This window comes from Pteronotus mesoamericanus, unplaced genomic scaffold (assembly GCF_021234165.1).
Source record: "Pteronotus mesoamericanus isolate MK-2021 breed Mesoamerican mustached bat unplaced genomic scaffold, CSHL_Meso_final contig_58, whole genome shotgun sequence".
Classification (NCBI taxonomy): domain Eukaryota; kingdom Metazoa; phylum Chordata; class Mammalia; order Chiroptera; family Mormoopidae; genus Pteronotus; species Pteronotus mesoamericanus.
This window is the reverse complement of record NW_026555205.1, coordinates 6,005,033-6,293,390: the sequence shown is the minus strand read 5'-3', so window position 1 is coordinate 6,293,390 and position 288,358 is coordinate 6,005,033. Positions and strand designations below refer to the sequence as shown.

Here is a 288,358-nt window from a genome sequence, read left to right as displayed (position 1 = left end):
TGGAACCTAGTCAACAAAACAAACAAGTGAGTAAAATAAAACTAGAAACATAGAAGTAAAGAACAAACTGACAGTGACCAGAGAGGAGGGGGGAGGGTGGTAATGGGGGAATAAAGGGGAAGGGCCAAGTCAAAGAACATGTATAAAGGACCCATGGACAAAGATAACAGGTGTCTATGTTGGAATGTGTGAGGTGTGTGAGTAAGGCAGGGGAGATTATTGAGAGAAAAAGGGGACTACTCTAACTGAACAACATTAAAAAAAAATAAAAATATATAATATTAAAAAAAATTCAAGGGCAGATAAAGGGCTTCCCAGACAAGAAATGCTAAAGGAGTTCATAATCACCAAACCATTATTTTATGAAATATTAAAGGAACTTATTTAAGGAAAAGATTAAAACTATGAACAATAAAATGGCAATAAACATGTACCTATCAAGAACTAAGCAAACAAGAAGAACAGGGACAGAATCAAAGATATGGAGAGAATTTTGATGGTTTCCAGATAGGAGAGGATTTTGGGAGAATGGGTGAAAAGGTGAGGGGATTAAGAAGTACATATTGGTAGTTACAGAATAGCCATGGGGCTCTAAAGTGCAGTAGCAGAAATGGAGTAGCCAAAGACCTTATATGCATGACCCATGTACATGAATACAGGGGTGGGAATTGCCTGAGGGAGTGGGGCATGCAGGGTCTAGGGGCAAAAGAGGTAAACTTGGAACAACTTTAACAGCATAATCAAAATATAATTTAAAATAAATAAATAAAATTGAAAAAAGAAGTGTATTTTTGAAATATTTTCTCTAATTCTATGGTGTGCTTGTCATTTTCTAGAGGCAGTCTAGAATTTTCTTGGCTAGTTTTAATATTTATTTTCCTATACAAATTTTCTTATCAATTTTTCAGGTTGTACCAAAAAATACTATTGGGATTTGATTTGATTTGATTTATATTTATGGATGAGTCTTGAGAGTGCTGTCATAGTGTATCCCTAGATGTACTTAGGTCTTTTATGTCCTTCAATAAAGTTTTATAAGTTTCTGCATAGTGAGGATGTGCACATTGTGCTCTTATTATTTATTTTTTTTATTTTTAAATTACGTGTATCGGGGTAACATTGGTTAATAACATGATATAAATTTCAGGCACACAACTTTATAATATGACATTTGTATACTTTATTGTGTGCTCGCCATATGAAGCCTAGTCTCCTTCCTTCATCTATTTATTACTTAAGTATCTATACCCAGCCTGTCATGGGTGAAAGCTGAAGGAGCAGTGCTGGTTACAACCCTGGTAGGTGACATAGCATGTATAATGTACCTGTTTATGCAGCTTCCTTGTGTCATCTGGTCCTATTTTTTTCTAAATCCTGGAGTACAATTTCTATTTTATGGTGAACAATGGCTGGGCCTAAATTTATGGCTTGATGAATATGACAGAATTCAGCTTATAACCATTTCTGGATACATTGTAATTTGATGCCCCACAGTTAATCATTATTTCTTTATCATAGTCCATCAAAATGCTCATACTTGTTTCTCAAAAGTTTTAATTACTGTAGATGGCATAGATTTGCTCCAGAAACTCCGAGCCCTGCATTGTGGTTTTGCCATTGGAATCTGCTATAAACTTCACACTGCATTATTTTCTACCACTAACACCTCCAGTATCACAGGTCTTCAAATCAAATGACTCACACAGAACAACTATTACACCACAGCTTTTATCTGCTGTGGGCACTGTTTTTCTCCTAGCTCCACTCAAAGCTGGCAGCCTGTTTTGTCACCTGGTATATGGACCACTGTGGAATGTGTTGGCTCTAGAACTTGGAGAAACCTATCAAGGATAGTGCTCCTTTGTTGCGGTAAAAAAAAAAAAAAGCAAGATTCTCTATGCTTTCTTTTGCTATGGAAGGTATATCCTGGCATGTTCCTGACCACTGGACCCCTGAAAACTACAACAAGTTGACAAGTCTCCAAATCTTTGTGGGATTTCTCTTTCATGCTGGATAACACATGTGTCTTGACAAGTCCTTGAATGTATTATCTCTTTGTCACCCATGCCCAATCAGCATGATGTCAAAAATGTAATGATTCTGTGTGATGTCCTGAAATGTGCATACAGTGCATACATTGCATACAGATATCTTCAGACTGTATAATGACAGCAGAAGAATTAACATAAATCTGAGGCAAAACTGTAAATAAATATTTCTGTCCATTTCATATGAATGAAACTTGTTTTTGATACCATTTTCTGAATAATATTTATTAAAAAGAACAAATTTTTTTATTCAATAGTCACTTACCTTATACCTGAGTCTACATTTATATGCTCCAATAAAGATACCCGACCAACATGGTAATTGCAGTGGTCAATGCTCAGAAAATCTTTTAATGCAGATACTTGATAGATTTGCTAATTTTAATCATCCTGTATTATTAGATAAACTTGGTCATGATGATTGTTGTGCATTTACCCTGATGGATTTGATTTGTAATTTTTTGAAATTAGGATTTTGGTTTTAATCTCTGTTCATAAGTGATGCCAACTTACATTTTTCTTACTGTTTTTGTTTAGTTTTAGTATCAAAATTATACTTGCCAATAAAATGAGTGCATACTTTCCATGAAGGTTTGGTAAAACTCACTTACAAAAGTTTCCTGAGCAGATTCTCATTTGGAGTGATATTTTCAATTACAAATTCGATTTATTTCAGTCTTAGGTATAGTCATATTTTCAATCTTTTCTTGAGTCAATTTTGTTAAATTATATGTCTATAAAATTTTCCATTCCTTCCAATTATTGGCATAAATCACTGGCATACATAGCATTCTCCAATGATTAAAAACTATATATGTATACTTTTGTTACATTTTATATTTCTAATATTGTTTATTCCTTTTCTTTTTTTCTTCATAGGTCTTGCCATATATTTGACTATTGTGCTAATGTTTTTAAAGAACCAGCTTTTAGTTTTGTTAATTATTTCTATATTTTGTCTGTTGTATATTTTACTAATTTTTGCTTTCACATTTATTATTCCTTTCCTTCTACATTTTTTGGGGGTGTTTGCTAGTGGTGTACTGAAGCTAGGTCATATCAGCTGATGAGAGGCAATTATTACGTTTTCCAGAAATTTGCCATTGGTTGTTTAAAACAGCCATTATTAAAATTTAGTTATATAAAATTACAATTAAATAAACTACCTTAAGTACAAAAAGTAATAAATATTCAAAACCTACCACTCCTTAATTAGTTAACTACATTTTATTATTATATATGCTCGTAAGGTTATCAACTTCTATTGTATGTCAGTGGAGGAAATGTTATATAACGGTGTGCTACTGTGTATTTTTCCCCTGTGATGTCATGTTAGCAGCTTGAAATTGGCCGTGGTTAGACTATTTAAACCACAGATATCTGTAAATGCTATAAATCAGGGCTTGATTTATTGTTTTTTTGATTGTCTAGAATTAAGAAAGTGATGAAAAATATTAATAATGCAGGTTAAACTTAAAACTCTGCTGTATCTCTAGCTATTGCATTTTTGAAGAGTACAAAAGATTGAGGAAATACTCTCCTGATATTAAAAAATTATCTGAGTCAGCAAATAAGTCACTGATATCATTGACAAGTGAGTGAAGTTCCTTCATAAGTCTTCGTTTTTTTCACTTTCATCTTAGTAACTGACATAAATAAAAATATTAACCAACGTTTATAGTAAAACTATGTATACTCAAAGTTCTGGTTCTTAAACATTAACCAGTGTGCCACTGCTTTATTCTCTTATTCTTCTATCTTCTTGAGTTGAACCTTTTGCTTATTAATTTTAAAGTGTTTCTTGTTTTGTAATAAATGCCTGTATACCTTTATACTTCCTCCTAATTACCACTTTAGCTAGTGGTGTGTTGGTAAACAGACTCTTGGAAAAAGAAAAAAGAAAGGAAATTAAAGTAAGCCCTGACTTGTAGAATTTGCTGATTTTTGTAGTATATATACTTCTACCATGGCTGATTTCAAGCTGTTCAATAACTGGCTGGCAGAATTCCAGAATATTTAAAACCAGTTTTTGGGAGCTGCTATAAAACAGCTCTAGCCTACTACTAATAAGCTTACGCTATAGCTTCTGATATGCATTATTTCTTTTATCAATCAGTTATAAATATTTGGTAATTTTCATTATATCTAGAAGTGCACATTTATGGTTTCAAAGTCTATGCCTTTTTGAGGGGCTTCTTTTGGATATTGAGTTCTTATTTTATGCATTATGGCTAAAGATTCTCTTTTTTTGTATTACAGTTAAAGAATGAAGTATGATATTCACATTGTTGTATTTGTTTGAGATTTATTGCTTACAATGTGTTCAATTTGTGCAAGTTTTCCATATGTGCTTAAAAAGTGTTTATTTGTCATTTGGTGGATGCAGTTTTTAAAAAATATGGATTTAATTTTTTACAGAAGTTTTAGGTTCAAAGCAAAATTTAGCAGAATATACAGAGTTTCTGTATACTCCCTCCCCTCACCATCAACATTCTGCACAGGTGGTACATTTGTTACAACTGATAAACCAACATTGACACATCATTTACACCCAAGTCCACAGTTTACATTAGGGTTCATTCTTGTTTCAGGTTATATAAGTTTTGGCAAATGTGTAATGACATGTATGTACCATTATAGTCATAGTATTGTACAGAATAGTTTCCCTGACTTAAAAATTCCCTGTGTTCCATCTATTCATTCTTCCTTTCTCAATCCCCTGGCAACCATTGATCTTTTTACTGGCACAATAGTTTAGCCTTTTCCAAGATGTCATATAGTTGGAATTATATAGCATGCAGTTTTATCAGATTAATCAATGTTTTTATACATCTATTTGTTAGCTCAATTTTATTGTTAATTTAAATCTTATGGATCCCTTGTAACATTTGTCTACTATATCAGTAACTGAAAGATATTCTTAAAAATCTGTCACTATGATTATGCATTTAGTTATTTCTCACTTTAAATCTTTAAACTGTCAGTTTATACATTTTGGAGCTATATTTTATATGCATAAAATTAAATAAACACTTTTAGTGAAGGGCTATTTGTTAATAATTAAGTGATATGACTCTTTCTATTTATCAATGCTTTTCACCTTAAATTCCACTTTACCTGTTCTTCCTTTTTCCATTGCCCCATTTTTCATTTAACATCTCTGACTCATAAGTTTTAGGTATGTTTCTTATAGAGAGCACATAGCTGTATTTTTAATATTTAATCTGAATGTCTCTGTCTTCAAACAGGTGTTTCTAATCCATTTAAATTTATTGTGATTGTTGATATATTGTTTTGTGTTTTTTGGTACCATGTTCTTTTAATGTCAGATTGTCTAGGAGCATTAATTCTTTTCAGGTTGACTTTACTTGCACCTATGATTTGGGACAGGGGTCACATAATTGTCATTGGGTCAGCAATTACACTTTTTTCAAAAAGGTATCCTTTCTATTTTTATTTTTTCCCTTTTCCCCAAGTACACCAGTTCTAACTCTACCATACACAGAACTTGCAACCCTGACTTATATCTTCTTTGAAGCATTGAAATGCTAGCTCTTAAGTTCTATGTGTCGTTCACTTATTCCTTTGAGCCACAAGTCTTCACGTTCAACTCACCACTTTGGGTATTTTCTTCATTCCTGGCATCTGGAGATTCCCTTTCTTCCTTTCAAGATCAGGGACACATTTACCCTTTAAAATCTGGCATTTCTACATATCTGGAATGTATGTATTTATGAAGTGTGTATATATTTGTATTTGTCTGTATGTGTATTGGTAGGATGTTGGGTTAACTTTCTGCATCAGCCTAGGCTTTGATCTTCAGTGTAGAGAAAGTCTGTGCTCTTAACTAAGCTCTACTTAGGCAAGTAAGCTTAGTAGTAAACTGTACTGCCTCTTGGTGTTTTTTTTTTCCTCTTAAGCTGCCAATATTGTCCTCAATTTTTCCGAGCACTTTATAAATAGATGGAATCTGTAACATGCACTTTTTCCATACAATATAAATAGACATATCTATGACATTTGAAGTTATCAAGTATGGGAAGAAACAAGTTATCAAGTTAATGATCTTTTGTTTACTTTCTAAAATAGCCAAGTATGTCCCTCATTAGTTAACAGTTTGGTTTCTGATTCAGAACCTTATTAAATGAAGATATAATTTGTTTGTTTTATTTGTGTACAACCTTTCATTGTATACCAGGGGCCAAATTCAGATAGTTTCTTATGAAAGCAAGGCCTAAAGTTAATGAAGAAATTAAAATTCTGTCTTTACAATTGAAGTATAAGCAGGAACCTATATAGATGTGCTGACTGTTTCTTTTTCCTGCTGTAGACATTCTACTTTGACTAATATATTTAGAATATTGAAGATCAACACATGATCCTCTAGTGGATCTCTCCTGTATAGTGACCTTTATCTCACCCTGTATAAATACACACATGGTGATTAAGCTGTCAGATATCACAGGAGACACTTTCAGGGATGAGGACAATAAATCACTCTTGGAATTTCTCACTGATGTTCCCCCAGATGTCTACTATCCACCTTGCCAGCTATTTCTTTGCCCACTCTTTTTTATTAAGCCAAAGTCTCAAAATGGGCCAATACTGTTGTGGCATTTGAGGATTCCTTATCAAGTACAGGCCTTGGACTAGATTATCTTTTACCAAAAGCCCACCCAATTTTATGGTCTTAAATTTCACTGCAAGCTTCCATGATTGAGGACAGAAAACACGTGATATTAACTTTGTGCTTAGGAAAGTGTCAATGCTCATGTTTATTGCTATAACAGGACTTAATAAAAAATTATTTGTGAAAAGTCAGGAAGATGGCAGAGGAGTGAATGGGAGTCATGCTGACCTCCTCCCAAGACCAAAATGGAATTGTGACTAAATAGTGGAGAAATCACCTGGAAAACAATAGAACGATAGAGGGAGCGGAGCCTTGGAGCCGTGGACAAACAGTGGATTCAACTCTCACACATCCCAATGGGTGAGAAGTGCAGTGGAGGATCGAGAGGGTGGGCTGGGCACCCACGGGCACCAGCACCAGAGGGACATTGAAATGGCCAGTTGGATCTCCTTAGAAGAACAGGGTCTGAACCATTAACAGGGACTCCTAGAATATAGCAGCTAAAACCAGGAAAACACACAGACAAAACGCAACCCCGAAAAGCTTAGGGGTGCTCTCTGCCAGACCAGGTGGCTGGGGATGCAAAGAGACATATAAACGGCCAACGCAAAAATTTGCAGTGGCAGCCACCCTCCTTGATCTCTGGGTAGAAGCAGCAGCAGAGTGGGCTGGTGCCTGGGAAAAGATTGGTGAGGAAGACTTTGTGAAGAGAACTGAGACAGTGGCCAGCGGAGCCCTGGTGATAGCTCACCTCCCACTCTGCAGCTACCATGTCAGTCAGGCATAAGGAAATCAATTAACCTGATTTTCATGTGTTCTGCACACAGCTTGTGCGCATGTGAGCTGGGGGGCTAAGTGCAGACAAGCTGGAACAAATAGAGGATCTCTGGCCAAAGGGGTCACACAGCTGCATAGAGACCCTTGAGGAGAGACTGGAGACGGAGGTGGGGAAAGAATGGGAGGAGGAACCAAGGAGTCCCAACTCCCTCCCCATTCTGTAGTCTCCATTTTGTTCAGGCAGGACTCGCCTCCAAAGACGCAGAAGCAGGGCATGCTGGAGCCAGACGGCCCGCGATTACAATGTGGTCAGCAGAGATAGTGGATCCCTGGCCGAAGGGGTCACAGAACTGCCCAGAGACCCCAGAGGAGAGATTGGAGACAGAGGTGTTGGGGAAAGAACAGGAGGAGGAACCAGGGAGTCCTGACTCCTTCTCCTTTCTGTAGTCTCCATTGTGCAGGTACAGGCCACACCCCAAAGAGACAAAAGCTGAAAAGCACACAATAGAGAGCCCAAAACCACCCAGTGCAGGTGCCCACACACACACGCACTGAGTGGCTGGCGAGGGTTGGCTAGCGCATGTGTGGACCTGAGACCACGCAGGCTGGCAAGGGCTCCCTCACGTTAGCGCCCACACAGCCTGTGAGGGCATGTACTGATCAGCAAGGGCAGGGTAAACCGGCGCCCACACCTGCCGCGAGTGCAGAGCGGTCTGCAGAAATAGTGGATCCTGAGCTGAAGGGGTCACAGAGCTGCCCAGAAACCCCAGAGGAGGGACTGCAGACAGGATTAACTGGAGAGTCCTGGAGCTGACTTCCATTTCTGTAGTCTCCATTTTGCACGGGCAAGCAATGCCCCCATAGAGCCAAAAGATGGGAAAGTACACAATAGAAGACACTAAACTGACCAGTCCCGGGGCGCCTGTTGGGCGCAGGCCCCAAGCTAGTGCACTAGGTCGGGCGAATAAGCACCCCGCACCCAGGGACAGACCAAGTGCGCCTGGGCCCAGGCAGACAGGGGATACTGCCCAGCCAGGGAGCATGCTCAAGGAGCCAGCGACTGAGTGCAGAGCAATCCAAAGAAATCATGGATCCCTGCCCGAAGGGGTCACAGAGCTGCCCAAAGCAGGAGTCAGACACAGACAGTAGACTCCTGGAAGGCTCAAACAAATGACCCAAGGTAATATAGGGTCAACAACTGACATCATCAGAGGGAGGCACAGAAAGAAAAGTAAAGAAAAATAAATAAATAAATAAATAAAAAGACTATTCTACTACAATAGAAGTTTAATCCACAAAGTCAGGAAATCTACACGGATTAACTGAAGCAGAAGCAAAAATTAATTAATTAAATAATTAATTACTTAATAGACTCTCACAAAAATGGGAAGAAAAAGAAGTTTCCACCAAATGAGTAAAAAAAGGGAATCCCCACAGAGAAAGCGAAATGAAATAGAAGCAAGGGAACTATCAGATATTGAATTCAAAACAATGGCTACGAGGGAGCTTACAGAGGTCAACCATCTCAAAGATAACTATAAGAAACAGCAGAGAAACTATCAGGATCTTACAGCAAACTATATCAACCTGGAAAAGGACATAGAAACTATCAAAAAGACACAAGAGGATATGAAGAATACCATTTCTGAATTGAAGAACACAATAGAAGGAATGAAAAGCAGGCTGGATGAAGCCAAGGATCGAATCAGTGAGATGTAGGATAAAGTAGAAAAAAGCTCCCATAAAGAACAAGAAATGGAAAAACGGCTCAAAAAGAATGAAGAGGCATTTAGGGAAATGCAGGACAACCTGAAACGCAATAATATCTGCATAATAGGGATACCAGAAGGAGACGAAGAGGAGCAAGGGATAGAGAACCTCTTTGAAAAAGTAATGATGGAAAATTTCCCTAATTTGAGGAGAGAAAAGGTCTCATGGATCTAGGAGGGATAGAGGGCACCACTCAAGAGGGACCCAAGGAGACCCACTCCAAGACACATCATCATTAAAATAGCAACTATCAAAGACAAAGAGAGAATCCTCAAGACAGCAAGGGAGAAGGAGAAAGTAACATACAAGGGGGACCCAATATGCCTAGGAGCTGAATTCTCAACAGAAACACTACAAGCCAGGAGGGAATGGCAACAAATATTTCAAGCCATGAAAAGCAAGGGCCTACAGCCAAGGCTGCTCTACCCAGCTAGGCTCCCCATTAAAATAGAAGGAGAAATACGGGGTTTCCCAGACACAAGAAGGGTGAAAGAATACATCTCTACGAAACCAGCACTACAAGATATGATAAAGGGACTGGTTTAAGAAGATGAAGGAAAAGAATGAGAAAGAGAAAAACACAGGTACAAAGAGAAAAAATGAATAGGTTTCTGTCAGTAATAACTCCAATGTAAATGGACTAAATGCACCAATCAAAACACAGGACAGCTGAATATATAAGAAAACATGACCCACACATATGTTGCCTACAAGAGACCCACCTCAGAGAAAAAGACCTACACAGATTGAAAGTAAAGGGATGGAAAAACTATTCCAAGAAATGGGCAGGAGAAGAAAGCAGGAGTTGCAATACTTATATCAGACAAAGTAGATTTCAAAACAAAGGCCATAAAGAGAGACACAGAGGGGCACGTTATCATACTTAAAGGAAGAACCTATCAAGAAGACATGAATATTGTAAACTATATGCTCCCAATATAGGAACCCCCAAGTTTATGAGGAATTTGTTGGATGACTTCCAAAAAGATAGAGACAGCAACACACTGATAGTAGGGGATTTCAACATCCCACTATCAAAAATGGACAGATCTTCCAAACAAAACATTAATAAACATATTGTGGCGCTGGATGACACACTGGATCAAAGACACTTAACTGACATATATAGAAGCTTACATCCCAAAGAAGAAAAATACACATTCTTTTCAAATGCTCATAGCAGTTTTTCAAAGATAGACCACATGATAGGACACAAAGCAAACCTCAGCAAATTCAGGAAAATTGAAATAATACCAAACATTTTCTCAGACCACAGGGGATTGAAACTGGAAATCAAACTCAAAGAGAACTTCAAAAACTTGCAAAATCATGGAGACTGAACAGTAGATTGTTAAACAATGAATGGGTCAATAATGAGATAAGAGAAGAAATCAAAAAATTTCTGGAAACAAATGAAAATGAACAGACAACAGTCCAAAACCTATGGGACACAGCAATGGCTGTCCTGAGAGGGAAGTTCATAGCAATACAGGCTTACCTAAAAAAGATAGAAACATTTCAAATAAAAGACCTAACACTACAACTTCAAGAACTGGAGAAAAAGCAACAAATAAATCCCAGAGCAAGTAGAAGGAAGGAAATAGTCAAGATTAGAGCAGAACTGAATGACATAGAGACAAAAAGAACAATTCAGAGGATCAACCAATCCAGAAGCTGGTTCTTTGAAAAGATAAATAAAATGGACAAGACTTTAAGCCGACTCATCAAGGAAAAAAGGGAGAGGACCCAAATTAATAATATCAGAAATGAAAGAGGAGAAATAACAACTGATACCACAGAAATACAAATGATCATCAGAAACTATTATGAACAATTATATGCCAAGAAATTTGAAAATCTTGATGAAATGGACAAATTTTTAGAAAGCTATAATCTTCCAACACTGAAGGAGGAAGAAACAGAAGGCTTTAACACACCGGTAACAGCTGGGGAAATTGAAGCAGTCATATAGAAACTCCCGGCACACCAAAGTCCAGGGCGGATGGTTTCACAGGAGAATGTTACAAAACATTTAAGGAAGAGCTAACCCCTGTCCTTCTCAGACTATTCCAAAAAATCCAAGAGGAGGGAAGACTCCCAGACTCCTTCTATGAGGCCAGAATCACCCTGATCCCAAAACCAGATAAAGACCCTACAAAGAAAGAAAACTACAGGCCCATTTCGCTGATGAACATAGATGCTAAAATCCTCAACAAAATATTGGCAAACCGCATCCAGCAATACATTCAAAAGATTCTCCACCACGATCAAGTGGGATTCATCCCAGGGATGCAGGGATGCTTCAATATACGCAAATCAGGAAACGTAATACATCACATAAATAAAAGAAAAGACAAAAACCACATGATCATCTCGATAGATGCAGAAAAAGCATTCGATAAGGTACAGCACTCATTTATGATCAAAACACTCAGCAAAATGGAAATAAATGGGGCATTCCTCAACGTAATAAAGGCCATATATGAAAAACCTACAGCCAATATCATACTCAACAGGCAGAAACTGAAAGCTTTCCCACTAAGATCGGGAACATGACAAGGATGTCCGCTTTCACCACTTCTCTTCAACGTCGTATTCGAAGTCCTATTCACAGAGGTCAGACAAGAGAAAGAGATAAAAGGCATCCAAATAGGAAAGGAGGAAGTAAAGCTATCATTGTTTGCAGATGACATGATAGTGTACATAGAGAACCCTGTAGACTCCACCAAAATCTCCTCAACCTAATAAGTGAATTTGGCAAAACAGCAGGATACAAATTCAACATTCAGAAATCAAAGGCATTTTTGTACACCAGCAATACAATAGAAGAAGAAGAAATCAGAAAAAAAAATACCATTTGATATAGCAAGAAGAAATATAAAGTACCTAGGCATAAATTTAACCAAAGATGTAAAAGACTTGTATGCAGAAAACTATACGACATTGAAAAAAGAAATTAAGGAAGACACAAATAAAAGGAAGCATATACGGTGCTCATGTATTGGAAGAATTAATATCATCAAAATGTCCATACTACCCAAAGCAATATATATATTGAACGCAATCCTTTTTTTTTTTACATTTTTGACAAATTTTTATTGAGATAATTATAGATTTCATATGCAATTGAAAGAAATTATGCAGAGATCCTTTTTATACTTTGCCTAGCTATTTAGTTTTTTTAATTAATTTATTTACTTTTTAAATACATTTGTCTCTGCCTTCCCCCCACCTCTTTCCCTTGCCCCCTCCCACCTTCCCTCCCTCAGCTCTTCCCCTTTGGTTTTGTCCATGAGTCCTTGCTATATGTTCCTTGACTTTCTCCTTCCCTTCCCTTTCCCTGCCCCCCCTTCCCTCTTGTCTCTGTTGATTTCTTTTCCTTTCAGTGTTGCTGGTCATATTTTCCTTGCATCTTTGCATTGTTGGTTAGGTTCCGCTTATAGGTGAGATCATATGGTATTTGTCTTTCGCCCCCTGGCTTATTTCGCTTAGCATGATGCTCTCCAGTTCCATCCATGCTGTCGCGAAGTTTAGTAGTTCTTGTTTTCTTTCTGCTGCGTAGTATTCCATTGTGTATATGTACCATCATTTTTTCATCCAGTCATCTACTGATGGGCATTTAGGTTGCTTCCAACACTTGGCTATTGTAAATTGTGCTGCTATGAACATTGGGGTGCATAGGTTCTTTTGTATTGGCGTTTTGGTGTTCTCAGGGTATAGTCCCAGCAGGGGAATCGCTGGATCAAAAGGCAGTTCCATTTTCAGCTTTCTGAGGAAATTCCACACTGCTTTCCATAGTGGCTGCACCAGTCTGCATTCCCACCAACAGTGGACTAGAGTTCCCTTTTCTCCACAGCCTCGCCAGCACCTGTTGTTTGTGGATCTGTTTATGATGGCCATTCTGACCGGTGTGAGGTGATACCTCATGGTGGTTTTGATCTGCATTTCTCTGATGGCTAGTGATGCAGAGCATCCTTTCAAATGCCTCTGGGCCCTCTGTATCTCCTCCTTAGAAAAGCATCTGCCCAGGTCCTTTGCCCATTTTTTGATTGGATCGTTTGTCTTCTTGGAGTAAAGTCGAGTGAGTTCTTTGTATATCTTGGAGATCAAACCTCTATCTGATGTATCATTAGCAAATATATTTTCCCAAATGGTTGGCTCCCTTTTCATTTTGCTGATGTTTTCTTTACCCATGCAGAAGCTTCTTATTTTGATGAGGTCCCACTTGTTTATTCTTTCCTTTATGTCCCTTGCTTTAGGGGACATATCAGTGAAAAAATTGCTGCGTGGGATATCTGAGAGTTTCCTGCCAATGTTCTCCTCTAGGACTTTGATGGTGTTGCGACTTATATTTAAGTCTTTTCTCCATCTTGAGTTTATTTTTGTGTATGGTGTCAGCTGATGATCCAATTTCAATTTTTTGCATGTAGCCATCCAGCTCTCCCAACACCATTTGTTGAAGAGGCTGTTATTGCCCCATTTTATGCTTCTGCCCCCTTTGTCGAATATTAGATGTCCATAGAGACCTGGGCTTATTTCTGGGCTTTCTATTCTGTTCCACTGGTCTATGGGTCTGTTCTTGTGCCAGTACCAGATTGTTTTGAGTATAGTGGCTTTGTAGTAGAGTTTGATGTCCGGTATTGTGATCCCTCCTACTTTGTGTTTCTTTCTCAAAATTGCTGCGGCTATTCGAGGTCGTTTATGGTTCCATATAAATTTTTGAAATGTCTGTTCTATTTCTGTGAAATACGTCATTGGTATCTTAATAGGGATTGCGTCGAATCTATAAATTGCTTTTGGTAGTATGGACATTTTAAGGATATTAATTCTTCCAATCGATGTGCACGGTATATGCTTCCATTTATTTGTGTCTTCCTTAATTTCTTTTTTCAATGTTGCATAGTTTTCTGCATACAGGTCTTTTGTGTCTTTGGTTAAATTTATCCCTAGGTACTTTATCTTTTTTCGTGCTATATCGAATGGTATATTTTTCCTGATTTCTTCTTCTTCTATTGCATTGCTGGTGTACAAAAACGCCTTTGATTTCTGAATGTTGACTTTGTATCCTGCTGTTTTGCCAAATTCACTTATTAGGTTGAGGAGTTTTTTGGCAGAGTCTACAGGGTTCTCTATGTACACTATCATGTCATCTGCAAACAATGATAGCTTTACTTCCTCCTTTCCTATTTGGATGCCTTTTATCTCTTTCTCTTGTCTGACCGCTGTGGCTAGGACTTCCAATACGATGTTGAAAAGAAGCGCTGAGAGCGGACATCCTTGTCGTGTTCCCGATCTTAGTGGGAAAGCTTTCAGTTTTTGCCCGTTGAGTATGATATTGGCTGTAGGTTTTTCATATATGGCCTTTATTACGTTGAGGAATGCCCCATTTATTCCCATTTTGCTGAGTGTTTTGATCATAAATGGGTGCTGTACCTTGTCAAATGCTTTTTCTGCATCTATCGAGATGATCATGTGGTTTTTGTCTTTTCTTTGATTTATGTGGTGTATCACGTTTCCTGATTTGCGTATATTGAAGCATCCCTGCATCCCTGGGATGAATCCCACTTGATCGTGGTGGAGAATCTTTTGAATGTATTGCTGGATGCGGTTTGCCAATATTTTGTTGAGGATTTTAGCACCTATGTTCATCAGCGAAATGGGCCTGTAGTTTTCTTTCTTTGTAGGTCTTTATCTGGTTTTGGGATCAGGGTGATGCTGGCCTGATAGAAGGAGTCTGGGAGCCTTCCCTCCTCTTGGATTTTTTGGAATAGTCTGAGAAGGACAGGGGTTAGCTCTTCCTTAAATGTTTTGTAAAATTCTCCTGGGAAACCGTCTGGCCCTGGGCTTTTGTGTGCTGGGATTTTCTTGATTACTGCTTCAATTTCCCCAACTGTTATCGGTCTGTTCAAGCTTTCTGTTTCTTCCTCCTTCAGTGTTGGAAGATTATACTTTTCTAAAAATTTGTCCATTTCATCAAGATTTTCAAATTTCTTGGCATATAATTGTTCATAGTAGTTTCTGACAATCCTTGTATTTCTGTGGTATCAGTTGTTATTTCTCCTTTTTCATTTCTGATATTATTAATTTGGGTCCTCTCCCTTTTTTTCTTGATGAGTCTGTTTAAAGGTTTGTCCACTTTATGAATCTTTTCAAAGAACCAGCTTCTAGGATTGGTTGATCCTCTGAATTGTTCTTTTTGTCTCTATGTCATTCAGTTCTGCTCTAATCTTGACTATTTCCTTCCTTCTACTTGCTCTGGGATTTATTTGTTGTTGTTTCTCCAGTTCTTCAAGTTGTAGTGTTAGGTCTTTTATTTGAAATGTTTCTATCTTTTTTTAGGTAAGCCTGCATTGCTATGAACTTCCCTCTCAGGACCGCCTTTGCTGTGTCCCATAGGTTTTGGACAGTTGTCTGTTCATTTTCATTTGTTTCCAGAAATTTTTTGATTTCTTCTCTTATCTCATTATTGACCCATTCATTGTTTAATAGTGTACTGTTCAGTCTCCATGAGTTTCCAAGTTTTTGAAGTTTCTCTTTGAGTTTGATTTCGAGTTTCAAGGCCTTGTGGTCTGAGAAAAAGTCTGGTATTATTTCAATTTTCCTGAATTTACTGAGGCTTGCTTTGTGTCCTATCATGTGGTCTATCTTTGAAAAACTGCCATGAGCATTTGAAAAGAATGTGTATTTTTCTTCTTTGGGATGTAAGATTCTATATATGTCAGTTAAGTCTCTTTGATTCAGTGTTTCATTCAGCGCCACGATATGTTTATTAATATTTTGTTTGGAAGATCTGTCCATTTTTGACAGCGGGGTGTTGAAATCCCCTACTATCAGTGTGTTGCTATCTATATCTTTTTTGAAGGCATCCAACAATTTCCTTATAAACTTGGGGGCTCCTATATTGGGAGCATATAAGTTTACAATGTTGATGTCTTCTTGATAGATTCTTCCTTTAAGTATGATAAAGTGCCCCTCTGGGTCTCTCTTTATGGCCTTTGCTTTGAAATCTACTTTGTCTGATACAAGTATGGCAACGCCAGCCTTTTTCTCATGTCCATTTGCTTGGAATATTATTTTCCATTCCTTTACTTTCAATCTGTGTAGGTCTTTTTCTCTGAGGTGGGTCTCTTGTAGGCAGCATATGTGTGGGTCATGTTTTCTAATCCATTCAGCTACCCTGTGTCTTTTGATTGGGGCATTTAGTCCATTCACATTGAGAGATATTACTGATAGAAACTTACTCATCTTTTCTCATTGTACTTGTGTTCCTCTCTGTCTCATTCTTTTCCTTCATCTGCTTAAACCAGTCCCCTTAGCATATCTTGGAGTGCGGGTTTGGTAGAGATGTATTCTTTTAGCTTTCTTTTGTCTGAGAAACTCCGTATTTCTCCTTCTATTTTAATGGAGAGCCTAGCTGGGTAGAGCAGCCTTGGCTGTAGGCCCTTGCTTTTCATGGCTTGGAATATTTGTTGCCATTCCCTTCTGGCTTGTAGTGTTTCTGTTGAGAAGTCAGCTCCTAGGCGTATTGGGGCCCCTTTGTATGTTACTTTCTCCTTCTCCCTTGCTGCCTTGAGGATTCTCTCGTTGTCTTTGACATTTGCCATTTTAATGGTGATGTGTCTTGGAGTGGACCTCCTTGGGTCCTTCTTGAGTGGGGTCCTCTGTGCCTCCTGGATCCATGAGAGCCTTTCTCTCCTCAAATTAGGGAAATTTTCCATCATTACTTTTTCGAGGAGGTTCTCTATTCCTTGCTCCTCTTCTCCTTCTGGTATCCCTATTATACGGATATTATTGCGTTTCAGGTTGTCCTGCATTTCCCTAAATGCTTCTTCATTCTTTTTGAGCCGTTTTTCCATTTCTTGTTCTTTCTGGGAGCTTTTTTCTACGTTGTCCTCCATCTCACTGATTCGATCCTCAGCTTCATCCAGCCTGCTTTGGATTCCTTCTACTGTGTTCTTCAATTCAGAAATGGTATTCTTCATATCCTCTTGTGTCTTCTTGATAGTTTCTATGTCCTTTTCCAGGCTGATATAGCTTGCTGTAAGATCCTGATAGTTTCTCTGCAGTTTCTCATAGTTCTCTTTGAGCTGGCTGAGCTCATTGAGCTTCCTTAGAACCATTGTTTTAAATTCCATATCTGAGAGTTCCCTTGCCTCTATTTCATTTAGCTCTCTCTGTGGGGAGTCCCCTTTTCCACTCATTTGGGGGGAACTTCTTTTTCTTCCCATTTTTGTGAGAGTCTGTTAAGTATTTTTGTCCTTTACTTTTCTTTCTGGGCTTGCCTCTGATGATGTCAGGTGTTGACCCTATAGGGCCTTGGGTTGTTTGTTTGAGCCTTTCAGGAGTCTAATGCCTGTGTCTGACTCCTGTTTGGAGCAGCTCTGTGACCCCTTCGGTCAGGGCTGGGCTATTTTTTGGATCTCTCTGCGCTCTCACGAGAGCTCGTTGAGCGCGTTCCGAGCGTGGCAGGGTCCCCCACCTGCCTGGGCTCGCATGTGTTTGCCCCAGACCAGGGGGCTTATTCGCGACCTCCCGTGCTCATCTGGCCTCCCTGGCACGCGAGCTTCGCGGCACTGGTCAGTTTAGGGTCTTCTATTGTGTGTTTTCCCCGCTTTTGGGTCTTTGGGTGCGTTGCTTGCCCTCGCCAAATGGGGACTACGGAAATGGGAGGAAGTCAGCTCTGGGAGTCTCCGGTTAATCCTGTTTCTGGTCTCTCCTCCAGGGACTCTGGGCAGCTCTACTTATTTTGTGAGCTGCTCTGCAATCGCGGCGGGTAGGTCAATTTACGCCTGCCCTTGCCCCTCTGTGCAATCCCTCGCAGGCCGTATGGGTGCCAGTCTGTGTGAGGCCTTGCCGGCAGGTGCAAGCGTTCGCCAGCCCGCGTGGGTCACACACACGCTCGCCAACCCTCGCCAGTCACTCGGCGCAAGTGTGCGCGCCTGCTCTGGGTGTTTTTGGGGTTTCTATGTTTGCTTTTCGGCTTTTGGCCCTTTGGGGGTGTGGCCTCTTCCCGCGCAATGGAGACTTCAGCAAGGAGAAGGAGTCAGGACTCCCCGGTTCCTCCTCCCGTTCTTTCCCCAGTGCCTCCGTTTCTAGTCTCCCCTTAGGGGCCTCTGGGCAGGGCTGTGACCCCTTCGGCCGAGGATCCAACCCCTGTGCGGACTGCGTTTCAATCGCAGGCAGTCTGGTTCATGCGCGCCCCGCTTCTGCCTCTTTGGGGTCGCGCCTTTCCAGCCCACAATGGAGACTACCGAACGAGGAGGGAGTCGGGACTCCCCGGTTCCTCCTCCCGTTCTTTCCCCAATGCCTCCGTCTCCAGTCTCTCCTCAAGGCTCTCCCAGCCAGTCTGCACTCAGCCCCGTAGCTCACAGGCGTACAAGCTGTGTGCGGAGCGCACAAAAGGCAGGTTAATTGATTCCCTTATGCCTGAGCGAGATGGTAGCTGGTGAGTGGGAAGTGCGTTATCACCCGGGCTCCACCGGCCGCAGTCTCAGTTCTCTTCACAAAGTTTTCCTCACCAGTCTTTTCCCAGACACCAGCCCACCCTGCTGCCGCCTGTACCCAGCGATCAAGGAGGGTGGCTGCCGCTGCAACTTTTGCGTTTGCCCTTTAAATGTCTTTTTGCATCCCCAGCCACCTGTCTCTGGCAGAGAGCGCCCCTAAGCTTTTTGGGATTGCGTTTTGTCTGTATTTTCTCGGCTTTAGCTGCTGTAGTTTAGGGGTTCCTGTTTATGGTTCAGACCCCGTTCTTCTCGGGGGACGCTAACTGGCCGTTTCAATGTCCCTCTGGTGCCAGTGCCCGTGCGCACCCAGCCCACCCTCTCGAGCCTCCACCGCAATTCTCACCCGTTGGGATGTGTGAGAGTCGAATCCACTGTCCGTGGCACCAAGGCTCCTCTCCCACTATCGCTCCACTGCTTTCCAGGTGATTACTCCATTATTTAGTTGCAATTCCAGTTTGGTTTTGGGAGGAGGTCAGCGTGACTCCCTTTCACTCCTCCGCCATCTTTTCTCCCCCTGAACGCAATCCTTATTAAGATACGAATGACGTATTTCACAGAAGTAGAACAGAGATTTCAAAAATTTATATGGAACCATAAACGACCCCGAATAGCCTCAGCAGTTTTGAGAAAGAAACACAAAGTAGGAGGGATCATAATACCAGACATCAAAGTCTACTACAAAGCCACTATAACCAAAACAATCTGGTACTGGCACAAGAACAGACCCGTAGACCATTGGAACAGAATAGAAAACCCAGAAATAAGCCCAGGTCTCTATGGGCATCTAATATTTGATAAAGGGGGCAGAAGCATAAAATGGAGCCATAATAGCCTCTTCAACAGATGGTGTTGGGAGAGCTGGACGGCTCCATGCAAAAAATTGAAATTGAATCATCAGCTGACACCATACACAAAAATAAACTCAAGATGGAGAAGAGACTTTAATAGAGGTTGCAACACCATCAAAGTCCTAGAGGAGAACATTGGCAGGAAACTCTCAGATATCCCACGCAGCCATTTTTTCACTGATATGTCTCCTAAAGCAAGGGACATAAAGGAAAGAATAAACAAGTGGGACCTCCTCAAAATAAGAAGCTTCTGCAGGGCGAAAGAAAACATCAGCAAAATGAAAAGGGAGCCAACCATATGGGAAAATATATTCACTAATGATACATCAGATAGAGGTTTGATCTCCAAGATATACAAAGAACTCACTCGACTTTACTCCAAGAAGACAAACGATCCAATCAAAAAGTGGGCAAACGACCTGGGCAGACGCTTTTCCAAGGAGGAGATACAGAGGGCCCAGAAGCCTTTGAAACGATGCTCAGCATCCCTAGCCATCAGAGAAATGCAGATCAAAACCACCATGAGGTACTACCTCCCACCGGTCAGAATGGCCATCATAAACAGATCAATGAACAACAGGTGCTGGCGAGGCTGTGGAGAAAAGGGAACCCTAGTGCACTGTTGGTGGGAATGCAGACTGGTGCAGCCACTGTGGAAAGCAGTGTGGAATTTCCCCAAAAAGCCGAAAATGGAACTGCCTTTTGATCCAGTGATTCCCCTGCTGGTACTATATCCTAAGAACACATAAACGCCAATACAAAAGAACCTATGCACCCCAATGTTCATAGCAGCGCAACTGACAATAGCCAAGTGTTGGAAGCAACCTCAATGCCCATCAGTAGATGATTGGATCAAAAAACGATGATACATATACACAATGGAATACTACGCAGCAGAAAGAAAACAAGAAGTACTAAACTTCGCGACAGCATGGGTGGAACTGGAGAGCTTTATGCTAAGCGAAATAACCAGGGGCGAAAGTCAAATACCATATGATCTCACCTATAAGCGGAACCTTACCAACAATACAAAGATGCAAGGAAAATATGACCAGCAACACTGAAAGGAAAATAAATCATCAGAGACAAGAGGGAAGGAGGGAGGGGGGCGGGGATAAGGAAGGGAAGGGGAAAGTCAAGGAACCTATAGCAAGGACTTATGGACAAAACCAAAAGTGAAGAGCTGAGGGAGGGAAGGAGGGAGGGGGCAAGGGAAAGTGGTTGGGGGGAGGCAGAAACAAACGGATATGAAAAAATAAATTAAAATAAAATAAAAAAAAGAAAGTTTGAGTCCAAAATTTGTGCTCTCTACAAATAAGTATCATTGTGCAATGATAATAACTCACTCTCTAAGTGTTTTACGCCAATTTGCTTGTTTCATTTCACAAAATGACAATGAATTAGATGCTATTTTATTACCCCCATCTTATAGATAAAATGATTAAGCCATTGGGAGGTTAAGTAACCGACTGAAGGTCGTATGGCTTTTAGTTGTGAAACCAAGCACAAATCTAGGTCAAGCATACTTAGTGCCTTTGCTTTTAGGAACAAGCTGGAGCTCAAGCAGCTTCAATGATAAACTGAAAGAAAAAACAGTATCTATAGGCAGCTCCCATGCTTAGGGGTAAAAGCTACAAGAATTAGTGTTGCCTCATTCTTACTATATTCTCAGTGACAACTGCTTGCAAACATTTGAAATATAAAACTACCTGAGAGGTTGAGGTGAGACTCAGTGACCTGGCGTCTTTCTTGGTATGGGGAATATTGTCCAAATAAGAATGTATTTACACTGGATTGCCACCAGCACTTGTTACTGGTGCCAAAGCAGAAGCATTGGCTTTCCTTTCGAATAGAAATTGTACATTTGTTTAAAAATATTAACAGTTTTACATTTGCTATTTTGTCTTTCCAGGTAAGAAATCAGTGGCAGATTCCTTGGATAAGATACTTGCTTTGATGAATGAAAGGTGAGAGATGTCCGGGTAAGGACAAATGTGGAAAACATGGAAATACCTATAACTCCAGGTACGGGGTAGAACCTAAAAGTTTTATTGTTTGTTTTATCAAATTGGCAATGGCTGTGTAATGGTTAAGATTATAGGCTACTGTATTTCTGAGTTTTATTCTGGGCTCTTCCACTTGCTAGCTATAAAAATTGAATCAAGTAACTTAACACCCCTTTACCTTAGTTTTTCTATTTGTAAAATGGGGATCATAGTACCTATCATATAGAATTATGGGAGGATTTAATGGGTTAATAAGTACAAATGCTTAGAACAGTTTCTAGCATATACTAAGATGTCAATAAGTGTATAATAGAAGTAATAATCATAACTATATTAGTGTATGGTAATGCCAAATATTGTCAAGGAAGAGGTAATATTATAAACCTTAAAATGTATATACCCTGAAATGTCACTTTTTTATAAATATCTTAAAGAAAAAATTTAAATGTTCAATTATAAATATGTTCACCGAAACTAAGTTTATATAGTAACAAACTGGTAACCATTCATTAATAATGCAGGTCTTTATGTCTTGACAAGAAATAATTCTTTACAATGTATTTCTATGTGAAAAATATTATGCCATAAAATAGTACATTATAATCCCTTGATTTGAAAATGTTTATGTTCATGCTTATTACATATGATACTCCCTGGGTTGTTGATCATTTTTATGCCCTCCTGGCTAATTATATTTGACTCATTTTTTTCCTTAATGAGTATTATTCTTGTAATTTTAACCAGTTATTTTAAAAGGTTGAAGCCTACCACTGCCTGATCCACCTCACCTGGCAGCTGGATTGGACACTAATGGATACAACCCCAATTATAGATGAGGTACTTCACATTTTCCACAGCTGTCTGGGAACAGACCCTCAATTAGAACGTCCAGGTTTGCCTTCTGTGGCCCCTTGCTCTGTCAGTTCAACCTATGAGCTGCCATGGATTTGTATCAATCAAATGCCTGCTGGATAGCTGCCATGTCTTGAAAAATGGAATGTGATCAGCATGGGGGATGAAAGGAAAGAAAAAGTCACTTTTGTTTCATAGCACCCTCTTCTTATTAATGCTCATTCAAGACTGCTTTGACTTCAGTTATGGTTTGGTAATCCCCATGGATTTTTCTTTTTTACAGTGGGAAAAAAAATTTGAACAGAATTTTCTTTCATGAGAGACACTCCTTAGGAAAGAGATGTTGCACATCAGATCACTTGCAATGGGATGTGCTCAGGCTTAGAATCACAGAATTTTCAAGAGAAAAGTGCCCTAGAGACTATCAGTACAGTGTTGCCTGCAATCATTAAAGTTCATGCTTATCTTTCAATAAAGAAAAAGTTCATGCCCTTTTTATATTTTGTATCATGAAAACAATCTCTTTTATATTTCCTCTTTGTAATTTTAAAAAAATTGTAAATAAACTTTTAAGTTTTCAGTGAACAATAATCGTTCACTGAATAATCACCTGGATAAACCTCAATGACTACAATACTGTCACTGTACAAAGCTTGTAAATAAACTTTTAAACTTCAACCCTATATTTATAATATTAAAAGTGCTTTTTAAAAAGGTTATGATTTTGATATTCTACCCTGGGGTGGTGGTGGTAGAATTGTCCACAGTTTTCTTACACATTATAAAAATCATTGGTCTAAGCTAAACTTCCCTCCCCACAGCCACCTGTATCTTTCATTCAGTTCATTATTAAGTCAGTACTGTGTTTCAGGGAATGTGCGAGGTCATATTATATACCCTCTTATGAAAAGAAAAACATCACAGATCTAAAGAAGTCTGTGGTTCAATGTGAAATTGATCCATCCATCCACCCATCTATACATTGAGCAATACACAGTAGTGCATAAGTAGGTTTATAGCTGTTCATATGAAAAATAATACAATAATTAATAGATAATACTATAACAATAAAGCCTCTGTTTCACATACTCACCACTGTGAACCTACATTTGTCCCACTCTGTATGTGTTGAGTACCCATTTCCTCCCAGGCAATGCTCTAGGATTTGCAGATAATGATAGTGAGCCAGAGCTTACATTCTAGAGAGAAGAGAGGCAATACATAAATAATATAAAGTCAGGTAAATTATAAGTGTTATGAAGAAAACAAAGCAAGATGTGGGAGTGCTTCTTTAGATGGAATGGTCAGGGAAGGTTTCTCTGAGGAGGTGACATGTGAGCAAATAGTCGACTGAGAGAAACTAAAGCATGATCAGAGAAAAACCATAGAGTTGAAATGTGTGGTAAGCAGTTATCAAGTCTGTTTCCAAAATTTGTCAAGACTCAGGGCAAAAAGTTTACCCTGACTTGAGAAGGAGAGATGACTAGGTTGAGGCAAGCAGTGGGAAGCATTCCACAGCCTATGTCAAAATCCAAGAGTCATAGCATTAGTCATACCACAGATAGCAGTAGAAGACTCAAAATGCCCATATCAGGATGCCCCGTATCAAGCAGAAAGCAGCAGTCGGAACTCTCAATTCCTTAGACTCTCAGGCTCTCTCCTTCTATGATGCATAAGTCACTTGCTTGGCTGACCTACTCTATACTTCCTCCAAACCTTCACTCTACCCACCCAGTAGGATGACTAAAGGATCTAGAGGAGCTCCAGACTCCACAGAGAGATGTTTGAAAAACATGGAACTAGAAGCTCTAAAAGCCTGTCCCAGAAAGGCATCTGCCCTGGCTTTTAGAGCACTGAGGCAGCATTTAGATAAGAGGCTGGTGAGGAGCCAACCATAAGACTATTTCAGCTCTTGGATGGAGGGGCACAAGCCAACATTGGGAAGAAAGGTAGAGAATCCAGGTAAACCCAGACAAACTTCAGGGAAGACAGTAACAAGAGTCTGAGTAACCTCCCATCTTTTTCTTTTGATACCCCTCCTCTGTTTCCAGCACCCCTGATTTAGCTTCCATTGAGGTGCTGAGTTTGTTATCAATTAACAGTTCACTAATCTCACCAAAAATGGTAACTAGGAACATCTCTAGGCACTGGGTTATTAAATAAATATCCTGGAGCCCCAGAGTTCTGAGATTGTGCTTTGGAGGACACTGTGGGAGATCAGTGGAGTTGGCTGAGCAAGTGGGTTCTGGGGTCTCCAGCCACACTAAACCGATCAATTATATTTGTGTCTGCTATACATACTAGCTGCTATTTAAAAAGCCCAGCATCTCAGAAAAAACACACAAAAACAACACTAAAACTGTCCCTTTAATGTGTTACTCCTTCCAGGAGGCAGTAGAATCTGATAGTTAAAAGTCAAGGTGAGGCAGTCTGCGTTTAATCGCAGCAGTGGCCTTGGGAAAATTACTGAAAATTCTCTGAATTTGAGATTTCAGTAATTCTCAAATTACTGAAAATTGTTAGTTCCCTCATAAATTTATCATAAGGATCAAATGCAGTGCGGTCATGTATGAAGGACTTTGTACAATATCTGACATATAATAAGGACATGGTAAATGCTAGCTATTATTAACTACATTTATTAAGTTACTCATTTTTATTTTTATATTTTAATTTATTGATTTTAGAGCAAGGGGGAGGAGGAGGATGAAGAAGAGGTGGGAGAGAGAGAGAGATCAATTTGTTCCACTTATTTATGCATTCATTGGTTGCTTTTGGTATGTACACTGACTGGGGATCAAACCTGCAACCTTGATGTATCAGGACGATACTCTAGCCAACTGAGCTACCCAGCCAGGACTATTAAGATATTCTTGAGCTTTGCTACTAAAAATGTGGTCCATGGACCAGCAACATCAGCATCTCCTGGGATCATGTTAGAAAAGCAGTATTACAGACCCTGCTGTAGACCTGCAGCATTAGAATCTTCATCTTAACAAGATTCACGTGCGATCATATTCACATTACAGTTTGAGGAGCACTGGTCTAGAAGACATTTAACAGCAAAAATTAGATCTTCAATGGTGGCATTCTGGGAGCTATCTGTTGGGCCTTAGAAGTCATTCTTGGTATTCTTCAAATCAAACTGTGTGGATTTACTTTCTCAAACGAGAAGGCTGATTTTCCAAGTTAAGTGCTCCTGGAAAACTTGCTCATCCTTCAAGACACAACTCAAGTGTTCCCTCTTCAGTATATCCTTTCCTGACCCACCTATCCCACCACCCACATCCTCATGGAACTGAACAATATTCTCCTTTTGTTCTCTTCTTAACTCTGAACTGACTTCTGTATCATAGTGTCAAAACACAAACAGCAGGGTTGGAATGTATATGCAACAACTCAGATGTGCAAGAATGTTCTCCAAAATTAAGCTAAACTACCCCAGGAACTGCCCATCCTGTTGGCTAGTGGGGAGGAAGGGCAGTCACAATTAATTGTGCCAATTGAAAAGAATCAGCCTTTTTGGATAAATGCTGAGTCTTGCATATTTTAACTACATTTTTCTCCTCTTACAAAACATGATGTCTTTGGGAAGTAGAGTTAGGGAGAATAGAGCCTTGAATCCATGCTCTTTCTTCTGGGTGCTCACTATTTTCTGATATGGAATTGCTGGTCTGGAGTAATCCTTACACTCTTTTGCTGAAGTGCTGCAGATCCCTTTGTTCTTTTAGGGACTTCACTGGTTGCACCTGTTGTTGAAATCCATGGTCCTAGGTATTTGTTTTTAAAGCCCCCTGATTTTGTAACCTCTTCAATCCAAACAGAGGTCTCTGGCAGCCCACTGGTCCTCTCTAATCCTTCAAATTTTGGATTTTCTAAATGCCAGATACAGGCTATGAAGAAACGGAAGTGACACATCAGGTCCATATGCTTAGAGTCCTCCCTCCCTTATTGCTGTCCTACCACTTGGATGCCAGACTGCTCCAGCACCAAGGTGAATGCAGGCCTTCTCCAAGTAACTCCATGTCTTCATAGTTTGTTCCAGACAAGGAACACTCCTCATAGCTTTAGTGGTTTCTACCGGGTTCTCCAATATCAGTCCATTTGTTCCTCTCCTTCTCTTTTTTTCTTCCAGAGTTCCACATCTTTAGTCTTGGAAGGTGCTCTTCACTTCTCATCCTTTACAGGTGGGAATTCCCTTTACATCCTAGCCTGAGTTCTCTTTACTTATGGCTTATAATAAAACTCCAGGTTTTTCTTTATTTAAGTGATAGAATAATATTTATGCTCTTTTATTAATGCATTATATGATAATATCTACTGGCAGATTTAGTATTTGCCATAAATCTGAAGTAACAATGAGTGTAAATAATATTTTGAGGTAGCTGTAGCATTATTGAAAATGATATGAAAATGTGATTTCTATTGATGACAAAGTGACAGGTATGGCTAATATTGAATGTAGGCAACACACTACTGTGTTTCATAATGAAAGTAAATGTTAATTTTTGGTGAGAGATTAGGGAAAATTAAGACACACTTTTGTTCTTTGTGTGTTTTTTCTTTTTTCTTTTTATTATTTTATTTTTATTTTTATTAACAAATTTTTTTATTGTTCAAATATATTTGTCTCAATTTTCCCACCACCACTTTCCCCTGCCCCACCCACCTGTACCTCCCTTCCTCAATCCTTCTCCACTTTGACTTTGTCCATGCATCCTTCATACTTGTTCCTTGATTTGACCCTTCCTCGTCTTTTCCCCATTACCCACTTCCCTTCTTGCCTCTCGTTTCCATAAGTTCCTTTTTTTTCATTGTTGCTGGTTATATTTTCTTTAACTAGGGATTTCATGTTAAAAAATAAAACTCATCTATAAATTAAAAAAAACAAAATATAATCTGGCAGTCAGAGCTAAGCAATAACTTCTTGTTCTATCTAGTATCCATTCTCCCTTGAATAGTGGAAACCCACAGATTCAGTGAACTTTAGGGCATCAAAACATAAAGAATGAAAGATATGTCAGTGTAAGAGTTTTAACATTATTATAGCATTACACTATTTTATTGTCAATGATTTGTTTTCATATCTGTCTCATCCACTAGACCATAAGCTACTTGAGAGCAAGGACTGTGTTTTAGTCATCTTTGTTTCTTAGGAGCTAACCTAACACATGGTATAAAATCAATAACTACCTAACAAATGAAGGAACAAACCAATCAGCTTTGTTGGCAAATCTGCAGGATCTAACAGCCTACTACTGAGACATTCACTACTCACCATCCAGCTCCTCTTTGTGTTCCAACTGTTGCAAACTCATCATCATAGACTTGGTCACTCATCTCAACTCCAATGCATCCAACCCTCAGCTTTTAGTTCCTTTTCCTTTAACACACGTATACAGGCACATACACACTTTACAGGAGGATGAGCCACTTAACCAATAGCAACTGCTGCAAAACACTGGGCTTTGTTATTTATTCAGTACATGATTACGATGCTCCTGCTATGTGCCAGTCTTAGAACATAGAGCTGGGAACAGAAAGGCATATAATCCAGATATGGTCCATGCTATTGCATTTTGGAGCTTACAGTCAAAGGTAATAACCTTTGAATTGTGTTCAGCACCCCCTTGGGGTCATGGGGAGTCTTCAGAAGTCGATATAAAGAGATGAAACTGTCAGAGGTCTAGGTCATTTTTCCCTACTTTATCCAGAGTAGCTATATTTTTCTCTATTTTATATATTGAGTTTCATTTTTAGAGTTTCATAGCTAAGAAATATTTGGAAATAATTCCCTTAGTGGAAGACACTGCCATTAGCACTGGTAGGTTCAATCTCTCAAAAGTCGTCTTCTTTAAATGGCAAAGGAAGAGCTCTTGTGTTCAGGATTTAGTCCAAACAAGAAGTTCTTCTCATCCTAAAGATTTTAAGAGTCTTCATGGAAGGAGCTCTGGCTGGTGTGGCTCAGTGGACTGAGTTCCAGCCTGTGAACCAAAGGGTCGCTTGTTCGATTCCCAGTCAAGGCCCATGCCTGGTTTGCAGGCCAGGTGCCCAGTAGGGGATGCTTGAAAGTCAACCACATATTGATGTTTCTCTCCCTCGCTTTCTCTCTCCCTCCCCCTCTCTAAAAATAAATAAATAAATAAATAAAATCTTTAAAAAACAACAGAGTCTTCATGGAAGGAGAAGGAGAAGACAAAGTTCTTGTCCCCTTGGATTCTGGGCATTAGTGCCTTTCTGCCTTTCATAAGAGTAAGGAATGGGTATAAAGAGAGAACAGCTGTGTGGTCTCTGTACCCAGTTGTGGGCCCTAGCCACAGGACCTACAGGAAATAGATGTGGATTTTGCAGAGAATGGAATTTATCAAATGGTCATGCTACAGACGCCAAGCTCATGCCTTTTCCCTGGCTCCCCATTTCCCTTTTCTGCTTTTATAGTGAGATGGCAGAGAGAATCAGGAATGCAAACTCTCTAAGGCCAAAATGTGGTTTATTCCATTGATGGCTGGAAATACAGACCAAAAATTTTAATACAGAACGGTGCCCTTTTTAGACTGCCTTGTTTAGATGGGGAGTGCAAATTGCATTAGAAAAAACACATGGGGACTGTGGAGACTGTGTATGGAAACATACGAAGCACATGGTGGGAAAACATTTTCCCCAAGAGCTGACTTCTCCAGGATTACATTACTTCGTTTGCTTCCTAAAGGCAAATGTGGGAACAAAGAATTTGAATTTGATTGGCTAAGCAACCTCTTTCTTCTACTGCCATCCCACTGTAAGCTGTAGAAAAGGTCAAACAGTGATGGTGGCCCAGTCTGAGGGGTGAGGGATGAGAATGGTGAAAATATAGTAGGGGTGCAGCACAATGACTTGTATATAGTGTGAAAAGAAACAATTGCTTGCATATTTATTCATTCATTTAACTATTTCCTGAGCATCAACTATGTGCCAGGTACTATGTGAAATGCTGGAAATACAGAGAGAAGATACAGTCTACCATCTTGGATCATGGACCATTACCACAACTTTTAAAATTTTAGTTTACTCATTTATAAAATTAGGTTAATCTTCCTGTGGTGCTAGAGGCATCATGTCTATACAAAGTGTCAGGTCATGGCTCCACCCAGAAGCTGCTGTATTAGTGGTATTTTGCCCAAGAATAGGGATTGTCTCACCCTAAGGCCAATGAGTCTTTCTTTAGTAAGTCTTTCCAATGAGTGCCCTTGCTCTGGGGTCCCTTTTTTCTTGGATATAAATAAGAAAAAACCTGAAGGCAGGTTTAGGTGAGTCTGTAACTTTGGAGGCTATATCTATTCTAAAAAACTTGATAATTAGATTACATGTTGTGCTTAATTTCAAGGCTGGCAGAGATCTTTATAAATATACAGGGGTATATTTTTACTTTAAAAAAAGAGTTGAAATGAACTATCACTATTTTTAATGTGTTTGACTTTTATGTTTGAAAATGACCAGAACTGATGCTTTTGTGGAATTCATATATTAGCACCTCAAATAGGCTATAGAATTATGACTGACTGGTCCTCTGGAGTCAGAGCCTTTGGTGTAATCTCACAACCTATTTAAAATACCAACTGTGGGATTGGGTTGAAGAGTAGTACCCATGATTTGACAGGAAACTCAGCCTAGGTACTATAGCATGGTGGTTAAGGACATAGGCTCTGGAGTCAGACTAATTACGTTCTAATTCCTAGCCTGGGTACTACTCAACTGTGTGACCTTTAGCAATTCAGGAAACTCTCTAAGCCTCTAATTCTTCACCTCTAGAATGGAGTAATTATAGTGCCTTCCAATAGGGTTGTTGTAAAGCATAAGTGAAGAGGGTATGGTATATAATAAGTATAGCTTATTGTAGCACTGTTTACCTATATTTTGTGCCCCTTCTTACAGTGTCCCTCCCTGCGGAATGATTACAAATCTCTATTTTGAACTCAGGCATGGTCATGCAATGTGGTTAACCAATGAAATATAAGCGAAAATGGCATGTATCACATACAGGTAGAGGCTTTAAGAGTCAGAGCGTGCTCATGTTCCCTTCTCCCTGTGCTGTGTCAACTGCAATGTTCCCCATAGAAGCTGACCCATAAGCCTGGGTCCTGGAGTGAAATTTATGTGAAAAAGTGACTCAACCAACCTAAGATGGACACGGTAGCATTAGTGAGAAATAATATTTTGTGGTTCACAATTGAAATTTTGGAATTATTTTTTACCACAGTATAATCTCACTTATTCTGACTGATATATGAAGTATTAACTATTATTAAGAATGATCTACCTCTCTTTCATTTCACATTAAATCCCAATAGATTGCGATAGTGAAAAATTTAGTAATTTAATTGGTTTCTTCATTTCCACAATTAATTTTCAAGCCTGTTTATTAATGAAACCCCTTTTCAAATAAAGTTCTATACTGGTCTTCTATATATAAAACAGATAAAAAGTAATAATTGATTAATGTTAATTTATTAACCCAAACAGATTTATTTATTATAAGGAAAATTTAATACATATACAACTGTTTTGAAAAACACAAACATTTGAAGTCAGGAGTTATGATACAGTTATATCAGTCCACTTCCATAAATTATTTTTTGTTGCACATTAGTGAGAATATTCTGACCCACAAGATAAATATTTGCAAACAGTAGTAGTTTTTATTCATTACACTATGTACAGTATGAGTTATGTTCTTTGATTAAGCTGAATGGCAAATGAAGTTTACTTTGAGTTCTGCACACACAAAAATGAATCTACTGAGTAGCTGAAATTAATGCACTGCTGGTCTTGAATGTGTAAAAAATTAGCATATGTAACCCTCTTGAATGTTTGCATTGTTTTTAGTTATATTTTTTAGTTACATATTGTGAGCTGTTTATAAATGTCTTTTTAAAAAGATTTTTAAATTTATTTTTAGAGAGAGGAGAAAGAAGAGAGACAGACAGGAAGAGAAACATCCATGTGAGAGAGAAACATAGATCAATTGTCTCCCATACATGTCCCGTCTGGGAACTGAACCTGCAACCCAAGCACGTGTCCTGACTGGGAATCGAACTGACAGACTTTCACTTGGTGTGACAACACCCAAACAACTGAAGCACACTGGTCAGGGCTGTTTACATATATCTTTAAATGATATTGAGATTGGTTTCAGAACTTCTGGTTCTATTTCTTCAGAGTCCTTGGAAGGAAAAAAAATTACCTAAGTAAGTATTTTCCAAGTATCACTCATTTACATCCCACTTTCACTATTTTTGCCAGTATCGACTAACCACCTGTCCTATTATTCACTTAATATTTTTTACCAGGTTGACTCACTTTTTAAAAAAGATGGTCTTATCCTAAGCAATAATATTTCTGAAAAAAATGGGTCTGATATAATAGCTGTATTTTTCTAACATATGTTAAATATACAAAATTTAAAAAGTACTTTACAGACTCATTGAAACAGAGAACAAACTGATGGTTGCCAGAGGGGATGGGAATGGTAGGATGGATGAAAAAAGTGAAGGAGAATATAATCAATAATATTGTGATAAGTTTTCATGGTGACGAATGGTTACAAGACAGTATGTTGATCACAATATAAGGTATATAAATGTTGAATCACTATGTTGTACACCTGAAATTAATATAATAATTGATCCCACTATACTTACTTAAAAAGTAATAATTTAAAATGAGCATTTTGACAGATTTTATTTTGCATTTGCTCTTGTTTATAAAAACCACACTTACCGAAAGTATTGACCACACTCGAAAGCAATCCATTTGACCATCTATTTTTCATATGATTGCGTGATAATTTATAAAAACCATGTCAAATTACTCTATTTTACAACTTTGTTTAGTATCACATAGAAACAGCCTTATTTTTCTATATTTCATTCAAACTTTTCCTGAAAAAGAACTGAAGTGTGGAATGGGAAGCAGATTTTTTGTGTGGAATGGGACATGAGAGTTGTTAGGGTAACTGAGGATGCCTACAAGGCTTCAGGCTACCTACCTAAAAGGAATTCACAAAGAAGGGGTTATAGAGCAGCAAAAGAATTAATCTAAGAAAGTAAACAAGTCTTTAAGAATTTAAACTGTAGTATTTCCAGACCAGACACAATGCAGGGATGCTATCTATAGATAGAAGAGTTGCATTCTTTCCTTGGGTTTTTAAGGACAGTGGCATCAGACGTTTTTAAATAAAGGTTGTAATTAATAGAGGTGAAAAGATAGAAAGTATCTCCATTATAATTTGATTTAAACAATAACATCCACTGATGCTTCCACACTTTTTTTCCTTGTTCTTGGTAGACCTTGACAACTGACAATCTCCAGAGGCAGCTCTATAAATGGACAAATGTGAACACATGGAGGAACAGGATATCTTGAGGAAGTATTCTAAGAAAAAAATGTCCAAACTTTTGAATTTCTCACTGACTTATAGCATGAGTTCTCAGTAGAAACTCATAAACACCAGATACTCTTTTGTCCAGCTCTATAAGAGAGCAACAGCAGGAAACACATGGAGTTCACTAGCTATTTAACCTTCTTTGCACTGCAAGACAACCTGGGTTTTACTTGACCATCTAGAAATTTCCTGTCACATATGATACTTGATGGAGTGGCATTGCAACTTGAATCTTATTGCCTCTTTAATTCTCCTTCCATCACCAATACATGTGAGTCCATTGGACTGGGCAAAAAGAGCTTGTGACCAATCAAAAATATTTTACTTTGACTTTGAACTTGCAGAACTGAGAATTAAGTCTAAAGGTGACCTAGTCTTTGTTATCAGTCCTTCTCCTGGCATGGTCATTTTAGATTATGTCAAAGTTATTTGCTCAACCACAATGAGGAAAAAGAATTATGAAATCCTTTGACTATTTTGGTTGTTAGGTCCACCAGAGAGTGGAGTTCCATGAACATTGGTTGAGAAGTTCACCAAAATAGAAATATTTGACCTCTCACATATGGCTCCAGAAGATGAAATGAAAATATTCAATGTAGCATTATTTGAAATAGTGTTAAATTGGCATCAGCCTAATAAATCATTGATTGGAAAATGGATAAAGTGTGGTATAGTCTTGCAATGGAAGAATATAAAATACTGTAAATGAATTAATGTGAAATACATGTATCAGTTATGGCTTCTACTTGAAAACATATTTATATTATTATATCATTGATACAAAGGTTATCAACATGCAAAGTAGTACTATATATTGCTTAGGGATACATTCATATATGTATACACACACACTTATATGTAGTAGAAGTACAAAGAAAGGATGAAATCATCTTTAAGATAGAAGTTCCTTTTGGGAGAAAAGAGAGGAAAATGAGATCAGGGAGGAATACACAAAGGACTTCAACTGTGTCTATATTTTATTTAAGATGGGTGCTGGGTAGGGCGTTCCTTACATTTTTCTCTTCACTATCTTGGATCCTCCCTCTTTATACCTTTTAACATATCTAAGATTTTTCATAAGTAAAAAACATTATTCAAATATGCTCATTACAAGAGCCCATCTGACAGATGTCCACCAAATTCTAATTATCACTCATGTGAGCTAAAATGTTCTACACATTTAAGCTGGATAATTGTGATAAAAATTTTGTGCTGATGCAGAAAAGATAGGCCATTTGGTGCCAAATACTCAAAAGTAGGCTTTGAATTGTAAAATTTCTAGGAAGTAAGAGCCATTAACAATTTATAACAGGATTAGACAGTCATCTGGAAGGGCCCTGCAGAGAACAGGACTTGGGACAGGTTGGTGGGCTTGGGGAGAATAGAGACAGTTCTAGAGTAGTGGCCAGTAATTTTTAAAAATGAGGGCCAATTCAGAAAAAATATAAAATTCTTTTGAGCTACCTTTATTTCCCCATATATTGATGAAGATAATTTTATTTAGTTCCAGCTTGAATTATTCACTTTATAGAGTACATGGATGCCAATGAGACCATTGGTTCTGCACTTAAACATTAATAGCTAGCCATATTTGAGGGATGGTTATCCAGAGATGCCTTTATAATTCATCGTGAAATTAGATTGTAAGTTAGATTTACTGGGTTGGTTGGTCGTGAGGCCTGTGTTTCTGTGGGTAGTTTATCACAGTTCTAGAGCACAGGATGGCAAACTACAGCTCATAAGCCAAATCAGATCATGGTTTATTTTGAAAATAGAATTTTATTAGAACACAACCATGCTCATTTATTTATATATAGTCTATGACTACTATACACACACACATTTTATATATTGTTACATATATATGTATGTACATATAAAATATATGTATAATATATGTGTATAATATATGTATATATACATATATATTTATATATGTGTGTGTGTGTATATATATATATATATATATATATATATATATATATATATTACAGTGGCAGAGTTAAGTTGCTGCAACAGAGGTCAATTGGCACACAAAGGCTAACGTATTTATTATCTTGCACTTTACAGAATGGTTATCAACCCTTAGACTACACATGCTACACTTAGACAAGCAGGGTAGAACTGAATGGGGCAGTGCAGGCACTGAGTTCCAGGCAGAAGGGAGATGCAGAGGAAGGGAAGATCAGGTCTAACTGAGTCTATTTCCTCAAACCACCACCAACAAGCTCTATCTACAGCTATATTGTTTTTCCAACCTATTTTTCTCCATGACCCAGCCAGTGCAGCCACCAGCTGCTACCTTTTTTTGTAAGTTCCTCAAGACCTGGTCAAACCCAAATCCATTAATTATCAAACTCTGATGTCTTCCCACTTCTCAAATTTTCTCCTCTACTTGTCTTCCCCATATTGGTTGCTGGCAATTCAATCCTTCTGATTGCTTAGGCTTGAAGCCTTGCAGTCATTCTCAGTCATTCTTTTTAAAAAAATTTGAGGTATATATATTTATATTTTTTGATGAGAGAGAGAGAGAAACATCAATTGGTTGCTTCCTGCATGTGCCCCAACTGGGGATTGAACCTGCAACCCAGGCATGTGCCCTGACTGGGAATCAAACCCATGACACTTTTAGTGCAGGGGACAATGCTCCAACTGAGCCACACAGGCTGAGCCTTGCAATCATTCTTAACCTCTAACTTTCCTTCTTTACACATCCACATCAAATCCATCAGCAAATTTGGTCAGCTTACTTTACAAATATATTATAATTTGACCACTTTTCATCTTTCCACCACTACCTCACTGGCTCAAATCATCATGTTCTCTTGACTAGACTATTACAATTCCCTCCTAATGATTTTCCCATGTCTACCCTTGTTTTCTTATAGGCTACTCCAAGTAACAGCCAGAATGATTGTTTTAAAACCTAAATAAGATTTTTTTACTCCTTTACTGAACACTTTCCAATTGCTTTCTATCTCACTCATGATAAAATTCAAATTCTTAGTTTATAATGCACTTTACCATTTGGCCTCTGTTATCTCTTCAACCTCAGCTCCTCCCACTCTATTCCTTCTTACATCATTTCAAATGTACTAGCCAACTTGCTGTTCTTCAACTATACCAGGCTTTAGCACATGATCTCTCTGCATGGGACAATCTTCCCACAGGTATTAACATCATGCTTCCCCTCACTTTCTTCAAGACTCTGCTCAAATATGCCCTTCTCCATGAGATTTTCCTTGGCCTATCTGAAATCATGAACACCCATTGCCAAGCTTGATACTTCCCATCCTTCCCAATTCTGCCTTTATTTTCTTTATAGCATTCATCATCATTTGGCACAGTATTTATTTAATGTTATCTTTTTTATGGTTTGTTAACCTTCCATTATAGTATAAGCTCCATGAGGGTAGAGATATTTGTCTGCTGTGTTTACTGTAATATTCAACTGGTCTAAGACAGTTCCTGGCATATAGTAGGCATTCCAAAAACTGTTGAATAAATTATTGGAAACTAGTTTTTAGTGGGGACCCATGGCCTTAAAATCTCTGGGATTCAGTGACATAATTACTTTTTCCAAGATATCTGCTTGTCCCCACACCTTTAAAAGGTAGCATCCAAGAACACAGGCCCAGGACTCTAGATTTCTGGGTCTAAGGAATAGTGGTCCTCTGATATTATGTACCTCTGGTCAAAGGTGAACCTTTGCTTTGCTTTGCTTCTGAATGACTAATTAACCCCTTGGGGAACCCAATCTTCCTCACTTGTCAGTCACCTTCTGTCCAAGAAAGGAGGTTAGGATTCAACTTTCTAACTTGGTACTACTTTGCCCTATTCAGAGTAACGGTTTTCTTTTTTATTTCCTGTGAGCATGGTCCATGTAGTCAGTTGCTTGAGAACAGGAAGAGCATATGAGCATCTGTGGCAGCAATGGCAGTGACAGCAGCACCACAGGCAGCTCATTAGGTCCAATAAACAATTTCTTTTGCAACCCCATCTTTCAGCCTCAGGCCCTCCTCCCTCCAAAAGAGCAGCCTCTCCTTTATTCTTCCCAAGCCACAGTTCCTGGAGGATAAAATAATCTGTGGCAGCTTGAAGTTGAGGCCAGCATCATGTATGTAATTGGCTTAAAAATAGCTGAATGTGGCCATAAATTCTTAATGATTCAAACTTTCAGCAGCCTCGAGACATGGGAGGAAGTCCAGCTATAAGCCCCCACTTGCTGGTTGCCAACCCTACCAACAGTGGTCTGTTTGTTCCTCTTATCGGCCTGAATAATTACACTGTGGCAAATGCACCCTTTCACTATTTTCTTCCTTTAAAAGTCTCCACAGATGGACACAAAGGGTTCACGTGCTCTTTTCTTTCTCACAGTGGCGTTGCCCTTCATGACTGATTGATTTCAAATGTTATACTTTGTGCTCAGGAGATGCTCCAGAGGCACTGAGTCTCTGTAGCTGAAGTTTTCTAGCCCCAAGCTCATCACCACTACTTGCCTAAGAGGTAGGTTAAAGAGTAATATCTTACAACCCCGGGAACCAGAGAAAATATCAAGATGCCATTCTGACCATTCTCTTGCTTTTAGATTAGGGCAAGACAGATGGGCAAGAATTTGTTCTGTTTAGTAAGATAATTTTGAAAATCTTTTTGGCAATGTGATTTTCAGCCTGCTTTTACCCTTGTTTTGAGAATTAAAATGGTGTTTCCCTGAAAGAACAAAAATTTTGAACCCATCATGTAAGGCTGACAACTTCACTTTCCACTCTTCTCTAAAAAAGTCATGTATGAAATCACATCCAAGCCACTGAAATTTATTTCCAGTAAGATTTAGCATTTATTTCTTTTTTTATCTCAACAATTACTTTATTTTTTTTTAATTTATTTACTTTTCAAATAAATTTCTCTCTGCCATGCCCCCACAACTTTCTCTTGCCCCATCCCTCCCCCCACTCCCTCAACACTTCCCCTTTGGTTTTGTCCATGAGTCCTTGCTATATGTTCCTTGACTTTCCCCTTCCCTTCCCTTTCCCTGTCCCCCCCTTCCCTCTTGTCTCTGTTGCTTTCTTTTCCTTTCAGTGTTGCTGGTCATATTTTCCTTGCATCTTTGCATTGTTGGTTAGGTTCCACTTATAGGCGAGATCCTATGGTATTTGTATTTAGCCCCCTGGCTTATTTCACTTAGCATGATGCTCTCTAGTTCCATCCATGCTATCGCGAAGTTTAGTAGTTCTTGTTTTCTTTCTGCTGCGTAGTATTCCATTGTGTATATGTACCATCGTTTTTTGATCCAGTCATCTACTGATGGGCATTAAGGTTGCTTCCAACACTTGGCTATTGTCAATTGTGCTGCTATGAACATTGGGGTGCATAGGTTCTTTTGTATTGGCATTTTGGTGTTCTCAGGGTATAGTCCCAGCAGGGGAATCCCTGGATCAAAAGGCAGTTCCATTTTCAGCTTTTTGAGGAAATTCCACACTGCTTTCCATAGTGGCTGCACCAGTCTGCATTCCCACCAACAGTGCACTAGGGTTCCCTTTTTTCCACAGCCTCGCCAGCACCTGTTGTTTGTGGATCTGTTTATGATGGCCATTCTGACAGGTGGGAGGTGGTACCTCATGGTGGTTTTGATCTGCATTTCTCTGATGGCTAGTGATGCTGAGCATCCTTTCAAATACCTCTGGCCCTTCTGTATCTCCTCCTTGGAAAAGCATCTGCCCAGGTCCTTTGCCCATTTTTTGATTGGATCGTTTGTCTTCTTGGAGTGGAGTCGAGTGAGTTCTTTATATATCTTGGAGATCAAACCTCTATCTGATGTATCATTAGCAAATATATTTTCCCATAGGGTTGGCTCCCTTTTCATTTTGCTGATGTTTTCTTTAGCCGTGCAGAAGCTTCTTATTTTGATGAGGTCCCACTTGTTTATTCTTTCCTTTATGTCCCTTGCTTTAGGAGACATATCAGTGAAAAAATGGCTGCGCGGGATATCTAAGAGTTTCCTGCCAATGTTCTCCTCGAGGACTTTGATGGTGTTGCGACTTATATTTAAGTCTTTTATCCATCTTGAGTTTATTTTTGTGTATGGTGTCAGCTGATGATCCAATTTCAATTGTTTGCATGGAGCCGTCCAGCTCTCCCAACATCATTTGTTGAAGAGGCTGTTATTGCTCCATTTTATGCTTCTGCCCCCTTTGTCAAATATTAGATGCCCATAGAGACCTGGGCTTATTTCTGGGTTTTCTATTCTGTTCCACTGGTCTATGGGTCTGTTCTTGTGCCAGTACCAGATTGTTTTGAGTATAGTGGCTTTGTAGTAGAGTTTTATGTCCGGTATTGTGATCCCTCCTACTTTGTTTTTCATTCTCAAAATTGCTGCAGCTATTCGGGGTCGTTTATACTTCCATATAAATTTTTGAAATGTCTGTTCTATTTCTGTGAAATACGTCATTGGTATCTTAATAGGGATTGCGTTAAATCTATAAATTGCTTTGGGTAGTATGGACATTTTGAGGATAATAATTCTTCCAGTCCATGAGCACGGTATATGCTTCCGTATATTTGTGTCTTCCTTAATTTCTTTCTTCAGTGTTGTATAGTTTTCTGCATATAGGTCTTTTACGTCTTTGGTTAAATTTATGCCTAGGTACTTTATTTTTCTTCTTGCTATATTGCATAGTACTTTTTTTTCTGATTTCTTCTTCGTCTATTGCATTACTGGTGTACAAAATCGCCTTTGATTTCTAAATGTTGACTTTGTATCCTGCTGTTCTGCCAAATTCATTTATTACGTTGTGTAGTTTTTTGGTAGAGTCTACAGGGTTCTTTATGTACAGTATCACGTCATCTGCAAACAATGATAGCTTTACTTCCTCCTTTCCTATTTGGATGCCTTTTATCTCTTTCTCTTGTCTGACAGCTGTGGCTAGGACTTCCAATACGATGTTGAAAAGAAGCGGTGAGAGCGGACATCCTTGTCGTGTTCCCGATCTTAGTGGGAAAGCTTTCAGTTTCTGCCCTTTGAGTAGGATATTGGCTGTAGGTTTTTCATATATGGCCTTTATTACATTGAGGAATGCCCCATTTATTCTCATTTTGCTGAGTGTTTTGATCATAAATGGGTGCTGTACCTTGTCAAATGCTTTTTCTGCATCTATCAAGATGATCATGTGGTTTTTGTCTTTTCTTTTATTTATGTGATGTATCAAGTTTCCTGATTTGCGTATATTGAACCATCCATGCATCCCTGGGATGAATCCCACTTGATCGTGGTGGATAATCTTTTGAATGTATTGCTGGATGCGGTTTGCCAATATTTTGTTGAGGTTTTTAGCATCTATATTCATCAGCGAAATGGGCCTGTCGTTTTCTTTCTTTGTAGGGTCTTTATCTGGTTTTGGGATCAGGGTGATGCTGGCCTCATAGAAAGAGTCTGGTAGTCTTCCCTCCTTTGGATTTTTTGGAATAGTCTGAGAAGGACAGGGGTTAGCTCTTCCTTAAATGTTTTGTAAAATTCTCCTGGAAAACCGTCTGGCCCTGGGCTTTTGTGTGCTGGGAGTTTTTTGATGACTGCTTCAATTTCCCCAGCTGTTATCGGTCTGCTCAAGCTTTCTGTTTCTTCCTCCTTCAGTGTTGGAAGATTATACTTTTCCAAAAATTTGTCCATTTCATCAAGATTTTCAAGTTTCTTGGCATATAATATTTCATAATAGTTTCTGATGATCATTTGTATTTCTGTGGTATCAGTTGTTATTTCTCCACTTTCATTTCTGATATTATTAATTTGGGTCCTCCCTTTTTTTTTTTCTTGATGAGCCTGCTTAAAGGCTTGTCAATTTTATTTATCTTTTCGAAAAACCACCTTCTGGATTGGTTGATCCTCTGAATTGTTCTTTTTGTCTCTATGTCATTCAGTTCTGCTCTCATCTTGACTATTTCGGTCCTTCTACTTGCTCTCGGATTTACTTGTTGTTGTTTCTCCAGTTCTTGAAGTTGTAGTGTTAGGTCTTTTATTTGAGATGTTTCTATCTTTTTTAGGTAAGCCTGTATTTCTATGAACTTCCCTCTCAGGACCGCCTTTGCTGTGTCCCATAGGTTTTGGACAGTTATCTGTTCATTTTCATTTGTTTCCAGAAATATTTTGATTTCTTCTCTTATCTCATTATTGACCCATTTATTGTTTAATAGTGTACTGTTCAGTCTCCATGAGTTTGCAAGTTTTTGAAGTTTCTCTTTGAGGTTGATTTTGAGTTTCAAGGCCTTGTGGTCTGAGAAAAAGTTTGGTATTATTTCAATTTTCCTGCATTTGCTGAGGCTTGCTTTGTGTCCTATCATGTGGTCTATCTTTGAAAAACTGCCATGAGCATTTGAAAAGAATGTGTATTTTTCTTCTTTGGGATGTAAGTTTTTATATATGTCAGTTAAGTGTCTTTGATTCAGTATGTCATTCAGTGCCACAATATGTTTATTAATGTTTTGTTTGGAAGATCTGTCCATTTTTGACAGTGGGGTGTTGAAATCCCCTACTCTCAGTGTGTTGCTGTCTCTTTCTTTTTTTAGTCATCAACAATTTCCTTATAAACTTGGGGGCTCCTATATTGGGAGCATATAGTTTACAATATTGATGTCTTCTTGATAGATTCTTCCTTTAAGTATGATAAAGTGCCCCTCTGGGTATGATAAAGTGCCCCTCTGGGTATGATAACGTGCCCTTCTCGATCTCTGTTTATGGCTTTTGTTTTGAAATCTACTTTGATACAAGTATGGCAACGCCAGCCTTTTTCTCATGCCCATTTGCTTGGAATATTATTTTCCATCCCTTTACTTTCAATCTGTGTAGGTCTCTTGCTCTGAGGTGGGTCTCTTGTAGGAAGCATATGTATGGGTCATGTTTTCTTATCCATTCAGCTACCCTGTGTCTTTTAATTGGGACATTTAGTACATTCACATTGAGAGATATTACTGTTAGAAACTTACTCAGCTTTTCTCTTTGTACCTGTGTTCCTCTCTCTCTTATTCTTTTCCTTCATCTGCTTAAACCAGTCACCTTAGCATATTTTGGAGTGCTGGTTTGGTAGACATGTTTTCTTTTAGCCTTCTTTTTTTCTGGGAAACTCCGTATTTCTCCTTCTATTTTAATTTAGAGCCTAGCTGGGTAGAGCAGCCTTGGCTGTAGGCTCTTGCTTTTCATGGCTTGGAATATTTGTTGCCATTCCCTTCTGGCTTGTAGTGTTTCTGTTGAGAAGTCAGCTCCTAGGTGTATCGGGGCCCCCTTGGATGTTACTTTCTCCTTCTCCCTTGCTGCTTTGAGGATTCTCTCGTTGTCTTTGACATTTGCCATTTTAATGATGATGTGTCTTGGAGTGGACCTCCTTGAGTCCCTCTTGAGTGGGGTCCTCCGTGTCTCCTGGATCCATGAAAGCCTTTCTCTCCTCAAATTAGGGAAATTTTCCATCATTACTTTTTCGGGGAGGTTCTCTATTCCTTGCTCCTCTTCTTCTCCTTCTGGTATCCCTATTATACGGATATTATTGCGTTTCAGGTTGTCCTGCATTTCCCTAAATGCCTCTTCATTCTTTTTGAGCCATTTTTCCATTTCTTGTTCTTTCTGGGAGCTTCTTTCTACCTTGTCTTCCATCTCACTGATTCAATCCTTGGCTTCATCCAGCCTGCTTTGGATTCCTTCTACTGTGTTCTTCAATTCATAATTGGTATTCTTCATATCCTCTTGTGTCTTCTTGATAGTTTCTATGTCCTTTTCCAGGCTGATATAGTTTGCTGAAAGATCCTGATAGTTTCTCTGCAGTTTCTCATAGTTCTCTTTGAGCTGGCTGAGCTCATTGAGCCTCCTTAGAACCATTGTTCTGAATTCATTATCTGATAATTCCCTTGCCTCTATTTCATTTAGCTCTCTCTCTGGGGAGTCCTCTTTTCCACTCATTTGGGGGGAAATTCTTTTTCTTCCCATTTTTGTGAGAGTCTGTTAAGTATTTTTGTCCTTTACTTTTCTTTCTGGGCTTGCCTCTGATGATGTCAGGTGTTGACCCTATAGGGCCTTGGGTTGTTTGTTTGAGCCTTTCAGGAGTCTAATACCTGTGTCTGACTCCTGCTTGGAGCATCTCTGTGACCCCTTCGGTCAGGGCTGGGCTATTTTTTGGGATCTCTGTGCGCTCTCACGCGGGCTTCTTGAGCGCGTTCCCAGCGCGGCCGTGTCCCCCACCTGCCTGAGCTCGCATGTGCTTGCCCCAGACCAGGGGGCTTATTCGCAACCTCGTGTACTCATCTTGCCCCCCTGGCTCGCGAGCTTCACGGCACTGGTCAGTTTAGGGTCTTCTATTGTGTGTTTTCCCCGCTTTTGGGTCTTTGGGTGCGTTGCTTGCCCTTGCCAAATGAGGACTAAGGAAATGGGAGGAAGTCAGCTCTGGGAGTCTCCGGTTAATCCTGTTTCTGGTCTCTCCTCCAGGGACTCTGGGCAGCTCTACTAATTTTCTGGGCCACTCCGCAATCGCGGGTGGGCCGGTCAATTTATGCCTGCCCTTGCTGCTCTGTGCACTCCCTCGCAGGCCATATGGGTGCCAGTCTGTGGGAGGCCTTGCCGACCGGTGCAAGCATTTGCTAGCCCGCGATGGTGACACACACGCTCGCCAACACTCACCGGTCACTCGGCACAAGTGTGCACACCTGCTCTGGGTGTTTTGGGGGTGTCTGTGTTTGGTTTCAGCTTTTGGCTCTTTAGGGGTGTGGCCTCTTCCCACGCAATGGAGACTAGGGCAAGGAGAAGGAGTCGGGACTCCCCGGTTCCTCCTCCCGTTCTTTCCCAAATGCCTCCATTTCTAGTCTCCCTTCAGGGGCCTCTGGGCAGTTCTGTGACCCCTTCGGCCAAGGATCCACCCCCTGTGTGGACTGCGTTTCAATCGCAGTCAGTCTGGTTCCTGTGCGCCCCGCTTTTTCCTCTTTGGAGTCGCGCCTTTCCAGCCCTCAATGGATTCTACAGGACGGGGAGGGAGTCGGGTCTCCCTGGTTCCTCCTCCCGTTCTTTCCCCAACGCCTCCATCTCCAGTCTCTCCTCAAGGCTCTCCCAGCCAGTCTGCACTCAGCCCCGCAGCTCACAGGTGTACAAGCTGTGTGGAACGCACAAAAGGCAGGTTAATTGATTCCCTTATGCCTGAGCGAGATGGAAGCTGCAGAGTGGGAGGTGCGTTATCACCTGGGATCCACTGGCTGCCGTGTCAGTTCTCTTCACAAAGTTTTCCTCACCAGTATTTTCCCAGGCACCAGCCCACCCTGCTGCCACCTCTACCCAGCAATCAAGGAGGGTGGCTGCCACTTCAACTTTTGCGTTGGCCCTTTAAATGTGTTTTTGCATCCCCAGCCACCTGTCTCTGGCAGAGAGTGCCCCTACACTTTTTGGGGTTGTGTTTTGTCTTTATTTTCTTGGCTTTAGCTGCTGTAGTTTAGGGGTTCCTGTTTATGATTCAGACCCCGTTTTTCTCAGAGGGAGCCTACTGGCCGTTTCAATGTCCCTCTGGTGCCAGTGCCCGTGGGCACCCAGCCCACCCTCTCGAGCCTCCACCACACTTCTCACCCGTTGGGATGTGTGAGAGTCGAATCCACTGTCCGTGGCACCAAGGCTCCTTTCCCACTATCGCTCCACTGCTTTCCAGGTGATTACTCCATTATTTAGTTGCAATTACAGTTTGGTTTTGGGAGGAGGTCAGTGTGACTCCCATTCACTCCTCCGCCATCTTCTCTCTCCCCAGCATTTATTTCTTATATTACCCAGTTATACTGACATGTAACATTACATACGTGTAAGGTGTACATCATAATAATTTGATATACAAAGTCTTTCCAGAAGGTATCCAGCCATGTAATTTGAAAAATAGAGACATTTATTGAAGAAAATACAAGATAGAAGAAACAGGAGCTCCAGTGGCACAATCGGTTAGCACGGGGTACTTATACAAGATACAAGAAACATTGTACATAGAACAATGATGTCTAAGTCCCCTTCAAAATAGACACCTTGGGACCTCACAGAGTTCTCCCAGTTGCCATCAGCTGTTGGGAACTGCCCCATCTGGTTTCAGGAACTGTACCCTCACCAACAGGCAAGAGGGTCCCAAGGCTGGAGCTAATCAAGGAGGCCTTGGGAAAATAGGCTACTGAGGAGACAAAACCTGTCCCCCTGGCAGGGGTGCAGCCTCTGCCTCCCTCACATTACCCAGCTTGGCCCCAAAGGATGGCTGGTTAGTCAATGAAAGGTAAGACTTCTCGATGGCAGGGGCAACCTAAGACAGGCACAGACACATGGGCATCAGGGAAGAACTTAGGGGACTCAGACGAAGGGCAAAAGACCCTCACCCCTCAGCTTTCATATGGCTGGAGTCCTCATTCTATCTGAAAGAAGTCTCTTTATCTCTTGGCCTTTTGCTCCCCCGACCTGGCTCAGGTTTGAAACAATATTGGAGGCAGCCCTAAACTGGATCGGGCAGTTCCCAGGGGAAATCTGGCCTATAGGTAAATTACACTCTTTGTTTTTCCCTCAAAAACTATGATAACCAGTTCATGCTGGGAAGGAAATTTACATTATTCACAGACCCTGACCCTAAACCCTTTGGTACTCTTATATTTACCCATCTCATCTTGGACCCATGTAAATCGGTGTGTTCCTGCTATTTGTTTTCTCCAAAATATCATCTATTCTCTGTAAACATTAACGTACTGATGTAATGAGATCACCTGTACATTCCTGCTACCAACCTCCACTGATCACCCTTTCAATAAAAGCCATCGAGCACAGGGCACTTTTCTCAGTGTGCCACCCTTTTCCCTGGCAGACCGAGAAAAGTATCTGGGACAACTTATTTTATTTGCCCATCTGTGATGACCCGGAGTGTACTCTGCAGGACAGGGTCCATCTTCTGCCTCAGCTGGCACCCGAACAGGGACCTTCAGGATGTGCACCTCCTCAATCAACTGCCCCCTTGTATTTTCCTAAATCTCATAGACAATCTGAAATCTCTTTCCTATCAAAGGTGATTTTAATTTTGGGAAAAGCTAGAAGTAGCAGGCTGCCAAATCTGGGCTATCGGGGGACAGAGTCACCTGGGAGATTTGATGTTTTGCCAAAAAATTCTGCATGAGACATGATGCATGAGCAGGTACATTGTTGTGATGGAACTGGCAATCACCAGTTGCCCATAGCTGTGGCCTTCTTAATCATCCAAAAAGTTCCATGGAGGAATGTTCAAGCTTAATGCAAAATTTGATGGAGATTCATTGCTCTACTTGCTCAGTCATTTTTAATGCAACAGCCACATAGTACACATACTCACTCAGTGACATTTACTGCCCACACTGACTAGTACCATGAAGTCATCATTGTTCATGCATGCACATTCCAGTCCACTCTCCTTGGCTGCCAGGTTACATCAATGTTGTGCAAACTGTTCTCATTATATTAACAATAGCTGGACTTTTTCCAGACATCATATGTATATATTGCCAAATGATTACCACAATAAGTTTAGTTAACATCCATCATCTATATAATTATAACATTTTCTTGTAATGACTTTAAAAACCTACTCTATCAACTTTCAAATATGCAATATAGTATTAACTATAGTTATCATGCTGTACGTTATATTCCCACAACTTACTTATCTTATAATTGAAAGTTTGTAACCATTTCCCCCCACCCTCCACCTACTGCCTCTGGAAACCACCAATCTGTTCTCTGCTTCTATGATTTCAGTTTCTTTAGATTCAGCATATAAAGGAGATCATATAGTACTTGGTTTCCTCTTTCAGACTTATTTCACTTGGCATAATGCTTCAGGATTCATCCATTTTTGTCACAAATAGCAACATTTCTTTTTATGGTTAAATACTATTCTTTTACATATATCACATTTTTTAATCCATTCACCCACCAATGGACACTTAAGTTGTTTCCATATCTTGCCTAGTGTAAATAATGCTGCAATGAACATGAGGCTGAAGATATAAGTTCAAGATAGTGATTTCATTTTCTTTTAATATAAACCCAGAAGTCGAATTGCTAGATCATATAGTAGTTTTATTTATATTTTTTCAGGAAATTTCATACTGTTTTTCATAATGACTATACCAATTTACATCCCTACCAACAATGTATAAGGGTTCCCTTTTCTCCACATCCTCACCAGCACTTGTTTTCTCTTGTCTTTTTAATAGTAGTCATCCTAACAGGTGTAAGGTGATAGCTCATTGTGGTTTTCACTTGCATTTCCCTGATGATTAGTGATGTTGAGCATCCTTTCATGTACCTGTTGGCCCTTTGAATATCTTCTTTAGAAAAATGTCTATATAGGCTCTTTCCCCATTTTCAGATTGGATTGTTTGAGTTGTATGTGTTCCCTCTATATTTTGGGTATTAATATTTTATCAGGTGTGTGATTCACAAATATTTTATTCTATCCTGTTTGTTGCCTTTTCATTTTGTTGATTGGTTCATTTTCTATGAAGAAACTTTTAGTTTGATGTAGTCTTACCTGTTTCTTTTTACTTATCTTGTTTGTGCTTTAGGTATCATATCCAAAAAAATCATTGCCAAGAACAAAGTTGACGAGCTTTCCCCCATGTTTTCTTCTAGAAGTTTTATGATTTTGGATTATATTTAAGTCTTTCATCCATTTTAAGTTAATTTGTGAGTAATGTAAGATAGAGGTCTAGTTTCATTCTTTTGCATGTGAATATCAATTTTCTCAATGCCATTTATTAAGAAGAGAAATACTAAGAAGGGATTGTCTTTTTTCCATTGAGTATTCTTGGCTTCATTGTCAAGTATTAGCTGATTGTAAATGCATATTTGTTTCTGGGCTCTTCATTCTATTCCATTGGTCTATGTGTAAACATTGTAACTAAAGGCCTACTGGATGACAATCTTATAACAAAGGGGCTTGAAAGCAGACTATTCTGCAGTTGAGCCTTGAGGTGACAACAATCCTTACTAGAACCTTGATTGCAGCCTCATGAGAGACCCTGAACCAGAACAATCAGTTAAGCCTCTCATAGATTCCTGACACCCAGAAATTGTGAGGTAACTAATGTTTGCTGTTTGTAGCCACTTGATATAGCATTTGCACAGGTAAGGACTTATAGGTAATAATAAATTCTCTAGAAGTAAGGTTTTAGTAGTGCCTGATAGTAGGATGGGGGTTGTCAGCTGCCTTTTGGTTCCTCTAAACTTTAGGTTGGTGTTATAAACATTCATACCATCATTAGAAAGCAGTATGGTCAAGGGGAGATAGCTTGTCCAGACATGGGCAATTTGGAATGGGTGAGTTTGGTTTTGGGGGCAGCATGTGGTTCCAAAGTTCTCAACCTTCTAAACTATTTCTCCTGGATAGTCCTCAAGACTTTGTAGATGGCTTCATTAGATAAAGCAGACATATCATTAGGTCAATAAATATGGCCATTTTATTTTCTTTGGTTTTAATTAAATACGGTGATTGATTACCAATATTAAGAGCCATTAATAAGCTTTCTTATGAAATCTCTTTGTATAGCCTTATAGATTTACATCTAATATGAAAATCCCCAATGGCTTTTAGGTCATTTTGAGGCAACTCAAAGCTCTTTTGAGTCATAGAACAGATGCAAACCAAAGCACAGTACATGCAAATGACTTGCAAAAGGATACAGTCTGCATCTATAACCATATTGTGGAGCCCAAGATCTCTGACTTCCCATCCAGAACATTGTTATTCAGATTTTTTTCCTTATTATTATCTTTGCCTTTATTCAACAGTGTGCTTCATACAAGCACATGAAACACAAGGGTTAAACAATACAAAAATTTCCTGTGAAAATGATTTTTAAAGAATACTTTCTCTTAAAGCAATGTACAACAATCTACAGATTCAATGCAACCCCAACAATGTATTTTTGCAGAAATATAAAATCCCATCCTAAAATTCATGTGAAATTTCATTATACCCCAAATAGTCAAAATAATCTTGAAAAAGAACAAAGTTGGAGATCTCATTCTTCCTGATTTAAAAATTTACTACAAGGCTATGGTAATCAAAACAGTAAACTACTGGAACAAGGACAGACCTATAGACCTCTGGCATATAATAGAGAGCCTGGAAATAAATCCCAATATACATGGTTAAATAATTTTTTGACAAGAGTGCAAGACCATTTAGTGGAATAAGGACAGCCTCTGCAACTAATAGTACTGGGAATACTGGATACCCGCATGCAAAAGAATGAAGGTAGTCTTACCTTACACCATGTATAAAAATTAATTTAAATTGTTTTAAGATTTAAACATAAGAGTTAGAACTATAAAAGTCTCAGAAGAAAACATAAGGGAAAAGCTTCATGACATTGGATTTGGCAATGATTTTTTGGTATAACCACAAAAGCACAGGCCACAACAACAACAACAAAAAATAGATAAATTGGACTTCATCAAAACTTAAAATTTTGTGCTACAAAGAACACCAGCAACAGATTGAAAATACAAATCATGAAATAAAGAGAAAGTATTTGCAAATCATATATCTCATAAAGTGTTAATATGCAAAATATATTAAAAAATCCAACAAATGAACAACAAAAAGCAAACAACCCAATTCAAAAATGGAAAAAGAACTTCAATAGTTATTCTTGTAAAAAAGTTAAACTGATGTCCAATGAGCATATGGAAAAATGCTCAACATCACTAATCGTTGGAGTACTGCAAACTAAATCACAATGAGATTCCACTTCACACCCATTAGGCTGGCTTTTAAAAAAACATAAAATGACAAATATTGGTAAATGATGTGTGGAAATTGGAACCATTGTTCATTGTCAGTGTAAAATGGTGCAGCCATCGTGGAAAATGGTAAAATGGTTTCTCAAAAAGAAAAAAACCAAGATATAGAATTACCATAGGATTCAGCAAATTCAACTTCTACATATATACTCAGAATAATTGAAAGGAAGAACTCAAACAGATATTTGTACATAAATATTCATAGCAGCATTATTGACAATAGCCATAAAGTGTACACCACCCAAGAATCCATCAATATTAATGAATGAATAGATAAGTTAAAATGTGGTATATTCATAAATGGAATATTATTCAACTCATAAAAAGAATGAAGGTCTGGTCTTGGTCAGGTTGCTCAATTGTTTGGAGTGTTGTCTGATACACCAAAAGTTTGTGGTTTGATTCCCAGTCAGGGTACATACCTAGATATACCTAAGTTACAGGTACGATACCCCGTTGTGGTGTACAATCTATTGGTGTTTCTCACTCACATTGATGTTCCCCCCTCTCTTTTTCTACCTCCCTCCTTATCTCAAATAAATTTTAAAATATCCTTGAGTAAGGATTAAAAAAAGCCCAAAAGTCTGATAAAGCTACAGCATGTGATAACTTTAAAGACATTATGCTAAATGAAATAAGCCAAACACAAAGAATATGATATGATTCCACTTATATGAAATACATAGAATAGTCAAATCTATAGAGACAAAAAGTAGAATAGTAGCTGCCATGGGCTGTGGGGAGAGGCAGTGGGGAGTTATTGTTCAATTGATACTTAATAATTTAGGATGATGAAAAAGTTCTACAGATAGTTATTGGTAATGAACACTGGAGATAATATTGGTTGCACTGCAATGGGAATGTATTTAATGCCATTGACCTGTATACTTAAAATGCTAAAAATGGTAAATTTTGTGTTACCACAATAAAAAACAAATTAAAAATGTTTTTTGTCTGCAAAAAAATTTCCCAGCCTGCCACACTTACATTGGCCCCATCCCAATTTCACACTACCCAGGATTAGGCAGCATTTCTCAAAAAAGAAAACAAGAAAACAAAAAACAAAAAACAGAAAAAACCCAACCCTGGCCCAAGCCAGTTAAATCACCATGACACCAAGCCACTGGAAATAATTTCTTTGTAGATATAATTTTCCCAGAGACTTTAATGTCCCTGGTGATGCCGCTGTGAGTCAGACAGAGCTTTGTAGTTTCTCCACAAGCCAAAGGATTTTTAAATGTCCCTTGGCAAATCACCTCTCTTCTCTACTTCCATTTTGTTCCCCATGAAAATATTCATTATTACCATTTATATAACATTTTAGAATTAACATAGCACCTTCTCATGTAAAATTTTACATTTGATAAAAACCAAAAAGCTTATGAAGCCAAATATTTTGTTACCTCAGTTTACAAACTGAGGAAACTAAGGCTCAGAGTAGTTGACTTGCCCAAGTTCCCATAGCTACTAAGTGGAAGAACTGGGAGTTGTTGAATCCAGACCTCCCTCCTGAAATTCCTCCCTACTTTACTGTCTCACAGGCAAATGGCTATCAACGTGTTTCTCCTTCTGTGCTCTCCATCTTAGTGAATGGCACTGACATTTTGGCCAAGGCAGAAACCTTGGAGTCATCATTGATATCTTCCTCTCCCTCACTTCCCACAGCCATTCTGCCACCAAGTTTGTATATTGTATTTCCTAAATAATTTTAAAAAATATATTCATTCTCTCTACCCCCACCAAGATTTTATAATCTTTTCTCACTTGGACCCCCACAATAGCTTCCTAAGGGATCTTTTTGCCTTCAGTCTTGCTTCTTTGCAATCTATTCTCTAAAGAGTATGTAGAGCAATCTTTCTAAAATTAAGTCTGATCATGGTTCATCTGGGGGTTTTATTAACTTTTGTAGTTGTTAGCAGTGAAGCCTGTGTTCTTTTGAAAGAGATTTAAATAAACCTTAATATATAAAAATAATATGGACAAAAGCAGAAGTGCTTTATTGAAATCAGAATCAGAGACCTGGGTCGCTGAATATTGTGTGTCTCTTACCTTCCCTCAGGCACCAAGAGCTCTGCATAGCATGGGTTAACAATCACTTATCCTACTTGTAAAGCTTCTTAGCATAGCCCAAGAACATCAACATTATTAGATCTTTGTTTACCTATCTACCTCTATTACTCACTGTTGATTTTCTTTCCTTCTTTATTAGTTAGGTTAGATCAGGTTACTCAGCAGTAACAAACACACACACCTAAATTCTTAGTGGTTATAAAAAACAAAAGTTTATTTCTCCTCTTGCTACTTTATTCCAAGCCAGCAGGAAATCTACTCCACTCCACTTTTTTTTCTTTTATAAATTATTTATTTTTTATTAAAATGTTTAAAGGAATTTTTTTCAAAATGAAATTGTTTTTTTTTTATTTCCAAATCACGTTTATTCTATTGCAGTTGTCACAATTTTTACCCCTTTACCTCCCTCCACCCATCTCACCCCCAAGCCCCGCTCCCAGAGTGAATTCCCACTCTGTTGTCCATGTCCATGGGTCATTCATACATGTTCTTCGTCAAGTCCCTTCTCCTTCTGTCCAAAATTGTCCTCTTTCCCCATCCCCTCTGGTCACTTTCAGTCTGCTCCATGTTTCTGTGCCTGTGGTTTATATTGTTCGTTAGTTTATTTTGTTGAATAGAGTCCATTTATAGGTGAGATCATATGATATTTGTCTTTCATCAACTGGCTTATTACACTTATGTTCTCCAGTTCCATCCATGTGGTCGCAAAAGGTAGGAGATCCATCTCTCTCTTTCTTTCTTACATAAGGATTGATTTTATTTATTTTTTGAGATGTCAAAGTTAATTATAAAATACTAAAAAATTTAAAACCATTATAAAGTCTCAACAATTAAACCAACATGACATCAGCACAGAAATAATCAAGTAGATCAATGAAATATAATGAGCATTCTAGAGACAAATGTATATATCTAACAATAAAATATATGATTAAGTTGATATTTGAAATTAATGGGTAAAATAAGGCTTATTCAACAAATATGGTGCATGGACCACTATTACTTGAAATAAACAAAAAATATAGAGCCCTATTTCACACATTATACCAGAAATACTCAGGTGAGTTAAAAATCAATATGTAGAATCTAAGGTTTTAGAAGAAAATAGAACTAATATTTTTCATGACCTGAAGTAAAATATTCAAACCCAAAAGTTATAAATATTGACAAGAATAGAATGGAAAAGTATTTGCAACACATATAAAACATGGTTAATAGGGTTTTTTTTTTGTTGTTGTTTTGGGAAAAAAGTTCTACAAAACTTTAATCAATAAATGGATAAAGAAAACCAAAAAATCATTTAGAGCGTTGTTTCTGAATAATAGAAATAGGCAAGAAATATACAAAAACAGGTTTAGTTTCAACAAAGGAACAATTAAAATAACATCACTGTCACAATCATATTAATGAGTAATAAAAATATTGGTAATATCAAGTATTGGCAACTCTGAAAGAAACTGGGTATTCATCACAAAGCAGTCCCTTAAGCATATTTGGCAGTGCTGGTTTGGTGCAGGTGTAGTCTTTTAGCCTTCTTTTATCTGGGAAACTCCTTATTTCGCCTTCCATTTTAATTGACAGCCTTGCTGGGTAGAGCAGTCCTGGTTGCAGGCTTGGAATATTTCTTGCCATTCCCTTCTGGCTTGCAGTGTTTCTGTTGAGAAGTCAGCTGCTAGCCATATCGGGGCTCCCTCTTATGTTACTACCTCTTTCTCCCTTGCTTTATTTAGGATTCTCTGTTTGTCTTTGATAGTTGCCATTTTAATGATGATGTGTCTTGGAGTGGGCCTCATTGGGTTCCTCTTGAATGGGACCCTCTGTGCTTCCTGGACTTGTGTGACATTTTCTCTGCTCCAATTAGGGAAGTTTTCCATCATGACTTTTTCAAGCACGTCTCTGGCCCTTGTTCCTCTTCTTCTCCTTCTGGTATCCCTATTATACAGATATTATCACGTTTTAGGTTGTCCTGCATTTCCCTCAATACCTCTTCATTCTTTGTGAGTCTTTTTTCATTTACTTGCTCTTTCTGGGAGCTTTTTTCTACCTTGTCCTCCAACTCACTGATTCGGTACTCATCTTCGTCGAGTCTGCTTTGGATTCCTTCTACTTTGTTCTTTAATTCAGAAATTTTATTCTTCATTTCCTGTTGTCTCTTATTGATAGTTTCTGTGTCCTTTTTCATGTTGATATAGTTTTCAGTTAGTTCCTCATAGTTTCCCTGTAGGTTTTGGTAATTCTCTCTGAGCTCACTGAGCTCATTGAGCTTCCTTAGAACTGTTGTTTGGAACTCAGTATCTAATAGTTTACCTGCCTCTATTTCATTTAGTTCTCTTTCTGGGGATTTCTTCTGTCCCTTCAAGTAGGGCAAATTTCTTTGTCTTCCCATTATTTGTGAGACTGTTCTCTTTTGCTTCTTATTCTTAAGTTGATCCGTCTTGATCTCCTGACTTTGTGGTGTGAACTTCTATGGCAGGAGAATGCTGTTTTTGCTTTCTGGATCTGCCTCTGATTATATCAGTTGTTGACCCTGTCTGACCTTAGGCAGTCTGTTCGAGACTTCAAGTAATCTACTGTTTGTGACTGTCTCCTTCAGCTGTTAATCTATTGACTCTGCATTCAGCAGGCCACCTTAGACAGCTCAGGGCGGGGCAGAGTCCCTCCTGGGGGCGGGGTTATTGGGTCCACTCACACTGCAGCTGTATAGGGGAGGAGTCCGTTCGGGGATCCTGCCAGCTACACTCTCCGTACTCTCCCCAAAGCCTCTGTCTCCAGTCTCTCTTCAAGTGTTGCCAGCCCTCTCTGTGTCCCCTTTAGCCAGGGATCTACTGTCTGTGGCTGCCACTCAGCACTAAGCAGGCAGCTTAGACAGCACAGGGCAGGGTGGAATTTCACCTGGGGTGGGGCTATTGGGTCCTTTGACGGTGGTGCTGCTCAGTGGGAGTGGCAAGATGGACGATACCGCATGGGGGATGAGTCAGCACCGCGATCCAACTGGCTACTCTCTCAGTTCTCTCCTCAAATCCTCCTTCCCCAGTCTCCCCTCAGGCATCTCTAGCCTACTCTGCCCCTCCTTTGCCGGAGATCAGAGCATGTGGCAGCAAATAAAAATTTATGCATTGGCCCTTTAAACAGTTCTTTGCCCCTCCAGCCGCCTGTCTCTGGCAGAGAGCAACCCTGCCCCTCTTCACAGCTGGCTGTTTTCTGTGTACCTTTTGGGCTCTGGTGCTGTGGGCTAGAGATCCCCACTTTTGGTATAGACCCCTCTCTTTTAGGGGGATCCAACTGGCCATTTCAATGTCCTTCTGGTGCTGCCAACCTTGGGCACCCCACCCGCCTTCTCAGGTCTGTACCACACTCCTTACCAGTTAGAGTGTGCTAAAGCCGATTCTTCTGTCTCTGAGGTTACAAAGCTCCTCTCTCACCATTGTTCAGTTGTTTGTTCCAGGTGATTTCTCCCCAATTTAGTTGTAATTTCAGGTTGGTCTTGGGAGGAGGTCAGCGTGACTTCCACTCACTCCTCCGCCATCTTGATTCTCCTCCTCTCCAATTTGTTCTGGAACAAAGGCTCATGGAGCCTATATCACTTGGAGCTTTGCTTGTCACCATGGCTGAGGGAAGACAGTTTGGCAATTACTCAGGCAATTAAATGCTCAGACTGAAAAGTAGGGGTTTCACTTCTACTAACAATTTATTGGCTTTCACGGGACACAAGGGTGGAGGGAGTTAGGAAGTGCAATCTTATGGTGTCCTCAGAAAAATAGGGAGAGAGAGAACTGGAAAATTTGGCAAAAACCACCAACGTCTATCACACCTTTCTACCTTCATTTAAACCATAGTAAGCTATTTATGTTTTTATAATGCACAAATGCTATTCTTTTTTACCCCTCCCCCAATCCTTCTGATCAGTTTCTACTTGATCTTCTAGCTTCAGTACAAGCAATATGCCTCTGAGGAACATTCTTCTGCCTCATCTACTCCCATTTCTCCCTTACCAGACCAGGTCGAGTGCTCCTTCATTGTACTATTCAGCAGTTTGTGCTTCCATCCAGCAAAAATCTTATCTCAGTCTCTGAATGTAGTTGTTTATACAATGAGCTTCTAGCAAATTGCAGTTTCTGAATAATGGTGGTATGAATGATTATTGAGAGCTTCATCTCCTTGGTCCTAAACATTAGCTCATTTGATACACCAAGCCACCTAGACCAGAGGAAATGAAGCTGAAATCTGCTATGCGCTGTGAATGAGATGATTAGAAGTAGGTCTAGCAAAGTAGGCTATGGCATTTGAAACCTGAGCTTCATTTATGAGCTAGTCCTGGGACACATACTTCTTTAGGTGTGTTAACTAGGGCTAATGAGGAAAAAATGGCTATTCGGATAATTTTTATAATCAAAGAATGGTATGGAATTCAGAATCTTCCATAGGCTCTATTAACTAGTTTCTAGGAGCCAAAAGATACATAATCTGGGAGGAAGAGTTAAAATGGATGTTGTGAACTCTTGTTGTTTTGGTTTTAGAGTTTTCTTCGCAAATTGGACATTAGATATCCTGACTGTGCTTGCTCTTAGCAAGGAATAAGGATATCAGCAGGGCATTTGTTTGTGAATCTCTACTAAAACTTGATATGTCTCCTTAGTAACAAAGAGCTCACCTCCAAGGGCAGCATTTAGATAAAATGACATTTACAAAGAAGTGTTCAAACTTATTAGTAATCACAATTGTTAAGAATCAAGATGGCAGAAAAGTGAATGGAAGTCACACTGACCTCCTCCCAGGACCAATATGGAATTACAACTATATTGTGGAGAAATTACCTGGAACAAACAACTGAACATTAGTGAGAGAAAAGCCTTATAACCTTGGACAGACAGCAGAATCAGCTTTAGTACAACCTAACTGGTAAGGAGTATGGTAGAGACTCGAGAAGGCAGGTGGGGCCCCCACCAGCAACAGTACCAGAAGGATATTTGAATGGCCAGTTGGATCCCCAGAGAGAGAGGGGTCTAAACCATAAGCAGCGATCTCCAGCCTACAGAACCAGAGTCCAAAAAGCACAGATAACAGCCAGCTGTGAAAAGTGGCAGGGTTGCTCTCTGCCAGAGATAGATGGCTGGAGATGCAAAGAGCCTTTTAAAGTGACAATGCATAAATTTTTATTTGCAGACACTTACCCTGCTCTCCAGCAAAGGAGGGGGCAGAGTGGCCTAGAGATACCAGAGGAATGGGGAAGGAGTCTTTGTGGAGAGAATGGAGAGGGTAGCTAGTGTGATGCCAGTGCTGACTCATCCCCCATGAGGCAGCAGTCATTTTGCTCAGGCAGACCACTCCCCTGAGAGGGAGCAGCATGAGATGACCCAATAACCCTGCCCCCAGGAAGGACTCTGCTCCACGCTGTGGTGTCTAACCCTGGCTACTGAGTGCAGAGTGGCTAGATTAACGCCTGAAGGAGACAGCCACAGACAGTAGATTCCTGGAAGTCTCAGACAGGCTGCCTAAGGTCAGACAGGGACAACGTCTGACATCATCAGAGGCAGATCCAGAAAGAAAAAACAGCAGTCTCCTACCATAGAAGTTCACACCACAAAGTTAGGAAATCAAGACAGATCAACTGAAGAAGCAGAAGCAAAAAAGGAGAGTCTCACAAATAGTGGGAAAACAATGGAAAGGTCCCCAATCGAGTGGAAAGGAAGAATCTCCACAAAGAAAACAAAATGAAATATAGGCAAGTAAACTACCAGATATTGAATTCAGAACAACAGTTCTAAGGAAGCTCTCTGAGCTCAGTGAACTGAGAGAGAACTACAAAGAACTACATGTAAACTACAGGGAACTTACTGCAAACTATATCAGCATGAAAAAGGGCATAGAAACTATCAAGAAGAGACAAGAAGAAATGAAGAACAAAATTTCTGAATGGAAGAACACAGTAGAAGGAATCAAAAGCAGGCTAGATGAAGCAGAGGACCGAATCAGTGAGCTGGAGGTCAAGGTAGAAAAAAGCTCCCAGGAAGAGCAAGCAAATGAAAAAAAGACTCAAAATGAATGAAAAGGCATTTAGGGAAATGCAGGTCAACCTGAAACTTAATAATATCCATATAATAGGGATACCAGAAGAAGAAGAGGATGAGGAAGGGATAGAGAACCTGTTTGAAAAAGTAATGATGGAAAACTTCCCTAATTGGAAGAGAGGAAAAGCCACACATGTCCAGGAAGCACAGAGGGTCCCATTGAAGAGGAACCCAATGAGGCCCACTGCAAGACACATCATCATTAAAATGGCAACTATCAAAGACTCACAGAGAATCCTAAAGACAACAAGGGAGAAAGAAGCAGTAAAATACAAGGGAGCCCCGGAATGGCTAGCAGCTGACTCTCCACAGAAACACTGCAAGCCAGAAGGGAATGGCAAGAAATATTCCAGGTTATGAAAAGCAAAGGCTTGCAACCAAGATTGCTCTACCCAGCAAGGTTCTCAATTAAATTGGAAGGTGAAATAAGGAGTTTCCCAGACAAAAGAAGGCTAAAAGAATACACCTCCATGAAACCAGCGTTGTAAAATATGCTACAGGGACTACTTTAAGAAGCAGAGTCTATGAATGCCCAGTTCCTTTCACAGTCACCAATACTTGATATTACCAATTTTTTTAATAAATATTAATTTGATTGTGACAATGATGTGTTATTTGAATTGGTAGTTTATTATCTTTTGAAACTAAACTTGTTTTTGTATATTTCTTGCCTATTTCTATTTTTTAAAAAAAGCTTTAAATGTGTTTTCGGTGTTCTCTATGCATTTTTAAATTATATATTCATAGAATTTTTCCCTAAGAAAACCAGAAACTATAAACCCTTTGTGTTGCAAATACTTTCCTATTATATTACTTGTTCTTTAACTTTTTTATATGTATATTACTGAATAGTCTGAAATGTTTAATACAATCATATTGTCAATATTTTACTTTATAGCTTCTGGGTTTGAATATTTTACTTCAGGTTAAGGAAAACATTAGTTTGTATTTTCTCCTAAAACTCCTTAGATTTTACTTATTGATTTTTAACTCACCTGAATATTTTTTATATAATGTGTGAAACAGGGCCCTATATTTGTTTCATTTCAAGTAATAGTGGTCCATGCACCTTATCTGTTGAATAAGCCTTATTTTCTCCATTGATTTGAAATATCAATTTAATTATATATTCCATTGTTAGATATATACATTTGTTTGTAGATATATACATTTATTTCATTGATCTACTTGATTATTTCTGTGCTGGTGTCATCTTGTTTTAATTGTTGAGACTTTATAATGGAGTTAAAATTTTTAATATTTATCATTGATTTTGACATTTAAAAAATAAATAAAATCAATCTGCATTTAATAAAAAAGAAAGAAGGAAGGAAGGAACTCCTATCTTTTGTGACAACATGGATGGAACTGAAGAATATTATGCTAAGTGAAATAAGCCATTCAGTGAAAGACAAATACCATATGATCTCACCTATAAGTGGAACCTATTCAACAAAGGAAACTAGTGAACAAAATAAACCCTAGGCATGGAAACATGGAGCAGACTGAAAGTGACCAGAGGGGATGGGGAAGGAGGACAATGGTGGAAAGGAGGAGAAGGGACTAGACAAATTATATGTATGAATGACCCATGTACATGGACAACAGTGTGGGAATTGAATTTGGGAGCAGGGAGTAGGGGGCTGGGATGGGTGGAGGAGGGCAAAGTGGGAAAAATTGAGACAACTGTAATTGCATAGATATGATTTAAAAATAAAAATTAAATAAACATTATTAGTAATAGAAAAATATATTTAATTAGGCAGCTCTCCGAATGTCAAAAATTAAACACTGATCATGTGCTGATAAGTATATGGGGATATAAGAACCCTTATGTTTTGTATAATATGTTGTGATTTAGCTATTCTGGAGAATGATTTGGCACTACTCTGTTCACTCAAAGCATGTGCTCTGAGCACTATCTATATGTTAAATGCTGTTTTAGGTGCTTGGGATATAAGCAGTGAACAAAAAAATCTGTTAAATTCTCATCATAATAATTAGGATAATAGCAATACATCAATTATTTAATTTATTAGACAGTTGTAAGTGCTAAGCAAACACATTGAAGCAGGGAAGAGAGATATAAAATGTAACAGGGGTGAGATACCACTTCACACCAATCAGAATGGCCATCATAAATAAATCAACAAACAACAGGTGCTGGCGAGGTTGTGGAGAAAAGGGAACCCTAGTGCACTGTTGGTGGGAATGAAGACTCTTGTAGCCACTGTGGAAAACAGTTTGGAATTTCCTCAAAAAGCTAAAAATGGAACTGCCTTTTGACCCAGGGATTCCACTGCTTAGATTATATCCTAAGAATCCCAAAACACCAATTCAAAAGAACCTATGCACCCCAATGTTCATAGCAGCACAGTTGACAATAGCCAAGTGCTGGAAGCAACCTAAATGCCGATCAGTAAATGAGAGGAAAGAAGGAAGGAAGGAAGGAAGGAAGGAAGGAAGGAGGAAAGAAGGAAAGAAAGAAAGAAAGAAAGAAAGAAAGAAAGAAAGAAAGAAAGAAAGAAAGAAAGAAAGAAAGAAAGAAAGAAAGAAAGAAAGAAAGAGCTACTACCCTTCGTGACAGCATGGATGGAACTAGAGAGCATTATGCTAAGTGAAATAAGCCAGGTGGTGAAAGACAAATACCATATGATCTCACCTATAAGCGGAACTAACCAGCAAAGCAAGCAGGCAAGGAAAATATGACCAGCAACATTGAAAGAAAGAAGAAACTGACGGGCATGGGAGGGAGGGAGGTAGTGGGGAGGGGAAGGAGAAGAGTCAGATCAAAGAACAGGTGTGAAGGACACATGGATGAAACCAAGGTTGGGAAAGGTTGGGAGACGCTGGGGGTGAGCAGGGCAGGGGAAAGTGGTGGTGCCTAAAGGGAGATAAGTGTATTTGAACAATAAAATAAATAAATACATTTTTAAAAAGAAATAAAAGGACTAGTGACAAAGAAGGCCTCACTGGCTTGAGGGTCATACAGCTAACACAGTCACCTTAAATATATCCTATGACTCAACAATTCTGCTCCTGCGTAGAAATGTCTAGGAAAATTCCCACACAAACCTTTAGGATGGCAAGTATAAATATGTTTGTGGTAGTGTTATTTGTGGTGGTGGGAGGTTAGCAGAATGCTAGTGAGAACCCTTGACTGAGAAAGTGGGTAGGTAACATATGGTGGATGCATGCTCTAGAGTATTATACAACAGTTGAAAGTACCAGATTAAATATATGCAAAGCAATATGGACTGACCTAAAAACATAATGTGTAATGAAAAAGTAAGAAACAGAATGAGTTATAGAACATAATGCCACTTTAAGGATACATGTACATGAAATAATATAGAGTTTGGAAGAACACATTCAAATATAAAAGCTACATGTGAAATATATTAGAATGGCTATGGGCATGGGGAGAAAGAAAGGAATGGGAATGGGTTATAGGGTTAAAAAATAAGATAAAATGAACAAAATCCAATATATGGAGTTGGTGTTTAGAGTTTCCTGATTTCTACAATCTGTGAGTCAAGTGTCTTTAACACCATGCAACAGTGTAGCCTTATCCAATTCACATGACTCATCTCGGCTTCAGGTTTAATCAGCTATATGGGAACAATATTTCTAGTCTTAGCTAACTTTCAGGATTATTATAAGGCTCTAGTGTGCTAGTGGACCGGAAAGGACTTAGACAAGTTAAAAGTAAAAACAATTTTCTAATATAAGCAACAATTATTGTTGCCCAGAGTGGGCTTTTGTTGTTTGCCTTCCCACCAGGCATTTCCACTTTGTCTTTTCCCAACAATTCTGATTACCATCTGAGGATACATGTGGTTCTGAGATAGTTGATTCTATCCCAGGTCAAACACATGGCCTAAGATAAGCCATTCATATTGTCCCCTTGCCACAGTGACTGGTTTGGGACAGGAACATGATGCAAGTTGTTCAAATCAGACCAAATCGCCAGACGTTAGCTGGAAATACTGATGGAAAAGAGGCTTCTTCTTCTTCTTTTTTTTTTTTTTTTACATGAACGGTGTAGAATGTGGTCCTGGAAGTAGCAGCCAAGTCCCTTTTTAGATCAAGAGGGAAGAATCTATCTAAGATGGAGCCCTCACCAAGGAAGCAGAGATGAGAAATATAGGGAGAAAGAGAGCAAAAGGCTGAGTGAGCAGAATAAATTCACTGCAAGCTGGGTCTACCTTTCAACTGTACAGTTACGTTGGCCAATAAGTTTTTTTTCCGAGGGGTTGAGGATTTACATTGTGGTTTCAGCAGCTTGCAAAAAAATAATACTATCCTAACCAATGTATTGTTTATCTTTTCCTAGTTTATTATAAAAGGACATAAAACCTCTTAAAATACAGCAAAACAGAAAGCAAAATGGGTAGGTCCTGAGGTTGGGTTGGTACACATCTCTACACCAGATGCAATTTTTCTCTAGAAAGTGCCTTGAATTGGATTGTTCAAGGTTTTCAGCAGTTCTATACTGCAAATGATGTCAGCTGCTCCTACTTTGAATGGAGAAAAATAAAGATATCCTCTCTCATACATTTGTTTCCTAATCTTCAGTTGACAAGAGAAAGCATCTTGGAAATAAAATTTTTGCAGGTGCCTGATGATTTCAATCCTTTAGCCACATGTTATGTGATGAAATGGAGATTTTGGTTTGTAAAGAATGCCCATCCAGAGAATCACAGGCTTCAAAATTGAATGCTGCAAGGAAGCGCAAGGAGCCCCAGCTCACAGTGTCCTCTGCTCAGCACAGCTTCTTAGTTTCCAAAGAGTAAATCTGTGGAACAAATGCTTTTGAAATGATATAGCAGTCAAAATGCTAACAAAGATGGTTACATTCATCATTCAATTGCTGCTTCCCTTCAGTGGCCTTGCCTTATACAAAGAATGCTTCAACACCCCCAAGGATTTTTTGTACAGTTAGTTTCCTAGATTTGGGTTAGCCAGGCAGGAGGAGAAAAGAATAAGCCTCCAGGATGGCAACTCTTTCTTGCTGCAAACATCATTAGACTTGTCCAGGACTCCTATCATGCTTACTGGGCATGATGAAGAATACAGAAGTTTAAGACTCAGGTCATGCCCTCTATTGCAGGAAGACAGGAAATGCAGAGTCACTCATCACACTCCTTCCAAAGACATGGTTTTTGCCTAATTTACTCCTACTTACCTTCAGCTCAGAGTAAATACTACTTCCTCAGAGGTACTTTCCTTGGTCAAATCCCCATAATACAAACTCTCATAGCTCCATGTAAATCTTTGTAGCTGTGACCACACTTGCATTTTATATTTATTTGTGTGCTTTTTAGATCAAAGTCAGTATATCTGACTAGACTAAGTTCCTAGGGAGCAGGGATGGCCTAAGTTTTTTGGTTTAACAAACACATATATAACTTTTACTATATGTCAGGCAATTTTCTCAGCAGTTTATGAATATTAACTCATTTAAGACTTATAACAACTCCATGAGACATTATTATTGCCATATATGTGGAGGAAACAGATCCAGAAATACAGAGTAGCTTGATCAAGCTCACAAAATTAATGAATAACAGAGTCAGTACTCAAATCCAGGGAGCTAGTTCCAGAGTTTGTGTTCTAAACCATTATGCTATGCTGTTTTGCTCACCACTGTAACCCCAGTATGTAGTATAATGCCTGGCACTTACCGTATGCTCAATAAACATCTGTTGGATGAATTAATGGATTTTATCTGAAACACACTAATCAAAAGGCAGAGATTATCAGATTGCATAAAAACACAAGACTCGACTGTGGTGGTCAATTTTATGTGTCAATATGACTGATCATAGAGTATGCAGATTATACATTATTTCTAGGTGTGTTTATGAGCTTAGAGTTTGAATGACATTAGTATTTGAATTGGTGGACTCTGTGAAGTAAATTGTCCTCCCCAAAATGGGTGGGAATTATCGAATCCTGTGAGGACAAAACGTTGGCAAAGTTAAAATTTGCCCCGTCTTTCATGTCTCACTGTGTGTGGTGAAACATCTTATCTTCTCTGCCCCTGAGGCTGGGACATTTGCCATTGGCTGTTATGGTTTGCAGGCTTTTGGACTCAGACTAAATTACACCAACAGCTTTCCTTGGTCTACAGCTTGGAAATGGCAGATTGTGGAACTTTCTGTCTCCATAACTGCATAAGCCAATTCTTCATACTAAATAAATAAATAAATAATCTTATTAAAAACATATGTCTATATATCTATATCTATATCATACCGGTACTGTTTCTCTGTAAAACCTTGACTACTACAGATTTTAGTACTGAGAATAAGTATAAAGGAAGAAAATTTAAAAAATGAGTTTTTAAAATTTAATTTGATTTATTTTATTCAGGTACAATTGACATGTAACATATATTAGTTTCAGATGTACAACATAATGATTAGATATTTTTCTATATTGTGAAATGATAACCAGAATAATCTTAGTTAGAACCCATCACCATACATAAGTACAAATTGTTTTGTGTGTGATGAGGACTTTTAAAATCTATTCTTTTACGACTTCTGGTCAAGATGGAGGCATAGGTAAACATGGCTTGCCTCCACACCCAACCACAGAAAAATTACAACTAGACTACAAAACAAACATCAAAAAGGGTCATCAGAAAATCAAGCTGTATGGAAGTCTGATAACCAAGGATTTAAACAAGTGATATTTTTCTTTCATCTTTGCATTGTTGGTTAGGTTCCGCTTATAGGTGAGATCATATGGTATTTGTCTTTCTCCCCCTGGCTTATTTTGTTTAGCATGATGCTCTCCAGTTCCATCCAAGCTGTCGAAGAGTTTAGTACTTCTTTTTTTCTTTCTGGTGCGTAGTATTCCATTGTGTATATGTACCATTACTTTTTGATCCAATCATCTACTGCTGAGCATTGAGGTTGCTTCTAACACTTGGCTATTGTCAATTGTGCTGCTATGAACATTGGGGTGCATAGGTTCTTTTGTATTGGCATTTTGGTGTTCTCAGGGTACAGTCCCAGCAGGGGAATCGCTGGATCAAAAGGCAGTTCCATTTTCAGCTTTTTGAGGAAATTCCACACCGCCTTCCACAGTGGCTGCCCAGTCTGCATTCCCACCAAGGGTGCACTAGGGTTCCCTTTTGTCCACAGCCTCGCCAGCACCTGTTGTTTGTGGATCTGTTTATGATGGCCATTCTGACCGGTGGGAGGTGGTACCTCATGGTGGTTTTGATCTGCATTTCTCTGATGGCTAGTGATGCTGAGCATCCTTTCAAATGACTCTGGGACCTCTGTATCTCCTCCTTGGAAAAGCATCTGCCCAGGTCCTTTGCCCATTTTTTGATTGGATCGTTTGTCTTCTTGGAGTGGAGTCCAGTGAGTTCTTTATATATCTTGGAGGTCAAACCTCTATCTGATGTATCATTAGTGAATATAATTTCCCATATGGTTGGCTCCCTTTTCATTTTGCTGATGTTTTCTTTTGCCGTGCAGAAGCTTCTTATTTGGATGAGGTCCCACTTGTTTATTCTTTCCTTTATGTCCCTTGCTTTAGGAGACATATCAGTGAAAAAATTGCTGTGTGGGATATTTGAGAGTTTCCTGCCAATGTTCTCCTCTAGGACTTTGATGGTGTTGCGACTTATATTTAAGTCTTTTCTCCATCTTGAGTTTATTTTTGTGTATGGTGTCAGCTGATGATCCAATTTCAATTTTTTGCAAGGAGTCGTCCAACTCTCCGAACAGCATTTGTTGAAGAGGCTATTATGGCTCCATTTTATGCTTCTGCCCCCTTTGTCAAATATTAGATGCCCATAGAGACCTGGGCTTATTTCTGGGTTTTCTATTCTGTTCCACTGGTCTATGGGTCTGTTCTTGTGCCAGTACCAGATTGTTTTGAGTATAGTGGCTTTGTAGTAGAGTTTGATGTCCGGTATTGTGATCCCTCCTACTTTGTGTTTCTTTCTCAAAATTGCTGCGGCTATTCGGGGTCATTTATGGTTCCATATAAATTTTTGAAATGTCTGTTCTATTTCTGTGAAATACGTCATTGGTATCTTAATAGGGATTGCATTAAATCTATAAATTGCTTTGGGTAGTATGGACATTTTGAGGATAATAATTCTTCCAATCCATGAGCACGGTATATGATTCCATTTATTTGTGTCTTCTTTAATTTCTTTTTCCAATGTTGTATAGTTTTCTGCATACAGGTCTTTTTCGTCTTGGTTAAATTTATGCCTAGGTACTTTATTTTTCTTCCTGCTATATCGAATGGTATTTTTTTCTGATTTCTTCTTCTTCTATTGCATTGCTGGTGTACAAAAACGCCTTTGATATCTGAATGTTGACTTTGTATCCTGCTGTTTTGCCAAATTCACTTATTAGGTTGAGGAGTTTTTTGGTAGAGTCTACAGGGTTCTCTATGTACACTATTATGTCATCTGCAAACAATGATAGTTTTACTTCCTCCTTTCCTATTTGGATGCCTTTTATCTCTTTCTCTTGTCTGACGGCTGTGGTTAGGACTTCCAATACGACTTTGAAAAGAAGCGGTGAGAGCGGACATCCTTGTCGTGTTCCCGATCTTAGTGGGAAAGCTTTCAGTTTTTGCCCGTTGAGTATGATATTAGCTGTAGGTTTTTCATATATGGCCTTTATTATGTTGAGGAATGCCCCATTTATTCCCATTTTGCTGAGTGTTTTGATCATAAATGGGTGCTGTACCTTGTCAAATGCTTTTTCTGCATCTATTGAGATGATCATGTGGTTTTTGTGTTTTCTTTTATTAATGTGATGTATCACGTTTACTGATTTGCGTATATTGAACCATCCCTGCATCCCTGGGATGAATCCCACTTGATCGTGGTGGAGAATCTTTTGAATGTATTGCTGGATGCGGTTTGCGAATATTTTGTTGATGATTTTAGCATCTATGTTCATCAGCGAAATTGGCCTGTCGTTTTCTTTCTTTGTAGGGTCTTTATCTGGTTTTCGGGTCAGGGTGATGCTGGCCTCATAGAAGGAGTCTGGGAGTCTTCCCTCCTCTTGGATTTTTTGAAATAGTCTAAGAAGGACAGGGGTTAGCTCTTCCTTCAATGTTTTGTAAAATTCTCCTGGGAAACCGTCTGGCCCTGGGCGTTTGTGTGCCCGGAGTTTCTTGATGACTGCTTCAATTTCCCGAGCTGTTATCGGTCTGTTCAAGCTTTCTGTTTCGTCCTCCTTCAGTGTTGGAAGATTATACTTTTCTAAAAATTTGGCCATTTCATCAAGATTTTCAAATTTCTTGGCATATAATTGTTCATAATAGTTTCTGATGATCATTTGTATTTCTGTGGTATCAGTTGTTATTTCTCCTCTTTCATTTCTGATATTATTAATTTGGGTCCTCTCCCTTTTTTTCTTGATGAGTCTGCTTAATGGCTTGTCAATTTTATTAATCTTTTCAAAGAACCAGCTTCTGGATTGGTTGATCCTCTGAATTATTCTTTTTGTCTGTATGTCATTCAGTTCTACTCTAATCTTGACTATTTCCTTCCTTCTACTTGCTCTGGGATTTATTTGTTGTTGTTTCTCCAGTTCTTGAAGTTGTAGCGTTAGGTCTTTTATTTGAACTGTTTCTATCTTTTTTAGGTAAGCCTGTATTGCTATGAACTTCCCTCTCAGGACCGCCTTTGCTGTGTCCCATAGGTTTTGGACAGTTGTCTGTTCATTTTCATTTGTTTCCAGAAATTTTTTGATTTCTTCTCTTATCTCATTATTGACCCATTCATTGTTTAATAGTGTACTGTTCAGTCTCCATGAGTTTCCAAGTTTTTGAAGTTTCTGTTTGAGGTTGATTTTGAGTTTCAAGGCCTTGTGGTCTGAGAAAACGTTTGGTATTATTTCAATTTTCCTGCATTTGCTGAGGCTTGCTTTGTGTCCTATCATGTGGTCTATCTTTGAAAAACTGCCATGAGCATTTGAAAAGAATGTGTATTTTTCTTCTTTGGGATGTAAGATTCTATATATGTCAGTTAAGTCTCTTTGATTCAGTGTGTCATTCAGCGCCACAATATGTTTATTAATGTTTTGTTTGGAAGATCTGTCCATTTTTGACAGCGGGGTGTGGAAATCCCTTACTATCAGTGTGTTGCTGTCTATATCTTTTTTGAAGTCATCCAACAATTTCCTTAGAAACTTGGGGGCTCCTATTATGGGAGCATATAAGTTTACAATGTTGATGTCTTCTTGATAGATTCTTCCTTTAAGTATGATAAAGTGCCCCTCTGGGTCTCTCTTTATGGCCTTTGCTTTGAAATCTACTTTGTCTGATACAAGTATGGCAACGCTAGCCTTTTTCTCATGTCCATTTGCTTGGAATATTATTTTCCATGCCTTTACTTTCAATCTGTGTAGGTCTTTTTCTCTGAGGTGGGTCTCTTGTAGGCAGCATATGTGTGGGTCATGTTTTCTTATCCATTCAGCTACCCTGTGTCTTTTGATTGGGGCATTTAGTCCATTCACATTGAGAGATATTACTGATAGAAACTTACTCATCTTTTCTCTTTGTACTTGTGTTCCTCTCTGTCTCATTCTTTTCCTTTATCTGTTTAAACCAATCCCCGTAGCATATCTTGGAGTGCTGGTTTGGTAGAGATATATTCTTTTCGCTTTCTTTTGTCTGGGAAACTCCGTATTTCTCCTTCTATTTTAATGGAGAGCCTAGCTGGGTAGAGCAGCCTTGGCTGTAGGCCCTTGCTTTTCATGGCTTGGAATATTTGTTGCCATTCCTTTCTGGCTTTAGTGTTTTGTTGAGAAGTCAGCTCCTAGGCGTATCGGGGCCCCCTTGTATGTTACTTTCTCCTTTTCCCTTGCTGCCTTGAGGATTCTCTCTTTGTCTTTGACATTTGCCATTTTAATGATGATGTGTCTTGGAGTGGTCCTCCTTGGGTCCCTCTTGAGTGGGGTCCTCTGTGCCTCCTGGATCCATGAGAGCCTTTCTCTCCTCAAATTAGGGAAATTTTCCATCATTACTTTTTCGAGGAGGTTCTCTATACCTTGCTCCTCTTCTTCTCCTTCTGGGATCCCTATTATACGGATATTATTGCGTTTCAGGTTGTCCTGCATTTCCCTAAATGCTTCTTCATTCTTTTTGAGCCGTTTTTCCATTTCTTGTTCTTTCTGGGAGCTTTTTTCTACCTTGTCCTCCATCTCACTGATTCGATCCTTGGCTTCATCCAGCCTGCTTTGGATTCCTTCTACTGTGTTCTTCAATTCAGAAATGGTATTCTTCATATCCTCTTGTGTCTTCTTGATAGTTTCTATGTCCTTTTCCAGGCTGATATAGTTTGGTGTAAGATCCTGATAGTTTCTCTGCAGTTTCTCATAGTTCTCTTTGAGCTGGCTGAGCTCATTGAGCTTCCTTAGAACCATTGTTTTGAATTCATTATCTGATAGTTCCCTTGCCTCTATTTCATTTAGCTCTCCCTGTGGGGAGTTCCCTTTTCCACTCATTTGAGGGGAACTTCTTTTTTTTCCCATTTTTGTGAGAGTCTGTTAAGTATTTTTGTCGTTTACTTTTCTTTCTGGGCTTGCCTCTGATGATGTCAGTTGTTGACCCTATAGGGCCTTGGGTTGTTTGTTTGAGTCTGTCAGGAGTCTAATGCCTGTGTCTGACTCCTGTTGGAGCAGCTCTGTGACCCCTTCGGTCAGGGCTGGGCTATTTTTTGGGATCTCTCTGCGCTCTCACGCGGGCTCCTTGAGCACGTTCCCAGCGCGGCAGGGTCCCCCACCTGCCTCGGCTCTCATGTGCTTCCCCCAGAACAGGGGGGTATTCGCAACCTCCCGTACTCATCTGGCCCCTCTGGCCAGCGAGCTCGAGGCACTGGTTAGTTCAGGGTCTTCTATTGTTTATTTTCCCCGCTTTTGGCTCTTTGGGTGCATTGCTTGCCCTCGCCAATTGGGGACTAGGGAAATGGGAGGAAATCAGCTCCAGGAATCTCCAGTTAATCCTGTCTCTGGTCTCTCCTCCAGGGACTCTGGGCAGCTCTACTCATTTTGTGGGCCGCTCCGCAATCGCGGGTGGGCGAGTCAATCTACGCCTGCCCTTGCTGTTCTGTGCAGTCCCTCACAGGCCGTATGGGTGCCAGTCTGTGGGAGGCCTTGCCGGCCCGTGCAAGCGTTCGCCAGCCCGCGCGGGTCACACACATGCTCGCCAACCTTCGCCAGTCTCTAGGCTCAAGTGTGCGCTCCTGCTCTGGGTGTTTTGGGGGTCTCTATGTGTGCTTTTCAGCTTTAGGCTCTTTGGGGGTGTGGCCTCTTCCCGCGCAATGGAGACTAGGCCAAGGAGAAGTAGTCAGGGCTCCCTGGTTCCTCCTCCCGTTCTTTCCCCAATGCCTCCGTTTTGAGTCTCTCCTCAGGGGTCTCTGGGAAGTTCTGTGACCCTTTCAACCAAGGATCCACCCCCTGTGTGGACTGCGTTTCAATCGCAGGCAGTCTGGTTCATGCACGCCCCGCTTCTGCCTCTTTTGGGTCGCGCTTTTCCAGCCCACAATGGAGACTACAGGACAGGGAGGGAGTCGGGGCTCCTCGGTTCCTCCTCCCATTCTTTCCCCAACGCCTCCCTCTCCAGCCTCTCCTCAAGGCTCTCTCAGCCAGTCTGCACTCAGCCCCACAGCTCATAGGCGTAGAAGCTGTGTGCGGAGCGCACAAAAGGCAGGTTAATTGGTTCCCTTATGCCTGAGCGAGATGGTAGCTACAGAGTGGGAGGTGTGTTATCACCCGGGCTCCACCAGCCGCTGTGTCAGTTCTCTTCACAAAGTTTTCCTCACCAGTCTTTTCCCAGGCACCAGCCCACCCTGCTGTCGCCTCTACCCAGCGATCAAGGAGGGTGGCTGCCGCTGCAACTTTTGCGTTGGCCCTTTAAGTGTCTCTTTGCATCCCCAGCCACCTGTCTCTGGTAGAGAGCGCCCCTAAGCTTTTTGGGGTTGCGTTTTGTCTGTATTTTCTAGGCTTTAGCTGCTATAGTTTAGGGGTTCTTATTTATCATTCAGACCCCATTCTTCTCTGAGTCTGAATCATAAACAGGCCGTTTATGTCCCTGAATCATAACTGGCTGTTTCAATGTCCCTCAGGTGCCAGTGCCCGTGCGCACCCAGCCCACCCTCTAGAGCCTCCACGGCACTTCTCACCCATTGTGATGTGTGAGAGTCGAATCCCCTGTCCGCGGTACCAAGGCTCCTCTCCCACTATCGCTCCACTGCTTTCCAGGTGATTACTCCATTATTTAGTTGCAATTACAGTTTGGTTTTGGGAGGAGGTCAGTGTGACTCCCATTCACTCCTCTGCCATCTTGTCTCCTCTGAGTTCTGCTCTATGATTTTAAAAGATTATCAAAAAGGCTGCAGCATAATTAAGATTTTTATGCGAGGACTTTTTTTGCTTATTTGTGGCAGCAGATATCATAAAAATTATGCACAGGCCTTTTTTAGCTCATCAGTTTTTGTTAGTGTTTGTGTATTTAATGTGTGGCCAAAACAACTCTTCTTCTTCCGTTGTACCAGAGATGCCAAAAGGTTGGATAACCCTGCTTTACAGGGTGTCTACTGTTTAAGTGACATATTGATTAAGAGAAAACTGGATCCTATGAGTTAGAATGGGGACATGTGGAAAGACCCTGGTAAAGAAGCTGGGGACATTGAGCTCCTAAATTCTAATTATTCTTCTTTACTTATGCAAAAAGTCTCCCCACCCCTATTGGAAGTGGCCACTCTGCCCACAGAGGTGTTGGCCTTTCCATTTCCATCTGAGGAGACTAACCCTGAATTGCCTGAGGAAACTTTACTGGCCTCTCTTGAGGCTGTTGTCATTCAGGACAATGCTGATTCTACTCAGGACCCACCCAAACCACCCTTCTTTGCTTTTAGACCTATAACTAGACTCAAGTTTTAGCAGGCCCTTAAATGTGAGATATAATATATAGACCCATGAAGAGATACATTACACTCCAAAAGAAATACTTATGTTTTCTAATATATAAATAAATCTGAGGACCATGTGTGGGAATAAATACTATAAATGTGGGGTGATGATGAAAAACACATAAGGTTGAATCACGCTGAATTTATTGATATTATCTCACTAAGCAGAGAGACAATATACATTTAATGTTGCAGATCAGAAAGTTAGAAAGGGCTCTACCAGGTTGGCTCAAACATGGGCTATAAGGTGGTCCACATTGAGTGTGTTACAAATGCTGGATCCATCTTAGTTTGATGTGAGCAGGTCCTTGGGATTTTGAAGCAAAGCCCTACCATCCTGCAGATAACTAGTCTTCTTTTGAGAAACAGCTCTTGGCCTGCTACTGGGCATTAGTAGAGACTGAACACTTAACCATACACCACTTAGTTAACATGTTACCTGAGTTGCCCATCATAAATGGAGAGTTGTCAGACCCACCAAGCCATAAAGTTGGATGTGCACAGCAGCACCTCAAATGTAACTTACTTGTGTTTTGAAGGCACAAGTAAGTTACATGAAGATGTGGCCCAAATGCTGCTACTTTGCCTTTTCTCTTCCAGTTGGCACCAATGATCTCATGGGATGTTCTCTATGACCAGGAGATAGAGGAAGAAAGACAGGCTTGGTTCAGAAATGTTGCTATATGATATGTAGGTACCATCCAAAAGTAAACAGCTGTAGCACTACAGCTTTTCTCTGGGATATCCCTGAAGGACAATGGTTAAAGGAAATTCTCTCAGTGAGCAGACCTTCCAGCAGTGCACGTGGTTGTTCACTTTTTGGAAGGATAAACAGCCAGATGTGTGATTATATACTAATTCATGCTTTGTAGCCAATGGTTTGGCTGGATGATCAGGGACTTGGAAGGACCATGATCAGAAAATTAACAAGAAAGAAATTTGGGGAAGAGGTATATGAATAGATCACTCTAAGTGGGTGAAAAATGTGAAGATATGAGGAGGACACCTCCCAAAAAAATAGAATTTACTTATGAAGAATTGTGTATTTATCCTTACATGTTTTAACCTCAGTCGCCTTCAAAGTACTCTCCATTTGGTGCAATACACCTATAGAGACTTTTTTTTTCCCACAGCTCAAAGCAATTTTTGAACTTGTTAATTTTGATTCCTTTTAGTGCTTCACTGTTTTTTGTTTGTTTGTTTCATCTCTTCCACACTGGCAAAACTTTTCCCTTTGTGGACTTTTTTTCATCCAGGGAAACAAAAAAATGCTGTCTGAGGTGAGATCAGATGAATAGGGAGCATGGGGCATGGGAGTTACACCATTTTTTGGTCAAAAACTGCTGAACACTCAGTGCAGTGTGGACAGATGCACTCAAAAATCACACATCGTGAAGTGGGCAAATGCGCTGAGTCTTCAAAAAAATTCGGCAAAGCCAAATGTAGCCTCTCACAACAATGCCAGTGGTACACTGATACAGATGGGTTCCTAGAACACTCACCTAGTAGGGGAAGCCTATACTAAAAGGGGCCCACCCTCCAGATGATAATTTTGGTTTTTGGGAGTGGCCCCTTGTATTTATGTCCCATGTAAATGCTCACCAATGGTTGACCTCAACAGAGGATTTTAATAATCAAGTGAATAAGATGACCTATCCTGTGGACACCAGTCAGCCTCTTTTCCCAGCCTCTTCTGTCATTTCTCATGGAGCTCATTTACAAAATGGCCATGTTAGCAGGGGCAGAGATTATGCATAGGCTCAGCAATATGAACTTTTGCCCAACAAGGTAAATCTGGCTATAACTACCACTGAGTCCTCAAAATGCCAGCAGCAAAGATCAACACTGAGTGCCCAATATGGCACTGTTCTCTGGAGTAATGAGCCAGCTACCTGGTGGAAGGTTAATTACATTGGATCACTTCCATCATGCTCTTACTGGAATAGACATTTACTTCAAATACAAATTTGCCTTCCCTTCATGCAATGTTTCTACCAAAAGTACCATCCACAGACACAGAATATCTTATGTATCATCATGATATTCCACACAGCATTGCTTCTGATTAAGAAAATCACTTCACAGCAAAAGAATTGCAGCAATGGGCCTGTGCTCATGAAAATCAAAAGTCTTACCATGTTCCACTCAATCCTGAAGCAGCTGGCATGATAGGACAGTGGAACAGTCTTATGTAGACTCAATTACAGCACCAGCTAAGTGGAAATACCTTGCAGGGTTGTGGCAAGATTCTTCATAAGATCTATATTCTCTGAATCAGTGTCCAACATATGGTAGTGTTTATCCAATAGCCAGTATTCATAGGTCAAGGAATCAAGGGATAGAAATGTGAGTGACACTGTTTATTATTACCTCCAGTGACCCAATCACAAAATGTTTGCCTCCTGTTCACACAACTTTATGTTCTGCTGGCCTAGAGGACTTAATTACAGAGGGAGGAATGCTTTTGCTAAAAGACACAACAATGATTCCATTGAACTGTAAGTTAAGACTGCTGCCCTGACATTTTTGGGCCTTTTGTGCCTCTGAATCAACAGGGAGAGAATTATGGCATTGGTTGAGGTGAATGACCCTGAATACCAAGGGCAAAGAATATCAGAAATACTAAAAGACATTTCATTATTATATAGTAGTCAATTCTTCCTGAACACATAACACTTTAATATATGTATGTATGTAACAACAGAGTTTCTAATATTTGAGGGAAAGTGATACAAATAAGGAGAAATAGATAAATCCACAATTATTGTTGGAGACTTCAACACTTCTCTCTCAGCAACTGATAGAACAAGCATATAGGAAGTTAGGACACAGACAACCAGAATAACACTATCTACAACTTGAACAAATTTCTGTTCATAAAACACTTCACTCATCAACACTCCCTAACTTTGTATGCACAAAGTATAAGAATCCAACAAGGCTTTTACCTACTCCATAGGATAACAAGAGTGACTTCATTCTGAATGAGTCCTGTGTTCAACCATTTGTTTAGGAGAATTTCTGACTATATTATGCTAACTAGAGGATTTGTGCTTTATCTTGCATAAAGATGTTCTCAAAGCACTTAAAAGAACAGAGATCTGGAAATTTATCAAGCTTATAGAAGAGGTTTTATGCTGTGTTGTGTCAACTTTGCTAGTGAAGAATGGCTATAAGAGGCAGAATTTTATCTAAGCCCCTGTTTTTATTATAATCTGGTAATGAGAGCATTGAGGAGTAGCTGAATTTCACCACTTCAAATTTGTTTACCAGCTATCGTTATTTACCAAATAATAGTTTTGCATTACTAAGTGACGTAGGTCAGTTTGCATTAGTTAGGTATTATGTTAAGTATTTTGTGTTCATTGACTCATTTATTTCTTAAAAGAATTTCATGAGACAGGGGAAAGTAATGACATAAAACATTAAGAAGAGGCTCAGAGAGGTGATATGATTTACCTAAGGTCAAAAAGCAATTCCAGGGGTCCAGTCTGTCTGATTCCATTATCAATGTTTTAACCACTCCATTCTACTTCATTAATTCATGTTTTTCCTCATCATCGCCGTAGAACATACAAAGTAAAATAGTTGACATCAATGGGAGTAGCTTTCTGTGGAACTGAGTACAGCCTAAATTCATAGGCCCTGGATATTAGAAATAAAAAGGGCTCACTTATATGGATGTTAATATGGCAACTAGTTGAATTCAATACTCTTGATCACAGTCATGGTTAAGTAATTTTTTTAAAGTTTAAAGTTTTTCTGATTTTTTTGTTAAACATCAAAATATAATATATTAAAAAAAGTTGTTCAGAATTTTGAGTATTTATTTATTGCTATTCTAGTACAGTTGTCCCAGTTTTTCCCCTTTTCCTCCTCTGCCCAGCGCAAACCCTGCTCCCACAGTCAACACCCACACTGTTGTCCATGTCCATGGGTCATTCATACATGGTCTTAGACTAGTCAATTCATTTTCTCTCCACCATTACCCACCTTCCTCCTGCCTCCCCTTTGGTCATTGTCAGTCTGTTTCATATTTCCATGCCTGTGGTTCTATTTTGCTCATTAGTTTACTTTGTTCATAATTCCTGTTATAGGTGAGGTCATATGCTGTTTGTTTTTCACTGCCTCGCTTATTTCACTTAGCATAAGTTTCTCCAGATCCACCCCTGCTGTCACAAAAGGTAAGAGTCCCTTCTTTTTTTCAGCTGTGTAATATTCCATTCTGTAAATGTACCAGTTTTTTGATCCATTCATTTACTGATGGGCACTTAGGCTGTTTCCAGCACTTGGCTATTGGAAGTAATGCTATGAACATAAGGGTGCACAGGTTCTTTTGAATTGGTGTTTCAGGATTCTTAGCATATAATTCCAGCAGTGGAATTGCCAGGTCAAAAGGCAGTTACATTTCTAGTTTTTTTGAGGAAGTTCCATACTATTTTCCACAGTGGTTGCACCAGTCTGCATTCCCTCCAACAGTGTACTAGGGTTCCCTTTTCTTCACAACCTTTCCAGCACTTGTTGTTTTTTGATTTGTTAATGATGTCCATTCTGACCGGTGTGAGGTGATATATCATTGTGTTTTTTTATTGTTGTTCAATTACTGTTGTCCCAATTTTCCTCCGTTGTCCTCTCCTGACTCGCCCACCCCTACACTCCCACAGTCAATCCCCAATCTGTTGATCCTGTCCATGGGTCATTTATGTTTGTTCTTTAACTAGGCCCTTTCCCTTCTTTCCTCCCTTATCCCACTCCCCCTTCCCCTCTGGTTCTTGTCAGTCTGGTCCTTATTTCCACGCCTCTGGATCTGCTTTGCTCATTTGTTTGTTTTGTTGATTAGGTTCCACTTATAGGTGAGGTCATATGGTATTTGTCTTTTGCCTCCTGGCTTATTTGACTTACCATAGTACTCCCCAGTTCCATCCATGGGGTTGTGAAGGGTATGAGTTCCTTCTTTCTTTCTGCTGTTTAGTGTTCTGTTGTGTAAATATACCAGTGTTTTGATCTCCTCATTTGCTGATGAGCACTTAGGCTGTTTCTCAATCTTTGCTATTGTAAATAGCACCCCTATGAACATAGGGGTGCAAAAATTCTTTTGAATTGGTGTTTTGGGATTCTTGGGGTATGATCTCAGAAGTGGAATCACTGGATCAAAAGGCAGTTCCATTTTTAGTTTTTTGGGAGAACCCCATACTGTTTTGCACAGTGCTGCTCCAGTCTGTATTCCCAAACAGTGTACTAGGGTTCCCTTTTCTCCACAACCTCTCCAGCACTTGTTGTTTTTTGATTTGTTAATGATGGCCATTCTGACTGGTGTGATGTGATATCTCATTGTGGTTTTAATTTGCATCTCTCTGATGGCTAGTGATGCTGATCACCCTTTCATATATCTCTCTGGGCCCTCTGTACATCTTCTTGGAGGAGCGTCTCTTGTCCATTTTTAAATTGGATTGTTTGCCTTCCTGGCATTGAGTTGTATGAGTTTTTTAATATATTTTGGAGATCAATCTCTTGTCTGAGCTATTGTTAGCAAATATGTTTCCCATACAGTTGGTTCCTTTTTCATTTTGCTGATGGTTTCTTTAGCCATGCAGAAGCTTTTTAATTTGAAGTAGTCCCATTTGTTTATTTTTTCTTTTATTTCCCTTACCCTAGAATGTATTGGCAAAAATTTGTCATGTGGGAAATCTGAAATTTCACTGCCTATATTTTCCTCTAGGACTTTTATGATGTCGCAGCTTATATTTAAGTCTTTTATCCATTTTGAGTTTATTATGCTGTATGGTATAAGTTGGTGGTTTGGTTTCATTTTTTTCCATGTACCATTCTAGATCACCCAGCACCATTTGTTTAAGAGGCTATTTTTACTCCATTTTATGCTCCTGCCCCCTTTGTCAAATATTAATTGACTATAGAGACATGTTTTTTATTTCTGGGCTCTCTATTCTGTTCCATTGATCTATGTGTCTGTTCTTGTGCCAGCTCCAGACTGCTTTGACTAGAGTGCCCTTATAACACAGTTTGATATCAGGTATTGTGGTTCCTCCTACTTTGTACTTGTTTCTCAAGAATGCTGTGGCTCTTCAGGGTCATTTTTGCTTGCATATAATTTTTTTGAAATATTTTTTCTGAATTCGTGAAATATGTCATTGACATTTTAATAGGGGTTGTGTTCAATCTACAGATTGCTTTGGGTAGTACGGACACTTTAATGATATTGGTTTTTCCAATCCATGAACATGGTATATGCTTCCATTTGTTTGTATCTTCATTAATTTTTTTCTTCAGTGTTCCATAGTTTTCTGAGTACAGGTCTTTGCCTCCTTGGTTAACTGTATTATAGATACTTTAATTTTCTTGTTGTTATAGTAAATGGGATTTTCCCCTAGTTTCTGTTTCTGATATTTCATTGTTGGTGTACAAAAATGCTTTCAATTTCTGAATATTAACCTTGTATCCTGCCATTTTGCCAAATTCACTTATTAGGTTGAGTCGTTTTTTGGTGGAACCTGTAGAATTTTCTAGGTACACTATTGCATCATCTGCAAATAATGATGGTTTTACTTATTCCTTTCCAATTTGGATGCCTTTTATTTCTTTTTCATGACTGATCACTGTGGCTAGAACTTCCAATACTATGTGGAATAAAAGTTGTAAAAGCAGACATCTTTGTCTTGTTCCCTATCTTAGGGGGGAAGCTTTTAGGTTTTGCCCATTGAGTATGATGTTGGCTATACATTTCTCATATATGATTATTATGTTGAGGTATGCTCCCTCTATGCCTGTTTTGCTGAGTTTTTTTAAAATTATAAATGGGTACTGTACTTTATAAAATGCATTTTCAGCATCTATTAATATTGATATGATCATGTGATTTTTGTCTTTCATTTTGATTTCATGTGGTGTATTACACTTATTGATTTGCAAATATTGTACCATCCTTGCATCCCTGGGATGAATTCCACTTGATTGTGGTATATGATCTTTTTAATGTATTCCTGGATCTGGTTTGCCAATATTTGGTTGAAAATGTTAGCATCTATATTAATCAGTGCTATTGGCCTGTAGTTTTCTTTCTTTGTTGAGTTTTTGTTTTGTTATAGAATTAGGATAATATTGGCTTCATAAAAAGAGTCTGGTAGTCTTCCCTCTTCTTGGATTTTTTTGAATAGTCTGAGAAGGACAGGGGTTAGCTCTTCCTAAAATGTTTTGTAAAATTCTCCTGTGAAATCATGCAGTTCAGGGCTTTTGTGTGCCAGGAATGTTTTGATTGCTGATTCTATTTCACTAATTGTTTTTGGTCTGTTCACACTTTCTGCTTCTTCTTGATTCAGTTTGTAAGAGTATATGTTTCTAAAAATTTGCCCTTTTTTTCAGGTTGTCAAATAACTTGTTCACAGTAATTTCTTACAGTCCTTTTTATTTCTGTGATATCAGTTGTTATTTCTCCTCTTTCATTTCTGATATTATTTATTTGGGTCCCCCCCTTTTTTTCTTGATGAATCTCCTTAAATATTTGTCGATCTTGTTTATCTTTTCAAAGAACCAGCTCCTGGATTGGTTGATCCTTTGAATTGTTCTTTTTGTCTCTATGTCATTCAATTCTGCTCTGATCTTGATGATTTTCTTCCTTCTACTCGCTCTAGGCTTTGTTTGTTTTTGTTTCTCTAGTTCTTGTAGATGTAGGGTTATGCTGGTTATATGAAATATTGTTATCTTTTTAAGGCATGTCTGTATTGGCATAAACTTCCCTCTCAGTTCTGCCTTTGCTGTTTTGCAAAGGTCTTGGACCCTTGTGTGTTCATTTTGATTTGTTTCCAGAAAAAATTTTATTTCTTCCTTGATCTCTTTGTTAATCTATTCATTATTTAATAGAATGTTATTTAGTCTCCTTGAATTTGAATTTTTTTTTAGTTTTTTTCCTTGAGGTCGGTTTCTACTTTCAAGCCCTTGTGATTCAAAAAGATGTTTGGTATGATTTCAATTTTCCTGAGTTTATAGACATTTCTTTCATGACCGAGCATGTGGTCTTTCTTTGAAAATGTTCCATATGCATTTGAAAAGAATGTATATTTTGCTTCTTTTTGGGGTAAAAGGTTCTATATATATCTATTAAATCCATTTGATCTAGAGTGTCATTCAGTTCCTCAATATTCTTGTCCATTCTTTGCTTGGATGATCCATCTATTGTAGACAGTGGGTTGTTAAAATCCCCTACTATGAGCTTGTTACTGTCAATATATTTTTTGAAGTCCTCCAGGATTTTCCTTATATATTTTGGTGCTCCTATTTTGGGTGTATATATGTTTACAAGGATTATATCTTCTTGATGGATTGTTCCCATAAGTATTATATAGTGTCCTCCTTTGTCTCTTTTTATGCCATTTGTTTTGAAATCTATTTTGTCTGATGTAAGTATTCTATTCCAGCTTTATTTTCAGGTCTCTCTGCTTGGAAAGTGTTTTCCATCCTTTCACTTTCAATCTGTGTTGATCTTTTATTCTGAGGTGCATCTCTTGTAGACACTATATATGTGGGTCATGTTTTCTTATCCATTCAGCTACCTGATATCTTTTGATTGGAGCATTTAATCCATTTACATTTAAATTTATTATTGATAGATATTTATTTTTTGCCATTTTCCCCTTTGTTCTTGTGTTCCTCTCTCTCTCTCTCTCTCTCTCTCTCTTTCTTTTTCTTCATCCACTTAAAGCAGTCCCTTTAGCATCTTCTGCAGTGCTGGTTGGTAGAGATGTGTTCTTTAGCCTTTTTTTTTTTTTTTTGGTTTGGGAAGCTCTTTATTTTGCCTTCCATTTTAAATTAGAGCCTTGCTGAGTACAGTAGTCTTTGTTGCAGGCCTTTGCTTTTCCTTACTTGGGATATTTCTTGCCATTCTCTTCTGGCTTGTAGCGTTTCTGCTGAGTAATCAGCTGATAGCTTTATCAGGGCTCCCTTGCATGTTACCAGTTGTTTCTCCCTTGCTGCCTTTAATATACTTTCTTTGTCTTTAAATTTTGCCATTCTTATTATGACATGTCTTAGAGTGGGCCTCATTGGATTCATCTTGAATGGGGCCCTCTGTGCTTCTTGAACTTGTATGACTTTTTCTTTCATCAAGTTATCGAAGTTTTCTGTCATTACATTTTCAAACAGGTTTTCTATGCCTTGCTCATCTTCTTCTTCTGGTGTTCCTATGATACTCACATTAGTATTTTTCATGTTGTCATGGAGCTCCCTTAAACACTCCTCACTCTTTTTTCGGTTTTTTTCATTTGTTGCTCTGTCTGGGATTTTTTTTTTCTACCTTGTTCTCCAGCTTGTTGATTCAATCCTGTTTTAATTCCTTCTACTGTATACTTTAATTTTGAAATTGTATTCTTCATTTCCTCCTGGCTCTTCTTGATAGTTTCTATGTCATTTTTCATGCTGATGTACTTAGCAGTAAGTTCCTTGTAGTTTCCCTGTAGCTCTTTGTAGTTCTCACTGAACTCATTGAGCTTCTTTATAACCCTTATTTTGAAATCAATATCTGATAATTTACTTGCCTCTATTTCATTTAGCACTTTTTCTGGGGATTCTCCCTTTTGTTTGGATTGATGTTGTTTTTTGTCTTCCCTTTTTATGGGAGACTTTTCTTGTTTGTTTCTATTTCTTAGATTGATCTGCTTTCATTCTCTGTTTTTATGGCGTGAACTCTTATGGTAGTAGACCTGTGTAATTCCATGGTGCAGTCTCCTTGATCTCCTTATCTTGATGATCTTTGTATGCTCTTTATGCCGTTTATGTTGGCTCTTGGTTGTAATTGTGTTTTGATTGTTTTTGGGTCATTTTTGGTGGGCCCTTCCCTCTCGCTCACTGACTGAGAGTCACTCCACCCTCCACATCTTGTATGCTGTTGTGCAGTTGCCGCCAGAACTAAACCAGGCAGCCCAGGAAACTAACTCATACATACAAAAATAACCCCAACCCACAACTACACTGTCAACAGCAAATGAACCAGTATAAATAAAGGTATAAAAAGATTAAGACTATTATAAGAAAGGAAATGAATATGAGATGACTGACTGAAATAAATATGATTTTGAGAGGGCAGAGGGAGGAACAATTACAAGAGTAGGGAATCAGAAACAAGTTACAGAGAAAGTAAAATTTGCATCATAAATAAAAAAGGGAATGAAGAAGGTGTAATGGAGCAAGAGAAGGGAAGTGTATAGTATTAAGTTAAAACAGAAATTTTACAATAGCCAAGTGTTGGAAGCAACCTAAATGCCCATCAGTAGATGATCGGATCAAAAAATTATGGTACATTTATACAATGGAATACTACGCTGCAGAAAAAAAAAGAACTACTACACTTCGCAACAGCATGAATGGAACTTGAGAGCATTATTCTAAGCGAAATAAGCCAGGGGGCGAAAGACAAATACCATATTATCTCACCTATAAGTGGAACCTAACCAACAATACAAAGATGCAAGGAAAATAAGACCAGCAACACTGAAAGGAAAAGAAACCAACAGAGACAAGAGGGAAGCGGGGGCAGGGAAAGTGAAGGGAAGGGGAAAGTCAAGGAACATATAGGAAGGACTCATGGACAAAACCAAAGGGGAAGAGTTGAGGGAGGGAGCAAGGGAAAGTGGTGGGGGATAGGCAGAGACAAATGTATTTGAAAAAATAAATTAATTAAAAAAACAAATAGCATGACTTAAAATAATATAAATTTATTATATTACAGTTCTGGAAGGTACAAGTTCAAAATAAGTCTTACTGGGCTGTTATCAGGGTATCTAGGTCCAGTAGTGGAAAATCTGTTTCCTTGCTCATTTAACTTCTAGAGGCCACCTGCATTTCTTGGCTTGTGGCTCCCTTTCTCCATTTTCAAACCTTACAATGGTTGTATCCTTTTTACATTTACTTTGGTCTTCTCTTCTGTTCCTTCTTCCACATTTAAGATCATATTGAACCACATGGGTAATTCAGGATAATCTCTCTATTTTAAGGTCAGCTGGTTAGCAGCATCGATTCCATCTGTAATCTTAATTCTCCTTTGCCATGTAATGTAACAGTCCTAATTTCTAAGGAGTAGGACAAAAAAAGAAATTTTAAAAAGTAAAGTGAGAGAGAGATAGAAAAAGAAAAAATAACTAAATAAGTAACAAAAATAGGAACCAAATTGGAGAAAAAGATCCACCACAGCACTATCAACAAAAAATGAGTTAAGATTAATATAGGTGTGATGGAAATAAGAGGGAAGAAATAAATAAAGAAAAGCTTAAGAGGTGTCTAGAGGAAAGGGAAGTGATTTTGAGATGATATAGGGAAAAGGAATACTAAAAGTGAGTAAATAAAACCAGGCTAAGATGGGGACAAAATCAAAATTTGAGATGAAAAAAAAAGAAAGGGGAGGAGGAAGGCAGAATGGAGTAGGAGAGGGAAATGGTAAAATTTGAGATTTGAAATATCAAAATAGTGAAGATCTAAGGAGGAGCAAAATATGAGATTTGAAATTAACTATAATATAAAATCTAGTGACTTAATATGCACAAACTTGAAGGACAAGAAGTGAATGTTAAAAACTATGCAGGAGAGAGGAATTAAGATGGAGGAGGAGTGAGTGGAAGCCACACTGATCTCCTCCCAGGACCAAGCTGGAATTACAACTAAATTGTGGAGACATCACCTGGAACAAACAACTTAACAATAGTGAGAGAGGAGCCCTCTAACTTCGGAGACAGAAGAATTGGCATTAGCAGAATCTAATCGGTAAGGAGTGCGGTAGAGACTTGAGAAGGCAGGCAGGGCGCCCATGGGACGCCGCAACAGAAGGATACTGAAACAGCCAATTGGTTCCCACTTAGAAGAGCGGGCTCTAAACCAAAAGTGGGAATCTCTAGCCAACAGCACCGGAGCCCAAAAGGTACACAGAAAACAGCCAGCTGCAAAAAGCAGCAGAGTTGCTCTCTGCCAGAGACAGGCGGCTGGAGATGCAAAGAACTGTTTAAAGGGCCAACGCATAAATTCCTATTTGCAGTGACTTACCCTGGTCTCTGGCAAAGGCGGGGGAGAGTGGGCTAGAGACACTTGAGGAGACACTGGGGAAGGAGGCTGTGAGGAGTGAACTGAGAGTGTAGCCGGAGGGATGTCAGTGCTGATTCATTCCCCGCGCAAGAGAAGCCATCATGGTCAGGAAGAGACCACTCCCCCTGAGCGACATCAGTGTCAGGAGACCCAGTATCCCTGACCCCATGTGGGACTCCACCCCGCCCTGTGCTGTCTAAGCTGCCTGCTGAGTGCAGAGTGGCAACTACAGAGAGTAGATCCCTCGCTAAAGGGGACACACAGAGGGCTGGAGACACTTGAAGAGAGACTGGAGACGGAGGCTTTGTGGAGAGAAGGGAGAGAGTAGCTGGTGGGATCCCAGTGCTGACTCCTCACCCATATGGCTGCAGCTAGAAACAACCCAATAACCCCGTCCCCAGGAGGGACTCTGCCCCGCCCCGAGCTGTATAAGGCGGCCTACTGAGTGCGGAGTGAATAGATTAACAGCTGAAGGAGAAAGCCACAAAAAGTAGATTACTGGAAGTCTTGAACAGACTGCCTAAGATCAGACAGGGACGACATCTGACATCATCAGAGGCAGATCCAGAAAGTAAAAACAGCGGGGTTCAACCATAGAAGTTCACATCACAAAGTCAAGAAATCAAGAGAGAACAACTTAAGAAGCAGAATTGAAAGCGAAGAATCTCACAAATAATGGGAAGACAAAGAAATATGTCCCACTTGAGGGGAATGGAGGAATCGCAGAAAGAGAACTAAATGAAATAGAGGCAAGTAAAGTATCAGGTACTGAGGTCCAAACAACAGTTCTAAAGAAGCTCAATGAGCTCGGTGAACTCAGAGAGAATTACAAGAAACTACAGGGAAACTACGAGGAACTTACTACAAACTATACCAGCATGAAAAAGGACATAGAAACTTTCAATAAGAGACAAGAAGAAATGAAGAATACAATTTCGGAACTGAAGAACACAGTAGAAGGAATCAAAAGCAGGCTCGACGAAGATAAGGACCGAATCAGTGAGTTGGAGGACAAGGTAGAAAAAAGCTCCCAGAAAGAGCAAGTAAGTGAAAAAAGACTCAAAAAAATGAAGAGGTATTGAGGGAAATGCAGGTCAACCTGAAACATAATAATATCCATATAATAGGGATACAAGAAGGAGAAGAGGATGAGGAAGGGATAGAACCTGTTTGAAAAAGTAATGATGGAAAACTTCCCTAATTGGAAGAGAGGAAATGTCACACAAGTCCAGGAAGCACAGAGGGTCCCATTCAAGAGGAACCCAATGAGGCCCATTCCAAGACACATCATCATTAAAATGGCATATAGCAAAAACAAACAGAGAATCTTAAAGCAAGCAAGGGAGAAAGAGGTAGTAACATGCAAGGGAGCCCCAGTACAGCTGGCAGCTGACTTCTCCACAGAAACACTGCAAGCCAGAAGGAATGGCAAGAAATATTCCCAGTCATGGAAAGTAAAGGCCTGCAACCAAGACTGCTCTACTCAGCAAGGCTCTCAATTAGAATGGAAGGCTAAATGAGGAGTTTCCCAGGCAAAAGAAGGCTAAAAGAATATACCTCCACCAAACCAGCACTGTAAAATACGCCAAAGGGACTGCTTTAAGATGCAGAAAATGTTTCTACAAATACCCAGTTTCTTTCTGAGTTACTAATACTTAATATTACCAATATTTTTAATACTCACTAATCCGAATTTGACAATGATGTTATTTTCATTGTTCCTTTACTATTTGTTGATGCTAAACCAGTTTTAGTATATTTCTTGCCTATTTCTATTATTTTTTAAAAAATAGTTTTAAATGATTTTTTGGTATTCTTTATCCATTTATTGATTAAAGGTTTGTAGAACTTTCCCTAAAAACAAACAAACAAAAAAACAACCTATCACCCATGTTTTAGATGTGTTGCAAATACTTTTCTATTCTATTCCTTGTCTTTTTTTTAAATATGTATATTACTATGTAGTTAAATGTTTAATATAGTCATATTGTCAATATTTACTTTATAGCTTTTGAGTTTGAAATTTTTACTTCAGGTCATGAGAAATATTAGTTCTATTTTCTTCTAAAACTCCTTAGGTTCTACATATTGATTTTTAACTCACCTGAATATTTCTCGAATAATGTGTGAAATGGGGTTCTATATTTGTTTTATTTCATGTAATAGTTGTCCATGCACCTTATTTGTTGAATAAAGCTTATCTTACCCATTGATTTGAAATATCAACTTAATCATATATTATATTGTCAGACAGATATATACATTTGTTTCCAGAATGCTCATTATATTTCATTGATCTAAGTGATTATTTCTGTGCAGGTGTAATATTGGTTTAATTGCTGAGACTTTATAATGGTTTTAAATTTTTTAAATATTTTATAATTAAATTTGGCATTAAAAAAAATAAAGTCAACCTGCATTTAAGAAATAAATAAAGAGAGATGGAACTCCTATCTTTTGTGACAACATGGATGGAACTGGAGAATATTAAGCTAAGTGAAATAAGCCAGTTGATGAAAGACAAATACCATATGATCTCACCTATAAGTGGGCTCTATTCAACGAAATAAACTAATGAACAAAATAAACCACAGGAACGGAGACATGGAGCAAACTGAGAGTGACCAGAGGGGATGGGGAAAGAGGACAGTTGTGGAAAGAAGGGGAAGGGACTAGACAAAGAACATGTATGAATGACCCATGGACATGGACAACAGAGTGGGAAATGACTGTGGGAGTAGGGGTTGGGGGTGGGGTGGGTGGAGGGGGTGAAGGGGTAAAAACTGAGACAACTGCAATAGAATAAACATCATTTATAAATTTAAAAAAAACAAATGTGTATATCTGTCTAACAATGTAATAAATGATTACATTGATATTTCAAATCAATGGAGAAAATAAAGCTTATTCAACACATAAGGTGCACAGTCCACTATTACTTTAAATAAAACAAATATGGAGCCCTATTTCACATATTATACAAAAAATATTCAGGTGACATTATGCTAAGTGAAATAAGACAGGCAGTGAAAGACAAATACCATATGATCTCACCCATAAGTGGAACCTAATCAGCAAAGCAAACAGGCCAGGGAAATATGACCAGCAACATTGAAAGAAAGAAGAAACTAATGGGGAAGGGAGGGAGGAAGGGAGGGGGTAGCGGGGAGGGGAAGGGGAAAAGTCAGATCAAGGAACAGGTGTGAAGGACACATGGATGAAGACAAGGTGGGGAAGGATTGAGTGGGGGAGATGGCAGTGGTAGGGTACGGGAAAGTGGTGGTGGTAAAGGGAGACAAATGTCTTTGAAAAATTTAAAAAATTAAAAAATATTCAAGTGAGCTAAAAATCATTATGGAAAATCTAAGGCATTTTAGGAGAAAATACAAACAAATATTTTTCTTACCTTCAAGTAAAATATTCAAACCCAGAAGTTATAATGTAAAATATTGACAATATGGTTACATTAAACATTTAAGACTGTACAGTAATTTACATATAAAAAAGTTAAAGAAAAAGTAATAGAATAGGAAAGTATTTGCAACACAACTGAAAAAGCGTTTTTAGGGTTTTTTTCATTTATTTTTTTAGGGAAAAAGTCTACAAACATTTAATCAAAACATGGATAAAGAATACCAAAAAGTCATTTGAAGCTTTTTTAAAATAATAGAAATAGGCAAGAAATATTCAAGAATAAGTTTAGTTTCAACAAATAATAAAGAAACAATTAAAATAACACATCATTGTCACGATCAGATTAATAAATATTAAAAATACTGGTAATATCAAGTATTGGTGACTGTAAAAGGAACTGGGTATTTACAGACTCCTTTTCTCCATCTTCCTGAAGCAGTGCCCTTAGCATATTTTGCAATGATGGTTTGGTGGAGGTATATTCTTTTAGCCTTCTTTTGCCTGGGAAACTCCTCATTTAGCCTTCCATTCTAATTGAGAGCTTTGCTGGTTAGAGCGGTCTTGGTTGCAGGCCTTTACTTTCCATGACTTGAAATATTTCTTGCCATTCCCTTCTGGCTTGCGGTGTTTCTGTGGAGAAGTCAGCTGCCAGCTGTACTGGGGCTCCCTTGCATGTTACTACCTCTTTCTCCCTTGCTTGCTTTAGGATTCTGTTTGTCTTTGCTATATGCCATTTTAATGATGATGTATCTTGGAGTGGGCCTCATTGGGTTCCTCTTGAATGGGACCCTCTGTGCTTCCTGGACTTGTGTGACTTTTTCTCTTCTCCAATTGGGGAAGTTTTCCATTATTACCTTTTCAAACAGGTTCTCTATCCCTTCCTCATCCTCTTCTCCTTCTTGTATCCCTGTTTTATGGATATTATTACGTTTCAGGTTGTCCTGCATTTCCCTCAACACCTCTTCATTCTTTTTGAGTTTTTTTTTTTTTTTTTTTCATTTTCTTGCTCTTTCTGGGAGCTTTTTTCTACCTTGTCCTCCAACTCACTGATTCGATCCTTGGCTTCATCTAGCCTGCTTTTGATTCCTTCTACTGTGTTCTTCAGTTCCGAAATTGTATTCTTCATTTCTTCTTGTCTCTTATTGAAAGTTTCTATGTCCTTTTTCATGCTGATATAGTTTGCAGTAAGTTCCTCGTAGTTTCTGTGTATTTTTTCTGTAATTCTCTCTGAGTTCACCGAGCTCATTGAGCTTCCTTATAACTGTTGTTTTGAACTCAATATCTAATAGTTTACTTGCCTCTATTTCATTTAGCTCTCTTTGTGGGGATTCCTCCTTTCCCTTTGAGGGGAGGGTGTTTCTTTGTCTTTCCATTATTTGTGATACTCTTCTTTTTTGCTTCTGCTTCTTAAGTTCATCTGTCTTGATTTCCTGACTTTGTGGTGTGAACTTCTATAGTAGGATACCGCTGTTTTTACTTTCTGGCTCTGCCTCTGATGATGTCAGATGTCATTCCTGTCTGACCTTAGGCAGTCTTTTTGAGACTTCCAGGATTCTACTGTCTTTGGCTATCTCCTTCAGGTGTTAATCTAGTCAGTTTTCACTCAGCAGGCCCGCTTAGACACCACAGGTGGGGCAGTGTCCCTCCTGGGCTCAGGGTTATTGGGTCCTCCCATGCTGCTCCTTTGCACATTTTTTAATTGCATTGTCTTCCTGGTGTTGAGTCACATGTGTTCCTTATATATATAGGAAATCAAACCTTTGTCCAACGTTTCATTGGAAAATATGTTCTCCCATATGGTTGGTTCCCCTTTTCTTTTTGCTGATGTTCTCTTTAGCCATACAGAAGCTTTTTAATTTGATTTAGTTTCATTTGTTTACTTTTTCCTTCATTTCCCTTACCCTTGGATATATATTGGCAAAAATTTTGCTGCATGGGATATCTGAAATTTTACTGTGTTTTCCTCTGAGACTTTTATGGTGTCACAACTTATATTTAAGTCTTTTATCTATTTTGAGTTTATTCTGGTGTGTGGGGTAAGTTGGTGGTCTAGTTTCATTTTTTTTGCATGTACTGGTCCAGTTCTCCCACACCATGTATTGAATAGGCCATTTTTACCCCATTGTATGCTCATATCCCCTTTGTCAAATATTAATTGACCATAGATACTTGAGTTTATTTCTGGGCTCTCTATTCTGTTCTATTGATCTATTTGTCTGTTCTAATGCCAGTACCAGAGTGTTTTGATTACAGTGGCCTTGTAGTATAGTTTGATATTGGGTAATGTGATCCCTCCTACTTTTTTCTATTTTTTAAAATACTACTTTTATTAAGACATAATTCACATACCATAAAATTCATCCTTTACAGTGCACTGTTTAATAGTATGTAGTATATTCAGAGTTGTGCAGCTCCCCTGCATTAGCCGTATTTGGGGAAATGTATTCTTTTGTATTTGTAACAGTAGTCAAACTATGATTAATGGCCTATTGTTTGGCCACCTCTGAACCCAAGCATAAAACCTGAGTGTTCATTCCACCAGCTTCCTCCAGTGATGGTCTTTGTAGAAGTCATTCAAATGAGGATTTAGTATGGCTCCTGAAACATGAGCATTTTTTTTTCATTTTCTTTTGTCAGCTATTAACTAGCCCTGTCCAGATGGCCTATGGAAATTACATTTGTTAGGTATATGGATGAGGTTCCACCCTACCTTTCTGGCACAAAACTATGTTTAGTGTGAAACTTTCAAAGAGATTAAATGTCCTTTTTCAATCATTTCATGTAATAAAGACAGTGGTTCTTAATTTGAGTTCACAGTCCTCAGGTTAACCAGGAAGTTGTTGTGAGAGACCTGTAAATCTGCCTGTGAATGAGGTAGTGTCTTTATTTTGAATAAATACATCTTACACATATTTACTACTATTTCTAAAACATTGATGGCTGCTGTTGTGATTAATAAAACACAGAGTCTTCTAAGCATGTGCTGAATTCTTAAAAACTTTCTTCATTATATATTTTCTCAATCAGCAGATATGAAAAATACAACTACTATCATGGGATAATCAGATAAAATTTTGATTTACAAAAGAAGTCATGTAGACTCAAGAAAATTGAGGAACCACCAATGGATCAAATAAAACTTTGGTGCATTGTTGTTTGGTTGGTACCACTTCAAAGAGCCAAACCCCAAATGTTCTCCAGCTTCTTCCACTGTTGGAAGACACTCAAGGGGAAATAAGAGGGTGATGACAACCAGGGGTGGAGACTAAAATGTAGAAGAGCTGCCAAATATGTGACCAAGACCAAATTTGCCTACTTTTTTGTTAAGAGGGCAAAGATATAGTCATCTCTACCCCAAAACTTCAGCATACTACTTTAGGCATCCTTTCTTTTTGAACTTCTTCCTTTGCTTCATTCTTTCCCAGAACCTTCTTCTCCTACATTTGCTTGCAAGTCTTCCTCATTCCGTCAAACCCAGAGTCCCACTTTCTATCCAAAGCTATTCAATCAGTTTTAATTGTCTTGATTTTCTGGAGGGGTTCACTCTCCACAGTTGCCAGAATGTGTCAGTATTCTTTGAGCTTGTCCTCAGTCTCCAAAACTTCAGGGCTTTCCTCAGGGCATCCCACAGGTCCTGGTCCTGACTTCAAATGCACAATGACCTTTTCCTTTCAACCAAACACGCTCTTCCTTCCCCATTTATTGCATTGCATCAGAACTTCTCAAGCCTGTTCTTTTGCTCCAGGCATCCCACTGACTGAGGCTTGCGGTTAATAACTGATTCTTTCCAATCCCACCCCCATATGATTGTGTCTTTGTTTCAGATCCAGAAGAGTAATTATCTCAGACTGGGTCTCCACTAGCCAAAGCAAAATAGATATTTGAGGAAAAAATTAGCCTGTACCTGCAGAAGGGGGTATCAGGTTGCCTGACAACCAGCTGATTGTCTCAATTTTCTCTGTCTGACAGGACCTCAGGGCCATAAGTGGCTACTTTCCCTGGCATTAGTAAGACAAATGTACAATGACTTCAATTGTTTGAGAAGAGGCCACATCTCAATAGGTATTCCAGAACACTGAATTTGGCTTAAAACTTTTGTGCCTTTCTCTAACTTCTATCTGATTGACACCTAGTGACATGTTGTGGAGTGGGGTATGGATGGGAGTTGGGTAGAAGGTGGGAGTGATATACTGGGTGTAGTTAATAAATAGGTGCAGAATCTGCAGAGAGTTTAAAAACTATAATAGAACTGACTAAAATTTGGTCAGATATTTATCATCATTATGTTATGGAATTTCTAAACAATGTCAGTGATAAAATATATTTTGGTATGCCACTACTCACACTCCAGCAAGTAAGTGGTTCCTTCATCCCCTTTGGAGAGTCATACTTGGGGCTAACCTTTCAGAAAATATTTCAGATTCATATTTCTTCATCAAAATTTCCCTGTTGTGTATTCCATAGCCTTAGTGTTCTGCTGTCTACTTTCCTTGGTAGAATTTTGATATATGGGAGGACTTAGAGTGGGTACCCAGCTTTCCCTACCAGGAGCACCTACATTGTAACAGGAGTCACCTGCAGAATCAATGTTTTAGGCCAACACTTGTTCAAACTCTTTTAAAGCATTGAAACTCTATTTTTTTAATGTTTATTGATTTTAGAGAGAGGGGAAGGGAGAAAGAGAGAGACAGAGTAACATTAATGTGAGAGAGAAACATTGATTGGCTGCCTCCTATACACACCCCGACCAGGGACCAAACCTGCAACCTAGGTATGTGCCCTGATTGGGAATCAACCCGCAACATTTTGGTGTAAGGGATGACACTCCAACTAACTGAGCCACATCAGCCAGGGCTGAAGCTCTGTTTCCAAACAAAATATGTATGGAACTCTAACTTAAGTCTTCTTTAAGCCTCATCTTCTATATCATTTTTTCAGGTTAATCTTCCTTCTACTTTCATGATGAGCACAAATTCTTATGGCATATATTCTGATAACACCTTGGACTTCCCCTTTGATACAACCTATCACAGTTGAAATTACTTTGTTCAGTGTCTATATACCCTGCTAGACTATTATGTCTGTGTAGGCAGATACAAAGTCTATCTTGTTTACCACTGGAACTCCAGAACCAAGCATACATAGTATGTGGTCGTGCGTAGGCATTCCATAAATTAATGAATGAATGAATGGAAACCTTCCTGTTACTACAGGCTAAAAGTAAATGAACATTGGAAATAGCCCTGGCACTCGTCATACTGTAGGCTTTTATTAAAATTATGGTAAACAACAATACTGATTGTTTTCTAGAACAAAAATGTGTTCAACTGGGCTTTCCTACCTTTTAGCAATGTGATTACATTTCAAAACTAAATACAGCAGCCACAACACCCATTTTCTATTGAGTAGATTTATTTCTCCTTCCCTTGACATGAAAATCTTGCTTTTGCTAAGTCCTGGCTGAAGTCCTGTGGGGATGTCCCCTATTCTTTTCTATACCAGGACCCTGAAAGTCCTCTCCTTTTTAGATATTTCAGGTTGGCACTTCCTTCAAAACCAGACTCAAGTTCCATTTTGTGCCTGAAATAACCCAAGCATCAACTGCCTTCCTTTTATTCCTAAAATTCCTTGAATTTCTAAAGTTCAAGAACAAATGGTTCACCTAATTAAAAAAATGGAATTTAACTGCATATTTGTTATGTGCCAGTTACTATCATAACCACTTTACCTTATCTCATCAAAGTTTTACTGGGGCCCTGTGATGTAGGGACTCTACTTATCCTTACTTTAGAGATAAAGAAACTGAGATAAAGAGATGTAGGAAACAGAGAGAAAGAGGCAGAAATATGAATTGTTTATAACTATTAACTCCTTTTCTTCTCCTGGTTTCCTGATGGTCATGGACTTCTCACTAGGTCTGACTACAAACTTATCATCAATTTTGATGATGATTGCAGCATAGCTTAAGGCTTTCTTCAGTGTTTCTTTTCTCTATCGTTACCTCCTCATGAAGCCATCTCTCTATGCAGATACATTCCTGAGTTTCTGAATTTGTTACTGAGTGCCCCCTCTGAGGGCTGGCACATGGCCAAGGCCAAGTGAGTGCACAAGAACAGCATGGACAGCCCAGATAGCCCAGACAGCCCAGATAGCTGCACAGACAACTCCAAACAACACTAGTAGACAAGTAGCCCCCCTTTGCACCAGGGCCTCTGCTGTCATGGGAGCTGCTAAATCGACTAAAAAAACCCCCAAACCTGGGCATTTTAGAGACATACCAAGTTCAGAAGTAAAAGAAGGAGGAAACTGGAAAAGCAGGAGTCATATTAGCATTGGCTGTTTATAAGTTGTGGAGGTATGGACTGCAGATACTCAGGGAGGACAGGTAGTTGCAGCTTGCCTACTTGGTGCTGGTCTACTTCCCCCATCCCCACAAATATCAAACTCCACCCATACCCTCAACATACTTACACAATTCCTTCCTACTGTCTCCATTCCCATAAGCTTTTCACTCACTCTAGCCCTCTGCCTGTAATTTTGTAACCAGGGAACTCATTTTGAAGGTAATAATGATTAACAAAATCTTTAAATGTGAAAAGATATCTGAGCGTTGAGCAACTCTCATTTGCTTTACCAATCTTGCTTCCTTCTAAGCCCTGGACAAATTCCCTGAAGGAATTCAGTTTCTGATTGTTGAGGTCATTAATGGCAGAGCCTGAGGTTCTTTATGAAGCAAGGCAGGACTGGTGTCTGGGATAGCTGGATGTAAAAGGTGGAATGATAATTCTGGGGACCAAGACAGTGCAGCGATGAAATAGAGGCAACTGTCAAGTTCAAACTGTGTTCTTTGACATTTTGGCTAGAGCCTGCTCCTTATCCCCTCTTACCCATCCCATCCAGAAAAGTAAGAGGAAACTCCCTACTTACTCCTGTCTCCTCACACCCTGCCCTGATCCCCAGGTCTGAGCTTAAGCAGGTACTGATTAGCACTATATATAACTTGTCTCTGTTCAGGGTTCTAGAGGCTTGCGTGGTAGGCCTCTAGAGGCAGGGTTCTAGAGACAGGTCTGGGAATCTGAGCATCAAACAGAATGATGTTTCTATAAGAAAATACATGCTGGAGCCTAACTATTTGGTCAATACTTCATTCCTGGATTGGGACTGCTTATACTTGGAAGCAATTCATAACTCCTCTAATCTACATTACCTTGAATCCAGGCCTCAAGTCTCTTGTATTGTCCATTTTGTGAAGGTGTCATACACACCATGTTGGAGTCTAATTCTTTACACACAGAGATAGGTAAAAAGTATTGTAATATGTGCTATAACTATTCTAAATATTTTATTACAATGTAGACGATATATGCAGAAATATAGATACAATTTATCATGCACAATATTGAAGTCTTAGCAAGAATCCTTCACAGTTGTGAGGCTTATGCCACAAATACAGGGACTTCTTGATTGAAGTACTAAAAAACAATCCAATATTTATTATTTATTTTAAAAGATATCATATGGAAAATTATTTTTAAATGAAAAGAAACACTTTTTCACTTGGATTTGTTAATCTGGATTTTATTAGTTTTCCTTAGAGTGAAGCAAAGAGAAAATGTCCTGAAGGACTGCCTGGCCCTGGGTATTTAAGTACTCTCTGTACTGCTTTCTTCCACACCGGGAATAGAATCTTATCAGATTGACTATACAATTGGCAAATATTTATTGAATTTCTGGAAGTGCTGGGTACTGGGTCCCTGTCCTCTTGGAGCCCTCCAGTCTAATTGGAGAGACTGTGTCTTACTTCATACTTTTACATATAATGGCAAGTAAAGGTGAATGCTCTCAAGGTCCTCATCTCTAAAACAGGTTCAATAATCGGACCTATCATACAGGGCTGTAGTGAGGATTAACTGAGAAAACATGCATGTCTATTTATTACTACAGTGACTAGCACAGGGTAAATGTCTATTATTTCCTAGGAGCACAGGCATGAGGGGAAAAACCTAACTGTGCTGTAAAGAGGTAGGTGAGATCTTAGATTTCAAAGACGAGTAGGTGTTCATTAAGTAGAGATATCAGGGGATGAATATTCCAGGGAAAGGGAGCTGTGTGCAAAGGCACAGTAGTACTAAGGACATGGTAAGTTCCAGGAGGATGGAGTTGGCATGGTGGGAGGATACAGTACATAGAGAGAAAGGTAAAATGGTGGCAAACTAGGAGAGGAGCAGCAAGGCTCCACAGAGGAGGAGATATTTTGACTGGGTTTTGAAGGATAAACAGGAGTTTGTAAGGCAAGGAAGAGGGAAGGACATTCTAATGGTGAGAAAAGCATATACAAAAACAGAAGTCGTAAATGTGTATTAAATACAGGGGTGGGCAAAAGTAGCTTTACTATTATGAGTACATAAAGCAGAGTTGATTCTTGTATTATTGTTTATTATTGTATTAATTTCCATATGAACTGTAAGCCTACTTTTGCCCATCCCTGTATTTCAGAAACTGTATCCTGTGGCTGGAACTTTGTTTTCAAGGGCTCATTTCTCCCACTTGGAGGTTTCAGAGGTCCTGAGCTTGTTTGGCAGACTGGTGAAATGGGCCTCCTGAAGTCACTTTGCATGAGGGATTTGGTGGGGGAATGGAAGCAGTACATGTGCACCAAAGAGGAAAGGAATTAGGAAGATAGTCTTGTGTTTGTCTTGGAGGCTTACTCTCAGCACAGTTTCTGCATACTGACAACTGAGCTCTGAGAAGAGGGCTGAAAGTGGGACATGAAGGACTTGTTTCAATGAAATCCTCCAGGAAAGTCTGAGGTACAGGGAGACCTTGTTTTGGTTCACATAATACACACTCAAGAACTATGTGTTAACTGGTTTAATGTACAGTGGCCAAGTGTAACATTACAGATGGGGAGGAAGACATTCCCTCTACTTGTGCACAGGATACAGTGCCACTGGGGAACTATAGGATTCCAGAGTACTACCACTATGGTGGAACCTCTAGGCCAGCCAAAGGAGTACCCACCATTAATATCATAGCTGGAAGTGGTGGTGAATGTCAGGAGATGTGTGGTGATGGAAGCAGTGGGTGGTCATTTTGTCTAGCAGCACCTATCACAGAGGAGGGCTAAACTAAGAAAGGAGTAAAAGGGTGAGCAACATGTGGTAGCAGCAGGAGTTGCCCTTGAGCCCATATGAAATGATCTTTGGAGCTTCCTGGGAATCACTGGGGTGGGAGGACAAAGACTACAGAGAGAAAAAGATCCTGCAAGAGGAGATATGAGCAAAGGCCAATAAACATGGGCTATATTTAAAAGAGCAATTAAAAATTATTTTTCAATTACAGTTATATTCAATATCATTTTATATTAGTTTCATGTGCATAGCATAGTAGTAGACAATCATATACTTACTCTATATAGTGATACCCCAATATTTCAAGTACCCACCTGGCACTGTACACAGTTGTTACAATATTATTGACTCTAGTCTCTATGTTGTACTTTACATCCCCTTGACTAGTTTGTAACTAAGGAGGGGCGAATGAGCCTAGCTCAGAAATGGAGCAGATCAAAACTCCAGTGCTGATCAAGAGAGCAAATTTATAGGACTTGGTGCAATCTGGATGTCAGTGATCAGAGAAAGGGAAGACTGGTGATGGAGCCAAGGGCTCTGGTTTGAGTTATGGGTGGCTGCCCCAATGAAGTTGGAGTAATATTGGAACTTAGAGTCTACCATTCCTGTAGAGAGTATGTTGGATGTTAAAGGGACCAATCTAACAGAAATGAGAGGAACAAGGTTCAGCTAATTCACAGTAAGGGGTTGGCAAAGACCAAAATTCTGTGCAGGTTTTGGATCAAGAATTGTGAGTTTTGAGGGCTCATCATGGGGGCATGGCTTCTCATGCACCTCACACAACAGGTTAACTCTCTTTTTCCCAATAATTTCGATCTTTTTCTTTCTATAGGACCCCTCCCTTCAGATTCAGACATGGCCAAGTAGCTCCCATATTGAAGACAAAAGACTTTCCTTTGACCTCATATCCTTCTCCAGCTACTTCCTCACCTTATTTCTCCACTCCCTGTAATTAAGGTTCTTCAAAGAGTTGTCTCTAACTGCTGTCTCCAACTTCTCATCTCCCCACTCATGTCTGGATTCTGTTTCTATCACTCCCCCTGCATTTCACCACCAATGACTTCTGTGTTGCTAATGTTGACATATACTTTATTATCCTTATGTTATTTGACATTTCAGCTCTCTTATATCTTGGCTTCTGTGATAGCACGAATCTAGTTGGTATTACGGGTTTGAGGGAACAGAGTTTGGATCAACATATGTGACAAAACTCTTACCCTGCTCCCTATACAAATCTACCACTGAGGGACAGACCAAAATTGAGGGTCTCTTGAAATCCAAGTCAATGGCATGCTGTCCCCAGTCTCTAAAATGTCTTGGCCTAAAGGGAAGCTAGAAATCAATGGCCATGTTCAGTGCCATGACATTCTTTATGATCATAAATGAACATTTACTGTACACCAGATACTATTTTAATCACTTTACATACATTGACTAAATTAAAACTCACTGTAAGACTTGTAGGCAAAGGACAGTGGCACCACTATTATCCCCCATTTTATATTTGGGGAAATTGACAAACACAGATTATAAGTGCAGAGCTGTGATTAAAAACCCAGGTAGTCCAACTACAAAGTTTCCTCTCTTAGCCATTATACTATAGTGTGTGTGGGGTGGGGGGGTGGGGAGGATCAATCTGAGTGAGAAACAGCTAGGACTACTCATCACCTGTTACCTAGTCCAAGATCAGCATTGTCCAGAGTCAATTATTTACATAGCCATTACCACACATGATTTTTCAAAATTAACTTTTTATTAATTTAAAAATCCAGAAATACAGTGACTATAAATAAGTACCATATTTAGGTACATGTCTTGTGGGAAGAGTGAAAGGGTAATGCTGTTATGTTACTGTTAATTGTTTACATGAGTTAACTATAAAATGGCTACAACTGCTAAATGGTACTTATGGTTTCTGTTATTCTAAGTGTTTACGATACAAATAAATACACAAGAGGACCACATCCATTCCTAACTACTGGTGCTTGGCCTCTTTTTCCTATCATCTATTCCCTACACAACAGCAAACACTGGAGGCTTTCTATGTTGGCCCAGCACAGTTTCCCAGCTCCTGCTTCACACAGCACTTTGCAAAGGTGTCTTATCACCTGGGGGCAGGAGTCTATCTAGGGAAACTCTCTTGGTGCTCCCTGAAGATTGAGCTTTCAGAGAAAACCTGGGTGGCAAGGCTTTAGGGTGAGTCATCTAGAAGGGGAAATAACTACTTTCCTTCAGGATCATTACTTCTTTCCACATTATGGAAATACTGTAGCCTTTTAGCCCTGGATGTTTTACCTCCCTTTCCTGAAGAGAATGTGGTGAGGGGCTGAGAGGCTGATGAGAGGCTGTCCCATGAAGGTCTGGCCATAAAACCCCTGTGTCTCTTTCATGAGAACAGACTCCTTAATGCTAACTTGCCATAAAGCTGAACTGTTTATATTTTTCCTTCTTGCTGTCAAATACTGTAAGAAAATGTTTGCCTCGCCTCTACTCATAGAGTGGGAAATCTTGGATTTCTGGGTCCTTAATATTTTTAAGTACTTGAAAGAGTTCATTCATGTCCTTTAGAGGAGGTAAACCTAAAAGGCAGACTTGACATCTTTGTGGTAGAGAATTTACAGTATTCCCACAAAATAATTTCTAAAGCCAGGCCTCAAAATGGATAATTTATGCTCTTGTATTGGGCTGCAAATAGACATTTTTGGACCAGCCTTCTCTAGGATCCATGATTCAAATCCATGCTTAATGGGTGAAATGAGAATGGCTGGAAGGTTTATGATAAAGATCTGTATCAGAATTCCCATCTTCCCAAATAAGCAATAATCCTCCTAAATGAAGAGCTGACATGTGGAAGCTCATGAAGACTGAGCCCCTGTGTATAGTAAAAATCTACTCTTGTAAATGGAGAAGAGACTCTGCCTTTTTAAAGAGCTTCTAGAGTTTAATTGTTTCACTTAAATTTTTGGACTAGAGAACCATGATCTTGTCAAGAAAGTTAGTGAATATTGCACTATTAACTGGTGACTTGTACTGACTTGAAAACACAAAAATGGTCTTGTTGATGTCTGTCAGCTCCTTTCTTTAACAATTATTTGTCTAATATAAATTCAGTTTCTCAAAATATTAGTCAATTCTAACTTCCTTATGAAGGCCCAATAGGTTCGAGGAGAAAAGTCAAATGGCATTATTAGGGAAAAGTTATTTACCACTTCAAAGTGAATGCAGCCATAGCATGGTATTCTTATAATTCACCCTGCCACCATAGTTGGTGACTTCAATAATCATCACAGACCCAATAGCAGAGCCTTCTGCTCACAGTTCCTTATTTATCCTCTTGGGCATCAACAACTGCCAAGCAACTTGGGAGTCAGGCCAAGGATAAAGGGAGAGAGTCTTATCCTGGCCTTGCCTCAGAATGAAGGCTGTAGTTGTATGTATGTATGTGTGTGTGTGTGTGTGTGTGTGTGTGTGTGCGAATTTTTAAAAAAGAACACAAGACGTTCTAAAATTCAAAGAGTATAATTTCATACAAATATTTTCTCTGTACTACAGAACTCCTACTACGAAGCAATTCCCCTCTCTTTCTTTCACTGGAATAACTTTCTAGATTAAAAACCCAGGGGTTTTGTTTACTCTTTAACCTGTAAAGAAATGCGATTCTCTCAGAAACTAGAGCAAAGTTATGGTGTTCCATTTCTCTTCTTCCTGCAAATAATTCAAGACTCATCTAGTCTCTTTGGAGAAGACGTTTAAGGGATGACATACCACTCCACATAAAGGAGCAACTTATGCTGTGTATGGAGTGAATAATTAGCTGCATTTGAGTTTGGGTTTTAGAGCACTGTTGACTTAAGCAAAATAAGCCTGCAGTCCAGCTGCAGCTTGAGTTTCCTTGCTTTACCTATTCAATACTGTATGTCTCATCTAACAGTGACCCTTTTCAGACCTTTCCAGGTATAGAACTTTCACCAAATCTTCAAGCTCTGTTCTGCACACACGACTTGAACACATCTGGCTGATCTGAGCTTCTCCTTCAGTGAATATCTTCCACTGGCCTAAAAGACAAACACAAAATGGCCTGGATATGTAACAGGTGAGCAGAGCTAATTAGAAGTATAACCAATATCTCCCATCCTTACCCACTCATGCACTGGCCCACCACAGAAACTGGGATACAAATGTCACATGGTTTCACCAAAACAGCCCCCAAAAGACTTTTCTGGGAACTAATATGGAAAATGGGCCATGGAATTTTCATTTCAATATACAGCATTAGTAAGAATCCAACAGATATTATATAACTGACTCCTCAAGAGTATAATTTAAGTATTATTCTTGGAAATTTTACAGTACATTTAATATTTGCAAAATGCTCCATTATCCGATTTTTACTATTTAGGTGGTTCACTTGGCACCCAGTCAAATGAGGCAATTTGGAAAACATTATCTGTTACATTACTGGGGCTTTGCTTACCTTGGGGGACTCAAATGTTGGTTTGGGTTGCTTGATTATTTACTGCTCTTTTCTCTATTCCTGCCACCCTTTGTTGAAAACTGCTCAACTCTGCTTCCTGCTATGCCCGCAGGCTGTCCTTACCTCCTCTTCACACCCCTCAGTCCCCTCCTATGGCTCCTGATAGAGTTCCATTCTACTCCAGGTAAACATGGTTGTATCCCTTCTATTCCCTATTTTCTCCTTTCCCTCCATGGAACTGCGCACACTTCCAAAATGTCCTTACCATATTCTCTATTACGCATTCTGTCATGCTAATTGAGCAAGCATTTTTGAGTGCACACTCTGTGCTAAGCACTGGAAACTTCTCCATATCTCTGGTCCATTCCTTTTCTAACATTCCTGGTCCCTGAGAGGGCAAGATCTTTCTTCTCCTGCTATCATCTTGCCCTGTCAAATAATCTACATAACAAACTGCCCATCTTTGATAGCCTCTTCAGTCTTCTCTTTATTCCTACACTCAGTGTCACACCTGAAGAGCTCCTAGTCCAAATTGAGCAAGTTGCTTTTAATTCAGAAGCTATGTTGAACCTCTTTTTTCTTCACTAGCCATATAAAAACAGCTCCTCCTTTACAGACTCAATTTCGTGGTTCTTATTTCTCCATTTTATCCAACTCAGTGGAAAGGTAGAAGAAAAAAGGAGAGAAGGGCAAGGAACCAGCTTTTACTGAAGCCCTACTCTGTACCAGGATCTGAGAGGCACATTATATAAAGAGTCAGGATTGTTCTTTTTTTTTTTTTAAGACTTAAAAGTATATTCTTTTATTTATTTATTTTTTTCATCTTTTTTAAAAATTTATTTACTTTTTAAATATATTTGTCTCTGCCTCCCCCCCACCTCTTTCCCTTGCCCCCTCCCTCCTTCCCTCCCTCAGCTTTTCCCCTTTGGTTTTCTCCATGAGTCCTTGCTATATGTTCCTTGACTTTCCCCTTCACTTCCCTTTCCCTGTCCCGCCTTCCCTCTTGTCTCTGTTGATTTCTTTAAGGATTGTTCTTCTTTGTACCCAGATGGCTCTGCAGGATCCTCTCATTAACACTTCCCTCAGCTGCACAGTTTGAAGCACATGCAATCTTACTTCCATTATACATTCCAAACCCTAACTGTTACTGGCAAAAAGTTTGTTTAAATAATCTTTCAAGTCCCCAGTGCCTAGCAAAGTGCCTTGTTCACAGTATGAAGAGGAACACGTTCTTTGAAATTTTTCTATGTATAATGCACACTTTTTTGCTCAAATTTTTGAAGGAAAATAAGGATGTGCATTATACATGGGTAGTACTAATTCCATATTTATATGTTTTTAACTCTTTCATTTATTATGTGATAAAAGTGTAACTCTAGAATGCAGTACTAATATCCATATGCAAAATAACACCCTGGAATTAGATAATTGGTTTTGTTTCTAAGTATCAATAAATAAGCTATTGAATTAAAAAATTAAAATGAAAGATTTTTTTTTTTCCTGAAAGTTCGGGCCAAAAACACAGATACACATTATACACAGCAAAATACAGTTAATTGGTAATTTCAAAAGTCACATAATTGATCTGAATCCTAGACTCTGTGTCCTTTATTCATTATTCATATGTAAGGACTCCCAACTTCTCCATTTGAATTCTCCTATATCCCAGTTTATTGTCTATCAGTCTCCTGAAAAACAAACGACTGATTTCACCAATCCTATTTCCAGAGGCTTCTTGGATACCTCTGCTCAGATAGCTCTTAAGCATCTTAGGCTAAATATGTTCTAAGTGAAACTCATTTTTTTCACCAATGCCTGCTTATTCTTCAGTTTTTCCCTTTGGTGAATGGTATTGCTAATTCCCCTAGTCTATAAAGTTGTTAATATTGGAGTCATTCCAAACTTATTTCTCTCTTTGATACCGTTCTTGATAATTTAACTTTAGATATATCATTCACAGTGACCTCTGCTCTCCTGCCTAAAAGACTTAATATAGTATAATCATGTCCTATTTCAGACTATTACTAGCTCTTTCACTAACAGTCCAACTCTCCACACAACAAGTGCATCTTTCTGTAAAACATATCTGAATGCATCCTTTTTTTTTTTTTCTTAAAAGACTTCAATGGGGTCTGGAGAGCAAGTCCAACTTGTTAGCATGGCATATTGGGCTCTACATATCTGGCCTTATCGAACTAGATGTTTAATTAATCCATCTGACAGCCAAGAGATATCCTTCCACAACACTATTTTGATATCATTACACTGTAAGTTTAGAGCAACTACCAAATGCTACTTGCCTTATATGTGAACTTCTCACTGGCTTCTTTCAGGCCTTCTGACTACTTCCTACCTCCAATTCTTCTCATCTTTCTGTGTACCCTATGTGGTCGTTGTAATTGTTCCTTACCCATACCCATCCACCCACAGCTACATTCACATCCACACTTCTTGTTTGCTCCTGTCTGAGTCTTCTCTTCAGCTGCACTCTATTCCTGGACTTATTCCTTGACCTGTTGCCCAGTCACACCCTTCTCTTTCAAATCATACCTTCTCCCAAAACCTTCCCCAACTAAGTCCACCTGGCTCTCATCTCATTGCTCTTTGCAGATTCCCCTGAGCACTTAGGTATTTAACTCCTCAAAAGTATACTAATTCATAGTGAAGGCATTTTCATGTTCTGTCTTGCCCATTAGAATTCCCTGTGGATAGATATTCTGTCTTTTATTCCTTCACAAGTGCTTTGCACCCCCCAGTGCCTAGCAGTATCTAGTCCCTAAGCTCCATCTAGTGTAGAAAGTGGGACGGCTACAAGTATACTTGAGTGCCTAAATGCTCTTAAAGAAACATGACCACCCAGGGGCAGTACCAAAGAGCCAAACAGAGCTTTGATACAATTCAGGAATTGATATGCATTCATTTTCCCTGTCTCTCATCCCCACCACCAGAGGACATATCCTTCTAGATGTGAAGTCTCCATAAATATACCAGCTTTCTCTAACCATCTTGAGACTCTGGGTTTAGCAATTTCATTAAAGATATTTAGGAAACGATGATATGAGGCAGCTATGCTCAACTACATCTGGATTTGTATTTACCAAGTCCAGGATTTTCAATTCACATCCAGACACTCCTTTCCCTGCTAAGTCACCAGAGGAGAGATAGAACATCCTATAATGTTGATATTGAACATTGCTAATGTTCCTTGAGAACACAGAGGGGCTTTATTTGGGGCTATGCTCCATTGAAAACTCAATGCATTTTCCAGAGTGAAGAAAGAGAGGTACCACTTACTCAGGGTTGTCCTGGTCACAAGTTTGAAGTGATGGAGCTCCTCGAACATCCTCTTGGAGATCTTCTCAATATGGAAATGCTGTAGGATGCCTGGGCCAAGAAAAAAGTGGGGCAGGTGGTCAAGTTCTCTCTATCTGGAACTAACAGCCCCTTTTTCTGCTTGAGCTGAGCATATCATCTCATTACTGGGGCTTAGGAGTATTGAGCTGGGCTGTATAATGTGCTTAACGAGGAACTTGGATGGCTCAAGTTCTATAATTAACTCCATTTGTTTTCTTGGCTCACTGGCCCTCCCCCTGGTTCTTCAGAGGATGGAGATAAAGGGAAATAGCGATGCTGGCCATGGAACCCCCTCCTATGGAATGCCACATGGAATCAAAACATGGGTGCTGGTTGGAGATTCTGCAGCCAGAGGCAGTATTAGAAATTCTGCTGTTGCCCCAAGTCTGGGTAGACAATGTCCCTGCCAAACCACTGGGCTGTCCTCTTGGCTAAGCAGTGAGAGCCAGCAGTGGGATTGCAAACAGGTTGTGTAAATGGAGAAGCCATTCCTGCTCTTGAACTCACCAAAAAGCATATTTTCCTTTGAGGAATACGCACACCCCCTTTAATTAAAATAAGGGGGATCCATAGTCTCAATGTTACCTGAATAGCTTTTATCAAAATAACATATAAACAGCTGAAAATGGCCTTGAAGTTAAGGAGCACCATGCTATCAGCCCACTTTACTAATCCTCAAGAGGTGTACAAGGAGCAACGTAAATGAAGCCTGGGTTTTTCTCTGCCTACCATGCACAAACCTTGATTACTCAGCACTATGAACAAGGTTATTTAGATGTTACACAAGCAAGTTGAAAAACATCCATACAACTCTGTGGGGTGTGAGATGCAGCATGATGAATAGTGGGCCTACTACTAGGGAAGCCAAAAGAACAGTGCTTAGTCCTAGGTGGCCAGTTACAGAGGAGCTAGGGAGCTAGAGACTGAAAATCAACATTCCTAGGCATAGAGCAAAAATAAACGTGGACAAGAAACATGTGTGTTCTAGTATATTTTTAAGGGCTAGGGAGGAGTTCTTTCAAGAAAGAAAGGTCGTTATGCAAAGGAAGAGAAAAAGCCTCACAAATACTAGAGCAGTTATTTTTCCAAGTATGGTCCAAGTTCTATGTGCATTAAAATTCCCTGGCTATTGATTAAAAATTCAAAAGTTTAGAATCTATGCAAGGCTGCTGAAGTCACATTTCATGGATGGGGCCAGGGAGCTGCATTTTTATCCACCTCCTTGCATGATGCTTAAATATACTAAAGTTTGAGAACTCTGAAGCCTTATGCAGGTGCCAGTAAAAGAAAATCTGTGCATGATATTCCAATTGATCTCACCTCTATACTTGGATTCCTAGAAAACTTGACCAGACTAGATCAGCACTCATATTTTATATATGGAATGGTTTGAATAGTTGTAGGATTATAGTAAGCAAAATGTGGCTTGCTATAGTAATGTCAATAATCAAAAAAGGAGTTGGACAGCATGACTGAGATTGTTCCTACAGTAAGGCTATAATCTTGAGAGCAAGGATGATGTTCTAAGTTTGTCCTACCCCAGAGTACATAGCATGATTCAAGAGACTTTGCTTCCTACCGAATGAATGGATTTTCATGTTTGTGGAGATTTCTGTTAAAAAGAATGGTAAACTATAGTTTGATGGTCTGCAATCCTGGCAACAAACCAGAATCACTTGTGGAGCTTTAAAAAATACTTATGCCCAGGCCCCACTCCTGACCAATTAGTCAGAATCTCTTGGGGTAGGCCCAGGCATTTGGTATTAAAAAAAAAACGAAACTATTCTCAGATGATTCTGATGTGCAGCCAGGGTTGAGAACCACTCCTCTAGCCTTGATTGTGTAAGACAGACAATAAACCCCAAGGGTCAACACTTACTTTTTAGCCCAAGCTAAGGTTAAAGTTAAACGCCACAATAACAACAGTATTAGTCATATGTTAATTTCTAAGCAATCAGGACATCTTCTGACTCAAACAGAGAAACAGGTTGAAGCAAAATTAAGGTGAGTCCTCCCCTCCTTCCCTGTGTCCCCTTTACAAAAAACAAACAAACAAACAAAACAAAAATTAATATTGTTTTGCTCACCCTTTCTAATGGTCCAAACATGGACCTCGACCTGAGATGGTCTCTCTGTCTCCAGTGCTATTTTTCGGGTAGTCTCCCCATCCTCCATGAACACAGACTCATACACGGGCATTGTTTCTTCTCCGCAAAAGTAGCCTTTGCTGTCAAAGCTTTGGCCTGGAAGTTCTTCTAGAATGAGGAAGAAGGTAGAGTTTTGTCACTTTTTCCCAAAATTAGAAGCAAACTTCTGCATTTATGTATCTTAGTTCATATGTGGATGAACACCACATATTCATAAAAAGTGCACAACCAACACAAATATTCTTACAGAGAAGTTATGCCCATATTTCACTGCATCAGTGAGGCTGCTCCTATAACAGCCACCAAATCACAAAGGAGCACATGAACTTTAAGTCCACATGATTACAGAATCCATAGCTCTGCAAAACAGTGGCCCACAAACTAAAGTGGATCCACTAACCACCGCATAAGAAGTGGACCTTTATGAGGAGGATGAATGTGGCTAGGTACAAATCTCTTAGGCAATTAAGGGAACATAAGATTTTCCATGCTGGGTCAGGATCATGGTCTGCCTAGCTCAGTGTTACCAATAGAGACCCAGGGAATGGTCTGAAAGAGGGCCTTGGTTAACTTTGCTGACATCAATTATACTTAGAAAACATCTATGCCATTCATTTATGTGTATTTACTTGCCCAAATAATCTACCCAAATTGGCTTGACATTTCTGAATGCTCTTTGATTTGTTTGTAAGAGTAATGATAGTACCAAATCAATACCAGTGCCAAAAACTAGATTTCAGGTTAGTCATATGCATGCCATGCCAAATGAAAGGTTGGGAGACACAAAAAAGTTGGTCAACTCTCTTAACTATGGATCATTTAAAATATAAACTAAACTTGGATTTCAGCTTCCAGTCATAAAGGTACCACCTCCTGATATCATTCCACTCCACCTTCCTCATCCCTCAGCCCCCTGTCAAGAAAAGTTTCTTTTGTTTGGTTATTTGTGAGTTATTTTGCTGGCCTTTCAGCACCCTCCTCAGTGGTGTATTTAAAATGTACACTCAGTGATTCCCCTGCTGGGACTAAACCCTAAGAATACCAAAACATCAATACTAAAGAACCTATGCACCCCAATGTTCATAGCAGCCCAATTTACAATAGTCAAGTGTTGGAAGCAACCTCAATGCCCATCAGTAGATGATTGGATCAAAAAATGATGGTACATATACACAATGGAATACTACGCAGCAGAAAGAAAAAAAGAACTACTAACCTTCGCGACAGCATGGATGGAACTGGAGAGCATTATGCTAAGTGAAATAAGCCAGGGGGCGAAAGACAAATACCATATGATCTCACCTATAAGTGGAACCTAACCAACAATACAAAGATGCAAGGAAAATAAAACCAGCAACACTGAAAGGAAAAGAAATCAACAGAGACAAGAGGGAAGGAGGGAGGGGGGGGGAGGGAAAAGGAAGGGAAGGGGAAAGTTAAGGAACATATAGCAAGGACTCATGGACAAAACCAAAGGGGAAGAGCTGAGAGAGGGAAGGCGGGAGGGGGCAAGGGAAAGTGGTGGGGGGTAGGCAGAGACAAATATATTTGAAAAAATAAATTAAAATTAAATTAAAAAAAAAGAAAAAAAATGTACACTCAAACCCAGAACAACAAAGAGAAGCCATGGACACTCTGGAAACTTTGGATAAATGTAGAAACCATCTGTAAAACTGACAAAAGCTTTGAATGTTGAGTGCTTTGGATCTGTGACTTTAATTAGGAAGACCTCTGGTAGCCATTGAGACACATTTGGACTAGAGGTTGTAATCAAATTGCTATTGCATGTCTCTTGCTGACCTGGTTATCTTTCCCACTCCCACCACCATACTGGCACAGTAGGGACAAAACCAAACCTTCTCTCGATGATTCCAGGTTGTATTACTCAGTTTGTAGATTATCCTACATCAAGATTCCTTTCTTCTTTAGACCTTCTTTTTAGTTATCCGATTTCTTGGTAGGTCATTTTAAAAAGGTGATATATTAGGTATTTACGGGGTGTGCTAGCATTTTCAAATGGGTGAAGGGGAAGGAGATCACTAAGTGTATGGGGACTCCTACGTGTACAATTATCACCTTTAGAATGAGAGCTGGGTTCAATTGTTAAATTTTGCTCCCCAGCTTAATACTGGCTATGGCTATTAACTGCCATAAATCTATGAAGCAGTGGAAGTACCTACAATATGGTAAAAATTCTCCCAGTGTCCAGAAGAGTCATCTATACCAAAACCCCTTCCCCTCCAAGAGCTTAATTCACTCACCAGAAGAGATTTACAAACAACAAAATCCATTAGTGATTCAACACTGGCTGGCCCTTGAAAATGTTAAGTGTACACAGTGTGTCTCTCAAACTAGTTACTTTGATATCTTCCTCATTACACCTCCACCTCAGGGTGCTTTCTGATCACTCCAAGTTCACTTACTTTCATTTCGTTTCAGGGAAGCATGCCATGCTTGAAGTCATTTCTGGCTATTTCCACTTCCCAGTGGGAATGCTCCTGGTCCTGAGCCCTCTGGAACTATGAAATTAAGAAACCACTTCCTTATGGAAGTGGTGATGATGGATGAAGGTGTTTTAGCCCATCCCAGGAAACTTTTACGTCTTAACAGGTTTTTTTATGCTGTAATCCCAAAGGAGGTATAATTATGGGAATTCCTGATATCAGAGTGGTACAGTGGGATGAGAGGGAATTTGGGCAACCTTTAGGAAGTAGAAATCCTATGCAACTCTGTAGGTGGCCACTTATACGCTAGGCAAGGCAGCCTCTACCAGCGCAAAGGCAAGAGAGAAAGGTGAAACTCACACCCTTTATTCTGGCCCTAGTATGTTACTGAAGAAACCTGGAATCATTTGTTATAATGAAACATTTGGCTGTATCATGCACAAATTTTGTCTCTTTTCCCTTCTCAGCATGAATAACTGAATTTACTGTTCTTTTTTTCCCCATCAATCATTTCCCCCCCTCAGTCCCTTGTTCCTTTTCCTCTGTCATGTGTTATTTTCTAAGAAGCTGGTGATGCCATGATCTTCCCATTTCTTACTCCTTCACATCAGTCAGGACTCTACTCAATATCACTTTTGAAAGTGCCACTCTCTCCCCATTCACAACCACCTGATTGTATTTATTTTTCCCTCACAGTACTCATCAAAGCCTAAAATTACCTTATTGGTTTGTGTTCATTGTCTTTTTTCTCCCACTAGAATGTAAGGAATATACCCATAAATAGCCTTTGTCTGTCTTGTTCATCTCTGTATTCTCAGTGCCTGTAACAGTGTCTTATACACACTAGATCCAAAATATGTATTTCCAGATTGAATACATGAACAAGTTCAGGCGCCTTGATGTGCTGAAGTTGCTGAGCACCTGCAGCTGGTGCCCTGGCCTCTGGGTAATGACTATTGTTAGGCAATTTGACTATCAGGAGTCATTTAATATGCAGACACCAATGTCTGGTTCACTGAGAGAAAGTTACACAGAAAGGAACAGATATTCTCTCTTTCCATATTGCTCTATCTCCACACACTTGAGTAAGAAAGCAGCTTTTTCAGAAAAACAGGTTTCATCAATCAGACTCTTCAAAATATTGTCAATTGGAATTTTGAAGAACAGTTATTAAAATAATATATTTTATTATTTTTCTAACTACAAAAGTAATATACATAGAAAATGTTGAAAATACAGATAAACAAAAATAAGAAAATAAAATTACCCATAATTTAATCACCTAAATATAGCCACTGTTAACACTCTCCATATACCCTTCTGGTCTTTTGGGTTTTTTTTTTTTTTGGTCTAAGTGTATTATTAACATTTTCTTTTTGAACACACAAAGTGGGATCATATTATCCATATTGTTTTGTAGCTTGCTCTTTGCACTTAGCAAATATATTGCAAACATCTTTCTGTGCCAATAAATCTTGATCTACAATAATTTTTTAAAAATATTTTATTTGTTTATTATTACAGGGAGGGGAAAGGAGGGTGAGAGAGAGAAACATCAATGTGTGGTTGCCTCTAGTGCACCCCCTACTAGGGACCTGGCCTGCAACCGAGGCATGTGTCCTGACAAGGAAATTAACTGGCAACCTTTTGGTTCACAGGCTGGCACACAATCCACTGAGCCACACCAGCCAGGGCTTGATCTACAATGATTCTTAATGGCTGTTTACCATGACACAGTATAGATATAACAATTTATTTAACTAGCCCCATACTGGTAGACTTTCAAATTGTTTACAATTTTTCACTATTGTAAACAGCTTTGCAGCAAAAATCATTATTTGTATATCTGTGTATGTCTCATTAATTTTTTAAGATTCTTAGGAGTTAAATTTCTCAGCCAAATAGTATGGAAAGTAAAGTTTTTAATAAATATTATCGATCTGAGAGGTCAATTGTTTAAAAGGCAATGCCCGTTCTGTGTCCTGTTCTCACACTTTTTTTAGCTCATTAACTTATTTAAGTCACCTGAATCAAAACCCTAAGCACACAATGAAATGGGATTTGGTTTTGGGGTAGTTTAGGTAGCTATTAGTTTACTCTGAAATTATCCTGTTGTATTACTTATATGACTGACTATAGGCATTAGATCCTTGACCAAAGAGAAAATTGTATTTGTGGAACTACTCCTGACACTAAAAGGTTTGAGGATCCAGTGAGATCACAGACTTGGAAGTCATAATAGGCCTTTGTGGCTGGTTGGCCCCTGTGTCCATATCAATATCAGAATGTACTCTCTCCCTACTCTTAATGAGTACATTTCCTCACCAATTTTAATGGCCCAATTCTCTACTCCAGATCAGATAGCTCCTGTCCTTCTTATCCACACCCTGTCACTGTTTACTCTCGAAGATAAGGGTCATTATATTAAGAAAGATTGTGTTTGTGCCATTAATAAATGTTTTTCAAACTTTAATGTTCAATGAATTCAACTGAGGAGTCTTGTAACTGCAGATTCTGATGCAGTAGGTCTGGGGTGGAACCTCAGAGTCTGAATTTCTAATTACCTTCGAGGTGTTGCTGGTCCACAAATCACACTTTGAGTAGCAAGGCCATAAACCACCCTGCACCTACCTACATCAGGGGTTCCTGAACTTGTTTGAAAATTAGTATCACCTGGGGATCGTTTTAAAAATTCCAAAGCGCAGGCCACACCTCATGCCTATTAAATCATGACCTCTAAAGGATGGGTCACAGATATTTTTAGAAGTTCTCAGTGGGATACCAATGTGCAGACAAATTTGAGAACCACTGTCCTACATGAAGAGGCTTAAAAAATATATATTGAGCCCTGACCGCTGCAGCTCAGTTGGTTAGGCATCATCCTGCAAGGCCAAGGGTCACTGGTTCAATTCCCAGTCAGGGCACATGCCTGAGTTGCTGGTTCGGTCCCCAGTTGGGTGCATAGGAGAGGCAACCAATCAATGTTTCTTTCTCATATCAATGTTTCTCTCCCTCCCTTCCCCTCTCTCTAAAAATAAAGATTTTTCTTTAAAAAAGATTTTATTTATTTACTTTTAGAGAGAAGGGAAGAGAGGTAGAGAGGGAAAGAAATATCAATGTGTGGTTGCCTCCTGAGCACCCCCAACTGGGAACCTGGGCTGCAACCCAGGCATGTGCCCCAACTGTGACCTTTTGGGTCACAGGACAGTGCTCAATCCACTGAGCCACACTAGCCAGGGCAATTTTTTTCTTAAAAAAAGAAAATATATACATTGAATAACGTTATGGTTGCCTGCTACTCATGAGGAATGTCCTAAATTGAAGTAATAAATAATTTAGCTCTCTGCCTACATTTCAAAATGTTTGTTTTTTCAACTACGTTTATAAAAATGCTTTAGATATAGGCATAAGAAATGATAAATTCTTGTCCTTGGAAGTAATTAATTAATTAATTCTTAAAATGTTGACGCTAGATGGACCCTAAGAAATAATCAATTCTAACCCTCTCATTTTGCAGAGAAGAAAACTGAGGCTCAGAGAGGTGGAGTGAATTGTTCTAGGTCATACAGGAAACCGGTAGCAGAGTCAAGGCTAGAATACTTGATTACCAATCCCATACTCTGTCAACCCCAATACTAGATACTATATTTTCATCTAGCCCATGTATTAAAGCCACTATTTAAAGAATTAATCATTTGTTATCAGTTTATATTTTCTACTAGCCTGGAAAAGACAATGGACTGTAAGTGACCTGACTTCTAGACCTTAGTTTTATTATCTATTTCTGTGACTCTGGGCAAGTCACTACTTATATACCCCAGTTTTCGTATCTTTAAGAGAAATAATAATGTCATGATAGGATTTTGGTCATGGAAGGGGATATGGAGGTCAACTGTTCTAAACTTTTCATTGTACAGATGAGGCTGATTAGGCCCAGAGCAGATTTGGCACATTTCAAAGGTTGCACAGCCACTTAGATTAGGACCAGAACCCACTCTCTCACTATACCTCACCTGTCTCTCATCCTATGTCAAAAAGGCAATGGATGTGATTGTGCTTTGATGAGTTAAACAGTAATATAAATGAAAGCTACTACTGTTCTTCCTAATCATCATCATAACCTAATTTGTCTGCTATTTATTTTTTAAATTTATTTGTATTGTATTTTCTCCATCACCATTTAGTCCCCCTTATATCCCCATCCTCTCCAGCAATCACCACATGGTTGTCCATGTCCATGAATCCTTTTTCCTTTTTGCTAAATCTCTCCTCCCCAACACTCCTCTCCAGGTGTCATCTTGCTCTTCATCTCTGAGTTTGTCTCTATTTTGCTTGTTAGTTCAATTTGTTCATTATATTCCACATATGGATGAAATCATATTTGTCTTTCTCTGACTGGCTTCTTTCACTTAGCATAATATTTTCCAGGACCATCCATGCTGTCGCAAAGGGTAAAATTTTCTCCTTTTTTATGGCCAAGTAATATTCCATTGTGGGTGTGTAAATATCCCATCTGATAATGGGTTCATATCCAAAATCTATAAAGAACTCATAAAACTCAACACCAAAACAAACAAACAAATAAACAAACAATCCAATTTTAAAAATGAGCCAAGGACCCAAATACACTTCTCCAAAGAGGACATACAGATGGCCAATAGACATATGAAAAGATGATCAACATCACTAATCATCAGAGAAATGCAAATTAAAACCAAAATGAGATATCACCTCACTCCTGTCAGAATGGCTATCATCAATAAATCAAACAATATGTGCTGGCGGGGATGTGGAGAAAGGGGAGCCCTTTGGCATTCTTTGCTATTTAGAAAACCAAGGCTTAAGTTTGGCATTTAGGGCTACATGGAGTCAAAGTCATGGTTGACAGAACCAAATCCCCAGTATAATTCTTAGTAGTCCATTTCTTCCAAGCAACCATGTTACCAGTCCTTCAAGAGAGGAGAGAATGAACTTCATTATTAGTAAAACTGTTAACATTACAGTGATATGGCAGATTGATTATATTTCTGATGCTCACAGGACATTGAGAATGACTATGTGGGGATCTCGGTCAACCAAAGGCAGGGCTTAGAACCAACGCACCTTTTGCCTTTTTACCTGGACACACTTTGCAGCATTTTCCATCTATTTTTTGAGGGTACTTGCATGGGTATCGGTTGGGGCAGTGAATTTTCTTACACTCTTGTTTGGTGACATTACAAGTACACAGCACACATTCCACAATGCCAAATGCCCGGAGGTTAGGGTGCCAGGATTCGCCATGAGAATAGGTCTTTCCATTGGAAACACAAACTGAAAGAGAACACAATACTGGAAAATAAAGGCTAGGGAGCTAAAATGGGCTCCTGTGCTCAGAACCCAAGCCGTGAACTCCTTAAGACATCAGGCATCCTTTGTTCTTTACATGGCAATAGAGATACATTTATATGGCAGCCTCTACTTTTCTTTGGGGGGCGTGAGCAAGTGGGAATTTTATTTTTTTAATTATATTTTATTGATTATGTTATTACAGTTGTCCTGATTTTCCTCCTTTGCTCTCCTCCACCCAGCACTCCCCACTCCCTCAGGCAATCCCCCTGCCATTGTTCATGTCCATGGGTCATGCCTCTTCTAACTAAAAATACAGCTTGGGCCTTTTCTACCGTTGACAACTATTCAGGTTCTTCAGCAGTAGCCTCTGGATGCTCACAAGTGCCTGGTAGTCAATAAATAAATATTTTTTAAAGTGCAGGAATGAATGAAAGCATGAAAGCAAAGTTGTACTTGTCCTGGGTATATGATAAGGAAGCTCTAGTAGAATGTAGTTGTGATAGCTATAGTTCATAGAGGATATGGACCAAGTGGATGTGCTTCTTGGCATGAAAATTCCCCAGAACGATTTACAACCCAGAGAGGCTAGATACAAAAACTACTGCTCTTCCTAAAGGACCATTTGTTTTTTCCAGATCCTGAAGCAAATCCATTTAGAATATCAAATGCTTTGAAAGGCTAATCCACCAACACAGATGGGTATGGAGCCTAATGGTGCTGGCCTGGGAAGAAAGGTGCTAAGACAAGATTCAGAGAGAAAGGACCTACACCTCCCAGGTAAGTGGTGAAAGGTAGTCTTTTTTTTGTCTAATTTTTAGGCAGCATTGTCTGTCCTCCACTTATAGTGGCTGTAGAGATTTGGCTGGAGTGAATCACTGCCTGTCCTAAAGATATCTTTTGGTGGCTTCACATTTGTTGAATGGGAACTGAAGCCACTGGCTCCATGTTTTCTGAGGAGCCTTGCAAGAGCAAGCATCTGGGCTGAAGGCTGAGGGGCCTACGAAGGAAAGGGGCCACAGGAACATCGTTTAATGCAATCCAGCCTAAACATATCCAGCTCCTACTGTAAGGCATGGAGCTAGGATCCAGAATGAGAACTGCATAGGGCTGTGAATGGGGAGGTCTGAGAATGAGTTGTCTCCCACTTTGAAAGTGCTGAGACATAGTAGAGATTTCAAGCCATGACTGGGCCTGGGTGTGTTTCTCATACTTACCATCACCTCATCATACCCAGGGAGACCTGTCGGCATCCCAATCAACAACATCTCCAGGGTGGGTTGTATCACTTGAGGTGGGGCTAGGGTGGGAGAAATAGCCCCACTTGGGGCGTTTCTAGAAATTAACTGATTTGGCTGCAAGAGAGCAGCCTCAGAAGGATGAATCATTGGGCTATTTCTTTCTCATCAAGTCCACTGGGTCACATTTGGAAATATGGATGTGTTGGCTGCCTTTTCCTGTCCTTTGCAAGAGCTGCGAGAGTACTAGGCACTCTAATAGGTCAATCCGTGTAAAGATTTCCAAGTACCTAAGAATCTAAATCAGAGAAATTCCTAACCTTACAGTAAGATAGAATAGGGACTTGATATCTAAACTGTGAGGCTCAGGACTGTGGATGGAATCACATGACAAGACAGGCAAAATGTGTTGTTCTCTCCTGTCCTGACCTCTTTTCCCTCTTCCCCAGACAGTGACACTCCCTTCTAGACAATACAATCAAGTGGGTACATTGTCTGCTTCAAGAAAATTTAGACTGGACTCAAGTTCAAAATAGTAGAGTCCTGTTGCTTCTCCTCTTTGAAGCTACCAAGGGACAAAGTACATTGTATCTGAGAGGAGCACACAGTTAGCAGGAGAGCTAAAAAAAGCAAAAAACAAAAAAACAAAACAAAACAAAAAAAACCCCCAAAAAACCTCAGGCAGGACTCCCAGTGTTATATAGCAAGTATCCCTCTCTCCTAAATGTTTGGGCTAAGGAAACAATTTAGACTGGATGAGAGCCTATACTCTGAAGTTTCATAGTGTGAGGTTAATTCTCTAGAGGGAAATGCAGCATTCTCCCTACTGACAAATTCTCAAGATTATTTTGAATGCATCCATATGGGGTATTGGGAGTTTGGGGTGGGGGCAAGTGATTATCCAGGGAACTATAGTAGAAAGGTCAGGACAGAACTGCTGCAACCAAATCAATTGGGGGCAATGAATAAATGTGAACCAGCTGGGGCTTTTGTAGGACATAGAGAAAATCAAGAGATGAGCCTCTGCCCTGAAAATGAAGAGGCCTGTAGGAATTGTGGGATTTAGAATTTTCAAAGTCCATTTCCCCACACATTTTTCAAGGCTTTGAAATACTTTCAGAGCAAATGGAATTTATTGGAGGCAATTTAGTATTGAAATCAAATTGTATCTTTACCTAACTCCTCCTCATCATCATTTCATAAATTCATATCAGAATGCCTTGCAACTTAAAACTAATAGATTTAAAATCAAACCCAGATTGATAGTAAATATTTCTAATTCTTCTTATATATCACCATTTTTAATTAAGAGTTTTATTTTCAAGGTTCTTTTTTTAAGCCTATTAGTTTCAAAAGCAATTTAATTTTTTATCTGTAAACTGAAATTTATATCTAACTAGTAACAGATGTGATCAACTAGCTTTGGCTTGACTAGCTTTGTTGAGATTTATAGTAGGAGTCCTTTGTAACAGATTGTTTTTCACCCCTGTTATTCAATCATTTGATTTAATAATTTATTACTTTTAACCCATTTAGGGAACTGCCTTTGATTTGTTTTTCCTTTAAAGGAAACAAAACATGTTTATGGTTTCATAAAAAGGAACCAGCTGAGCTCTTGCCCTGAAGAGCTGGTTGACACAATGCCTAAATAAGTCAACTGTTTGATTGAATTTCTCCTCCTCCCATCCCTGCTACTGGGGGTGTGGAGGTGGGAGAACTCTGTGTAGGAAGGAATGGGCCTTGGTTGTGTGTGGATGCCTGCTCTAGCCAGCTGGCTGGCTAAGTGGGCTGCCTGTCGGTGTGAACCTGATCAGACCTCCTGGTCCTGAGCCAGGAAGTTTCTGGATTTTCCTTACTGGATTACTCATTGCTAAAGACAATCTCCTCATATGAAGTAGAATTTCTGAGCCTGGGGCCTGGGAAATGTATCTTTTACAAGAGTCCCAGGAAACTCTGGAGTGTACTGAGGTGTGAAACTTGTTATTTCTAAGGTATGGATAAGAGCTTCAAAAGCATTTGGTACTGAGTGCCTTTGAATACTGGGTCCCCTACTGGAAAATGAACAACCTCTCATTCTGTTAAAAATCCAATGAACTTTCCCAAACAAAATTCAATCTGTAGGGGCAACTGAGAAAATGCTGGAGGCTGCATTAGGTGCATTTCTTGCCTTTTGTTCTAAAAAAGGACAGATGCACCTGAAATATTAAATGCTGTTTGGGCTGTATTTGGGGAAATCCTAAATGTTGAATGGAGTCACTTGTCCATACTCGATTTGTAGACTTGACAGTGAGTGAACCACAAGTGAATGTATCATATGCTTGAGAGAAAGGGTCCTTTCCCAGCTTGAGCCCTCCAAACACCAGGACTGCTGAAATCCTGATGTGGTACAAAAGGAACATGCCCATTACCTTGTCCATGCTTATGCTTGTTGTTGATGACAATCTGCACAATGGTGCCTGAGGCTTGCTGGGAATCCATAAGAGCTCCCCGGTGACTTCTGGCCCCAGGAAAGCGGGGAAGACCTCCAGTCTGTCGGCTTGGTGGAGGATCATAGTGAGAGCGGTGGTAAGAATGTCTCTGTAAAATGACAAAGACAAATTTCAGTCCCCTCAAGTCCACCAGTGAAAAGGCAGAAATGGCCTTACATACATTAGAAGGCATTTAATGTTTTTTTAGTGACAAGATCTGATCTAAACTGCACATCCACCCACACCAATAAGAGAGATGTAAAGCATCGCTAGCAACATGCCAAGATTTTTCTCTCCTTTTATAGAAGGCTGGAACTAGTTCACCTACAAAGTTCTGAGGGATAAAATAACCAAAAAGGGTAAAGTGTCCTTTCTGCTCCCAAGCCTCTCACATTTGAGTTTAAAGAATTAAAGTAGCAGTCTGCAACACAAGGCAGGATGTGACAGAAGCCACAGGAGAAATACAAATACTGTTCAGGTTAGGACAAGAGAGAAAGCTTCTCTTTGAGGAGGCTTTGTGAGCTGGTCCATGAAGGGTGGATAGACTTTTTGGGGGAAGATTTGGTGAGGAGTATTCCAGGCAGAGGTTTCCAAGTTGAGAAGATGCAGCACAGAATATAGAGTCCATAAAAGATAACAGTTGAAGGATAACATTCCAAAAGTTGGTTGGCACCAGATCAGGAAGGACTTTAAGTGACAGGCTAAGGGGTGAGGCCTAGGTATGCAACAGAGGGGAGGGTATGGAAGCCTTTGAGGGATGTTTTTAAAGCAGAGTGATAATCAAAACTGATTCCAAGCACTGAACCCTGAGAATGCATTGGGTGAACTGGAGAGGAGGAAGATATGGAGTCAAGTACAGTCCAAATAAATGTATTGAGACTTAACATAGGTAATGGCATGAGATCATAGATCAAGGCACAGAGACTATAAACATTTCATAGATAAAAGAACTGACATTGAGTGCCAGTACTAGAATTCAGCTCAGCAGAGGGGAGAACTTTGTTTTGTTCATTGCTATATCTTCTGTGCCTAAAATAGTGTCTAGCATCTAGAAGGTGCTTAGAAAAAACTTGCTGAATGAATGAAATCTGTGGTCCCTAATTAAAGTGTAGAGTCTGGCATCACAAATAATCCAGTCATTGTTCTTTCAGCAAGGGGTAAAGGCACATGATGAACCCACTATTCTACTACTGACCCCTGTCCCTGGAGCTGAGGTGAAGTGAGGAGAGGACAGAATGAATGAAGAATAGAACTTAAGGCTTAAAGTCAAGTAAAATTGTGTTTTAGAGAAAATTGTTAGGGGTAAAGGAGGGGAGACCCATTTAAAAATTATTTGCAGGAGGGAGGGGTGGGTGGGGGAAAAGGAAGGGAAGGAGCAAGTCAAGCAACATATAGCAAGGACTCATGGACAAAGCCAAAGTGGGGAAGGATTGAGGGAGGGAAGGAGGGAGGGGGCAAGGGAAAGTGGTGGGGGGGAGGCAGAGACAAATGCATTTAAAAAAATAAATTAAAATTAAATTAAAAAATAAAAAAATAAAAAATAAAAATAAAAATTATTTGCAGGCAATTAAAAAGCAAGATCCTTATATTCAGTGATAAAAATGGCAGGGAAGATTAAGAAGATAGTTATGGGGTCTGGTAACCCCAACATCCCATAAAATATTTAATACACTTAGATTCTATAGGCACGCATATTGCAAATTTAACTTTGGGGATTATTATTACTCTCTTCGGGTGGACTCTGATGTGAGAAGAGGGGGAGCTGATGGGAGTTGGAGTAAGAGAAAGAGAACATTATTCCCTTATCTAAGAAGAGCCCACCCTGGTGCAAAGCTATAAAAATACACAAAAGTAAGAATTGGCATCCATTTATTATCATACACACAGATGGGATTCCAAGTGCAAATATTTTTCATACCCACGATAGCTTATATGTTTTTTTCTACCATAATCACCCACATTTCACAAAGACCGTTACAGATTGTTCTGTCCTTTTTGGAGTTTGGTATCATTTTGCCAAAGGAACACCAAAAGGTCCATTTGGGTTGTGTGTGTCCTACCGATGCTAAAAGGAGGGAGTTTGAAAGGACTAGAATTTGAGAGAGGTCACTGACCCAGCATAAGCTGCAAACACAGGAAGTTCTCCGATTCATGAGGGTGAGCACAAGATGAAAAGCTATTCTTTGGTAACAGGGGCTCAGATCCTAGGCAAATGATAAGGGTCATAGGATATGGGAAAATGATCCGAGACAAAACAAAAGTCAAAACACTCAGGGATTTTGTTCAGAGACCAGTCAGCCCCCCAGAACCTCATCTTATGTTAAGTCTTTCATTTTACAGACAGAGAAACTAAGAGGAGGGATTTTATTCAGGGTGACAATGAAGGTTGAGGTTTTGTAGCTGGAAGAAATGAATGGAAGTGAGTAGCTGGGAGTGAAAGGAAGGAGAGAGGAAGAAATACAAGAGGGGAAAGAGGAAGAAGAGGAGAAGGTAAGAGAGATAGTGTCTGGTCAAGCTCGGTGGTCCACAAATATTTGGGTAAAAGCTGCTCTGAAGAAAAGTTCTTTTCAATATAGAAGTCTGCTACAGTGTTCACAAACACATGTCACTGGTTTCCACTTTGGCTGCACACAGAATCACCTGTAAAAATACTGCTGCCTGAGTCCCACCCTCAGGGAGTTGATGGAATTGGTCAGGGGTAAGATCTGTGCATCAGGACTTTTATATCCCCCCTGGGAGACTCTAATTTAAAGCCAAGGTTGAGAATCACTGACATAAAGGATCCTCTGTTTTAGGTGGGGAGTGGGGGTGGTGATGTGTGATTTTGATTTAGGAGTAATGGTTCTTTTAGAGTTGTTACCCTAAACAAATGAGAGAGACTTACCAGGAGGTATTATTCTGATATTGTAACTTAAAGCAAAGGAGAAAAAGGCATTAATGCCTTGGAGCTGTAAGTGAAAAAGGTGCTTATCTTAAAAACCAACTATGAGTAGGCTGCTTGAGAGAGCAGGTCAAAGCAAAGATCAAATAACTTCATTCATATGTGGAATATAAAACAAAACAGTAACAAACAAAAAAACCTCATACACACAACAGAATGTTGGTTACCAGAGGGGAAGTGGGTTGGAAGGAGGGAAAAATGAGTAAAGGTGGTCAAATATATGGTAAGGGATGGAAACTAGACTTTTGGTGTGAGCATACTATAATGCATACAGGTATCAAATTATAATGTTGCACATCTGAAACCTATATAATATTATTTAACAATATTACCTCAATAAAAATAAATTAAGAAAACTAGTTAGGCAGAAATGACCATATGGCTACACTTTTAAAAATCATTTTTAATTTAAAAAATTATCAATTACAGTTTACTTTCAATATTATTTTGTATTAGTTTCAGGTTAGCTATGCATTGTTTTGTTCTGTTCCATGTTGATTTACTGACTTGGAGGACTGATATATATTTCAAGCTTTTGAAGTGGAAAATCCCCACCAATGTAGCAGTTCCCCAGGAATTTCTTCCATATTGTGATAAGGTATAAGATACAGGGTTTTATAGGTGGATATAGGAAAGTTCTCACAGTCAGAAAGGGAAAATGCCTTTATGGTTCTGATGCTGTACTGGAGTTTTACAAGATGTTACCATTGTGGGAAACTGGGTAAAGGGCATACATAATCTCTTTGTATCCTCTCTTACAATTGCAAGCGAATCTAGAGTTATGTCAAAATAAAATGTTTAATTTTAAAATGCTTTTAGAAAGTGTTCTAATCCACACAGACATTATATCTCCCTCACTAGTAACCAGAACTGTCCCTGTCTGGGAGACACTTAGGCCACTTTCCTTCCCAAACCATTGTCTGACAGTGTGAATGAGACATGGATTTTTGTCCATTTCATATTGTTTCTATCCCAAAGTCTTTCAGTTTTCTAAGATAAATCTATGAATAATCTATTAGGGGCAAATCAGAGTTTGGCTGTTGTCCAAATTAAATTATGCTTGCTTTCATGTTTGGCTTTCCACCCTGTGCCTATGTTCCCCTTTCCCCCCTCCCCCACAAACATTACCCAGAATGGTACTAGCACCAGTTCATGTGAAATTATGATCCAGAAATTGAACAGGAACCATTTCAGGTTTTTGCAAAGGAGTCATAATTGAACGATTTGTTCTACCTGTATACTTCATAAAGCCTGGTAAACTGATGGTTTTCAGCCAACTTGGCAAAATAAAACAATCAGCTGTGCTTCGGTTGAACTGAAGTTTTGAGGGTTCCCTTTCCCTCTAAATGGTGACGGTCTAATAAATTGGAAGTGTTGTTAAGAGTGATTTTTTTTCTCCTGTGCAGAAAGTTGCACTGCAAGGATATTTAGAAAGGGATTCTCCTACCTTCTAATTTTTGACTGGTAAAGAACAAACAAGTTTGAAGAAATTCTCTCTGATTTTGGACAAATTCTTATGCATTCGTATTAATAAAAAGCTCCCCTCTGCCCTAACATACACACGTTTTCACTCTTTCTTTCACACCATTCACTTAACATATATTTATTGGGTGCCTACTCTGTGATAGGTACATATTTTTTCCACTACTATAGATGCAATTTATTATTCAAATAATATCACAAATATCTATATCTTTTAGAACAAATTAAATACTTATTTATAATAAAGTGGAACTATCTGGAAATTTTGGTGTACCAGGACCAAATGTTTGTTTCTAGGAATAGGCCTTGAACTCCTTTGAAAATCAGTAACTATTTCAAGGCTCTGCATTCTGTACCTGACCTCTTTTACTACAGGAAGTACTGGGTTAAATTCAAGCCTATCACAAGCAGTTTAGGAAAAACAATGAGGTTGAAAGACAAGGGGTAGAGTGGGGGCAGCATAAGACGAAGTCAAGAAGAAAGGCTAATTAATGGCCTATCAGCAAGACCATTGAGGTGGCCACAGAGCTTAGAGTTCAGAGCTAAATCACGAAGATTAAGGCACACAGCTCAAGATGACTGAGACCTAAATTTGGTTTAGAATGTCATCTGGTTGACAGGCACTAGTTCACCCACTCTCAACTTCCTACTACAACCACAAATTGGGGCTGAATAAAAGAGAAAATTCACAACACAACACAGAAAATGGAGGCTGAGAGTGCTGGCAAGTTGGGGGCATGCAAATCAGAAGGGACACATGTGATGTCCCTGAAGCATGGCCTCAGCAGCACTGTTATGTTTGTATTGATCATTTTATTATATCTCCTACCAACACCTTCCTCACACCCTCACTATATGTCTGCCCTATAATCTCCTATACTCTTGCCTTTTATTCAATGCATGTTGAGAACTAATTCCTGTGGTTTTAGAAAATTCTTTAAATATTATTAAAATTAATTTATATTCATTGCAAAACATCAAACAATACAAAAGATATAAAGTAAAAAGTCAAAGTTGACCTGTCCTTGTGCCCAATTCTCCACCCCTTCTGAGATTACCACTCTAACATGTTAGTATGTGACCTTCCAGATCTTTTCATTTACATTTACATACACACACACACACGCAATTTTTACATAAGGATATAATAGTATAAATTGTGTCCTGCCCCTTGTTTTGCTTCCACAATATATATTTGACATCCCTCAACTTTACTACATTTCTATCTATTGCATTCTTTTTAACACCTGCACAGGGTCCCACAGAATAGGTGTTTTATCATGCCTCTATTTATAGATACTTAGGTTGTCTATTTGTTTTGCTTTTATGAAAGTAATGTTGCATTGAATGCCACTGTACTTTGTTTTTATACAATGGTGTGATGAATACTCATTTATGTACAATGAATGCCTTTGTACACATTTTACACATTTGTAAGTCCTTTAATATGATAAGCTCTTAGAACTGGGACAGATCCTTTTAAGATTTTAAGAAGTCTTGAGTGTTGCTGTACTTAAACATACATATTTTTAGAGAGAGATTCTATTTTTTTAATGACTTCAAAATACAAAGGAACAAGAGATGATGTTACTATATGCAGAGAGATGCCTACTCCTAGAGCTCATTCTAAGATTAGCACCAAGAATAAAAATGAGATGTTGCAGGATGAAGAAGGAGCATCTAGCCTGCTACCTTTCCTTTCTTCCAGGGATATGAGTGAGTTTAAGGCTTAGAGGAAGGTTTATGTGGATATGTCTAAGGTACCTCTGCCAAAAGGATGGGCTGACCTGCTTCACAATCCACAGAATAGCCTCACTGTTCTGGATAGGTGTAGTGACCTTCCTGCTTATAGAAGACAAACATTTTACAAGTCATCCAGAAAGGGAACCAACTTCTGATCTAGAAGAAGGGTTCCCAAGGGCTGGTGCAATGTTTTTGTTTGTTTGTTTGTTTGTTTGTTTGCTTTGCTTTTGTTTTGTTTTTTATGTCTTGGCCCTGGTTACCAATTATACAGTGCACTTAAATGGTTACAAGTTGGTGATGATGCCATTTAAATTTTTGAGGAAAGGCAAGAAAAATAGTGTTAGAAATAGGCCCTTTTATGGAGTTGCTGGGAGAGTAGCCATGGAGAGAGGAAAGTTTGGCCCGATGCTTGGAGTGTTGAATTATTTGAGCTATTCACACTTACTGCTTCTCTGTTGGCAGGTTGCCGAAATATATCACCATCAGAATGTTCCCACGACAATTCTCCATCCCCTGTTTATTAAAAAGAAATAAAAAAATCATACATATACAGAAGGGGAAAATATCACCCCTGTGACCCAGTAACATTTTGTTTCTACAATCCTGAAGTTCTCTAGCTGTTTTAGCTATCCTTTAAAAAGCAACAATGGTGTCACCCAATAAAGTCAATAAAAAGGAAAAAAAGCAAAATATTTAAAAACCTTCCTTTTTTTTTTAAAAAAAGCAACACTAAAGGATTTCCCTCTGAGTGTGTGTTGTTTGTCAAAACAATTCCAAAGAAAGTTACCATTCTCTAAAACAGAACATCAATCAACATTTCCCATAATTTGGAAAATAATCACTTTCTATTTTAATATAACCATCATTGTCACTCTTGCTTATTTTATTCCAGTGATAGTTAAGTATTCTGCAGGTAATATTTAACTTGTTTAAACTACTCTTAACAAATGAAAGCTTTGAGTATTTGGTCTGTCATGATTTGTTAAATTCACCATTGTGTCTCTGTGAAGTTATGACAAATCTGAAAGTTAAGGTAAAACTTGCTAAGGTTGGAGTATTTACATAACCGATATATAAGATAGCCTTCTCTTTTTTTTTTGCCTGAGACACCTTTCTCTAAAGCTACATATCCACTCATTGAACAGCTAACCCTTATCATTACTGTCTTCCAGAGTAATTGCCTTTAGGAAGACCACAACCTGGAGAGCTGTAAATGTACAAGAGATATGAATATTTCTCAGATGACTAAAGATCAAAAACTAGATGATAATTCCGAAGAACATTACCTTTGTTACCTATGATCAAGCAAGCAGATAGGAAAAACTTGGTCTTTAGAGATGTTTGCACCGCTCTGAGAACTATTTGTGTGCATGTGTGCATGTAGAAATAGAGGCAGTGATAAATAGATATATATAGAGAGAGTTATCTATCTATGTAGATGAGGATAAACCCGATATTGATTCAACCATATATTTTATAAGATAACAAGAAATACAAAAGAATATATCATTAAGAATTTTCTATTTTAATTTACCTCCCAAGCTTTCAAAATCTAAGTCTAAATAGTAATATGTCTCTGGTTCAAATATATGATAGTACTCTTAGGGAAAATTATATAGTATTATTGGCTTTTAAGGCTTGAAAAACAACTCAATGTTAGTTTGATAGCATTTTATAATCAGTCAGTGCCATTAACAAATTATGACTTTAACTTTTTGTGATTCAGAGATCATCTTATGAAAAAAATTATGAATTTTGAAGATTTAACTCTGGTTGTTATGTTAATCTTCCTAAAATATCACTTTGATTGTAGCATTTCCTCATCAAAACCATTAGTGGGTTCCCATCCAAGATGCTCTATAATTAGCTGCAACCTCCTCTTTATTGAGCACTTACCTCCCACCCAACTATCTCAGCTACATTACAATGGGAACTCTCTGACCTTGTTCTTTATTGAACATGCAGCTCCCATTATTGCTTCCATGCTTTTGCTCATGTTATTCTTCTTCTGCAGTTTTCTTCTCACCTCGCAAATCCCATTGGTCCCCTGTGCCTAAGAAAACCATTAAGTTTTTTCTCCCTCTACAAAGTCTTCTTCAAGCATTCTTACATATTTTCAATTGCCTCAAGGACTAAGCTTCCTGTAGCCCAAGATATGCAGAGGAGTTCAAGTATAATTTTGTCCAGCTGCTCCATTTAACAGATGGAGAAACCAAGGCTCAGAGAAGGGGAGTATCAGCCATTCACAGTCACATAATGAGTTCATGAAAGTTAACACCAAACTCCCAGATTTCTTGGCTTTCAAATAAATGTGTACCTTACATAAGGGCTGGGTTTATTACTTGCGTTATTTATTGCTGTATCACTACCATCTATAACAATGCCTGACACATAGTTTCACTCAATAAATACTCATCAAATGATGGAATTGGAAGATATTCTCTGACCACTTATCTAAAATTTCAAACCCTTCTGATATTTCTTATCCCCCTTCTTTTCTTTTTCTTCTTAGCATATAAACCATCTTACATTCTATATATTTCATTGCCTGCTTTTTCCCATTAGAATTGCCCTATGAGATTAGGCTTGAAATGAGAACAAGGATTGTTGTCTATCATGTTGACTAATATAATAGCAGTACCTAGAACAATGCTCGGCATGTAGTTATTATTCATTAAATATTTCTTGAATGAATAAATACTAAAACATTCTACAGTACTTTCTGCTGTTAAATGTTTCCTGAGCCTGGCTTGTCTCCCTAAATATATTATAAAACCAGAGATCATGTCTTAGATCCTCCTTTGTACTGCTTAGATCACTAGTTCTCCAGGTGTGGTATCTAAACAAGCAGCACCAGTATTATCTGAGACCTTGTTAGAAATGTAAAATTTTAGAACCCACCCCAGACCTACAAAGCAAGACTCTCTAGGGCAGGGATCAGTGATCTGGGTTTTGACAAGTCCTCCTGAGGACTATGATGAATTCAGAATTTGAGAATAACTTGGCTGGACACTTAGCATTTTCCTAGGAACCTGTCAGGTACTCAATATATGTACTGAATTGAACTGCAGTCACAAATACAGAATTAAGTGCTTGGCAAATAGTATACTCTCCTCTTTCTGGTTATTCCAAATCTGAGTAAAGATGTTAGACAAAGACTCCATGCAAACTATGTGGAAACTCTGACTGACCCTGTAACAATGACGATGATTTCACCTTTGTTTATGTCTAGAAAACAATGCCCAAAAGTCAGTTGACATGCATTGAAAGCTTCTTGGGTAGAGAGCCTCATAAAAATGCAGGAGGAGAAAAATCAGGCTGGGCAATTGTCCTCAACATATTTATAACCTGCTTGGATGTGACACCAAATCAATACAGGAAACAGCCTAAAATGTACATACAGAGTAATAACTGGGTATACAAATGGAATGTACATGCTTAGAAGATATTGAATTGATGAAGTGAGCATTCAGAAGCAATCATGAAAAGCTTCCCTAAATAATTTTTAAGTCAGTGATGTGGGTAGAGGTATCTCAACCTGAAGAAATGACATCTGCAAAGGACAAGAGCTTTGAAATAGCAAGTCATAGACTAGTGGCAGCAAGCAACGTGTAACTTGAATAGAAACTTCCCGTATGGAACCAGAGAAATGGGGCTGGTGGAAGGAGAAACAGGCAAAGGAAGGGAGAAACAGAGGGAGAGAGAGAAGGAAGGAGGACGGGAGGAAGAGGGGTTGTTGAGGTAAATATGGGTGGTCAATAATTGCTGCATGAACTTCAAAAAGAGGGTGTAGAAGTCATATTTGATCCTGTTAACCTGTTATCAATTTTATTATTATTATTTTTATTGTATTCGGGTTGGTTAATAAAATTATATAGGTTTTAGGGGTACAATTCTATAATACATCCTCTGTGTATTGTATTGTGTGTTCACCACCGCAAGTTGCCTTCTGGTACAGAGAACAGCTGTCAGAGGGGAGAGGGTGTGGGGGCTGGGTGATAAAGGTGAAGGAACTAAACGAAAAAACAACCCATCTAACTGACAGACAACAGTATGGTGATTACTAGAGAGAAGGGGGCGTGTGGTGAGGATGGAGAGGGTAAAAAAGGAAAGAGGTGATGGAAGGATCTTATTACAAATTTTTATGTAGAGGTTCCTATGGTAAAAATGGTATTTGTGGATGCATATCCTGGCAATGGAGTCCTGACTAGTTAAGAAGCTAATGGAATCTGGGAAGTCAACCAAGAGGCTGTTATATTAATACATGATAGGCCATGAAAATCTATAAAATAATGGGAAAAAAGGGGTAAATTAGACAACTATGCTTAAAAATGGTATGAAAATACCCCAGTGGAAGAATGGTTAATGGAGAAGGAGAAAACAGTATAAAATGTTTGTAGGGTTGCAAATGGGAGAGCTGAGAAATGATACCACCCTTGACAGTGACTGAGTGGGGGTGAACATGGATATAATCCATTTTAGCTAGCAGTGGTGGCTCTAAGCTATCTTCTGCGCAAAATAAAAATATAGGTCAAGAGAGAACACTTGAAACCACAAAAGGTTCACTGGCAATTAGCAAAATAAAATGTACAAGCTATAGGGCGTGGTTTCAAGCCTAATCTAAGTATCCAAAGGAAAATAAATTACAAAAGAAAAGGGATAAAAAGAACTCTCCTCATAAAATGCCTTTTAAAACGAAGATTTAATGATTGATATTGACATTAACTGTTTACTTAACATGGCCTTCTGAGAAGTTCAATTTCCGACTTGAAGGAAAAAACTCAAAAACATTCAAACTCGTGGAGACTGAATAGCATGCTATTAAACAATGAATGGGTCAATAAGAAGATCAAAGAAGAAATTTAAAAAATTGCTGGAAACAAATGAAAATGAACACACAATAGTCTAAAACCAATGGGACACAGCAAAGGTAGTCCTGAGAAGGAAGTTCATAGCAATATAGGCCTACCTAAAAAGGATAGAAACATTTCAAATAAGTGACCTAACCCTACAACCTCAAGAACTGGAGAAACAAGAACAAAAAAATCCTAGAGCAAGTAGAAGGAAGGAAATAATCAAGATCAGAGCAGAAGTGAATGACATAGAGACTAAAAGAACAATTCAAAGGATCAACCAATCCAGGAGCCGGTTCTTTGAAAAGATAAACAAAATCAACAAACATTTAAGCAGATTCATCAAGAAAAAAAGGGCGAGGACCCAAATAAATAATATTAGAAATGAAAGAGGAGAAATAACAACTGATATCACAGAAAAAAAAAGGATTGTAAGAAATTACTGTGAGCAATTATATGCTAAGAAATTTGAAAATCTTGATGAAATGGACAAATTTCTAGAAAAGTATAACTAACACTGAATGAAGAAGAACCAGATAGCCTGAACAGACCAATAACAGCTGGGGAAGTTGAAGCAGTAATAAAAAAAAAAAACTCCCAGCACACAAAAGCCCTAGATCGGACGGTTTCACAGAATTTTTCAAAACATTTAAGGAAGAGCTAACCCCTGTACTTCTCAGACTATTCCAAAAAAAGAAAAAAGAAAGAAAGAAAGAAAGAAAATACAAGAAGAGGGAAGACTCCCAAATTCTTTTTATGAGGCCAGCATCATCCTAATCCCAAAACCAGATAAAGACACAACAAAGAGAAAAACTACAGGCCAATATTGCTGATGAACATAGACGCTAAAATCCTCTCTCAACAAAATACTGGCCAACCACATCCAGCAATACATTAAAAAGATCACCCACCATGATAAAGTGGGATTCACCCCAGGGATGCATGGATTGTGTATATTTGCAAATCAATAAATGTAATACATCACATAAACAAAAGGAAAGACAAAAACCACACGATCATATCAATAGATGCAGAAAAAGCATTTTTTAAGGTACAGCACCCTTTTATGATCAAAACACTCCGAAAAATGGGAATAAAGGGGGCATACCGCAACATAATAAAGGCCACATATGAAAAACCTACAGCCAACATCATACTCAACGGACAAAAACTGAAAGCTTTCCCACTAAGATCGGGAACAAGACAAGAATGTCTCCTTTCACCACTTTATCTGACATAGTATTAGAAGTCCTAGCCACAGTGGTTAGACAAGAAGAAGAAATAAAAGGCATACAAATAGGAAAGGAAGAATTAAAACTATGATTGTTTACAGATGACATGATAGTGTATATGTAGAACCCCATAGAGTCCTCCAAAAAACTACTTGACCTAATAAGTGAATTTGGCAAAACAGAATGATACAAAATCAATATTCAGAACTCAAAGGCATTTTTGTACACCAATAATGAAATATCAGAAGCAGAAATCAGGAAAAAAATTCCATTGGCTACAGCAACACGAAAAATAAAGTACCTAGGAATAAATTTAACCAAGGAGGTAAAAGACCTGTACACAGAAAACTAAACAACACTGAAGAAAGAAATTAAGGAAGAAACAAATAAACGGAAGCATATACCTTGTTCATGGATTGGAAAAATTAACATCATTAAAATGTCCATACTACTCAAAGCAATTTATAGATTCAATGCAATCCCTATTAAAATACCAATGAGGTATTTCACAGACATACAACAGACATTTCAAATGTTTATATGGAACCATAAATGACCCCGAATAGCCACAGCAATTTTGAGAAAGAAAAACAAAGTAGGAGGGATCACAATATCAGACCTAAATGTATATTACAAGGCCACTGTTATCAAAACAGTCTGGTACTGGCACAAAAACACACACATAGATAAGTGGAAGATAATAGTAAGCCCAGAAATAAACCCATGTCTCTATGGTCAATTAATATTTGACAAAGGGGGCAGAAACAGAAATTGGAGTAAAAATAGCTTCTTCAACAAATGGTGTTGGGAGAGTTGGACAGCTACATGCAAAAAATTGAAATTCAACTATTAACTTACATTATACACAGAAATAAATGCAAGATAGATAAAAGACTTAAATATAAGTCGTGACACCATAAAAGTCCTAGAGGAGAATATAGGTGGGAAACTCTCAAATTTCCCACGCAGCAACTTTTTCACTGATATGTTCCCTAAAGGAAGGGACTTAAAGGAAAGAATGAACAAGTAGGACCTCATCAAAATAAGAAGCTTCTGCATGGCCAAAGAAAACATCAGCAACATGAAGAGGGGACCAACCATATGGGAAAATATATTTGCCAATGATACATCAGACAGAGGTTTGACCTCCAAAATCTATGAAGAACTCACAAGACTCCACTCCAGGAAAACACACAATCCAATTAAAAAATGGGCAAAGGACCTTAACAGACTCTTCTCCAGGGAAGACATACACAGGGCCCAGAGACATATGAAAGGATGCTCAGCATCACTAGCCATCAGAGAAATGCAAATTAAAACCACAATGAGATACCACTTCACATCGGTCAGAATGGCCATCATAAACAGATCAACAAACAACGGGTGCTGGCAAGGCTGAAGAGAAAAGAGAACCCGAGTACACTGTTGGTGGGAATGAAGACTGGTGCAGCCACTGTGGAAAACAGTTTGGAATTTTCTCAAAAAGCTAAGAATGGAACTGCCTTTTGACCCAGCGATTCCACTGCTGGGATTATACCTGAAGAATCTCAAAACACCAATTGAAAAGAACCTATGCATCCCAATGGTCATAACAGCACAATTGAGAATAGCCAAGTGCTGGAAGCAACCTAAGTGCCCATCAGTAAATGAGAGTGGATCAAAAAATTATGGTACATTTACACAATGGAATACTACGGAGCAGAAAGAAAGAAAGTGGTACTACCCTTTGCAACAGCATGGATGGAACTGGAGAGCATTATGCTAAGTGATATAAGCCAGGCAGTGATAGACAAATACTATATGATCTCACCTATAAGTGGAACCTAATCAACAAAACAAAGAAGCAAGGCAAATATAACCAGCAACACTGAAAGAAAAAAGAAACCAACAGAATCAAGAGGGAAGGAGCAGGGGCGGGGGGAAGGGAAGGAAGGGTCAAGACAAGGAATGTGTATAAAGGACCCATGGACAAAACCAAAATGGGAAAGAATTGAGGGATGGAGTGGGGAGGGGGCCTGAGGAAAGTAGTGGTGGGAAAATGGAGATAACTGTATTTGAACAATAAAAAAAAAATAAAGAAGGAATGATAATAATAGGAATCATTAACTGTTTAAATAGTTGCTCAATATGTCTTCTCCAGTAATTAAACAATACATCTCTTTTAAAAAATTAATTAATATGTTTAGAAATTTTTGTAATTGTCTGGAAATAATTGGACAGATAAAAGGCCCAAGTAGTTAATATTTGCAAGTACTTTGTGTCTGTAGACTAATAAAAAGCCAAGCTATAAAACAAACAAACAAACAGAAAAAGAAGTTCAATTTATTTCCACTTAGACCCTACAGTCTTAAAATGGCTTTTAAATAGTCTTTAAGTACTTTTAGTCCACTTAGAATCTCAAAGCATTATAGAAGTACATAGTTCCTGTTAAATGAGCAGAGAGGTATCATGGCAAAGCAATGAGGCAAACAGGTTTCAAGGATAGGAACCAACTATTAATACCCTGTAACACAAGTTCAGATGAAGCTATCACGATCACCTAGGAATTTGCAGGCAGACATGTGTACCTAAATTTGAACTATTTCACTTTGTTACGAAACTGCTGGAGCGATTACTTCCGTACATATATTTTCAAGTAGGAACTACTAGCATATTCGTTGCCTTTGAGCTTTCAAAGTCATCAAAATGACATTCTTTAAACTGGAATGTTCTATAAGTAGCAGCTAAAGGTTTCAACAGTTTAGTTATTCTATTTAATTTGAACCATAGTTAAACTGGAATTATCTTTTTAGATGGTCACATTTTGTATAGCTATAAGTGGTTCTCTAGACCTGAAGCAGGGTCTGACAGAGAACTGAAAATAAATTTGTCCATTTACAATCTCAGATCCTATATCTTAGATATTATAATGTAGATACACCTAAGAGACAAAATATATAAAATAAAAAAGTAGGCATTGATGCCCGAAAAAACCCGTTACTTTGCTTTTACTTTCCTGATTCACTGGATAAATTATCTAGAGTGAGAGAGAGCCTTTTTTTCAGCCAAGGCTTTTAAAAAACAACAATTCTAATGGAGACAGATGGATTTTAGTTAATTCCAAGAAGCAATAAGATATAATTTTAACCAATGTTTAAACCAAAATGAAAACCAACTCTACTGTACTGTATGTCAAACAATATTGATTTAACCTTAAAAGCCACATGTGTTGTTTATTCAAACCTCAATTATACTCTGAGTTGTACCCTATGGAGCTAGAATGGCTTGGATTTCTGGTAATGGCAGAAAAAGTATTTGAAAATGGTCAAGAGCTAGGCTAAAATTAAGACTTTTTATAACTCCCATTGCTTCCATTTACTTTTGGGTGGCTTGAGCAGGTCACAGAAGTAAACACTGTCCTCCCAAGAGGACAATGTGACTATGAGATATTCATGAAGATAACCCTCATACAGAAAAACTACACTGGCATGTGGCCACTTCTGAACCACACAAATCATAAATAGGGTGCCACCGATAGATCCCAATATATTTGGGAGAACACAGTTTTATGCCTGTTTTTATGGCAAGCTTAATTATTAGGATTGACTCTCCCAATTTCAAAAGTGTCTTGGTTTGGATGATAAATTATATGATCACTCTAATCGTAAGGCAAATGGAAATTAAATGAGTCCCTGTGATAGGGAATTGATCTCTGTGACAAAGGGAAACAATTTCTGTATATTTAGAGAAACATGTTGAAATCAGCAGAATTGTGGCAAATGGTTAAAGGACTTTGAAGGGAAATCAAGAGAGGGAACAAAAGAAGAAACTAATCATGAAATTTCTACCAGGTTCTGTGGTGGGCCATGTTATAGCCACTACTCAGTACCCAAGCTGGAGATAAAATAGAAGTGGAAAGCTCTCTGGGGCGACTCTGCCAAACATCTAATTCTATCAATTATGTTGAGAGGAAGCAAGTGTGGTGAAATCTGAGGAAAGCTCTAAAAAAAACACTGATATAAGGATTCTCCATTGGTAGATATTTGAGCTTTCAATATGAGGTATAGTACTGCAAGAAATCTTCCAATGCCTTATAAAGGTGGACAGTCATTTTTTCATTTGGGCTTAGTATTTTTTAGTAAAATACCTGCTTGAGAAATACTAAGGCACAAACAAGGGGGATGTTCCTGCCAACAATAGCAAGCCAAATATGAAGGATAATACAAAAATATCCAGGGAAACCAGAACTACATTTAAAAAATGCATGTGTTTGCAGCAAGAGGTCTGGAGAGAGGGAATAAAGAAACTATAAACTAGATGGTGCTTGTGACCCAAGCTCTGCTCTTTCAGTGGAGATGTGACCAAATAGATTCAAGTTTATGGTTATAAGTGTGGTATTTGCATCCCAGATTAGTCCCAATGAAAAGAGCTGGAAGTGTTCCCTATCTGGCACCTGGGAGCAGAGTTGCCAAAAACTGTTCTTCCCAGTAGCCTCTGAGTTAGCTGAATCCCCAAAGTTTCTTCACACCCCAAAGCTGAGAAGCAGTACAGTGCAATGACTAGGAGAACAGCCCAGAGCCAGACTTCCTGGGTCCAAATTGTTAATCTTTCCCCTTCTTTCCTCTATCACTTTGGACAAGTGAATTAACCTCACTGTGCCTCAGTTTTCTTATGTTTCAATTGAGACAATAATACTTATCCTATAGGGTTATAAGGATGAAATTAATTAGTATATGCAAAAAGCTTAGGACAGTGCCTGGCACACGGTAAGTATCATGTAAGTGTAAGCCATTATTCCCTTTCCCTCTTCCCATCCTTTCCCTCCACTTCTTCCTCTTCAAGAGTAGTTTACACATGGTGAATACCCAGCTTAAGGAACTCCCACAAGTGGGCCAGGTATTTAAGAAGGAAAGAATTTGGATTAAACAAAGCCTAGTTATAAGAGAAAATGTATGTTTGCACATAGAAAGGGAATCACTTAATTTCTAAATTATCAGAAGCCAGGGTCCTGAAGATACAAAACAAACAAACAGTCTGCTGAGATTTCTTCAGTTTAAACTTCTGAACTGTCTTAGATTCTCTTATAATTATGTAAGTCCTCTTATCTTCATCTTTTAAGAGAAGTAGTTTAATAACAAGATTACATAATGTAAAAGAAAATGAACTTTTTACCCAGTCATACTTCTCTAAATAGTTGATGAAAATATGTTGTTTAAATGTTGAGCTTCCATGACCCCATGTGTGATGGAATGAGGGGAGCCATAATATGGTACTATGATTTGGTGTCAAAGAAAACATTTTAAACTGTTGTTTCTCTCTTTTTGTTTGACAAAATATATTTTCCCATTAAAATTTCTGAAAAAAAAAGAGAAGTAGTTTAAATTTGAATTAAAATATTTTTCTCTCTTTGCTAAAGTGAGGCTTAAGAGGGCAGATATCTGCTTCACTGGGAGGCAGTACAATTTATTTAGTCATAAAATGGAGCGGTAAAATTTCAAGTACCCAAATAAAATAGAGTCCTGTGCTACCACATCCATTAACAGAAAAGAAGAAGCAGGAGAAGGGAAACTCAATAATCTACCAATGTTTACTGCCTGGTCTACTTGAGAATGAAAAGCAGTCAGTTAAAGGTCTTTCTTTCCAGAAACACCACTTTGGCTTCCTGGCCTTATGTAAAGAGGACTGGACTACTTGGTAGGAGTAGGGGACGTAGCTCTGGCTTCAGGAGCCAAAGGAAAAGTGGATATAGTCAACCCAGCAATTTGATTGAATGAACTGGATAGTCCTATCAATTGTCCACTTTGCCTCAGCTGTGGAGGCTTGGTAAATTCTTACAGCGAGAGGTTGGGGGATTGTAGGTAATATTCAAATGATTCCTCTGCCTGACATCAGTCCTCTTTCTCATGTTTCTGCTTTTATTAAGTATATTTTATTGATTATGCTATTACAGTTGTCCCATTTTTTCTTCCCATTATTCTCCTCTGCCCAGCACCCCCTCCCACCAGCATTTCCCCCACGTTAATTCATGTCCATGGGTCGTTCATGTAAGTTATTTGGCTTCTCCATTTCCTATACTACCCTTAACCTCCCCCTGTCTATTTTGTACCTTCCACTTACGCTTTTTGTTCCCCAAACATTTTCCCCCATTCTCTCCCTCCCTTCCCCTCCCCACTGAAAACCTTCCATGTGATCTCCATTTCTGTCATTCTGTTTCTGTTTTAGTTGTTTGCTTAGTTTCTTATTGTTTTTGTTTTTAGGTTCAGTTGTTGATAGTTTTGAGTTTGTTGTCATTTTACTGTTAATAGTTTTGATTTTTTTTCTTAGATATGTCCCTTTAACATTTCATATGATACAGGCTTGTGATGATGAACTCCTTTAACTTTACCTTATCTGGGAAGCACTTTGTCTGTCCTTCCATTCGAAATGATAGCTTCACTGGATTGAGTAATCTTGGATGGAGGTCCTTGCCTTTCATGACTTTGAATACTTCTTTCCAGCCCCTTCTCACCTGTAGGGTTTCTGTTGAGAAATCAGCTGGTAATCTTATGGGAATACCTTTGTAGGTAACTGTCTCCTTTTCTCTTGCTGCTTTTAAGATTTTCTTCTTATCTTTAATCTTGGGTAACGTAATTATGATGTGCCTTGTTATGTGCTTCCTTGGGCCCAACTTCTTTGGGACTCCCTGAGCTTTCTGGATCTCCTGGAAGTCTATTTCTTTTGCCAAATTGGGGAATTTCTTCTTCATTATTTTTTCAAATAAGTTTTTAATTTCTTGCTCTTCCTCTCCTCCTTTTGACACCCCTATGATTCAGATGTTGGAATATTTAAAGTTGTTCCAGAGATTCCTAAGCTTCTCCTTTTTTTAAAAAAAAAAAATTCTTGTTTCTTTGTTCTATTCTGGATGAATGTTTATTTCTTCCTTCTTCTCTAAATTTTGATTTGAGTCTGAGTTTCCTTCCCTTCACCGTTGGTTCCCTGTATATTTTTCTTTTTTTTTCTTTTATTTTTCATTTGTCTCTGCTTACCCTCCTGTATATTTTTCTTTATTTCACTTTGCATAGTCTTCTCATTTTCCTCTATTTTGCAACCATATTCCACCATTTCAGTGACCATCCTGATTACCAGTGTTTTGAACTCTGAATCTGATAGGTTGGCTATCTCTTCGTCACTTAGTTGTTTTTCTGGAGCTTTGATATGTTCTTTTATTTGGGCCTTATTTCTTTGTCTTGGTGCACCTGTTATGTTGTAAGGGGTGGAGCCTTAGGTACCCCCTAGAGTGGGGAAACTGACGTCACTGTGCTGTGGCACTGTATTTGAGGGAGGGGTCATAGAGGGATCAATTCTGCTTGTTCGGCTCTCATTCAGCTTTCAGTAACTCCCCCCCACCCAGAAACAAACTGGGCCCTTCTAGTGCTGATTCCAAGGTGGATGGGTTGGGTACATTCTAGAACCCTGTGGTTCTCTCCATGGAACACTCTTGTGAGGCTTGGAGTTTTTTCTGCTGCCACAACGCCTACAGATATTTACAGCCAGAGTTTTTAAGCCTTTGTTTTCCTGCACTGGAACCCTGGGTTGTCTGGTCTGTCTTGCTCCCCAGTTGTTACTCCCAGTTTATCCGCATGCGGATGTGGGACTGCCAGCTGTCACCTCACCCACCTGGTCCTCCAGCTGCCACCCTGCAGCGTGTCCTCTCTGCCCTGACTTCCCATCTCTGCCTTCCTACCAGTCTGGACGAATGTTTCTTCTTTAACTCCTTGGTTGTCAGACTTCCACAAAGTTCCATTTTCTGGCAGTTGTTTTTTTTTTTTAAAATTTGTCGTCCTTTTGGTTGTGTGAGGAGGCAAAGTACATCTATCTATGCCTCCGTCTTGGCTGAAGTTTTCCTGTGTGATTTTCCTCTGTTCACACTATCAGTCAACAAATCAGATTAATTTTTATAAGTGTTGGGGTCTACACTCATTAAGACTATTCTAATGAGAGTAATATGCATATCCAGTGGTGTGTTTCTGGGCAGCCATGACATCCCTTGAAGTAGTTAGAAGGACAGGGCTGGAGGAAATTTCTTTAACTACCTTTGAAGAAGTTGCTCTGAAATTCTCCACTGAGAATTCCTTACTTTTAATGTGGAACCAGACTCATATATACATTAAAAAACCCTCCAACTACACAATAGGATGGGGCATTATTGGCCTTGACAGGATATCCCAGATGGCCAATTAGGAGCAATTGCTATTAATTTGTTAAGCTCAGTACAAAAGTCAATGCTGTCTCATCCACTGTCTGAAGGGTTCTCTGTATAAGAGGAAACATTCTAGATATAAGTGACATGCCAAAAGGAACACGATGACTTTAGAGAGGTGGGAGTATTGGGACAGTTAGCAAGCATGTGAAGATGAATTCTGAGTGGAAGGGATGGAGAGAGAACAAAAAAACCTGAATAGGAGAGATGGGCAAGGATGGAAAATTTCTAAGATGCTCCCATCTTCATGAACACGAATGATTTACTTTTGAAAAGGGATTACTATTGATGGTCAGACTCTTCCGTAGTTATGAAAAGATCACACTGTTTCAATCTATTTTTGTTGTTGTTGTTTGTTTTCTTAAAATTTAATTTATTTTTTCAAATACATTTGTCTCTGCCTACCCCCCACCACTTTCCCTTGCCCCCTTCCCTTCCCTTCCTCAGCTCTTCCCCTTTGGTTTTGTCCATGAGTCCTTGCTATCTGTTCCTTGACTTTCCCCTTCCCTTACTTTTCCCCGCCGCCCCTCCCTCCTTCCCTCTTGTCTCTATTGATTTATTTTCCTTTCAGTGTTGCTGGTCTTATTTTCCTTGCATCTTTGTATTGTTGGTTAGATTCCGCTTATAGGTGAGATCATATGGTATTTGTCTTTTGCCCCCTGGCTTATTTCGCTTAGCATGATGCTCTCCATCCATGCTGTCGCGAAATTTAGTAGTTCTTTTTTTCTTTCTGCTGTGTAGTATTCCATTGTGTATATGTACCATCATTTTTTGATCCAATCATCTACTGATGGGCATTGAGGTTGCTTCCAACACTTGGCTATTGTCAATTGTGCTGCTATGAACATTGGGATGCATAGGTTCTTTTGTATTGGTGTTTTGGTGTTCTTAGGGTCTAGTCCCAGCAGGGGAATCACTGGATCAAAAGGCAGTTTCATTTTCAGCTTTTTGAGGAAATTCCACACTGCTTTCCACAGTGGCTGCACCAGTCTGCATTCCCACCAACAGTGTACTAGGGTTTCAATATATTTTGAAGTTTAGATGAGAGCATAGTAATTCAAAATTTATTAAGGTAAAAATCTTAAAGTACTGTTTCTTATTAGGTGTTTTCTTCCTATCATTATGACCAGGAAATGGTAGTGTTTCTACAGAAAATGAGGGCAAGAACAAAAACAAATCTGGATTGATATGTGAGAATCTATATTTGATGTTATTGTTATTTTCTCCAGTTTTACTTGATTTTGAACACTTTGAAAATTTTGGTATATTTTAATGATGTAAAAAATTGAAACATCTTACAAACCACTTCCTTCAAGATCTCTGAGTCCCATTCAAGATAGCATCTGGGGTGTAAATTTGCTTCTTTTTGAAAGATAAATCAAGAATTGTAGGTAAAAATGGCAGTTGTTTGAACACTGACAAATTGATTTTAAACAGTTGCTTCTAGTTTTAGTTACTTTGAAGGCAGTAGCATAATATCTCAATTTCATAAAAGAGATCCAGTTTTTTCCTTTGGCTCATTAGAGATGTGTTGTATAAATGAGCTTGAGTTGAATGAGTTGTAAGTTCAATCATTTCCCCTGCCTCCTTAACTAGGACTGCACTTGGAGCATTGTCAAGAGCTTTTCATAATAGTGACTCTCCTTGTTTTTAATAAATCCATTACAAAAGATATGCTTAATACCCTAAGTGGAAATAGAGGAAGATGAAAACAGTCCTTTCCCTACACAGTTTCCCAGTTGAGGAGCCAAGACCCATGAAACAATGAATAATACAAAAATTATTTTTATTTTTTAATTTTTAAAAACATTGTATTTTATTTTATTTTTTAGAGAAAGGGGAAGGGAGGGAGAAAGTGCGGGAGAGAAACATCATTTTGTGGTTGCCTCTCATGTGCCCCCTACTGGGGACCTGGCCCTCAACTCAGGCATGTGCCCTGACTAGGAATCAAACCAGTGACCCTTTGGTTCACAGGCCAGTGTTGAATCCACTGAACCACACCAGTCAGGGCGAATAATACAAAAATTATTTTTAAATCCTACTAACCACACTATGTTCTAAAAGCAGTCAAAGAAAGAGATCAGTGAGGACCGGATTGATCAGGCAAGACTGTTTAGAAGAGGTATGACTTCAGCTATATTCATGAAAAATGGGTAGGCTCTTAATTGCTGAAGGAAAGAGGCTAGTTTAAAATTGTGGGGTGTAAGCGTTAAGACAGGCACATAAAAGGAGTGAAGCTGAAAGGAATACACAATATTATAGAACAAAGAGAATAGCCAGACTAGACGAGAAGAAATGTATTATCAGTGTCAGAAATCTGAGGATGGGTTATAGGTAAAGGAAATGTCAGACTATTTTACAGAGGGCCTTTAAAAACAAGAGGGAAACTTATTTTACTTAGAATGATACCCTCTAGGTCCATTAATCTTGTCAGTTTTAAACACAGTCACAGGGATGTAAAGTGCAGTATGGGGAGTATAGTCTATGACATTGTAATAACTATGTATGGTGCCCGATGGGTACTAGATTAATTGGGGTGATCACTTTGTAAGTTATATAAATATGTAATTACTATGTTGCATACCTGCAACTAATACAATATTGTATGTCAACTGTAATAGAAAAATTTAACAAATAGATTATCAAGGTGGCAGAAGAGTGAGTAGAAGTCACAGAGACATCCTCCTAGGACCAACCTGGAATTACAACTAAATTGTGGAGAAATCATCTGGGACAAATAAGTGAACAATAGAGAGAGAGGAGCCTTATGATATCAGACAGACAGAAGAATCAGCTTTACAACAACTTAACTGGTAAGAAATATGGCAGAGGCTCAATAATCCAGGTGGGGTGCTCATGGGCAGCAGCACCAGATAGATATTGAAATGGCCAGCTGGATCCCCCATAGAAGAGCAGGTTCTAAACCATAAGCAGGGATCTCCAGCACCAGAGCCCAAAAAGTACACAGATAACAGCCAGCTGTGAAAAGTGGCACGGTTACTCTCTGCCAGAGACAGGTAGCTGGAGACACAAAGAGCCAATTAAAGGGCCAAAGCATAAATTTTTATTTGGAGCCACTTACTCTGGGCTTTGGCAAAGGAGGGGGCAGAGTAGGCTAGAGACACCTGAAGAGACACTGGGGAAGGAGGCTTTGGAGAGAAAAATGAGAGAGTAGCTAGTGGGATCCTGGTGCTGACTCATCCCCCATACAGCAGCAGCCATCTGGCTCAGGCAGACCACTCCCCTGAGCAGCAACAGCATGAGAGGACCCAATAACCTGGCTCCTAGGAGGAACTCGGCCCCACCCTGTGGTGTCCTTAAGCCAGTCTGTAGAGTGCAGAGTTGACTAGAATAACAGGTGAAGGAGACAGCCACGGACAGTATACTCTGCAAAAACACAAAAAGACTGCCTAAGATCGGGCTGGGTCAACATCTCACATCATCAGAGGAGGATCCAGAAAGGAAAAAAAAAAAAAAAAACAGCAGTGTCCTTCCATAGAAATTCACACCACAACATCAGGATATCACGTCAGATGAATTTAAGAAGCAGAAACAAAAGAGAAGAGCCTCACAAATAATGGGAGGCCAAAGAAACACCCCACAGTTGAAGGAAAAGGAGTAATCCCCAGAAAGACAAATAAATTAAATAGAGGCAACTAAACTATCAAATATTGAGTTCCAAACAACGGTTCTAAGGAAGCTCAGTGAGCTCAGAGAGAATTACAGAAGACTAAGGGAAACTATGAATAACTGACACCAAACTATATCATCATGAAAAAGGACATAGAAACTGTCAGTAAGATACAAGAGGAAATAAAGAATACAATTTCTGAACTGAAGAAGACAGTAGAAGAAATCAAAAGCAGGCTCGATGAAGCAAAGAATCGAATCAGCAAGCTGGAAGATAAGGAAAAAAAAAGCTGCCACAAAGAGCAAGAATATGAAAAGAGACTCAAAAAGAATGAAGAGGCATTGAGGGAAATGCAGGACAGCCTGAAATGTAATGCTACCTGTATAACAAGGATATCAGAAGGAGAAGAAGGGAAGGAAGGGATAGAGAACCTGATTGAAAAGTAAATGGAAAACTTCCCTAATTGGAGGAGAGAAAAAGTCACACAAGTCCAGGAAGCACAGAGGTTCCCATTCAAGAGGAACCCAATGAGGCCCACTCCAAGACACATCATCATTAAAATAGAAAATATCAAACACAAACAGAGAATCCTAAAGGAAGCAAGAGAGAAAGAAGAAGTAATATATAAGGAAGCCCCAATACGGGTAGCAGCTGACTTCTCCTCAGAAACACTGCAAGCCAGAAGGGAATGGCAAGAAATATTCCAAATCATGAAAAGCAAAGGCCTGCAACCAAGACTGCACTACCCAGCAAGACTCTCAATTAATATGGAAGGTCAAATATGGAGTTTCCCTGACCAAGGAAGGCTAAAAGAATACATCTCCACCAAAAAAACATTGCAAAATATGCTAAACGGACTGCTTTAAGAAGATGAAGAAAAAGAGTAAGAAAGAGAGGTTCACAGGTACAAAGGGAAAAAATGAAGAATTACCTATCAATAATAACTTTAAATATAAATGGATTAAATACCCCAATAAAAAGATATAGGGAAGCGGAATGGATAAGAAAACATGACCCACACATACACTGCCTACAAGAGACCTACTTCAGAATAAAGGACCTACACAGACTGAAAGTAAAGGGATGGGAAAAAAAAAAAAACATTCCAAGCCAATAGACAGGAAAAAAAAAGTAGGTGTAGCAATACTTACATCAGACAAAGTAGATTTCAAAACAAAGGCCATAAAAAGAGACCCAGAAAGACACTTCACGATAGTCAAAGGAAAAATCCATCAAGAAGGCATAAACATTGTAAACATATATGCACCCAACATAGGAGCGCCCAAATAAATAAGGAAAATCTTGGAGGACTTCAAGAAAGATACAGACAGCAACACACTGACAGTACAGGATTTTAACACTCCACTGTCAACAATGGATAGATCTTCCAAACAAAACATCAACAAGGATATTGTGAAACTTAATGACACATTAGATCAAATGGACTTAACTGACATATATAGAACCTTTCATCCCAAAGAAGCAAAACACATATTCTTTTCAAATGCACATGGGACATTTTAAAAGACAGACCACATGACATGACAAAAAGCAAGGATCAGCAAATTCAGGAATACGGAAATCATAGCAAGCATTTTATCAGACCATAACAGCTTGAAGAAACCAATGTAAAGGAAAAAACTAAAAAAAATTTAAACTCATGGAGACTGAATAGCATGCTATTAAACAATGAATGGGTCAATAAGAAGATCAAAAAAGAAATTAAAAAGTTGCTGGAAACAAGTGAAAATGAACACACAACAGTCCAAAACCTATGGAACACAGCAAAGGCAGTCCTGAGAGGGAAGTTCATAGCAATATAGGCATGCCTAAAAATGATACAAATATTTCAAATAAACCACCCAACCCTCCAGCTTCAGAAACTGGAGAAACAACAACAAAGCTCAGAGCAAGTAGATGGAAGGAAATAGTCAAAATCAGAGCAGAACTGAATGACATAGAGACTAAAAGAACAATTCAAAGGATCAACCAATCCAGAAGCTGGTTCTTTGAAAAGATAAACAAAATTGACAAACATTTAAGCAGATTCGTCAAGAATAAAAGGGGGAGGACCAAAATAAATAATATTAGAAATGAAAGAGGAGAAATAACAACTGATATCACAGAAATAAAAAGGATGGTAAGAAACTACTATGAGCAATTATATATACCAAGAAATTTGAAAACCTTGATGAAATGGTCAAATTTCTAGAACAGTATAACCTTCCAACACTGAATGAAGAAGCAGATAGCCTGAACAGACCTATAACAACTGGTGACATTGAAGCAGTAATAAGAAAAATCTCCCAGCACACAAAAGCCCTGGATCAGACGGTTTCACAGGAGAATTTTTAAAACATTTAAGGGAGAGGTAACCCCTGTCCTCCTCAGACTATCCCCCCCCAAAAAATACAACAAGAGGGAAGGCTCCCAAACTGGTTTTATGAGGCCAGCATCATCCTAATTCCCAAACCAGGTAAAGACACAACAAAGAGAGAAAACTACAGGCCAATATCACTGATGAATATAGACTCTCAAATCCTCAACAAAATATTGGCCAACCACATGCAGCAATACATTAAAAAGATAATCCACCATGATCAAGTGGGATTCATCCCAGGGATGCAAGGATGGTTAAATATTCGCAAATCAATAAATGTAATACATCACATAAACAAAAGGAAAGACAAAAACCACATGACCATATCAATAGATGCAGAAAAAGCATTTGATAAGGTGCATCACCCACTTATGATAAAAACACTCAGCAATGTGGGAATAAAGGGAGATATCTCAACATAATAAAGGCCATATGGGAGAAACCTACAGCCAACCTCATACTCAACTGGCAAAAACTGAAAGCTTTCCCACTAAGATCAGGAACAAGACAAGGATGTCCGCTTTCACCAATTCTATTCAACATAGTATTGGAAATCCTAGCCACAGCAATCAGACAAGAAAAAGAAATAAAAGGAATCCAAATTGGAAAATAGGAAGTAAAACTATGATTGTTTGCAGATGACATGATAGTGTACATGGAAAACTCTATAGACTCCACCAAAAACTATTTGACCTAGTAAGTGAATTTGGCAAAACAGCAGGTTAAAAATTCAATATTCAGAAATTGAAGGCATTTTTGTAGAACAACAATGAAATATCAGAAGCAGAAGTCGGAAAAAAAATCCCCTTTGCTATAGCAAAAGAAAAATAAAATACCTAGAAATAAACTTAACCAACGAGGTAAAAGACCTGTACACAGAAAACTATACAACACTGAAGAAAGAAATTAAGGAATACACAAATAAATGGAAGCATATATATTTTTCATGGATTGGAAGAATTAACATCATTAAAAAGTCCATACTCAAAGCAATTTATAGATTCAACGCAATCCCTATTAAAATACCAATGACGTATTTCACAGACATAGAACAGACATTTCAAAAATTTATATGGAACCATAAACGACCCCGAATAGCTGCAGCAGTATTGAGAAAGAAGAACAAAGTAGGAGGGATCACAATACCTGACATCAACTATATTACAAGGCCACTGTAATCAAAACAGTGTGGTACTGGTGTAAAAATCGAAACATAGATCAATGGAAAAGAATTGAAATCCCAGAAATAAACCCATGTCTCTATGGTCAATTAATATTTGACAAAGTGGGTAGAAGCAGAAACAGGAGTAAAAATAGCCTCTTCAACAAATGGTGTTGTGAGAGCTGGAAAGCTACATGCAAAAAATTGAAATTCGACCACCTACTTACACCATACACAGAAATAAACTAAAGATGGATAAAAGGCTTATATATAAATTGTGACACCATAAAAGTCCTAGAGGAGAACATAGGCAGGAAACTCTTGGATATCCCATGGAGCAATAGTTTCACCGATATGTCCCCTAGAGCAAGGGACATAAACGAAAAAATAAACAAATGGACTTCATAAAAATAAAAAGCTTCTGCATGGCTAAAGAAAACATCAGCAACATGAAAATGGAACCAGCCATATGGGATAATATATTTGTCAATGATACCTCAGACATAGGTTTGATCTCCACAATATATAAAGAACTCACAAGACTCCACTCCAGGAAGACACAATCCAATTAAAAAATGGGCAAAGGACCTTAACAGACTCTTCTCCAGGGAAGACATACATAGAGCCCAGAGACATATGAAAGGATGCTCAGCATCACTAGCCATCAGAGAAACGCAAATTAAAACCACAATGAGATACCACTTCACATCGGTCAGAATGGCCATCATAAACAGATCAACAAACAACGGGTGCAGGCAAGGTTGTGAAGAAAAGGGAACCCTAGTACACTGTTGGTGGAAATGAAGACTGGTACAGCCAATGTGGAAAACAGTTTTGAATTTCCTCATAAAGCTAAGAATGGAACTGCCTTTTGACCCAGCGATTCCACTGCTGGGATTATACCTGAAGAATCTCAAAACACCAATTCAAAAGAGCCTATGCACCCCAATGTTCATAGCAGCACAATTTACAATAGCCAAGTGATGGAAGCAACCTAAGTGCCCATGAGTAAAGAGCAATCATGCAGACACCTATAAGTGGAACCTAATCAGCAAAGCAAGCAGGCAAGGAAAATATGACCAGCAACATTGAAATAAATAGAAACTGATGGGTACGGGAGGGAGGGAGAAAGGGAAGGAGGGGTGTAGCAGGGAGGGTAATGGTAAGGGTCAAATCCAGGAACAGGTGTGAAAGACACATGGATAAAGCCAAGGTGGGGAAGGATTGGGAGAGGGTGCGGGTGGGGCAGGGGAATGTGGTGGCTGGTAAATGGAGACAAATGTATTTGAAAAATTTTAAAAAAAGAAGTAAAATCAATCTGTATTTTTCAAAAAAGAAAGAAAAGAAAGAAAGAAGGAACTCCTACCTTTATGACATCATGGATGCAACTGGAGAATATTTTGCTAAGTTAAATAAAGCAGTTGGTGATAGACTAATACCATAGGATCTCACCTATAAGTGGACTCTATTCAACAAAATAAACTAATGAACAAAATAAACCACAGGCATGGAAACATGGAGCAGACTGAAAGTGACCAGAAGGGATGGGGAAGGAGGACAATGGTGGAAAGAATGGGAAGGGACTAGACAAAGAACATGTATGAATGACTCATGGACATGGACAACAGGGTGGGAATTGACTGTTGGAGAGGGAGGCTGGGTGGGATGGGTGGAGGGCAAAGGGGAAAAATTGAGACAATTGTAATCAAATAAACATGATTTAAAAATAATTTTTTTAAAAAAGAAAAAATTAACAAATAAACAAACAAGCTGAAGAACTGAGATTGGATAATATGGTAAAAAAAAAGGTAGACACTGATCAACATAATCAGGTAGTTCCTTAAGAAAGAAAACGTAGAGTATCTTGTAGCTTGTACCGTGAAGGAAGAATGGTAACTCTTATAAGATGAGGTTGCTGTTTCAGTGTGATCAAAAGTCAGAGATCCTGGAAGGATAGGACAACCACCACTTATCTGCCCACCTTTGGAGTCAATCCTCCCTCACCCTGGGGTACAGAGAGTGAAGACACATGTGATGTGAATTGAGGCTTGAAAGAGAGTCCTAGGTGTCTTCCTTCACCTCCCTAACTAGGTCAATCCCTCTCAATGACTGGCTTTTATAATATTTTTCCTTTTTAACATGTAGCACAAGTGCAATATTATATTTACAGTTGTCATTATTTGATAAATATCTGTCTTCCCTACTAAATTCTGCCAGGGCAGATCTCCTGTCTATTTTGTTCATGATTGTATTTCCAGCACCAGCACAGTGCCAGGTGCTCAATGGTTGCTTTACAAATGTTTGCTGAATGAAAGAAAATAGATATTGACATTCAGACATCTTTAAGCCTAGAAAGAGAGAACAGTGGAACAAAGATGTTCCCCTATAGTTGGGAGTGGGTAGGTTGAGGTTTTAATGGGGAAAGATGAGTGGTGTGGTCTTAAAATTACGTCCCTGTGCCAATGTGCCACACACTTCCCATCTCCCCCTTCACTTCCCTTCACTAGGAGAGGCCCTTGTCACACCCCTATAAATGGCTTCCACCTGGTAGTGTAAGAATGTGGGACTCTGGAATCAGGCTGACAAGTTTTAAATGTGACTCTGACACTTACTACCACTTATCCTTGGGCAAATCACTTAACTTCTCTGCCTCAGTCTCCTCATCTGTAAAGTGTAGATAATAATTGTTCCTACTTTTTGCTGAGGATCAAATGAACTATTACACATCTAATTTCAATCAGTGCCTGACACATAGTTAAGTGTTCCATATGTACACCATCCACCAAATGTAAGCTTGGTTCTCAATACAGCCAATAGCCTTCCCCAAATATGTCTTCCTTATCTAGCTAGAGTCCAAGTATATAGCCTTTCCCTTTGCTTTGGCAAGAGCGGCAGGAGACAGGAAGTAGAAATGATAAATGATAGAGGGAAAACTGAGTGTGGGTTTGGGTTTGAGGCCTGCCTGCCCAGAATGTGGCAGCCATACAATCTCTAAAGAGATATTTTCTTCTGATAAAGTTTCCCTTAAGGTTTCAGTGGCTGTTTTTGCTACATTTCTAGTCCAGATGAGGTTTGCTGAAGTGCCAGCAATGACACGTACCCTGCCAACACTCTCCTGACTATCCTAGCCTCAAAGACATGTCTAAACAACTGAGACTGAGATTCAATCTGTGTCTAATACTGCTGTCTGAACCAGGAAGAGAGCCATACATTAGTGTTTGGTGACAGCACAGCGAGCCATTATCAATGAGGCTCTTTATGTTAAGGTTTGCAATTTCAGCACTCAGAAGGTTACTTCTTTTACAGTATTTGCCTGCAATTAGAGTGACTAGCATAGGAGAGAAGTGTGTCTGGATTCACTGGCATATGAGTAATATGCTTATACAAGACATACCTTTGTAAAAAATGTCATTTCAACAGAAAAAAATAACTAGGTGCTTCAAAAATTAAAATGTCAGGGAGATTCAATCACATTGTATACAACTGAAAGGTACAACAAAATTAAAGGCAGAGAAAAAAGCATCAATTTTATGAAAGTGTAGGATTTAGTCTTTATAGGGAAAGATGAAAGAAAATGGTTTATTTAGGCTGGAGAAGAGATGGCAAAGAAAGGACTTAACTGTCAATTATGTGAAAATACGGCACATGATCAGTAATAACTAGCTTTTATCTGTTGCTCCTGAGGACATGAAAAAAGAAATTCAAATTGTGACAAGAGAACTGTTGAGAAGATTATTAATTCCAGGATCTGTTATCACTATAAGGACTAGAAGTAAAGTTCTGTATATGGAAATTAAATAAATAAAAAGGCAAGGCTATCAGAGATAGAGAAGGTGCAATTCTACTTAACCCCAAGGTTAAATTCGGTAAATATATATATATAAATATATGATAAATATAATAAATACACACTCTACTTAATAGAATAATTATCACTTATTAAGCAATAACTTGTACTAGACCTTCTCCTAGCACTCTATTCCATCTCAGTTAATTTTTACAACCTTTTCATGCATTACAGATACTATAATCTCCATTTCCTCAGCTGAGAAAACTGTTTCTGATGAAGTAGCTTGTCCAAGACAACATCTCTAGTAGGTTGTAGCTTTGCTGTGTCAAATCTTTATCCATCTGGCTTCAGAGCTATGTCCGTTGCACTACATTGACTCTCAGATGCAGTAACATGTCTTTTTGCTGCTTCCATTCTTTCATTAATTTTTCTTCAGTTTAGATTTCACATGTCCTTTCCTCCAAAAAAAATATCAGCCTAACAACTGGATTATAGCAATTAGATGACTATGTTAGCTACCATGTACATATATCTGCTCCATATAGACTCTCTTCCCTTTGGAACAGACTCAAATGAAGTTGAGGCATGGATGGTAAAAAAGGTGAGGAGCAAAATACCCATATTTCCTGGCTGAAATATGACAGTCATACTGCGGTACAGTGCATACACACTTTAGAACCTGGTTATTAAATATTAAAGGCATTACTAGTGGAGGAATCAAATTAGGCTGCAAATGAATCCATACTGACTTGTGAGGGTTCTACAAAGAGCATACTAAAAGGGATGAACATATACTGATACTCAGAATAAGGCCATTTCTTTCAGAAAGAAATATTAGCCATAGAGTCCTTAAGTGAGATGGGGAGAAAAAAAGCATGGGGTTCAGAAATGACACCAGGTAATTTCCTATTAAATGGGAACCAATGAATAGTCAGTACAATCTGCCACAGTCTATCAGTAATGCAGAGAAAGAAAGCACAGCGATGCACTCTTATTTAATGCCATCTAATTCAAACCATTACTAACTTTCTAGCAACATTTCCCAGCTAGTGCACATTCATTCAAAGAGCATCTGCTCTGTGCTTAGCACAGTGGGAGGGGAAAAAAAAAGATTAACCAGAAATAGTTTGTAAATTAATGAGCTTATACATTGGTAGGGGTGATAAGACATGGGCACAAATAATAGAAGACAAAATATGACAAGGCAATAAATACTACTGGAGAAGCAAGGTGAGGTGCTGAGGGGTCCCAGAGAGAAGTGAGTTTTACTCTTAATTTATAGGATTAATAACTTCCAGCCATAAAATAAGTAAACCATGGGGATATAGTATATGGCAGAGAGAATACAGTCAATTATATTGTAGTAACTTTGCACAGTAACAGGTGGTTACTAGACCTATCATGGTGATCACATCATAAGGTAGATAAACGTTGAATCACTATATTATACACCTTAAACTAATAAAAGATTGCATAATAACTATATTTTAATAAAATTTTAAAAGGTTTATAGAGGTAGTATTTAGGCTGGGCTTTTAAGGAGAGTTTAGCAGAGTTTAGGGGGTGGAAAAATTAGGGATGGAGGTGGGAAGGCAGAGAAAAGAGAAAGACCCTTCAGCTGGTATTGAGCAAACTGTCACCTGAGGACTACTTGTTTTAGAATCTGAGGAGGCTGCATTTGAACTTGGCTTTGAGGAACTGGCAGGATTTTCATAGGCAGATGTGGAAATTCAGGGAAAGATACTCCTTCCTCCCAACACTTACTGTATATATGCAGTTGTTATCTAGGCAGCCATTTTGTCTCTTCCCCCAGCCCAGTTCCTCATCATGAAATAGCCTCCATTCATTCATCCCAAATTTGGTTGCCCTATGTTTGAAACTAGATGCTCTAACCAGTCACAGACTGCTATTGGTTACTTTCTATTGGCTTACTCAGGTTTCAGGTTTCTTTTTTTCAATTATATTTTATTAATTATGCTATTACAATTGTCCCAATAATTCCCCCCTTTGCCTCCTCCATCTGATACCCCCCTTCCCTCCAGCAATCCCTACCCTTAGTTCACATCCATGGGTCATACATATAAATTCTTTGGCTATTCCCTTTCCTACACTGTGAAGAGATTAAAAATAACCAAAGACTCCAGAGGCTAGAACAAGCACCCAAGCAGATGCCAAGTGATATAAAACATGGGAGAAGGTAAAGTTACCAGGGTAATTATAATAGATGGTTCTTCCTCTGAAAGGGCTCCCTCCTTCTAGGCAAGTTAATACCTTATTCTCTTTTTAAAATTTTTAATTATATTATGCTATTACAGTTGCCCTGATTTTTCACTTTGTCCCTCCTCCACCCAACATGCCCTACTCCCCCAGACAATCCCCCCATCATTATTCATGTCCATGGGTTGTGCATATAAATCCTTTGGCTACTCCATTTCCTACACTGTACTTTACATCCCTGTGACTATTCTGTGACTACTTATTTGTACTTCTTAATCCCCTCACCTCTCCACCCATTACCTGACACCCCCTTCCCATCTGGCGACCATCAAAATGCTCTCCATATCCACGATTCTGTCTGTTTCTTCTTGTTTGCTTAGTTTGTTTTTTAGATTCAATTGTTGATAAATATGTGTTTATTGTCATTTTATTGTTCATAGTTTTGATCTTCTTTTTCTTAAATAAGTCCCTTTAACATTTCATATAATAATGGTTTGGTGAGGATGAAGTCCTTTAGCTCTTTCTTATCTGGGAAGCTCTTCATCTGCACTTCAATTCTAAATGATAGCTTTGCTGGGTAGAGCAATCTTGGCTGGGGGTTCCTGCATTTCAGGACTGCATATTTCTTGCCAGTCCCTTCTAGCCTGCAAAGTTTCTTTTGAGAAATCAGCTGACAGTCTTATGGGAACTACCTGTAGGTAACTAACTTTTCTCTTGCTGCTTTTAAGATTCTCTCTTTATCTCTAAGCTTTGGCATTTTAATTATGATGTGTCTTGGAGCAGAACTCTTCACATCCATCTTGTCTGGGACTCTGTGTTTCCTGGACTTGCATGTCCATTTCCTTCACCAAAATAGGGAAGTTTTCTTTCATTATATTTTCAAATAGATTTCAAATTTCTTGTTCTTTCTCTTCTTCTGGCACCTCTATGATGAGAATGTTGGACTGCTAGTTGTCCCAGAGGCTGCTTATACTGTCCTCATAATTTTGGATTCTTTTTTTTCTCATTTTTCTGATTGGTTGTCATTCGCTTCGTTATGTTCCTAATCATTGATCTGATTCCCAGCTTCATCCACTCTACTGTTCTTTCCCTATACATTGTTCTCTGTTTCAATTAGTGTATCCATTTCTGACTGGGTATTTCTTATGTTGCCAAGGTCCTCACTAAGTTCCTCGAGCATCCTTTTAACCAGTGTTTTGAATTCTGCTTCTGATAGATTGCTTATCTCCATTTCATTCACCTCTTTTTCTGGAGTTTTGATCTGTTATTTCATTTGGGCCATGATTCTTTGTCTCCTCATTGGAATCTTCCCTGTGTTTGTTTCTATGTATTAAGTAGAGCTGTTTTGACTCAGTGTCTTGGTCATGTGGCCTAATATAGTAGGTGTCCTGTAGGGTCCAATAGCACACCCCTCCTTCACGCAAGCTGGATACATTAGGTACACCCTCCTCTTTTAGTTGAGCCTTGATTGCTGTTGGCAGGACAATGGGAGGGATTTACCCAGGCCAGTCGCCTGCAAGGATTGGCTGTGACCACTGACCACCAACCTCCACCCTCCGGGGAGGATCAGCTGTGCAGGGGCAAGGTGGTGGTGCTCTGACGTGTTCTGTAGCTATCCACTGGGTGCGCAGGCTCTGGGATTCCTGGGTGGTGCACGGCAAGGTCAGCCCACACCTGCGTTTTGCCCAGGGCCACCTTGCCTGAGCTGTAAAGCATCCTGAGATGGCTGCTACTTGTGCTGGGCTTCGAGATTCCCACGTGAAGCCAAGCTGTGAATCTAGGCTAGCTGCTGCTAGTGCTTGGCCTGGGACTCACTGAGGCCAGCAGCTGCTTGTTTGAGAGGATTTAGGAAGTTGTGAAGCATGAGCCAAGCCCAGCCATTCATATGGAAAAGCAGCTTGGGTACACCCGTAATTGTGTGGGGTTGAGTCTCTGGGCATCTCTAAGGCGGGTCAAACAGTGTTAGCCAGGTTGATGGAGTCTCAGATATGGTACCAGCTTGCTGGCTCTGTGGAGTGAGGGTTTATAAAATGGACAATGGCCTCCACTTGCCCCCGATGCCAGACACTTCAGTTTCTCCCTGTATACCACTGGTACCTTTGAAGCTGCTACCTCGGTGCTGGAGCTCAGAGGGTGTGAGCCTGAGTAGGTGAGTCCATGTGTGGGTTCTTTAAGAGGAACTGCTTGGGGCTCCAGAATTTTCTTCCACTGACTCAGTCCCTGCTGGTTTTTGTAACCAGAAGTTGTGGGGTCTTACCTTCCTGGCACTGGAACCCTGGGCTGGGGGACCCAGTGTGAGGCTGGGACTCCCGAGATATCCCTCCTGAACTTTTATCCACCAAACGTGGATGTGGGACCAGCACGTTCCACATCTGTGCCCCTCCTACCAGTTTGGATAGATGTGGTTTCTTTAATTCTGTAGTTGTCAGACTTCCATTCAGCTTGATTTCTGATGGTTCTGAGTGATGGTTGTTCTATATTTTAGTTGTAGTTTTGATGTGGTTGTACAAGGAGGTGAGCCTTGTCTGCCTATGCTCCCATCTTGACCCGATGTGTCTCAGACTTCTAATAGTCTCAATTTAAGTACAGTAAACTAAGACATAAACCACCATTTCAGCCATCTACATGGTCAGGAATGGGTTCTCAAAGCAGTGGTCTATAGACCATGTGCTTCAGAGTGAATGATGGGGCCTGTTAAAATGCACACCCTGGTAGCCTTAGATTCTAGGGATGCTTTCATATACAAAATGAAAAATACAAATAATAAAAGCTTTTATTTTAAGAGCCACCACTTGAAAGAAACTGCAGAATTGTGGCAAGAGAGGCAGGGTGTGGGTCATCTACTGTGAATGTGAGTGTCTTTTTCTCTTTCTCCTTAATCTCTTTTAGTTTGGCACTATCTTATTATATTGTAAAACACAGGCTATTTCTCTGCAAAGCCTTAAAAGACAGAATGGGCCTTGCGAAGCATTGACATGCTCCATGCTCGTTTTTTCAGCATGGGGCCCCAGTCCAAGGCCACCGAATCAGAATCTCTGCAACTGTGGATCTGAATTTCACCAAGTTTTTCAGGTGATTCTGAAGCACACTAAAGTTCTAGAAAAACTGAAGACAAGAGGAGAAAACAAAGGTACAAAGGGTAGAGAGCACAGAAACAGAAGTTGAACCTAAGGTGCATTAATGGAAGAATGTGGGCCTATAAGAGTAAGTTGAGGCAAGCGTTCAAAAGGACCTCACTGTGAGAGTCAGGGGGTTGACTTGTATTCTACTGTCAACAGTGAGCTATTCCTCTCAGCGTCACAGTAGATTAGTTAAGAGCCTGAAATCTGAATCCGTACTTCCAGAGTTCAAATTTTAGCTCCTTGATTGACTAGTTACATGACCTTGGAGAAGTTTTTTTTTTTTAATTTTATTTTTAATTTATAGTTTACATTCAAAATTATTTTGTATTAGTTTCAGTTGTACAACATAGTGATTAGATAATCATACTTTACAAAGTATCCCCCCCAATATTTCCAGTACATACCTGGCACCATACATAGTGAAATAGGTGAAGGGATTAGGAAGTACTAATTGGTAGTTATAAAATAGTAATGGGGTTATAAGTTACAGCATAGGAAATATAGTCAATAATATTGAAATAACTATGTGTGGGGCCTTGGACAAAGTTTTAACCCCTTTCTGCTTCAGCAGTTTAATCATCTATAAAATGGAGATCATGGGATTAAATAAGTTTATACCGTAAAGTACATAAAATTGACTGGCATCTAGTTTGGTATATGTGTCAGCATAAAGACTTTTGAGCAGGGGTGTATCATGATTATGGCTATCTTTTGGGAAAATTAAGCTGGTGGTAATGTATATTCATTCACTACCAGCAAATCTTAAAACTTTTTCCTTATCAGTGGTTCTCAATCTTGGCTGCACACTGGAATCACCTCTATCACACTGACCCCTAGTCTGGGCATAAATGTACCTAGGTAATTCCAATATATGCACATGGTTGAGAACCAATGCTCGAAATATACTTCAAATCTGTCCATTTTTTGGTAACGGAATCCTTATTATATGCATGACACTGTGCTTGGTCCTCTTCCTGCATTATCTCACTTGAACCTCACACCCATTTGGAGTTAGGTGTTAATGTTATCTTTACTCTAAAGATTGTTAGAAAACTTGAGTACATTGCACATCATCACCCAGCTAGTAGCAGGACTGGGATGAGAACCAAGGCAGCCTAGCTCTAGAAGCTCCATTTGAACCACTGCTTGACACTGTATCCCCAGAGCCGACACCCTCCTTCCCACACTAGTGAGACACCTTCCTGGTCTCATGCTTTATTGCCTCCCTCCAATCTAGTCTTGACACAACAGCTGTTGAGATCTTTAAAAACATCAACTGGATCTTATCATGCCTCTGTGCAAAACCTTCCAATGGCTTCCCAATGTACTTAAAAACTGAAATCCAAATTCCTTTCTCATGGACTTGAAAATCCCACATGGTCTGACTCCTGTTTACCTCTCAAGCCCCATCTCGTGCCAATTTTGACCATAAATACTCACTATATTCCAGCTATGCTGATCTTTAAATTACTTGAATACTCTAAACTCCTCTCTGCCTGAGGCCTTTGAAATTGCTTTCCTTTCTGCCTTGAATTCTCTACCCCCAGGATCTTCACATGGATGTCTCCTTTTCATCTTTCAAGTCTGAGCTTAAATGTTATCTCAGAGAGCCCTTCCCAATCACTCAACCTATAAGCTCTCAGCTCTTTTTTCCCATCTCAGTCCTTTATATCCTTCATAGTACAGTTATCCCTTGGTATCCCCAGAGGATTGGTTCAGGAACCCCCCTGCAGATACCAAAATCTGAGAATGCTGAAGTCCCTCATATAAAACTGTGTAGTATTTGCACAGAACCCATACTTACATATAGGCTACAGTGGGGTATGCCTACACATCACTTCATTCACGTGGGTTAACCATAGTGCTCAGCACATGGTACATTCAAGTTTTGCCTTGGGAAACTTTTTGGGTTTTGTTTTCCAAATATCTCGATCTTTAATTGGTCGAATCCACAAATGTGTAACTCATGAATATGGAGAATCAATTATACTTGTACTGTTGATATTCAGATATTTGTTTTCTTGTTTTTTATTTGTCTTCTCTGGTAGAATGTGAGTTACATAAGAGCAAAGGACATATCTTTGCTGCTATATATGCCAAATAATGATTATATAGATTGTGTACTCCACAAGGGTGCCACAGCTAAGCGGGTATATTCACAAGGATTTTCTGGCAAATGGCAGTAAAGTATCTTAGGCAAGGGGATCCATTTTGAAATTCACATAAAGATGCCATAGAGTATAGCAGGTGCCCTCTATGTCTACTATTTTCATCAATATGTATCCAGCTTCTAGCACAGTGCTCAGCATACAGTAGATGCTCAATAAATATGTTGATTGGATGGAAGGAAAGAAGACAAAACTAGGGAAAGCAGGAAAATTGAGGGATATAAAAGACTGATAATAGATTTGATAATTTGGGAAGTCTCAATAAAGGAGAAATTAATGGTGGCTATATTTGATCTTAGGAACTTAGAAAAAAGTGGTGCAATTCATTATCAAATAGTACCCAAAGAAGAAACAGACAGTCTTAAGAAAGTGACAATTCCATTTTAGATATAATTTGAGAAGACAGTGCCTTATATTTTGCTTTTATTGAGTTTGTCACCATCCTACCATGGGATTTTAAAGAATATACATAAATTTGCCTTGCACAGTCTTCAAAATGGTCATGTCAAAGCTTCGCAAGGCCCATTCTGTCTTTTAAGGCTTTGCAGGGAAATAGCCTGTGTTTTACAATATAATAAGATAGTGCCAAACTAAAAGAGATTAAGGAGAAAGAGATAAAGACACTCACATTCACAGTAGATGACCCACACCCTGCCTCTGTTGCCACAATTCTGCAGTTTCTTTCAAGTGGTGGCTCTTAAAATAAAAGCTTTTATTATTTGTATTTTTCATTTTATATATGAAAGCATCCCTAGAATCTAAAGCTACCACAGAAATGTCACTTTCCCTAGGATACTGGGCAGGTATTTTCCTCTCTTCTAAGTCTTGCTACTTAGAGTGAGAGTACCATAGGTCTTGGGATATGGAATACCTACCTCTGCATACCCGACAGCAGGAATCTGGAACAGACACAGGGAATGTACAGCTTAACTTGGGGCAGGTCTTGAGACCACAGTACACATTTCCCTCCTGTCAAGAAGAAACAGAATAAGGTCATGAGGAGGCTTAGCTAGGTACTTGGGGTGAAAAGAGGCTCAAAACATCGCATATCAATTCCCACTGTTCTCCCATAGTTGATTCTAGGTACTTTCTAAATTTTACTAGGCATTCTTTTCTTCTATTTGCTATTTTGCCATGCCAGAGACTAAGTCACAGAAAAGGTACCCTCCTTATGCATCCTGGTCTAAGATGGCACAAAGGTGTCAGTGTGAGGGTTGTCATGGGCCTCGAAATCACCAAATACAGTCTTGTCCCTCTCTCCTCTGTTCATTGTATCCCTTGGTTCCCATCATCCCTTAGATGGATGTTGGGGATTTCAGGAACTGTGGATTTGCATGATAGTCAATTTTTGTAACTCTCAGTAGAGTCTCCCTTTCAAATCCAGGAGATGCTCTCTCTGGGGTAATACAAAACTATACAAATGATCTAAGTTGACAGCTCAGTCCTGCAAGAAGCAGAGGAGAGGATCAAGTTTACTTGCTGCTATATGTGTCTTTGCATAATCTTTATTTCCTAAAATCCTATATTCCAAACATTTTTCCTTAAGCCTTACTCTAAGTTCTTAAAAACATATAATTCTGGGGCTAGAAGGGTTTCTGAAAGGCTAGGAAGGCAAGGCCACAACCAGATTATCCCAAACTACAGAGATACTACATTTTTACTAAAATATCCCTGTAGGAATAGAGTCTATAACTTCCCTAGGAAATCCAGAGTTTAATGCCCCTTAGAGGAAAAAGTTTTTTCTACATCTAACTTTATTCCCTCACACTTCAGTTTAAATACCCATTTTACTTCATTTCCTGTTTCTACCTATTTCATTCTCTGGACTGCACAATTAGTTGATGATATAATCAGTATACTTTGTTCCTAAAGTATACACATTCTTTTGACAATTAATGTCACAGTATCAGTCACATTTTCTCAGGAGAGTTCTCATTGCAGGGCACCAGGGATGAACTGGTTAATAGAAGACTTCAGAGATGAAACCAAGAGATACCCCATTTTCTTCTGAATTGCATTGAGTGGCCCTAGATGGGGCCTGTGGTTTTTTCACCCATAACATCCCAAAAACTTCAAATAATTGTATTATTCAGATTAAGACTTTAGTGGTATAACTATTGTTAAAAAAAAAAAGTGCAAGCTCTGGCTGGAGTGGCTCAGTAGATGGAGTGCTGGCCTGAGAACCAAAACATTGCTGGTTTGATTCCCAGTGTAGGGCATATGCCTGGGTTGTGGGCCAGGTCCCCAGTAGGGGGTGCATGAGAGGCAACCACACATTGATGTTTCCCTCTTTCTCTCTTCCTTCCCCCCTCTTTAAATAAGTAAATCAATATCTATTTAAAAAAAGAAGTGCGTATCAAGACCACCAGCTCATCACTGTCCATTTAAGCAGTCCTAAGGCTCTAAGACTGGGATATGACTGGGTCTGAGCTCTTTAATAGGGTTATTCAGGGTTGATGAAATCAGGGAGTCTGGATTGGCAGGCATGCCTATGATTTAAATGAACTTCATCTTCTATTCAAACACCCTATAGTGTAGACTCAAAATAAAGGTATAAACACAGAAGAAGCTATTTTAATTGGGTAGGGACTAGCAGAGACTTTAAGATGCAACATCTTACCGAACAGCTGCACTGGGCACACTGATTGGGTTGCCGGTTCTGAAAGAGTCCTTCAGCCATGAACATCTCACCATGTTGGTAAGTAGTCCCATTGTACTCACACGATTTGCTGGTCACTTTATTGTTCACTGGGGGTAAGGAGTCTTCTAGCACAGGGTGGAGAAGAACCATAACAAATATTGATGTAATTGCAAAGAATTTCATAAACTCAAAAAGTAGGTGGGATGTACCACATAGAGGGCGTTAAAAAAATAGTCCCTCATTCGTGGCCGATGACGAAAAAATACAGATATGCCTCTCTTTATTGTGCCTCACTTTATTGTACTTCATATATGTTGTGTTTTTTTACAAATTAAAGGCAACACCTTCCACACTAAGAAATATTACAACTTGCTTTATTGTGATACTTGCTTTATTGAAGTGGTGTAGAACCAATCTTGCAATATTTCTGAAGTATGCTTATATTAAAGCCGGCAGACAAGAATAGCAACTGACACGACCATCATCCATTCTTTCATTTGTTATGCATTTAGTAAGCAACTACTCTCTGTGATAGGCACTAGAGAGAGATCAGATAAGGAGGACAGGGACCCTGCCTTGATGAAGCTAACAGACCTAAAAGAATAAGGTATTAGTCTTCCGGTCAAGATGGGAGCATAGGCAGACAAGGCTCACCTCCTTGTACAACTACATCAAAACTACAACTAAAATATAGAACAACCATCACTCAGAACCATCAGAAATCAAGCTGAATGGAAGTCTGACAACTACAGAATTAAAGAAACCACATCTATCCAAACTGGTAGGAGGGGCACAGATGTGAAACGTGCTGGTCCCACATCCACGTTTGGTGGATAAAAGTTCAGGAGGGATATCTCGGGAGCACGGAGTCCCAGCCTCACACTGGGTCCCCCAGCCCAGGGTTCCAGTGCCAGGAAGGTAAGACCCCACAACTTCTGGTTACAAAAACCAGCAGGGACTGAGTCAGTGGAAGAAAATTCTGGAGCCCCAAGCAGTTCCTCTTAAAGAACCCACACATGGACTCACCTACTCAGGCTCACACCCTCTGAGCTCCAGCACCGAGGTAGCAGCTTCAAAGGTACCAGTGGTATACAGGGAGAAACTGAAGTGTCTGGCATCGGGGCAAGTGGAGGCCATTGTCCATTTTATAAACCCTCACTCCACAGAGCCAGCAAGCTGGTACCATATCTGAGACTCCATCAACCTGGCTAACACTGTTTGACCCGCCTTAGAGATGCCCAGAGACTCAACCCCACACAATTACGGGTGTACCCAAGCTGCTTTTCCATATGAATGGCTGGGCTTGGCTCATGCTTCACAACTTCCTAAATCCTCTCAAACAAGCAGCTGCTGGCCTCAGTGAGTCCCAGGCCAAGCACTAGCAGCAGCTAGCCTAGATTCACAGCTTGGCTTCACGTGGGAATCTCGAAGCCCAGCACAAGTAGCAGCCATCTCAGGATGCTTTACAGCTCAGGCAAGGTGGCCCTGGGCAAAACGCAGGTGTGGGCTGACCTTGCCGTGCACCACCCAGGAATCCCAGAGCCTGCGCACCCAGTGGATAGCTACAGAACACGTCAGAGCACCACCACCTTGCCCCTGCACAGCTGATCCTCCCCGGAGGGTGGAGGTTGGTGGTCAGTGGTCACAGCCAATCCTTGCAGGCGACTGGCCTGGGTAAATCCCTCCCATTGTCCTGCCAACAGCAATCAAGGCTCAACTAAAAGAGGAGGGTGTACTCAGCCCACACAAAGCGTGCACCTCAAGTACCCTGGTTGGGTGAGAGGGGAGGCTGTGCACTGTCTTTGGCTTCAGTGGTTCTAGTGACTAACTTAATTCTATGCTCTGCTATGTAAGTTTATCTAGCTTCAATTTCTGCATAACTCACCCCTTGGATGTTCCTTACTTATAATGACCCCTTACAGAATACAAAAGAAGTTCTTTAATTTTGCCTTAAAAAGAAGCACCCTTAGCTCTATAATGTGTTAAACTTATACTAATATACCCTCTAGTCTGGCCGATGAGCCCTGCTCTTGCCCACAAATACACACCGGTGGACAGCTGCAGTTAGTAGAGAGGAGCGAATGAAACCCATTGGGGAAAGGACAGGAGCAGGACCATTTGCCCCTTGAGTTTTAATTATACCAAACCTCAGTATTTTTTTGATAAAGGAAAACTAGTATGACCTACAAAACAATATTTGCCATGATTCTTACAGGAGCTGGTGGATCTTTAGAATACCAAGTGAAAAAAAATGTTTCAAATTATTTTTGCCTCAAAAGAATGTGAATTGATTTTTGAACTGGACTCCCACCAAGGGATCAACAGCAAGACAACCCCAGGGTGAGGTCTTCCAGTGGAAGCATGACCTGAAGAGTCTTTCTTGCAATGGTCTTCACAGTAACCTGACATTAGAGTCTATTAATCTATTCAGTAGGAGATGGTGAAAAAGGAGGAGGACTATAAAAGTAAAAAGAAGCCATATATTTATTGTTATGCTTAATATCAGTTTTATACAATAAATTTAACATCTTCCCATTTATTCTTATTTCATGTTTCTACTATCCTTAATGTAGTGATAGGAAAATTATGAAAATGAGGCTACTGATGCCCTCAAAAGTTTTGGCCCATGCTACACAGCTATTTATTGGGAGAGTCAACTTAGAAATATAGTTTTCCTGCATCAAACCTTATGTTGTTCATGTTAAAACTAGGGGGAAGAAAAAGAAAATTGGTACCTGAAAAGATATCTGTGCTCCCATGTTTCCTGCAGCATTGTTCACAATAGCCAAGTTATAGAAACAATCTACATGTCCATTGATGGATGAATGGATAAAGAAATTGTGATATATGTTTCTCTCTCTGTCTCTCTCTGTCTCTCTGTCTCTCTCTCTCTCTTTCTCCCCCCCACACACCCCCCAAATGTTAATGGAGGTGTTTTACTATACCTGACACTAATAGCTCCTTGAATGCGTAAATGAATGCATACACACACACACACACACACACACACACACACACACACACACACACACACACACACATAATAAAATAGAACTGTATACCCTGGCTGGGTAGCTCAGTTTGTTAGAGTATTGTCTGGGTATGCCAAGGTTGTTGGTTCAATCCCCAATCAAGGCACATACCAGAGTCAACCAAAGAATGCATAAATAAGTGGAAGAACAAATCAATGTCTACCTGTCTTTTCTCTCTCCCCACCATAAATAAAACCCAGAACTGTAGAGTTCAAAGGGTTTGACCCTAGATCTCAGAAACACAAGGAGACAATGGCAATTCACTCACACAGAGGAATATTATTCTGTCTTAAAAAAGAGGTCCTGCCATTTGCAACAGTATGGATAAACCTGAAGGACATTATGGTAATTAAAATAAGTCATATATGGAAAGGAAAAAAACTGCATAATCTCACTTTATATGTAAATTTTTGAAAAGTTGCACACATAGAAGCAGAGAATATAGAATGGTGGTTACCAGGGGCAGGGGGATGGAACAAATTGGGAGATGTTGGTCGAAGGGTACAAAGGTGCAGTTATGTAGGATAAGTAAGTCTAGAGGTCTAATGTACAACATGATGTCTATAGTTAACATTGTAGTGTTATCCTGCAATACGCTAAGAGAGTAGATTTCAGGTATTCTCATGACAAAATAAATAGTAGCTATGTGAGAAGATGATGTTAATTAGCTTGAGTGTAGTAATTTTTGAATATGTATATGCATATCAAATCAGCATATTGTATACCTTAAATATATACAATATTTACTAAAATATTTTTTTAAAAAAAACTAGGGGCAGGATCACCCAGTTTTAACTAACACCCATCTGGTCATAACCCAACATCTGGTACCCACTCTTCATATCCTTGCACAAGCCACTTTTCCCTCCTTCAGTCTCAATTTTTCTATCTAATAAAACATGAGACTCAAATCTCCCCTTGCATTTTTAGAGCGCCAACACAGCATGCAAGGAAGCACAGATTTTCCAAGGTGATTGGGCTTCTAACCAACTATCCTTGAAACACATTGTGTTTCTGGCTGAGAACTGGCATAAAATCAGTCTGAAGCTTAGCTGGCTTAAGGTCCCATCAGGAAAATGCTACAATACAAATGACCAGGCTGAATGGCGTCTACCTTCAGCTATCTCCCGTGTTTCTAGTCAAATTCCACACAGCACTCTCCAGAGTGAAGGAAGATCATCATGGGGTAAGCTGACAAAAAAAGCACTAAAGCATATAACTAGAGTTGTGCTGGGAAAAGAAACTATTTCTTCTCCCTCAGGGAGGGATGGTCTTATACGGGAAGGTGGGGGAGGCAAAAGTAGGTTTATAGTTGTGAGCACTGAAACAGATTTTATTCTTTTATTATTATTTATTAATTACTATATTATTTTCCATATGAACAACCGCAAACCTACTTTTGCCCAAGCCTCTATGTAAGCAGAACTATGATTTCTGGGGTTCTCAGAAAATGCTTTTATCCTAAATATTCCTTACCTCCTTTCTACCATGGGTGTGTAAAATGCCATAATTACAAGTCCATTCCTTTCGGGTATATGGTTGCCTTTTAGCAATCAGATTTTATAATCCCAAAACTTCTGTGAGAGGCTACCTACTGTCACTAACACCTTAGTGTGAATAACTTTGCCACAGGCTTTTTCTCTTTTTTTTTCCCCTCAGAGAAACTGGCAAATTTCACTAAGAATTCTGTGGTCCTATCCTACTTGCTTTGGTATACCATTCTCTCCATTCCTGGCACTACCCTTCTTCCCACCCTCTGGAACCCAAAATCCTCATGCTGATTATTCTCTTCTCCACTTTCCTTACCCTCAAATGTGTATTTTCTTAGTGGAGCAGTTCTCAGCTAGTCAGAAAGGCTGCTTGTACATCAAGAGACAAATAAGCTCTCAGTGTTAATGCAATAAACACAAACCTGTCCAGATCTTCCAGGGGTCAGTTGTTAATCTCCTTGACTCCAAGCCCTCCCTTCTTTTGCCTCTGCTAATGTTAATTGGGTTCCTACTTTACTTTTGGTGACGGAACCTTGTGGATGTAAAAAGGGTAAGAATCTTCACAAGGTGATCCCATCATAAATTCCTAACAGGGTAGCTCATGGTGTGTAGTTATGTCTCAGGCTTATAACTTCCTTACTAAAAGGTTAATCGTTGCCTTAAGTGAACCCTGTCCACTTTTCTTGCACATTTAGGTTAACACAACCTTTGAAATGCCTCTTTTTCAGACCCCTGGGAGGCATAACCACCCTCAAAGAGGCACAGAATCTTGTTAACAATCCTGTAAACTGATCCAGCATTGCTTTCTCCAACTTTCATGTAATCTCTCTTACATTCCTTCCTTAATTCCACACGTATAAAAGAAACTACAAAACTGTAATTCTCTGGAGCATTTGAGATCTTGCTTCCCAGAAATGTCATAAGTTTGGCTCAAATAAACTCTTATGTATATTCTCTACAGCTTTGAACATTTCTTGTGTTGACAGCATGATACTGGTATTTCTGGTCTGGTTCTCAGTCATTCTACTGGTATAATCCCAGGATATCTACAGGCCATTTTGGAGGTGGTGGTTAAGGGGGGATGTTGAAATGGGGATCAAATGCTTGAAAGAAGAGGTTATGTTCCCTTCAATTACCATGAGACAAACACACACACACACACATACACACACACACAGAATTGTATACCCTGGCTGGGTAGTTCAGTTGGTTAGAGTATCATCTAGATATGCCAAGATTGCTGGTTCAATCCCTGATCAGGACATATACCAGAATCAACCAATGAATGTGTAAATAAGTAGAACAAACCAATGTCTGTCTCTCCCCCAACCAAAAACAAAAATCATAACTGTAGAGTTGAGAGGGCTTGACCTTAGATCTTAGAAATACAAGGAGACCATGGCAAAAAAGCTAGGAAACAAAGTCATGGGGTAGAGTACTGATCGTACACAATATTTTTTAGCTGTGTATTTCATAACAATGCAAGAAAAAAAAATTGAACTTGGTTTCTGGGATCCACAAGCATTAGGTACAAATCCTGGCTTTGGCATATCTTGGCTCTGTGACCTTAGGAAGGCTACTTATTTTTTTGCATGTCAATTTCCTCATCTTTAAAACAAGTGTGCCATCTACCTTACATGGCTGTGAGGCTTAAAGATCATTTATTTTTTACCAGCTCAAAAGTATATGATACATAACCAAATTCACAGTAAATGGTAAATGGCGCTGGTCTAAAAGCAGGCACATAGAAGGAAGCTATAAACCTGAAAACTATGCAGGGATTTCCCTTGTTTCCATGGATGACTGGACAATTAGTTAAACGGCATTTGCTTTGTATGGTGGATGCTGTGGGGATAAAGACAGTTAAGACACTGTTTCCCGCTTTTTTCCTTCTCCATTCAACAAATATTTATAGAGGTGTTTTACTATACCTGGCATTAATAGCTCCTTGATTATTTCTTGGCAACATGCTAGGTTAGAGCTACAAAGGTAAATAAAACATGTCCTCGACCTCAAGGGGAATCATGCTGTCATTGGAGGGGCCAGCATAAGGTGTTAGGTGATGACATTTAAATAATATGTGAGGGTTAAGAATGGAAGGGAGGTCAAATTATCACACATTTCCAAATGAGGTCAAATGGAAAGGAGTGTCAATTCTATCACAAAGGATTAAGATTAGACATTAGAAAGCATTCTCAGCTGTATCTCTCATTCAAGAATTAAATTTGAAGAATTCATGTTTGAAAAAAATATTATAGGCCAGGGATTATACTAGGTGACCATTTTGGATCCATTCCAACAGTAGGAAATCAATCCTACAAAGTTGGTCATAGGACCCCAGCCCTATCCTACGTGAGAGACTCTGTGGTCTCAGTCTGACTGCATGCAGTAAGATGGTTTCCTCCTACTGGTGTTATTCAATAGTTTTGGGGAAAATGGGAGCTGTTATACTGTTTTCTAAAACACATTGTTTCAAAATATGTAAATTTGGGCTGGCTTTTAGGCCTTGGCCCAAATGGAAAGAAAGCAGGCAAATAAGGGTGCTAATGGGAAACCAACTGTGCTTCTCAAAGCAGAGCCGCTGTAGAAGAGGTAGGGACAGTTGGGCACTGCATCTTGGTGAGGTTAGGTCAGAGCATACAGCAATATTTTGCATGACTACAAAATATTGCAGAATATACTAAAAAATATTGCAGAATGACTACATCCCAAACAATGTGCATCTGTAGCCCCCTTCCAAAAAGAAACAGTGCATACCCTCTGAGGCCATGTGGGTTCAGATGAGTTTTTTGGGGGATGTTTATTAAAAGCAAAGGTACTGCTTCAAATGGGTACACCAGCTAAGCCAATGATACCCAAAGTTTAGATTTCTTCCTTCTAGCGTTCCAATTGCTATCATTTTTTTTTGCCCTGAACCTCTCACAGTCCTGATTTAAACAGACCCACTTTCCATGGGCAGAGACCTATGATTTCCAGATCTCCCCAAACTCTACTGTACCATAAAAAATTTAACTCTCCTGTGGCCCATCACACTAATGTTCTTCTAGGGAAGCTTAGGACTTGTCTCTTAACTAAGGTGCCAATAGAAAACAATTCTTGAAAACAAGTTATTTTTCTAGATAATTAAATTGTAACATGGGACTTCATTGCTTTATCCATTATGAAGCTACAAAGTAACAAGACAATGGGTGTGAAACTTTCCAGAACTTAGGGCTTACATGTGGGAGATTACTGAAAGTACAGCCTCCAAGAGCTGTCCCAGTGGGAGCAAAGGTCTAACTTTAAAGTGTCCTATTTGGGTTCAAATTCCAGTTCCACTATTAATTAGTTACCACTTACTAGCTGAGAATATCACTTTATTTTTCTGAGCCCCAGTGTCCCCACCTGTAAAGTTGGGCTGACAATGGTACCTACCTCATAAGTTGCTGTGAGGATCAAAAGAGGTAAGACATACAACATGCATGATAGTACTGGGTGCATACTAATGCTTAATAAGAGCTGTTATTGTTATACTACTATTAGCTATAAATGATAGCGTTTCTGAAAGACATGATATAGGCTGGTAAGGAAAGAGATGTGGGGCTGTCTGTCCTTAGAGTGCCTACAGTAGACCAAATGTTAGTGTTCTTCCCAAATTCATGTTGAAAATCTAATCTCCAATGTGATGGTACTTTGAGGTGGGGGTCTTTGAGACATGATTGGGTAGTGAAGGCAGAGCCCCTATGAATGAGATTAGTGCCCTTATAAGAAGAGGCAAGAGGGAGATGATCTCTGCTCTTGACATGTAAGAACACAGCATGAAGATGGCTGTTTATAAACCAGGAAGTGGACTCTCATCAGACATCACATCTACTGGCACTTTGACCTTGGACTTTCCAATCTACAGAACTGTGAAAAATAAATGTTTCTTGTTGAAGCCACTTGGTCTGTGGTATTTTTTTATAGAAGTCCAAACACTGTTTTTCACTGCCCTGTAGAACTTCTCAAATATTGCTAGATTCTGAGTGATGTCTAGAGAGTACCTTCTGAGCCATCATGTTCACTAAGAAACCCTTTTATTCATTTGCTTTCAGCTCATTGGTAGAGTTGACTGGTCCTTCTACAGCAGTTTCCAAAGGTGGCAAGTTCACTCTGTCTCTAAATTCTATTCCTCTGCACTGCCAGACGGAGTACCTGACATGGCCCCAGGTTCAAGCATTAGTTCAAGTACAGTAATGAGTACTGAAGACTGGAACAGTCCCTCATTAAAAAGAGCAAAGCCTTTCGGGTGGAAGAAAAAAGATTATCACTTCACACTCACTAGGATGACTATCATAACAAAGACTATAATGACAATGTTGGCAAGGAAGTAGAGAGACTGGAACCTGCAGACACTGCCAGTGGGAATGTAAAAATGTAAAATGGTACAGCTGTTTTGGAAAACAGTTTGGATGTTGCTCCAAAAGTTAAACAGTTACCACATGAACCAGCAATTTCTCTGCTAGGTATATACCCATGAGAATTGAAAGAAAAAACTCACACAGATACTGTACATAAATATTCATAGCAGCATTGTTCACAATAGTCAAAAGATGGTAACAACCCAAGTATCTATCAATGGATGAATGGATAAACAAAATATATATCCATGCAAAACAATATTATTCAGTTATAATGGATAACCTCTGAAAACACTACACAAAGTGAAAGAAGCCAGACGCAAAAGACCGTGTATTATATGATTCCATTTATATGAAGTGTCCAAACTAGGGAAATCCACAGAGACAGAAATAGATCAATGGATACCAGGAGCTGCAGTGAAGGAAGAACAGAGAATGACTGGTAGTGGGTGGGTATGGAACTTCTTTTGGGAATGATGAAAATATTCTCAAGTTAGACAGTGGTGATGACTGCAATATCTTGTATATACACTAAAACCAACTAAACTATACACATTGAAAGGGTAAACAGTATATGAATAAATCTCAATAAAGTTCTTATCAAAAAAAGTAAACTGCTAAACATCCTACAATGCAGACTCAAAGGCTGAGTATTGGAGTGGGAGTGGGCCTGAACAAAATGAAGGTGCTGTGTATGCTGGTGACAGGGAGGCAGATAAAGAAGGGAAAGGTAAATGAAAAAGAAAGGAATAACCACAAAGGGTTATTCCTGAGTCATAATTTTGATTTTGTCTGTGCTTCCTGGTCATGGTACCCACCTGCCTTAGGAGATGGGGTGGATTGGCCAGATGGGTGAGCTAAAGGAAGGGACCAACGAGGGTGAGAATTTTCTTGCTTGAAATCTTCATGGAGACTGTGTGTGGTCCCACACTTTCAGCAAGACTAATGGCCTCCTTATTCTTACCCCTGGCCCAACCCCCGGTGGGGTCTCTGGCCAGGAAATTCTTGCACCAGATTTAGCCGATCACTCTGCAGCTCAATAGAGAGACACAACATTCTGTCCCAACCAAGAAGGTGCTGAGTGAGAGAAAACAGTCATGTGCAGGTCCAGCTGGAGAGAAGAGAGTAGAAGAGGGTGCTGAAAGCTCACACCCTGGTGTAATCCCAGTTCTTCCCCTCCTCATCCAGAACCTGTCTGTAGGTTGTTATTCATCCCACTTCCATTAATGTTTCAACAGCTGTCAGTCAGTAGCTGACCCTGCCTGAATATGCTGTCTTGTCAGACAGATGCCGGGAAGGATGGCTTGAAGAAAGTATTTGTGTAAGAGAAGACCATATCTTTATGAAGCAAGGGGTGCTGACAGACTGGGAACTCGATTTGGAGGAAGGGGAACACTTGTGTTCTTGGCTGGGTTGTACCATGGACTTGCTTTGTGATGAGACTGCTGTCATTTTGCATCTCTGGGCTTTGGTTTCTGAAAAAAATTCTGCATATGTATGTGTGTGTTTGTTGGGAGTAAGTACTTCACCTGCTTCCACTTCACAGAAACATAGTAAGAACAAACAAGATTATACTCTCTGAAAATGCTCAAGGGGAAAAGAAGCTATATAAAGCACGGCCAATTATTGATTATGACTGTTTCCAGCTTAACAAATTTATTCCATCTGAAGACAAAAGGAAATTTATAATTGGGTCTGCTCCAGTAGTCCACTGTCAAGAGTTTACTACATCCCATTAAGGTTCTACCGACTCTGAAAAGGTCACTTAGCTTGTGATTTGTTGCTTTACAGGCAGCAATTCAATAGCCTTGCTGTGTCAATTGCCTGCCTGTGGGCAAGCATCCAAGGACTGAAGCTCTAGGTATGGAGCAACAGCAAGGCATGGCCCTGCATGTCCTGGTCACAGTAATAAAGACCTTGGCTAAAGAATGCTCTACTTCAGACCAGCCAGTCCCTGTCCCCACTGTGCTTCTTAAAAATTCTGCCTTGATTCATGCTAGACCCAACCAACCCCAGAGGCTATGCTTTGCTTACTTATATCCTACCCAGCCCTCACCATTCATCAAACACACTCTGATTTCTTGCAACAACTCTAACGATCTGTTTGTCTGTACCCTGCAGTCCAGCACATGATAAGAGGTGAACTGCTTGCTAAGGGATCAATATGTGCAAGGGAGACATGGCTTATATCTTGACTTCTTTATCTCCTCCTGGCTCTAGCACTGGAAAGGGGGAACAAACATTCAAATAAGGATACCTGCTCTAATGTTGAACGTCTACAATTAATTCTGTTAAGATGTAAATGTGTACAACCATGGGCAAAGTGTTTCTTCATTAAAGTCTCAGAGACCCAGAGAGAAATAAGTGTGACCCTCCAAAGGGATTATGAAGTTAGTTACAAAGTTTTGAGTGTATCAGGGCACATCCATTCTTCTGGGTAGAGGGTCTATGGGTTCTATCATATTCTCAAATGTTTCATGAATCAAAAAAGTGCCCCCACTATGTTAACACAAAATTAGGGGCCTGTGAGTTTCACCTCAGCAGGACTGGAATTCTGCAGGCAACTCATTCTAGTTTCTAGAGCTCTAGGATTATGCCTTCTCAGTTTCAGCTTTCTGTATGCTCAGAACCACTTACCAGTGAATGCTTCCCATAATCCAATGTTCAGAGGGAACCTCAAAGTTCTGTCTGGTCAAAATGTCTTCTTCCACTTTACTTAACAGATATATCATCAACTCCATTATTGAGCTCATAGACCATTCCAATCTTATTACATAAGCATTATAGGGTGTGTGTGTGTGTGTGTGTGTGTGTGTGTGTGTGTGTGTGTGTGTGTGTAACCTCCAAGAGAAAACCGGAAATGTCTTTCTCTCTTGACAGATGGGAATGAGGGCCACAGGCGCCAAGGAGACACTCACTGTTACTTAGTTCCAAGGCAAGGATTCGGACTTAGGTCTTTCATCTTAGACCCATAAAACACAAAGGCTAGAGAAGCTCACTAAAATCCAGTCCAAGAACTGGGGAAAAAGATAAAACACAAATACCTGTTTTCAGGGGCCAATTCCTAAATCTGAGTCTTCATCTGAACTTGGATTATATAGCCCAACAAAAGAACTCCCTCTGCTGTGAATCTGATAGGTTTGTCTTACTTGTTTGCTACTATGTTGTGTTTCTTTTTAATTTCAAATTACTCAACACTGTAATAAATGGACTTGTAGTTGAAATGAAAATGTTTAATCAACTATTCCACATGACAGCCAATTGTTAATGACAGGTTTTACAGTAACATGTGTCACTCACTGTTTTCCTCTTCTCCCTAAATAAATTGAGAATGAGTTCTACTATTACTTGGTTAGTTCTAATCCTTTGAGAATCAGCCTTTTTGTTTTTGAGGGTCAATGACCCGTTGAAATGAACAAATTAGTCACTACCCTAAAGCAGCATTTACAGAAACAATGCAAGGCATCTGGCTAAGACAGTGGGGAGTGCAGTCAAGTATTCCTCTGTATTGCCTACACCACCATTTCGCAAGTCTGTTCTGCGGAGCACTCCTAGTCCACGAGATGCTGTGAGAAACAAAATTCCATGCTTCAAATATTTTTGGGAAAATTTCCACATTCTATGCTCACGTTATCCCTTTCAGCATATTCAAGAATCTCAGAAGTACCATAATAAGGAAACCTGTTTAACAACAACGCAGCATTTTCTCTGTCTGGCTATACTGAGCCACCAGACTCTTTGTTTTTTACCTATGTAACAGCTATGAGCATCCCAGTCAGATATGATTACAGTATTTGGAAGCGCTGCCCTTCACTGCTTCTAATAATTAGATATGTTGAGAATCTGTACGTTTGCCATTTCATGGACACTGTAAACTATTGAATTCAGGACCCCACTCCCATTCCATCACTCATCCTTCAGCTAAGACGTAGCGTGTTTCTCCTAGGTAGCTGCAGAGCATCTTTTATTTTTTCTCTTACAAGGGAGCCCTGTGAACCAAGAGAAAATGTCTTCTGTGACATACTGTACAGTGCAATTTAACCATACATTTTGGCACTTGCAGCAACAGCCCAATGACATCAGACACTGGGGATACAAAGAGGTCAAGCCTAGGAGTTCGGCTGTTTCCTGTATATGATGAGAAGTCAATAAAGTGATTTCAGCAGTGAAGTTATTTGATGAGATTTACATTTCTGAGAGACTGTTCTGGGATGACTGGAGGAGAGACCATGACGTTGGAGGCAGGACCTCTCAGGAGGCTAGTGAAAGAACCTATTGCTATCACATTACATACTCAAGGAAGAAAAGAGGCATTCAGTACATGAGGATTAAATGAGAAAATTTATCCCTAAACACATGTTTTGTTGTGTTTGGAGAAGTATTAGCAGCAGGCTTCAGAAAGTGGTCCTAGGGGGCCATTGGCAGAGGTTGCAGCAAAGGCGGTGGTAAACTAAGGTTCCAGGCTGCTGAAGAGGTCAGAGCACTGTTAAGAAAAGGCAGCCCACCTCTTTCTGGAGATTAAAGGAGGCAGCTCATCTGCCACATCATGGAACTACTAGAATAAAAGAGAAAGTATGTTTCTCCTCTTAGGAGATCTTTAAGAACTGAAACCAAAGTCCCTGATGGGTAAAGTGTAACATAGGTAAGAGTATACAATACAGAGAATGGAAAGGAAGTATTAGGGAATCTAGATTCAGAAGAGAGCTCTACCTCTAACTGTTATGCAATGGTGACTATTCCTTAGGACATGAAGACATGGATCATAAAGAAATATGAAAGATTAATGCAAATTTCCAGTCATTGTAAAGTTATTAGGGGAAAGGTGATTGTAAGGGTCAGATTAAGCAAGTAAATAAGGCTTGTTACCATTTTTGGATTTAGCAAGACTGGAAAAGTACTAAGACACTCAATTGTTACTTTGGACCAGTTATCCTGAAAGGAGGACTTCTTCATTCTTAACATACCATGGTCTCTGGTGGGAGCAGTTTCAAACTTCATATATTAGTCCATCCCTGATTGGGAATCACTGTGCATAACAATGGGAAATATCTCAGCTGGGAGTGTGGCATAGAAAATTAAAGGCAGAATAAAATTTGAGACTCACAGTTCTAATACTTACTGTGACAGCACCAATAGCATTAGCAACTGATATTTACCGACTCATGCTTATACTAAGGAGGCTCTGTGCTAGGCAGAGTGATCAAACTGGAAGCAAAACCATGTCTGGGCCCATAAGTGGAGCTACACTACATTGTTCTTGAAATCTAAGTTGTATTATCTGAAACTACAGCTGGGATAAAATAGCCACATACACAAAATCCTTTCTGTCACTCTAAATGCTTTTCTTAAGTTTTCCTCAGTGTTTTCTCTAAAAAAGAACACCAATCTCTATTTCACGCACAGGCACATATAGTAAGTTCTCATTTAATGTTGATATATTCTGCAACTTTAAGCGAAACGACATATATAGTAAAACCAATTTTACTACAGGCTAATTGATATAAGAGTTAAGGTTCTAAGGCATCTCATTACTGTTAAAACAAAACAACATTGAACGAAATGTTGTTATTAGAGGACCTGCTATAGAAGGTCCAAAAATATAAGGTAGCTGATCAAAAAGAAGTACTTGACTACCTAACCTCCTATTTGCCTCAAATGGTTAGGGAGAGTGAGAAAAAGGGGTGGGGAGACAAGCTATGACCTTGGGCTCTGGCCTATTGAGAGCAGCATAAGGAGGGGCTATTTAAAATTGCAGATTATCTTATTAGTTGCTGGAACAGTGAAATAAACTTGGAACAGAACAAGTCCCTCTACAGAACCTGAAAATAGCATTAGATGTCAAGCTCCTCTTCTCAAAGGCCACCAACTTTACACTCAAAGTGTGGTTTGGTACCTGTAAGCATTAGTATCACCTAAGAGCTAGTTAGAAATAGATTCTCAGATCCACCCCACCCAGACCTATAAATCAGCATCTGTATTTCAGCAAGATTCCCAGTGATTCATGTGCACATTAAAGTTTGAGAGATGCTATTTTAGGGCTTCTCATTCTAGATCTCATCTTACTCAAAACCTTCAAAAATGCCCTAGAAATGAGTCAGCTAGTCAAAGGTTAATGAGCATTAGGAAGGCTTTTTACTCCCAATTTTGGACATACCCTTGCAGCATTTGTTCCACACCACCTCAATCTATGCCCCACAGGAATAAATGCAGGCAACCTTAAAACTGTGCTCCCTGCTACCTATAACTTTTGTCTCCAACTCCTATCTTTGATAAATGGAAAAATGTATTTAGATAAAGGCTAGGATCATGGGGAAATTAGGGTATCTATGCAAAATCACAAATATTTTAAGACTATACCAGTGGTTCTCAGTGCGGGCAATTTTTCCCCCAGGGGGAATTTGACAATGTCTGAAGACATTTTTTTGGTTGTAATGTGCGGAGGAACATGCTATTGGTGTAGAGGGGTAGAGGGCAAGGATGTTGCTGAACATCCCCCATGCACAGGACAGTCTCCCATAACAAAGAATTATCTGGTACTAAAGCCAGAGAAACTCTGGGTAAGAGGAAATAATATACACAAATATTCAGAACACAGCAACTAAGAATAAAGGGAATCTAAAAGGGCTTGCTACATTCTGATCAATAGCTATGTGTTATACATGAAAGCTCTAGCTTCCCTTGAAAGAGTGGTATATGCTATGCTTTTGGCCTAGAGAGTTGAGCCTACTTTGACCAAAAGTTCTTTTCCAGAACTATACCATGTAAAACCAACTACTCAGGAATTCATGATACACACAGAAAATCTTTTTCACAAATAGCAATTTTCAAATTTAGCATTAAACAAAACAAAACAAAACAAAAAAAACAGCACTCGCTGGTGTGGCTCAGTGGATTGAATGCTGGCCTGTTAACCAAAGGGTCACCGGTTCAATTCCCAGTCAGGGCACATGTCTGGGTTGCAGGCCAGGCCCTCAGCAGGGGGCACATGAAATGCAACCAGACATTGATATTTCTCTCCCTCTCTTTCTCCCTCTCTTTCCCTCTCTAAAAATTAAAAAAAAAAAACTTAATTTTTCTTTTTCTGCAAAAAAAGGCATATACTATGAATTAAAAATTAAAATACAAAAAAACCCCCAAACAAACTCAAAACTTGAACCAAGAACCAAGGAGTAGCTACAAGAAATGCCATCCAATAGAGTTAACACATTATTGTATGTGAGCATTAAAGAATTTTCAATGCCCTGGTAGTCAGGGCAAAAAGGGAAAGAAGATTGGTTATATAGCATCCCTTTTAATGGATGCATTTTAGTTTCTAAGACTAATTTATGTTAACAGTTTAAGATTCAGAATTATTTTTCCAGAGTAATTTATCATTATTACACCAAAAGTCAACTCTTTCACTTTTCTATTCCTAGGACACATATCCCAAGCCTCTACACCAACAAAAATGTAATTGCCCTTACTTATGGGTCCAGAAGCCATGTGAAATACAAAGCAAAATGTGAGATTTGAATGAATTGCTTTTAGCTTTATTTATAATTCCAGTTGTCTAAGGGAAGGACTAGTCTCTTATTCCACATAGGGTTACAATGCTCCCTGAGTAGAAACATTTAAATATTGACAGGATGTTGGTGAACACTTCAGTTTAAGACCCAGCAGTTTGAGCCATTCCTGAAAAAAAAATCACCCTTGCTTAAGACAAGGATACAGTGCTGCTGTGTCCTCATCAAACCCATTTTATGTCTCCCCTTCACTCTACTCCCAACACTCAGATACAAGACATTTCACAGCATCACTTGCAGTTAGATGGGGCTGTTTGAATCAGTTCAGCCAATAAAATATGGTGATAAATTATGTACATGTCTTTGAAATCTGATCTGCAAAACCTCCTGTATAACTCTCCCTGCCCACCCCCCCCCAGATGGAGGACCATATGCAGAGGATCCAGTGAGGACTCTGAAGCCCTAGAGGATGAAGATGCCTCTAAAGTGAAAGGGGCCTGGGCGCCTGAATGACTGCATGGAGCAGAGACTTCCCTCCCTCTAGCCCCATCCCACACCATGTTTAGCCACTGAGATATTGGATTAGAGCGATTGGCTTATCCTGCCTAATTCCTTTGTCTTTACAAATATATTCCCTCCTCCAAAATCATGGGCTATAAAGTTTCACTTCAGCCCATAATATTACATTAATATCACCTACACTTTCTATCATTCACTTTCTACCTCTTTCTTCCATCTTGACAACTGCTATCCATAGCGCTAAGGACAAGAACTGCTTAGAGTCAACATGCTTAGAATTTCCACTCTGATTCAAATTCCCATTGAAAGCAAACCAAAGTGAAATTAAACCCAGAGGCATGTGAGGTCCAATTGTTCTCAGGCCTGCTGCCTAATGGCAATCAACCCTTGGATCCAAGGGCATGTGGGACCTGGCTCAGAAGCTTGAATTTATGTTCATGGCTGGTCTACATAGCATTTTAGGAAAATGATTACTGTCCTAATGCTTTAGTTTCTAAGTTATTACCTTGTATGTCAATGTCAATGACCAGTAAAGCTAGAGAAAGACAGGTAGGTCTGGGCAAAAACAACAATGAGGCTAGATACAGTAAAGGTTAGGCAAGGAAGAACATGAGAAGGAATCCTGGAAAGAAGCTCCTGGAATGTGTGATAGTTGTTAGGTCTATGCATCAATATTTCAGTTTTCCTTCTGTTAGACACATGGTAGCATTGCACTCCCCTGTAAAATCAAAGCATGATCATGTGACTTGCTCTGGCCAATTACATATGAGCAGAGGTAATCTGGGTCAATTCTAGCAGAAGTCTTTAAAAAGTGCCATGGCATAATTTAAAAGGTTTTATTTATTTATTTATTTATTTATTTATTTATTTATTTATTTATTTATTGAGAGAGGGGAAGGGAGAGAGAAAGAGAGGAAGAGAAACACTTATGTGAGAGAGAAATACCAATTGGTTACCTCTCATAAATGCCCCCCAACTGGGGCCTGGCCTGCAACCCAGTCATGTGCTCTGACTGGGAATCAAATGGGTGACCTTTCACTTTGTGGGACGATGCCGAACCCACTGAGCCACACAGTCAGGGAGAGCTAAGGCGTAATTTGCTATGTTCTTGTCTCATGTCACCGGAACTAAATTCCAAGTGACAATAATCTGTCAGCCAGCATTCCCAGGTGATAATGACATATGTCCACCTGAGATAGACATGCAGTATAAGAAATGAACCTTTGTCGTTTTGAGTCACTGAGATTTGTAGGTTGTGATTGCATCATAATTTAGCCTATTCTGATTGTTATAGGGTATCCAACAGTTGACGAAGAATGGATTTTCATATTCAAAATGGAAAAAATTAAAAATATTCCAATAATGTTTACATCTGTTCTAAAAATTGAGGATAAGAATGATGCCTTCCATAAAGTAATACTCATGGGCACTGTAACAGGAGAAACCAGGTTTCACCTACTAATTTTGCTGAGCCCATTGTGTCTAGAATAGGGGTCATGGGCTAAATCAGACCTGTGATTTGCTTTTTGTAAATAGTTACACTGTAACACAGCCATGCCAATTCATTTCCATATTGTCTGTGATTGCTTTTATTCTACACCAGAAGAGTTGTATTGACTGTATGGCCTGCAAAGCCTAAAATATTTACTATCTGGCCCTTATAATAAATTCCTGCCCCCTTGTCTAGAAGAAGCCAAATAAAAACAGATCCATGGAGTATCTGGAAAAGAAATCCAACATGCACTGCCACTTAGAGTAAAGAGTACATACTCTTGGTAACTATGTAGCCAAGAGCACACAGAGATGAAGAGTTGGTACTGGCAAGATTTTAGTTTGTGCTTCAGGCCTTTTTGGAGATAGAGAGGTGAAGAGAGTCATAATAAAAATGATTTTCAATAAGTACATCTTTAAAGTTCTGTTGATTACCGCCTCCCCCCTTCCCCAGTATCAGGATGGAGGCAGAATTGGAACAAATGATATACACAGTATATGTCAGGATTAGTGAATCTGACAGGCCTTAGGATGACTCAGTGGAAAGTTGATTAAGTGCTTGCTCAAAATGATTCACTGCTTGGAGACTCTGGGGAAAGTGAGATTCTTAGGCTAAAATGGAAGGTACAGTTTATGCATCTCTCTGAACTGAGCACAGGGAAAGCAGGCAAGCACTATATGAGGGAGCAGGCTCTTGGAGGGTCTGATAAGGGTCTCAGCCCCCTGGGCATTGCCTCTGCTGTGGCAACTGGCTGCCCTCTGGAGGTGGGGGTGTATATGGTGTGGCTGGAATGTTAGGAATCCTGGGCTGGCTTAGCAGACACTCAAATTGGCATGGTGTTCTACAATCTCCAAAGACTTTCTCCAGTGTCCTTGGCATCCAATGACTATACTTGGGCTTAAGATTTTTAGGGCTGGGTGGGTCCCTGGAAGCCTTCTATCTCAGTACTGGATCACTCCTTCATTTGGTGGTACCAGCAAACGAGCTGGCCATTCCACTGCAGATGGGATACAGGCCATTTGCTCCCTTGCCTTGGCCTGGCTTTTGGCAGGACTGCCTTGAGAAGCCAGTTACTTAGCTAACACTCAGCTTTTGGTGGCTGTTAACAGGTTTTGCTTCAATTCAACTATTGTTGAGTTACCATTGGTTGACTCTGGGTGAGGGGCCAAAGGCCTGGTATGGTAAATAAAAGGAGGGGAAAGGAGATAAAAGGATAATTTACTTGGACCTATGATTTGAATTGGCTTTCCTTTTAGCATTTGATACTGAAGTAAGTCTGCACTGGGTGTTTTCTCACAATTTCTAAGGTTACCAGTAAGATATGGCCCCCAAGCCCTACTTTTAATTGTAGGTGATTGTGTTTTGCCAGGGAAAAAGTGGAGAAGAGAGGGAATTATGCCTGATGTCCCTGGTTACCATTGGGTCTGGAGAATTCAGAAGGCAGATGGGGCCTGAAATCTAAAGAGCTAAAGTGTTTTCATCAGCCTGCTAAGCAAATTCCAACAAGGTTCTCGTCTATACCCGAACAGCTGCACAGGCCATGGTCACATCCGCAGAGAAGAGGTCCCATCTTGCTGAGACAGCATGAGCATTGGCTGACTCAAATACTCTGAGCAAGACAGAAACAGATTTTCTTGAAACATATAACATAAAACATAATAGACAGCAGGAAAGTCTTAGAGAGTTAATTCATTCCACAAACATTTATCCAGAGCCTACATTGTGCCTTGCAGCATGGGGAGATAAAGATACTTGGGTTACAAATTATTTTCATATCAGAAGATTAATCTTAGTTATAAGCAGTGAAGAGAGTGGAAAGGAAGAGGATATTTACTCTTTTGAAACTTATCTGCAAGGGAAATGTGACAGAAACAAATTCTGGGAGGCAGGGAGACCTGGTTTCCAGGCTCAGCTAATTACAATGAACAATGTTGCTTGGGGGAAGTTATACAGTCTTTATCAGCCTCCTCATTTTTCAAATGTGAGGGAAGGGGGATGTACAAATAATTTCTTCCAAATATAATTTTCTGTGGTTGCATAATATATTATTCCGGCCCTCACGCAGTTTATTTGCAAAACACTGAACAGACGAATGGAAACTACGAAATCAAATTCAGCCCAGCAAAAGGTATCCAGTAAATGGTATAGACTCCTGCCATCTACTATAGCAGCCACTAGTCATCTGTGTCTCTTCTCATTTAAACTGATTAACATTAAATACAATTTATCAGGCAATTAGTTCCTCAGTCACACTTCGTGTACTCAAAAGCCACATATGCTAGTGGTTGTCATATTGGACAGTACAGATAGAATATTTCCATCATTGCAAAGATGTCCAGTGAATACAAAACTTCTCCACACTTTCTAGGCCTGGGCTCATTGTGGTTAACTAAAGCAATGCTGACTTTCCCAGATCCTGTGGCTCTATTCTGGCCACCATCATTGCCCTGCTCAGAATCAGAGTCACTCCACATTTCCTGCACTGATTCTGCTCTCTTGATCTTTTTCAGGGCCTTTAGGAAAGCCACAGCCATCCAGTCCTCTAATGGAAAATCCCCTTTTAAACAGACCTATGAATAATCTAGATAATTCAGCAATTCAGGCATCTTTTAGAGCTCCCTGGGCTGTTTGCCCAAGAGGTATAGTATACAAAGTCTAAAAGACTAGTTTGATTGAACAGTGAAAGTCAGCATTATATTTATTAGTTGGGAAAAGCAAGCATGGCCAGGACTGAGAAGAAAGTCCTTACATGCTCCCTCCACAACTCTATTAATAACATGAAAAAATTATCCAATTTAATTCCAAAGACTGATTCCAATTCAAAACAAAGCAAATAAAAGAAAGCAAAACAAAAGAACAACAAGGCAGGAGCAAGGACTTGCCAGGATTCCTCTAGCTTGTGAGATGGGTGTGTGTATGAGTGTGAGTGTGTGAAAGTATATGTGAGAGCGAGTGTGGTGGAGAATATGTCTGTGAGAGTCACATGTGTGTCAGTGAAGACTTAACGAGGGGGAGTTTGACTTGGAGGCTTTGGGGTGAGGGCTAGACAAATGTGCTCTGACTCAGAGGAGGGCTCTTCAGTTTCTCTTGCTGGGGAGAGAGTTTAACTTCTGTCAAACAACTGCATACTTAATTCCTTTGAAAGGGGGGCACAGTATCATAACACAGACAGTGTTAATGGCTGTTATTTTAATAATCTAAACTCATTGCCCCAGGGTGCCAGGAGAAACTAAACAGTCTTACTGCAAATAGTGTAATTAAAAAAAAAGATAGCTGAAGGCACATTCACACTGAACTCTGCCCAACTCAGTGTCAATCAACAAGTTTCCACTGAATTCTGGACAGGCCAACCGTTCTTCCAAAGAGAACACAGAAAACATTGAAAATTCAGTTTAGGGGCAACTAGATGATCTTCTGTATCCTATCCTTTCCAGTATATATTTTTTTCCCTTTTGCTTCTTCCTTCTCCCGGCTAAGACCTTTTTTCCCTCATCCAGCCCCTCCCAAGTTAATTTCTTTCTAATGCATCCCCTTGGCTCTGGTTCCAAGTGTTGTGGTTCTTCTATTTTGTGTTTCCACTCATGAGGACAGACCTGCTGACCTGGGCCTCAAGGCAGGTTTGCATCATCTATAAAACATTTTCCACCTGCCATGTATTCTGAGCAGAGAGGACAATGTCAACCCAAATGTATACAAATTATGCTATGGCTCCACTTGAAAAAAACTGACATTTTGCTAAGCCACATGCTGAAAAATTGTATTGCCCCAGTGTTAGGATCTGAACCCAGCCAGCTATAGCCATCTAAGTCTTGGCATAAAATACTCATCTTATTCCTGCCCAGCTTATTCCCACTTCCCCAGACAGAATTCTGGCCCTGCATTCTAAAATGATAAAAAGAGCTTGAATTTTTGCAGTGCAGAGTCTTAGCCAGGCCCAGTGCTAAGTCCCTTACATGTATTAATTCACTTAATCCTCATAACAATCCTCTAAGGCAGGTATTATTATTATCCCCTCACACATTCGCTCACACACACAGTATCTCACCAACCCAGAGACACACCTCACATACACTTGTGCTCACACTGTGTGTAAAGTGAATGAAGGCCGTCTGTACTTTCTCTTCCTCAGTAATAAGTTCTACAAGGTCCCCTCCACACAGTCTCTCCACTGAAACTAGAATTTTATCCATAGTGAATTCTTTTAGTTAAGCATTGACATTTCTGCCGCTAAAGAATGAATCCCCCTGAAGGAATAACACAGACTCATCCTCATCAGATGTTAGCGACTATTTGGGAACTGAGTGGCTAGGAGAGAGGTGAAGATGTGGGGAACTGAGAGAAGAGATGACTGCAAAAAGATGCACTTACTCTCGCTCTACAAAATAGTATCTAACTGCAGAACATAGGAGGTCCTTTGTGCCTGGGCTTCCATCAACCTGACCTTTCAAGCTTCTTACCTCTTGCACAGGCCACACCCACCCCGGTCTTGGTCCCAGACATGCCTTTGCACCTGCTCTCCACCCTCCCCCATTCTACATCTTATGAAGTCCCATTCATCTCTCCAAACCCAGTATAAATGTCCACTCCTCCGTAAGGAGCCTGGCTCCTGGATCTTGTAGAATGTCTCTCTCCTTCAGCTGTTGTCCATACCTCTACCAGAGTATTCATCTCATGATGCTCTAATGACGTTGTGATGCCTGTTTCCCTCACTAGACTGTAAGCTCTTTCAGGCAGGGACTCTGAATCCTCAGCACCATACATGGAACCTGGCTCAAAGCTTGCACTCAGTAAATGTTTGTTTTTATCAGAAATGTGTATTTTTTTTATTGTTCAAATATATCTGTCTCTATTTACCCACCACCACTTCCCCCTGCCCCACCCACCCCCGCCTCCCACCCTCAATCCTTCCCCACTTTGGCTTTGTCCATGGGTCCTTCATACATATTCCTTGATTTGACCCTTCTCCTTCCTTTCCCCATCACCCCTCTCCCTCATTCCGTCTCATCACTGTCACTTGTTGTTTTCTTTCAGTGTTGATGGTTATATTTTTCTTGCTTGCTTGATTTGTTGATTAGGTTTCACTTACAGGTGAGATCATATGGTATTTGTCTTTCAACCCTGGCTTATTTCATGTACCATAATGCTCTCCAGTTCTATCCATGCTGTAGTGAAGAGTAGTAGCTCTTTTTTCCTTTCTGCTGCATGGTATTCCATTGTAAAAATGTACCAAAGTTTTTGAATCCACCCGTTTATTGATGGGCAGTTAGGTTGCTTCCAGCACTTGGCTATTGTGAATTGTGCTATGAATATTGGGGTGCATAGGTGCTTTTGAATTGGTTTTGGGATTCACAGGGTATAGTCCCAGAAGCAGAATCACTGGGTCAAAAGGCAGTTCCATTTTTAGCTTTTTGAGAAAATTCCACATTGTTTTCCACAGTGGCTGCACAAGTCTGCATTCCCACCAACAGTGTGCTAGGGTTCCCTTTCCTAACAATCTTACCAGTACTTTTTGTTTGTTGATTTGTTTATGATGGCCATTCTGATCGGTGTGAAGTGGTATCTCACTGTGGTTTTGATTTGCATTTCTCTGATGGCTAGTGGTACTAAGCATCCTTTCATATGTCTCTGGGCCCTGTGTATGTCTTCCTTGGAGAAGTGTCTGTTCAGGTTCTTTGCTGTTTTTTTAACTGGATTGTTTGTCTTCCTGGAGTGGAGTTGTGTGAATTCTTTATATATCTTGGTGATCAAACCCTTGTCTGAGGTATCATTGGCAAATATATTTTCCCATACAGTTGATTCCCTTTTCATTTTGCTGATTTTTTGTCTTTTTGTTCATATTTTAAATTTTGTTTTATTTTTATATCATATTTATTCTGTTAGAGTTGTCTCAACTTTTCCCCCTTTGCCCTTCTCCACCCATCACACCCCGCCCTCCTTTCCCACAGTCAATTCCCACTCTGTTGTCCATGTCCATGGGTCATTCATACATGTTCTTTGTTTAGTCCCTTCTCCTTATTTTCACTATTGTCCTCCTTCCCCTTCCCCTCTGGTCACTTTCAGTCTGCTCCATATTTACTTGCCTGTGGTTTATTTTGTTTGTTAGTTTATTTTGTTAAATAGATTCCACTTATAGGTGAGATCATATAGTATTTGTCTTTCACTGACTGGCTAATTTTACTTAGCGTAATATTCTCCAGTTCTATCCATGTTGATGCAAAAGGTAGGAGTTCCTTCTTTCTTTTTTTTTAAATGCAGATTGATTTTATTTATTTTTTAAATGTCAAGATTCATTATACAATATTAAAAATTTAAATCCATTATAAAGTCTCAGCAATTAAAACAACATGATACCAGCAGAGAAATAATCAATTAGGTCAATGAAATAAAATGAGCATTGTAGAAAGAAATGTATATATCTGTCTAACAACTGAATATGATTCAATTGATATGTCAAATCAATGGGGAAAGTAAGGCTTATTCAACACACAAGGTGCATGGACCATTATTACTTGAAATAAAACAAATATAGAGCCCTATTTCACACATGATACAAAATATATTCAGGTCAGTTAAAAATCAATATGGAAAATCTAAGGAGTTTTTGGAGAAAATACAAAATAATATTTTTATTAACCTGAAGTAAAATATTCAAACCCAGAAGCTATAAGGTAAGATATTGACAATATGACCATATTAAACATGTAAGATTATATAGTAATATAAGTATAAAAGAGTTAAAGGACAAATAATAGGATAAGAAAGTATTTGCAATGTCTCTAAAAAAAGGGTTAATAGTTTTTCTTTGTTTTGTTTTTTTGGGAAAAAACTCTATAAACATTTAGTAAAAAAATGGATAAAGAATACCAAAAACTCATTTAAAACTTTTTAAAAGTAACAGAAATGGGCAAAAAATATTCAAAACCAAGATTAGTTTCAACAAATAATAAAGTAACAATTAAAATAACACATCATTGTCACAATCAGATTAAGTGTTAAAAATATTGGTCATATCAAGTATTGGTGACTGTGAAAGGAACTGGGTGTTCATAGACTCATTTTCTTCATCTTCTTAAAACAGGCCCTTTGGCATATTTTGCAATGCTGGTTTGGTGGAGGTGTGTTCTTTTAGCCTTTTTTATTTGGGAACTCCTTATTTCGCCTTCCATTTTGATTGAGAGCCTTGCTGGGTAGAGCAGTCTTGGGTGCAGGCCTTTGCTTTTCATGACTTGGAATGTTTCTTGCCATTCCTTTCTGGCTTGTAGTGTTTCTGTGGAGAAGTCAGCTGCTAGCCATATCGGGGCTCCCTCATATGTTACTATCTCTTTCTCTCTTGCTTCCTTTAGGATTATCTGTTTGTCTTTGATATTTGCCATTTTAATGATTATGTATCTTGGAGTGGGCCTCATTGGGTTCCTCTTGAATGGGACCCTCTGTGCTTCCTGGACTTGTGTGACTTTTTCTCTCCCCTACTTAGGGAAGTTTTTTATAATTACCTTTTCAAACAGGTTCTCTATCCCTTCCTCCTCTTCTCCTTCCGGTATCCCTATTATGTCAATATTATTATGTTTTAGGTTATCCTGCATTTTCCTCAATGCCTCTTCATTCTTTTTGAGTCTTTTTTTCATTTTCTTGCTCTTTCTGGGGGCTCTTTTCTACCTTTTCCTCCAGCTTGCTGATTCGATCCTCTGCTTCATCAAGCCTGCTTTTGATTCCTTCTACTGTGTTCCTCCATTCAGAAATTGTACTCTTCACTTCCTCTTGTCTCTTCTTGATAGTTTCTATGTCCTTTTTCATGCTGATGCAGTTTGCAGTAGGTTCCTCGTAGTTTCCTTGTAGTTTTCTCTGAGCTCCCTGAGCTCATTGAGTTTATTTAGAACAGTTGTTTTGAACTCAACATCTGCTAGTTTACTTGCCTGTATTTCATTTAGTTCTCTTTGTGGGGATTCTTACTTTCCCTTTGACTGGGAGGTGTTTCTTTGTCTTCCCATTATTTGTGAGACTCTTCTTTTTTGCTCCTGCTTCTTAAATTGATCTGTCTTAATTTCCTGACTTTGTGGTGTGAACTTTTATGGTAGGAGACCACTGTCTTTTTACTTTCTGGATCTGCTTCTGATGATGTCAGCTGTTGACCCTGTGTGACCTTAAGAAGTCTGTTTGAGACTTTCAGGAATCTATTATCTGTATCTGTCTCCTTCAGCTGTTAATCTAGTCACTCTGCACTCTGCAGTCAGCAGGCCAGCCTAGACACACAACAGGACAGAGCAGAGTCCCTCCTGGGGGTAGGGTTCTTAGGTCCTCTCATGCTGCTGCCTCTCAGGGGAGTGGTCTGCCTGAGCCAGATGGCTGCCACTCTATGGGGGAGGACTCAGCACTGGGATCTCACCTGCTATTCCTTCAGTTCTCTCCCCAAACCCTCCTTCCCCAATCTCTCCTATGGGGTCTCAAGCCTACTCTGCCCCCGCCTTTGTCAGAGCCCAGGGTAAGTGGCTGCAAATAAAAATGTATGCTTTGGCCTTTATATGGCTCTTTTCGTGTCCAGCTACCCACCTCATGCTGTGAGCAACACTGCCGCTTTTCACAGCTGGTTCTTATCTGTATTCTTTTGTGGCTTTTGTGTTGTAGGCCTCAGTTCCTCACTTATGGTTTAGGTCCCATTCTTCTCAGGGGAATCCAACTGGCAATTTAAATATCCCTTTGGTGGTGCCACCCGTGGGCACCCAGCCAGCCTTCTTGTGTCTCTACCGCACTCCTTCCCAGGCAGGTTGTGCCAAAGATGATTCCTCTGTCTATCTGAGGTTACAAGGCTCCTCTCTCGCTATTGTTCAATTGTTTGTTACAGGTGATTTCTCCACAATGTAATTGTAATTCCAGATTGGTCCTGGGAGGAGGTCAGTGTGACTTCCATTCACTACTCCATCATTTTGACCCCCCCCCCACATTAAGTAAAAGTTTGTGAAATGAATGAATGAATGAACGAATGAGCAAGCAAGTGAACGAATGAGTAGATGTATACCACCAACTTCTGGTTCTGGGTTTCTCCAGGCAAGGCTATTGTCCGGGTTTCTGAATAGGGTCACCACTGGAATTTGGGATGGGACACTTCCTTACTGTGTTGTGTTCCTACTCATTGTGGAATATTTAGCACTCCAGTTCCTATACTCTAAATGCCAAGGATATTTCTCAAATCACTGTGATGACCAAAATAGTTCCCCAACATTTTCAGAGCACTGGGAAAGGAGGGAGGGCTGATCTTCCTTGGTTGGGAAGCACCGCTACAGCAATGGCTCTTTTCCTTCATCCAGTGGTCTGAGAGGCCCCTGCAGTGTGGCTCATTGTATGCTCCTGCTCAAGGTGCTGGATGATAGGCTCTATCCAGAAGGTGAATTAATAAGAATTCACCCTGGCTGGTGAAACTCAGTGGATTGAGTGCTGGCCTGCAAACCAAAGGGTCACTGGTTCAATTCCCAGTCAGGGAATATGCCTGGGTTGTGGGCCAGGTTCCCAGTAGGGAGCGTGTGAGAGGCAACTGCACATTGATGTTTCTTTCCCTCTCTTTCTCCCTCCCTTCACCTCTGTCTAAAAATAAATACACAAAATATTTAAAGAAAAAAAGAAAGTAAGGATTAAAGCAGCCCTGGCCTGTGACAAGAATTATGGCAGCCCAATCAACACACAACAGTACAGAATAAATAATCTTGCTCAATGAATTTATGATTGTTGGGGAGCGGGTCAGAATCATCTGCCCCCCCCAACCCAACAAGTTTTCCAGGTAGCCCAGAGATTGTTACCTTGTCTCTGAGTGTATTCTCAGCATTGCCCCATGTTTCTGCTAAGGAGTCCCTCTGCTTTGAGAGTATCAGCATTATTGGACAACATGCTCACACAGGGCAACTCTGAAAATCTAATCATAAGGAAATAGAAAGCAAAGGCAGAGGTGATGCTATTTATTTTATGCTTTCTGCTTGTCACTCATTAACCTGTAATCTGTTTCCTTCAGACTCTCCACAAATTTTCCCTGAGGCTGGAGACAATAATCATCAGTGCCTGGTTTGGTGCTGCTGTCACTGGGATCTATGGGAATGAATACCAAAATGCCAGACTTTCATTCAAGCTTTGCCAACATTCTTTCTTAATGATGCAATCAGGGGGCTCAGGATTTAAATCGTTTTTTCCCCTTTCTGCAGATGGCCTTGCTTATACAAGTATATACCTCTTTATAATTTTCAAAGCAGTTTCCCACATCAACTTACTTTTCACTGTCAATGCAAATCTTAGGAGAAGGTAGGAATTATAACTCACATTTTCCAAGTTGAAAAAACAGGCCTAAAGAGGCTAGGCATGTCTGTGAAAGTCCTACAGTGAACTAGGGGGAGAGCAAGGTTAGAGCCCATCTCTTTAATGGCCTCATGACTTCCTTCCCTCCATGACAGCACAATACAGCCTCACTTGGGAGGAGGAAATGTGTCCCCAAAGGAACAAAGCTCTCTTATCATCCCAAATGTGGTCCTGATTCTGGAAGCCAAATAGGCCCCTTGCTCAGTTATATAGACCTGAAGCCAAGACAGCTTCATTCAGATGCCAAAATGCCAGTACACTCTGTACCTTGCAGGTTAAAACCCCAAATGCTTCAAATGCCTTCTTACAAATTCCAAGGGCATACCTGGAGGACAGAGAACACACACTTCTCCAGGTTTTGGTACTTCTCTGCTTTGAGGAGGAAAACAAAACAAAAAACAAAACAAAACAAAACAAAAAACAAGAACAGAGCAAATCAAACCAACACTAAAGAAGACCAAAATAATGTAAACAGTAAAACAAAAATAACAGCACTTCCCAACATCCATATGCACATTACAATCCTATGCTTGATTGTAACTTTTAAAGGTCTTCTGTTCATTTTTGCCTGCAATCATAACTATCTAAAATAAATGAAAATATGATGTCATTTTAAATTATATTATTCACAGAAATACAACTAAAACATAAAAGTACAGTTAAACTGATGATTGAAAAACAAACGCCCATGTAATTACCCTGCAGGTCAAGAAAGAAAGTATTGCCAACAGCACAGAGACCCCCTCCCTCCCTCCAACTGGAGAGCACCACAATCCTGAATTTTGGAACAATCATTGCCTTGCTTTTTATTACAGTTTTATTACATTTATGCACCTCCCCAAACAATATCATTTTGTTTTACCTGTTTCCAACATCACAGTAATCACATTGTACATGTTTGTGTATGTATGCATCTTGCTCTTACTCAAAATTAATTTTGAGCTGTAGTATATTGACTTTTAAAAGACTTCTGCTCTCCGTATCCATGCCTAAAAGCACTTTCTTATAGTTAACTATTTTTATGCTAAAGCTCCTTTCTGCCCACCCCTGCCACCCTGCTTTGGAGATAGAAGGAGAAAGGTGATCAGCTTCCTCTAAGACCAATTTATCTTTCTGAATACTGCTGAAATCCCTTCAGTCTTTCTTCACCAGGCTCAGTAATTATACTTTTCCTTCAGCATTGCCTTATAGGTTTGATGCTCTAATCCTTTAATAATCTTTCTAATAAAACCATACTCAATGACACCAGACATGATTTCCCTCAGAAAGCAATCTCAGAGGAGGCCCTTTTGGAAATGCGCCTCTCCTGATAAAGGGAGACAGGAATACAGTTCTACCTCTATGAATTTCTCCAAATGATGAAAAACCTGAGGGTAATCAGTTCATCATAGATGATGCTCTCTGAATTCCCTGGGAAATGTTAATAAAGAATGAGTCTGTATTTCAACACCCAGCATTCCACACAGTTACTGCTTGTCATAGTTGTTGTTGTTCAAGACAATGTGGTCTCCAGGATCTTCCTCATCCTATGAAATATGTGCTCTGAAAACCAACATTTGCTAGATTTTTCTAAGGCCCTTTGGTTGTCTCATGACATCTTCATCTCTACCACTGGCCTCTTATCATATTACTTTTCCACATTCTTCCCCAGGAGAGAGAGAGAGAGAGAGAGAGAGAGAGAGAGAGAGAGAGAAGTGCTACAACATGAATAAACCTTGAAGACATTGTTCTAAGTGAAATAAGCCAGTCACAGATGGAAATATGGGGTAGGACAATAGTAGTTTTATAGTTGTGAGTATGAGAAAAATGAGTTATTTTTTATATTATTATTTATTAATTATTGTACTATTTTCCATATGAACAACTGTAAACCTACTTTTGCCCCACCCTGTATACTGTAGGATTTCACTTATATGAAGTACCTAGTCAAATTCATAGAACACAGAAAGTAGATTGAGCGTTGCCAGGATCTGGGAGAGGGGAAAATCCAGAGTTGTTTAATGAGTACAGAGTGTCATTTTGGGAAGATGAGAAAATTCTGAAGATGGATTGTGGTGATGGTTGCACAACAATGTAAATGCACTTAATGCCACAGAGCTGTATGCTTAAACGTGGTTATAATGGTAAATTTTATGTTATGTATATTTTACTACAATAATTTCTAAAGAAAAAGATTTTATAAAGGACAAGGAAAGGAGGAATGGAATAAAGGCAAAGAGGAAGGCAAGAGGGAGGCAGGAAACAGAGAAACAATCAAGGAAGAAAGAAAGCCAAATTTCCCTGCCCCTCCTTCTTGGCCCAAATTTCTTTATTAAAATAATAAAGGAGTACACCATATAAAAGGTATGGTGGTGAGTACAGACTCTGATTTGTTCTTATATCTCTAAAAGTATGATTGCGTGAAGATAGAGAAAGCAAAGTTGTGTGAATTTGCTAAAGAAAAACAATACAGCTTGCAAGGACACGCTTTACTTTTATGTTTTAAAAGTAACCTCTACTCCCAAGTTTGATGTATTTCCTTTTCTCCCCAATTAAAAAAATCCAATTTAGGGAGTAGGAAAAAAAACTGGTTTTAACAGCCACCCATCTATTGCTGAACCAGTTCCCACTCTCTGGGTGTTAGCTTACACGTAGTAAAAACAAGAGTTGACACATCAAGACATTGATAAAATTGGCTATGTTGATAGCCAAAAATGGAGTCCTGTGAGGAGGTGCATTTTAGAACAGATTTAAATAAGTGACACCCTAAGTCTGCCAGTTTTTAAAAAATCACTTTTAGGGAGGAGCTGATGGTATAAAAATCATAAGAAAATCATTCTAAGAGAGACTGTTATTTATTTTAGTGGCTGTAAATAGTCTGGTAAACGTTTTGGGTTATAGTTATTTTGCATCTAAAACCCTGAAGTAAGCCCTGGCTGGTGTGGCTTTGAGTGTTGGCATGCAAACCAAAGGGTCGCCAGTTCAATTCCCAGTGTAGGGCACATGCCTGGGTTGCAGGCCAGGTCCCCAGTAGGGGGTGTGCTAGAGGCAACCACACATTGATGTCTCGCTCCCTCTCTTCCTGTCTCTAAAAAAAATAAATAAATAAAATTTTTTTAAAAATTAAAAAAAGAAACCCTGAAGTGAAACTTTTGGCTCTAGGCAACAGATAGGGAGGATATTTGGTTACTTCAGAAACATACTGAATTTTTTAACAGGTTTGTAGCTTTTTTTATTTATTTATTTTTAGAGAAGGGAAAGAGGGGAGAAAGAGAGGGAGAGAAACTCACTGTGTGGTTGCCTCTAGCGCACCCCCTACTGGGGACCTAGCCTGCAACCCAGGCATGTGCCCTACACTGGGAATCAAACCAGTGACCCTTTGGTTCACAGGCCGGCACTCAATCAACTGAGCCACATCAGCTAGGGCAGAAACATACTGAATTAAATTAACAACCCCAAAGGAAAAACTTGAGAGTTGGCAACTCAACCTTAGAAACCACTGTGTTCTCTGCTATGAACAAAGAACTTCTCCGTTTTATTATTATGGAGAGGTTTGGTGCTCTGCAGGATTGTGGGGGAAGGTTTTAAAGCTTAATTCTCTAGTCTCCTTCAATGCAACCCCCTCCTTCCAATTAAATTATTCTACCAGGTATCCAGGCTGTGACCTTGGGATATCCTATCCCCCACTCCCACTTTTACCATCAAATTCTACTTTCTAGACCTCTGTGCAGATTAAATTAAAATGATTAGGAGGTAAGCAACCACTTTCAAAGATAGATGAATTTAGCAGGCATCAAAGCCTCAATTCAAAAGACGAAGCTGTAATAATGATAGCAATTCAGGTATCAAGAAATTTGGCAGGGTATTGGGGTGGAGGAAAGTGAGACTAACACAGAGCTGGCTGGAGAGGTATCCGAATTACAGGTCACAGGAAATCAATGTAATATTCACATGCCCTGCTTACTCAGAGAGCAGGCCCTGGTTTAAGGGTGAGCACTGCAACCAGGAAGAAAGCTCATTAAAGGACATTTCACTAATCTCTTTTTTTTAATACCCTAGGACATGACTCTTGTTTCAAACTAAGCTGAAAACAGACTGAGCTGAAAACACTGATTTTATTTCAAACTCTGTTGATTGCCTTTCCCTTTGAGAGTTTCATTTGTTTATCAGCAGAAATTCCTGGGCTATTCCGAGAAATGTCATTCATTTCTCACCAACAGCAAGTCATGGGCAATGGGTGTGGTTGAGGTGGAGGCTCCCCGCAGAGGGTCTTTCTTTCTGGACATGACAGCCAGGGGCTCTAACTGTGAAAGAAGGCAGAAGAGAGTCTTTGGTTGGGAGCTCCTGGAAAGCAGGGAGGCTGGCCAGATGAAACAATGTGCCCATGTTACTGTATACTTGGTTCTGGAGCAGTATCAGACAATCAAAGTATATTTCCAGGGTGCATATGTTCCTGACTATAAGAAAAACTATGCTGTGATGTTGCCCCAAGCTCTCTACAGATGAATAAGGCCCTCTACTCAAAGATCTTAACTCAGATCATTCTCTATAGGCAGTGCTCTTGATCTCCTTTATTAAAATCTACCCTGGTCCCTATTACTAGATAGCAGTCCCCAGTCCAATTGCATCAGAATCGAGGTGCTTGTTTAAAAGGCATAATAATACCCAGAGCAACCCAAGTGAATCTGAATTTTTAATGAGGGCCTCGAAGCCTACATTTTTTCAACTCTCACAAGATGATCCTTAAGCACACTAAAGATTGAGTAATACTCAAACTAGTTTGGGATCTTGTTCTAAAGTGGCCCAATGCCCTAATGAACTTCTCCAAACTAAGATACAGTATATATACCAAGAGCTTATTGATATAACAGAAATAACTTCTGAAAATTGAATCGCACAATACAAGACTTCCTAGAACATATACTAAAGAACATCAGTCCTGTAAAGTGCTCTAGTCCTATAAAACGAGTCAGTTCTATGGTTAAATAAGTTTGGAAAAGACTATCCCATACACCTTGCTCATTGATTCATAATGTGTATTGATATATTAAATGGTCTGAGAAGTCCTGCATTAAAAGAAACCTTTTTATCCTTCTCTAATCCAGAAACTCTCAAGTTTCTTTGACCATATAAATGTTTTCTCTAGTAAAACCTATTACCATCCCATAAAACTGTGTTTCTTGCAACAAACTTAAACACTGCCTTCATCCAGAACAGTGATGGTAATGGTGGAGGTTTCTTAAATATAGAAAGTCAATGGAAGATTTATTTGGTATCTCCAAAGGAATTACCACCTTCCTCACCTTTGTGTGGGGCCAGATTTGGTTAATGTCCTTTGAAAGATATAGAAGAGTTCTGCTCTACCATGCCAGAAAACCATAGTTTTCCTAAGTCTTGTTCTTATGTGACATAAGGGCTTCTAGCATGCTAACTGAAAATCATGTTCTTTTAAAAAAGCAATGAAATCCCCAGCATTTACCAGAGACAAAGATCACTTCACCTGGCAAAAGGCAGGTTTGTGCCACTTTACTGAAGAAGGATTTAACCCTTCATACTCTTCACAGTGTTCAAGGACCAAGTATATGAAGAAAATAATGGAAAGAAAGCATGGAAGACAGTAAAAGGGGTCTAAGAAGTAAAAGAGCAGTCAGTGTAGATATGAAAAATTTTGTAATCAACAGTCAACATCTTTGTTCTTACATCTTAGTAATCAGTAGAAGAATACTAACAATGATAATAAAAATAACAGTCAAGTAAAGACTCTGCTATACAGAGACCAACATTCTAGAATGTTCAGGATTTTAGATAGCTCTTAATCAAAAAAGAGGTTTTTTTTTAATACACTAGTCTTCTGCAGGCAAAAAAAATTGTCCCCAAATGATTATTTTGCATAGTTTAACCATTGTAGTCAGCTTATTGAAGGAAAACAGTATGCTTATTGTTAATGTTTAAAATGAATTGACCTTTTTCTTTTTTTAATAAAGTTCTTTTATAAAATGTTATTTATTTATTTTTAGAGAGGGGAAGGGAGGGAGAAAGAGAGGGAGAGAAACATCAATGTGTGCTTGCATCTCGCACGTCCCCTGCTAGGGACCTGGCCTATAACACAGGCATGTGCCCTGACTGGGAATTGAACTGGTGACCCTATGCTGTGGAGCCTGGCGCTCAATCTGCTAAGCCACACCAGCTAGGGCAGAATTGACCTTTTACAATAAAACCCAAGAGGCAAGTGAATACACAATTCAGAGAAGAGCGAAAGAACTTAGGTGAGAGCAATGGAGATAAGACATGGATGATGGCAACAAAAGTCAGCAGTAACTATGAGGATGGCAGGAAGCTGACACTCAAAGAAATAAAATGAAAGAAGATGAGGTGGCTTTAAAGTTGGGGAGAGATTCCTCAGTAAGTTAAACACAGAATTACTAGATGACTCAGAAATTTCACTCCTAGGTATTATACACCAAATAACTTAAAACATATTGCACACAAAAACTTGGATATAAAATCTTGTACTGGTTCATATCAGCATTATTCACAAAAGCCAAAAGGTAGAAACAACACAAATGCCCATCTACTGATGAATGGATAAAAAAAAATGTGGTATGTTGCTACGATGGAATATTATTCAGCCACAAAAAGGAATGAAGTACTGATACATGCTACATTGTGGATAAATCTCAAAAACATAAGAGAAGCCAGACACAAAAGGCCATGTGTTATATAATTTCATTTATGTGAAATTTTTTTTCATACTTGCCTATTTTTGTAAACAATGCTGCAATAAACATGGGGGTGCATGCATATATTTTTTTGAATTACTGTTTTTGTTTTCTTTTTTTATTTATTTTTTATTTTTTTAAATTAATTAATTTATTTTTTCAACTACATTTGTCTCTGCCTTCCCCCCACCACTTTCCCTTGCCCCCTCCCTCAACTCTACCACTTTGGTTTTGTCCATGAGTCCTTGCTATATGTTCCTTGACTTTCCCCCTTCCTTTCCTTTTCCCCTGCCCCCCCTTCCCTCTTGTCTCTGTTGGTTTCTTTTCCAAGATATATAAAGAACTCACTCGACTCCACTCCAAGAAGACAAACAATCCAATCAAAAAATGGGCAAAGGACCTGGGTAGACGCTTTTCCAAAGAAGAGATACAGAGGGCCCAGAGACATTTGAAAGGATGCTTGGCATAACTAGCCATCAGAGAAATGCAGATCAAAACCACCATGAGGTACCACCTCACACTGGTCAGAGTGGCCATCATAAACAGATCCACAAACAACAGGTGCTGGCGAGGCTGTGGAGAAAAGGGAACACTAGTCCACTGTTGGTGGGAATGCAGACTGGTGCAGCCATTGTGGAAAGCAGTGTGGAATTTCCCCAAAAAGCTGAAAATGGAACTGCCTTCTGATCCAGTGATTCCCCTGCTGGGACTATACCCTAAGAACACCAAAACGCCAATACAAAAGAACCTATGACCCCAATGTTCATAGCAGCGCAATTGACAATAGCCAAGTGTTGGAAGCAACCTCAATGCTCAGCAGTAGATGATTGGATCAAAAAATTATGGTACATATACACAATGGAATACTACGCAGCAGAAAGAAAAAAAGAACTACTAAACTTTGCGACAGCGTGGATGGAACTCGAGAGCATTATGCTAAGTGAAATAAGCCAGGGGACGAAAGACAAATACCATATGATCTCACCTATAAGTGGAACCTAACCAACAATACAAAGATGCAAGGAAAATAAGACCAGCAACACTGAAAGGAAAAGAAATCAACAAAGACAAGAGGGAAGGAGGGAGGGGGGCCGGGGAAAAGGAAGGGAAGGGGAAAGTCAAGGAACATATAGCAAGGACTCATGGACAAAACCAAAGGGGAAGAGCTGAGGGAGGGAAGAAGGGAGGGGGCAAGGGAAAGTGGTGGGGGGTAGGCAGAGACAAATGTATTTGAAAAAAATAAATTACTTAAAAAAAAGAAAAGCTTTCAAGAAACCCAACAAAAGTGAGAATTCAAACCTGAAAAAATATAGAAATTTAAACAATCTGAAATGAAGTTTAAATATTTACATACATTAAAGAAACAGAGAAGAGCCCTGGCTGGTGTTGCTCAGTGGATTGTGTGCCGGCTTGCAAACCAAACGGCTGCTGGTTCAATTCCCAGTCAGGGCACATGCCTGTGTTGCGGGCCAGGTCCCCATTTGGGTGTGCATGAGAGGCAATCACACATTGATGTTTCTCTCCTTCCTTTTCTCCCTCCCTTCCCCTCTCTCTAAAAACTAAATAAATAAAATCTTTTTTTAAAAAAAGAAAGAACAGAAACAAAGAAGAGGATAAGATCCCAAGAAACAATGCCAAGGGGTTATAAATCAGCAACATGTAGATCTTTTAAAATATAATTCAAAATATTTTCAGAAAATAGAGCTATTGAAAATTAAAACAAATTAAACTCAATAAATGCCCTAAATAATAGGCATAGAAAGGTTGGAGAAAGAATTCATGAATTGGAGGAGAGAACTGAAGTAATGTATCATTACTGGAAATATACCAACATGAAAAAAATAAAGGAGACATTTAAACACACAAAAGATAAATTAAATAAACAGCAATGACATACACCAAAGATAACTTTAAGAATGAGAAAAAAATATAGAAAGGGAAGAGGTAATTTTTACAAAACTAATGACTTAAAAATAAAGAGAAATTTGAGTCCTTTCACTGAAAATGTCATGTGCTGATCAGGCTAAATAAAAATAAATAACGCATCGACAACAGCTCATTGTGTGCATAAAAAAGGAGAAAGAAACTCAAAATCTAGAAGAATGAGAAAACAAGTTACCTTCTAAAGAACTACAATCAAACAGCTGACTCCTTATCCACAAACAAAGGAAGTTAACAAACCATTTATTAATATCTGCAAAGTGCTGAGGAAAAATAAACATTAATCTGTAATTTTACACCCAGATAAATTATAATTCAAGAACAGGGGCAAATAAAGACAATTTTACATATAAGGATTAGGGAACTTTAGTACCCCTATACACAGGAATAACTGTTAAAGATTATAGTTAATAAGAAGAAAAATAAACTCACAAGGAAGTGACCTGAAAGAACAAGAAAGGGAAAAAAAGTGAACAGCTGATTTCTATACTCAATAAAATGGACTATTTAAGTCTTCAAGACAATGTGTTTGTTTCTTTCAATTTTCTCTTTTCTGGGATTTATCATACCAATTTTTTAATACTTTATTTTTCTCTCAAAATAATTGCTAGCTTATATTTTCCCCTTCTCTCAATACTTGCTTCCTGTTTTACAGCTGGAGTAAATGACATCCATACTCTACTCAATGCTCTTCCATCCTATGTTCCGTGTTTACCTCATGCCTCAACCTCTTTTCCAGGGAAGAAAAACCTCTACATAGCAGTTCAGATGAATTTCTATGACTTTAAACCACCTTTGGAGTCTTCTGCGGAGGTCGGGGGGAATAGCTTTTATAATGCTATATGACAATCAACCTGGAAGATTTTTTAAAAAAATCCTCCAGGATTTTTAAAAGCCTTCCACCCAAACCCCTCTCATACCACTCCTCTGTAATACAATTAGAGTAGAGTAGAAGAAGCAAATAAACAGAAAAATGGTAAGCCTCATTCATTTAGGGATTGATTCCTAAACACAACTTTTAGGTTGTTTATATGCTGAGCCAGTCTCTTACCTCTTGGAGCATATACTATCATCACCAATACTCAGAAATGATAAATCTGTGACATGGCATGAATCTTTGGTCACCTGGTAAGAATCCCTTGTGTTCATCGCAGTGCATTTACTGATTCAGGAAAATTCACTCTACTCTATAAAGGTGGTGACAAAAAGGGTTGGGAATTTCTTTCCCATTAAACAAAAACTCATTCCTGCAACATTTCAGTTAACTGACTTTTCACTGAACCTCATTCCTAACCCCATTCCTTTAACTTTTGCCCTAACACTTTTGGTTTCTCTTATAGGTTCACTCTTTACTACTTAAAAAAGTACCATCTATATCCTAGACTAGTGGTTCCTTGCATTTGTATGGTCATGTTCAGCCCTTTTAGGAATACCAAAAAAGTGATGGATACTCTCTAAAGGAATTTATGCATATATGTAGTTACACCAAAAGCTGCAAACAATTTAAAAGGGTTCCCTGATCACATAAAGCTCATCCATGAACCCCAAATGCAGAACCTCCTTCCTAGAGTGAGCCAAAAAAAAGACTTAATAGGACTATAAGGCTTCTACTTCCCAATCCAAAGATTGTCACTTAGTTTTTCCTAGGACTGTTGTTGGCCCCACAAACATTCTCTGAATCATTGCACACATGCTTCTGGTGTGGGAGCCAGGCTCCAGTCAGATGTGAACAAAGTGTCATTGAGCTAGCCCCTGCCTCAGACAAACACCCTAGCCACAAACCATGAAAGTAAGCATCCTAACAGCCTTGTGAAAAAGTCTCTTCCTGCCTTCCCCTTAGACTTACTCTTAACAATGTGTACATAATAATTGCAGTCTGGAAGAGGTGACTATTTAGCAGACAGGCAGCTTTATACTGTCATAAACCACACTGGTTCAGCTCCTTTGATTTATGAACAGCTCCTCATCATTTAGAAGCTATGCTCAGATGCAATTCCAGCGCTAATTGCATAGGACACGTGCCATGATGCTACAACTCCCTTGATGCACACAGCCTGTGGCAGGAAGAGGCTGTTTACAGTGAAAAATCTCTGGACCACAGTTCCCTTCCCCCAATTGACCTGCACCTTCAAATGATTAAAAGCCCAATGAAAATCTGTTACTGGGTACCCAATAACTTATTAGAGTCTAGAATGTGCCCCGCTTGGGCTATAAACAGTATTTAGGGGCCAGTGTGGGCTGCCTAAAAGTGTCCTATTGTTATTTCTGTCTGGAAGTTTCCCTTCTGGGGAATTAGGGAAATGGAGTGGGTTTGGGTGGAAAAGGGAGGAAGGAGAACCACAGAAAGAAAGAGGCAAACTGGTTTACCTGGGCAACGAGGGCAGCACAGATGAGGAATATGCACAGGAGAGAGGCAATGGAGACTTGGACATCTGACTCGGCTGCAAAGCACATTCCCATTCTGAAAGAGAGGCGGCAACAAGAAAAAAATCAAATGCCTTTCAAAGGTCACTGACATCATGCCAGTTTGGGAAACAGTCATGCAGGGACTCACCCAGACAGTGAATAATGCATTCCTGAGAAGCTGAATGAAATCAGCATTTTTTTTTCTTTTCTCGTCATGAGCACCTCTGCTGGGTTGGTTGATAGCTTATTGGCATATTTTTCTAAGATGGGATCACTACTACTCCAGTTTTCAAAACCTTCCACTAATTTTGGGAGGTTTCTTCTGCCTTGGCTCTGTGGTGTTTCTACCATTCCCCAGTTCTAACTGCACATCTTTTCCAAGAGCCTAGTCTGATTTCATAATTACCTGCTCAATGCCATGGAAGGGAATGGATAATAAGCCATGAATCCCCTGAGCTGCTACCCACCCCTAGGCAAGGAGACATCCCTAGCACATGAATCTTAGGTTCCGAATAACCCTGCCTTGGTACAGTATGTTGAATGCTTTCTCTCTTTATTTCTCTTTTCAGTCTAATTTTTTTTTTCTGAAAACAAGTTAGAGTTTGGAGTTGAGCTGATTAGCTGGTATGTCTGGGTGGGGCAACTAAGTCCCTGCCTAACTTACAGTTACAAGATCCCTAGCTCTGACAGCTCTCAACCATTGTGAGAACAAGGGAAGACTTCAGAAATCAGTTTTTCATTAACATTTTCCATCCATAATTCAGTTGAAATGAGGGTTACTTGTATCTGTCATGCTGTGTGAGAGGTGAGGGTGATGAAGAGAATGGAGAAAGAAAAGATGCCTGGCACTTGAGCTATTGACACTGGGATTGTATAAACACTTGCACTATCCTACAGACAGCAAAGACTCAGCCTCCAAAGGTTAGCAGCCCATTTCCAATGTGTTGGTCAAGAATCTGATAAAATCATGCCATACTAGGCAGTTAAGCAGTCTCCAGAAGCTCTATCCAATAGCTCCTCTAGTTATTTAAAGAGGCAGGCTTCATTTATGCCTCTTTCTTTTCTCATGTACTTTGTAGAAGAAAGTTTGGAGTGTTGCATTTGGACATACCACAGAGCCCCCCTTATGTGTCACACTCCTCAGAAGCAGGTGATATCATTTTGATATGGGATCAAAGCACATCAGAAATCACTCCTCCTGGCTGAGGTCTTAACTGATTTGTTCTTACTGCTTTATTCTGTTCTAGAATTAATCAATTAATTAAAATAATAATTACCATAATGACAGTGATGATGATGACTATAATATGCAGTTAACATTTCTTGAATGTTGACTGTGACCAAGCAGTTTTAAGTGATTAAAATGAATTAGTGAATTTAATCTTTCCTATAACCCTATGAAAAATGTAATATCAATATGCCATTTTAAAGAAGCTGGAGGAATCTCAGAAAATTTAGGTAAATTGTCCAGCATAACATAGCTCATAGGTGGCAGAGCCAGGGTCAGAAATTTGGTCTGTCTTGATGCTAGAGCCATGCAGCCTCTTATGACCACCTGATATTGCCTGAAGGGTAGGCTTCAACATGCTTAAAATTCTGAAAGCCCTAATTTCTGTTAAAATGGCAAAAGTGTCTGCTCCTATTCCACCTGGACACCAAGAAAGAGTTGTAGTTCTTCTATGAAGTCTCAAATGAGAGGCTGGTCTTGAAAATTCTTTCTTATACATTCAGCATTCTTTCTTCTCAAGGCCCAGTACAAGGCCTCCCTTCCCAATTGGCTTAGAGCAGTGGTTCGCCACCAGGGTCAGTCTGCTCCCCAAGTAACTTAAGCCATGTCTGGAGATACTTTTGGTTGTCACAGTTAGGGTCAGTGGTACTGTTGTCTAGTAGGTAGAGGTCAGGGATGTTGCTAGACGCCTGTAATGCACAAGGCAGCCCCAACAACAAGGAATTATCTGTCCACAAAGTCAATAGTGCCAAGGTTGAGAAATGCTGACCTAGAATATGATGGTAGAGGTCTGTTCAGAAAAATGGACCATAGCTGTGGTTCTGGGTTAAGGCCATGGAAAGAAAATGGGACTACCTGTATTGTCTATTGCAAATATAGCATTTAAGCTATCCAAATGCCTCTCCAAGTGACTTGACAGGAGCCAAGGCTAAGCCAAAAAACTCTAATCCTCAACAGGTACAAGCCAAGGTTTTACTACCTCAGTCCTAATTATAAATATTGGCTGAGACAATATAAAATACAGACTCCCAGTGAACTAGTGAATAAGGTGTATATTCTCTTCTCTAAAGGTCAACCCTAAAAATAGTTTCCAAAAAAATTTTGTCTTATAATTCCGACATTATATTGAGCTTTTTCCATAACTCCCAATATCAAACTGCTCTGCCTTCTCCTATCATGTTCCATATCATTTAGCTAAGAGACCATAAGTACATGTCCATAGCAAATACTCAGAGATCTTATGAAAATGAAGCCAAAAGACAAAAGAGGAAATAGACAGAAGATGCATATTTTCCTTGTGATCTGTTTTTTATCTTCTTTTAGGATTCTAACACCCATGGTCCCTGGTCTTCTGGGCACTGAAGTACCTCTGCATGCTGGGGAGCAAACTAGGAAATCACATGCCATGAGGGAGTGTACCTCTGAGCAGATGCAGTTCACACAGTAAACCAAACCATATGGTTCCAGGTAAGGATGCCATCTCTCACCCACTCTGTACTTCTTGTCTTGAAACATACAATATGTCTCTGAATCTGTGAAGAAGGAGATGGAGAATATGATTGTTAGAAAATATGACCATCTTACAAAATCCAAAGGCAATCACAGGTTCCATCTGCTTTAGTGTACATCAAGGAAAGAGGAATAGGGAATATTTACAGAATACCTACTATGGCTCAGAGTTTTATATGCTTTGTTTATTTGATACTACAATGACCCAGTATGGTAAGCACTACTATTAGTCTCATTTTATAGATTAGAGAAATCAAGAGTCATATAACCAGCAAGTAACTGACATGAGACTCAAACCCATATTTACCTGACAGTGAAGCCAACATCTTGACTACTGCTGTATTACAATGGTAAAATAAAGAAACATGTCACATGTCCTTTTGGAAAAGGTTGTGCTCCCTTGCTTTGTAAAAGCAAGCTAACATCTGAAATGCTGATTTATCAGAACATATTCAGACTTGCCTGGTAATGATGTAGGGGTGATGGACTAAATACACTGTGTTAGGCCCCTATAAATGACTTTGCCCACAAATGTTCACATCGTTCAATAATTAAACAAGTATTTGAGCACGTGCTCTTTGTCAGGCACTATACTCAGTGGTAGGGATTAAATGGTGAGCAAAAAGATATACAGTCCTTGCTCTCATTCAACTTAATTGAGTTGTTCTTGCATAAACAACTCCCTATTTAACTCAAAAGTAATGTCTCCTTAACCTTTACTGAAATATAAATTTTCCTAGTTACAGCTTATCTTAGACCATAGTTCCCTGAGCACATACTATGCTACTTTTCTTATTTTACATCTTATTTCTCTCTCAAGGTAAAAGGTCCTCAAAAGTAGGCAACATTTCTTTCTTTACTCTCTATCAATCACATGACATAGCACACTGTGGCCAAAAAATGTAAGCAATCAATAAATAACAGGTAAATAAATTTGCAAACCATCTGGTTTGTCTTCTATCCTCTTCTGTTTCCTGATTCCCATGATAGAAAGCCAAAATATGCTAAGACTCCTCTTGTAGCAAACACATTAATTTCCCTCACTTGCTAGTATGCATTCCCATAATGATCAAAATTGAAAAAAATAAAGAAAAGACAGATGAGTAAGAAATTGAGAGATGACATCGCCAAAACCTGAAGCATTAGAATCTGAAACATTTTTAATTATTCAAGTCAATCAGTAAAGGATTAACAAATCCAATAGAAAAAATGGTTTGATGTTGGTGAGAATGCAGACTGATGCAGCTACTGTGGAAAACAGTATGGAATTTCCTCAAAAAACTAAAAATGGAACTGCCTTTTGTCCTGGCAATGCCACTGATGGGATTATACCCTAAGAGTCCTGAGACACCAATTCAAAAGAACCTATGCACCCCAAAGTTCATAACAGCACTATTTACAATAGCCAAGTGCTGGAAGCAGCCTAAATGCCCATCAGTAAATGAGTGGATCAAAAAACTGGTACATTTACACAATGGAATACTACACAGCAGAAAGAAAGGAGTTCCTACCCTTCACAAGACCATAGTTGGAACTGGGAAGCATTATGCTAAGTGAAATAAGCCAAGCAGTGAAAGACAAATACCATATGATCTCATCTATAAGTAGAAACTAATCAACAAAACAAACAAATAAGCAAAATAGAACCAGAGACATCGAAATAAAGAACAGACTGACAATGACCAGAGGAGAGGGGGGAGGGGGATAAAGGAAGAAAGAAGGATAAGGGTAAAGTCAAGGAACATGTCTAAAGCACCCGTGGATGAAGACAACGGAGAGGGGAGGATTAAATGTGGCAAGTTGGGGGTGGGGTGGTGAGTAGGGCAGGGGAGAGTAATAGGGGAAAATGGGGACAACTGTAACTGAACAACAATAATTTTTTTTTAAAGAAAAGGAAAGTGGTCTGAGGATATAAATAGCAATTTAGAGAAGAAGCAATAAAAACAGGAAATAAACATAAAAAGATGTTCCCCTTACTAGTAACCTGAGATTCAAATTAAAACTACACAGAGATCATTTTCTCAAGCCTCTTACTGCTTCAAAGACCCTCTATGATTCTTTACAACTATCCACAAGATGAATTACACTTTTCTTTTCAAATCTTTATCTCCAACCTCTTCAAAATGATAAACTAAGATCAGAAAATTTGGGTTTGACAACAGGTGCTGGTGAGGCTGTGGAGAAAAGGGAACACCAGTACACTGTTGGTGGAAATGCAGACTGGTGCAACCATTGTGGAAAGCAGTGTGGCATTTCCTCAAAAAGCTGAAAATGGAACTTTTGATCCATTTTTGATCCATTCTGGATCCTTTTGATCCAGGGATTCCCCTGCTGGGACTATACCCTAAGAATTCCAAAACGCCAATTCAAAAGAACCTATGCACCCCCATGTTCATAGCAGCACAATTGACAATAGCCAAGTGTTGGAAGCAACCTAAATGCCCATCAGTAGATGATTGGTACAAAAAACTATGGTACATTTACACAATGGAATACTATGCAGCAGAAAGAAAAAAAAGAACTACTAAACTTTGCGACAGCATGGATGGAACTCGAAAGCATTATGCTAAGTGAAATAAACCACGGGGCGAAAGACAAATACCATATGATCTCACCTATAAGTGGAACCTAACCAACAATACAAAGATGCAAGGAAAATAAGACCAGCAACACTGAAAGGAAAAGAAACCAACAGAGACAAGAGGGATGGACGGAGGGGGGGATGGGGGGGAAAGGAAGGGCATGGGAGAGTCGGGGAACCTGTAGCAAGGTCTCATGGACAAAACCAAAGGGGAAGGATGGGGGAGGGAGGGGTGGAGGGGGCAGGGGAAGGTAGTTGGGGGAAGGCAGAGACAAATGTATTTGAAAAAAATAAAAAAAATTAAAAAGTTAAAAATATAAAAAAATAACTAATATTAAAAAAAAAGAAAATTTGTGTTTGAATCCTCACTTGCTTTAGCTATATGGCATTGAGCAAGTCATTTAAAGTCAATCTCAGTTTTTAACATCTGTGAAATATGGATTATATGTTTCTCATGCAGATGTCGGAGGATTTAATGAAGCTCTGTGTAAATTATAAAGTGATACACAATGTAGAGTGTTATTTTGTACAAATTATTTTCTAATTTAAAAAGTAATGTAAGTTCAATATGGAAAATTGCAAAACATACAGATATGCAAAAAGAACAAAATAAAAACACAAAAGTATACAGAGTAAAGAAATATTACACAAATATAGCATGAGAAGACAGCCACTCTTAATATGCTAGTAACTTATAAATAGCCTATGGGTTGAAGAAAACATGAAAAGGTAAATTAGAAAGTATTTTGTACTAAGTGAAAACACAACATATCAAAATTCAACTAAAGAAGTACTTAAAAGGAAATTTATGTTACAAAACACCTACATTAGAAGAGGCGAAAAGTCTCAAGTCAACACCTTAAGGAACTAGAAAAAGTAGAACAAAATAAACCAAAAGGAAATACATAAAGGGTATAATAAAAACAGAAATTGATAAAAATTAAAAACAGAAAATCAATAGAAAAAAATCAATGAGACCAAAACCTGGCTCTTTAAGAACAATAAAATTGATAAACTTCTAGCAGGATTAACAAAGAGAAAATGTAAATGACTAATACTAGGGTAAAAGAGGGCTGCATTATAAATCCCACAAATATTAAAAGGATAAAGAGAATATTATTAATAACTTTATACCAAATAATTTAACAACTTAGATGAAATTAATTCTTTTTTTAACCCATTCAATTATTTTTTTCCTTTTTATTGCATTTATCAGATAACACTAGTTAACAAAATTATACAGGTTTCAGGTTCACAATTCTACAACTCATCAACTGTACACTGTATTGTATGTTCATCACCCCAAGTCTCTTTCCTCCATACTCTCCTCTACCTTTAACCCATTCAATTCTCAATGCATACAATTTTTTTGTTTATCTCTTAAGATCAAATTCTGGCCTCCATGTACTTGAATTACCAGAGAACCCTTATAATATAATATAATAAGGCATTATTATGCTATAATATAAATATAATAATATAAATGTTATAGCATAAATAATATAATATAAAAATTATAATGCATTATATTTATGAAATAAATTATAAATAAATATAAAATATTTTATTTATATTTATAATGCATTATAATATAAATACAGCATTATTATTCTGCATGAAGTGAAACAAGGCCCAATACTTCCAAAGAGTTCAGATTTTGGAGAGCTCTTAAATTGTGCAGAGAACACCAGAAAGGAAACTGGCTTCTAGTTCTATCACTTAGTAATTACAACATCCTAGACAAAGTGAAATAAACCATTCTAAGCCTCAACTTTTCTATATTACTTGGAAATAATGCACTCATCTTATGGGGCTATTTTGAGATTGAATATGAAAGTAGATTGGAAATAATAAGCATTCAATATATGATAAAATACAATTAATAGTGAATTTAAGGCAAATTAGAAATGGACAGGGATACTAATGTTATTAACTGATTTAACAAATTAAAAAAATAAGATTAGTAATTCTACATTCTCTTGAGATCGAAGTTGGGAAATTCTAAGAGAGAAATGTTGACATATTTCAAATATCCAAGTGTTTTTTAATCTATTTTTTATGCCTCCATGGGCTAAGATGAGACAGTCTTCTTAAAGCCTTTGTTGAAATATGGATGTTAAAGAAGTATCTTGGTAACCTTCGCAGGCTTTTAAGTGGGAAGTAATGTAGGGCCAAGGTTAAGATCAAGACTTGAGGCCAGACAGACTTGATTGTATCTACGTGTCTGCTCCTTACTAACTCTGTGTCCTTGCTCCCCACTAACTGCATGTCCTGAATACAAGGCTTAACCTATTTTTGTCTCAATTTTTCTATCTAAAAAATAAGAGGAAACTTTCAAACACATGTAACTTTCAACCATATATAATTCTAAAAAATATTGAATGAGATTGTATAAAATGCTTTGCACAATGCCCTAGCATATATGAAGTAGTCAGCATTAACTTTTGATTATTACCTGTGATAATGGTGACTTACATTTACACAAAACTTTATAATTTATCAAATTATTCACATCTCTTAAGAGGAAAATAGGCTTAATTTCCTTAGTCTTTAATCTTCTCAGAACTTTTCATATTTCTGAGAGCACAAAAATGAAAACTGAGATGAGGAAAATGCTATTGGAACATTTGGAAGGGTATGAAAATTTTTTTAAAGTAATGTCTTCTTAAAAATTAGAATAATATATGACCATCATAAAAATACACATAAATAAAAAAAAGAAACATATGTTGTTTCAGCATTACAATAAACATAAAATTATACTGTTTTGCTCTATTTACTTTTGTATTTTTTTCATGCACAATTTTATACAACTCTGCCTATATTTTTCCACAAAACATAACATTGTGGCCTCCCTACATGCTTTGAGTGCATCTCTCTGACACTGTGGAAGTTTTTTCTTTTTCTTTAGAATGTTGGCTGTACATAGAGTAGGAAAGGAGGTGTTTGAGAGCAGGCCCATGTCTCTGCACCCTTCCTTGTAGAACCCATTCCACACAAACTAGGGGCTTCATAAATGGTTATTGAATTAGCATGGGAACCAATGAAGGGTTGGACAGTAAAGTAAATGAATCAATGGATGAATGACTAAATAAAGGGTTCTGAGGAATAAGGGAGTGATTTTCACAAAAGGAACAAGTGGATTTTACCTGATTGTGATAATACTGCAACTATGTCTTTTTATAACATCTCTATTAATTCTTCAAAATGTTTAAATGATAATCATTGCAAGGGCAAGCCAGAGACCAAAACAACCATGTTTACAAGAGAAAATTATTGGATTTTTAGAAAAACTAGATTGCTTCCTTTCTAGATGAAATCAATTCTTGAAAGAAACAATTACCAAAGCTCACTCAAGAAGAGCTAGATAACCTGAAAAGTCTTCTATCTTTTAAAGAAATTAATTTTGTAGTTAAAAACTTTCTTATAAAGAAAACTCCAGAGCCAGATAGCTTCATTGTTGAATTCTATCAAGCAGTATGGAGTTACCTCAAAAAATTAAAAATGGAATGGCCTTATAAACCAATAATCCCACTTCTGGGAATTTATCCAAAGAAACACAAAACACTAATTTGAAAGAATATAAGCACACCTACGTTCATTGTGGCATTACTTATAATATCCAAGACTTGGAACCAGCCCAAGTGTCCATCAGTAGATGCGTGGATAAAACAATTATGGGACATTTATACAACAGAATGCTACTTGGGCATAAAAAAAGCAGAAAAATTTACCCTTGTGACAGCATGGATGTACGTGGAGAACATTATGCTAAATGAAATAAGCCACTCAGAGAAAGACAAGTACCATACGATTTCACTCACACGTGGAATCTAACAAACAACTGAACAAACAAGCAACATAGAGATAGACTCACAGATTGAGAGCAGACTGACAGCTCTGGGGTAGGGTGGGGAGTTAGGGGATGGAAGGATAGAGCAAAAAGGAAAAAGGACTCATGGATATGGACAGAGTGTGGTGATTTTGGGGAGGGTGAAGGAGATGGGTTGAGGCAGAAGATGGTATAAGGGAGATAAATGATAATGGAAAAAATACAATGAAAACTATGAAAATAAAAAATAAAACAAGCAAATTTAAAAAATTCTACCAAACACTTCAAAGAAATGAGGAAGATAGAGTACTTCCAACTGAATCTTTGATATAAGTATTACATTGATACTAAAACCAGATAAAGATATTACAAGAAAAAAAGTACATATCAATAACCCTCATGAACATAGACACAAAAATTCTCAACAAAATTTTAGCAAATTAGATTTAACAATATATTACAAAAGATAACACTTTATGAGCTAGTGGAATTTATTCTGGAAATTAAAGACTAATTTAACATTCACAACTCAATCGATGTAATTCATCATATAACAAACTAAAGAAGAAAAATCATGCAATCATTGCAAAAGATACAAAAAAATATTTGACAATATTGTGCATCCATTCATGACAGAAATTCTTAATAAACTAGGAAAGGACCTTCCTCAACATGATGAAGGACATCTATAAGAAACCTAAAGCTACCATCATACTTGATGCAAAAGAAAATGTTTTCTTCCTAAGATTCGGAATTATCTAAGGATGTCTGTTTCCCAACTCCTGGAGATGATAGCCAGTGAAATCTGGTAAGAAAAAGAAGCAAAATGCACACGTGTTGGAAAATACAAAACAAAACTATTTCTATTTAATAATGAAAGAAAACTTTCCTAACTTGGTGAAGGAAATACACATACAAGCCCAAAAAGCACAGAGAGTCCCAAACAAGTTGGACCTAAAGAGGGCCACACCAAGACATGTCATAATTAAAATGTCAAAGGTTAAAGATAAAGAGAGAATCTTAAAAGCAGCAAGAGAAAAGCAGAGAGTTACCTACAAAGGAGTTCCCATAAAACTATCAGCTGATTTTTTAAAAGAAATTTTACAGACAAGAGGGGACTGGTAAGAAGTATTCAAAGTGATGAAAAGCAAGGGCCTACAACCAAGATTACTCTAATCAGCAAAGGTATCATTTAGAATGGTAGAGCAGACAAAGTGCTTCCAAGGCAAGGTAAAGCTAAAGGAGTTCATCATCACCAAGCCATTATTACATGAAATGTTAAAGGGACCTATTTAAGAAAAAGAAGATCAAAACTACAAACTTTAAAAGGGCAACAAACTCACAACTATCAACTGAATCTAAAAAAAAAAACAAACTAAGCAAACAACCAGAACAGGAACATAATCATATATATGAAGATCATTTGGAGGGTTATCAGCTGGGAGGGGGAAGAGGGAGAATGGGGGAAAGGTGCAGAGATTAAGAAGCATAACTGGTAGGAACAAAATAGACAGGGGGATGTAAAGAATAATACGGGAAATCGAGAAGCCAAAGAACTTACATGCACAACCCATGGACATGAACTAAGGAATGGGGGTACTAGAAAGAAAAGGTGGTAAAGGGGGGAAATTGGGACAACTGTAATAGCATAATCAATAAAATATATATTTTAAAGGGCATTCTTCATTTTTGTTACAGTGTTTTTGATTTCTTACATTATCTTTTGATTTTTTCTTAAGAGTTTCCATCTATCTGTTTATATTACCCATACATTCTTGTATATCATCCACTTTTTCCCTTAGAGTCATTAGCATATCAATAATAGTTATTTTAAATTTCTGATATGATAATTCCAAATTATTTGCCATATCTGAGTCAGGTACTGATTCTTCATTTGTCTTCTCTTACTGTGGCTGGGTTTTTTTTCTTGTTTTGTTTTGTTTTGTTTTGTTTTGCCTTTTAGCAAGCCTTGTAATTTTTGTTGAAATTTGGACATAATTTATTGGGTGAAAGGAACTAAAGTAAACAGTGTGAGTTCTCATGTTACTTTAGCTAGCAGATAGGCTAATTTTACTCTTTCTTGTAGTTGTGTAAGAAGCTAAAAGTTGTTCTAATGCGTCCGTTTATTCCCTACCCCTGTTGTTCTTCGGATTTCCTAGATACTCCTTCTTAAATAGTGTTTTAACTGTAATTCCCTATTATATGTGGGTCCTACTGATGTGCTGGTAAATTGTGGGGAGAGGAGAAACATTCCATAATTGCATAATTAGCTCTCAGTCTTTTAGTAAGCCTGTGTCTCTGAGCTGTATGACCTTCAAAAGTGCCTTGCTCCTTTTTGCTCAATCCCTCCACTCCCTAACCTACCCACCCTGCAAGGCTGTCCCCATTTTCCTTGTTAGTTCAGTTCATTAGATTCCACATATGAGTGAAATCATATGGCATTTGTCTTTCTCTGACTGACTTATTTCACTTAGCATAATGTTCTCCAGGTCCATCCATACTGTTGCAAAAAGGAAAAAGGACTCATGGACATGGACAACAATATGGTGATTGTTGGGGGGAGGTGAATATAAGGAGACTAAATGGTAAGGGAAAAATACAATAAAGATTAAATCGAAACATAAAATACATTACTAAAATAAGTAAATGTATTTGTACATAAAATAATCTTTGTTTTTGTTACATAACATTACAGAGTTGGGTTATTATGATTTTTTAATAAAGTAAGGTTTCCCAGACACATTTAGTCTTTTTAATTGTATGTACTTTATTTACATAAATAAAATTATAAATAGTAAAAAAAAAAAGTGCTTTGCTCTCCCTACACAGCAGCATAGGATAGACAGGAGGGCTAGTGGAGTTGGGTATTTCCCTCTCCTGCCTGAAACAGGAAGAAAGTTTTCTCCCATTTTTATCCTAACATCCTGGTGGGCCTCCTAGACATAAAACTCACAAAAACGAGTTTTTATTTCTCAAGCAAGTACATGTTCCTTTTCCATAAATTAGTCAATTACCTTTTAAGTGCTCCTACCAGGATACAGCAGCAGTGATTATATTTGTATGTCTTTCCAGTTTTCAGAATAAAAAATATAGGTCAGTTTGTCCTGTGACCTTGATTTTCTGATTTTTCTAAATTTTCTAAATTTTTCTCTCATACCTTATGCCTAGTGACATGACTTCATACCAACATAGTTGAACCATAATTCATGAACTAATCCCCTTTTGAGAAATATTAGGCTGTTTCCTTTTCTTTTAAAAAAATCCATGTTAAATATCTTTGAAATAAACCTCTATGCAACACTGGTTACTTTCTTAATATACATTTTTAGAAGTAGATTTATTGGGTCAAGGGTTTCGAATGCTTTCAAATTCTTGACTATATTATCAAACTGTGTCCCAAAAAAGAAACTAATTTACCTTCCCATTAGCAGTAGGTGATGCACAACATGGGATATTTTAATTATATGGATTTAAAAATGGGTTCTATGGAAAGTAACCCCACAGAAAGAGCTGATCGTATATTCCTAACTGGGCGGGTCATGGTGGGCAGCTATCCCCCAGGTGTATAATTTATGTAATGAATTGATTTAAGCTAACCCTCTCCATTGCTCTTGAGCATCTAGGTTAACACACTTTTGAAATAAGCTTTAACCACCCTCAAGAAAGTACATAATAATCTTGTTAACTATCCTGGAATTCAATTCCTGCCTTGTTTTTTCCCACCTCCACGTAATCTTCCTTACATTCCCTCCTTAATCTAAAATGCATAAATGAAGCTGCAAAACAGTTATTCTCCAGAGCATTTGAGATGTTGCTCCCCAGTTTATGTCATCATTTTGGCTCAAATAAATTCATAAAAATTCTCTACACATTTGGATGTTTCTTACATCAGCAAAAACTTTACCAATATGGTGGGGGGAAACAGAACTGGTATTCTTTCTTTATGAAAAAGGCTAAATACATATTCATTTTTATTCCTCTTTTATGGTATTACTATTATTGTCAACATTGTTGTATTAATCTGCATTTCTGGGCTAAGAGTATATGCTCAAAATGATTTATTAATTGAAAGAACTCAGAAAATCAAATTTACTTTTAGGGCAGAATTTGTTTGCTTTTCAAACAAGTTTTAGCAATACAATCTTCTTGGAATAAAAGCAAATTAGCCTTGACTGGTATAGTTCAGTGGGCTGGGTATTGTCCTGCAAACTGAAAGGTCATGGTTCGATTTCCAGTCAGGGCACATGCCTGTGTTACTGGCCAGGTCCCCAGTTCAGGGCAGGCAAGAGGCAACTGATGGATGTTTCTTTTGCACACCGATGTTTGTCTCCCTCTTTCTTCCTCCCTTCCCCATCTCTAAAAATAAATAAAATCTTTTTAGAAAGCAAATTAGACATATCCTCTACAATATTGTAGAATGAAGTAGGAAATATTTAAATCTCAGCATCAATAACTGAGGAGAGATGATCTTGAATTTATGGAAATGAACATCTAAATGAGGCACCTTTTGCTGCCTTCCATGTGTTTGTGTAAGGAGAGTGACTTCTGCAATAAATTTATAACTCTCAAACACCTAAGTGATTTGCATTCACACATACAACTCATCTAGACATTTCAGAAATAATATGAGTATACACTTAAAAGCAAACTTATGAATGGGGCTATTTAAGTGACATTACTATGCTAGCATAAATAGTTCTACTTGTATGGTTCTGCTTGAATGGGGGTAAGCTAGAAGTTACTTTGTTGATTTGAATCTACTTTGCAAAATAAGGCGGAACATTGTATATTATACATTTTATTCCGGATTCTTTTGTTTGTTTGGATTAGCTCATTCAGAGTTGACATCAGATCTACCTACTTAAAATGTGAAATTGGATGATCTTTCAGTATCACCTACGTGATCTTCATGGTTGGATGATTTACCTCTTTCTTCCTTGATTAAAAAAATAGGATAATAAAAGATAAAACTTCTGAAACACTAAGCAAGCACTAAAATGAAACAGGCTATCAAAATGTGGGTTTCCAGTGCATTTATATATTTTTTAAAACTCACATCCCACAGAAACAGACTCATAGACACAGAGAACAGCCTGATGGTTGTCAAAGGGAAGGGATTGGGAGAACTGGGTGAAAAAAGTGAAGAGATTAGGAAGTACAGATTGGTAGTTACAAAATAATCACGCAGATGTAAAGTACAGCATAGGGAATATAATCAATAATATTATAATAACTACATATAGTGCTAGTTGGGTACTTGAAATATCAGGGACACCACTTTGTGAAGAATATGATTGTCTAACCACCATACTGCATGCCTGAAAGTAATAGAAAATAATATTTAATATAAACTTAATAAAAATATAAGTAAATAAAAATTAACAAATTGTTGTTAGAGGTTCTAACTTGCAGGAAAGTCTGTTTCCAAAGGAACAGTATATACAGATGCCACAAATACAGGATTCTTTATATAACTCTTTTAAGTTAGTTGCTATCTCTTCTCTAAAATACCCTTAAGGCAGGTTATTTTGCATGCAATATTAAATGGATTCTTTCAATTTATCTGAATTCACCGTTATTCATGAAATGCACAGATAATCCAAATAACTTGTTTCAGCCAATAGATTTCATTTCCCTTAAATTCAGCCTCTAAAGAGAATTTTTAGACAAAATGTGAAAACTGAGTGATCTGAATTTTCCTGCTTCAAATCTGGCTGAAAGGTTACAAGGTGGATGATAAGTGTAAAGTGCACCCAGGGAACCAGGTTCTGAATGACATAGAACTAAATGAGAATGGTGATAACAAAAATAACTAATATTTGCTGAATACTCCCTATAACCGAGGTCCTGTTCTAAAGATTTTACATAAATGAATTCCCTAAATTCTTTGATTATAACCTTACAATGTAGGTTTCATCATCAGACCCATTTTACAGATGAGGAATCTGATGCACATGGAGGTTTGGTAATTTGCCCAAGTTGACATGACTAGTCAAAGTACAGATCTGGGATACAAACATAAGTAGTTCTGCTTCGGAACCAAGGACTATCACCATTGCACAATTCTGCCTTTCCTGCTACATAGTTGTAAGATTCAGCCATCCACATTTAGAACTTGGAAAATGAAGGGCTTTCACACATTTTTGCCCAACATTTTCTCCTTACATTTCCATTCTACCTTTAGAACACAGCTTTGATCACCTTTTTAAGACTCAGATGTCACCTGTAATGAAGATAGTTCTTACTCAAATAGACCGTATAAAATGGTACAGATGGCAGACTCCATTTTGCATTTTTTGTATCTAAGGCAGAGAAAAAGTATAAAATAATAACCATACTGCCAGAGGGTTTAAAATCTAGTTGGGAAAATAGATTACCCCAGATAAAAGCTCTTTTTAATTCTCTTTAAATCTAACAGAACTTTCTTCATAATATTCACATGGCATTTATCCCTTAGTACTGGATGGCTACCTTGCAAACTATGTTTTTGGAGAATGAAAATATCTTACTTAAACACTAACTTCTGATAGAAACCTAACCTAAATACAAAAAATAATAGCTTTTCATCAAGTATATTGGTTTTACTATTTTAGCAATATGAGATTTGGCCAATTATGCCCCAGACAGAAATCCACAAACTCCTGAAAGGAGCAAATTCAGGCAGACAAGGAACAGAACAGTACATGATTGTTGCTGTTAAACAATGCTTCTTCAATTACTAACACTGACATTTTTAAGCGCATAACAAAAGTAAACACTATAATCTTTAATATATGTTTTACTATGTTTGTCCAATTTTGAGTGGCTAGCATAATAGCTGATTTCTCCATCAGTATGCTAAACAATTGTCAATTTTCAGAAACTATGATGAAGTCAATTTCAGCACATGTTTATACATCAAAACTTTAAAAAATTTTTCAGCATCTCCAGAGGAGAGTTTAATGAGTTATGCAGCATAATTAACCACACCAAAAGTCCCAGTATATTAGCTTGCACAAGAAGCACAAGTGAGGTGATTTTATTGAAACAATCATGCTTCATCAACTTCTAGGAGATAAAGGCAACAAAAGTAAGATCATCACTTGCCAATAACTGAGGCATACCAGCTAGAGAATGCATAACTTATTAGTAACTAATAGTATCTGTGAGCAGAACATGGTCCCAGTGGAATTCCAACAAACATTTGGGATAGACCTTCAACCTGCATCTTCATAGCTTTTTCCAAATGATACAACAAGCCCTAATTCGAAGTGGCAATATCTGACTTTAGGGGCCACTGTTAGCAGAAACAATGATGACAAAAAGTAAAAAACAGAGATGTGCTACTATGCCATCAATGTTTTGCCCAACATTGCTGTCTAGCACTCAGGATTAGGCTGAAAGGTAAATAACTCCATCACCAGTCTAAAAGCAAGAAAACATTCCTATGAACTGTTTTTGATAAGAGCTATTACTGTAGACACATCATTCATCATGTGACCATTATAATAATATTTATTTATTATAGCACATACAGTTGGCGGAAAAAGAGAAATGAATTTTTGTTGTTCACTATATGAGTGTACAAATTAAATGAACAAATTCTTTTTTAATTATTTATTTTTAAGACCTACTTTAGTAGTCAACAAAAAATGAAAAGTACTTCTGTCACCAAACTTGAAGCAGACTGGAAAAAGGACAAGGTATAGAGTAGTTTTATAAAGTCTCCTATTTCTCTGGCAATTGGGTGTCTAGAGTTGAAGTCAAATTTCCTCAGATTTAAGACTCCATTTCTAGGCTGAGGAAGCCAGTGAAAAAAGAAAGCCAAGAAGAAGCCAAAATCGCCATACAGCTTATTCTTCTTTATCCAGTAGTTAATTATCTTACTTATACTTGTTAGGTCACTTGCCCCAAATTAATTCAACTTAATATACATTGAGCGGCCTGTGCACAGCATGGTCATCCCACTACCTGCCTTGTGGCGATTTTACTTTTCTACTAGCAGGTGCGCAAACTCAATGAGGAAAAATAAGGGTCCATATTTCAAAGATGTTGGACAGTTGAGCAAGGTGACCATATTGGCTAAGATGAAAATTAGAGATTTTCCATGAGATTTCAATTCACTGCAACTTTCTATCTCCCATAGCGTGGATAACTGGGATTTGATGATATTCTCATTAGCCTTTACTATGAAATTACTATTAGAATACCATCATGGGCAGATCCTTTTATGGAAAAGCTGCTTGGCTCCTAAAATCTGACCTGAATATATCTCTTGCTAAAATTATGCCTTACATGTCATCTGGCATAGGATTTTGGGCAAAATCAAAGCTTTTGTTCAAAAAAGCAAATTGTTCTTCCTATCAGTAGCTCAGCTATGCAAATCTCTGCTGTAAAAAGTTTACTTTATGTTTGGTCAAGAATTCAAGTTATGGACTTGCAGACAAGATGGCAGTGTAGGTAAGTTCGACTTGCCTCCTCATACAACCACATCAAAATCACAACTAAACTACAAAACAACCATTATCAGAACCACAAGAAACAGAGATGAATGGAAGTTCTACAACTACAGAATTAAAGAAGTAACCACATTGATATTAGAAGAAGGGTCAAGGACATGGAACAGGCTGGTTCCACATCTATATGTGGTGGATAAAAATTTGGGGGGATATTTTGGGAGCAAGGGTCCCAGTCTCACACCAGCCCCCCAGCCCAGGGTTCCTTTGTCAGGAAGATAAGCGGTAACTTCTGGCTGTAAAAATCAGTGGGGATTGAGGCTGTGGAAGACTGAAACTGCTGGACTCCTAAGCAGTTTCTTTTAAAAGCCCACACAAGGACTTGGATTCAGAGAGCAAGGGCAGCAGCTTGAAAGGCATTAGAGACATACAGGAGGAACTGAATTGTCTGGCATCAGGGTGAGAGCTGAGAGCAGCTTTATCCTAGACAGAAATGCTGGTAGATGCCATTGTTCCTTTTCTGAGCCCTCCCCTTACAGAGCCACAGAGGAGGAAGGTGGGCACCATATCTGAGACTCCATCATCTTGGTTCACACCATATGCCCTACCCTGGTGATACTTTGAGGCCCTGTCCCCATCCAACTTTGAGGCCCACCCAGGCTATTTTCAGTGGCTTTTCCATATGAATGGCTTTAGTTTCAGGTTTTCCTAAATTCTTTCAAACAAGCATCACCTGGCTTCAGCAAGCCCCATACTTCTTGTTAAGTTGCCCCAGGCTCGGCACTAGCAGCAGCAGGGCCTGGTTCACATCTTGGCCTCTCCTGGGCACCTCCATGTCCAGCGCAAGTAGTAGCTATCTGTAGATCGCTTTGTAGTTAATGCTGTATGACCCCAGACAGAACACAGACAGTGGCTGACCTTGGACAGGCAAAGAGAAATCAAGGCTCAACTACAAGAGGAGGGTGTAAATTGCCCACACAGTCGGTGCACCTTGACTACCCAGCTTGGGTAACAGGGGAGGCTGTGCCACTGAACACTACAGGGCACCTACTATATTAAGCTACTCTATCAAGCCTGGGAGATGTAGTAGCTCTAACTAATACATAGAAACAAACATAGGGAGGATGCCAAAATGAGGAGACAGAGAAACATGGTCCAAAAGAAAAAACAGAACAAAGTCCTGAAAAAGAACTAAACAAAATAGAGAAAATCATTCTATCAGATGCAGAGTTCAAAACACTGCTTATAAGGATGCTCAAGGAACTTAGTGAAGACATAAACAGCATAAAAAGATCCAGTCAGAAATAAAGGATACACTAATTAAAATAATAACAATTTACAGGGTCCCTGGCTGGTATGGCTCAGTGGATTGAGTGCCAGCCTGCAAACCAAAGGGTCACTGGTTTGATTCCTAATCAGGGCACACGCCTGGGTTGCGGGCCAGGTCCCCAGTACGGGGCACGCGAGTGGCAATCTCACATTGATGTCTCTCTCTCTCTCTCTCTCTCTCTCTCTCTCTCTCTCTCTCTCTCTCTCCCCTTCTCCTCTGTTTAAAAATAAAAAAAAAAAATATTTTTTAAAAAAGTACGATTTACAGGGAATGAGCAGTAGAGTGGATGAAGCCAAGAATCAAATCAGCAAATTAAAATATAAGGAAGCGAAAACAACCAATCAAAACAGAATGAAGAAAAAAGAATCCAATAAAATGAGGATAGTGTAAGGAGCCTCCAAGACAATTTCAAGTTCCAACATTCACATCATAGGGGAACGAGAAGGGGAAGAGAAAGAGAAAAAAATTGGAAAGCTATTTGAGAAAATAATGAAAAAAAACTTCCTTAACTCTGTGAAGGAAATAGACACAGAAGTCCAGGAAGCACAGAGAATCCCAAACAAGATGGAACCAAAGAGTCCCACTCCAAGACACATCATAATTAAAATGCCAAAGGTTAAAGACAAAGAGAGAATCTTAAAAGCAGAAAGAGAAAAGCAGTTAGTTACCTACCAGGGAGCCCTAATAAGACTGTCAGCTGATTTCTCAAAAGAAACTTTGCAGACCAGAATGGATTGGCAAGAAATATCCAAAGTCATGAAAAGCAGGGACCTACAGCCAAGATTGCTCTATCCCGCAAAGCTATCATTTAGAATCGAAGTGCAAATAAAGTGTTTCCCAGACAAGAAAAATATAAATGAGTTCATCATCACTGAACCCATCTTATATGAAGTGTTAAAGAATCTTCTTAAAGCAGAAGAATAAGATAAAAATATTAATAATAAAATGGCAATAAATACATATCTATCAACAATTGAATCTAAAAACCCAACTAAGCAAACAACAAACACAGAGGCAACCATGGATGCAGGGAGTGTTTTGATGGTTGCCAGATGCGAGGGGGTCCAAGAGGATGGGTGAAAAGGTGAAGGGATTAAAAAATACAAATTGGTAGTTACAGAATAGCATGGGGATGTAAAGTAAATCATAGAGAATAGTCAAGGAACATATATGCATGACCCATGGACATGGACAATGGTGCGGGGATTGCCTGAGGGAATAGGGGGATAGTTAACGGAGGGGGACAAAGGAGAAAAATATGGGTCAACTGTAATAGCATACACAATAAAATACAATTTTAAAAAATAAGCACCTTCAAGAAAAAAAAATAATTCAAGTTGTGCTTTTAAACTTTTCACAACAGAATCCCTTGCAACTGGTGTCTAAAACACACCTAGGTTTAACTTCAGACAACATGGCATCTATCTCCACTACAGGTGCATTTTAGAGAATCAATTGTGATTTGACATAATATACTAAAATGGCTATAAGACAGTGCTTCATTTTTTAAAAATAATACATATGTATAGCTGAGCACAGAAAGACTAGAAGTATATTATCAATTCATTATGGTTATTCTTACATGTTGAGATTACCAATAACTTGTTTTCCTTATATTTTTATATATCTTCTGAATGTTTAATAATGAACATCTATTTTAAAATCTGAAAAAAATATATTAATATAAAGCTTTCTTAGGTCATCTGATAATTGATCATCCATTCTAACTAGACATATTAAACATCTATTTGTTTAATATTTCCATGGTTCTAGCCTTCTATTAACTTAGATCATGTAAAGGCAAAGTACCTGGGCCACATTTCCTTAGCACAAGTACAAAGACCTTTATTGAGTTATAATTTAATATATGCCCTCTTCTTTTACAGGGGGTCAATAAAGTAATGTCAGAGAATTATTTTTTCTTCTATGAAAACAAGGTTACAGATAGTGCACTTACACCACCCAGAATGTGCTTTATTCAAACATCCTGTAATCAATACTGTTTGAGTAGGTGGGAGGTGAGAAATAGATTTCTGTATATGAAATTGTAATTTTCTCTTGCCCACAAACCTGAAGTTTCTTTTTTTATCCTTCCAGGAAGCACAAGCCAAATTTAGAGTGCTAATATTGTAATATACCAAAATAGGTGTTAAAAATACCTACTCTTTCTACTTTCTTCAGATAGCCTCTACTTTGTTTCATCTTGAAAAACATCATCTTACCACTATTCCTTCACATACAACTTGTATCTAATATTTTTATAAGCAAACAGCTTATAAATGTTAAATGAATAACCTACTCTTTGCAATGATGTTGAGACAAAGTCCAGGTGTAGTACAAGTACCTAAAGTCAGGGACTTGGCTTCCCCTGTTTATCTCCGCAGCCTCTATTCTGACATCTCTTAGTTTGCAGGCCAGAAATAAGGAACTCTTTTCAGTTTATAACTACAGAATCTTTAGTTCAGAGAACATAAATGACTCAACCAATACCACACAGCGAAGTGACCAGACCAAGTCTCCTAACTTAAAGCACAATCTTCTTTCGATTAGACTCTGAGGACATTCCAATCCTATTGAGAAGTCAGGGAAATATAAGAAGCATAGACATAAAAGTATATATTTTTAACCTTCCTCACAAATTTCCCTTGGTTATTTAGGTTTATGAAAAACTTTAGTAGTAGTTTCTGTCTTTTAACTCCCATATGGTAATTGTCTCTCTTAGGAATTCTGGTTACAAAGTTCTTTTCTTTTTAAATATTTATTTATTTATTTTTAGATAGAGGGGAAGGGAAGGAGAAAGAGAGAGAAACATCAATGTGTGGTTGCCTCTCATGCGCCCCCTACTGGGGACCCAGCCTGCAACCCAGGCATGTGTCCTGATTGGGAAACAAACCAGTGACCCTTTGGCACGCAGGCCAGCATTCAATCCACTGAGCCACACCAGCCAGGGCACAAAGTTCTTTATACACTCACTTGGATCATCTCTTATGTATTTATTAACTGGCTTCCATGTGCAAAGTATTAGGCTTCTATTCAAGAGAATAAACAGGATTCCTCAGAGAATTGCTAGAAGCAAACTGATTTAGTGAACAAAACACTGGAGACCTGGGTTTTAGTTCTGGTCCTGGCTTGGACTTGCTGTCTGTCCTCGTACAAAGTCATTTGACCTTATTGGTTTTCTAGTTTCTCATCTAAAAATTAAGGGGTTAATATCACTTGGCTTTCATGAGAGTTACTCTAATAGCTACCACTTACTAAAAACTAACTATGTGTCAGCCAGTGTTTCAAAGCACTTGGTATACACAATCTCATTTATTCTTCAAATGCCCATGTTGATAGTCATTATCTACTATTTACTCCACTGTACTGATAAGGAAATTAAAGCTGGAGAGGTTAAGTGATATTCCCAAAGTAAGAAAGTCATAGAACTGGGGCTTTGATCTCAGTGGACCCCAGAGCTTCCACACCCAACGCCACTGCCTCCCCAACATAAAAAATAATTAAGAATGTACTTTGAAAAGCATTAAGCTTTCTAATTTTAAGGCATTCTTTCTTTTATTTCCACCTACTTTAATTTCTAAGATGTGAATAGGTCTACTCTTTCACTGGCTTCTTTCTATTACCCAATAATCACCTCAAAGTTCGAAGTGAGAATCTGCATGAAGAAAACTCAAATCTGTCTGGTTGGCTTTAACAATACACAAAGAGACTCTGGGTAGGCTCCATAGGGCATTGCTTCATTTGCCTGAAAATTTTCGAAGTGTTTTCTTCCTTCCCTTACATCTTTTGGTGGCATATCCTTCCTGAGAAATCCAGAGGCCCATTTTCTGCCAAATGTGAATTTTAGAAGCTTTTCTCCTGAAGGGATAAATGGGTGAGAGTCAAGTCCCTTGGAAGATCCAGCTAACTCACCTTGAAATTAAGAATGGACTCTGTGATATATATGAGCAATTCCTCTCCCTAGAACCTCTGCCAGAGTTGGCACAGGCTGGGCCATTCAAAATACATATTGAATATTCCTAACAACTCATTCTTCCACCTCATTTTGATCAATAGTTTATTACTTAAGTTAGAGCTGCCAAAAGAGACAACCTCTTCAGCCCATTTGTCCTGTATGTTCATGAATATTATGCACTAAATGTTACACTCCTTTGAACTTCAAAAGAGATCCCTAGCCTCTTTGACTAGAACTTTAACAACAGGGCATAATGGAGTTACACAAAAATGGTCTCCCAGTTAAAGACTTCAATCCTTGCTGATTCTGGACAGTAACAAACTTTTATGTAAGCCACAAATGGCTCATTCACCCACTGAACTGTACCATCAGCATTTCCTGGGTTCCTGAACTTGTCTTCCCTCTTGAAAGAGCAACTCTAACTATGACTAATTAGCTACTAGAAAGTGGCAGCACCCATCTCAACATTTCTCTGTGAAACAGCTTTCCACAAAAACAGCCCTTTTTTCCAGACCTCTTCAGATTTTCACCAATTAAATGAGTATCTTTAACCATAATGGCGTCCCCCTTCATTCCACCCTGATACCCAAAAAAGGAGAGCAAACAAGCTGCAGCATACCTTCCTTGACCTAGAAGCTTATATTATAACCATTCTGTGAAAAATAAAAATCTTGGCTTCCTTTGGTAAAATGGTGTCTGGCAACAAGGAGAGATGTGAAGGTTTGTTACTCTCACAGTTACATATTTCCTGAAGTTTTTCTAGGTTTTTCTTAGTTTAAAAAAATACTCTTATTCCTTCTTCCACTGTCATACCTATTCTTATCTATCATAGAATAGGACAATAATATATGGGAAATGAGATATTCTTTTACTTTAAAGGGTTTTTCTTCTGTTGTAAAAGTAATTATTGCTAATTGTGAAAACTTTGGAATACATAGAAGGACAAAGTTGAACAAAAATAACATTCACGAACCTACTACCCAGAGATAAAAAGAAAATTGGTTCTCTATTACATGCCATACATGAATATGAATTTCAGGTGAAATAGAGAATTATGGGCAAAGCCCTAAATTATGGAGGCAATAGAAGAATATATAAGAATATGAAATTGGAAAGACCTTCCTAGGAATAAGAAGAAATTCAGGAGCTGTAAAGGAAATCAATGACAGCTCTTACTACACAAAAAAAAATAAAATTCAGTATGAAAAAAATTCAACTTAAAGTTTAAAGCCAATGGCAGACAACAAAAATATTATTTGAAATGCAAAGAATTAATAACAAAATTTGAAATAATGAAACAATAAGTAAGCTTTTGCTAATAATACAAACAACCCAACTTAAAAATAGGCAATTCAATGAAAAAATGTAATTGGACTAAACATAATTTAAAAGATGCTCCAGCCCTGGCCAAGTATCTCAGTTAGTTAGAGCGTCCCCCTGATACAATGAGGTTGTGGGTTTGATCCCTGGTCAGGGCACATATGATAATCAACCAATGAATGCATAAATATGTGGAACAACAAATAAACTTCTCTCTCTCACTTTCTCTCTCTCAAAATCATTAAATAAAAAAATGCTCCAATAATAGGAAAATATTGCAGCAAAACTGAAATGTGGTTTTCTTTATTAAACTTGTCCTAAAATACAAGATTAATAATACTTTTAGTGAAGGGATTAGAAATGGACACTTATACAAAGATGGTTGGTGTATAAATTGATACAACTGTTTTGGAGGGCAATTTGACAGTCTTTACAAAATTAAAATGAAACATACACTTTGACCTAACAATTCTTCACAACTACTTGCCTAAGTACCTAAAGGTGTTCATTAATACCTGATTTGTAACAGATAGAAAACTGAAAACAACCTAAATATCTACAAATAGGGACTGGTTAAATAAATCATGGCACACTCATACAACTGGCAACTATGAAGACATTAGAAAGAATGTGGTACTGTTAAATTGCAATGTTCTGACATGGAAAGACATCCTAGACACAGCGCTGAATAAAAGCACAGAAAAAGACATTTGTCCCATTTTTGTAAAAGAAAAAAACATATAGACATATAAGTTTATGTTATAACACAGAGAAAAGATTTTGGAAGGACACATAGCAAACTACTAGTAATGGCTATGCCTGGGGAGTGGGATAGGAGTAGTGGGATACACATCCTTTATAAAGCTCAGTTACTTTCATATAGTTTTGTAAAATAAACATCATTAATTTTATAATATAACAAAAGCTAACATAAGTATTTTCCAGGACTATTAAATTTTCAATAAGCAGGTTTTTAATTGTTGCATGATAGCACATTACATGGATCATTTATGTAACCATTCCCCTGTGGACTGATATTTCCTCTGCTTCTAATTTCTCACTGTTAGAACTGCAGTATAAAGTCCTGTGCGTACAGTGACTGTGTGTGTGTGAGTGTGTGTGTAGGCAACATATATAGGGCATATGCTTTGAAATTTACCCTTTGGTAGAGATAAGTTAGCACATGTCTTTGAGACAGTTAGCTTTGGTGTAGCCACACAGAGTAATCAAAGAATGACCATGACCTTGGCCTCATCCTTTGATTATAAGCCTCAAGCATCAGCCCAAAACTTGTGCCCTTGGCCATGTGTTACATAATCATTTTGACATCAATTGAATATCAAAAGGGCTTGGGACAATTTCATAGGCAGTAAGAACTGTTAAAAAGTGATAGATTTGGGTTTACAAATAGTATTTTTCTTTAGTTTATCAACTAAGACCTATATTGCATGGACAATATTCCTTAAGTCTTCATAAATATGGAAGGCTTCTCAGAAGAGATGGTCTTCTAAAAGTTGCACAATATCTCCATAATGCCATCAGTAACAGGGCATAAGGAAAGTTTCTTCCTAAGAGAGAAAGGATGTTAAGTCCAGCTGACAGTGGGCTGGGCTGAGCTGAGAAAGGATGGACAACTTTTCTATAAGGTCCACTAAAATCAAGGAGGACTTCTAGAAAAGATGAGATCTGATGGACTACGTTCAAGTGGAAGAAGAAGGTTGTTTGAGGAATACAAGGGGAGAAGCTGATCCAAGCTTCCCTGTTAAAATCATGCCCTGCTAAACTTCCTCTTATGGCTCAATCCTACTAGATATCATCATACATCACTCATATTTAAAAGCCTGCTCAAAATGACCATTTCTCCCAGGAAGAAAACTAAGTTTGCTATGAAAATCATAGTAGTACAGAAATACACAAAACAATGGAATAGTCTTGACACTGTTCCCCCTGTCAACAAACCTTATGACTAATATGTGTAACTTATGCTGATAAAGGAGATCAATGTTTAAATGATGGGCTTCAGATGCTGCTTCCGCTTCTACCAAGAATATTTTCACAGTTCCTTCTCATGAATAAGTTCAGTGGAGCAGAGAATGCCCTTTCTTGGACCAGTTCCACTTTGTGCTTCTTTTGATACAGCCAAGAAAGGATAACTAGAGCTATGGATTTTTTTTCAAATTTGGAGGAATTGTCTACCTAAGAGGTGGCTGCATGTGGCCCAAAGAAGGTGAGGCTCATACTGTGCGAAGGCAGCAGAAATCTCCTAACAAGAGCAGAGATGTCAATGGTTACCCATAAATCTCCCAAATGTGGCGGCAAAGAGGGTTAATTAGCCCCCCTTCCTGCCATTCTGCTTTCTCCAACATGTTAACCCATCACACGGATCACTGACTTTCTAGAAATATTCCCTGGCTTTGCGGGGAATTATTTCTTTCAATAAGTGGCATCCAATTTGCTCACAGTTCCTGAATCTCAATTTCCTCAAAGGATTTTTCATCTGAATCCAGTTCATGTGAAAATTTTTCCCTTCTTCATTTTTTGACATAAGGGAATAGGCACAGCCCAATTTACTTTTCCTTTTTCTTTTTTTTTTTGTGTGTGTGTGTTATTCCTTTTCATAAACTGAAAACTTTTGTTGAAGAGTCTGAAATTTGGGGGAAAATCCAGCTCATCTGTCAGATATTTTTAGAGTTACATAAAATGGAATGAGATTTGAACAGTTTAAAACAGAAAAATGAAAATAGGCTAATGTGTTATGTTTTCTATGAGATGATAACTATATGATAATCAGAAAAACAGCCCCAAATTTAGTTGACCTTATTCAAAGTTTTTATTCTTATATAAACTCATGTATAAACCAGTAACATTCACTTTCTTCTCTTGGAATAATGACATGGCCACATTTGGATATACATCACAATCAACACAGATTATAACCACATTTTCAGAGAAATTACAAGAGAGCATCCTATTTTTTAAATTTGAGACACTTACGATTTACTTGCTCTGTTTTGCTTCCTTCTAGGAAAAGAAAGAACAGCAACAAGGTAAAGATGTATTTTATTCCTCCCATTTTCCACTTTTTTCTCTTTCTGGCCACGGAAAAAGACAACTCAAAACTTTCAGGGCCTGGTGTAGTCAAGCTGTTGGGAAGAAAGCAGAAAGAAGGCTTAAAACAGAGTCTCTGGAAGTGATGGAGATCACTTATGCTTTTAACTTGGTAGGGAATAAAAACTTTGAAGAATTTAAATAAGTGCAAGCATTATTTTCCTGTGTAAGAAAGAGAACCTGCTTCTCTTGTCTTGCAAAGATTATGGGGAAAAATTTAAGCTGATAAACGTGCATTCCTATCCAATGCTAAGGCTGAATCCTAACAGGCAAGTCATAGAGAAACAAAAATAAATTTTAAAATCCTCCTTTCTAAGGGAATTAATGTTGATTTCTCAAGAGATTTTCTTTGGGAGAAGGGAAACTAGGGTTTGCAAAACATCTACTTGGCAAACTAGATGAAAATAATAGGCATGAGACCCAAACAATTTCTGAAATGAAAGTTAACTAATCTTAGCTTCAAGACTACTGTTTTATTAATCCTTCAGGGATCAGGCACAAATTGACCAGTGTTTCTCCTGTGACTTCCATTGGATCTATAAGGCTCTTCAGTTTGGCTTATTTGTGTTGGAAAACAGATGTAATTAGCAAATGCATGCAATTAAATACCTGAATGGCTCAGGCACATTGTGAAATAGAAACTTAAAACGGGCCATTTTTCAGGGAATTTAGGCAAAATTAAATAGGTAATGTGTTCACATTAACAACCATGCAAAAGACCATTTAAGCAACTACAATTCTTTAAAATATGAGACTTACATTTCCAGTCTAAGGGGTAGAAGTCTTAAATCTTTCAAGCCTTCAAACACAGAAAGTTTGCTACAGCTCATATCTAGTCACGGGTCATTTCCATAGGCTTTAGATTTTGTGAAACTCTTTCAATTGATGATTTGAAAATATTTAAACATTCAAGGAACACCACATTTCAGTCTGGAGCTAACTATGGATGGGAATTCAGCTCATTGGTCTTTTCAGAGCGTTCAACCTAAATATCTAGTATAAAGAGCTGGAAGGAATGCGAGATGATGATTCTGGAGAACTGAATTGTCTTTGGGCTATAGTGTGATACCACAGCTCCTACTTTAAATGCCATGAATTTGTCCGGATAACTGAAAACCCATTGTTTCAAATTATGGATGTGTAGCCAAAGAATAACTAATCATAAATAATAATTTGTGCCATCAGTCAGAATTTGCAGTACCATTCTGCCTTCTCTACCTGATGCTTACTCCTTAAACAAGAACTAAATTCTCCTAGGACATATTCTTAGCCTGCCACAGGTCTGGGTTCTAAGATCTTGGTCCCCTCTGTGAGTCTGTGGTCTATCTTTAATTACTTAGAATGCCTCTGTCTTCTGAGAACTACCAGGTTCCCTTGAAATGAATCATGTTCATGAACATTTGGGAGGTTCTTTCTGAGTCTACTTTAATAAGCTTATTCCCCAAGCCTCCAAGAGAGAAAGATTTTTTAAATCACTGAAATCTAATTTATCACAATCACATATGGATCTCAGGAGGTATTTCTCAAACCACATTTTTCAGGCCTCCCCATGCAAGAACCAACAGGATTGTTTTTCTTGTACAATGGTTGGGTGATTAGGTGAACAGTAGCATTGCTTCATAACTCATGCTGGCAAGAAAACGGCTCTTAGAATATTTTTGCTTTTCTTGGGTCCCAACTAATGTTATGAGCAAATAGAAAAGTTGGTGACAATAGAGAAATTTTTCTCTTTTGGTATTCCTGTCATGTGTGGCCTCCCAGGCTGTGATGGAGAACATCAGAAAACTAATCGCTTTATAAATCTTCACTTCTGAATAACAAGATCCTGAAGTCCTGTCTTTGTATTCTGTGCAGAAACATAAACTGAGAAGAGTTCCTTCTCCAAGTCTCCTCACCGCTCAATTTCTCTTTATCTCTTTTACTTTTTCTTTTAGGGGAGCTGGGTGGTGCAAGACATTTATTGGGACTGTAGCAATAAACACAAGCAAGCATTGCTCAGCAAACATGCAGACTCTTACACTTGTAAAGAGCCAAACTGTCCTTAATTTTTCAAATTATACTTTGACCCAGTTAACTGGAGTTATTTCTGCATTAACTCTCTCTCTGCTTCATACAGGCTGTTGTGCCAATGAACTTGCACTGGTTCTTTTACAGGTTACTTAGAAATGTAGTCATTGACATGCTCTGGGAGGATCCAGGCCACAACCAAAATACAACAAAGAAAACAAAACCTTGCAACTAACACTGGGGAGGGGAGAGGGAGTGTGGAATTTACAAGAGAAAAAATAAACATGTCATAATCTAAAGAAATGTGTAAAATAAAAAAGAAAAAAATGTGTAGATTAAGGTGCATCTATGAAACAAATATTTGCATTGTTCATTTGCATCATGCAAAGGGCCCAAGGTCTCCTTGCTTAGCTGTAATTTACAAGGCAATCTGGGCCATCAAGTTGTCAAGAGCCTGTCCATTCTCAGAAGAGGTCTCCTGGGTAGAAGAGAACCAAAGGGACATTCTCAAAGGAAGGCTAATGGCTGAGTGCATGTCAGCCAGTTCTTCATGCCTCACAGTGGTTCTTTAATCCTCTGAGAGGTTTGACGGACCTTGTAATCTCACATTCACTACCATCTGTAGGACAGCCTCCAGGGTAGCAATTCTCTTTCTGATAATAAGACACTGCAGCCTCAGATAGCGTTGGCTAATATCCTCTCCCTATTCTACCCCACAACAAGAAAAGCTCAGTTCACTGGTGGTGGATTGTCACTGAAAAATGGCAGTTCCAGCCCTGGGTGTCTCTTAAGAGTCAGTGCCTTCATTGCTACCCACTACTGACAAACAGTGGCTTGCAACACACCTTGTTATAATTTCATTTTATCCCCCACAGTAACCCCAGGCACCCTGGAGCCCAAAGAATTCTCAGTTGCCTATTCTCACAGTTAGTGGCAGGGCCATAGGGACTTCAAGGCAGGCTTTCCAGGCCCTGAACTCTGGCAATACTGCGTTGCTTCCTGAGTCTAGCCTCTCAAACTCTGACCCCAGTGGTTTCGGTTGAAAAATGAGGCAGCTGTCCAGACTCCAGGGAAGCCTCTCCCCCATCCTTCCCTGTTTCATTAACTTTAGCACGTATTAATCACCCACTGGTCCAGGGCATTTCAGCAAGTGAGAAAAAAGGCTCAGGGCACAGTGATAACTAGGGAGACTGCAGAATCCGTTAGGTAACTTCCCAATTGGCTTCCTACAGTACCAGAACATGGAAATACGCAAGCTGAGCAGGGAGTGGAGAGTGCTGAGTTCGAATCCACAGTCCCCAAAGTGTCTCGGTGCCCTCACCGTGGGCCCCACATCTACCCTGGCCACTGGCATCTGGATCTTGAAGCGAGTTGGGGTGGCAGGTCGAGAGAGATTGGGGCACCCTAGGGGGACTTTTCTGGAGCGGCTCACGCCAGCATAAGATACCCCACCTGTGCAAAGGCGGTAAAGGACAGTCGGGGAAGCAGGCGCGGGGCACTGCTCACTGACCTGTTCACTGGCCTCCTCGGTCTTCCACGGGTGCACGCGCTCAGAGCTCCCCGGGGCGCTGCTCCGAGGTCTGTGGCTTGCAGGTTGTGGCGAGAGCCAGAGTGCGCGCGAGGGGGCGGGGGGACCCAAAAGTGGGTGGGAGGAAAAACATCACCGCCCTCACACCACGAGGGAGCAGCGGTTCCCCTGGCTCCCAGGGGCAGAGCCAAGGCTCGGGAGCCAGTGGCCCGGGGCCACCTGCCCGCCCACCCGCCGCCGGCTCCCAGCTCCCCGCTCCCCACTTGGCCCGCCAGCCGCTAGGCGCAGGCGGGAAGTCTGCAAGCGTGCAGCTGCTGCCAGCCCGCACCCCTTCTCCAGTCTGCACCCCTTCTGTGCCCCGGCCCTACGTCTTTATTCTTGCTCCCCACACCCGAAAGTTCAGAAATCGAGAGAAAGTGAGAGGCTCTGCCGGCGATTTTGCCATCACGCAGCGCCCCCACTGCACACCCCCCCTCCTCTGGCTAAGCAAGCTTTGGGGTCTTAAAGGGACCGCACATCTCCTCCGGCCCCTCCTTCTCCTCTGAGAGGGATGCACTTAGGAGTTCACCACCTCTCGCGCCTGCCATGAGATCCCAGCAACCCTCTGACTGGAACCCTGCATCTCTCTTCTCAGTCACAATGGCCTCACTGGACCCATGCACCTGGTCTGGTCCTTAGCTAGTGCACAGGATACAGGATGAGCTATCCTCGCAAATTATGCCCTACCAAGCTGTTTATCATTTTGGGGAGTTTCCCACATCCCTACTGCAGCTAATGAAGTGATAAGCTTTGGTGTAGTTAAAGGTAGGGTGGATATAGGTGTGTGTGGAAAGAGAGGGGACGGCTTAGAAATCTATTTTCTCCCACAAAGAGGGCTCCTAAGCTCCATGGAAAGGACCTCTATGATCATTAAGAGTCTTGAAGCACACTTTGAGTGGCTCACCATAATCTCCAGTGTTTTAGTAGTTCCTACGATTCAGAGTTTGGTCAAGAACTCAACCCTGAAATCACAGTAACACTGCTAATGCCTTGGTGAGCTTGAGACAGACTATTCCAAACTTGCGTTTATACAGTGAGCAATATTTACAAAGAATTATCACAAACTTCGAAGGCCTGGAAGTGCTGCTTTGACAGTACCCATTTATACATTAAGCCCTAAACTTGGGGGAGAGCTGCAGGGCTTTTTTTCCTCCATGACATGGAACTGGACAATATTGATATCCCTAATATCGCTATACCATTTTATGATTTAAAGACTACCTTCGTATAGATCAACATTTCTTTTTAAACTGTCACAACAAACTCAAACTATGAACTATCTGTGGCTTCAACCGTCAGAGTTGATGGATACCTTCTGGATCAATCAACTCAACATTTTCATGCCACAGAAAATGAAACTGATGGGGTAGGGGAGCAGAGGAGGTGATGTATCCAAGGCCACACAGCCAATAAATGATATAGTTGAGATTCAATTCATATGTCCTGACTTTCAACTCACTACTCCCTGGTTTGTTATCTCCAACCTACAGATGAGGAATTTGATGCTTAGTGAAATTGTGGCTTGCCAAAAATACACATAAGCAGCAAAACAGAACAAAGGAAAATTAAAACAAGAATAATTTCCCCTGGAAGTTACCGCCTTTTTTCTTTCTATAAAAGTGTTAAGATCATCCATCTAGCCCCTGCATTGCTGGAGATGTTTATTTCACTGTTAACAAAGAAAGAGGGGCCCTTTCTGAAATGTTGCCTTCAGGGCCAAAAATGTCTAGCTTCATTCTGCTGCTTGGGTAGCCATACATTGCCACATGCATTCAATTTGTGCTGTTGTATATTAGTTTGAACTTGCTGATTTGTTGCCTTATAATTGTTCTCATGACATTTAATGCACTGATGTTTTGTCTCACTAGACTGTGAGTTCTTTAAGGGCAAGGACTGGTTGTTCAATTTCCTTTTGTGTGCATCCCCCAACACTTGTCATCATTCCCAACATGCTTAGAGAATATTCAGGAAAATGGGTGTCAGAGACTACCCTGAGGCAAACATGGCATTTAAAAATCAGTAGAATTACTGAGATTTCAAAACTCAACTATTTAGCTACAATCACTCAGTATCCTTGTACACAATGTAGTGTTCTGATTACAGCATAACAAACTATCCAAAAACCTTGTCGCTTAAAAGTTGAAAATGATTTATGGTCAAATGGCCCTTTTTACCTGGGCAGTTTTTGCTTGTAATCTCTTATGCACTTGGCAACTGTGTAAGGGGGATGCTGGAATTCTCTGAAACATTCTTCATTAGTATAAATGCCAGTGGTCCTAGTATTAGTTTCAGTCTTGATTTCTGAATTGGGATCTCCAATTTGAGTGAGTACTAACCTAGACTTGCTACTAGGTCTTATTCAAACTAAACAGATGATTATCTCCTTGCCTTATTATCTCTATTTATTAAATGGACATTATGACATAGATCTCCTATTCATTTAAAAACTTATACTTTAAGATAATTGTGGATTTACATGCAGTTAAGAAAAATTTAAAGAATCTTGAATGCCCTTCATTCTCAATGGTAATATCATGTATAACTGTAGTACATCACAAATGGGAAACTGACATAGGTACAATCCATCTACCCTATTCCATTTTCACCAGTTTTACATGTACCCATTTGCCTGTATGCATCTATCACTATACGAAATTTGATCACACATGTAGGTTTATGTGGCCACTGCTGTAGTCAAGATACTGAACAGTACCAACACATTAAAGATTTCAGTGTTAATCTTTTACAATCTCATCTATCTTTTCTCCACCCTTCTTATTCCCTGGCAACTATTAAACTGTTTCCCATGTCTATAATTTTGTCATTTCAGAATAAAGAACACCATAGGAAAAATAGTCAATAATATTGTAATAACTATGTATGGTGCCAGGTGGGTAGTAGATTTATCAGGGAGGATCACTTTGTAAATTATATAATTGTCTAACCACTATGTTGTACACCTAAAACTAACATAAAAAATATTGAATGTCAACCATAATTGAAAAAAAATTAAATTAAATTAAAAAAGTTTCTGGTCAAAATTGCAGAGTAGGTGGACACTATAGTTACTTCCTCTTATGACCACATCAAACTTACAGTTAAATAATAAAATAATCAATGGGAATACCATCTGAAGACTAGGTAGACAGAAGTCCTATAGCTAAGGATATAAAGAATAAGCCACATTGAGACCGATAGGAAGGGCAGAGATGCCAAATGGTCTGGCCCCCACACTTAGGTATGGTGGTTGAGGATCTGGCAAGATATCTCAGCTTCAGAAGCCCTCCCTGAGGGGTAAGGGATCTCAGTCACACACAGGGCTTCCCAGCACAGAGCACCCATGCTGGGGGAGAAGTTCACATAACATCTGGCTGTGAAAATCAGAGGGGATTCTGTCTGTCATTGTGAGATGGAAGGCTGCTGAAAACCCAGGTATCTCCTTAAAGAGCTCGTATAAAAACTCTTGCTCAAAGGCACTCACCCTGGGCTCTGGTGTACAAACATTGGCTGAGGGGAGGCTTTGGTTTACCAGAGACATAAATAGTGAATCTGAGGTATGTGGCCTCAGGGCAAAGACTGGACAGAGACTGTCATTGTCTTTGTGTTGAATCCTCTTCCCACATGGCCCACAAGTGCCACCTTTCTTGTGTTGAGCTTCCTCTCACCCCACCACCCCAGCAGAGAAAAGTTTAAATGTGCATTAACCTAGTGAACCCCACTCACTTCAACCTAACAACTCCCTGAGACCTCGCCCTACCCAACTCATGAATAACCCTAAGCTCTCCTGGTGGCAGCCATCCTGGGCCTGTGTTGCAACCTTTATAAAAAAAAAGGAAAAAACTCTTCAAGAACTCTGGTCAACCTCAGAGGCTACATGACATACATGTAGAAACTGTGTTATGTGGCTTTAGGATAAGATTTGGAGGGGTGGCCACCATTGCCCTCCCCACACATAGCCAAATCTGAATCTGCATTAGCCTGGTGAATTCTACTAGCTCCACCTGATGTCACCCTAAGACCCTACCCCACTGTAAAGCTCTGAAGGCCCCATATGGGTGGCAGCTGGTCTTGGTGTACCCTGAGGCTTCTGTTGAGTGGCCTCAGGCTCAGCCCTGGCACCAGATCTGAATCTGAATTCTCCTGATAAACACCACACACCCCACCTTGGTGATTACATGAGACCCTGCCTCACTTAACTCCAAGACAGACCTAAGGCTCTTTCAGCAGCTGAGTCTTACAGGCAGCCAGTAGGTGGCAGCAGGTCTTAAGGTGCTATATGCCTAAGGTTGACCTGCCTGAGGCCAGGTACTGGCAGTAGCCTCAGATCACAGCATGGCCTCTGTTACATGTAGTCACTCCCAGCAGAGGCAGCAACCAACCACAGATTGTTTTGTAGCTCCTAACACGTAGCCCTGGACAGGTCACAGACAGCATACTACATTGGTCTGCACTGGAGCTCATCTCAAGAGGCTCCAAAACCACCACACCCAGTGTCCAGTTTCAGAACACACTAAACACCACATGATTAGCTTCACAATGGCACCCCCAAAGAGTAGTCTTGGCAGGCACCAGACTCTGCTGGGGCAAATCCCTCTCCATGGGGCCATGCCCCACACAGCATCTCATAGTTGTCCTGACAGCCAGTCAGCCTGAGGGTCAATACCACCCATTGAAGTGCTAACGGCAACAAGGCTAAACTACAACAGGGGGCCAAACACAACATACAAAAGAGACACAAATAGAGCACATGGATCAGGTGACCAGGGAAACTGTGCCAGTGGGCCCCACAGGGCACCTACTACATAAAACCTCCATGTCAAAAGTAGGAGACAAAGAAGATCTGCCTAATGCATAGAAACAGACACAGAGAGGAGTCTAAAAGGAGGAGACAAATAAACACCTCCTAAATGAAAGAACAGGAAAAATCTCCAGAAAAAGAACTAAATGAAATTGATGCAAGTAACCTACAGGGTACAGTTTTTTTTTTAAATGGTTATATGGAAGCTTAAGGAACTTAGAACTTCAATAAATAGATGATAAGCATAAAAAAGGACATAGAAACCATTAAAAACAGTCAGTAGTGAAGAATACACTAGAAGCAATCACCAGTAGATTAAATGAAACAGAGGATCAAATCAGGGATTTGCAAGAATACTCTAATCACAACAGAAAAAAAAAAAAAAACACAACCAAGCAGGAAAAAAATAGGAATAGTTTAAAGGACCTCTGGGACAACATCCAGCATAACAACATTTGCAACAGAGGGGTACCAGAAGGAGAAGAGAGAGAGCAAGGGATTGAGAACCTATTTGAAGAAATAATGACTAAACACTTCTCTAATCTGGTGAATGAAATAAATAACAAATTACAGGAAGTGCAGAAAGTCACAAATGAAATGAACCCAAAGAGGCCTACACAAGACATATCATAATTAAAATGTCAAATGTTAAATACAAAGAGAGAATTTTAAAAGTGCCAAGAGAAAAGCAGTTAGTTATCTATGAGGGAACTCTCATAAGACTGTCATCTGATTTCTCAACAGAAACTTTGCAGGCTAGAAAGGATTGGCAGGAAATACCAAATGTGGTGCAAAGCAAGTACCTACAACTAAGGCTACTTTACCCAGCAAAGCTATCACTTAAAATTGAAGGAGAAATAAAGAGCTTGTCAGACAAGAAAAAGCTAAAGAAGTTCTTTACCACTAAACAAGTTAAAGAGATGACTTTAAGAAGAAAGGGAAAAGAACATAAATATGAATAATAGACTGGCAATAGCTACATATTTATCAATAATCACTTTAAATGTACATGGATTAAACGCTCCAATCAAAGACACAGGGTAGCTGAAAAGATGAGAATAAAAGGCCCATATATAAGCTGTCTACAAGAGACTCCATATTGAAAGACACATAAAGACTAAAAGTAGAGGGATAGAAAAAAATTATTTCATGCAAAAAGAAATGAAAAAATCTGAGATAGCAATTCTTATATCAGACAAAATAGACTTTAAAACAAAGACTATAAGAAGACATGAAGAAGGACGTTACATAATGATAAAGGAATCAACCCAACAAGAGGATATAATCCTTATAAATATGTATGCTCCTAACGTAGAATCACCTAAATAAGTAAAGAAAATAGTTATACACAAAAAGGGAGAGATTGACAGTAACACAGTCATAATATGGGGACTTTATAACCCAAATTACATCAATGAACAGATCTTCCAGACAAAAAATCAACCAGCAAACAGCAGCCTTAAATAACACATTAGACCAGTAGTATTTAATTAATATTTTCAGCATTTCACCCCAAAGCAACAGAATATATATTCTTTTTAAGTGCACATGGAACATTTCCATGACAGACAATGTCAGGTCACAACAAAAGCTAAGTAAATTTAAGAAGATTAATACAATATCAAGCATCTTCTCCAATCACAATCATATGAAACTAAAAATTAATTACAAAAAAACCCCTGAAACACACACAATGATATGAAACTAAAAATCAATTACAAAAAAACCCTGAAACACACACAAAAAATATGGAGGGTAAATAACATTCTACTATATGATGAATGTGTTAACAATAAGATCAAGGAACAAATCAAAAGATACCTTGAGACAAAAGAAAGTGAAAACACAATGACCCAAAATCTATAGCACACAAGAAAAGCAGTCTTAAGAGAGAAATTTATAGCAACACAGGACTACCTTGAGAGAAAAGAAAAATCTCAAAAAACAATATAACCTTAACCTACAGGAACTAGAAAAAGAGCAAAGAACAAAGCCCAAAGTGAGTATAAGGAAAGGAATAATAAAGATCAAAGTGAAAATGAAAGAAATAGAACATTAAAAAAATAGAAAAGATCAAGGAAACCAAGAACTGGTTCTTTGTAAAGAAAAACAAGGTTTATAAATGTTTAACCAGGATCATGAAGAGAAATAGATATATATATAGATATATATATCTATCTCTATATATATATTTATATATATCTATTTATATTTACAAATAGATATATATATATTTATATATAAAATCAGAAATGAAATAGAAGTGACACCTGGCACCACAGAAATACAAAGGATTTTAAGAAAATGTTAGGAACAATCACATATCCACATATTAGATGATCTGAAAGAAATGGATAAATTCCTAGAAACCTACAATCTTCCAAGGCTGAGACAAGAAGAAATGGAAAATGAACAAACAAATTACTAACCATAAAGTGAATCAGTAATCAAAAAGTTCCCGACAAACAAAGCCCTGTACTGGATGTCTTTTTAAATTTTATTTATTTCTTCTTTTTTAATTTTTCAAATACATTTTGTCTTCTACTGGATATTTTCACAGGTGAATTTTATCAAATGCTAAAAAAGAACTAACACATACCTTTTTCAAACTATTTTAAAAAAATTAAAAGAAGGCAGACTTCCAAGCTCATTTTCTGAAGCCACCATTACCCTGATTCCAAAACCAGACAAAGACATTACATAAAACAAAATTATAGGCCAATATCCACAATGAACATAAATGCAAAAATATTCAATGAAATATTAGCAAAACATATCCAGTAACACATTAAAAATATCCTACATCATGATCAAATGGTATTTATTTCTGGGATGCAAGGTTGGTTCAATATTTGCAAATCAATAAATGTGATACACTACATAACAAAATGAAGGATAAAAATCATATGATTACATCAATAGATACAGCAAAAGTACTTAACAATATCCAGCATCCATTTATGATTAAAACTATCAGCAAATTGATAATGGGGTAAACACACCTCAACATAATAAAGGTCATATATAATAAAGTCATACTTATGAGAAAAGATAAAAACATTTCCTTAAGATCAGAAACAAGACCAAGTAGTCCACTTTCCCAACTTTTATTCAAAATGGTGTTGGAAATCCTAGCCACAGAAATCAGAGAGGAAAAAGAAATAAAAGACATCCAAATTGGAAAGGGAGAAGTAAAATTGTCATTATTCGCAGATGACATGATATTGCCTATAGAGAGCCCTAAACACTCCCCCCCTGAAAAAAAACTGCTATAACTAATAAGTGAATTCATTTAAGTAGCAAGATACAAAGTTAATACTCAGAAATTGGGAACTTCCGGCCAAAATGGAGGCATAGGTAAATACACTTTGACTCCTCACACAACCAAAAGATGAACAACAATAAATTTAAAAACAAAAAGTACCAGAAATACCAGAAGATTAAACTATATGGAAGTCCAACAACCAAGGAGCTAAATATGAAACATTCATTCAGTCTAGTAGGAGGGGTGGAGACGGGAGGCCAGAGCAGAAAGGATGCACAGCAAGGCAGTGGCTGGATGACCAGGTGGACGAAGCGTCAGTTGGCCGACTGGGTAGTCCCACATTTGCGTGCGGATAAACCATAAGGAACAGCTGGGGAGCAAGACAGACTGTGCAATCCAGGGTTCCAGTGCAGGAAAAGAAAGCCTCAAAACCTCTGGCGGTGAAAATCTGTGGGGGTTGTGGTGCCAGAAGATACTCACAGGAGAGTCCATTGGAGAGACCCACGGGGTCCTAGAATGTACACACCCCCCCCCACCTGGGAATCAGCACTAGAAGGGCCCAATTTGCTTGTGGGTAGCAGGGGAAGTGACTGAAAGCTGGCCAAGAGCCAACTGAGCTGCATTGTTCCCTCTTGAACCCCTCCCTGACATACAGCATCACAACAGAGTGACCCAGGTTGCCTTGCCCTGTCGAAAACATAAGGCTCTATTCCTCCCAACATAACAGATGCACTGATACATAGAAATATGGCCGAAATGAAAGAACAGATCAAAGCTCCAAAAATAGAACTAAGTGATGAAAAGATAGCCAACCTATCAGATCCATAGTTCAAAAACAGTGGTAATCTGGATACTCACTGAGTTGGTTTAGTATAGCCACAAAATGGAAGAAAAAGTAAAGGCTATGCAAAGTTAAATAAAGAAAAATATATAGGAAACCAACAGCAAAGGGAAGGAAATCAGGACTCATATTAACGATTGGGAGCAGAAGGAAGAGATAAACATTAAACCAGAACAGAATGAAGAAACAAGAATTCGAAAAAATGAGGAGAGGCTTAGGAAGCTCCAGGACAACTTAAAACATTCCAATATCCGAATCATAGGGGTGCCAGAAGGAGAAGAGAAAGAGGAAGAAATTGAAAAGTTATTTGAAAAAATAATGGAGGAGAACTTCCCTAATCTGTCCAAGGAAATAGAATTCCAGGAGACCAGGAAGCTCAGAGAGTCCCAAAGGAGTTGGACCCAAGGAAGCACACACCAAGGCATATCATAGTTACATTACCCAAGATTAAAGATAAGGAGAGAATCTTAAAAGCATCAAGAGAAAAGGAGAGAATTGCCTATTAAAGAGTTCCCATAAAACTATCAGCTGATTTCTCAAAAGAAGGGGCTAGCAAGAAGTTTGCAAATTCATGAAAGACAAGGACCTACATCCAAGATTACTCTCTCCAGCAAAGCCATCATTTAGAATGGGAGAGCAGATGAAGCACTTCCCAGATAAGGTAAAGTTAAAGGAGTTTACATCACGAAGCCCTTATTACATGAAATGTTAAAGGGACTTATCTAAGACAAAGAAGATCAAAAACTATGAATGGTAAAATGACAACAAACTCATAACTATAAACAACTGAACCTAAAAACAAAAACAAATACAAAAAGAAACTAAGTAAACAACCAGAACAAGAATAGAATAATAGAAATGAAGATCAGAGGGGTGGGGAAGGGGGATGAATGGGGGAAAAGGTAGAGGGAATAAGCAGCATAAAAAGTAGGTACAAAATAGGCAGGGGGAGGTTAAGAATAGTATAGGAAATGGAGAAGCCAAAGAACTTATATGCATGACCCATGGACATGAACTAAGGGAGATAGAATGCTGGGGGAAGGGGCAGTGCAGTGTGGAGGGGAATAAAAGGGAGAAAAAAATGGGACAGGTGTAATAGCATAATCAATAAAATATATATTTAAAAAAAGAAATAGGTCATATTTTATACACCTATAATAAGCTATAAAAAGGAGAAATTAAGAAAACAACCCCATTGACAATTGCATCAAAAAATGAAGCACCTAGGATAAACTTAAACGAGAAGTTAGTAGACCTGTACTCAAAAGTTTTTAAGACATTTAAGAATTTGTAGAAGATACAAATAAATGGAAACATATATCATGCTCAATGATAGGTAGAATTAACATTATAAATATGTTTATACTACTCAAAATGATTTAAAGATTTGAATGCAAATTCTATCAAAATACCAATGGCATTTTTCACAGAATTAGAACAAATAATCCTAAACTATATATGGAACCACAAATGACCCAAAATACCCACAGCAATCTAGAGAAAGAAAAACAAAGTTGGAGCTATGACACTACCTGATGTCAAACTACACTACAAGGCTATAGTAATCAAAACAACATGGTACTGGCATAAAAACATGCATAGATTAATAGAACAAACTAGAGAGCCCAGAAATAAACCCATGCCTATATGTCCAACTAATCTATGACAAATGAGGCAAAAATATGCAATGGGGAAAAAAGTTTATTCAATAAATTTAGTTCAGAAATTTGAACAGGTAAATGTAAAACAATGAAACTGGGCCACCGTCTTACACCATATACAAGAATAAAATTTAAATGGATTAAAGACTTAAATGTAAGACCTGAAATCATATACCTTCCTATAAGAAAACATGGGCAGGAAACTCTGACATTGCTCTTAGCAATATTTTTTTCTTATTTATATATTTATTTAAATTTTTCACATACATTTGTCCACATTTACCTGCCACCACTTTCCCCTGCCCCACCCACGCCCACATCCCCCCCCTCACTCCTTCCCCACCCTGGCTTCGTCCATGTGTCCTTCACACCTGTCCCTTGTTCAAACCCTTCCCCTTCCCCTCCTTACTACCCCTTCCCTCCCATCCTCATTGGTTTCTACTTTCTTTCAATGTTGCTGCTCATACTTTCCTTGCCTGCTTGCTTTTTTGATTAGGTTCCACTTACAGGAGCTATCATATGGTATTTGTCTTTCAGCACCTGGCTTATTTCATTTAGCATAATGCTCTCCAGTTCCATCTAGGCTGCTGTGAAGGGTAGCAGCTCTTTATTTATTTCTGCAGCATAGTATTCCACTGTGGAAATGTCTCATAGTTTTTTGATTCACTCATTTACTGATGTGCACTTAATTTGCTTCCAGCAATTGGCTAATGTAAATTGTGCTGCTATGAACATTGGGGTGCATAGGTCCTTTTGAATTGGTGTTTTGGGATTTTTAGGGTATAGTACCAGTAGTGGAATCCCTGGGTCAAATGGGAGCTCTATTTTAAGCTTTCTGAGGAAATTCCAAACTGTTTTCTACAGTGGCTGAACTAGTTTGCATTCCCACCAACTGTGTACCAGGGTTCCCTTTTCTCCACAGCCTCACCAGCACCCATTGTTTCTTATTTATGATGGCCATTCTGTCCGGTGTGAAATGGTACCTCATTGTGGTTTTACTTTGCATTTCTCTGATGGCTAGTGATTATGAGCATCCTTTCATATGTCTCTAGGCCCTGCGTATGTCCTCCTTGGAGAAGTGTCTGTTTAGGTCCTTTGCCCATTTTTTAATTAGATTATTTCTTTCTCAAGTGTAGCCGTGTGAGTTCTTTATATATTTTGGATATCAACCCCCTATCTGAGGTATCACTGTCAAATATATTTTCCCATACGGTAGATTCCCTTTTCATTTTCCTGATGTTTTCTTTAGCCATGCAGAAGCTTCTTATTTTGATGAAGTCCCATTAGTTTATTTTTCCTTTGTGTCTGTTGCTCTAGGGAACATATTGGTGAATATATTGCTGCATGGGATATCTGAGAGTTTCCTGCCTATGTCCTACTCTAAACTTTTATGGTATCGTGACTTTTATTTCAGCCTTTTATCCATCTTGAGTTTATTTTTCTGTATGGTGTAAGATGGTGGTCTAGTTTCACTTTTTTACATGTGCCTATACACATCTCCCAACACCATTAGCTGAAGAGGCTATTTTTACTCCATTTTATGTTTATGCACACTTTGTTAAACATTAATTGACTGTAGAGACATGGGTTTATTTTTGGGCTCTCTATTCTGTTCCATTGATCTATGTGTCTGTTCTTATGCCAATACCAGACTGCCTTGATTACAGTGGCCTTGTAATATAGTTTGATGTCAGGTATCATGATCCCTCCTACTTTGTTTTCTTTCTCAAAATTGCTGCAGCTATTCAGGGTCATTTATGGTTCCATATAAATTTTTTAAATATTTGCTCTATGTCTGTGAAATATGCCATTGATATTTTAACAGGGATTGCACTGAATCTATAAAGTGCTTTCGAATATATAAAGTTCTGTAGTATGAACATCTTGATGATGTTAATTCTTCCAATCCCTGAACACGGTATATACTTTCATTTATTTGTGTCTTCCTTAATGTCTTTCTTCAGTGTTGTATAGTTTCCTGCGGACAGGTCTTTGACCTCCTTGGTTAAGTTTATTACTAGGTACTTTATTTTTCTTGTTGCTATAGCAAAGGAGATTTTTTTCCTGATTTCAGGTTGTGATATTTCATTTTTAGTATACAGAAATGCCTTTGATTTCTGACTATTGACTTGGTATCCTGCTGTTTTGCCAAATTGACTTACTAGGTTGAGTAATGTTTTGGAGGAGTCGATGGGGTTTTCCAGGTACACTATCATGTCATCTGCAAACAAGGATAGTTTTACTTCCTCCTTTACAATTTGTGTGCCTTTTATTTCTTTTTCTTGTCTGAGAACTGTGGTTAGGACATCCAATACCATGTTGAATAGAAGTGGTGAAAGCAGACATCCTTGTCTTGTTCCTGACCTTAGTAGGAAAGCTTTTAGTTTTTGCCTATTGAGTATGAGGTTGGCTGTAAGTTTTTCAAATATGGCCTTTATTATGTTGAGATATGCCCCCTTTATTCCCACATTGCTGAGTGTTTTTATCATAAGTGGATGCTGTACCTTATCAAATGTTTTTCCACATCTATTGATATGATCATGTGGTTTTTGTCTTTCATTGTGTTTATGTGATGTATGACATTGATTTATTTGTGAATATTGAACCATTCCTTGTATCCTTGGGAATCCCATTTGATCATGGTGGATAATCTTTTTAATGGATTGCTGTATGTAGTTTGCCAATATTTTGATGAGGATTTTAGCATCTATGTTCATCAGCCATATTGGCCTGTAGTTTTCTTTCTTGGTGTTTCTTTATCTGGTTTTGGGATTAGCATGATGCTAGCATCATGAGAAGAGTTTGAGAGTCGTCCCTCTTCTTGTATTTTTTGGAATAGTCTGAGAGCAACAGCAGTTATCTCTTCCTTAAATGTTTTGAAAAATTCTCTTGTTAAAGAGTCAAGTCCAGGGCTTTTGTGTGCTGAGAGTTTTTTGGCTACTGCATCAATTTCACCTGCTGTTATTGGTCTGTTCAGGCTTTCTGCTTCTTCTTCATTCAGTGCTGGAAGTTTATATTTTTCTAGAAATTTGTCCATTTCATCGAGGTTTTCAAATTTTGTGACATAATTTTTCATAGTAATTTCTTACAATCCTTTCTATTTCTGTGGTATTAGTTGCTATTTCTCCTCTTTCACTTCTAATATTATATATTTGAGTCCTCTCCCTTGTTTTCCTGATGAGTCTGCTTAAAGACTTGTTGATTTTGCTTATCTTTTCAAAGAACCAACTTCTGGATTGGTTGATCCTTTGAATTGTTCTTTTCGTCTCTATGTCATTCAATTCTGCTCTGATTTTGATTATTTCCTTTCTTTTCCTCGCTCTTGGCTTTGTTTGTTGTTGTCTCTCCAGTTCCTGAAGCTGGAGGGTGAGGTCGTTCACTTGAAATGTTTATATCTATTTTAGGTAGGCTAGTATAGCTATGAACTTCCCTCTCATGACTGCCTTCATTCTGTCCCACAGGTTTTGGACTGTTGTGTGTTCATTTCCTTTTGTTTTCAGGAAGTTTTTTATTTCTTCTCTAATCTCATTATTGATCCATTCATTGTTTAATAGTGTACTCTTCAGTCTCCGTGAGTTTGTATGTTTTTCAGTTTTTTCCTCGAGGTTGGTTTCCAGTTTCAAGCCCTTGTCGTCTGAGAAAATGCTTATTATGATTTTGATTTTCCTAAATTTGTTGAGGCTTGTTTTGTGTCCTATTGTGTGGTCTACCTTTGAAACTGTTCTGTGTGCATTGGAAAAGAATGTGTATTTTGCTTCTTTGGGACGAAACGTTCTATATATGTCAGTTAAGTCCATTTGATCTAATGTGTCATTCAGTTCCACAATATCCCTGTTGACAGTTTGTTTGAAACATCTATTCATTGTTGACAATGTGGTGTTAGAATCCCTTACTATCAGTGTGTTACAGTCTATATCTTTCTTGAAGTCCTCCAAGATTTTCCTTATATATTTGGGTGCTCCTATGTTGGGTGCATATAGGTTTACAATGTTTATGTCATCTTGATGGATTCTTCCTTTGAGTATTATAAAGTGTCCTTCTGGGTCTCTTTTTATGGCCTTTGTTTTGAAATCTACTTTGTCTTATAGAAGAATTGTTACCTCTTCTTTTTTTTCACAGTCCTTTTGCTTGGAATATTTTTTCCATCCCTTACTTTCAGTCTGTGTAGGTCCTTTGTTCTGAGGTGGGTCTCTTGTAGGCAGCATATGTGTGGCTCATGTTTTCTTATCCATTCAGCTATCTTACGTCTTTTGATTGGGGCATTTAATCCATTTACATTTAAAGTTATTATTGATAGGTACTTATTCATATTTGCCCTTTGTACCTATGTTCCTCTCTTTTGCACTCTTTCTCTTCATCTTCATAAAACAGTCCCTTTAGTATATTTTGTAGTGCTGGTTTGGTGGAAGTGTATTCTTTTATCCTTCTTTTGTCTGGGAAACTCCTTGAGAGCCTTGCTGGGTAGAATAGCCTTGGTTGCAGGCCCTTGCTTTTCATTACTTGGAATATTTCTTTCCATTCCCTTCTGGCTTATAGTTTTTCTGCTGAGAAGTCAGCTGTTAGCTGTATTGGGGCTCCCTTGTATGTTACTACCCGTTTCTCCCTTGCTGCCTTTAGGCTTCTCTGTTTGTCTTTATAACTTGCCATTTTCATTATGATGTGTGTTGTAGTGGGTCTCATTGGGTTCCTATTGAATGGGACCCTCTGTGCTTCCTGGACTTGTATGACTTTTTCTCTAATCCAATTATGGATGTTTTCCATCGTTCCTTTTTCAATTGGGTTCTCATTCTTTGTTCCTCTTCTTATGATATCCTTATTGTACTGATGTTATCCATTTCAGGTTGTCCTGCATTTCCCTCAATGCCTCTTCATTTTTTTAAATTCTTTTTTCATTTTCTTGCTCTTTCTGGGAGCTTTTTTTCTACCTTTTCCTCTACCTCACTGATTTGATCCTCTGCTTCATCAAACCTGCTTTTGATTCCTTCTACTGCATTCTTCAATTCAGAAGTTGTATTCTTCATTTCCTCTTGCCTCCTCTTAGAGTTTCTATGTCTTTTTTTCATGCTGATATAGTTTGCAATAAGTTTGTCATAGTTTCCCTATAGTTTTAGGTAATTCACTTTGAGCTCACTGAGCTTCCTTAGAACCATTGTTTTGAACTCAATATCTGATAGTTTACTTGCTTCTATTTCATTTAGTTCTCTTTGTGGAGATCCCTCCTTTCCTTTTGATTGGGGGGTGTTTCTTTTCCTTCCTATTCTTTCTGAGACTCTTCTTTTTTGCTTCTGCTTCTTAAATTGATCTGTCTTGATTTCTTTACTTTGTGGTGTGAACGTCAATGGTAGGAGACTGCCTTTTTTTTCCCCTTTCTTTCTGGATCTGCCTCTGATGATGTCAGATGTTGACCCCACCTGACCTTAGGCAGTCTTGAAGAGACTTCCAGGAGACTTCCGAGAAGTCTTTAAGAGACTTCCAGGATCTACTGTTTGTGTCTATTTCCTCCAGTTGTTAATCTAGTCACTCTGCCCTCAGCAGTCAGGGCGGGGCAGCGTCCTTCCTGTGGGCAGGGCTATTGTGTCCTTTCACACTGCTGCCACTAAGGGGAGTAGTCTGCCTGAGCAATATGGCTGCTGCCATAAGGGGGAAGAGTCACCACCAGGGTCCCACCAACGACTCCCTCAGTTCTCTTTCCAATACCTCCATCTCCAGGCTCTCCTCAAGCATCTCTAGACTACTCTGCATCCCCTTTAGCTGGGGATCAACTCTCCTTTACTGCTGCTCTATACTCAGGACCCAGGCCTGCTCAATGCTTGGCTGGGGCAGAGCCTCCTGGGGGCATGGCTATTATGTCCTTTCCCACTGCTGGCACTTGGAGTGATCTGCTTGCAATATGGCTGCTTCTGCATCGGGGAGGAGTCAGCAGCAGGATCCCCTCCAGCTACTACTTCAGTTCTCTCCCCAAGGCCTCCATCACCAGACTCTCCTCAAGCATCTCTGGACCACTCTGTGTCCCCTTTAGCCAGGGATCTACAATCTGTGATTACTGTTCTGTACTCACCACCCAGGACTGCACAACACCAGGTCTACCCTACTGTGAGTGTGGCTATTGTGTTCTTTCAGGCTGCTGACACTCGGTGGAATGGTATGCCTGAGCAATATGGCAGCTGCAGAATGGGGTGTGAGTCAGCACCTGGACCCTGCAATCCACTCTCTCAGTACTTTCCTCCAAGCCTCCCTCTCCAGTTTCTCCTCAGGCAGCTTCAGCCCAGTCTGCCCCCACCTCTGCTGGAGCCCAGTGAAAGTGGCTGCCACTACAAGTTTTTGTGTTGGCCCTTTAAATGGCTCTTTGCGTCTCCAGGCGTCTGTCTCAGGCAGAGAGCACACTGCCACTTTTCACAACTGGCTGTTATCTGTGCCTTTTAGGCTCTGGTGCTGTAGGCTATAGATCCCCGCTTATGGTTTAGACCCTGCTCTTCTCAGGGGGATCCAACTGGCCATTTAAATATTCCTCTGGTGTGCCACCCATGGGTGCCCAGTCCACTTTCTCAAGCCTCTACCGCACTCCTTACCAGTTAGGTTGTTCTGAAGCTGACTCCTCTGTCTGTCCGAGACTTTAAGGCTTTTCTCTCACTATTGTTCAGTTGTTTTCCAGGTGATTTCTCCACAATTTAGTTGTAATTCCAGATTGGTCCTGGGAGGAGGTCAGTGTGACTTCCACTCACTCCTTTGCTATCTTGAAGTCCTATTTTTTTCTGATACATCTCCTAGGGCAAGGAAAACAAAATAGAAAATAAATGACATTACATCAAACTAAAAAGTTTTTGCATAGCAAAGGAAACTATCATCAAAATTAAAAGGCAACCTGCTGAATGGAAGAAAATATCTGGTAATGATACATCGCATAAGGAGTTAATATCTAAAATTTATAAAGATGGATACAAATTAACAGCAAATATACATTAAAAAGAAGCAATCCAATTAAAAAATGGGCAGAGGATCTGAATAGACATTTCTCAAAAAAACAAAACAAAACTTACAGATGGCTAAAAGACATCTTAGAAGATATTTAACGAGAGAATCATCAGAGAAATGCAAATTAAAAACACAACGACATGTTACCTCACATATGTCAGAATGGCTATCATCAATAAATCTACAAGCAACAAGTGTTGGCAAGGACATGAAGAAAAGGGAACCCTCTTGCCCTGTTGCTGGGATTGCAAGTTGGTATAGCTCCTCTGGAGGACAGTACAGAGGTTTTTCAAAAATTGAAAATAGAAGCACATATTTTGCCATATTTAATGCACATATTTTCCCCAAACTTTTGAGGGAAAAAATAAGGATGCTCATTAAAATGTGTAGTACTAATTCAGTGTCTATATAAATTTTATAATTCTTTTATTTATGCTTATGCATTAAAAGTATAACACTAGAAAGCAATAACTATACCCATGTATAAAATAACACCCTGGAATATGATAATTGGTTTTGTTTCTAAATATAAATAAATAAATAATTGAATTAAAAAATCAAATGAAGGAATTTTTTTCCTGAAAGTTTGGGTCAAAACGTGGGTGTGCCTTATACACAGCAAAACATGGTACCTTATGACTCAGCAACTCCAGTTCTGTATATGTATCCAACTAATCCAAAATATTAATTCAAAAAGATATATGCACCCCTATGTTCATTGTAATGTAATTTATAATTGCCAAGATTTGGAAGCAACACAAGTGCTCTACAATAGACAAGTGAATAAGGAAGTGGTACATATGTGCAATATAATACTAATCAACCATAAAAAATCAATGAAATCTTATCATTTGCAACAACATCGATGGACCTAGAGAGTATTATGCTATGTTTAAAAAAGTCAGAGATAGACAAATACCATATGATTTCACTTACATATGGAACTTAAAGAACAAAGTGAATGGACAAACAACAGAAACTGACTCATAGATACAGAGAACAAACTGAGAGTTCCCAGAATGGAGGGGAGTTGGGGGCTGCGTGAAAGAGGTGAAAGGATTAAGAAGTATAAATTTTAATTACAAAATAGTCATGGGGATGTAAAATATATCACAGGGAAAATAGTCAATAGCATTGTAATAACTATGTATGGTATTATGTGGGTCCTAGAGTTACTGAAAGGATCACTCTAAATTGTATAATTTTCTGACCACTATGCAGTGCACTGAAATTAATGTAAAATAATATTGAATTTCAACTGTTATTGAAAAATAAATGAATAAATTAATAATTAAAAATAAAATACTATAAAATGAAATGAAGAAAAGAACATATTGAGATTGGCTTTTTTCACTCAACATAGTTCTCTGGAAATCCATTCAACTTGACCACAAGATTTTGTTTCTTTTGTTGTTGAGTAGTTTTTTGATGGTATGGAAATATCACAGCTTTTTAAGCCATTTAGCTATTGTAGGGTATTTGGGTTGATTCCAGATTTTTGCAGGTGTAAATAAACAAATGCTAGCAAGGGTGTGGAGAAAGGGGAACCCTTTTGCACTATTTGTGGGAATGTAGATTGATGCAGCCACTGTAGAAAGCAGTATGGAGTACCTCAAAAAAGTAAAAATGGACCTGTCTTTTAACCCAACAATCCCACTTCTGGAAATATATTCAAAGAAACCCAAAACATTAATTTGAAAGAACATAAGCACCCCCATGTTCATTGCAGCATTATTTACAATTGCCAAGATATGGAAGTAGCCCAAGTGTCCATCAGTAGATGAGTGGATAAAACAATTATGGGCCATTTACACAATAGAATACTACTCAGCCATAAAAAAGAAGAAAGTTTCACCCTTTGTGACAGCATGGATTGACATGAAGTACACTATGCTAAGTGAAATAAGCCAGTCAGAGAAAGAAAATGCCATATGATTTCACTCATATGTGGAATCTAATGAACTGAACTAACAATCAAAATAGAGACAGAATCATAGATAGAGAGCAGGATGGCAGCTAAGGGGGGGCATCTTAGGAGGTGGAGGAATTGAGTAAAAAGGAAAAGGAGTCATGGACACAGTCAACAGTGTGGTGATTGCTGAGGGAGGGATATAATGGGGATAAATAATAATGGAAAAAATACAATAAAAATTTAATTTTAAAAAGAAAACAAATATAATAAATATACCATGTATTACATATACTAGTCATTAGAAGACTAATATATTAAAGGTCACTAAGAAAAAGAAAAACTTCTTATAAAATTGGCTTTTCAAATTTAAATATAATCAGCAGCATAATTAATGAATGTGTTAATAATTTTTCTAATGTAATTACTATCCAGAATTTGGTCTTTGGTTTTCTATATGTCATGTGTGTTTTGTATTATACATTCATTACTCTATCCTTAACAGACATGGAGATACTAGACACATCTTTAATTTTTTTTCTCCAAATGCAATTAAAGAGATTATCTTTTATTTAAAAAATCAAAAATAAAACTACTGTGAACATTCGTCCACAGATTTCACATGAACATAAATTTTTATTTCTTTGGGATAAATAAATACTCAACAGTTCAGTTCCTGGATTGTATGGTAAGCATACATTTAGTTTTGTAATGTCTGTCATGTGTTTTTCAGAGTAGTTGTATTATTTATATTCCCACCAGCAGTGCATGAGAGCTCCAATTTCTCTGCATCTTTGTGAACATTTGTTGTCATTATTTTTTTATCTTAGCCACTCTTATAGGTGTAAAGTGATATTTCATTTTGGTCTTAATTTGAATTTCCTTAATATCTAATAATATTTACCATCTTTTCATGTGTTTATTTGATGTCTATATATCATCTTTGGTGAAACGTCTCTTCATGTGTTTTGCATATTATTTAATTGAATTGTTTTCTTACAGTTGAATTTTGAGAGTTCATTATATATTCTAGATACTAGTTTTTTGTTATATACATGGTTTGCAAATATTTTCACCTGCAGTGTAGTTTGTCTTTTCATCCTCTTCCCATAGGCCTTCATGAACAAAACTTAATTTTTATGAGATCCAACTTATCAATTTTTCTTTTTATGGATTCTGTTGACATTAAGTCTAAGAACTTTTTTAATAAAGTGTGATGTTTAGATTGAGGGTCACTTTTTTAGCTATGAATGTCCAATTTCTCCAGCACCATTCTTTCAAAAAATTATCTTTTGACAATTTAACTGTATTTACAACTTAATCAAACACCAGTTGGGCATTGCATTGGTCTACTTCTGGTTTCTCTACTTTGTTCTGTGTGTGTATCCCTCCATCAACAACACCCAGTTTAATTACTGTAAACATATAGAATGTCTTAATATTAATCACTCTTGATCCTATCACTTTGTTCTTTTGGAATATTGTTTCACGTAAACTGGGCCCCATAATTTTCTTTATACATTTTAGAATAGCTAATTTATGTATAGAAGAACCTTTCTTGGACTTGAATGGGAATTTCATTAAACCTGTAGATCAATTTAGGAATAACTGACAACTTTATTTTTTTAATTTTATTTATTGATTTGAGGGGGTGAGGGGAGAGAGAGAAATGTATTGATTTGTTCTATTGATTTATGCAGTGATTGGTTGTTTCTTGTTTGTACCCTGACCAGAGATCAAACACACAAACTTGGTGTATCGGACAACACTCTAACCAACTGCACTACCCAGCCAGGACATAATTGACAATTTTAATGTGTTGAATCTTTCAATCTGTGAACACAGGCTTTCTCTTAATTTATTTAGGTCTTCTCTGATTTCTTCCACCAATGCTTTATAGTTTTCAGCATTTAGATCCTGTACATGTTATCTTAGATTCATACCTACATCTATCTTTGGACCAGTTGTAAATACTACTGTGTTTTAAATTCCAGTTTCCAATGTGCATTGTTAGTATATATTGATGCAGTTGATTGTTATATACAGATCTTGTATACTGGCTGTTGCAGAGCTCATACTCCTTATATTTATTTTTTCTAGCTTCAATGAGATAAAATTGATAGATAATATTGTGTGAGTTTAGGGTATAGAACATGATGATTTGACATATGTATATATTGCAAAATGATTACTACAATAGGGTTAATTAACACATCCGTCACCTCACATATAGTATTTCTGTGGTAAGAACATTTAAGATCTACTCTCTTAACAACTTTTAAGTATACAATACAGTATTGTTAATTATAGTCACCATGCTGGGTATTAGATCCCCAAAATTAATTCATCTTATAACTGGCAGTTTATACCCTTTGACCCACATCTTCCCATTTCCCTCAGCCCTCAGCCCCCGGCAACCGCCATTCTATTGTTTTTATAAGATTTTTAGTTTTATATTCTTTTATAAAAAAAGATTTTATATTTAAATATAAGATATATTTAGTTTTATACATTTATATGATGTATAAGTGATATCATACAGTATTTGTCTTTCTCTATCTGACATATTTTACTTAGCATAATGACCTCAAAGTCCATCTATTATATTACAAATGATGAATACTGAACAATGTTCTGAGGATATAGATTTAGCTTTTTTATTGCTTCTTGTCCCATTTGAACCTGGGAAACTTGGGTTATTTTATTAACTTTCAAAATATGGCAAGTTACATAAAATTAATCAGGACTATATTATGCTGTGTGTATATATATGGTTATATATGTTTATATATATATATATATATATATATATATATATATATAGTGATTCTTTATATAGAATCATACTAACCTAGAGTTTACATTAATCAGATACATGATTTAATATTTAGAAGCTGACAATTCACTCTACAAGACTTTTAGGACCCTTAAGTAATATTTTAATGAGTCCCTGTATTGCTTTTATGTATTCTTGTTTGTTACTGAACCTTTTGTCCCTTTGTTGTATTTTCTTTCTGCTAGTCATTTCTAAGAAGGGCCAGAATACATAATTGGTTGTCTTTAATGTAGTTCATCTAATATTTCCAACTTTTCTCCTTTCAGGTTCAAGATAGAACTTTACCCCCCTTTTCTCTTTGGGATTGAGCATGGACATGAGATTCGCTTTGGCAGGTGAAATCTTAGCAAAAGTGATGTGTCACTTCTGGGTGGAAAATTTAAATGCTAGTCCATGATTTGTCCCATTCTCTTCCATTACCACAGGAATCATGAATACATGTATTGAAATTAAGTCTGGGTTTTTAAGTGACTAAGATGAGCAAAGACGCTTGCAGACTCATCATTTTGTGAATGATAAATTAAACTTTGAGTGTTAGGATTCCGAGATTTAGGGGTTGCTTATTGTTGTAGTATAACCTGGTTAATCTCAATATGAAAAGTGATTTCTGTTTTCTAGCAATTTATGAAAACCAGAGAAGTAAACAGAGCAGTTTAGAAAATCTTAGAAAGAGATAACAGAAGTAGTTATTATTTGATTCAATGTATTCTTTTTAGTTAAGCTATCATTTTTCATTTATCATTTGAGCTTCTGTATCAAATAAAAAGAGCCTAAAGTATTTTTATTTGGGTTCTGTGTTATATATGAATAACATTTTTATAGAAATGATTTTCCTTTTATGTGATTTTATGATATCTTGAGAGCATTTTAAGTGATTCTCTTCTCAAAGGAGCACATCTCCAGATTTATCCTAAAGGTCTTTGAAAAAGCAAAATTTGGTTTATAGAAAATTTCAGGAACATATTCATTTTTAAAATCATAGTAAACTTATTGTAGTTTCAGAATGATAATAAATATCTAAATAATGGAAGGGGTGCATTTCTTGATCCAAAAGTAGTGTGTCCACTATTACTATGAATGAGTCAGATAGGCAAAACATAAAATACATTCTCTTCTGATTGAAGGCTTATATTTTAACTACATTTTTTTAGCAGTCTTACAAAGGTTGCGTAAAACTTGTTAACTGGGGATGTCGTACAAATGAACTGGAAGTATGTCCAGTTGTTAGATTATACTATGCATAGAAAAATGCAATATGGCAGGACAGAAACTACCTCCCTGAAATCTCTATTGTTATAGAGCACTTAATTACTTTAAATTGTGTTTGTTTAGCTTACTTTAGCCTCCCAAGTTATGCATAGTTCCCTAGAAACACACTGAACTTCCCTGAGTATTTGCCTTTATTAGGCAATGAAGTGACTTTTATTCTCTTAACCACAACATCTAGCTCTCCATGGGAAGGTAGCATGGTTCAATAAAGCCAAGTCTTTGGAATCAAGGAAACCTGAATTTGAATCCCAAGAAGTTATTTAGCTTTTCTGAAATTTCCTTACGTATAAGCGGGGATGATAATAATGTTGCTGTGGAGATTCAATGGCCTGATTTACATGGAGTGCCTGGCATAATGCCTAACATGCAGGAGGTGTTCATTACTTGTTTCCATCCTCACTTTGCCCTCCCTGCCCCCATTCACTTAGTCCAAATGTGAGAGCTATCCCACATTCAGAAAAGTCCTTTATTAGCTACTCAAGATTCAGTTTGCCTATCTTTAGAAGAAAGTGGGGATAAAAGCAGGAAGAGAAAACCAATAATTAGCCCAAATTTCCCACCCTATTCTTTTAGGCAGGTAGTGCGCTGGAGAGCATAGTGCCAACATGCCTTCGAGTGGAACAGTAAAGAGACTGATGCCAAAATGGAAGTCATTCACTCCTCACACCCAGATGTACAAACATCAGGTATTGTCATGGTGCTAGAGGAACATAAAATCTTAGATGCAGATTTGGACCTAAGATCTTCTTCTCTAGCTTCATGTCATATGGACAAGAAACAAGAAACAAGCCAGAATCAAAAGAAGTCACCTGGATATTTTCAGATCCAAATTCCCTGTTCTTTCAATTCTCAAGGAAAGCAAGTTTGTTTCTGATTAGGAAATGATGTTGGCACTAGACGTCAGAGCTATAACCCAGGGAATAGGAGCAGGAAGCAGGGGATCCAGAAAGCAAGATGGCAAACTGCTGACCTAAAGGTTGAGGAGAGCCCATCCACATGTTTTGCCTGGGATGAACAGGGATTTTTTTAAAACTCTGAATTGGTTCCAAACAATCTCTATTTTTTATAATTAGGAGATTTCACACAAAACTATTTCCAGTTTCTTTTAAAAAATCAAAATTGCTGGCAACACTAGGCTGACATCTCTGTATGGTAGCATAGGCTAGAACAAAGTAGTGGCTGCTGATTCTACATAGCAGATGTGCTTGCTAATTGCCACAGTTCCCACCATTCCCTACTGTGTTTCTATCGTTACCTTAAAGCCTATATTATGTGTGCAGATTACTTTTGTAGACTCTAAATGTATTTGTGTTTGAACCATGGTGTACAGTTTTACAACTGGCTCTCTGGGGAGAAATATCATCCTGATTTGTAGAAATCTCCAATTTCTGTTATGTAAATATCCACAACATGCTGGTTTCAAACCACCAATGTGTTGTCACTTAATGTGGAGTTAAAAGATGTGCACGATTGCCTCTCACAAGCTGGTGTGAGCTGGCTCCAAAACACTGCTGACTTGAATCCATTCAAAAAAGCTTCAGCAATAAATGGGATGGTCAGAGGCATGAGCCAAGAGATCTTACTCAGAGTCTAAGAGTAAGAAATTAACCAGAAATGGATTCGACATCTGACACGGAACCCATTATTATTTCAACACTACTTCCTTGTTCCCTACATCTTTTTTCAATGTTTATTGAATTTATTAGGGTGACATTGGTTAATAAAATTATATAGGTTTCAGGTGTACAATTCTATAATACATCATCTGTATATTGTATTGTGTGTTCACCACCCCAAGTCAGGTCTCCTTCCATCATCATTTATCTCCCCTTTACCCTCTTCTACCACCCCCACCCCCCTTTCCCTCTAGTAATCACCGTACTGTTGTCTTTGTCTGTGAGGGGTTTTTTTGTTTTGTTTTGTTTTGTTTTGCTTAATCCCTTTACTTTTTTCACCCACCCTCCCATCCCCCTCCCCTCTGACAGCTGTCAGTCTGTTCCATGTATCTATGCTTCTGTTTCTATTTTGTTTGTTAGTTTGTTTTCTTCACTAAATTCCACATATAAGTGAAATCATGTGGTATTTGTCTTTCTCTGATTGGCTTATTTCACTTTGCATAACAGTCTCCAGGTCCATCCATATTGTGGCAAAAGATAAGATTTCCTTCCTTTTTATGGCCAAGTAGTAGTCCATGGTGTAAAGGTACCACGGCTTTTTTATTCACTCATCTATTGATGGGCACTACCTCTTTTGGAAAACCCCACAGTCCAATTATCCAGCCTTTAGGCATGGGTAATCCAGAAAGGAGTTGTGGACTGATGAATGGTTGGCACTAGTTTGATGAGGTCAGATGACAAAATACTGGCCCCTTGACAGTCCTGCTGAATTCTTCCTGAATACTGAACTCCTTTTCTCCTTATGAGAAAGCAACCAGGGGAAAGACCAGGGAGAGCAGTGAGCTACCTATTTAGAAGCCAAGTGGGGAGTAAAATGAAAACAGGCTGTGAATTACATCCAGTAACCCTAGAAGGTCAAAATTTTAAGGGACTTTAGAGACAACTTAGTCCAAATCTGATTAACGTAAAGAGGGAGAAACTGAAGCCCGAGGGAAGAGGGTTAGTGGCTCAGCTGGGTCTGGAAGCCAGGTTTTTTGACAGCCATTCAGGGGCTTTTTCTTCTACTCTAAGCTGCCTCTCAAGGAGTTAAAAAATGAAAGATTCAGTCCACCAACTGGTTGTGTTGCCAAACCAGCAACATGAATAATATTTTTTGACTGAATCAACTGTCTGTTTAGGCATCATGTAGACACAGTCAAACACTCGTCTCCAGTTTTCTCTGTGTTTGGATGATTTTAAAACCTAGCAGAGAGAATCTGCATGTCCAGGGAGTTTTGCCAAGAAAATCTGAAATTCTAAACAGCCACTCTCATATTGGCCCTCTAACCAAGTGTCCAAGACTTTTTTCCCCCTTTTCATAATAAAGAAAATATGATGTTCTAGCCACAAGAGAAGCAACATCAGAACGTGGATGGATTCTTTAACAGAGAATTAGAACTCTTGGCTCTAGTCCTGTATCTGCCTGAATGGTTCATATTTCCAACTCCAGGTCACTGCAGGCCTCAGTTTTTCCATATGTAAAATGCAAGAGTTGAATGCCATATCTCTCAGGTTACTACAGATGTTAAGAGTCTTTGATTGTAACGTCATATTGTAGGTGTCCACTCACTTAGCCCATTGGTCAATTCCAACCTGAGTTTTTCTGGCCACAGAATATTTTAGAACCCAAGTGCCAGTGGCATTGCTGAACCTCCAAAACTTGATAGTTGGGTTTATTCTCCACAACAGCTAATTTACACAGGCAGCCCAAAATATCTATTCTCATTAGGGACCCCTCCTCTCACTACCTTTGAATTTTCCTGGTAACTCCTCAGTCATAAAAGCTGTTTGCAATAGAAAAAATCTCCAAGAAGCATACCTTTAAAAATAAGAAGTCTAAACCGAAATGAACCTTTTACTAGATTATGAGCTCTAGTGCTTATTCCTCCAAGGACTCTTGTGAAATCAGAGACAAAAACTTGAGAACAATCAGGCACAGAGAAATGTCAAACTAAAGTTTGAATATAATTTTATTGTTTTCAAATCCAGCAAAAGTTGGGGGAAGGGTATAAAGAGCACAGAGAAACCCACTCCCAGCTACAAAGTCCATGTGATCAACCATGTTTTTCTGTCACTTACAGTTCAGCTTTCCCCAATATTAATGGAACTTAAGCCAAACAAGAGTTTCTTTTATGCTTTCTTTTCCCCCAGCTCCCTGCTTGCTAAGTCCTGTGCAAACTTGTAGCAGTTTCCAAGCACATGGCTATGAAATTATCAGGGCTGGACTAATGCCAATACAAACCAATTTATTGGGGTCCTAAAATTGACTAAGACCTGGAAAGCTTGATTAATTGTGGCTCAGTGCAGCAAGAAACATTCAGGGGAGACCATCAGGCCAAAGTACATGTGAGGACTCTGTCTTGCTCCTAAATTTACACTACACATAAAGAAGAGTTCCTTCTGTGGACAGAGTTTGCTGCTCTTACTACTTATTCATACAGAACAAAAATATCATTTTTGAGTCCAGCAGGGAAAATGGTAGTTAGTGGGTCTTAGCTACCTATGTAATCAGCCAATCCCATAATAGTAGTTCTTGGGATTAATTTCATTTAATTTAATTATCATCTTCAGGCAGCCCATTTGACGAGCTTGGCTTTTTTCAAAACAACATGGGCTAGATATGCATTTGGAGAGTCATTGTTGAGATCCAGTACTTCTATGGTTTCTTGAAACACCTTACCACATAAGGCAAAGAAAAGGAGAGTAATTATATGGCAAATCATTACATTAAAAAAGATATTGGTGCCCCTCATAAACTGATGTCTTTCTTTTCAGTTCCTATTCGAAACAATACCAGATCAATCCATTGCAAAAAGATTCTCATCTAAAAGTACCAAGGCCAATGTCTAAAGGCTCCTGAGGTGCTTTTCAGTAGGTGCCTAGGCAGTGGCAGCAGGAAGACTTCTCAACCTTGGGAACAATGAGTTGCTGTAGAGTGCTCGGTTGGGAGCAGGTAGCGGTTCCACACTGATGCCCAGCTGTCTTAGAATCCTGGCATGGACACAGTTGTCTGACATGTGAGCATCTAGAGTGCCAGGTCCTGTTCTGGCTGGCTCCCTCGGTCAGCACCAGGCCTAAAACCCTACCTGAGTACATCCAGGCTGACATTTTTTTTCTTTCTTTCTTTATTTATTTTTAAATACATTTGTCTCTGCCTTCCCCCCACCACTTTCCCTTGCCCCCTCCCTCCTTCCCTCCCTCAGCTCTTCCCCTTTGGTTTTGTCCATGAGTTCTTGCTATATGTTCCTTGACTTTCCCCTTCCCTTCCTTTTCCCTGCCCGCCCCTCCCTCCTTCCCTCTTGTCTCTGTTGATTTCTTTTCCTTTCAGTGTTGCTGGTCATATTTTCCTTGCATCTTTGTATTGTTGGTTAGGTTCCGCTTATAGATGAGATCATATGCTGCAGAGCAGTTGTCAAAGCATTGAAATACTTCCTAGCCTTTGGGTAAATTGCTGCTGACCCAAGCTTCGCCAAGTGTCCCCTGCAGCCTGCACTGTCCCTGCCCCTCCTCTGGTACCCTTGGGCTCTCCCCATGACCCACAGCTAAAGGGTTACTGGCCAGCAGAGAAGGCCTTCATTACCCAGTGCCAGCAGACCTTCTGGTACGTTTTCTAGTTGGTTTCTGCCTGTGCTGGACCAGAAATTAACTATTTTGGATATCATCCTAAGTACATCACAAAATGATATCTTTATTGCTGCTGGTGGTGAAGAGAAACTTACTTTTTAAAAAGCACCATGAGATCTTCATGAGAAAAAAAAACCCAACAAGCTATTTCACTTTTAATGGCAGTCTCAAAGCCATGAGCACTGGCACTTTTGCTGGCTCGCCTAGTGTAGAGCAACATATCTAGTAGAAGTGCTGCCCCAAAGTAAGTGTGCAGGGAGTATGTTAGATGAAGGTAGCTCTCTGGCTGCTGGCAAAGCTGCTTTTGCAACTCTGTCTGCTATGATATTCCCTAATAGTAGGCCAGCTCTGAGGGATTGAAATCTACCCAAATGGGAATCGCCGGAGCCTTTGACTTTTGACCAGAATGGGCAAAGGAGAGGTGGAAGACTACAAAGGATCACAGTGACCCTCATCACAATTATGCCAAAGTGTGTGCGTGTGTGTGTGTGTGTGTGTGTGTGTGTGTGTGTGTATGCCATGTGGTAAAAGATCTTAGGAACCCACTTCGATAGACCAGCCCCAAGTCCTGGTATTGTCATTACCTAGCTGTGTGCCCTCAAAAAAGTACCTTCATCTCCCTGAGTCTTGGCATCTTCATCTATACAATCAAGGGACTGAGTTAAGTGATCTCAGGATTTCCTTCTAGCTTTGGGATTGTGATTATTAATAATCAGAATACTACTACCATTTACTATGTACCATTGTGTGTTAGGCATGATGCTAAATACTTTTATATGTATTCTTTTATTTAGGCCTCAGAACAGCTTTACAAGGTGGGTGCTATTATTATCATCACATCTTTTATAAGTTAGGATGGTCACACAAGTAGTAAGAAGTACAGCCAAGACTCAAACCCATCTCTCTCTGAACCTAATACCTGTGTTTTTGCCCCATTTTGTGTCTCTACATATTCAAGACTGCAGGCCATGTTTCTACACATATCTTAGTATGCACCACTGCCACTATTTTGCTTTCCACCATACTCCCTGATAGGAAATCCCCCTGGCTCCCCTATCCCCAGATTCCTTGCTCACCAGATCTGTGCCCATTGTGTTTAATTCTACCCACTTCCCCATCTTTATGGTGTTTCACAACCAAATTAAATAGAATAGGGAGGGAACCAAAAATTATGCACACATTCCAATAAATAAATAAATAAATAGACCTAACTTGTTTCTTTAGAATTCGAGGAGGGCTGTATGATTATATTTATAACACTAGAAACTGTTCTAAAGCAGTCAAGCCAATAAATATTTAGAAAAATAACAACAATTGACTGTATTTAACTTTGCAGAGGAATCCTGATGGATATTCATTGTTAATTATTAACAACTCAGCTGTTTTTAGACATTTGAGTGACAAGCTATAGATTTGGATAAATGACCCTCTACAATCCCAATTTGGCCCTCAATTTTATTTGAAGAAATAAAGAGGTACCTTCATATGAATAGTTGGTGAAATCAGATGATATTAGCTGCATCGAGTACATTTTAAGTCCCCAGAATCTTACATTATAAATTGTGTGGACTTCTGGTCAAGGTGGTGGTATAGGCGGACATAGCTCACCTCTTCTCAGAACAACATCAAAATTACAACTAAAATGTAGAACAATCATCACTCAGAAGCATCAGAAATCAAGGTGAATAGGATTCTGACAACAACAGAATTAAAGAAACCACATCCATCCACACTGGTAGGAGGGGCGCAGATGCGGAATGGGCTGGTCTCTCACCCAGGTGTGGTGGATGAAAATTCAGGAGGGATATCTGGGGAGTGAGGAGTTCCAGGCCCACAACAGAACCCCAGTCCAGGGTTCCAATGCCAAGAAGATAAGTCCCCATAGTTTCTGCCTGCAAAAACCAGTGGGGATTGAGTCGGTCGAAGAAGCTGCTGGAGCCCCAAACAGTTCCTATTAAAGAACCTACACATGGACTCACCTACTCAGACTCACTCCGTCTGAGCTCCAGCACCAGGGAAGCACCTTGAAAGGCACCAGTGGTGTACAGGGAGAAACTGAGGTGTCTAGCATCAATGTGAGAGGAGGCCATAGTCCCTTTTCTAAACCTACCCACAACAGAGCTAGCAGGCTGCTGCCATATCTAAGACTCCATCAACTTAGCTAACATTGTTTGACCTGCCTTGGAGATCCCCAGAGACTCTGCCCCACCAAACTTAAGAGCCCACCCAAGCTGCTTTTCCATAGGAATGGGTGGTCTTGGCTCCTGCTTCACATCTTCGTAAATCCTCTCAAACAAGCAACAGCTGGCCTCAGTGAGTCCCAGGCCGGGCATTAACAGCAGCCAGCCTAGATTCACAGCTCACCTTCACCTGGGAGTATCCACGCCCAGCACAAGTAGCAGCCATCCCAGATGGCTGTATAGTTCAGGCCGGGTGGTCTGTGGCAAAACACAGGTTGGGGCTGACCTTGGCCTGCACCATCCAGGAAACCCCAGGGCCAGCACACCCAATGGACAGCTACAGACCACATTGGTGCACTACCACCCTGCCCCTTCACAGCTGATCCTCCCCACAGGGTGGAGGTTGGTGGCCAGTGGACACATCCAATCCTTGCAGCTGACTGTCCTGGTTAATCCCTCCCATGGATCTTCCAACAGCAGCCAAAGCTCAACTACAAGAGGATGATGTACTCAGCCCATACAAAGGGCATACCTCAAGTACCCAGCTTGGGTGATAGGGGAGGCTGTGCCTCTGGACCCTACAGGACAGCTACTTCATTAGGCCACAATACAAAAGGGAAAAATTCAAACAACTGTAATATGATAATGAATAAAATGTAATTTTAAAAAATATAAAAGGAATGTGTAGATTACATACCATTCCCTTGTATGTTGAGGAGCCAGAGACCCAGAGAAGGAATTGGACATATCCAAGGTGACACAGTGATTTACTAGCAGGGTTACAGCTTGTCCTGGGTTCTAGCCACTGTTTTATTTTATACAAGTGAGACTGAGGCCCAGAGATTTGCCGAAGGTGATGTGGCCAATTATGACACAAAGATCAGGTAATCTGTATGCTCTGCCTTCATATTGTGTATTACCAGATATCTATAAGGACCGACTGGATAGTTTACACATGTGGAGGATATTTTTAAAAGATTTTATTTATTTATTTTTTTATTTTTTTAATTTTATTTTAATTTATTTTTTCAAATACATTTGTCTCTGCCTCCACCCACCACTTTCCCTTGCCCCCTCCCGCCTTCCCTACCTCAGCTCTTCCCCTTTGGTTATGTCCATGAGTCCTTGTTATATGTTCCTTGACTTTCCCCTTCCCTTCCTTTTCCCTGGCCCCCCTCTCTCCTTCCCTCTTGTCCTTGTCGATTTCTTTTCCTTTCAGTGTTGCTGGTCTTATTTTCCTTGCATCTTTGTATTGTTGGTTAGATTCTGCTTATAGGTGAGATCATATGGTATTTGTCTTTCGCCCCCTGGCTTATTTCGCTTAGCATGATGCTCTCCAGTTCCATCCATGCTGTCGCAAAGTTTAGTACTTCTTTTTTTCTTTCTGCTACGTAGTATTCCATTGTGTATATGTACCATCGTTTTTTGATCCAATCATCTACTGATGGGCATTTAGGTTGCTTCCAACACTTGGCTATTGTCAATTGTGCTGCTATGAACATTGGAGTGCATAAGTTCTTTTGTATTGGCGTTTTGGTGTTCTTAGGGTATACTCCCAGCAGGGGAATCACTGGATCGAAAGGCAGTTCCATTTTCAGCTTTTTGAGGAAATTCCACACTGCTTTCCACAATGGCTACACCAGTCTGCATTCCCACCAACAGTGTACTAGGGTTCCCTTTTTGAAGTTTCTCTTTGAGGTTGATTTCCAGTTTCAAGCCCTTGTGGTCCGAGAAAAAGTTTGGTATTATTTCAATTTTCCTGAATTTTCTGAGGTTTGCTTTGTGTCCTATCATGTGGTCTATGTTTAAAAACTTCCATGAGCATTTGAAAAGAATGTGTATTTTTCTTCTTTGGGATGTAAGGTTGTCTATATGTCAGTTAAGTCTCTTTGATTCAGTGTGTTATTCAGCACCACGATATGTTTATTAATGTTTTGTTTGGAAGATCTGTCCATTTTTGACAGTGGGGTGTTGAAATCCCCTACTATCAGTATATTGCTGTCTATGTCTTTTTTGAAGTCGTCCATGATTTTCCTTATATATTTGGGTGCTCCTATGTTGGGTGCATATAAGTTTACAATGTTTATGTCTTCTTCATAGATTCTTCCTTTAAGTATTATAAAATGTCCCTCTGTGTCTTGTTTTATGGCCTTTGTTTTGAAATCTATTTTGTCTGATATAAGTATTGGAACCCCTGCATTCTTCTCTGGCCCATTTGCTTGGAATAATTTTTTTCCATCCCTTTACTTTCAATCTGTGTAGGTCTTTGGCTCTGAGGTGGGTTTCTTGTAGGCAGCATATATGTGGGTCATGTTTTCTTATCCATTTAGATACCCTGTGTCTTTTGATTGGGTCATACAGTCCATTTACATTGAGAGTTATTACTGATAGAAACCTATTCATTTTTTTTCTCTTTGTACCTGTGTTTTTCTCTTTCTCACTCTTTTCCTTCATCTTCTTAAACCAGTTCCTTTAGTATATTTTGTAGTGCTGGTTTGGTAGAGATGTATTGTCCTAGCCCTCTTTTGTCTGAGAAACTCCTTATTTCCCCTTCTATTTTAATTGAGAGCCTTGCTGGGTAGAGAAGCCTTGGTTTAGGCCCTTGCTTTTCATGACTTGGAATATTTGTTGCCATTCCTTTCTGGCTTGTAGTGTTTCTGTTGAGAAGTCAGCTCCTAGGCATATCGGGGCCCCCTTGAATGTTACTTTCTCCTTCTCCCTTGCTGCCTTGAGGATTCTCTCTTTGTCTTTGACAGCTGCCATTTTAATGATGATGTGTCTTGGAGTGGGCCTCCTTGGGTCCCTCGAGTTAGGCCCTCTGTGCCTCCAGGATCCATGAGACCTTTTCTCTCCTCAAATTGGAGAAATTTTCCACCATTACCTTTTCAAAGAATTTCTATATCCCTAGCTCATCTTCTCCTTCTCCTATCCCTATTATGCGGATATTATTGCATTTCAGGTTGTCCTGCACTTCCCTCAATGCCTCTTCATTCTTTTTGAGACTTTTTCTTTATTTCTTGTTATTTATGGGAGCTTTTTTCTACCTTTTCCTCCGTCTCACTGATTCAATCCTCTGCTTCATCCAGCCTGCTTTTCATTCCTTCTACTGTGTTCTTCAAATCAGAAATGGCATTTTTCATATCCTCTTGCGTCTTCTTGATAATTTCCATGTCCTTTTCCAGGTTGATATAGTTTTCTGTAAGGTCTTGATAATTTCTCTGCAGTTTCTCATAATTATCTTTGAGCTGGCTGAGCTCATTGAGCTTCCGTAGAACCATTGTTTTGAATTCATTATCTGATAGTTACCTTGCTTCTATTTCATTTAGCTGTCTCTGTGGGGATTCCCCTTTTCCAGCCATTTGGGTGGAACTTCTTTTTCTTCCAATTTTTGTGAGAGTCTATTAATTAATTAGTTAATTAATTAATTTCTGCTTCTGCTTCAATTGAGCCGTCTAGATTTCCTACCTTTGTGCATTAATCTTCTATGGTAGAAGATGGGTCTTTTTATTTATTTATTTATTTATTTATTTATTTATTTATTTATCTTTACTTTTCTTTCTGGGCCTGCCTCTGATGATGTCAGTTGTTTTCCCTATCTGACCTTGTGTTGTTTGTTTCAGCCTTCCTGAAATCTACTGTTGTGCCTGACTCCTGCTTTGGGCAGCTCTGTGACCCCTTAGGCCAAGGATCCACTATGTCTGTGGATCGCTCTGCACTCTCACGCCAATTCTTTGAGCACTCTTGCCCAGGTCCTGGGGGTACCAGCGTACTCGTCCACCCTCGTGCTCGCCTGGCGCCTGGCGCATACCCAGTACTGGTCTTTTTGTGGTTTTCTATTTTGTGCTTTCCCCGCTTTTGTCTCTTTGTGGGCATTGCCTGCCCGTGCAAAATGGAGACTATGGAAATGGGAAGAAGTCAGCTCCGGGACTCTCTGGTTAATCCTGTCTCCAGTCTCTCCCCCAGGGTCTCTGGGCAGCTCTGTGACCCCTTTGGCTAAGGATCCACTATTTCTGCGGACCGTAATTGTGAGCCTTCTGGCTCCCGTGCCACTTCTGCCTCTTTGGGGGCGCGGCCTGCCTGCGCAAATGGGAACTATGGAATGGGGAGGGACTCTGCTCTGGGGATCTCAGATAATCCTCCAGTGTTTTCCCTAACTTCTCCGTCTCCAGTCTCTCCTCAAGGGTCTCTATGCAGCTGTGTGTCCCCTTTGGCCAGGGATCCTCTATTTCTTCTGGCCAGTCTGCACTCAGCCCCTAGTCCACATGCCCACAAACTGTGGATGGAGGGCGCAAAAGGCAGGTTAATTGATTCCCTTATACCTGGGCGAGGTGGTAGCCGCAGAGTGGGAGGTGAGTTATGACCAGGGCTCTGCTGGCACCATCTCCGTTCTCTTCACAGTTTTCCTCGCCAATCTTTCCTCAGACACCAGCCCACTCTGCTGCCGCCTCTACCCAGAGATCCGGAAGGCGGCTGCCACTGCAAATTTTTGTGTCGGCCTTTTAAATGTCTCTTTGCATCTCCAGCCACCTGTCTCTGGCAGAGAGCACAACTAAGCTTTTCGGGGTTGCATTTTGTCTATGCATTTTCCTAATTTCAGCTGCTGTAGTCTAGGGGTTCCTTTTTATGATTCAGACCCTGTTCTTTTCAGGGGGATCTTACTGGACGTTTCAATGTCCCTCTGGTGCTGGTGCCTGTGGGCGCCCAGCCCACCCTCTCGAGCCTCCACTGCACTTCTCACCCTTTGGGATGTGTGAGAGTTGAATCCACTGTCTGTCCGCGGCTCCAAGGCTCCTCTCCCTTTTTCGCTCCATTGTTTTCCAGGTCATTTCTCCACTATTTAGTTGCAGTTCCAGTTTGGTTTTGGGAGGAGGTCAGCGTGACTCCTATTCACTCCTCCACCATCTTTTCTGTCTTCTGCTTTTGATTCTTAAGTTGATCTGTCTTGATTTCCTGACTTTGTGGTGTGAACTTCTATGGTTGGAGACCGCTCTTTTAACTTTCTGGATCTGCTTCTGATGATGTCAGATGTTGACCCTGTCTGACCTTAGGCAGTCTCTTTGAGACTTCCAGTAATCTACTGTCTGTGGCTGTCTCCTTCAGCTGTTAATCTAGTCACTCTGCACTCAGCAGGCAGCCTTAGACAGCTCAGGGCGGGGCGGAGTCCCCCCTGGGGGTGGGGTTATCGGATCCTTTCACGCTGCTGCATATGGGGGAAGAGTCTGCACTGGGATCCCTCTGGCTACTCTCTCTGTTATCTCCCCAAAGTTTCCATCTCCAGTCTCCCCTCAAATTTCTCCAGACCTCTCTGTGGCCCCTTTAGCCAGGGATTTACTGTCTGTGGCTGCCACTCTGCACTCAGTAGGCAACTTAGACAGCACAAGGCAGGGTGGAATCCCAACTGGGGGTGGGGCTATTGGGTCCTTTGATGCTGATGCTGGTCAGGGGGAGTTGTCTCTGCCTGAGCAAGATGGCTGCTGCTGCATGGATTATGAGTCAGCACTGAGATCCCACCAGCTACTCTCTCAGGTTTCTCCCCAAAGCCTCCTTCCCCAGTCTCTCTTCAGGTGTCTCTAGCCCTCTCTGCCCCTACCTTTGCCGGAGACCAGGGTAAGTGCCAGTTAGATTGTGCTAAAGCCTGTTCTTCTGTCTCTGAGTTTACAAGGCTCCTCTCTCGCTCTTGTTCTGTTGTTTTTTTCAGGTGATTTCTCCACAATTTAGTTGTAATTCCAGGTTGGTCCTGGGAAGAGGTCAGTGTGACTTCCACTCACTCCTTCGCCATCTTGATTCTCCTATAAGTTCTCCTAATAAGGCAAGAGATCACTCCTGGTTTTCCATATAGTAGGTACTCAAGTTATTGAGTACCACTATATGTTTATTAATGTTTTGTTTCAACGATCTGTCCATTTTTGACAGTGGGGTGTTGAAATCCCCTACTATCAGTGTGTTGCTGTCTCTATCTTTTTTGAAGTCATCCAACAATTTCCTGATAAACTTGGGGGCTCCTATATTGGGAGAGTATAAGTTTTCAATGTTGATGTCCTCTTGATAGATTCTTCCTTTAAGTATTATAAAGTGCCCCTATGGGTCTCTCTTTATGGCCTTTGTTTTGAAATCTACTTCGTCTGATACAAGTATGGCAACCCAGGCCTTTTTCTCATGCCCATTTGCTTGGAGTATTTTTTTTTCCATCCCTTTACTTTCAATCTGTGTAGGTCTCTTGCTCTGAGGTGGGTCTCTTGTAGGCAGCATATGTGTGGGTCATGTTTTCTTATCCATTCAGCTACCCTGTGTCTTTTGATTGGGGCATTTAGTCCATTCACATTGAGAGATATTACTGATACTTACTCAGCTTTTCTCTTTGTACCTGTGTTCCTGTCTCTCTCATTCTTTTCCTTCATCTGCTTAAACCAGTCCCCTTAGCATATCTTGGAGTGCTGGTTTGGTAGAGATGTATTCTTTTAGTCTTCTCTTGTCTGGGAAACTCCATATTTCCCCTTCTGTTTTAAGGGAGAGCCTAGCTGGGTAGAGCAGCCTTGGTGGTAGGCCCTTGCTTTTCATGACTTGGAATATTTGTTGCCATTCCCTTCTGGCTTGTAGTGTTTCTTTTGAGAAGTCAGCTCCTAGGCAGTATCGGGGCCCCCTTGTATGTTACTTTCTCCTTCTCCCTTGCTGCCTTGAGGATTCTGTTTGTTTTTGACTGTTGCCATTTTAATGATGATGTGTCTTGGAGTGGTCCTCTTTGCCTCCCTCTTGAGTGGGGTCCTCTGTGCCTCCTGCATCCATGAGAGCTTTTCTCTCCTCAAATTAGGGAAATTTTCCATCATTATTTTTTCAAGGAGGTTCTCTATCCCTTATTCCTCTTCTTCTCCTTCTGGTATCCCTATTATACAGATATTACTGCATTTCAGGTTGTCCTGCATTTCCCTAAATGCCTCTTCAGTCTTTTTGAGTCGTTCTTCCATTTCTTGTTCTTTCTGGGATCTTCTTTCTACCTTATTCTCCATCTCACTGATTTGATCCTCGGCTTCATCCAGCCTGTTTTGGATTCCTTCTGCTGTGTTCTTCAATTCAGAAATTGTATTCTTCATATCCTCTTGTGTCTTCTTGATACTTTCTATGTGCTTTTCCAGGCTGATATAGTTTGCTGTAAGATCCTGATAGTTTCTCTGCAGTTTCTCATAGTTCTCTTTGGGCTGGCTGAGCTCATTGAGCTTCCTTAGAACTATTGTTTTGAATTCATTATCTGATAGTTCCCTTGCCTCTATTTCATTAAGCTCTCTCTGTGGGGATTCCCCTTTCCACTCATTTGGGGAGAACTTCTTTTTCTTCCCATTTTTGTGAGAGTCTGTTAAGTATTTTTGTCCTTTACTTTTCTTTCTGGGCTTGCCTGTGATGATGTCAGTTGTTGACCCTATAGGGCCTTGGGTTGTTTGTTTGAGCCTTTCAGGAGTCTAATGCCTGTGTCTGACTCCTGCTTGGAGCAGCTCTGTGACCCCTTCGGTCAGAGCTGGGCTATTTTTTGGGATCTCTCTGCGCTCTCACGCCGGCTCCTTGAGCGCACTCCTGGAGCAGCAGGATCCCCCGCCTGCCTGGGCTCACATGTGCTTGCCCCAGACCAGGGGGCTTATTCATGACCTCGTGTACTCATCTGGCCCCCCTGGCCAGTGAGCTCCGTGGCACTGGTCAGTTTAGGGTCTTCTATTGTGTGTTTTCCCTGCTTTTGGCTCTTTGGGTGCGTTGCTTGCCCTCGCCAAATGGCGACTACGGAAATGGGAGGACATCAGCTCCAGGACTCTCTGGTTAATCCTGTCTCCAGTCTCTCCTCCAGGGACTCTGGGCAGCTCTACTCATTTTGTGGGCCGATCCACAGTCGCGGGCAGGCGGGTCAATTTACCTCTGCCTTTGCCGCACTGTGCACTCTCTCTCAGACTGTATAGGTGTCAATCTGTATGAGGCCTTGCCGGCCTGTGCAAGCATACGCCAGCCCCCGCGGGTCACACACCCCCTCGCCAACCCTCGCCGGTCACTCGGCTCAAGTGTGCGCACCTGCACTGGGTGTTTTGGTGTGTCTATGTTTGCCTTTCAGCTTTTGGTCCTTTGGGGGTGTGGCATCTTCCCGCGCAATGGAGACTATGGCAAGGAGAAGGGGTCGGGACTCCCTGGTTCCTCCGCCCGTTCTTTCCCCAACGCCTCCGTTTATAGTTTCTCCTCAGGGGTCTCTGGGAAGTTTTGGAACCCCTTCAACCAAGGATCCACCACCTGTGTGGCCTGCATTTCAATCGTAGGCAGTCTGGTTCCTGCGCGCCCCGCTTCTGCCTTTTTGGGGGTGCTCCTTTCCAGCCCACAGTGGGGACTACGGAACGGGGAGGGAGTTGGGTTCCCTGGTTCCTCCTCCCATTCTTTCTCTAATGCCTCCGTTTCCAGACTCTCCTCAGGGGCCTCCGGGCAGTTGTGTGACCCCTTTGGCCAAAGATCCACCCCCTGTGCAGACTGCATTTCAATCATAAGCAGTCTGCTTCATGCACGCCCTGCTTCTGCCTCTTTGGTATCGTGCCTTTCCAGCCCACAATGGAGACTATGGAACGGGGAGGGAGTCGGGATTCCCCGGTTCCTCCTCCCGTTCTTTCTCCAATGCTTCCATCTCCAGTCTCTCCTCAAGTCTCTCCCAGCCAGTCTGCACTCAGCCCCGTAGCTCACATGAGTACAAGCTGTGTTCCGAGCGCATAAAAGGCAGGGTAATTGATTCTCTTATGCGTGAGTGAGATGGTAGCTGCAGAGTGGGAGGTGCCCAATCACCCGTGCTCCACCCACCACCGTGTCAGTTCTCTTCACAAAGTTTTCCTCACCAGTCTTTTCCCAGGCACCAGCCCACCGTGCTGCCGCCTCTACCCAGAGATCAAGGAGGGTGGCTGCCACTGCAATTTTTGCGTTGGCCCTTTAAATGTCTCTTTGCATCCCCAGCCACCTGTCTCTGGCAGAGAATGCCCCTAAGCTTTTCGGGGTTGCGTTTTGTCTGTATTTTCTTGGTTTTAGCTGATGTAGTTTAGGGGTCCCTGTTTATGATTCAGACCCCGTTCTTCTCGGGGGAAGCTAACTGCCCGTTTCAATGTCCCTCTCATGCTACTGCCTGTGGGCACCCAGCCCACCCTCCCGAGTCTCCACGGCACTTCTCACCCATTGGGATGTGTGAGAGTCGAATCCACTGTCTGTCCACGGCTCCAAGTCTCCTCTCCCACTACCGTTCCATTGTTTTCCAGGTGATTACTCCATTATTTAGTCGCAATTCCAGTTTGGTCTTGGGAGAGAAGGTCAGCGTGACTCCCATTCACTCCTCCGTCATCTTCCAGGTGTATATTTATTTTTTAGAGATGGGAAGAGAGGGAGAAAGAGAGGGAAAGAAACATCCATTTGGTTGCATTTCTCATGCCACCTGCTGGGGACCTGGCCCGCAACTCAGGCATGTGCCCTGACTGGGAATTGAACCTGTGACCCTTTGTCTCACAGTCTGGCGCTAAATCCTCTGAGCCACATCAGGTAGAGCACATGTAGGAGTTTTACTTCTCAGGCCACAAGCTCAGTTCTGATAAAAAACTATGTAATTTTCTTAAATCTCCTATAGCTAAATCTGATCTGTATATGAATTCTTCCTTCAGTGCATTAGTAGACTGTCAATCCTAGTCACTTCTGATCTTAGTCATTTTGGGTACCTCCTCTTTCTTCTGAGTTGTATCTGCGTTCCAAAGATCTTCCAGAATTTGCCCAGAATGGGTTGGGGAAATACTTGGGGAGTTCAGATGCTGGCACCTGCTTGCATGTGCAGTATCTTGTCTGCTCCTTGGTTGTGAATTCAAGCAGCTCACTGTTGCACTGTCCTGTTTTCTCCATCATGGGACTTTTCTGTGCCCAGCTGTCTCTCAGCCACTTCCATACCTCTCAGGCCCATGGGACACAGGATTCCCCCAACCTGTCTCTTTGTAACTGAAAGAAATTCCGTGGGGTTGCCTCTGTCCCATCTGTAGACATCTCTCCCAATATCACATGATCTGGGCTATGAGTAGCTACTCCTTTGCCCTTCTCAGGCCCACAAGGTTAGTTTCCTTTTGGGTTTTTTTTAACTAGCTGGAAAGTCCACAATTCTTCCTGCTCCAAGGACTCCTCACAATTAAGTATCAGGAACTGGAACCCCCACGCAGGGCTCATTATGCTGATTCACTACAAGCTTTCCCACTGCCTCTCTGACTCCGCCATTTGGAAGATCTTTATATCATTGTGGTAATGCAGAAGACTCTTTTTGCCATATCCACTATTTATGCCAAGAATCTCTGGCTAAGGGATAAGTAAGTTCAAAACTTCTTGATCTCAAATGATTATCTCTGCTATGAATTTATTTGTTGCTATTTAATATTTTTAAATTGGTTCTTAGGTCCACAAAACTGGACTCATCATAATCCTTGTGTTGAGAGACACCCTTATCATTGCTCCACATATGGCTCCACATATGATTTAACTAGTTATTTATTTTGAATAATTGTAATAGACACTCAAAATACCCCTACTCAAATCAATGCCTAGAAAGTTAGAACCTAAATATCTTACATCTCCAGTCAAAATAGTAAACACATCTCGCCTCATCAACAACCACAGCAAAAATTACAACTAAATTACAAAACAAATAGCATCCAGAAATGTCACAAAATTAAGCTGTATGGAAGTCCAACAACCAAACATTTAAGAAGGACATTCATCCAGGTGGGTAGGAGGGGAAGAGATGCAGAGATGCATGGAGAAGTATGGAGATGTGAAACAGGCAGTCCCATATCCACATGTGGTGGATAAAAATCAGGAGGGATACCTTGGGAGCGAGATCATCCCAGTCCCACTCCAGACCACAGAGCCCAGGATTCTAGCGCCAGAAAGATAAGTCCCCATAAATTCTGGCTGTACAAACCAGTGGGGATGGGGTGTGGAGGAAACTTAAAGATTCTCACTCCTCTTAAAGGGCCTGCAGCAGACTTAGGATTTATGCAGACTTACCTCTCTGGGATTCAGCATGAGGGCAACAGCAGGAATGGCACCAGTGGCATACGGGGAGAAATTGAAGTGAGTGGCAACAGGGCAAGTGCTGGAAGACAGCTTCTTCCCAGGCAAAACTCCAGAGACCAAGAAGTGGCATTGTCCCCTCTCTGAGCCCTTCCCCACACAGAGCCACAGAGTGGTGACATGGGTTCCCTTGCCCTGGTGATTACCTAAGGCTCCACCCCATTCAACTTATAGGTTCACTTTTCTACATTAGGCCATGCTACAAAGACAGAAAGTCAAAGCAGCTCTACCTAATACACAGAAATAAACACAGGGAGGCAACCAAAAAAGAGGAGAAAGACATATATCACCCAAATGAAAGAATATAACAAAACTCCCCCAAAAATAAATAAATGAAATGGAGATAAGCAACCTATCAGATGCAGAGTTCAAAACACTGGTTATAAGGATGCTCAAGAACTCTTTCGGTACTTCAACAGCATAAAAAGAGACCCAGGCAGAAATGAAAGTTACATCAAGTGAAATAAAGTAAAATCTACAAGAAACCAACAGTAGAGGGGATGAAGCTGAGAATCAAATCAATAATTTGGAACATAACGAAGAAAAAAAACATTCAATCTGAACAGCAACAAGAAAAAATAATTTTTAAAAATGAGGATAGGCTAAGGAGCCTCTGGGACATCGTCAAACATACCAACATCCAAATCATAGGGGTGCCAGAAGGAGAAGAGGAAGAACAAGAAATTAAAATCTTATTTGAAGAAATGATGAAAGAAAATTTCCCTAATTTGATGAGGGAGATAAGCATACAAGTCCAGGAAGCACAGAGAGTCCCAAAAAAGATGGACACAAAAAGGCCCACTCCAAGACACATCATAAGTAAAATGCCAAAGTTTAAAGATAAAGTGAGAACCTTAAAAGCAGCAAGAGAAAAGCAGAGGAGTTCCCATAAAAATATCAGCTGATTTCTCAAAAGAAACTGTAGACTAGAAGGGGCTGGTAAGAAGTATTCAATGTGATGAAAAGCAAAGACCTATTCCCCCAATTACACCTCAATTACTCCATCCAGCAAAGCTCTCATTTAGAATTTAAGGGCAAATAAAGTGCTTCCCAGACTAGGTAAAACTAGAGTAGTTCATCATCACCAAGCCATTATTATGTGAAATGTTACAAGGACTTATTTAAGAAAAAGAAGAAGACCAAAACTATGAACATTAAAATGACAATAAGTTCACAACTATCAACAACTGAATCTAAAAAACAAAGTAAGCAAACAAGCAGAACAAGGACAGAATCACAGAAATGGAGATTATTTGGAAGGTTACCTGTTGGGAGGTGGAATGAGGAGAATGGGGGAAAAGGTGCAGGGATTAAGAAGTACAAATTTGTAGGTACAGAATAGGCAGGGGGATGTTAAGAACAGTATAGGAAATGCAGAAGCCAAGTAACTTATATGCATGTCCCATGGATATGAACTAAAGGGGGCAATTGCTGGGGTGAATGGGGATACTGGGTGGGGGGCCATGAAGGGAGAAAAATTGGGACAATAAAATAGCATAATCAATAAAATATATTAAAAATAAAACTATTTTTAAAGATATTTATTTATTTATTTTTAGACAGAAGAGAAGGGAGGGAGAAAGAGAGGGAGAGAAACATCAATGTGGGTTGCCTCTCACACACCCCTTACTGGAGACCTAGCCTGCAACCCAGGCAAGTGCCCAGACTGGAAATCGAACCATCAGATTTTTAGTTCACAGGCCAGCATTCAACCCACTGAGCTACACCAGCCAGGGCTTAAAAACTGAAACTATTTTAGAAAGGTAAAAAAACTGATATCTTACATCTAACCATATATATCACTCTATCACACACCTGCCTCCCTTGCCACCCCTACCTGATATAACCATCATCCTTAATCATCATTTCCTTGCTTTATTTTTGATATAGTTTTATTGCATCTACATGTCTTACAAAAACATTTTTTTTTTAATTTTTAAAACCATTGTTCTTTTAAAATTTCTATTAAAGGACATAATGTCTTATGAAAATCTTTTTTGATTTCATTTTTTTCATCTAGTATCATATGGCTAACTTCATCATTGTTATGTGTTACTCTAGATCATTTATTTAGACAGCTGTACAATATTCCATCATGTGATCACATCACAGCTTATTCATCCAGGCTCACAATAATGGGCATTTGGTTTGTTTCTATATGATCTTAAAAGCCAAAAAATTGACAGTATTCTTTCTACCATTATTCATGTTGTGATGTCTATACTCTGAGGCAGTGGATACTGATTTTAATCAATCAACCTGAATGGGAGAAAGGTCATAGAATAACCCTTGGAAATTTCTAGGAAACGCTTAGAAGGAAAACATACATTATTTAATATACCCAAAATTATGCAGACAAAAACTCCAAAGCTTTTTTTAAAATCATCAATCCCTAAGCATGGCATTCATTGGTCAAATAGAGTAGTATGAGGGGGAGACAAGAATGGGAATGGCTCTCTACAACTCCACTCAGATACTAAAAGAGCATCTCGAAAGACTCCTGTAAGAGCATAGACTTTACAGTAAAAATATAGAACATACAGTACAGTTGACCCTTGAACAATGAGGGGGATAAGACCCTAGAACAGTAAAAAATTTGCACCTAACATTTGACTCCCCTAAACTTAAGTTGTCCCTCGGTATCCACAGGGTATTTTTTCTCAGGATCCTGCACCCCATGCTGTGGATACCAAATTCTCAAATTCTCTATATAAAATGATGTAGAACAATGTATACAATTGGTCCTCTGTATCTGCTCACTCCCAACTGCGGACTGAAAACCTTACAAGTATGTATTTATCGAAAAACATCTGCACATAAGTGGACCCATGCACTTCAAAACCATGTAGTTCAAGGGTCAACTATGTATCACTTGGCCTATTTATCTTCTTCTGATACTTTTGCTCATAAGACAGGTGTGGTAGAGGAAGTTCAAGAATGAATGTAGTTCTTGGTTCTGTATTTTCACTAGTATCCTTTGGTCATGTCTTTCAGGGGTGTCCAACCTGCTGCTTGCAGGCTGCATATAACCTAGGATGGCTATGAATGTGGCCCAACACAGTCGTAAATTCACTTAAAATATTAGGAGACAAGACAACTCTTCTTCTTCTGGTGTGGCCCAGAGATGCCAAAAGATTAGACACTCCTGTTTAGATTATCTCCCCCACTTACTCCATCATTAGTGCTCACACACATATAATTTATGTTTTTTAATGTATTTATCTTTCTCAGTTACAGTTTAGTACCTCATGATATTGAGAAGTGCACTTTGAGGTAAAATTCTGGAAAGAGAATTTTTACTGGAGTATCTGAGTGTGAAGTTTTTGTTTTTGTTTTTGTTTTAAGAGGAAAGTAGTTTATATGGTTTACAAAATTATTTAAGGATGGAATTTATTTTAAGGATCTTTCTTCCTTTAAATTCCACAGTCTGTGGCTTACAAACTTCGATTTAAGGAAAAGATCAGGCAGCTTTTTCGTTGGGCAGGGAATGGGGGAGAGGAGGAATGGGATAGTCATTGTTTATCTTCTTCAGCCAGTGAGCAGTCAGCTGCTGTTTGTTACTCCTTTAATTTAAAGTTCAACATCATTTCCAAGCTTATTCTTCAGTCAGATGTCGTATACTTACAGCTCTAAGAAGTATGTGCTAACAGTTGTGATGGGTTGAAAGAGAAGTTGAGAACTGTTTTGGGACCCTATTTGTTTCTTGACCCATTTCCTTCCCCAACACCCACCAACATGGGAGTTACACAAAGGTGAAAGGGGAACAATAGAGGGAAAAGCAAAAATATGCTACTGATGATTCTAAAAAATACATATGGTTCCTGGTGAGGTATACTACATGGTAATTTCAAAGTTATTGTGCTTTGCAATTATATTTTAACATACTTTTAAATTTGGAATAATTTTATATTTACAGAAAAGTTGCAAAAACAATACAGAGTTCCCATGTGCCCTTCACTCAATTTCCCCTATTAACATGATACATAACTATAACATATTTTAAAATTAAGAGATTAATATTGGTACATTGCTATTAACTAAACTCCAGCCTTTATTCAGATTTCACTAGATTTTCCTTTAATACTCTTCTTCTGTTCCAGGCTTTCATCCAGGATGCAATGTTGCATTTATGAAATTACATTGTAAATGTGAAGAACCATCAAATTAGAGAGACATTTGTGAGAAGGTCCTTAATGCAAATAACTTACTAGATTATGATTTTTGCATTATATGTCTCTGAGTGAATGACAGTAGGGAAGGGAACGTGGTAAAAAGCTGGGGAGAAAAGTTTTAATTTAAGGCAGCTTTTGAAAGATTCAAATAATTTTATATGGCTTTGTCAGAAGCACTTTTTCTTTCCATGAGGTCGTCATGATGGACAGGTTCAGGAAAATGTGTAGAACAGTCAAGGCATAAGGAGGTGCTGTGGTTTAGTGGAAGTTTTGAATCAGCAGTTAGAAAATCTGGGTGTTAGTCTAAACATTATCATTAGACACCTGTGTGATCTTCTGGAATTCATTAACCAACCAGTTATCTGCCTCTGTTTCCTTGTTTGTAAAATGGGAGAAATTTATTTACTTTATTCATCTGAAGGAGTTGTTTTGGGAGCAAATGAGATAATGGATATAAAGACTCCTTTAGGGAAAAGAGGACTAAAAGCCATTCATATTCAAGGTATTAATAAAAATTAATTTGTATTCATAAAAATTAATATGACTATTTAATAAAAATTAATATGATTATTTGCAAATCAGAGTGAGCTGGTTCTCTTCCAAGAACTATTCTTAAGGCTGAACTTTGGCATTCTTGATTTCATTCAAAATGTCTCTGGCTTTCTGTTCTTTGTGCTTCAGTGACAAAATTATTGTGATTCAGACCCAGATGTTTCCATTTCCAAAAGCAAGACCTTAGAGTAAAAAAGTAAAAGAGAGGAGAAAGAAAAATAAACAAATTTAGGCTTTGTCTGTCTGTCACCCAAGGAACTGGCTGAGAAGTGAAAAATTAAATCAACTAGATGTTTTGACTAAGTGTAACCAAGCAGAGAGTTCTAAGTGACGTTTTCATTGCATTGACTAGAGAAGGTGTCCAAACCATGGCCTATAGGCTGCATGAAGCCCAGGATGGCTATGAATGTGGCCCAACACAAAATTGTAAATTTACTTAAAACACTATGAGATATCTCTTGTGATTACATGTCACAACATATTTAACGTGTGGCCCAAGACAATTCTTCCAGTGTGGTGCAGAGATGGGAAAAGTTTGGACACCCTTGGACTAGAATTGCTGGTTATTTGGGCATCATAAGGGCAGTGTCAGAAACGATTTTATATCAATTTTTATATTTGTATACCAGTTAAATATTAACACATCAAAGGGACTGGGCCACTAGGATTTCCCATTGAAAATGAACTTTACTTCCCCCTCTTCCATTCCCAACATATAAGTATACTTGTCAGATTTCAGTTTAACTGGAAATATGCTACAGAAAAGCATTTGATCCTTCCTCTGTACTTTCTTGCTCTTAACCTCTTTTCCTGAAATGTTGAAGATTTAATCCATTTTTCAGCTGCAGCAGAAAAATATGTTGGTCATATTTTTCTTACCAATTGCCAGGCCTCTGATGTTCCTGAAAGGTGCATTTGGTGCCTGTGTTACAGTCCATAAGAGCAAAGAAAATAAAAATTCTGCTGATGGGCCCTAGGTACATGTTAATTGAATTTCTTCATATGTTTATGCAGCATATAATATTTATTAGGCATCAGAGTTCCTTAAACCCAAAATAAATGCATATATACTTGAATGATGGCCTTTAAAATAATTATAATAGTAATATGTGCCAAGCACCAAGCTAAGTACACTTTCTCATTTATTCTTCACAGTCACCTTATAAGCAGGATACTATTTTTATTCTCATTTCATGGATGAGGATGTTAAGTCTCAAGGGGGTTAGGTAATAACTCAGTCAAGGTCTTGTAATGATGAAGATATTTGACTTCAGGTTATGGCTAAAGCTCCTGTATTGTTTATTATTTCATATATGAATTCAAATAACTTGGCTTTTGATACCTACATCCAGTTCACTTAACCTGGAGATTTAAGTTAGGGTCCAAGGTTCTAATGGTTTTGAGCCACCTTGACTATTCTGTTTCTTCACACTTGCAAAGTACAAATGTTTGTCTTGGTGGGAATGTTTTAATTAAGGAATCAATTTATTTTCCAGATATAGGACTATTCAGTTTGGTCTTATTTGTTGGGTCTTTCTTTTTGTTTTTTAATTTTATTGAGGTAAGAACACTTAGATGAGATCTACTTTAACAGATTTTAAACTATACAATACAATATTGTTAATTATAAGCACAATGTTGTATGGTAGATCTCAAGAATGTATTCATCTTGCTTTTGTAAAACTTTATACCAATTGATGAGGAAACTCCCATTTCTCCCTCTTCTGTACCCTTGTCAACCATGTTCTGTTCTCAACTTTATGAGTGTGACTATTTTAGATATTTATATAAGTGGAATCAGCAAAGCATGCTTTGACCTACTTTGCAGATAAGCTGATCACTTCAATAAATTGTCTCACTTGAGGCTCATGTGTCCCATTAGGAAACAAGCTCATGAAAGTTAAGTAGCTTGCCCAAAGCCACAAGTCTTGTAAAATGAGATTCTCATACCCTAGCATTCATGTCTTTATCTGCTTTGATAACTGCCTTGATCCTAAAATAGAATGAGATCTTAGGTTTGAGCTATTTTATTCAGTAAAGATCAAATGGTATCAATAAATAATAAATCCTCTAGGTTTTTTTTTGTTTATTCTTTCAACAAGTATTTATTGGGGTACCAACTATGTGCCAAGTATCGTTTCAGGCTCTTAGGAACATCAATTAACAAAATAGGAAAGTATAGACAAAAATCTCTCCATGAAGGCAGAGTCAGGGTGGATGGGAATAATAATAGACAATATAAATAAAATATGTACTATGTGAGATTATAATATATACCATGTTAGACCAAACAGAGAGAGATAGGGAGTGCTTATGTTTAAGATGAGGGTGGAGTTTGTAATTCTGAGAAGGGGTTACTTCATTGAGAAGGTGATATTTGAAAGGGACAAGGGAGTGAGCTCATGGATATCTGCTGGATACAAGCAGAGGAAACAAGGAGTTCAAAGGTCCTAAGGAAGGGAAGATCATGGTGTAGTCATTTAATAGCAAATAGACCAGGGTTATTGGAGAAGATAGAGGGGGAGAGCAGTAGGGAGATGAGACCAGAGAAGGAATAGGGCCAGATCACATAGGGATTAAAAGGTCATGGTCAGGATATTGGTTTTAACTCTGAGGGAGATGGTAAACTGTTAAAGGATTTTGAGCAAAACCATATAATCTGTACCACATTTTTAAAAGATCACTCTGGTTGTTATTTTGAGAATAAACTTAAGGAGGGCCAGGGCAGAAGCAAGGACATCAGCTAGAAGCCTATTGTAACAAACCAAGCAAGACATGCTGGTGAATTTGACCAGGGTTGCAGAGTTGTGAAAAGTGGTCAGACTCCCAAACAGCTCTAAAGGTAGAGTTGAAATAATTTTCTGATAGCTCAGATAAGGTGTAACTCCAATGTTTTGGATCATAGTAGAAAGAATAAAGAATTGCAATTTACTGAAATGTGAGAGACCACAATAGGATCAGGTTTGGGGGAAGAAGACCATAAACTGAGTTTTAGACATATAACTTAAAGCTACTTACTGACTTCTAGGCGTGGATGTCAAATAGGTAGCAAGAATTATCACTGTATTGATGATATGCAATATTAAGTCCCTGAATGAGATCCTCCAAAGAATAAGTATAGAGAAGATGAGGTACTAAGGTTGAGCCCTGGGCACGCCAACATTTAGAAGGCAGGAAGAAGAGAAGAAATTAGTGAAAGAGACTGAGAAGAAGTGGCCATAGAGGAAACGGGATTTAAAAAAGTGAGTATAGTACCCTAGAAGTCAAGTGAAGAATGTATGTCAGGAAAAAAAAAAAAATGATCACCTATGATGGTGTCATTTTGTTTTAATTGCTGAGACTTTATAATAGTTTTAATTTTTTTTAGTATTTTATAAATGACTTTGACATTTAACAAATAAAATCAATCTGCATTTAAAAAAGAAATAAAGAGAGAAAAAATGAAAGAAAGAACTCCTACCTTTTGTGACAATATGGATGGAACTGGAGAACATTATGCTAAGTGAAATAAGCCAGTTGGTGAAAGACAAATACCATATAATCTCACCTATATGTGGAATCTATTCAACAAAATAAACTAACGAACAAAATAAACCACTGGCATGGAAACATGAAGCAGACTGAAAGTGACTAGAAGGAAAGGGGAAGGAGGACAATGGTGGAAAGAAGAAGGGACTAGACAAAGAACATGTACAAATGACCCATGGACATGGACAACAGAGTGGGAATTGACTGTGGGAGCAGGGGATGGGGTGGGATGGGTGGAGGGGGTAAAGGGAGAACAATTGACACAACTGTAATAGAATAAACATGATTTTTAAATTAAAAAAAAGAAAAAAAGAATGATCAGCTATGAAAAAGTATGCTGATGGGTCAAGTAAGATTAGAACTTAGAACTGATCCTTGGATTTAATACTGTATACGTCACTGGTGACCATGATAAGAGCAGTTTTGGAGAAGTGGTACAAGCCAACACCTTATTAGAGTAGATTCAAGAAAGAGTAGAAGGAAGAAAATGGGGTACTTCAGAGTATAACCAGTTCATTCCAGGAGATTTTGTATAAGTAGAAAAAGAAAAAAAATAGAGCCATCTCTTGAGATTTAACTGGAGTTAAGAAGAGATTTTTGATTTGAAGATGGGAGAAATAACATGTTTTATGCTGTTAAGAAGGGTACAGTAGAGAGAAATTTCATATCATCTCCATCATCAAGTATTTACTAGTTTGTGACAATTTTTGACTGTGTAGAGGGTCAGCACCCCTAACTCCCATATTGTTTAGTGTCAAATATATTCACAAAGTCCAGGTTAAAATACAAAACTATGTGGTATATGTAGTATCACAAAAATATAACCCATTCTGTAGAGAAAAAACATTCACTGAAGACAACTTTGAAATGATTCATGTTAGGATTAGCAGGCAAGGATTTTAAAGAAGCTATTGTAACTATACTCAGTGAATCAAAATAAGCCTAAAATCAATGTAAAGATTGGAAATCTCAGCAGAGAAACAAAACTTACAAACTTTTAAAAGGATGAAAATTTTAAAATGGATAAATACAATATGTGAAATTTAAAATTACTAAATTGGCTTAACAACAGAATGTAGATGACAAAGGAAGGAGTCAGTGAACTTGAAGACAGATGAATAGAAATTACCCAACCTAAAGAAAGAAGGGAAAAAATTGAAAAAAAAAATAAGCCTAATATATAATCTCAGGGATATGTAAGGCAATATCAAAAGGTCTAACTTATGTGTAATTGGAGTTCCAGGAGGTTAAGAGAGAGAGACTGAAGCAGGAAAAGAAATAACTTTTTGAAGAAAAAAATGATTGAAAATGTCCCAAATTTGGTGAAAGATAAACATTAACAGATTCAGGAATCTCAGTGAACCCCATGCAAGAGAAATACAAATAAAACTGTGCTTAAGCAAATCATAGTCAAACTGATGAAAACCAAAGATAATGAGAAAAATGTTGAAAACAGACAGAGAAAATAATACATTAAACAAGGGAACAATAATTCAAATAATCTAGAAATGATCTAGAAATTGCAATTAGAAAAAATGGAATGTAAAGACAATGGAGTGATATCTTTAAAGTGCTGAAAGGAAAATCAAAATTCATAACTTAGAATTTTAATCCAGAGAAATTATCCTTCAAGAATTAAAGTGAAATGAAAATAGTTTACATAGAAGAAAACTAAGAGTCTGTGTCCAGCAAATCTGTACTACAAGAAATGACATATAGGATTTTTCAGGATGAAGGAAAATGATACTAGATGACAACTGAAAACTTCAAGAAAGAATGAAGGCCTGGCTGGTGTGGCTCAGTGGATTGAGTGCCAGCTTGTGAACCAAAGGGTCACTGGTTTGATTACCAGTTTAGGGCACATGTGTGGGTTGCAGGCCAGGTCCCCAGTAGGGGGCACGTGAAAAGCAACCACACATTGATATTTCTTTCCCTCTTTTTCTTCTTCCCTGCCCCTCTCTAAAAATAAATAAATAAAATCTTTAAAAAAGAAGAATGAATCAAGAGTATAAAAAATGGTAAATGTCTAGTAAATATAAAAAATAATTTTCTTCTTTATTTCTTTAAAATACATATAGCTATTTAAAGCAAAGATTATAACATTATCATGTGGAATTTAAGTGTGTGCAGAGATGATATACCTCACAACTATAGAATATAGATGGAAAGGGTCATAAATTGACTTAAACAGATGAAAGAGTTTATATTTTATGTGAAAAGGTAAAGATTAATTAGTTAAACATGTTTATTGTACTCACTTGGGCAACCACTAAAAGTATAATGCAATGAAATATAAATAAAATGCCAATAAATAAATGATAATGTAAAATGGAATTCTAAAAAATACTCAGTGATATATAAAACATAATTTCATCTAGCATTTTGTGTAAATGTAGAAGACAATTCTAAAATTTATTCTTAAGTGCAAAGGACCTAGATATCCAAAGCAATCTTCAAAATAACAAAGTCAAAAAACTCACTCACTTGAGTTCAGTGGTTAATATAAAACCACTGTAATTAAAACCACACAGTTCTGACATATGGAGTGACAAACAGAGCAATGGAACAAAATACAGAGCACAGAAATAGACTTACATACCAACAAAAAATCATTTTATTTTTGACGAGTGACAAAACATCCAATGAGAAAGTAAAGTCTTTTTAACAAATGGTACCAGAAATCTGAATATCCAAATAAAAAAAAATGGACCTTCATTCTTACTTCAAAACATACACAAAAGTTAATTTGAGCCCTGACTGGGTAGTTCAGTTGGTTAGAGTGTCATCCTGATATGCCAATGTTGAGGGTTTGATCTGTGATCAGAGGACATATAAACAGCAACCAATGAATGAATGAATAAATAGAAAAAAAATCAATGTTTCTTTCTCTTTCTCTCTCTCCCCTCCCTTTTCCTTTCTCTCTCTATAATAAATAAATAAAAAATTTTAATATTAATTTGAGTAAGATCTCATACCTAATATAAAGCTTAAGCCATAAATAGTGCAGGAGAAAACACAAGGAAGGGTATATCTCTATGACCTGAGGGGTAGGCAAAAGTTTCTTAGACAGGACATAGTCAGCACTAACCATGTAATAAAAATGACAAATTAAACATCATCAAAATTTAAAACATCTCTTTATGAAAAGACACCATTAAGAAAATAAATAGCCCTGGCTGGTGTGGCTCATTGGATTGAGCACCAGCCTGCAAACCAAAGGGTCGCTGGTTCGACTCCCAGTCAGGGCACATGCCTGGGTTGCGGGCGAGGTCCCCAGTGGGGGGGTGTGTGATAGGCAACCACACAATGATGTTTCTCTCCCTCTTTTTCTTCCACCCTTCCCTTCTCTCTAAAAATATGTTATTTTTTAAAATATTTTATTTATTTATTTTTAGAGAGAGGGGGAGGGAGGGAGAAAAAGAGGGAGAGGAACATTGATGTGAGAAACAAACACCATCAGTTGTCTCTCACACGTATGAATCCAGGGATCCAGGCCACAACCCAGGCATGTGCCTGTCTGGAAATTGAATCTGTGAACCTTCGGTTCACAGGCCGGCACTCAATCCACTGAGCCACACCAGGCAGGACCAGATTTTTTTGATTAAGTGGCCTTGTGACATAGTTTGATATCAAGTATTGTGATACTTCCTATTCTGTTTTTCTTTCACAAAATTTCTGATGGTATTTGTGGTCATTTATGGTTCTATATAAATTTTTTAAACATTTGTTTTAAATCTGTGAAATATGTCATTGGTATTGTAATAGGGATTGCATTGAATCTATAGATTACTTTGAGTAGTATGGATATTTTAATAATGTTAATTCTTCCAAACCATGAGCACACTGGTGTATGTATGGTCTTTTTAATGTATTGCTGGACTAGTTTGCCAATATTTTGTTGAGGATTTTAGCGTCTATGTTCATCAGCAATATTGGCCTATAGTTTTCTTTCTTTGCTGTGTCTTTATCTGGTTTTGGGATGAGGATGATGCTGGCCCCATAAAAAGAGTTTGGGGATCTTCGCTCTTCTTGGATTTTTTGAAATAGTCTGAGGACAAGGGTTTGCTCCTCCTTAAATGTTTGGTAAAATTCTCCTGTGTAGCTCTCCAGTCCAGGGCTTTTGTGTGCCGGGAGTTTTTTTATTACTGCTTTGATTTCACCAGCTGTTATCAGTCTGTTCATTCTTTCTGCTTCTTCCTGATTCAGTTTTGGAGGGTTATATGTTTCTAGAAATTTGTCCATTTTGCCCTGGTTTCAAAATTTCATAGCGTATAGTTGTTTGTAGTAATTTCTAACAATCCTTTGTATTTCTGTAGTATCCCTTGTAATTTCTCCTCTTTCATTTCTGAATTTATTTATTTGGGTCCTCTTTTTTTCTTGATGAGCCTGGTTAATTTTGTTCATCTTTTCAAAGAACCAGCTTCTGGATTTATTGATTCTTTGAATTGTTCTTTTAGTCTCTACATCATCTAATTCTGCTCTGATCATGATTATTTCCTTTCTTCTACTTGCTCTGAGCTGTGTTTGTTATTGTTCCTCTAGTTCTTGTAGATGTAGAGTTAGGTTGTTTACTTGAAATGTTTCTATCTTTTTTAAGTAGACCTGTATTGCTATGAACTTCCTTCTCAGGACTGCCTTAGCTGTGTCCCATAAGTTCTGGTATGTTTTGTGTTCATTTTCTTTTGTTTCCAGAAACTTTTTTATTTCTTCTTTGATCTCATTGTTATCCCATTCATTGTTTAATAAAAAATTATTCAGTCTCCATGGATTTAATCTTCTTGAGTTTTTTCTTTGAGGTTTGTGTTTAGTTTCAAGCCATTGTGATCCAAGAAAATCCTTGGTATTTCAATTTTCTTGAATTTCTTGAGGATTGTTTAGTGTCTTATCACGTGGTCTATGTTTGAAAATGTCCCATGTGCAAATGAAAGGAATGGATAATTTGCTTCTTTGGGGTAAAAGTTTCTATATATATCAATGAAGTCTATTTGATCTAGTGCATCTTTCAGTGCCACAATATCCTTGTTGATTCCCTCTTTCAAAAATCTACCCACTGTTAACAGTGGGATGTTAAAATCCTCTACTATGAGTGTGTTGCTGTCTGTATCTTTCTCGAAGTCCTCCAAGATTATATATATATATATATATATATATATATATATATATATATATATATGCTTCTATATTGGGTGCATACATGTTTACAATATTTATATCTTCTTGATGGAGTCTACCCTTAAGTATTATGAAGTGTTTTTCTGTGTCTCTTCTTATGGCCTTTGTTTTTAAATCTATTTTTCCTGATATAAGTATGCTACCCCAGCTTTTATTTTTCCATCCATTTGCTTGGAATATTTTTTTTCCATTCTTTTACTTTTGGACTATGTAGGCCCTTTGTTCTAAGGTGGGTCTCTTGCAGGCAGCATATATGCAGATCATGTTTTCTTATCCATTCAGCTACCCTATGTCTTTTGATTGGAGCATTTAATGCATTTACATTTAAGGGTATTATTGACAGGTACTTACTCATTGCCATTTTTTCCCTTTGTAGCTGTGTTCCTCTCTCACTGTTTCCCTTCATCATCTTAAAGCAATCTGTTTAGCATGTCTTGCAGTGCTAGTTTGGTGGAGGTATGTTGTTTTAGCCTTTTTAGTCTGGGAAACTCCTTATTTAATTTTCCATTTTTTAAATGACAGCCTTTCTGGGTAGAGTAGTCTTGGTTGCAGGCCTTTGTTTTTCATTACTTGGAATATTTCTTGCCATTCCTTCTGACTTGTAGTGTTTCTGTTGAGAAATCAGCTGGTAGCCTTATTGGAGCTCCCTTGTATGTTACTTGCTGTTTCTCCCTTGCTGTATTTAACATCTTTTTTGGTCTTTAACATTTCGCATTTTAATTATAATGTGTCTTGGAGTAGGCCTCTTTGGGTTCATGTTGATTGGGACCCTATGTGCTTCCTGAACTTGCGTGACTTTTCCCATCACCAAATTAGGGAAGTTTTCTGTCATTTTTTTTCAAACAGGTTTTCTATCCCTTGCTCTTTTTCTTCTCCTGATATTCTTATGACACATGTTGTTACATGTCATGTTGTCCTGAAGTTCCTTTAAACTATCTTTTTTTTAGCCTTTTTTTCATTTTCTTTCTCTCCCTGGGAATTTATTTCTACCTTGTCTTCCAGCTCACTGATTCATTCCTCTACTTCATCTATCCTGCTTTTATTTCTTTCTAGGGCATTTTTCATTTTGGATATCGTATACTTCATTCCTTCCTGGTTCTTGTTCATCATTTCTATTTCCTTCTTTATGCTGCAGTAGCTCCTTGTAGTTCTCACTGAGTTTCTTGAGGATACTTATAAACATTTTTTTTATGTCTGATAGATTGCTTGCCTTAATTTCCTTTAGCTCTTTTTCTGGGGATTCCTCCATTCCTTTCAACAGGGGTTCTTCTTTGGTCTCTGCATTTTAGGTGACTCTTTTTGTTTCTACGTCTCAGGATGCTCTGCTTTGCCTATCTTTGTAAGGTGGACTTCTGTGGTAATAATTCTGTGGGACTCATTGGTACAGTCTCTTTGATCTCCTGATCTGGATGCTCTAGGGTTGCTCTTTATTCAGTTTGTGTGGGCTCTCTTTTGTATTTGGGCTTCACTTATTTTTGGCTCATTCATTGGTGGGTACTCCCCTCCAGATGGCTGGCTGCTAGTCACAACTGCTGCTGCATATTGTATGCTGTTGTACTGGTTCTGGTTAACAAAGCAATATTACCAGGAAACAAAGCCCATGCCAGCAAAAAAAACAAAAACAAAAATAAAATCTATCACATTAGCAGTATCAACAGCAATTGAACAGAGATTATAAAGTGGGAGAGAGATTAAGAGTATTATAAGATAGGAAAGAGAATGAGATGACTAAAAGAGAGAAAAATGATTTTGAGTGGGAAGAGGGAGGAGAAATAATAAGAGTAGGGATTGGAAACAAGGCAAAGAAAGGGAGAGAATAAAATTTAAAACATAAGTAAAACAGGGAAGGGAGATGGCAAATATGGAGTAAGAGAAGGGCAAAGTATACTATGAAGTTTGGAGTAAAATTAAAAATGTATTCAACCAATGGGAACAAAATTGCAGAAAAACTGCATCTGGGTCAGTATCAAGGACAACTGAGCAAAGAGTAAGAAAAGTGGAAAGGAAACAAGAATATTATACAAAAGCAAAAAGTGAATATGAGGTTCTATAGTAAAGAAAAATTATTTTGAGAGGATTGGGGGTAAATTAATAAGATTAAGGAATAGAACCCAGGATAATAAAGGGAAGAAAATAGTAAAATAAAATTCTTAACTCAATTGATGAAGGGCAGGGGGAAGGCAAAATGGAATAACACAGGGGGAGAATATCTTATGGGATTTAAAGTGCTAACAAATAATAAACAAATAGGAATTCCTTTGGAGAAGAACAGCAATAATCATGATATGCTCACTGAATTTGCCACAATTTATAAAGGTTGAAAGAAAATAAGACTATTATAAGAGGCAGGGGAAGAATCTGAGCTGATTTAAGGAAGGAAGAATGCCTTTGCAAGGATAAATGGAGGAGAAATAGTGAGAGTAAGGAATAGGAATGTGGTGTAGCATGGGAGAAAATAAAGTTTACAATAATAAGAAAGCTCAGGAAGAAGGCAAAATGGAGTAAGACCAGAGAAGGTTCCTATGTGGGATTTGAAATAATAGTAATATAAAAAATATATAAAATCTGAATAAAAAGAATTAAAAAATAAAAGACCAAGTATAGTGAGTTAGTTGGAATACAATTGAAGTAAAAGAAGATTAAGAGGCAATGTAAGCCCTGGTTGGTGTGGCTCAGTGGATTTGAACCATAGGGTCTCTGGTTCGATTCCCAGTCAGGGCACATGTCTGAGTTA

General features: G+C 38.9%; 1 protein-coding gene across 1 annotated transcript; it reads right to left on the bottom strand.

The window, feature by feature from the left end:
- Positions 1 to 99,318: 99,318 nt before the first annotated feature.
- On the bottom strand, positions 99,319 to 230,184 carry CHRDL1 (chordin like 1). Its single transcript, XM_054580364.1, is given in 13 exon segments — positions 99,319 to 100,446; positions 104,160 to 104,249; positions 106,307 to 106,474; positions 113,914 to 114,123; positions 117,785 to 117,953; positions 124,456 to 124,523; positions 157,659 to 157,752; positions 159,404 to 159,549; positions 199,180 to 199,273; positions 201,866 to 201,978; positions 226,403 to 226,551; positions 230,034 to 230,151; positions 230,154 to 230,184. Coding segments are annotated over 13 exon segments (1,581 nt in total). The 3' UTR covers positions 99,319 to 100,315.
- Positions 230,185 to 288,358: the final 58,174 nt, after the last annotated feature.